This window comes from Pelobates fuscus, chromosome 4 (assembly GCF_036172605.1).
Source record: "Pelobates fuscus isolate aPelFus1 chromosome 4, aPelFus1.pri, whole genome shotgun sequence".
In the NCBI taxonomy this organism is placed as follows: domain Eukaryota; kingdom Metazoa; phylum Chordata; class Amphibia; order Anura; family Pelobatidae; genus Pelobates; species Pelobates fuscus.
Window position 1 is genome coordinate 176670927 of NC_086320.1, and position 248069 is coordinate 176918995.

The 248069-nt window shown below is 41.6% G+C and overlaps 1 protein-coding gene across 1 annotated transcript; it reads left to right on the forward strand.

The window, feature by feature from the left end:
• Positions 1 to 8132: 8132 nt before the first annotated feature.
• On the forward strand, positions 8133 to 209936 carry BCL2 (BCL2 apoptosis regulator). The gene is made up of 3 exons (XM_063450555.1): positions 8133 to 8685; positions 8969 to 9991; positions 208493 to 209936. The coding sequence occupies exons 2-3, from the start codon at positions 9248 to 9250 to the stop codon at positions 208625 to 208627; spliced, it is 879 nt and encodes a 292-aa protein (XP_063306625.1). The 5' UTR covers positions 8133 to 8685; positions 8969 to 9247; the 3' UTR covers positions 208628 to 209936.
• Positions 209937 to 248069: the final 38133 nt, after the last annotated feature.

The following is a 248069-nucleotide window of genomic DNA, read 5'->3' on the forward strand; positions in this document are numbered from 1 at the left end:
CAATTCCCGAATGGTGAACTCCGCCTTTGTCAGCCAAGCTTACGGAGATATTAAGCGCAAGCTACAAAAGTTAGAAGGGTTCGCAGGTATGTCAATCACCCAACTAATGGAGGTAGCGAATAAGGTTTATATGAATAGGGAAACAGAAAGCAAGAAAGAGGAAGAGCGCAAGATGCGTAAAAAGGCTGATATGCTAGCGGTAGCGATCGCAGGCGTAGATAAACGGGGCCCAGATAGAGGCAATAATAGATGGAGTAGGGAGCCTTTGAGTAGGGATCAGTGCGCGTATTGCAAGGAAGAAGGGCATTGGAGGAACGAATGTCCGCAAAGAGAGCAGTACGAGAGAGACCAACCCAGGGCAGGCTACGGAAACTTTAGAGGCAGAGCGAGAGGTAGAGGAGGCCCCGGAGGGAGTAATGGTTATAGAGGGAGTAATGGGAACAGAGGAAGTGTTAGGGAAGACAGGTATATTCCAGCAGCGCAAAGGTCCCGCGATAGAGAAGGTAGGGACTTCGTAGGATTGGCTGACACGGTCATGGAGGACTATTGATACCGACCGGGCTCCATCCCCCTTGGTCGAGCGGAGCCTATGGTCGATGTATCAATAGGGGGAAAAAGGAGTGCGTTCATGATCGACACTGGTGCTGAACATTCAGTGGTGACTAATCTAGTTGCTCCTCCATCTGGAAGGACTATTACTGTGATAGGAGCAACTGGAAGAAGTGCTGAAAGACCGGTTCTTAAAAGTCGACTCTGTACATTGGGAGGCCACGTAATAAAACATCAATTCCTTTATATGCCTGAATGTCCAGTCCAATTGCTGGGACGTGATATGCTATCAAAATTACACGCGCAGATTACGTTCCTACCAAATGGAACAACATCTTTAAAGTTTAATGGACCTTCAGGTATCATGACATTATCCGTACCAAAGGAAGAAGAGTGGCGACTTTATACAGCGTTGACTAGCCAAAACCCTAGGAGTGATGAGACATTATTTAACATACCAGGAGTTTGGGCAGAGAACAACCCACCAGGACTGGCCCGCAATATTCCACCTATAAAAATTGAACTGAAACTTGGGGTTTATCCAGTGAGCCTAAGACAATACCACATCCCGCAGAAGGCTAAGAAGAACATTCAATCCTATCTGGATAAGTTCATACGGTATGGTATCCTAAAATTCTGTACTTCCCCCTGGAACACCCCATTGCTGCCTGTTCAAAAGCCCGGTACAGATGAGTATCGACCTGTGCAGGACTTGAGAGCAGTCAATGATGCGGTTGTTAGTATACACCCAGTTGTACCCAATCCATATAACCTGCTTGCTTTAATTCCGGGCGGGGCTACTTACTTCACAGTCTTAGATCTCAAAGATGCCTTCTTTTGCCTCCGAATTGCCGCAGAAAGTCAATGTATTTTCGCTTTCCAATGGGAGAACGCTGTAACGGGCTCAAAACGCCAAATGACTTGGACAAGACTGCCCCAAGGGTTTAAAAATTCACCTACCCTATTTGGTTCAGCCCTAAGTCAAGATCTACTGGATTTCGAGTCCATCCCAGGAGAGTGTGTCTTGTTACAATACGTAGATGACTTGTTGATAGCAGCAGTTACAAAAGAAATCTGTCAGCAAGCAACGCACGATCTACTGCACATTCTCTGGAAGGCAGGATACAAGGTGTCTAGAAAGAAGGCTCAGTTGTGTTTGCCAACTGTCAAGTATCTGGGATTCCATATCTCTGAAGGTCAAAGAATTATGGGGCCAGAGAGAAAAGAGGCTGTCTGCCAAATACCAATACCCAAGAATAGAAGACAAGTGCGAGAATTCTTGGGGGCAGCAGGCTTCTGTAGGATATGGATTCCCAGCTATGCGATACTAGCAAAACCTCTGTACGCAGCTATCAAAGGTACAGAGCACGACCCCTTCTTATGGACCCAAGAACAGCAAACGGCATTTGAAGATGTGAAGAAGGCTTTGATGAGTGCCCCAGCATTAGGTCTACCTGATCACACACGACCATTCTACTTATATGTACACGAGCAAAGAAGAATGGCTGTGGGAGTATTGACACAGTACTTGGGATCATGGCAAAGACCTGTTGCCTACATGTCTAAGCAATTGGATGCAGTGGCCAGCGGACTTCCACCTTGTCTAAGAGCCGTAGCTGCAGCCGCCCTGCTAGTAGCTGAAGCCGATAAACTCACTCTGGGTCAAGAACTTTATGTACGAGTCCCACATGCAGTACAGACGTTGTTGGATTACAAAGGAAATCATTGGTTTAGTAACAGCCGTATGACCAAGTATCAAGCAATGTTGTGTGAAAACCCAAGAGTGCATTTAGAGACTGTAAACACCTTAAATCCAGCTACCCTTTTGCCACAACCTACTGAAAGTCAACATGATTGTTTGGAAGTAATGGATGAAGTATTCTCAAGTAGACCAGATCTTCGTGATTTTCCCATCCAGAACCCCGATGTTCAATATTACACCGACGGCAGTAGTTATGTGAAAGAAGGGATCCGCTATGCAGGATATGCAGTAACAACAATAGACAAGGTGATAGAAGCTCGGCCACTGGCGAAAGGAACATCAGCACAAAAGGCAGAATTAATAGCATTGACACGAGCGTTACAATTGGCTGAAGGTTTAAGAGTGAATATCTATACGGACTCTAAGTATGCGTTTTTAACCACTCATGCCCACGGAGCTTTGTATAAAGAAAGAGGACTACTGGATTCAGAAGGCAAAGAAATCAAATACGCAGCTGAAATCCTACAACTATTGGAAGCAGTGTGGGAGCCGAAAGAAGTCGGTATCATACATTGTCGAGCGCATCTGAGAGGGGATGGTGATGTAACCAAGGGAAATCGGATGGCAGATAGTGCAGCTAAGCGTGCTGCTGAATCAGGAAGACAGGAGTATGTGGAGCATATAGCTGCTCTTATACCAACTCCACTGTCCCAATGGACTCCAGTTTATACAGCTCAAGAAGAGGAGTGGTTAAAGACTGAACCAGGAAAGTATTTGGAGAACAAGTGGTATCAGCTAGAAGATGGAAGAATAGTCATACCAGCATCACTAGCGGTAGAAATTGTCCAAAATTATCACAACGGGACACATTCTGGGAGAGACAGTACTGAAGAATCTCTTAGAAAACATTTCTACATACCAAGATTGTCCAACTTGACTCAGGCCATTGTACGAAGATGTGTAACGTGTGCTAAAAATAATGCGAGACAAGGACCAGTAAAGCCACCAGGAGTCCAGTTCATGGGGGGACTCCCCATGTCCGATCTACAAATAGACTTTACAGTGATGCCTAAATCGGGTGGACATCGTTACCTGTTGGTAATTGTGTGCACCTATTCAGGCTGGGTAGAAGCATGTCCTACTCGTACAGAGAAAGCAGGAGAAGTTGTAAGATTCCTGCTACGAGAAATAATACCCCGATATGGACTACCCTGTTCTATAGGATCGGACAATGGTCCAGCTTTTGTTCATCAGTGCCTACAACAACTGACTCATATGCTTGGTATAAAGTGGAGGCTTCATACTGCATATAGACCCCAGAGTTCTGGTAAGGTAGAGAGAATGAATAGAACTATTAAGAACCAGTTGGCTAAAATGTGTCAGGAAACCCAACTTAAGTGGAACGTTCTCTTACCCATAGCTCTATTGCGAATCCGCAGTACCCCTACCAGAAGGATGGGCCTCTCTCCTTTTGAAATTATGTATGGGCGACCACCTCCCGTACTTGGTAACTTAAGGGGGGATTTGAGTCAGTTGGGAGAAGGAATTACCCGGCAGCAGGTTGTAGAGTTGGGTAAGACTATGGAGGAGGTACAGAAATGGGTACAAGATAGATTACCTGTGAATATTTATCCCCCTGTTCATAGTTATCATCCAGGAGATCAAGTGTGGATTAAAGAGTGGAATAATGTACCGTTAGGGCCCAAGTGGAGAGGTCCTTATGTTGTTCTTTTGTCTACCCCTACAGCGATAAAAGTAGCCGAAGTGACTCCGTGGATACATCACTCCAGGGTTAAACCAGCAGCAGTCGATTCTTGGCAAGTTACAGCAGATCCAGAGAATCCCTGCAAGATCCGGTTAAAACGCACTACTCAGTCGGAGTAACGAGGAATCGTGTGGATTACAAATTTTATTGTTACAGGTGTGAGTGAGAAGGCCATAATAAAGCCTGTCCTCTTACCAACACATAGTGTATAAGCCAGGAAAGTCTCGAAGGGACACCTGTGAAGACGAGCAGAACTCCATTCCCTGCAGCCCTCACATCCTGGATGCTGAGGCTCCATCGCACGGACGAAGACTGAGGATGACGGCGAAAGATGTGCTTTTGATATTGTTTATTTATATGTGTTTTTATATTCAGGAAGGTAGAGGTACCGACACTCCTAGCTGTGAGGTATGCATTAAGACTACGAGAACAGGTAACCATATTTCCCAAACCCTAATTTGGCATTCACAATACGAGTGTAAAGGAGATGTATCGAGATGTAGATACTTAAATATAGACTATAGTGTGTGCCATTTAGGAGTAGGAGAACCTAAGTGCTTCAGTCCGGAGTATCAACCTCGTACAATTTGGTTGACTCTCAGGAATGGAGATCCTCAGGGGACCCTAATTAATAAGACGGTGTTAGAATCCGTACATTCTTCGGGTGTTCTGCTATTTGATGCGTGTAAAGCGATATCGAGTGGTAGAAAGCCGTGGAATGTATGTGGGGATCTTAGATGGGAGAGGACGTATGGGTCTAATGATAAATATATTTGTCCCAGTAGTAAAAATAAATATGTAAGTCCTAGATGCCCAAATAAAGACTATAACTTTTGCCCATATTGGTCTTGTGTGGGGTGGGCGACTTGGGGACAGACAGTAGATAAAGACATGATAGTGACTAAGTTGCCGACTAGCCCATATTGTAAGTCTATGGAATGTAATCCCATCCATATACTTATAAATAACCCCGATAAGTTCTTAGACAAATATGGCAATTTATTTGGGTTTCAGATATACGGGACGGGTTTAGATCCTGGGACATTATTGTTTATAGGGATAGAGACTGATACGGTATCCTCCCAAACTCATCAAGTATACCATTCCTTTTACGAAGAGATGAGTATAGATAATAAGATCCCCCATAATGCTAAAAACCTGTTCATCGATTTAGCTGAAAGTATTGCCGGTAGTCTTAATGTTACCAACTGCTATGTGTGTGGAGGTACTAACATGGGAGACCAATGGCCTTGGGAAGCAAAGGAGGTAATGTCCGGTTCTGAGGCAATTGACCAACTAATATCTACACAAGCCGATTATCATATGAGTGTTAGAGGTAAATCTGAGTGGAGATTAAAGACCTCCATCATAGGTTATGTTTGCATAGCAAGGAAAGGAATAATGTATAATACTTCTGTAGGAGAATTAACTTGTCTAGGGCAAAAAGCTTATGATGATGATACAAAGAATACAACTTGGTGGTCGGCTTCAAATGTCTCAGAACCATCAAACCCGTTTGCTAGATACGCCAATTTAAAGGATGTGTGGTTTGATTTATCCATCACATCTACCTGGAGAGCCCCAGCAAATTTGTACTGGATCTGTGGTAAGAAAGCCTATTCGGAGTTGCCACAGGACTGGGAAGGGGCATGTGTGTTGGGTATGCTCAAACCATCCTTCTTCTTGTTACCTATTGAAACAGGTGAGACTTTAGGTGTTAAAGTGTATGATGTGAATCATAGGAAGAAAAGGGGACCCATAGAGATAGGCACCTGGGAAGATAATGAATGGCCTCCCCAGCGTATCATAGATTATTATGGGCCAGCCACGTGGGCTGAGGATGGTACCTTTGGTTATAGAACCCCTATTTATATGCTCAACCGAATTATAAGGTTACAGGCGGTGGTTGAGATTATCACTAATGAGACATCACAAGCGCTCAATCTTCTAGCGAAGCATAACACCAGGATGAGGACAGCAGTCTACCAAAATAGATTAGCCTTGGATTACCTTTTGGCAGTAGAGGGAGGTGTATGTGGGAAGTTTAACCTGAGCAATTGCTGTCTTCAAATAGATGACGAAGGGCAAGCAATAGCTGAGCTTACTAGCCATATGGTTAAACTAGCGCATGTGCCTACTCAGGTATGGAAAGGGTATAATCCAAGTAGTTGGTTTGGTAGCTGGTATGAGTGGTTTGGAGGGCTTAAGGCAGTGGTAGGTGGAGTCCTACTAATTTTAATGTTGTGTCTACTCCTACCGTGTCTTATACCCTTAGTAGTCAGGTCTGTGCAAAGCCTGATAGGAAGTATAGCAGAGAGGAAGGCTGCTGCACAGATCATGGCGATTTATAAGTATAAGGCTTTAGATCAGGGAGAACCAATGCAGGAAGATGAGTGTTAAAAGATTCACATCATAAGATAAGTCTGGTCTGGTTCAAGGTAACTTGCGGTGTATGCAAACCAAGGTTAAGTGATGCCTCAAGTAATTGTAAAATATCAAGAGGCATCAAAGGGGGGAATGTGGTGGAATCTCGGTAAAAATAAATTTAGTAGGCCGAGATTACCACGTGGCATGTGTACGTGCATATGCTGACGTATCGATCAGTTGGTTGCACGAGGCAAGATACGATCAGTAGTGTACGGAGCATGTGCAAGAATACAGGATATAGTATTCCCCCTCCTCCATTGTGCTGGACAAGCCATGCGGTCAAACAGGAAGTTAATTCTTATTTGTGTTGATTGGTTAAGAGAATGTGCGGGTGGAGCTTAATATGGGAGGAGTTATATGCCTATATAAGGAGCCTGCACTATTGTCCGGGGCTCAGAACTTGCTGTATTTTGGTGACATTAGTCCCTCTGAGTCCCGATCGGTGATCCAATAAAGAATCTCTTCCTTCCTGAAGAAACCTGTGTCCATCTCTCTGTGCTTGGCTTCCGTCAGTTTCTCCGGTATCAATATGAGTCCTATAACGTATTGCTGTCTAAAATGAGTCCTATAAAGCATTGCTGTCTAATATGAGTCCTATAACGTATTGCTGTCTAAAATGAGTCCTATAAAGCATTGCTGTCTAATATGAGTCCAATAACGTATTGCTGTTTAAAATGAGTCCTATAAAGCATTGCTGTCTAATATGAGTCCTATAAAGTATTTCTGTCTAAAATGAGTCCTATAAAGCATTGCTGTCTAATATGAGTCCAATAACGTATTGCTGTCTAAAATGAGTCCTATAAAGCATTGCTGTCTAATATGAGTCCTATAACGTATTGCTGTCTAAAATGAGTCCTATAAAGCATTGCTGTCTAATATGAGTCCAATAACGTATTGCTGTCTAAAATGAGTCCTATAAAGCATTGCTGTCTAATATGAGTCCAATCTAATATGAGTCCAATATGAGTACCAATGGACAATATGAGTCCAATAACGTATTGCTGTCTAAAATGAGTCCTATAAAGCACTGCTGTCTAATATGAGTCTAATATGAGTCCAATAACGTATTGCTGTCTAAAATGAGTCCTATAAAGCATTGCTGTCTAATATGAGTCCAATAACGTATTGCTGTCTAAAATGAGTCCTATAAAGCATTGCTGTCTAATATGAGTCCAATAACGTATTGCTGTCTAAAATGAGTCCTATAAAGCATTGCTGTCTAATATGAGTACAATAACGTATTGCTGTCTAAAATGAGTCCTATAAAGCATTGCTGTCTAATATGAATCCAATAACGTATTGCTGTCTAAAATGAGTCCTATAAAGCATTGCTGTCTAATATGAGTCCAATAACGTATTGCTGTCTAAAATGAGTCCTATAAAGTATTACAGTCTAATCTGAGTCCAATAACGTATATGCGTATGGAATATTGTGCAGATTGAGACACAATTCCTGCACAACATTGTTTCCAGTTGTGTTATACACATAACAAAGCTTTAAAAAACAACAACTATTTTTACGATAGATTTGCCTTTCTTTAATCACACTACTACCTCCGTTCTTGGTGAGTACTGCAGGGAGCGCTGTTAGCTTACCTTTAGAACGCCATGTGCACTTCCTGTACAGGAGAAGGAAATTATTTTGAGTCAGTCAGTCCGCCCCAGGAGCAGCACACACACACACACACACACACATAGGGAACTCAGAGCTCAGCTCACTCTGTGCCCACACAGGACAGCCGTGTCCCGCCTCCAGCCAGCCACACTGCTCTACACACAGGGGAAACATGAAGCAAGCAAGGAGAATTAAAAGAAACTAAATGACACACACTCCCTCTCTGCTCCTTGTTTTGGATATATATTGCCATCTAGAGATTTATTCCTGGGTTTGGATTAGATAAAGGAGATTAGAGATTTTTTTTTTTTTCCCTTTGCCCTCACTGAACAGCCTTATGTGTTTTGCATGTGTGTGAGAGAGACTGAATTAATGGCAGTGCCCAAACTGCTGCAAGATCTGGGATTAGGGAGGTTGCAGTGTGTGCTTCTCATGTGTCCATGGGTGGCCTTATAAGCGTTTGCTGTGTAGGGATGCTGCTGTGACGTCAGGATGCCTCCACTTGATGATGCAGCTCATTCCCAGTGAGGATATAAAGCCATCTAATCTCTGCATTTGTGGAAGTTCTTTCATGGAAATACAAATGAACAGGGAAGCCCAAAGCCAGAACCTTATTTGGGGAAGCCAGTGAGTATCTGCAGTAAACCTACCTGTGCATGTGTGTATTTTACAGAGTTGTAGTGCCTTTTTGTGTGTTTGTGGCTTTCCCCACTATCAATAAAGAAAAAAAAAATTTTAATACAATAATATGTTCCCTGCACTGTGTGTAGTAATATATATGCACATCATTTTGTTCCTACTTATTCATTTTGCTCCAGTGCACACTCTGCACACGTTCACATGTATAAAGTTGTATATGACAGCTGTGGAAAACCCACACTGGTGTAAAGCAAATATGTTTATGTTTCAGCATCAAGAAGGGAATGTCCCTTAAAATCTAACAATGAGAACACCTTTCGGAGGGAAATTACAGTAAAGCTAGTGTGCTCCAGTGGAAGGAAGTGGAGGAGGAGGAAATATGCAGAGAATGTAGAATGAAAGAACACCAGTCAGATCCAGTGCTCTGAACAACTACGGTTACGGTTGTCTTTTTGAGTTCAGGTTGGATTGGGGATTTTAATTTTATTTTAAAAAACAAAAAAAAAACATTATTGTTTACTATTTTTCTGTCAATCCTACCTGGAAAACCATGGCTCATCCCAGGAGAGCAGGGTACGATCACCGGGACATGGTGGTAAAATACATTCATTATAAGCTGTCACAGAGGGGCTATGAATGGGAAGATGGGAGGCAGCAGGTTTCTCATAATCGGCAAGATGCTTCTGCTGCTAATAATAATCATTCTAATGGTGAAGAGGTGTCTTCTTCACCTGGAGAACCTGATGTCTCACCTGTGTCTGCTGCTGCTTCCTCTACTGATGCATCCAAAAATAATGCCCCAGTCACCCTTTTAGTCAATGCACCTGCTGCTCCCAGCTGCTCCGAATCTGCTGCTTCTACCATGCCTACAGCTCAGGGTGAATGGAACGTTCCCCCGAGAAATTCTACCATTGACTTGGGCGCAAACCAAGTATTGGATGGTAATGAAGGTGACGATGCTTTTGTGCAACCTGTGCCCCCAGCAGTGTTCCAGACACTGAGCAGAGCAGGTGATGAGTTTTCACGCCTGTACCAGCAAGACTTTAGACAGATATCAGGGCTTCTCCACTTAACCCCATCCACAGTTCGTCTGCGCTTCACTGCAGTGGTGGAGGAACTCTTCCATGATGGGGTGAACTGGGGAAGAATTGTGGCTTTCTTCGAATTTGGTGGTGTCATGTGTGTGGAGAGTGTGAATCGGGAGATGTCACCTCTGGTCGACTCCATTGTTGGTTGGATGACAGAGTACCTGAATAGACACCTGCAAAACTGGATCCAGGAACAAGGAGGATGGGTATGTGCAAATTTAAGGAAATATTTAAGAAATGTATACAGATCTATAAAATTGGAGAGATATGTACCACGTGAACTACTGTAAAGTTAAATAATGTTTAGCAACCATAAATTTGTGAGGCTTCCCAAATTGCTATGGTAGAAAGCACAGACTCTGGGGTAGCTTTTAAAAGTCAATGCTTGAAAATCTAACATAAATTCACCTTATACACAAGGTATTTTATGCCACCTAATGTGAAATAGTGAAGCAAAACATTCTATGACGCATATGGTGCTATCCAAGCAATGGTTTATCGATAGTGTTCTTAAGAAATGCTATATGAAATTTCACTTGAACACTACCGTTTAGCTAGCTGCCCCTGTAGTACAGAATTCCTGCCAACTATTATGGATACACTTTTTATTTCCAATTTTATTGCCGAGTTTGGTGGAAGGGACAGCAATGAACGAAAACAACGAAATATAAGGACCGTACAGTTTCTTGTATTGTGACATACAAGTATTACAATGAAACAACAGTTACTGCAGTCGTACATGGAAAAAGAGATGGTCTCAGAAGGACATTACCATAAATTGCTGAGGAGGATTTGTCCTAGTAGCTTAAAAAGACACAGTGTTCATTAAAGATAATTTTAAGATCTTACTATTAATGCACGTAATAGATGCCTAAAAAATATTGTTTAAAGTTAATTGAAACATGAGAAAGAAAAATGTCTATAAGGGACGTAGATGATCACAAACCGGTACAACAGATCATGTACAATAATTAAATTCTCTAGGGTTAACTAGAGTACAGAATCCAGAGGTTCGGGCTACTCTAAAACAAGGTACAATAGACCCTGTTACTTTTGTTCCAGCTAGTTAATAAGGAAAAACATTAACAATATACCATCTGTGGTATTTAAAATTAGAGTCCACTGGGAAAACTTGGTATTTTTAGAGAAACAGTGATAAAAGGGATGTTTCAAGTTTCATTGACGCTGAGATGAGACTGTAGACAGATATGTTTATAGAAAAAACATTTGTATTCTCTTATGGCACAGTTCCCTTTTAAATGTACACTCAGACATGGCCCACGTGATAAAATATATTTAATTTTCTAATAAATTCAAAAAGTCCCGACAGTTGAGTTTCTTGTCAGTTTTATTTAAAACAAAACCCACACAAAATGGTATCTTCTTCGCTGCTGTATCTCTATAGTGAAAAGATTTCATGCTGAAGTGCTTAAGAATTGTTTGTACATGACATGATTTATGGGTTTTTGTGGGGTTTTTTTTTGCTTCTTTTGTACCACTTCAAGAGTTTATTCACTACACCTGAAATTGTTGAGAATTTACTATGGAATTGCAATTTTTGTTTGTCGAAACAGCATAGCTGCAAAAACAATGACAAAAAATAGAAAATCAAATTTCATATTGCATACAAGTTGCAGTTGCTGAATTCTGTACAGTTACTGATTTAATAATAATAATACAGTTTGAGAGACAGATAAATGAACTTAGCATCTGGTGATAGAGGTGTGATGCTCAAAACGTTCTTCTGCTGGCTCCTAATTCTTGAACATTGTATATTTCGAACTCTATGGACCTATTTGTTCACTAAATGTAATTGGCTCGTAGTTGTATCCTTTTGACTACTAAACTCTGGAAATATGTATTGACCACTATATGGCATTACCGTTTCGCTGTATGAAATAGGTATTAAAGAATTAAAATGCAGTGTTGAATATAGCAAGTGTGATCATGCATTTGATAATTAATGATGATGAAGCAGCTTCATTCCACATTAGTTGTTAATTCTGAATTGTTTAGGTTTTCCTAGTCACTGTGCATCATAGAAACATAGAAACATAGAATGTGACGGCAGATAAGAACCATTCGGCCCATCTAATCTGCCCAACTGTACATGTCCAATGACTATTTTGCAGTGATAAGTAAAGTTTTCATGGACATGAATTTCAGAGTCAGTGATGCTGCATAGACCCTGTGTAATTTATGATGATGCATGGTTTATTTTTCAAGCTTACTTCATTAAAATAGTGATCTGAGACACCTATTGCTACATAAATGCTGGTAAAAATCTGAACGTAAACCAGCTTCTGTGAAATGTCCTGTCTGCTTCAGTAGAATATACATTGGCAATTGAGTTTCTGGCTATTGCTTCTTGGCTGGCTGGGAGTTGATTAGGTTAGATCTTTGATTTATTTCAGTTTGTACATACGGTAGTAGACGCAGGGTATTATACAATGCTACCTTCTCTTTGATGCATTATAAAGTGTTCCACGTGATAGTAGTGAATTTGGTGCCTGGACATGTTGCCTATAGGTTCTGTACCCTCATTTTGGATGCAAAAGAGTGCTGTTAGGCATTGCAAGATAAATACATATTTGACGGTCTTTTGTCACTATACTATATGTCTATGTGCAAAGGATGCTCAGATTTTTATTCCAGTGGTAGGGAGCAGAAATATGTCTCTTTATCAGGTGCGGCTTTAGAGTGGTTGGTTTTTGGGTTTTTTTGATCACTTGATTATGTTTCATCTTAACCCTTTTTACATCTAAGACAGGCATTGTGCAATAAACATTCTATTGTATTACATTGATTAGTTTGCATACCTCGTGTGTCGGGGGTGTCTCTAATAAAACCGATTTGCTTATCCAGGATCATATATTTGTATGTTTAGGTAAAAATGGGAATCAAAGCTTACATTGATTATATGTAAAAGCATTTATGAGATTTCCACTAGTAAACCATAGCTCACACTCGCAGGTAGCACGGTGATGCTCTATGAAAGCTTTCTTAAAGCTTACGTGCCTAGATTGTCCCTCTGTTACCTAAATACTGCTGGCAGAATTTCAAGGAAATGTATAGATTACAAGATACATAAATCTACAGATAAAATCTCCCCTCCTGCAAAATGGTCTTCGCAATATTTAAAACAAAATTTATGACAATAAATAAAACTAAATGTTAAATAGAAAAACAAAAACTCTAGACTTTTGCTGGCAATTCTGATCATCACAGTGAATTTCAGTCTCTATATAAACTGCTACCTAGTCAGATTAGATTAGATTTCCAGTACCTTGTACGAAGCTTGCCTTTATTTTGTGTGGAATCTCTCTGTTTAGGTTAAACTTGTAGTAAACAAAGACGATATTGTCAGATGCTAAGTGTCACAGGAGTTTGGGCATATGATTGTTTTGCCCAGTGGAGAAGTCAATGACCCTTACATTAGTCATTATACTCTCAGCCAAAATTAGCTTCATCTATTTGGCAGGGGGTGAGTCAAATGTATTACATCTTAGCGCATCTCCCCATAGGTCATTAGTTATTTCAGTTATTTGGTAGTTTTGTGGAAAATTCTGTGGTTTTAGGCATAATTTAACAGTGACAGGTGGAATTTGGTAATTTGCTGCATTCTTTCCCCTGAGGTCAAACTGTCAGATATGCACCATCATTAGCTAACCCAACACCTGGAAAGTTATGTAATCGCCTGCGTCTTTAGGGAGTCCAGAATCTTGGTACTTTTTGCTTTGGGTTATAAGAGAATCAACCATGAATTTCCTCAATTAGGTAAAATTGCTTCTTTCCCTAGCTTGTTTGTCAGTGTGATATTTTTTATGGGTGTAAGCTTTCATGTGTGTTTTCACTGAAACAAGACAAGTGGATTAGATGTTCTGTTGCCAAAATGATAAACAGACATGAATGGCTGTTGTTAATGATCTGGATAACATGATAAACACTCAATTGAATGAATGCAATTCTACATTAAAGTCAATATTAACTGACAGAGATAGGAAAAAAAATAGTGTAGAATACAATAAAAAACAATATTCTAGTGAGAGGCTTTTATCTTGGCATCTACGATATGAAACCTCATCAACACTGAATTACCAATGGGAGGGTTTTCAAACAGATATTTCACAAGCTAAATATAAGGTGTATTCTGAAGCTTTTTTTTTTGTTTGTTTCAAGCCTGTTTTCAGCACTGTAACAAATTTGGATTATAACGTCTGTTCACAGTCTTCCATACTCTGTCAGGTAAATTAGTGTAAAAATAGATGAACATTTATCAGAAAGTATAATACATTTCTAATATTATTCTAAATTACAACTCATGAATATGATCTGGTTGTGCTCAGTTTAGAATCTCCTCATTATTCTATTTACTCCAGTTGGCACTTCAAATAAATATCAATTGCCACAAATATGGTAGCTTTCTAAGTTTAGCAATGTCTAGTTCAGGCATAGGCAATTTTCGGCACTCCAGATATTTCGGACTACAACTCCCATGATGCTTTGCCAGCATTATGGGTGTTAGAGCATTTTGGGGGATGTAGTCCACAACATCTGGAGTGCCGAAAGTTGCCTATCCCTGGTCTAGTGATATTGCAGTAACATTTGAGACATTTGTCAGGTCACCATTTCACTTTACTGTGAACCTATAAGAACCTATTATTTCACAATCAATCAATTCTAGTCATTCATGTATTATTTACTCAACATTTTGACCATATCAGGGTCAATACAAAATACAATGTTACCCATTGCTGAATATTTTGGGCACTGACGGCTTTTGAGTTAGACTTCTGTGCTGAGACCCAATGGAAAATTATTGGAGACACAAATTGGGGAAATTTCTACTTTGCAGTAGGTGGATAAATATTGACACCTGAATAGGAGTGACTCTACTCAAATTTTACTTGATGTACAACCTCAGTCTTAGTTGAGTCGAATGCTCATCACTTAGTATATGCAGTTCAAGACTCTGCTTCTTCTAAAGGAAATTACATTCCTGTAACACTTCTCTAAATAGTGAGCCACTATTTGTAGCCACCACCATTCTCTCCCTTAAGACATACACAGGGAGTGAATTAATGATGACTGGTGCAAATAGGGACTGCGTGCTCAGAATTGTAACCACCATCACATTTTGACTGGCCAGGTGTATATGTCAAGGTCATATCTCCCAACTTTCTTTGGTTTGAGATTACAAGCTTGTGGGTGGGCAGTTAGGAGATATGTTTGGGACATCAAAAAAGCCTTGGAACAAACCTGCAATGATGATCCAGGACCTCAAATTTGAGAAGATCCTGATGGATCTGTAAAAGTTGGGAGATATGCTCGATGATGCATTGAGGGTACAGGTATATCATGCAATAGTGTGATATAACCCATCTTGCAATATGATTTGGAAACATCTGCCATTTCAAATAGCAAGCAGATTTTACATGTAAAATGCAAAACACACGCACGCACACACACACACACTGAATTCAGGCTGTCTGGCATTGTTAGTGGAGGCGGGGAGTGGAACCTGGCAGACCCCAGGTAAGAGGTCAAATGCTGTTTTTACTACTTACAAAGGGATGGGGGGGGGGGAGGGGGTAGGGGAGTCATGGCACTCCTGGCAATAACCACTAAAAACACACGGTAGTGGTTATGGAACTTGGAGTTGTTTTTTTTAAGCACCCGTATAGCTGTAGGTTTGGATGCCTTTGATTTTTTTTTTCCAAGACCTATTGAAAAATCGAATTAAATAATCATTTATATTGGATTATATTTCCCCTTAAGACAGAAGGTGCAGTTCACATAAGTCTTTGATCTATAAATAAATAAATAAATAAATACATATTTTGTGAAGAAGAAGAAGAAGAAGAAAAAAATAATGAAACATTATTGTAATCAATATTATCTACATATCATTCAGGATTTCTGGGGTTATAAAATTACCTGGTTTTGTTATTGTAGTTAGGGATAGATGGATTATTGAAATATGCATGAATTGCTGAAACGAAGATTTACTCTGACAAAATTCGAGTGTGAACATATATTTTATTTAGAAAGCAAATAAATCTAACCAATTTGGTGAGAAGATGCATGTATGCAATATTATTTTGAATATATGAATTTGTGTATAAACCAATATTATATTCTTATATGCAGCTCGGCATTTGTAAATCTCTGACAGTTTAAAGAGCAATTTGTACACCATAACTATTACAGCTCTCTGTAGTGATTATGGTGCCAGGAGTTTCCTGGGTCTCCCTAGTGTAAGTAGTCAAACTGTTTTAGAGTGCTTTGAGTTTTTACTTGGGTTCCCCCTGTTGATGCTTCCCACCTTTCTGAATCCTCCTTGAGAGCCAGAAGTTTTCTGCCTGAGCAAAGCCCTGCTCTCTTGGGCTTAGCTCATTGGCTGAGAGCAATCAGCTGACACCCAGCCAATGAACTGATCCTGAACTGCAGGGTTTAGCTCAAGAGAGCTAACTGGAAGCTAGTAGGATGAGCTCCTGGCTCTCCTAAAAGCTGCAGAGGGGCACGAATGGCACCAAAAGGATCACAGTAAGAAGCCAAATCGTTTTAAAACACTCTGTAGTGATTGTGTTGCTTGGTTGGTGATTATGCTCCTTTAAAGTTACAGAGTATGCGGTATTTTGCAAAACATGAGGGTTTTCTTTTCTAAATCCCACTATCAAACTCTAAAGTTTCATTTGACTATTGTTGAGTGTCACTGGTCAACCGCTAGAAAAAAATATATAATTATCCTTCCTTTTTAATGTGTTGTTGTTTTTTTTGCAAAAGTAAGTAAACAAATATAACTAGATTTACTTTAAAAAAAACTAGAGGAATCAATTAAGATATTTTTTCTTGGCTTAAACAGAGAAATTTGTTTTGAAATGAGAAGATTTTGATAAATTGCCACTGGAGTTTAGAGTTTTGTTTTCTTCACATGAACGTATCTGCCTGTAGACAAAATGCTATTTGGCAGGCGCAGAACTAGACCAGGGGTGGTAGCTGTTATTGTAGAGTTGGTGTGTGCTCAGAGAGAGGATGATGTTTGTGGGGTGTTTATATCTGCTTTATGATGATGGGAATTGTAATCCTATTCCCCTGCTATCTAAGAAAAGATAAGGAAGAAGAACCAGACTCCATTCTTTAAAGGTTCCTCCTAAGGACCAAGTACAGCTTATTGTAGTTGTTTTTTGTGTTGGTAGTGTTAAGTTGAGAGTACTGGAAGCAAGTTAGCTTTGGAAGGATAATGCAGAATAATTTCTTATCTCCTGCTCTGTTAAAGGGACACTATAGTCACCAGAACAACTACAGCTTAATGTAGTTGTTCTGGTGTCTACAGCCTGTCCTTGCAAGCTTTTTAATGTAAACACACTGCCTTTTCAGAAAAGAAGAAAGCAGAAAGGCAGTGTTTTCATTTCTGCTTAGGATCACCCCAGTGGAATTCACTCAGACGTCCACTAGTGGTGCTTCCTGGGCTATTGACGTTCAGCATCTCCACACTCTGCATGGAGGTGCTGAACGTTCCTCATAGAGATACATTGATTCAATGCATCTCTATGAGGAGATGGTGATTAATTTAGCGCAGTGGTTTGCTGCAAATGCGCAATAGCCCCCTAATGCTTTCTTAGGAGGCCAAGGAGGCGGAGCTAGCTGCAACTAGATTGCTGGTATAAAATGGTGAGTTTAAACATCTTTTAATCTTCTGACGGGTGTCCAGCCGCCTAAATAGTGCTATTAGCAGTATAGTGCCAGGAACACGTTTTTTTATTCCTGACACTATAGTGTTCCTTTAATAGCTTGCTAAAGTGTGTAGTAGCCTCCCCTGTGCGATTAAAGTTTAATTTGCTGAGCAGGAGATAAAAACTTCTAAGCAAGATAACATCTGAAATTCAAACACATTTTTTATGCTGTGTGAGTAACACCCAGGGGAGGTGTAGCTAGGGCTCCATAAACAAAAACAAAAGTGATTTAAATCACGAATTGCAGAAAGGTGATTGAGCGGTGAGGCTGCAGGGACATGACCTGTTCACCAAAAATGCTTCATTAAGCTAAAGTTGTTTTGATTCCTATAGTCTCCCTTTAAAGAAACTATAATGACATTACTAGAAGTTTATTCTCAGTGAATTGTGATGAACCAATTACGCATTTGTATATTCTGATTTCCCTTTAATTATAGTAAGCATCCACAATGCATGATAAAGTGATGTGATAGTCAAGTTTTGGTGTATTGTAGGTTTAGATGATGTTTTGTTTTTCTCTTTTTCTTTTTTTTTGTTCCACGTGTTTCTAGAAAAATTGTTAAAAAAAAGACAAACTTTACGCCCATTATTAAGTAGCAATACATATTCAGGATAACTGTTCGTTCTTTGATCTAGAAAGGAGTTAAAGCAAAAAGGGGAAACCTAGCATCAGGAAGACCAACTTATAGAAAAGTACCTGCCCAGTGACCAGTGGTCTTGAAGTGATCCCAGCAAGATATTAAAGTTTTTGACAGGATGGCATTGCCTTGCGGCCCGTTCTCCATTTGTAAAATTAGCTCAGGCACTTATTCGTCTATTGCAGTATATAATATGCTGAAATAAATCCTGCTAAAACTCTTCATTATGTGTTTTCCAGTGTCAGTAGTCTTCTTTGTATTGGGGAAGGAAATGCTGTTACAATTAAATTTTTTGTGGGTATTTACCTGAAGCGTGCCATGACATGCCTGTTCTAAGCACTGAAACATAGCATTATGGACCCAGTTTGTGGTCTCAACCCAGAGGTTAACAACCACTGCTCGAAAGCATATGCCTGAAGCTTATATTGTGTGCTGTTTGCTAGAGAAGTTGCTCCCATCCCAATTCTTAATGCATACACATGGTCCGGGCTTTGTCAGTGTCGTCATTTAAACAAAATACGGCAATGCCTAAGTCCTGAAAAGTTGATGTGCCTGAGGACTTATCGAGAATTCTCTTTACTAGAGGACAATGGTAAATTGGTGCATCTTCTCGAGAAACCATATAGATAAGCACCTGGCATTAGAGAGACTGTTTCCCAAAGTTTGATTCACATTGATAAAGGTCTGAGTTATGGTCTTCCCAGGGTCATTTTTCTAGGTTTACTTTACAAGCAATATTGACCAAATGGTCAGCCTTAAATACTTGTGCACTTTGACTTCAGTGTAGCTATTACATGTTAGTCCTTGAGCGTCATTTGTTACTCTATACCATATGTGTCAAACATGAAAACAATCCCTTACTTGTAATAAGACGATAAAATAATGACTTTTTACACTACATGATCTATTGCTATAAGCAAGTAAAATATGATATGTTACGGGAACTTGTAGAAGACCCAATATTTTACATGACTCACTCGCTGTCTTTGTAGACTTCTCTCATTTTTCTGGTTTTGCTCTTGCTGTGAATTGTATTATATTAGAAAGCACAACTAGGCCGCAAAGGGCAAGTGTTAGTCACCTCTGATTCACCGAGGTGAAGTCATTGAACCATAGCAAGTCAATTGGTTTAACCTTACAGAAACAATGAAACATACATTAAACAATTGAGATATAGTGTTTCTGAGGAAACATGTTCCCCTCTATATGTGATGACCACGAAAATATTCGAATCTATCTTTCAATCTGACTGCCTGTTTATCTCATGCACGTACATATTATGTTACCTGCATTTAACTATACAGCTCATGGAAATGGTAGAGGCTATATTTTTATGTAATGTTAGTTTATGCTCATGATATGGGTTGTGTTTGAGAGATTTATCCCATAATGCTCGACTCTGGACTGTAATCAACATCTTTTTTCACTTTAATCTTTGTATTACAGTTTAAAGGCAGGCATCAAGCACCATAACCACCACAGCACGCTATACTAGTTATGGTGCCAAGAGTGATCTGCAAATTTTAGAACAGTTTGATAACATACTTAGGTGCTGGCACCATATGGAGCAGAAGCCAGAGCTAAGCAGTTCCAATACAGGACCTTAGTCATTGACCAAGAGTGCTCAGCCAGTGATAGTGGCCCTGCTTAGCTTAGTGGCAATAACATGATTATTTTGCATGGGGGCCCATGTAGTGGTTGTAGTGTTTGAAGTGTATCATTAGCATGCTATCATTTCACAATATTGAGACATTTTTAAATAGACTAAATACTTGTGTTTCAAAATATTTTAAATTGTGGGAGATAAGCAAAGACCAATATAAAACATTTAGAAATCATGTAGATAGATTAAAAAAAAAAAAAAAAATTATGATATTCTGTATTGTATGCATCCTATTCCTAAAGAGAATTAAAAAGGCCAGTAGGTTACTGTGAAAGAACATTAAATGAGCAATGTCACATGGATGGTTAGGGTTTCTAAGAAGAAATTTGGATCAATAAAGTAAAAATCCACAAGATTAATAATGAATTACATTATCCAAATTATACACCAGCCAATTGCTTTAAGTGGCCAAACCCCTTCACCACTAAAATTATTTTTTTAAGTTCTGAAAAGTAATTTTTATATTAATTTTTAAAGGGATCCTATAGTGATATGGTTAAAACCGCTTCAGCCACTTACCTGAATCCAGCGCCGATGTCCCTCGGCGCTGGATCAGGCTCCGCCCACGCTCCTCCCCTGCCGACGTCAGTCAGCGGGGAGACCTAATGTGCATGCACGGCAATGGCCGCACATGCATTAGACTTCGCCATTGGAAAGAATTATTCAATAGGGAAAATCTGACGCTGGAGGTCCATGAGGATGTCCAGAGTCAGATAACGGACCAGGAGTCCGTTAGGATTCCGGAAGCGCTCCCAGTGGCTGTCTGGTAGTCAGCCACTGGGGGCAGACTTAGAGCTCCAGTGTAAACATTTCAGTTCTCAGGAACTGCAATGTTTTACAATGCAGCACTAAGTGCAAAAGTGTCACAGCACCCAGACCACTTCAATTAGCTGAAGTGGTCTGGGTGCCTACACGTTAGCATGCATAAATACCTGTAGTACATTAATGACAAATGTCATATGTTACAGAATGTTACAGAATAATGGAATTACAGACTAGAAAACAGTATTAACACATACCTCATGCTAGGTTATTCAATTTATCGAGAGTGAAAGGGTTACTGCTACTCTAAGCTGATTTCAACCACATCCATCTATTTTTCTACATCATTTATGGATCTATGTTCATTGTGAGAGAGTTCAGAGAATAAAAATCCTACCGCAGAGTTAAAAAAAACAGGTTCTGGTAGGAGATATAATGTTAACTTCTTATTTGTTAACCATTTAAAGAAACACTATAGCGTTCAGAATTAAAATATATTCTTGTCACTATAGTTACTGTTTAGGTGACTGGCCAAGCACTGCCAGGGCTAAAAAAGTTGATTTACTTACCTTTCAGCCCTCCGCACGCCAGTCTCCTCCATAATGCTCCACCTCTGCTGCTGAGATCATCAGTGTTGATTATCTCAGCCAATTCAATGCTTTCCTGTAGGAAAGCATTGGGATGCTAGTGCGCATGCGTGGCAAATCGCTGCACCAATCAGATGGTCTCTGACATCATCTGTTTAAAAGATTTTCTCTACTATTTATGGAAGCTCCTCTAGTGGCTGTCATACTGACAGTCATTAAAGCCAGGTTATCCCTGCCGAACAATGTTTTCAGCTGTAGGGTTAAAACAGGGAGAGAGGGGTGGCGCATATCACCCAGACCATTTCATTAAAATAAAAGTAGTCTAACTGACACCGGACCCATGGGCATGCCTCCTCTCAAGACCCACGGACGGGCTCCACAAACACGACCAAAGACCTCTAAATATGCTCTACCTAGCCGCTCGAAGAGCGATAGCGCAACACTGGATAAACCCAGAAACACCCCCACTCACCCTGGTCAAGGCAAAAATTAGGGACAACTACTTAATGGATAAAATGACAGCTCAGGTGAGAAATACCACCAACACGTTCCGGATAGTCTGGGCCACATGGGAACAATATGACATCTAAGACAAATAGAAATGACAGAACCGGGATAGCAAAATCTCACTCGTGCTATGGAACTACTTAGTTTTATTTTATTTTAATATGGTTTATTATGTTATGAAATGTTACACTGTATGTGAAAAGAGAAAAAAGGAAAAAGCTGACAGATACTGCAGCAATAGACACCTTAACCGGCCTCTGCGCAGGTCACAGGCTACGAAACTCAAAAAGGTACCAATAACACTGTATTGCGTGCATTCAAACCTACCGTTGAATCACAAAACAGGCTTCTGCGCAAGCCACTCATGTTCTTTTGAAACCGGTCAGCACGAAAAATAAAGAATATATAAAAAAATAAATAAAAGTAGTCTGAGTGCCTATAGTGTTTATTTAATCAGAATATGTTTACCACACATCCAAATACTCCCCATCTAGCAGACCAGACCCAATTGAATCCCACCATGTTTTCGAGTTTTTTTCCCCCCTCCACTGTCCCTCTAACCAGAACATTATTTTGTTTGTTTGTTTCTGTTTGTTGTATTTTTTTTTTTTTTTTTTAATTCTCCAGATAAACGTGAGTAAAGCAGAATAAACTTCCTGTAAGGTTTGCTTTGCAGACTACAAAGATGTGTAGGAGTGAATGTTTTTCTGAAAAGGATCAATAAATCTTATTTTTGTGGACAGTTTTTTTTTTTTAGTCTTGGCTGACTTGAAGTTCATAAAATATTTGTTTCCTTAAAATATGTTCAAAGCATGTTATTGATTTCAATCCTTTTTCTGTTAGGCATAGAGGATTAGGTAACCATGAAGATTTTTCTCCCTAAAACATTTTTTCTATAATCTTCTTCATGGTAAAAGTACAGGAAGATGTCCTGTGTAGTGTGCCAGAGCACTGACTATATAGCGTCCCTGCGTATTGATATCACATGAAATGCTAAGGAACCTCATGAATTAATACACTTCAGTAATCCAGTGATTGGATTAAAGCCAGCAAAGGCTGTAAATCAAGATATGTTATTTGGAAAGAGACGAAGGGACATTAATAAAAAAAAAAAGTATGTACCTATTTAGATCCTCCTCATCAAGTCTTGAATGCTAAAGACTGTCCCTCTACACAGAAAATAACAAGCAGCATATCAGACTTGAAGTCATTTAGAACTTAACAAATGTGATTATTATATCTTGGCAACTCATAAATGTGAGGTTGGATAGTATGGGTATTTCCTATTTTCTAATAACCATAGTTCTATTAGATGTTTATATGCAAACAGGGGCCAAGCCATATTTCTCACACTAGCTTTTAATGCACAATTATCTCCATCATCCCTAGTAATTTATGACAGTCTGAGCAACAAAAGGCATGCAAATGTATTCTTATCCTTTTATATAAGTACTCTGTATTAATTTTTGTGTAGGGTTTTTTGTTTTACAATTTCTAGTGAATGTGGGATCTATGAGTTGTGTGGGTGTTTGTGTTAGTGCCATTATTACATATATTCACACCCATGCCATATGGGTGTGTGCTTTTGCCAAGTTGTTTATATTTTTACATGTTGTTCATTGGTTGGTAAGTAACATAAATATATATACACTGCCCACGTTTGCTTGGGCATTGTGTGTAAAAGCACTCCTCCTAGCACATCAACTACGGTAGTTATTGAACTATTCCCACAAATGCTTTATGTCTTTAAAAAAAAAAAAAAAGCTGGAGAGGGTGCTTAGATATATTATGAGTGGATCGTATAAAGAATTCGATCCATTTTATTAAAAGTTTTCATTAAAAATACTTTATCTTATGTCTTTAATGTTAGAAAAAAATGTGTCTAGCTAATTTGTATAATGGACATGATATATCTCTTTCCAATGTATTTGTTTATTTTCAATTTCTTCTCTACGTAAAGAATTTAAAGGCAAACCAAATACGTTTTACTCATTTGACTTTGAGAAGATGATAAACAGATCAGTACCATTTGCCTTGTGTTTTCATTATAGGGACAGGAAGGAACTACCCAGTGTGGTGCCAATGGTGAGTTGGATTGCAGATGATATAGATATATAGATATATATAATCCACTGCCCACAGCAGAATTGTTTCATTTAGAGGCGAGCTGTTGTACACAAAGAATACTGGTAAAATATGGAAAGTTGCTAGTTATTATTGACATCATTTATCAGGCCTCAAGTTATAAAACAGGAACATGGGAGATCTGTATTGGAGGCTTGGCATTCATCACTTTATTACTGGATTACTAGGGCATTACACTTATGTAGAATTATAGGAGTTATGAAAAAATGTTCTTATCAAATAAAGAAAACCAATATTCTGCTCGTTTATAGAACTATGGAAATTCTCAGAGATGGTTCTCAACAGGCAGAAACCCCTCCTTTTCAATTTGCATGCATGATTTCCACCTCTCAATGCGAGAAGGCATTCATGTGATTATCATTTTCAAAACTCAACTGTAAGCATTATGATATCCCCCTAAGAACATGAGATAATTAAAATTTGCTTCAGTGCACAAGCTCTTTGAGTTCCGGGCAACTTTTCTTGTAGAAATTCTGCTTGAGCATTGACCTTCTGGCTTCCTGACTGCTGTCTAGATGACTGAACCACCCACCCGGTGCCCCCCTTTCCCAATGACACACAGAGACCGTATAAAGTTGGGTAAGGGCATCGGCCACAGCTTTATTAATTTTCCATGCCAGCAACATAAATACTGTCAGCTGTTGGGGTGATTGCCCAACAGACAGGTCTATCCCCACAAACCATGAGTCCATGAGCAGCCTGCCTCCGCCATCAGCTCCCAACAGGCTGCGACTCCCCAAGCCTCCTCGGCAACTCCATCACTTCTGCCTGCGCTGGCCAGGACTCCCGCATGCTGTGACAAAACAAGAAAAGACAACCAACAACAAGCACCAGAAACAAAACCCACATTCCTTCAATAACCAAACGTCCTAAGGGCGGGAGGGCGGGAAAGTCAGGATCCCTGCACTTCCAAGAGCTGACTGGTAAGTCCCCTCCCCTCACTGTCCTTATAACTGTCTTCCATCTTAGCAACTATGTATCCATATATCCCCCTCCCATCTGCTCTTCCTTTAAGACTCCTTATCCTAGCCGCAGTCATGTCCCCCCTTCCTTGTCAGTCCAGGGAGGTGTCTTGACTGCTGTCTAGATGACTGAACCACCCACCCGGTGCCCCCCTTTCCCAATGACACACAGAGACCGTATAAAGTTGGGTAAGGGCATCGGCCACAGCTTTATTAATTTTCCATGCCAGCAACATAAATACTGTCAGCTGTTGGGGTGATTGCCCAACAGACAGGTCTATCCCCACAAACCATGAGTCCATGAGCAGCCTGCCTCCGCCATCAGCTCCCAACAGGCTGCGACTCCCCAAGCCTCCTCGGCAACTCCATCACTTCTGCCTGCGCTGGCCAGGACTCCCGCCACCGCGATGACGACTTCCCCTCACGCCTCCTGCCGTCATCGCGCCCCCCGCCGACAGCGCAGCCTCAATCCCACTCTGCAAACCCGTGTTCAGGATGTCCAAACCTATCTCGTTTAAGTGGACCCCATCCCTCCTCATTAAGTTCTGGTTCTCCCCTTCCAGCTCCACGTGTCGAACGACCACCCCACCTAGCCGCCGGACAAATTTCCCCACTGCAATGTTCAGCTTGCGCCGGCTCTTCTCCAAACCGCGCGAGTGCGGCAGCGCGCGCCAGCACGGCCTGGAAACCACCTCCGACCAAACCAAGGTCATGTCCGGAAACAGCGCCATGCACCTCGCCAAGTCGTGCCGAATCGCGTGGAGAAGGTCCACAGTCCTGGAAACCCCCAAGTCGTTCCCGCCCGCATGGACCACCACCACCACCGGCCCTGACACAAACTTACGGAGCTCCACGAACTCAGGATATACTTGCTGCCATCGGAGGCCCCTAATGCCCTTCCACCTGACTCGGGCCACGTCCACTGAGAACCCCAAATTTCGTCCATAGGCCCGGTCTTCAGCTCGCCTAGCTGCCCAGTACACGTAGGAATGCCCTAGTATCCACACGTACCGGGGCCGCCCACCTACAACGAGAAGAGGGTTACAGCATATGAGGTCGGACATAAGACTTAAAACGCCCCGACTCCCATCTTCCAATGCGTTTAATGCCCGCAGCCGAGTAACCCAAAACACTTGCCTGGGTAGCCGCCCCAATCCGAAAGGAATGGGCCGAAAACCCTTGACTTTCCATACCACCCGCGGCCAATGCTCTCTTCAGCATTGCCGAGAACTGATAGCGTGTTAGGGGAGACCCATCCGCGTGAGCCAACAAAGGGCCTCCCCGCTCCGGGCGCACCTCCAGAAAATCGTGAAAAGCCCCGACAGGACAGACGACATCCCTCGTGGCCCCTAAACGAACCCGGGCACCCCGGGCCGCCTGGTCCGTCTTAGAGCGCCGCACAAAAATGTCAACGGAGGAAGTAGACCACCGCACATCCGACAATGCCAAAGGCGAGGCCTTCCCCTTGCTCGGGGCTACCAACTCGCCGATGCGAAAGGCTCCAAAAAAGCAGACCGAGAAGGCTACGCGAAACAACTTCGATACATAATCCGAGCCACAGACCCGCGGCAAGACTAAAAGAATCCGCCGCAACATTTCCACCGAAATCGGACGACGACGATCCGGGCGACGCCGCAGTCGCCACCCCTTCACCACCCTCTGGATCCCAAATTCCTTAGTAACATCCCGCCAGCCCATAAATCGAAACAAGAAAGACAGGGCAGCCAGCGCCTTCTCCGCTACTGCGCAAGACCTACCTCTCCTGACCAAGTCATCCAGCAACACAAGAGTCGCCTCCGTACGTCCCATTTCCGTGGATACATCCCCGTCCCGTGCTGCCGACAGCCACTGTTTCCACACTGCCCGGTATGCCTTCCAGGAAGCCTCCGCCAAGGAGTCCGATACCAAGCCCATCAGGCCTCGAAATCGAGCTTCCATAAGGAGTCCGGACACTGCAGACCGGTCCGCCGCGCCTCCGGCGCTGCCTCGCGAAACCGTTCCCACTGCAAGCGAGACAATGCATCAGCCACCACATTTTGCACACCCGGGACATGTTGCGCCCGCACCCAAACATTAAACTGAAGACTAAGGAGCACGAGGTGACGGAGAAGAGCCAACACTGGAGGGGACGAGGAGGACGATCGGGCAATCACATGGACCACACTCATGTTGTCCGTGTGAAAGACCACCGTGTGATTTCTCAGCTCCTCACCCCACAGTTCCAGGGCGACCACTATCGGAAACAGTTCCAAAAAGGTCAAATTCCTTCGAAATGGGGAAGACTGCCATTCCTCCGGCCACTCCCCCGCGCACCACTGACCCCGAAAATACGCTCCAAAACCAACTGACCCCGAGGCATCGGTAAACAGATCCAAGGCAGCATTGGTGGTGGCCTCCCTCAACCAGCAAGAGTGCCCGTTGTAACGTCTGAGGAAGGAGCTCCACACTGCCAGATCCGCCCGAAGGCGCCTCGTGATCCGAATGTAATGGAAAGGTTCCTTCACCCCCACCGTGGACAAGGACAATCTACGACAAAATGCCCGACCCATCGGTAACACCCGACATGCAAAAACCAAGTGCCCCAACAGGCCCTGCATCTGACGCAACTGAACCTTCTTGGAACCTTTGACTAAGTCCACCAACCGCAGCAACCCCTCCAACTTCTCTTCCGGAAGCCGGAAAACCATTCTCTCGGTATCGATTTCGATACCCAAGAATGAAAGGACCAACACCGGGCCAACCGTTTTTTGTTCGGACACAGGAACCCCGAACTCAGCCGCCACCCGCCGGAATGCCTGAAGCAACGCTGTACAATCCTGGGAACCCGACGGACCAACAAACAAAAAATCATCCAGGTAATGTGTCAACGAACACAAACCCGCAACTCTGGACGTGACCCACTCCAAAAAAGAAGAAAACAGTTCGAAATGATAACAAGAGATAGCGCAGCCCATGGGCATACACATATCATAATAGAAGCAACCGTTAGCGAAACACCCCAACAAGTGAAAGCAATCCGGATGAACCGGCAACAAACGAAAGGCCGATTCAATGTCCGATTTTGCTAATAACGCCCCACGACCGGCCCGCCGCAGGAGGAGCAATGCCGAGTCGAAGGACGCATAACGTACCCTGCACGCATCCCTGTCAATGTCATCATTGACCGACGACCCCGAAGGGTACGAGAGATGGTGAATCAATCGAAAAACTCCCGGATCCTTTTTGGGTACCAGACCCAGCGGAGACACCCTCAGGTTGTGGAATGGGGGGGAATCAAAGGGGCCGGCCATGCGGCCCCGTTGAATCTCCGCCTCCAACTTTTCTTGTAACAAAACCTCTTTTCCCCGCGTGGACCGAAGATTGTCCGCGAACTGGCCCTCGTCCGACAGCACAAAGGGAATCCAGAAACCCGTTGTGAAACCGTCGAACAAGAGGCTAGCAACGTCCCTCTTAGGATACTGGACGAGCCATGGACGCATCTTTTCCACGCTCACTGGAGTCCTCTCTGCGAGGAACGTCGTCCTTACCAGAGCCCTTGGAGGCAGATGGTCTGCCCTTCTTGAAACAACGGAGAGCCGGGTGGGCTCCCCCACAGTGGGCACACTCGTGCCGGAATCTGCAGGAGCTAAACCACTTACAGTGGCTCTCGTTGAAGAGCCAACAGACTCCCTTCCTCTGACCTGCCGACGTACCCGTGGGGACGCCGGCCGCCCCCGAAAAGGGAGAGGGTCTACACGGGGTCATAAGTAGCAGCCACAGGCTGCCGTCCTGCACCCCAAAACCCATACCCGGACACGCCGCCATCTTCTGGCGGAATTGCTGGTCGTATTTGAACCAGCATTGCCCTCCATAAACCTTGTAGGCGCCCCAAATTAAGTCCAAATAACCAAATAAAGAGGGGGCCCTCTCAGGGAAACGGCGCACTAGTACGCTGGCAAAGATATTAAATCCTTGCAGCCAATTACCGAACGTACGCGGGATAGCCTTACCCTTTTCTCCCTCCAATTGTTCGCCACGTCGCGGTCTGTCCACGGACTCCTTGTCTGGCGGAACGAGAGAAAGGAGATCCACATACTCACCACGAATAATCTTCTCTTGCACCTCCGCTGGCACATGTAAACCTAGGGGAGCCAGTTCACACCCTGGGAGAAAGGAAACCACCCCAACCCCATGACCCCTCAAACTATCCGCACTACCGGGACCCTGAGCCCCTAGACCAGTACCCCTGGCTTGCCCCTCCACTAACATCCTCAGCAGGCGCAACACCTCGCTATCCTGACCTGAACTCCCTGCAGCACCCCAGGCGCCTGCGCATGCTGACTCACCAAATGAGGGGAGGCGCAGGGGCCGTCCTCCTTCACCTTCTCGCTCCTCCTCAGACTCCTCCTCCTCACCGGACTCCCCCTGGAGCCTCCCAGCTCCCAGAGGGACTGCAGCCGACACGGCCTCCCGACCGCCGGCATCCTGGCAGTACTGCAATCTTGGGGCTGCCGCCTGATCCGCGGCACCCCATGAACCGGCCGGTCCTGGGGACTCCCATCTCCTTGGGGCTGCTGTCCGGCTCACAGCACCCCTATTGCCGCCTTCTTCCACCGGCGCTTGTGGTCTCCGGGCGCCCGGCGTCCTATTTCCGGCGCGGGCACCCACTTCCGGGTTTTGCCCGTCGCCGGCTGCTGTCGTCATATCCGGCGCGCCGGCCGTGCGCGACCGGCGTCGTGACGTCACTTCCGGCCGCGCCGGAAGAGAAGGTGGAGGGCTCCTGGATCTTCCCGCCGAATCGCCATCTTGGAAATGGCTGCCGGACGCAGCCGCAGCTCTCACCTGGGACCGGATCGCTCGGGGGGACGACACCAGGCTCGGCTCCACATTCCCAGCCACTCCAGCTCGCCGGCTTCTTCGGCCTTCACGACCTCCTCTCACCGGGCTGGGAGACAGTCGCGACGGCGGCCTTGAACGCCTGGCCCGCCGCCCACCTTCCACAGGTCGAGCCTCTTCACCGGGGACGCCATCCATGCCGGCCAACACCTCTGCTAACGAGCCTGCACCATGTGCAGCCCGATAAGCCTGCAACAGGGCCACCAACGATTCCTGTCCATCACTCTCAAAATTCAGGAACAGGTAAGTATAAAACTTTTTAAGAATAATGTCTATAATATTTTTTTTTTTTTTTTTTTTAAGGGGTCAGCAAAGAAAGACAGATGCAAATCTGAAAATCTGAAAGTCAGGATCCCTGCACTTCCAAGAGCTGACTGGTAAGTCCCCTCCCCTCACTGTCCTTATAACTGTCTTCCATCTTAGCAACTATGTATCCATATATCCCCCTCCCATCTGCTCTTCCTTTAAGACTCCTTATCCTAGCCGCAGTCATGTCCCCCCTTCCTTGTCAGTCCAGGGAGGTGTCTTTCTGACCTCGTGGCTTATTGAATGAAAACTATCAGGGAGGAAGAACGAGTGAATTAATTATTTGCTGATGACTACTGAATATAGTGCTGAGCTAAAACAGCCAACACCCTATACCGATTTCTCTTGGATATGTACAAGTTGTTTTTTATTCTCCTATATAGATATTTAAGACAGTACCAAGAGATTAAAGCGGCACTGTCATGGCCGAATCCTATCTTTTTTTAACCCCCCTCCCGACTCCACTACATCTAATTGACCCCCCAGTCAACCCCAAATGCCCCTTTGCACCCCATATTACCTAGTTTTTAAACTTTATTTTCTGCCCCAACCTAGATCCTGGGAGCTGCCATCTTTGTGTGGGTAGATGAAGGCCCTGTGGGAAACGTCATCTGCCCACACTAGATAGCGCTGTGAAATTCCAGCGCATGCCCAGTTAACCCGTTAACCCCTTAAGGACCAAACTTCTGGAATAAAAGGGAGTCATGACATGTCACACATGTCATGTGTCCTTAAGGGGTTAAACACTTGGGCACGCGAACAGGAATTTCATCCATTCATTCGTCAGAAAGACGAATGAATAGAAATGTCAGACGAGCAAACAAACACCGAATATCGGTGTTTGTTTGTTCGTTCAGTTTATTACTCCTTGTAAATGTAAAAATAGAAGCTGCAGGGAGCAGTGCTCCCCACCACTTCATAAGCCCCCCATGTCATGGAGGCCATAAAAACAATGAGGGGGGGACCTATTGTCCTTTCCCTGGCCCCCACCCATGAGCAGCGGGTGGGTGCCATAAATAACAATAAGGGGGTGGACCTATTGTCCCCCCCCCGGCCCCCACCCCTGAGTGGCGGGTGGGGGCCCTAAATGAAAATGTCCCCCCCCCCCCAAGGTGACTAGGGGTCCCCAAGCCCCTAGTCACCCCCCCACCCAAAACAAAAAATGTTATACCCCTACCCCCACCCTAAAAATAATGAAGGGGGAATAAAAGAACTAAGTGCCTGTTAAAAATAAATAAAACTTACCATTTGATGTCCAAAAAAGGCCAAATAAAAAACATAATCCCTGTCGAACTTGTAAAAAATAAAATAAAAAAACATTCTCATTTAGCGGGTGGGGGCCGGGGGGAGCTCTAGGTCCCCCCTTCAGTTTAATAGCCGCCACTCGTGCGGCACAGATGGGGGCTCGGGAGGGGGGATACTAGGGGGCTTTTTTTTTTTAACAGTGAGCATCCACAGGCTGCTCACTGTTTAGTAGAAGTAGGGGCAGAATTTACCATTACTAAGTAGTCTTTACTTAGTATTAGTAAATTTGGCTGAAAGACCAATTTGGGTCTTTCAGCCTTTTGGTAGATAGCTCCTTAATACCGTGGGAATTAGGGAGTTATCTACTAAGCGGCTGCAAGATGCAGCTGCGGCACGAATAGGATTGGAGTTTCATTCATTTGAATGAAATTCCGATCTGAACAAAGTCCCAAATTGCGTGCTAACACGAATGGAGAAAGGACGCAATTCTCGCCGGCGTTCTGTCTAAATGACAGGACGTTCGTGAAAAGTGAAAGGAAGCATCGCGGGAACACGGAGGAAAGGTAAGAATTGTGGTAAAATTTCTCTGACCACCGGAAATGAAGAACACTTTGCTCCTCTGCTGGTCAGAGATGGTCAGGCGTAGGAAACCTCCATAAGACAAGTAGTCCCTATTTTGTCTTATGTGTTAAAGAAAACTAGAGCAGACAGGAATAAATGAAGAACAGATCCTGACAGAGGAAGAGAAGAGGAATCGATTAAAGAAAGGTAAGTTCGGCATGACAGTGCCGCTTTAAATATCAGTAAGTACAATCGTATACTAAAGTAAAATGCAAAGATTTTTTCAAAACCACAGCTTGAGTGCACCTTACATGTAACCACACTGATTTTAGTGCTAGAACATTTTATACATTATATTTTGCAGTCCAGCATTATGGTGCTGATAATAACATATATTGCCCATAGTACTCTGGAACAAAAAATAATCAAATATGCATTTTGCTAAGTGTATCAATGTTTAAAAAAAAAAAAAGCAATTACAATAAAATATTCCTTAAAGTTCCTTTAGAAAGGATCTGTCGTTTCTGAAAGTGCCAGTTTCTCATACCCTAACCACAGTAAACACTAGTGGAAAACGTACTGGAGTTAGTAGCACAGGGCAGGTAATTAAAAAATTTACTTCCATGTTCAGGAGGACATTTTTGGTGCTCATGTTCACGATGACATATGTGTTCATGCTAATGCGTACTTGGGCACCTGTACAACAAATGCAGCATGTGCACAAGTGCACTAGGGAATTCCTTCAGTAGTACAGGGTGTAATCTAATTTGTATGACATGCCATTGGCTGGATTTAGGCAGGTAGTCGTCTGACCTAAAATTAAAAATGCTGAGAAATAAAATTCTTAAAATAAAATCACAATTCATAGCTAACTTTTAGTTAGCTATTAGGTTTTGCAAATATCAATGTAGTGAATAGAAGCGTCTACGTAAATATGTCTGCAAAAGTTATAAAATTCTCTCTGAAATAAACTTGCAATTGACATGCTTTAATTTAAGCCTATACCCATTATGGGAAATTGAACAATACAGGACTCTTTATTATAACAGGTCCAACTATCTCCTATTTCTATGTGACAAAGGCACTTTTGTTTGTACATTATCATTTTATTTTTAAAACCTTGGATTCTCTGCCTCACTGATAAAGATTTTCTTAACGAAAATAACTAACAGCTTACTAATAATCACAATTTTATTTTCTTTCCCACGGCTGAGAAACAGTTATCAGGTAACAAGATACTTCCTCTACAGCCTGTTACAGTGCGGGAGGACAACATATGTGAAACCACAATTTGCACTCAGTAAGGGCACCTGGAAGATGCTGGAACGTTCATTGTACAAACTGCTCTATTAAACTGTACTACCTCTGTGGATTGCTGCCATGTTTCCATGGATATGACTTTCACACCAGAAGGACATTAAGTCAAACTCTTGATTTGTTGTGGCTTAGAGGGAAAGTATGTTGGAAAACACAATACGTTAGGATTTGCTCTGATGATTCTAGAATTCTAAAAAGAAATGCAGATTTATGTTGGTATGTTTTCTACAACGTAAAGGGAATATTTAAAAACAGTGCTGTTTGAGGGGCCAGCGTTGCAGGTTTCCCGATAGCCCTTTATGATATACAATATCTGTTGTTTAAATACATTTTAATTAGAGATTTCTGATCTTTTCCAGGGTTATGGCACCTGGATCCGGTTTTGGAGTTGCGCGAGTTGTGCGGCCGCACTGGGAACCATAGCAACAGGTGTGTCTGATTGCTGTAACAGTGTGCAACAGCAGGCTACATGGAATTGATGCAGTGTGCTCTGCATGACCAGATGTACTGTCATGCAGAGATTACAGAGGGTTAAGTCACCACCCTAAAGCGACACAGTTAGTCGCCTTTAGGCTGCCCTGGCAGTGGGATGCAGAATGTGGTGCTGCCATGGGCCAGTGGGAAGATCTTTGATCTCACTCAGTCTGTTGCACCAACTGTAGGAGGGAAAGCAGGGGGGACCAAGAGAGTCTATGGTCTGTACCCTCTGCCGAGTGCAGGCCTGATGTATGACTTTTGCAAACTATGGGCTGTTCCGAAAATTGTCATGTGTTACCATGGCAAGGCTCTGATACTCTCAGTCCAGAGCTCACGAAAGACATATACCAGTCCTGCACCTGGTAAAGCTCTACAACTTTTCAGTACACACAGAACCACCAGGGATTGGTATGTCTCCCCCCCCCCCTCCCCACCCTGCTTCCTCAAATAAAAGTCTTATTTCCCCACCCCTCACACCCAAAATATAGCCTTATAGTCACACTAAATCCCCTATACATACATACTGCATACTCACCCCCCCCCCCACACACACACACACATACTGTATCCCATCTTTTTACACACTGCAAACACAATTACACTATATCCCCTACACATACACACTGTACAGCTCAGAGACACACATAGACTACACAGCAAGCAATCCTACAAGCAGCCTCCAATTGCATTCTGAATACTCTTTCCCACCACTTTCCCTCTTTTGACTTCTGGTATCCCACTTATTGCACTTATAAAGTTTAACGCCCGTGAGAGAAATATTTTCATCAAGCTTTCTATTATCTTTGTTTTGGGGTTAATAAGAGTGGGAGGTTTTAAATAGTAGATAGTATTGGAAGAGTTGGTGTGGCCAGAGAGGAGTGCTCTGCATATTTTTCTAAGGCTGTCCCTGATGGCACCCAAGCACTAATTTAGCTATCACGAATTAGAGACATGCAATTTGATAATTAAAGGTATACAGGGTTTTCTATATTAGATTTCTGCAAAGTTTTTTTAGTCTAAATTTGGCCACTGGCCACATCCACCCATGTTGGGAGGGGGGGGTGGGGGGCGGGGGGTGTGATTTACGAGAGACAGGGGAAAGGGTTTGATAAAGATGGAAGAGGAATAAAACTATTACAGAGGAACAAGCTGGAAATAACAGTGGATAGAAAGTTTGAGTTATGAAATGATAGAGCTGAAATACAAGAGACAAAAATGTGTAATCAAATTGTAAAAGTTAGAACAAAGGGAAGACAGTTGAAATATGACTAAGAAGAGGGAAGAGATGAGTGGAATTAGGGAGCGAGAAGACAAAATAAGCGAATACAGTAGAATCAAATGTGGAAAAAGAGTTGGAATAAAGTGAGCCAGGGACTGCTGTGAATTTACTATCCTTATTGGGTAGAAAAAAAAAAAAAAACCCCACAATTAAATTACCAGCCAAGGAAGTGGAGCTTTCCTGCAGAGACTGGTGCTGTGAGGGAGGTAAGTAAATATCTCTCTTAATCCCTCCAGGTGGGGGACGGTACTTAAACAGCCAAAAGGGAACTGTAGTGTTAAAAATACACAGTTGTATTCCTAACGCTAGCATGTTCCTTTTAAAAACACAAATAGAATGGGGGAGAAAAAATGTGAGAGCCAAGGCAAATTCTGACTAATTTTCACTAATTGTCTAAGAAAGTGTTTGTGGGATAAATGCAGGAACTGATTAGTAAAGACTGATTGAAGTAGTGGGTGTTGCTGGGAGCATGCAGTAGGGATAAATCTCAGTATTGGGTCAGTAATGGGAGATAAGAATTTATATGTCACTGTTAGAAGGACTTCGCCTTGAATTGCTCTACTGAGAGGTTTGGCTCTTGATGGGATTATTGTGACCGTTGAGGGGAATATGAGTGTTTAGTGCGTAATGTAGAAAGCATGACAATACTGATCTTAATTACACTCCACGGACAGATTAATTACCTTAACTTTACCTGTGGAAACTGTGAAAGGGGCCTATTATCATATTAGTTTTGCTTGATTGGTAAAATTACAGATTGTATAATAGTAATTTAGGTAATGGCAAGAAGTCCCGCAGCACTGTATATATGATAGGATGTTACAAAACCTCAACTGACTGACTTGGGCAAACTCTATATAATTTTAAATTTGTAATTCACTGGATACATTTTAAATGTGAAGAAAGAAAAAAAAAAACTTAAACTTAAATGCATGCTGCTGTGCTTTTAAATGCTCAGCCTGTTCTGGCTACTGTATTGTATTAAATGATGAATTACTCCTTACCCTGCTGTCAGCATTTACCTTCATGCTGTGATTATTGACTAGAAGACAAGGAGTGAGCAATCATGTAGTGAAAAACAAGGTAACACAAAAACCCACAACTTAACCCCTTCATGATGAATATTGTACTTTTACTATTAAAACAAGTCTCTAGAGGACAAGCGATTGATTGTCACTGACTAGCACTGAAGAAACACTGTGACTTACTGTTATTCTATAAATAGTGATATTTTAGAGCCAGATCAGTTAGTATAAGCCTCTGCATGTTATTCCATGCATGTGATCAACTCTATGAGCCAATCACATCTACAGAAATAGGAACATTGCTATTCCCTTACACAAATGTTCTCCTTGCTATACAAATTGCAAATGGCACTCTACATACTGCCGCAACCTGTGACATTCAAACTTTCCAAACTGGAAAGGTTCCGTAACCAAATCTTCCAACTTTTTCATGGGGCATTGTTCCTCATTGGGGTATTTACTCTCAACATATCCAAAGTGAAATATTGGACCTTGGGTTGTTTACTTATGCGAAATGTTAAACATTTTAACCTTGGTGGGGGCTGCTCAAAAGCTCCATATGATATAGACAGATTGTACAAATGTATTGCAAAGCCCAGTAGTACAATAGTAAAATTTGTAGTAGTTGTAGTTACGTAGCAATTATATTTTAAGGTTGTGTATCCCTTATACCATATGTAATTATTGCTCTAAATGACTTGAGCAGTTCCATGAATATCTGTTAGGAGATCGTTAGGCCACCTGAATATTAACAGTAATCGTTTTCATCAAACAATGATTCCAGATGTTTCCCTTCACTAATCTTGATCTAAGAAAGATGTATGAAACCATATTGGGTTATGTTCTCTTCAGTAGGATAAACCCCCATTTACTATTTTATGTTTAACAATTTTCTTAGCGGGTTAATGTAGTGGTTATGCCAGGAATATCCGTGTGTGTGTGTGTGTGTGTGTGTATATATATATACATACAAGTGTAGTGGCTCTCACCCTTTAAATGAATAAGTAAAAAACTGCCTTGGTGCAATCCCACGCTGGGTATGTAAAGCAAGAAGGAAAGAGATGCACTCTCAGGTCTTTATAGAAAAAACTCGATATTATTTAATAACAGGTAACATACATCTGATCAACGTTTCGACCTCTTCAGGTCTTCCTCAAGACCTTAAGAGGTTGAAACGTCGATCAGATGTATGTTACCTGTTATTAAATAATATCGAGTTTTTTCTATAAAGACCTGAGAGTGCATCTCTTTCCTTTTTGCTATATATATATATATGTGTGTGTGTGTGTGTGCATGTGTGTTTGGCAACGGTTTGCCTCCTTACATGGGTCCATGCCGGGCTCTGATTCTCCCTGGTGGTCCAGCGATGCACTTCTGACTTCTACTGAGCTGCAAAAGCCATAACCTGCGGAAGCCGACATTCATTGGCCGATTGTGTCAGCTGACTACTCTAGTTCCGGGCTGGCTGAAGACACCCTTGTGATTAAATATAATGCCAGGACTTTATTTAACTTCTTAAGGACCAAACTTCTGGAATAAAAGGGAATCGTGACATGTCACACATGTCATGTGTCCTTAAGGGGTTAAAGAGAAATCTCTTTGCTACTTTGGAGTCTAGAAGGAAATGCGTTCCCCTTATAACGGATTGGGTTTTTCCTCTTGTTTGCAATCAACAGCAGAAATGTGTTAATAGTTGAGCTTGTGAAATTGATTGACTTGAGTCTATTTTCCTATATACCTATGCAACTACAAACATTGCTATCTCTATCCATGGTACTCTGCATTACGCACATGCAGAGAGATAAGTCACTCGAGATTTTGGGAAAACACTTCCCTGTAGAATACCAAATATTTCAGCTGTCAGGACAAACTAATACATTGAGCTGATTACAAAATGAGGGTGTAGGACGACCGGCAGTATATTGAATATTATGTTTTTACTGTATTATAGAAAAAGTATTCATGAAATATGCTATTATAACTAGAACATTTATTTAAACTGTGTATAGGCGACAGAGTCTTTTATGGACATTATTGATAACGTATTTGATTATTATTGGTTTTACATGCATGTTAATATTAATTTTCAGCAGGACATAAAGAGACTGCAAAATTCCAGTTATAATAAATAGTTTATAGCTATTGTATAATGTGGAATAATGTTTAAGACTAACGTAAAAATAATCATGTTCTAAGATAACAAGTAGTAATATATACACATCAGCACCTCTGGAGGTTCACAGAAAATCTCAGATTAGCGTAGATTCACAGCACCTAGTAGGAGGCGCGGGGAATGTGTAAGTAAGGAGTGACATCTTTAGAAGTGAAAATATAGCTGTTAAAACTCAGTTTTTGTTTTGTTTTGTTTTTTATGTTAATGCTCTTGGCTGTCCCTCATAAATTAACATAAACAGCCATATTAAAGTGCCTCAGGAGGAACTCTGTTGTGTTATTCCAAGTTGGAGTGGTGATTTTTCCACTCAATAGATTATGTGAAATATGGCTTTATCATACACATTTAAGATGTTTATTTTGTCACACCCCAGATTACAAATAAAGCAGATGCAGTTGGTGTACGTATATATAAAATGTAATTTGTAAGTGCCATTAAAGGGATACTTTAGTCACCCAGACCACTTCAGCTCAATGAAGTGGTCTGGGTGTCAGGTCCCTCTAGGGTTAACCCTGCCTGATGTAAACATAGCAGTTTCTGAGAAACTGCTATGTTTACATCTGGGGTTAAGCCATCCTCTAGTGGCTGTCTTCCGGACAGCCACTAGAGGCGCATCGGCAATGATTGAGGCATATTATGCCTCAATCACGCAGAGCGTCCAAAGGAAAGCATTGAAAAATGCTTTCCTACGGACACTTTGAATGCGCGCGCGGCAGTGCCGCGCATGCTCATTCGGCGCCGGTGACGTCAGACAAGGATGCTGACGTCGGTGGGGGAGGAGAGGTAAGGGAGCCCGGCAGGGGAAAAGGGTGAGTAGCCGGAGGGTTTTAACCCCTTCAGCGCCGCGGGAGGGGGACCCTGAGGGTGGGGGCACCCTCAGGGTACTATAGTGTCCCTTTAAGGGTGTTACCTACACATTCATTTTGATGCTCCGCAGAGTACCATAGAGTATGATATATTTTTAAATACCATAGGTATAAATTACCTGAAGTCACTTTGAAGTTATATATTCAGGGGATGAATTTTAGGATTTGTAAATCTGCTGGGTACCACCAACCTTTCCTTGTGTACAGTTCAACTCTCATATTGCATACCAATTAATAAAAGTTTATAAGCTGTCTATATTTAAACTGATACTATTTAAAGATTACTTTCCACGTGCGTTTTCTTTACTTTTGCTGTGAGATGTATTAATTTTTCCTAATTACTACAAAAATACTTATATATTTGAATATATAATTTATATGATATACTCATCGCCATTGACCCATGCTTTATCCATTGCTGTCTTGTAAGCTACAAATGAGATCTATAATTAACTTTTTTAGAAGGTTCAGCATGATTTAAAAAAAAAAAAATTTTTTTTTTAAAGAGCGATAGATAAAGTAAATCTTACTAGCGTGTGTTGTGCCTGCATGGTATCAAATCTTAATGAGGTTCCACAAGCCCTGCATTCTGAAAATTCATTTATTATGCCTCCGGCTGCAATTCACTCTGATGTTTCTAAGACTATTGCAAAATAAAAAAGCCTGAACTAATGCATATCTTTTGAAATAAGTCAGAACAGCAGAAAAGAGGGTTGATTCAGACCTGCATTGTTTTAAATAAGCTATATACTTACGGAAACGTCATTTAAAGTGAATATAATGTGTATTTTCAGAATGACGTATGTTCCAAATATTGTGTTATGGAATTACCCTAATATTTACTGCAGTTATCTACTTATAGTTCAATATTAAGTACTTCTCCAAGTAGTTGTATTATTTTATTTCTCTTTATTATGGAACAAGCTGACTTAATTTTTTTTTTATTAAAAGTAGGTTGATACCTACCTGGTAAATGTTTAGTTACGAGGAGGGAAAAACAGGCTTCTTTAAAAAAACAAAAAAAACGTTAACCAGTGGGACCACCAGGGATTCCCCACCAGACCACCAGGGATCAAAATATTTCCCCCCTCCTTCTCAGTAAAGGTAAGAAAGGGAGGGGGGACATAAATATATATTTTTTATTAAATACATTTTTTTTTATTTTATTAAAAAGCCTCCATACCCTCCTTCCCCCCCATACACTGTTTCACACACACACACACACACACACACACACACACTACCCCCCCATACACACATTGCCCCACACACACACACTGCCCCCCATACACACATTTCCCCCCACACACACACAACCCCCCATACACACATTGCCACACACACACTGCCCCCATACACACATTGCCACACACACACACACTGCCCCCCATACACACATTGCCCCACACATACATATAGTGCTCCCCATACACACACTGCCCCCCATACACACACTGCCACCCATACACACATTGCCAGACACACATACGACCCCTCATACACACACTGCCCCACACACATACAGTGCTCCCCATACACACACTGCCACCCATACACACATTGCCACACACACGACCCCCCCATACACACATTGCCCCACACATACATACAGTGCCCCCCATACACACACTGCCCCCACACACATACCGTGCTTCCCATACACACACTGCCCCCCCATACACACACATACAGTGCCTGGATTATTTCTTTAAATAATCTACAAGTGCCCCTCCCGAGATCAGGCTCTGGATCTGCCACTGGGTGAGGTCAGGAGGGGTCTAGAGGAATGGACCCATAGACAAGGGGCCAGGGTTTTAATTTGATGACAGGACCGCTTTTAGAACTAACATTCTTAAATTGGTACTGTTTTTTTGCTCAGATTATAAAGCTGTACACAATGTCATGATTTTCTGGTTGTAGTTTTTTTTTAGGTAGAAAGTTAGCAGTTTAACTACAACACACAGATACCCATAAAAATGGACAGTGCCATAGAAAGTTGAGTGAGCATTATGATTGGATAAGTCACTTCTTGGTTTGGTAAGTGCATAATACAAATGCCGCACAGCCTGGGGATTAGCAGCAAATGCAGGAAATTCAATATGTGACTATATTTAGTTTTCTATTGTTTTTACATGTATTTGTAATATATTAACTATGCATTATGTAATCTGTCGGTGTCATCATAGAGTGTCCCTTTAGGAATATTACAGCGCCACATACAGTAAATCTGAATTTATTCCTGTTCCTTCATTCCTTTTAGTTTATGTAATATGAATGAGGTTACATTGAATGTGGCACTAATTTTTACTTCATTGAGACTCTGTAATATAAAGCAATCCAATTTTATATATATTTTTTGCCTGTTACAAATGTTATTGTAGCAAGGGCAAGCATACGGTATATCATGAAAAACAGAAATATTTGGTCTCTGGACACTAGTGATCAGTTAAGTATAACAAAACCTAGTCAAACACTTTTCCAGATGTAAGTGAATATACAGTGCTGCATTGATCAGTGCTGCAAATGATCAGGCAGTAGGGGAGTATAGCATTGTTCTTTGGAACAAGTTACACACAAATTTTACTGTAATACTAGCCAGTCAGTTTTCTAGAAGACTTTTACAAGAACCTAACTTTTGATATGTTGCACGGATTTACTGTTCTTATGTTTGAACACAACCTGAAGTATAATAATCTGATATGAAAAATAGTAACAAATAATGTGAACGTATAGTACCGAAAATTACAATCGTTATTTAAGGACTTTATGTTTCCTTTTTTCCACCCTCCTTTGGTATTAAAAAAAAAAATAAGTTAAATAAAGTTTACTCACCTCGCTTTCAGCACCAGGTTTCCTCCGCTGCAGCCTCAAGCTCCGCCTTCGAAGACATCAGCATGCCTGCTGACGTCTTTGCTATGTCCACCAATCCATTGCTTTTTCATATAAAAACAATCGATTGGAACTAGGCATGACCCGGAGAAGGATGCACCTTTAGTGGGTGTTAGGAAGACAGGCACAAGAAGTGGATTTAACCCTGCAAAGTATACACTGCGGTTTCTAAAAAACTTCAATTATTTACACTGCAAGGTTAAATGGACAGGGACACTCCACCTACACTACTTTATCGAGATGAAGTGGTCTGGGTGGCTATAGTTTTCTTTGAAGTAGCTTGGATCTTTAAAAAAATAAATAAACAATGTTGCTTTATGCAAATTTTTTAAACGCTTATGTGCGCCATACATTTGGTCAAATGTTCAATGATTAAATTAGTAAAAAATGCATGATGAAAAAAATCTGACCAGTAGGACAAGCAGTTGAAAGGTTTGTCTGAGAAGCCTACACACCATTTGAACGGAATGAACTGCAAGTACAGAAAGAGTATAAATGCATTGAGAGAACATAATATTTGAGAAATCCCATTGAGATGACTAAATATGGTGTGTTATCTCTCAGAAACAGTGAGCAGCCATTGTGAACGCAAGACGCTGCACAGAATACACGATTACTGGCAGAGCTATTGTCAAACTGGATGTTAACCAAAAGCTTCATTTTATTTTCTTCTCTCTTTGTTTGGGCTAATGTGGTTGGATCCACCAAACAGTAGGGCTTGATTACCCAGAGAAGTAATTTGAGAAATAATTAGCTACTCGATATATGTAATTATAAAATGGGATATAGCTCCTAGGACATTGTTAAATGATATGTACCGTATATAGTTGTTTAAAAGCCAAGAAACAAACAAAAGTATTTAATTCAATTAGATATTGTGTATAAACCAATGTTCCATGACATACGTTCAAGCAATTGACTACTAGAGATGATAATTGAAATCATGCAACATTTCATGGCTGCAAAATCTTCTAGCCTATCAGCCAGTACTATTGTTTACACATGATGACCTATAATGGACAATGAGTTTCTTAATTTGATCTCTCAATAATCTTTAGTCTTGAATCAAAAAAATTAAACCTGACAGTTCCACGTAAACAATGATTTATTGCAGCTCTCCTTTCATGTAAGGCAGCAATAAGCCAATTTAATTAACAATTAAATGGCAATGGTTGTACATAAATTATGACCAGGTCACTTATGAACCCACTTTAGTTTGGTAAGAATTTCCCCCTGAGCCCTGGAAGTGTATGTAAGAGCTCTTCATTCAATAACATTCTAATTTGGATTTTATACTCAATTTTATATGTAATGTATTCATTTTACTTTTGAGTACAACAGCTTTTCTTTTGTTCTAACGAAGCCATATCCTTTCAATGTGTGTTTTTTTCAAACATGTATTCTTGACACTATAGGTGTCAAAACACCTCTTGGGTACCTGCCCCCCCCTGCCACCACGTAAAAAAGGTAGTTTACTCAACTTTACAAAGAAGTACGTGGGTCTTGTTGCGGTTGCCCTTTCCCACTCTCCGACTTTTTGGCTGAGATCTTCAATTCTGATGATCTCAGCTAATCCAATGCTTTTACATTGGGATGCTATTGCATATGCACTGCAAACGCCACGCTGCGCCAAGCAGCATTTCCTCATAGATGCATTGAATCAATACATCTCTATAAGGAACATTTAGCGTCTCCATTCAGGGCGTTGAGTGCAGCACTGACCCAGGAAACACCTCTAGTGGCTGTCTGAGTGATGGCCCCTAGAGGTGTTACCAGGCACTAATGTAAACACTGCATTTTCTCTGAACTTAAAATGTTGCTCCATGGCTGGCGCAGGCAATTCCATCAACTTATCTTAGCATTCATTGGCTTGATTTAAGAATTTATTGTTATTTCTTTATTGGTTTTGTTACAATTGAATTTGTACACTTAACAAGTACCACAACAGTAAAAGTGGATTAAAATAGCAGAACACAGTGAGAGGATGGGCATATTAATTCATATGGATTTTCATAGATGTTCAGTGACAACAATCTGATATGCAAGATAAAAATATGAGATGACACCAATCAGCCGTGCTGGTCCCGCACAGATAGGAGACTAATCTGCACTGCATTTCAGAGAATCAGATTTTCCTCTGGTATTTGGACTAGTAACTGTTAACGATTGATGACTCCTTTATTGCTATCTATTGCGTTTCAATTGAAGCGTCACTGACTCCATCGTCTGAGAATGTGTAACGAGGATAGAATATTAGACTTTCTATTCAAGATAAAATCCTTCTGAATGATCTTTCTCACATTACAAAAAAATAGCACTTGAAAATTAGAGGGTGGTAACTGCATGATAGATTTATTTTTACAGTGATGGTGGAGGTACCCCGTGACATCACATTCATTAACCTACTCATGTTTTTGGAACCAAGCCAACGGCGCATAACTTACAAAACCAAGCCATTATATTCATATTGTTCTATGAGTAAATGTTTTGTGTGTGTCATACGTAAAGCAGGTATGTACTTACATTTATAATATTTTAATGAAGCCTTGCAAGCCCCTTCCCCTACAGTGCTCTATTCGCATCTTCCGACCCTGAGGCTGAATTTGTGGATTGGTGGTGTTTGTGCCGCACTCATTTTCAGTCTGTTACTGCATCTATCTACTAAACCGCGACAAGCCTCTTCCCAGTTATACACCGCTTATTAGTTGTTGCTAGTTTAGATTATACAATGTGTAACTCAGAAGGTGGCAGTACCTTTGCGGCTATATATTTTTTCCAATAAAGTGTAATAAAGGATTTAGATCCTAGATCGGGGTGGACACCCTTTGGCACTCCAGATGTTGTGGACTACATCTCCTCTGATGTTGCCAGTATTATGGATGTTAAAAGCATATTGGGAGGGGGGCGTGGCCTAGCAGCCGACAGAGATGGCAGCTTAATCAGAGAGCTCCCGCGCATCCACGCTGAATCCAGCACCAGTAAACCGCATCGCAACCGCAAACCGGCACCTACATGCCCCACAAGGGTCCCAGTGCCACCCCACGCAGGAAAAAAAGAGGGGAACTGCTCAATTCCTCCCCTACAGTGGCAGACATGTTCGCGGCCTCCAAATCCACACAGGCCGCACAAGATGGCCGCCGGACGTGCACACAAGGCTCCCAATCCCCAACTGCAGACACAGACAGGGGACTGCCCGGACAGACTGGGGATACCACCGCACAAATCCTACAGCAATTAACAGAGGTAAAAACGTTCCTGGCGGGAGAGATCACACGCAGTGCCCTAGATATTAAGGCAGAGATCCAGGCCCTAGGCGCCCGCACAGCAGAACTCGAGCAGCACATGGAAACACTAGTACAAGGCCACAACACAGTAATACAACACTCCACATCCCTAAATCAACACCTCAGCGAACTAGAGAGGCAAGTAGAGGACCTCTCCAACCGCACCCGGCGGAACAACCTCCGAGTCAGGGGCTGGCCAGAAACAACACAGGAAGGCCCCCTGGCACCCATCATGGAGGCATACTTCAGCAACTTATTGCCAGACATACCCAAGGCTCAGTGGGCAATGGAACGGGCACACAGGGCTCTGCGTGCTCGGCGCCCGAACACAGATGCGCCGCGAGACATCATAATATGCTTCCACTATTTTACAACTAAGGAAGCCCTCCTGAGACACAATAGACACCATGAATTCACCTACAAGGGTAAATCCATAGCCCTATATCAGGATCTGGACCCGAGCACATTGCAAAGAAGGAGGGAGTGGAGGCCGTTGACAGATATACTACGGCAGAATGAAATCCGCTTCACCTGGGGCCACCCATTTAAAATTGTGGCCTTCAAAGCTGGGAAGACATTCGCCTACCAACCGGGAGGAGACCCGAGAAAATTCCTCAAGGACCTCGACATCGCAGCACAGCGAGACTTCGCCCTGCCAGGACCTGCTCGACCGACTCTCACACCCCTCCCAAGGGACTGGTACACGGTCGCAGCACAAGCGGATAAAGAACACTGAAACCTGAAGCATGACCGCACGACCACAATGTTCGAAGCAGCAAGCTCTACACACCGGACAGTTAAGTTCTTCCAGATGCTGACCCCACGACATGTCGCACCATACTCTATTTTGCTTTTACTTGACTTTCCCATCATTCCTTTTTCTCTTGTACGCTTAATGGACAAGGATGGAACTGTCGTTGGCATAGTACTACGCCCTGTAAACTGCACACAAACCTAGACGGTACAGTACCAAAGTCGTGGGCTGGGCCCTGAAAGGCCCTTCACACAGGGACGCAGCATGCTATACCAAACCGAACTTTATTTCACTTTTATTGGCTCAGCCTTTGTTTTCTACATGCCTATTACATGCTGTGTAACTACAGCAGGAAATGGCGGTAGCACGTTATTAGGGGGAGGTGGGGGGGGGAAGGGCTAGATGACACACAGCATGGTACCCAAAAAAAAATAAAAAATAAATAAATAAAAAAAAAAAAAAATTATTACAAACATAAAAAAATATGACAGCACGGTACCAAGGACGCCCTTTGGCCCCTGGGGGACTAAAACACATGGAGACCGCACACACTGAGGGAAACACTTTTTCGCCATTATCCGTCACAACTCTGCTAGACTGGGTAACCAACGCTAGAAACGTTATTAATGTGACGGGGGGGAGACGGGGGTGGGGGTGGGGGTGAAGGACAGGCTGACATACTGCAAAAAGCATAAACACTTAGACAGCGGACGAGGGGCTTGGGCTCTGACCCACCACATCCAACGACAGCACAGTGGAGGCCATAAGTCACTCCCCCACACTCCATCAAAACATACACGCTATAGACAAAAATGGAAACCACACCAAGGCGAACACCCAGTAGACATGAAACAATAGAAACCCAGGATAGACAACATAACAGGTAATAATACCCTCGGTCACATCGCAAGACCCTAGTACAAGGGCCATAACACACAGCGGGTTGCCACCCACACTACAGTGGACAGGCGCGGGGCACTCACCAACTCTGAGGGGTGACCTTTCACACGCCACTCGGAGGGGGTGCACACCCCCACTCTAATCTGGCACAGGTTAAGACCAGATGGTTATCAACTGTTTATTTTCTATGTATATGTAAATGTTTATTGACAATGTTTTTTGATACTCAACTTTTCTTTCTTTCTCTTACACTATATTTTAAGACAAGTACTACCTCACAGTCACGCCTCCCTGCCTGGATGCTGTCCGCGCCGCCGGGGAAGGGTCCCACGACCGATCCCGCACACACTGCCATCTGCGGTTCCCGGAGGACTGGGGACCACACCACACCCATTGCACCGATTGCGCCATCACATGGCACTTAAGGTACTATCTTTCAATGTCAAGGGCCTCAACTCGCCCAACAAGCGTAGGTTACTGGTGAGGGACCTAAAGACCAAGAAAGTAGACATTGCACTAATACAGGAGACACACCTCCCCAGGTCGGCGACCACCAGACTAACGGACAGAACTTACACGACAGTGTACGAAGCACGCTCACAACGTAAGCGGGCAGGAGTGGCGATACTCCTGCGTAGGAGTTGCCCACTGCACGTTACGACCATTCACACCGACCCAGAGGGGAGATTCGTGTACATAGGGGGCACCCTCTACACCACCAAGGTGCATATCATTAATGTATATGCCCCCAACGAACCAGACCAACTGTTCTGGGCAAATCTGGAGATGTTGGTGGCCGGGGTGGGAGGGGGAGTCCTTCTTGTTGGAGGCGACTTCAACGCAGTGCCAAGCCCGGCAGTCGACAGGAGCTCAAAACCAGGCACAGTGCGATCGCAGGGCAGAGGGAGCCAAGACAAGCAACTACACACATTCCTAACACACACAGGCCTCCTAGACGCCTGGCGGCTACAACACCCAACCACAATAGACTACACTTTTTACTCTGCACCACACAACACCTACTCCAGAATAGATAACATGTTTCTCAATGGAGCAGGGATGGCCAAGGTTCTACACACAGACATAAACAGCATCACATGGTCAGATCACGCAGACATAACACTTACATTAGGCAACCTATGCTACAAAGCCAACTGGTCATGGAGGCTTAATACTAGCCTCTTAAATGACGACATAACACAAGCCACGACCCGACAAGCCATCACAGAATACTTTGAGTTAAACACAACCCCCGAAACTAGCCCTACCACGACCTGGGCAGCGCATAAAGCAGTCATACGCGGCCATTTTATAAAACTAGCCACCCAGAAAAAACGAGCCAAAACAAAACAGCTACTCGACCTACAGTCCACCCTGCGTAAAAAAGAACAACAACACAAAACGAATCCGACAGACACGAACCTTAGGGAACTCAACAACCTCAGACACTCTATCAGAGACCTCACCCTGGAGGCGGTATCACGCTCCATACTTTGGTCCAAACGACTGTTCTATGAGAAGGCAAACAAGACAGATACACTCTTGGCCAGGGCGCTTCGCCCAAGACCGCAAGGCAAAACCATAACAAAAATACGCACAACAGCAAACACACTAGCCAGAACACCTGAAACGATCAACGAAGTATTCACATCTTACTTCTCAGATCTATACAATCACTCCCCCCAACTCCGGACCACCAACGCGACATATATGTCAGACATACGCCAATTTCTCTCCGAGCTCGCAATTCCAAAAGTGAACGGAGCAGAGGCTGACGCACTGCAAGAACCAATTACACAAATCGAGGTAGAGGCAGCCATAGCATCCCTGAAAGGCAATAAGGCACCAGGACCAGATGGCTATGACATCAGTTATTACAAACAATTCAAGGACGTATTAGCCCCCCCACTCACGACCCTTAGTAACCACTTTCTGCAGGGCGGGACACCTGATAGCGACATGGCAACGGCTAACATTATCCTTCTACCAAAACCAGGGAAAGACGACACACTAGCCCCGAGCTACAGGCCAATCTCACTTATCAATACTGACCTTAAAATATTTGCTAAAATATTGGCGTCCAGACTCACCCCCCTACTCCCGCGATTGGTCCACCCGGACCAGGTGGGCTTTATGCCAGGCCGCCAATTATACGAAAACACGCGACGAGGGGTCAGCACAGTCTGGCACATGGGAGCATCCGGGGCGCCTTCTCTGGCACTCTCACTGGATGCGGAGAAGGCGTTCGACAGGGTGTTATGGCCTTACTTATTCGAGCTACTCCGATTCCAAGGGTTCCCAGAGACCTTTGTAACAGCAATACAAGCATTATACACCGACCTGAGGGCACAAATACTCATCACCGGGGCACAAAAAACACCCTTCACCATGGGAAACGGCACCAGACAGGGATGCCCATTATCCCCCCTACTCTTCGCATTAACCTTAGAGCCACTATTACAAGCCATTAGGCAGCACCCGCACATCCAGGGCATCGAGATAGGGGGCACCCCATTCACGGTCTCGGCATATGCCGATGACGTCATGCTGACACTCCGAGAACCGATGCACTCTCTCCACCATTTAACGCTCGTACTAGAGCGATTTGGAAATATAGCAGGGTATAAAATCAACTACACCAAATCCGTGGCAATGCCCTTCCACCTAGAGCCCCCGGCACTTACTCACATACGCGACACGTATCACTTTAAAATAACCACTGACGAATTCATGTATTTAGGGGTACGATTAACAGCGAACACATCCTCCTTATTTGCCCGCAACTATACACCCCTGTTCCAAACCCTTCTCACAGAACTAGAGCAGTGGACAGACAGGCCCATCTCCTGGATGGGGCGAGTAAACTCTATAAAAATGAATGTGCTACCGAGGATACTGTTCCTCTTTCAAGCACTCCCCATAAGAGTAACCCGGGGGGACCTGACAGGCATACAAAGAGCAATAGATGCCTTCATCTGGCACAACAAACGCCCAAGAATAGCACGCACCCTCATGTACAGACCGAAACCCAGGGGGGGACTGGGACTACCCAACATATACGCCTACTATCTAGCCGCACAGCTGACACAGGTGATACAGTGGCACACACCTCCAGGCAAGAGGCGATGGGTAGATCTGGAGTCATTGATGACAGGTCAGGATCTCCCACAATTTTTCATATGGGCACCCAGAACACAAAGAGCCATATTACGAACAGCGAATCCAGCCATACTCAACTCCATACAGATATGGGACCAAACCAAAACGAAGTACGCCCTCAGCCCCCAATCATCCCCCATGACACCAGTTCTTCGGAACAGGGCTTTCCCCCCCGGAATGCAGGCAAGAGACTATAAGGGGATAGAGGCCACGGGGCTCCAAAGATACGTCCACCTATACGTGAACCAAAACGTAGTCACTTACGAACACCTAACCACCAAAGCCACCTTACACACGAGAGATTACTTTAGGTACATACAGATCCGAGACTTCGCACAAAAACCAGAAATACGAAAGGCGGCCCTGACACCACTGACCTTCTTTGAAAAACTATGTTACAACGAGACAACACAAACCAAACTTATCACACTACTATACGACCACCTAAACGGGACTCCGGACAGGGAGGGCGTACTACGATACACCGACCAATGGGAAGCCGACCTGGGGGAGGTACTAGAGGGAACGGAGTGGCAAGATATATGGGAAGCATGCAGCAAAACCACAATATGTGTAACACTCCAAGAACAATCTTATAAAACATTATTTCGTTGGTACATGACCCCAGTGAAACAGAAACACATGAGATTGAGCCCCACAGACGATTGCTGGCACGGGTGCGGGGGTCGAGGCACGTATATACACATGTGGTGGGGATGCCCGAAGGTCACAGAATACTGGCGCAACATTGTAGAACTCAGCTCCCAAATCCTACAAAAGCGAATGGGTTTAGACCCATGGGCGTGCTTACTCTCAAGACCCACAGAGGGCCTCACCAGACACGAACAAAGACTCCTTAACATGCTCTATTTAGCGGCCCGAAGGTCCCTAGCGCAACAGTGGTCATGTCCAGACCTCCCACAGATATCCCTGGTTAAGACGAAAATGAGGGACAATTATATAATGGATAAATTGACCTCCCAAGTACGAAGCACAATGACTAAGTTCCAAAAAGTCTGGGCCCTGTGGGAGCAGTATGATACCTAGAACGATGACTCGGGGCGCAGGGCAGCATCCACGCGATCCGAAACAGGCGGAATTGAGTCACACCACACACCAAATACCACACCAACACTCGGACAGGTGGTAGCGGCACCACTACCGGACGAGTGAAGGGAGAAAACCCGGAACATAAAAGAGCAACTCGAGGGGACTGGCAACCCCCATCCTTAATTCACCCGGACACCATACCAAACTGATAATTACACACAGGTACTTGTCTCTAACTCTCTACTTTTCCTTTCTATCTATCTACTAAAGGCAAGCACTCTAGACCTGCAAGTGGGCAGGAGGGGAAGGCGGATTACAACATGCTAACATTCCGCGGAATACAGAGGGGAGCGGGTGCGCAGTCGCACGGCCCAAGAGGCGGGGGACTGACACTCTACTCCCTAAGCCTAACTCTCCACATCAATGCTATTGTATATAGTTAATATAGCTTGCCACCAAATTAGAAAATCTCAGACGAAGACACCAACAAAACATATGATGTATATAACATGCCTAAACTAACAACTGTCATCTGCATTCTGTAAACCATTATACGACACTGCGCTGTCACTTGCATAAATGTAACCACTTACAATGTTTACCATCTGCTTCGTCAAACCAAAAATAAAGAATTTAAAAAAAAAAAAAAAAAAAAAAAAAAGCATATTGGGAGATGTAGTGTACACCATCTGGATTGTCAAAGGTTGCCTATCTTGTCCCAGATCCTGGAATACTCAGAATTAATAGAGTTGTTTTAAGTGGTTATGATGATGCAATTAAGACCCAACAAGTGTAAACAGTATTCATGGGCATACAAAAAAATTAAAGAAGACCTCTGTATGCCAGAGTTAGACCTGTAACTAGTGAATTTACCTAAATAGAATCATGTAATTGGTTAGGTTATGCACTTTTAAATGTTGGCTTCAAAACAATTTTGTTTGCTAAATATAACCCATGTCCGCTTTTCCTACTTAAACTAAACATGGCACAGATGAGAAATAAATTGTAGTTCATAAGTATTTGGACAGACACACTTGTATTTTTTTTTTTATTAATCAATGATTGGTTGTCATTCATAAAAGGGGGCATTCATTTTCTTCATTAAAATATAATTTTGCTTTTTTAAAAACCAATAGTAAGAACACCCCTTGAATATGCCATGCAATTTTGGGCACATGTTCTAACGAAGTATATTATGGCATTAGAAAAAGTGCAGAGATGGACTTAAAAATTAATAAGAGTAGTGGAAGATTGTAGTTATGAAGAAAGGCTAACAAATTTAATTTTGTTTATTTTAGAACACCGGTTTTCCAGAGAGGGTATGATAGCATTATACAAATATATTTGGGGCCAATATAAATCCTTGTCTGAAAATCTATTCAAACAGGACTATTGGACATCAGGACACGAATTTAGACTGGAAGAAAGGAGATTTAATCTAAGGCAAAGGAAACGGGTCTGTAGTAAGAATAAAAAGGACATGGCATTTTCTGAATGAAGAGGTGGTTTTATCAGTGTCTGTACAGCAACTGGTTCAATACTCGCAAAAACTAAATAATTATGGATGTAATTTTAAAATGTGGGGTAATATTTTCTTCATACAAGTAAACAAATCCGACTGCCATTCTTTTTTTTTTTTTTTTAATTCTTTATTTTGGTTTGTGCATTGCAAAAACTGGTGAGCCACCACGGCTCATACAAATATATCCTGTAGCACGTACCCTATTACAACAGTAAAAAAGACAGGTATTGCGTATGTGCACATTTCAGTTTTGTTGAATATAAACAGTAAAAACATTTGCGTTCGTCAACACAGCTCTGTTCATCCGCAATATATTAGTTACTATAGGACTATTTCGTATTCTCCGCACTTCAGCACAGGTTTTGCTGTACCCTCATACCGTCCTTCCCACCGTATCTAAGGTGCTCTCTTTATGTTTGTGGCATATGGCTGTATTGCCCTTCTGGGAATCTAAGGCGCATCCCCTTGTGAGTTAATCGGATCCCTGGGTACCTTACCCGGCTCATTGGCTGTTGTTGTTGGTTGGAGATCTCATTAGCTATATTGTCCTGCTTTTATTCCTGCAGATGACCGGGCTGTGTTCTAAAAAAGGCATATGTGAGTAAGAGAAGGAGAAGCAGAACGGGGTTTCACTAAAGCGAAACCTGGAATGTGTGAGTAGATAGAGGAATAGAGGAAGTGGACATGTAGAGAAAGAACAGCAAAGATAGAAAGAGTAGAAAGAAGAAATGGAAAAATGAAGATTCAAAGTATTTGGCGCCGACTGCCATTGTGGCGTCGAGAAGAAATTGTTTACTAGTTTGTTGCAAAATTGGAAAACACTTTAAACTGGGTTGTGCTCCTTCTTTATTTGGATCAACAGCAAAAACAGATGTGAGAAAGGCTGAACTTGACAGGCACAATCCTTTTTTTCAGCCTATTTAACAATATGATGACTTTAAAAATGGATAGAGAAGCATGCAAACACACATGGGGAAGGGGGGGGGTCCACCAGAGAGCCTTGGTAAATTACTATCCTTTCTTAGCTGAACACATCCATCAGATTGAAATAGTCATGCTTTACGGGGCTGTTTTGGCGGAAGGGCCTCTAGTAGCTATCAGGGTTAAACAATGCAGTTCCTGCAGAACGCCTATGTTTTCAGGTACAGGGTTAAAACAGCAGGGGCATGGCACCCAGAACCCGGTGTCTCATATTTCTTTGCGAATGAGCATTTTTTTCTTCATATTCTGCTCCTGTTTAATATAATAAGTTTGTTATTCAGAATTGTCTAATAATATGTGATAATATATGAAAATGTAATAATATGTAATATTGTGACACTTAAACATATACACACCCTGTATCTTTGATAAAATAAATGTAATTATGTTTTTAAATCTGATGTTCCCTAAAATATAAATCTGGTAAAGCTGGTTATATTGTGAATGATGGAAAATAGCAAGTGCTGATTTCTGAGGTGTACTGGAAAGAAACATTCTCTGTGGATTCTTATCTCTGCTTTGAATACGGTTTTATTCTTAGTGGTTTTGAATTACAACAATCGATTCCTACACCTATGCCACAGACTTTTCTCTCCACTTTTTCTCAGAAGGGTATTTTGAGTAGAGATTCTTATCCCAAATATCAGAATAAATGAAGATGGAAAACACAATCACGCACCATAAAAGTACACAGACTCAAGTCTTCGCTGTCCCATCAGTTCGATTAAGGTTTTGCGATTCCTATCTGTAAATGTTAAAAGTGACGTAAAACTGAAAGGACAAAAAACTCTTTACTAGAAAAGAGTTTTATTTTTAGCAATAAGATGGCTGTTCCTGTTTGTTTTGTTTGTTTTTTTTTACCTTGTTTGCAGACAATCAGGACTCTAAATATAAATCTTACTAAATGTTAAACTATTACAACCTCAGTCTTTTTTCATGGAGTGCAGCTACATGAAGAGAGGCCCAATGCACAAATAATGTCAATGTTCTTGTAATTCTCACTGTCACACCTCCCCACCACCATAACATATCCTTCAGGATAAGAGGGGAGGATAGTTGCAATGTCTCTGGTGGCCTATAAGGTACCAAAGTTTGTCATTGCTAACTATATGACAAATGTGGTATTGTCTCTCTGTGCCCTCGTCTAATGCAACAGGCTTATGTCAGGTATGAAGGAATGAGAAAACATTTGTACTATCGTGGACACAGACATCCTGCTCACTCTCCAGACACTGTATGATCGCTAGTAAGGCAGAGATGGATCAACGTGGTGGAAAGGTCTTGGGACTGCGTGGCTTAATCAGAACTGTAACGTCTGAGACCACTGTTAATGTGTTTTTAATCTATCCCCAAATTAGTCAACCAGTCCAACATCTACCTGTACAGAGATTTACCTGGACAGGTCGATTTATTCAGGCCTAGATTAGAGTTTTTATTAGTTCATACCAGCTGAAAAGCATTAATCCACAAGTCTATGACAGACTAGTTGCTAATCACTGACATTGCTGCTACTAACCTTATTAACTTAAGATCTCTACTTTAAAAAGTTCACTGCTTTTGAGTCTAATCAGATTTCTGATTGTTTTGACTTGTAATTTCAGAACAATTTCTGCATTCACTGATCCAGACTGCTTGGCTCTGTAATAAACTTAAAATATGTTACTGCAGACAGTACCTCCCTGGAAATCTTAAGGAAGGGAGGACATGACTGCTGGCAGGGATAAGGGGTTGGGTTATAGGGGATACATTGTGGCACATGGGGGGCATAAAAATGGGGAAAAATGGGAGGGTACTCACCAGTTCCCCGGGCAGAGGTGTAGTGCTACTAGCTTCCCCTGGAACTGTTTACAAAAAAAAAAAAAAAAAAAAAAAAAAATTATTACACGAATTTTACCAAAAAAAAAAAAAAAAATTTACAGGAGTTTGGAATACTTATCCTCTGCTTCTGTTTACTTATCTTTCCCTCATCTGGCATCGGGAGAATGGCTGCAGCTGTTTCCAAGGACGATGTGGTAGCCTTATTACAGGCGTACCTTGAATCCCATGGCTCCGGTGCGTTGCAGGAGGTGTTAGCCGGGGTGGATAACCGCCCGGCTCCTGCTGCTGCTTCAGGGACTTCGCTCCAGGCTGATGGCGGTAGGAGAGCCAGGCGTTCAAAGCCTCCTACGCGCCTGTCCCCCAGTCCGGTATCCACAAGAAGAGGTCGTCAGCGGGGTGAGCGGATCGGCACCGCGAGGTCTTCCCCGGTGAGAGCTGGTCGGAGATCGGTGGAGGCCATCATCGCTGGTGGACAAGATGGCGGCGTGGCGGGAAGATCTCGTAGCCCGCCGTCTCTTCCGGTCCCAACGGCGGGAAGAGAGAGGTCACCGGAAGTGAGTGCACGCGTCGGCGTGCGTCAAGGCGCCGGACGTCATCACCAGGCGCAACCGGAAGTGACGCGCCCCGGCGGCGCACGGGACCCGGAAATTACACGTAACGTCGGCGCCCTGTCCGGAACACGGAGTTCACAGGGCGCCGGACGCAGAGGACGGTCGGCAGGGAGGAGAGGAGACATCAGGACCGCACAGACAGCCGGAAGCAACCCCCATCACCCTGAGGCAGCCGGTTTCGGCGAATTTCACCTGGAGCACAGCTCAGGTCCTGCTGCAGATGTCCCCAGGAGGTCTTGGTCTGATTCTGATTCGGAAGCAGAGGAGGTTTCGGTGCCAGCAGTTCCCCAGCGGTCCGGTGAGTGGTTGCATTGCGCTAGCGTGCCAGGGACTGGGGCCCAAGATCAGTCTAGTGAGTGTTTGCGCCTGCTTAGGACCCTAGTGGCCAGTTTTCCTTCACACCTTACTGGGGTACAGGGATTCCCAGGGCAGGCTGAGGTTCAGGTGCAGGGAGGTTCACAAACCCCTAGGGGTCAGCCTTCTGGGGCTTTTCGTGCGGGTTCGGTGGGATGTGATCTTGCACCGTTAGGTTTGCATGTCCCTATGGACACGCAAGACAAAATATGTAGAGGTGAGTATGTGGATCTGCTGTCCTTGGTCTCTCCTGACAAGGATTCCGTGGACAGACCGCGCCGTGGAGAGGTTCCAGAGGCGGAAAAAGGTAAGCAGATACCCAGAACCTTTGGCAATTGGTTGCAAGGGTTTAACATATTTGCCAGTATCCTGGTGCGCCGTTTCCCAGATAAGGCTCCTGCCCTGTTTGGGTATTTGGACCTAATTTGGGGAGCGTATAAAATCTATGGCGGTCAATGCTGGTACCGGTATGACCAGCAATTCCGACAAAAATTGGCGGTGTGCCCGGGGATGGATTTCGGCGTTCAGGATGGCAGTCTCTGGCTGTTAATTATGACTCCCAGTAGACCATCCCCCTTTCCCGGGCCTGCCGGAGGGACCTCCGGCTCCTCTGCGGGGCAAAGAAAAGGCGTATGTTGGCTCTTTAACGAGAGCCACTGCCGCTGGTTCAGCTCCTGTAGGTTCCGCCATGAATGTGCACACTGCGGGGGAGCTCACCCAGCTGTGCGCTGCTTCAGGAAGGGGAAGCCAGGGTCTGGAAAGGGTCCATCTCGAGACGACATATCTAGGGGAGAGGACGCCGGTGGACGCCCGAAGGATGCGCCCGTGGCTCGCCCGGTATCATAGGGGTCGCGATGCGCAGACATTGTTTGACGGGTTTCAGGTAGGTTTCTGGATCCCTTTTGTTCCCTCTTCCTCGCCTCTGTTTGCGGACAATCTCCGCTCGGTTAAGGGCAAGGAAGATATTTTACAGGAAAAATTGCAGGTTGAGGTGCAGGCGGGTCGCATGGCTGGCCCATTTCTTGCGCCTCCCTTTCCTAACTTACGTGTTTCCCCTCTGGGCTTGGTTCCCAAAAAGGACCCAGGTTCCTTTCGGTTGATCCAACACCTGTCCTATCCGTCCGGTCAATCGGTAAATGATGCCATTGGCAAGGACATTTGTCGAGTGCGATATGCCTCGTTTGATAGGGCTTTGCAGTTGGTTCGCCGGGCCGGTCCCGGTGCTTTGTTGGCGAAGTCTGACATAGCGTCAGCTTTCCGTCTTTTGCCGGTTCATCCCTCCTGTTTTCACCTATTAGGATGTTTTTTTCAAGGGGTTTTTTACTACGACATGTGTTTACCCATGGGTTGTTCTATTTCTTGTTTTTATTTTGAAATGTTTTCCTGTTTTCTGGATTGGGTAACGAGGCAGGAGGCGGGTCTGGAATCGGTTACTCATTACTTGGATGATTTTCTTTTCGTTGGCCCTCCGGGTTCGGGTGAGTGTGAGCGGCTGTTAAACACATTTAGGGCAGTCATGGGATACTTCGGGGTCCCCGTCGCGGAGGCTAAGACGGTGGGTCCGGTTCAGGTCCTGTCGTTTTTGGGGATTGAGATCGACTCTGTCGGTATGGTTTTCCGGCTGCCAGATGAAAAGTTGTCGGTCCTCTTGAGGCTGATTGACCTGGTTCGTGGGGCGAGGAAGGTTCAGTTGCGACAAATGCAGGTGCTCCTGGGGCACTTGGCTTTCGCGTGCCGAGTTCTTCCCATGGGACGTGCGTTCTGCAGGCGCCTTTCTCTGTCCACGGTAGGGGTTCGGGAGCCTTTTCATTTTATCCGAGTCACGAGGCGGCTGCGCGCGGACCTCCAGGTGTGGAGCTCCTTTTTGGAGCGATACAATGGACGCTCCTGTTGGTTGCTGGAGGCGGCGTCTAACGCAGAGTTGAACCTTTTCACGGATGCGTCCAGTTCCGTGGGGTTTGGGGCATACTTTCAGGGTCAGTGGTGCGCAGAGGCATGGCCGGCGCACTGGCTGGGCTTGGATGTTATGCGCAACCTGACGTTTTTAGAGCTGTTTCCCATCGTGGTATCTTTGGAGCTCTGGGGGAAGGATCTAGGCAACCGGACAGTGGTTTTTCACACGGACAACATGAGTGTTGTCCATGTGATTAATCGTTCAACCGCCAGTTCCCCTCCTGTTCTTGCGCTCCTGCGACGGTTGGTACTTCTTTCATTAAAGTTTAATGTTTGGATAAAAGCTTGTCATGTTCCGGGTGTTCATAACGTGGTAGCTGACTCTCTTTCTCGGTTTCAGTGGGACCGTTTTCGGGAGTCGGCTCCAGCCGCGGAGGCAGTGGGTATCCGATGCCCGGTTTCCTTATGGGAGATCGATTTGGAGGATTGAGAGGCTTGGTGTCGGACTCCTTAGCTGACTCTTCCTGGAAGGCATATCAAGCCGTCTGGCGGACATGGCTCTCCTCATTTTCGCAGAGCCTGGTGTTGGGGTCGGAGTCCGGGCGATTGGAGGCGACTTTAATAATGTTGGAGTCTATGTTGGCGCAGGGTAAGTCTTGCTCGGCGGCCGAGAAGGCATTAACCGCCCTGTCCTTTCTGTGCAGGTTTATGGGTTGGCAAGATGTTTCTCGGTGGTTCGGAATTCAGCGAGTTATCCGGGGTTGGAGACTTCGGAGGGTCCCAGACCGCCGCCGCCCGGTGTCTGCTGACTTGCTGGGACGGATTCATGGGGCTCTGGAGGCCGTTTGTTTCTCAGATTACGAAGCCGCTTTATTTCGGGTTGCGTTTTCTTTTTGTTTTTTTGGAGCACTTAGAGTGGGTGAGTTGGTTGCTCGCAACCGTAGGTCGGTTGGGCCGCTGCTGTTGTCGGATATCCGGTGGTCTGAGGACTCCGTAGACGTTTTCATAAGTCGTTCCAAGACGGACCAGGTAGGTAGGGGTTCGTGGGTACGGATCGGGGCTACGGGCGGCAGGTTCTGTCCAGTCCGTCTTTGCTCAGCCTATTTGCAGATTAGGCCGATGGGGTGTCTCTCCTTTTTGATGCATAGGGATGGGTCCCCCCTCACTCGTTATCAATTCTCAGCCAGGTTCCGTGCTGCCTTGGTGGCATGCGGGGTGGATCCTCGTCATTACTCTGCTCACTCTTTCCGTATAGGGGCGGCCACCCAGGCTAGTTTGTGGGGTTTCTCAGACGCAGCGATTCAGCGCTTGGGTAGATGGGGTTCACGGCGCTATAGGTCCTATGTCAGACCTCATTTACTATAATGCATTTTCTCCGTAGGTCCTCGGCCCCGCTGCATTTGGATTCTGGGACATTCCTACGTATATTGGGCAGCGCGGCGAGCTGAGGAGCGGCCCTATGGGAGAAATTTGGGGGTTTCCTATGAGATGGCCAGGGTAAGGTGGAGGGGTATTAGGGGTATGTTGTGGCAGCAGCTGTATGCCGAATGCGTATCCCTTCGGAGGTACGTGTCCGGGCCAGTGACTCTGGTGCTTCATGCAGGGGGAAATGACCTAGGGCGCAGTAGGTCAGTGGACCTCCTGCATGCGATTAGACACGATCTGGCTAGGTGTATGGCTCTGTTCCCCGATTTGACCCTTATTTGGTCGGACATAGTGTCCAGGCCGTGTTGGCGTTCGCTGCCTCATGCCAAGGGTGTTGAGCGTAGTAGGCGGAAGCTGAACGTGGCCATTGGTAAGTTTGTCCGCCGGCTGGGCGGTTTTGTAATTAGGCACAGGGAGTTGGAAGGGGACAATTCCAACCTGATGCGAAAGGATGGGGTTCACCTCTCCCTCATAGGGTTAGATATCCTGAATGCGGGTCTGCAGGCGGGTATTGAGGAGGCGCTGGCTGCGGGGGGCGCGGTTCCTTCCAGGGGAGCAGGTAGGGAGGAACCGCGGTGGCGGTAGTCCTGGCCAGCGAAGAGGTTCGGAGGAAAGTGCCCAAGCGGCTTGGGGAGTCGCAGCCTGCTGAGAGCTGATGGCGGGGGCAGGCTGCATCGGACTCGTGGGATTCATTTGATAGAGCTGTCTGTTGGTAATCCCCCAACAGCTGACAGGTTGTGGACGCTGGTGATTTATGTGAATTTTGTTAATAAAGCTGTGGCCGTTGCCCTTACCCATACAAAAGGTGTTGTGTATTTATTGGGCAACGGGTGGTGGGAGTTTTGGTCCGGGTCAGCAGTCAAGTGTTTTCATATTTTAGTTATGTTGCCTAGAAACAGCACCTACAACCCAAGTCAAAGGAAAAAGACACAAATATATGAAAACTGTCAGGTTGGTTTTCAATGTGTAAAACATGAAGATAGCTGTCTGCTCATTGGTTAGGATAGATGCAAGAAATATAGTATGTGTAAAACTCAGTAAATTACTAAGCTAGAGATGGGTTATAAAAGTGTTGTCCCTAACTAATTTTTTAAACATGATTGTATTTTTCAGTTTTCCTATGACTTATGTTTCCCCCAGCTATGCATTTGATTTGTCCCATCTTAGTGCCAACCAAACATACAAATAACCAAATAAATTGATAGCCCCAACTATCATTTACTCATGCCCTAAAACATATCTTTTACACATATGTATGTTCTGTCTTCAGGGCCGCCACCAGAAATTTTGGAGCCCCTAACTGAGCTCAGGGTCTGGGCCCCCGCCTCCAAAACTGCCGCCCACAGGAATACACACACAGACACAAACACATTCACTGATACAAAAGGACACAGATACACATACACACACTGATACATACTAACAGACACACATACTGATACGCATATAGGCATACATACTGACACACATATACAGACACACAGGCGTACATAGTGACAGACACATACTAAGTCTAACATACATACAGACACACATGAATATGGACATACAGACACAGACACATTCATAATGACATACAGACAGACATTCATACTGACATACACACATTCATAATGACATGCCGACATACATACACTGACATTCATACACACATAATGACATGCATACAGATAGACATACACACAGACAGATACACAGACAGATATACATACAAACACATACAGACATACACACAGACAGACAGACACACAGACAGACATACAGACAGATGACATACATTCTCACACACACAGCTCATTTTCCAGCCACCATCCTGTTTCTTACCTTGTCTTTGCAGAAGGGTGGCTGGATGGGACTGGCAGTCGGCTGGCTCTCCCTCTTCATTGTCGGGCGGGCGCTCCTCCCGCGTGGAGTGAGCTGGGAGGAAGTGACCACTTCCACCCACCAGCACTTGCGCTGCGGCGGCATTTTATTTGTATTTTTTAAAGGGGCCAGGTCGCGCTATATCACGGCCGCAGCGCTGACCGGGCCCCTGGGCCCGTTATGGTTGTCACCCCCTGATGGCGGCCCTGTCTGTCTTTGAATATGTCTATTGGTGAATATGAACAAACTATGGGGGGGGGGGGGGAGTATTTGATCCCCTGCTGATTTTGAATGTTTGTCCACTGACAAATAAATGATCAGTCTGTAATTTTTATGGTAGGTGTATTTTAACAGTGAGAAACAGAATAGCAAAAAAAAATAATCCAGAAAAACGCATGTCAAAAAAGTTATAAATTGATTTGCATGTCAATGAGTGAAATAAGTATTTGATCCCCTATCAATCAGCAAGATTTCTGGCTCCCAGGTGTCTTTTATGCAGGTAACAAGCTGAGATTAGGATAACTCTAGGGAGTGCTCCTAATGTCAGCTTGTTAACTGTATAAAAGACATATGTCTACAGAAGCAATCAATCAAATTCCAAACTCTCCACCATGGCCAAGACCAAAGACCTATCCAAGGATGTCAGGGACAAGATTTTAGATCTACACAAGGCTGGAATGGGCTACAAAACCATCGCCAAGCAGCTTGGTGAGAGGGTTACAACAGTTAGTGCAATTATTTGCAAATGGAAGAAACACAAAATAACTGTCAGTCTCCCTCATCTGGTGCTCCATGCAAGATCTCACCTCGTGGAGTTTCAATGAGTACGGTGAGGAATCAGCCCAGAACTACACAGGAGGATCTTGTTAATGTTCTCAAGGCAGCTGGGACCATATTCACCAAGAAAACAATTGGTAAAACACTACACCGTGAAGGACTGAAGTTCCCCCTGCTCAAGAAAGCACACGTACAGGCCCGTCTAAAGTTTGCCAACAAACATCTGAATGATTCAGAGGAAAACTGGGTGAAAATGTTGTGGTCAGATGAGACCAAAATCAAGCTCTTTGGCATCAACTCACGGGGTTTGGAGGAGGAGGAATGCTGCCTATGACCCAAAGAACACTATCCCCACCGTCAAACATGGAGGTGGAAACATTATGCTTTGGGGGTGTTTTTCTGCTAAGGGACAGACAACTGCACCGCATCAAAGGGACGATGTATGGGGCCATGTACCGTCAAATCTTGGGTGAGAAACTTTTTCCGTCAGCCAGGGCATTGAAAATGGTTCCAGCATGACAATGACCCAAAACACACAGCCAAGGCAACAAAGGAGTGGCTCAAGAAGAAGCATATTAAGGTCCTGGAGAGCCTAGCCAGTCTCCAGACCTTAATCCGATAGAAAATCTGTGGAGGGAGCTAAAGGTTTGAGTTGCCAAACGTCAGCCTCGAAACCTTAATGACTTGGAGAGGATCTGCAAAGAGGACTGGGACAAAATCCCTCCTGACATGTGTGCAAAACTGGTGGACAACTACAAGAAATGTCTGACCTCTGTGATTGCCAACAAGGGTTTTGTCACATAGTACTAAGTCGAAGGGGTCAAATACTTATTTCACTCATTGACATGCAAATCAATGTATAACTGTTAAAATACACCTACCATTACAATTATAGACTGATCATTTATTTGTCAGTGGGCAAATGTTCAAAATCAGCAGGGGATCAAATACTTTCCCCCTCACTGTATGCCTGTATTCCTGTAAAAATGTTTACACCTTTCTGCACACACCCACTCTAATTAAAATATAAAAATAAAACATCTGTGAAGAATATGCCAAACAAATATATGCCCCCACTATCATTTACTCGTGCCCTGAAACATGTCTCTTGCCCTGAAACATGTTATGTTTTTTAATATGTCTATTGGTGTATATGAACATATCCCTGAACATAAACATGCAGTCACACTTGCATTACACAAACTAACACAGCATGCCCTCAGTATGACAAGACATACACACATAAATCAGACTTGTGTGGGCTTGTGCTTGGACTGATGATGTTGATGTTCTCCAGTCCTGGACTGGCCCCCTTGAATGTGTGTGTAATATACAAGACCCAACACACTCAATAGCTCACTAAACACCAACTTGAAAGCACACATAATGTAATAGTTGAAAAAAATAAACACCTGGCTTAGGCAAAAAATCATGGTTTAGTTACAGTATATGATCATACATTGCATAAGCCTGCCGCAACGCCAATGTACCCCATTTTGGCAGGTTCTATTTTAACATCCTAATTCCTGCTCTTACAGGATTAGCCCCTTTACTTGGTATATCCTTCCTCCTGGGTCTCTTGCAGTGCAAGGTTAAATAGGGCCCTGGAACGAGGCACCTGTGACCAAGGAATACACATGAGCTAAATACTAAACTGTCAGGATAGTACAGTGTCCCAATAGGCAGATATAGGACAGCAAAGGAAAAATGCACATATTACCGATTAACATATAGGATTGCTTTGGAACAGTCTGTACACAATCCGTAGTCAAAGGAGTGCAAAGTAGCAACAAGACATGAGAACAGCCACAGTCAGGACAGGAGATATCAATAAAGTCAAAATGCAAGCCTAGGAGAAAACCATAAAAATCCATAACACACAGGAAGGCATTCTCGGGTATATTTCTGTCTAGTGTCTGACATCACCACGACGCCATGTCAAAGAATGGGACACTAAAATGATACAGTACTTACATAGTTTTTAGTATATGATTTGTTGAAAGCATGGTGTTCCACGTAATTTATGATTACAGTATGTCTATTAACATGCCGATGGTCAAGAAATCATTAGTCATTAGAATGTCGTTGGATAGGTGACCATGTGTCAATAGTGACACAGGTATTGTGCATAGTATTCCTGAAGAAAAGACAAGTGCTCTGTGTAAAAAGGCACTGTATAAGATTTCTATAAAAAAAAAGCAGCTACCACACAAGTGCTCTAACGTATGCACACTATGATGCAAAAACAAAGAAGGACTATCTGAGTGTCTAACTCAAGCCAACACAAGTAAATATAGTGATGCGCTATAATCAAATACACACTTACCCTTATATAAACAAAGGGTCTCTATACCCAAGTGGTTTAAAATAGAAATAAACAATTTTAGTGTATAAAATGGATGAGATCAGTATGTTAAAATTTTAAATGGATACACGCAAATGGGGTAGATTCTATTGTTAGCTCGAGGAGAGATTTAAAACAAAATTAGAAACTCCTTGTGCAGTATGTTCAGATGTTATAAATCCATATGAAACAAATAACTGTTCACCTTTTTTACCTGGCTCTAGGTGATAAGACCTGTGTGTCAATAAAAGGGGGACACAAACCCTTTTTTTTTTTTAATTCTTTATTTTTTGTGCACATAGCAAACACAGTAGCAGACAATGCCACAACAGCTCTCATCCGCTGAAATGTTAACAATCAGAAACGTAGGTAGCATTATTAAACAGTACACATTTTGTATTTATATTTGGTTAGGTAGTCTAGGAGGTCGACACTGTAACCCTATGTGGGTGTGTGGTCTCAGCTATGGTCCTCGTGAGTATAGGTCCCCTAGGGTGTCTCCCCCTGCCCGTCAGGTGAGTGTCTGAGTGTTGGATTAAGGATGCCTGTATGCTGGCATGGGGGGGGGGTGGTTATATGTACGGTGAAAATGCGAGATAAATGGCAATCTAGCGTTGAACTCGTAGTGTGGAGGCCCCTATCTTCGCGTATTTCTCATGTCTCGTGCGTGAGGTTGTCATGTAGTATATGTTAGTGCCGTTTAGCTATCAGTAGAGCCCCCTAGGGGGAAGGCTATCGGGAATTATGCAAGCAGTCAGCCTAATTTGCAGCATGAGATTAATACAAAGATAGAACATAATAATAAAAAAAAAAAAAAGGGAAGAAGGAAAGTAAAACAGTAACATCAACTTTAGTATAAGGTATAGCAGTCCCAAGGTGTGTCGGCCATGTTCGTCATGGGCAACGGAGCAGATTATTCTCCCGAGACGGGTGCCCTACAGCATTTCAGGTGGTACCCCTGGCAAGCGATGGTCTCTGGGACTCCCTCGGAGTGAATTCAGGAATATTTGCAGGGATTAGCCCGGACAGTCCTGCACCTTGTGACGGTGCTGCTGGTATGATTCCTGCTGCTGTCAGGATGGATTCTAGGTCTTCATAGTTTTGAGCCTTGTGGGTGGTCCCGTCATGAGTGAAGGACACTGCTCGCGGTGTTCCCCAGCGGTAAGGGGTCTCTCTGTTCCGGAGGTGCTGTAGGAGCGGCTGAAGTGATTTCCTCCAGGTAAGTGTATTCCTGGTAAGGTCCGGGAAGAGTTTTAGTTCTGTGCCCTCAAACAGCAAGGGAGTTTTCCCCTTTATCGCAGCCTGGAGGGAAGTTATATCTGTCAACGACTGGAAATGCAGTATCAGGTCCGCAGTTGCGTTTGCAGGAGCCCGTGCGGACTTCGGAATGCGGAAAAATCCATCCAGCTTTATGGATTTAACCTGTTTTGGGGGTAACAGGGTCCCGAGGAACCGCCTAATATAATGGGGTAGTTCCGTGAGAGCAACTGTGTCCGGTATTCCCCGGATTTTTACATTATATCGTCTTCTTTGGTCCTCTAGGGCATCCAGCCGGTCGGTAGTGGTGCCTTGCCGTGCTTCCAAATCCAGCACTCTTAGTTCCAGCTTAGTGAGTCTGGTGTCCTGTGTACTCGAGCAGGCTTCAAGTTTGACAATTTTGGCCGCCGCGCCTCTTTAAAGTAGGCCATGTCGGCCGCCAGGCCCTTGCGTAGCTCCGCCAGCATTGCTTTTATTTGGTCCTCGGTGACCGGGTCCCCGGTTGTTTTTTTGTTGCGGTCCGGTGCAGGTCTGAAGGAGGCTCCTTCCATTAGGTCTGCGGTGTAGTCCTCCGAGGAATATGAGGAGAAGTCATCCGTCGGCGCCATTTTGGGCCATGCGGCCTGTTGTGAGTTCCGCAGCATGTCTCCAATATCCCTGCCGAGGGAGCCTTTGTCAGCCTTCACTTTTTTAGTTTTTCGGCCCATAGTCTGCCTGTTGTTGGTAGTGCAGTATGGGGTTCTGTGGGTTCCGATTCCCTCGTATAGGGTATAGTTATGTTTTGACGACATATTTTTAATCAATGTAGTCTGTTTTAAATAGGACATCAAACTGGAGCAGACTACATCGATAACCACTCATGGGTATCCTGATATTAACTAAGAAAAGCACATACGTTTATACAAACGCACAACATATGAAACCATACTGATAAACTTTCACACATCGAAATAGTTACAAATAAACCCATATTAAAAATACCACTACCTATTTACAAATATGCGCATCCATACACAATTACTTAATATACAGAAAATATTTTTACAAAATCATATAAACTACAATCTGTCTCATTCTCATTGGAGCCAATCTGGCTTGTTATCTGTAAAAGTTGGAAACCTTTTAACTTTTTATGTTAGAGATTATTACTCTTTGAAAACCTGATGTCACAAAACAACACAAATGAACCAAAACATCATTACAAAACCTTATAGTGCAGCTAAAACACCTGAACAGTGAGCCCCACACAGCTGCAGTCTGCAGCCCCCTCCTTTACTAAGATTCTAAGGATATGGAAAATTATACACAATTCAGCCTGTGTTTTCATTTTGATGTTTAAATACCAACATACTCCGTATTATTGCTCTGCTGTATCTGGAATTATTGTTTATGACTTTTTTTCCCCTTCACCTGGTGTCTTGTTTGCTTCCATTTCTCATCTGTTTTTATACATAAAGATTACGAACAGGACTAAATGTGGAAAACTATCTGTACCAATAAGGATGCAGTTGTGTGGGAGGCATTTTGTGCTGTAACTGGATCCAGACTCTCTGTAATTAAATTAAATGGCCAATAACATTCTGTAAGCGTTTAAAGAACAGGCTCAGAAATATTGTCTTTGGAATAACTTCCAAACCAAAAGGGGGGGAATGGCCAAAAGTAGACCCTGTACCTCACTGGGTGTCTGTATCATACACTTATATTTCCACATGTACAAACAATATTGTAACTGTAGCTTTTTCCTTCCTACTCAATATTAATGAAGAGTAATGATCAAATCTCTATAGGTAATTACACTATTCATAGTTTGTCACGTAAAAAAAAAAATATTCCTAAGCCTAAAATAAAAGTTTGGATGTGAAGTGTATGCATTAAAAGTGTTCTATTACTATTTTTAATTATATCAATAATATTGTATGGTGCCAACATGTTCCACAGCACTTAACATGACCACATGACCGCAAATGGGATATAAATCAGCAAATGATAAAAAAACAACAACAAATGTACCGAAAGGTAAAGCTCTTGGTTTGACCTATAAAGCTTAGAGTGCCTTTTAAAATTGACATTCTAACCACCAATACAACTTAAAAGAAGTTTAATGAAGTGTTTTTGGTGTATAGATTATGCCCCTACTGTCTCACTGCTAATTTGTCTGCTATTTAGAAGTAAATGTACTTTGTTAATGCAGCCCTAGTCATCTCTCCCTTGTCTGTGATTTACACAGCCTCCCTACAAACTTCCTGTGATATCTCTTGCTTAAACTTAATGTATTGCCTGGTGTGTTTTATTTAAAATGTCTTATCTAAGTCTTTGTTAATAGCCTCCAGGAGCCTACTTCTAAAGTAAACACACTTTGCTGTAATATCTGATTGCAAATTAAACCATTTTTTTCATGGAGGCTGTGTCACAGCCATGGGAGGTGTAGCTGGGGCAGCAAAGCAGAAACTAAAGTGATTTAACTCCAAAGGATTGAGCAGTGAGACTGTGGGTGCATGATCTGTACACCAAAACTGTTTCATTAAGCTAAATTTATTTTGGTGCTTAGATTATCCCTTTAAGTAAACATGTTGCTTTGATATACTGTAATTGAACAGATTAGCAGTGCGGTGCATTTGAAGTTACAACTACCTTCATTTGTGATAAACTTCTTTTAAGGGTTGACAAATCCTAACATCAGACAGTGATGAAGAGGCCTATCCGCCTGTCCTTTTCTTAACGAGAAAATGTAGCTAATTGACATTTCTCCATGCTATGCAGATTATATTTTCAGTGATATGTATGTATAACCAAGGCAGAACAATCACGTTCTTGACTTCTCCCTGCATTGTCGGCACAAGATGTGCTTGTTGATAGCTCTTCTACAAATTAAAATGCTAGGATGGAACAAAGACATGCTGTGTCTGCTGAAGAAACATGGTGACAGCATTTGGATCCAATATTTGTGCCAGTGTCACATAGTTAGAGGAAATTAACAAAACAAAATCTTCCAGTTATCAGTCTTGGTATTAGCAAAACTACAAGGCTTTATTTAAGGTACAAATGAGCGTAATTATTAAAGCAAAGAGATCAGTGTTTAATTAGGACGGAAGAACTAATCTGTTGATTATATGTCTTTGGCTGCATGTGTTCATCTGAAAAGATTCCGTTGACAACGTTAAGAGGCAGGCAGTGAGTGGGGAGAGAGTTGAAGAGAAGCTCTAAGCAGGGCTGATGTAAGGATTTATTCTACCCTTGGCAAATATCATGTTTGTTGTCTCCATGCTTCAGTTTCTTTTTTGCATCCGTCAGTTCTCTGTCTTTGTTTTTGTAGTTTCCTTATTAAGTTTCTGTTTTCACCCCTTCTACCTCTGTCTCACTGTGCACTTGTCCCCATTCCCTTGTATCCAAATACTTTTCTGTAGCTCGCCCAGCTCTGTTCACGAATACTTCTGCATTTTAGTCTTTTCCCCATTTTTTTCCTGCTGAGCTTGGCTTCTCATTAGGCTGAGTAGGCACCTACCTATAGGCGTATGACCTGTCGAGGGTGTCTGTTTTCAGCACCTTTTTGAGCTGGCGAAGAGAGAAAGGTACCATGAGCCTTGTCTAGAGTCCTCTGTAGTCTAGTCAGCCTTTTATGATTGATAGCAGAGCTGCAGGAACAGTTATAGAGGTTGTAAAACTCAGTGCTATTTCAGCTCCTCCAGTGTCTGAGTGTGGAGCTGGACAGGAAGATGAAGGTATAATTTCCCATATGGAATTGTTACTTACCTGTATGTTTAATATTATATTTACTTATCTCTATATCTAATAAATATTAGGGTTATTTACTAAAGTTTGAGTTCAGATTGGATTTAAGATCAAAATAGCTGAACTGGAAAATTCTCGAACTCAGCTATGCTCCTAGTTACGCTACTTTTGTTCTTAAATTTAAAATTCACGTTGAATTCTCACTTTAGCCTTGTATGTATTTATGAGGTGTGAAAAATAGAGAAATCTAAACCTATTTATTCTGCAGCTGGGTTCTTCCATTTTAGTTGTCAATCAGAAACAGGAAGCTCTATTGTTGGTGACATAGCTGCTTTAAGGAAATTTTAAGACGACTAACGTGTACTACTATAAGACTGATATCACACACAGAATATTCACCAGTATTAAACTGTGTCATACAAAAATGCAAGGCTAGTTGGAACAATAGTCATTGTTTTAAGCAAATGCCTGCACAGGCTGGTGGCCATCCATTATAATGGGATGAACCGTATCATAGCTACTTAACCCCTTAAGGACACATGACGTGTGTGACACGTCATGATTCCCTTTTATTCCAGAAGTTTGGTCCTTAAGGGGTTAAAGGACCACTATAGGCACCCAGACCACTTCAGCTTAATGAAGTGGTCTGGGTGCCTGGTCCAGCTAGGTTTAACCCTTTTTGCAGTAAACATAGCAGTTTCAGAGAAACTGCTATGTTTACAAATGGGTTAATCCAGCCTCTAGTGGCTGTCTCATTGATAATGCTTTCCTATGGGCTGGCTGAATGTGCGCGCGGCTCTTGCCCCGCATGCACATTCAGCCGATGACGGTAGAAGAGGGAGGAGAGTCCCGGCGCTGGAAAAAAGGTAAGGGATTAACCCCTTCCTTCCCCTTCATCGCCACGGGAGTGGGACCCTGAGGTTTGGGGCACCCTCAGTGTACTATAGTGCCAGGAAAACTAGTATGTTTTCCTGGCACTATAGTGGTCCTTTAAAAAACAAAACGTTTATTAGTAAACTGGAAAGTCTATTACATATTAAAGATTGCAGTGTTTCATGTTTCATAGATTTTTTTACTAGAGAATGCAAAAACACTGGCTAATTTAAAATGCATGAAATATAAGATATTGTCACAGTATGAGTTTGTTTGTCTGTTAAATTTATGTGTAAATTATGAAGGTAGAGATAATATCATCAAGACTTGAATGCATTTATTCTGGTGTTTATTGCAGCATATCGGCTCCGATTGTGTCTCTTATTACCACATGAGCTCTGTGCGTCGTCAATCTCCTTTCTTCTACAAACATAACAATAACATAGTGCACTGGAAAAGCAAGGACCAGATTGTTATTGCTAAATAGCAAATTCCACCATATGACACTGCACCTTATAAATTCATACTGCTTGTACGGCGTTCTCCAACTCCAGCAGAAAATCAATATCTCCATATGCCGCCAAACAATAAATATGCTGGCACTAGTATATTTCTTTGTCACATTTGGGGAGTAGTACACAACTTTGGGTACTTGTCAGTTTTTTCATAAGATTTGGAAACAATGGGATATTTATTATGAAGTAAAATGCAGGTTTAACCCTTTTAGACTTTTGCAAGATTGACCCTTTTGGCAACTCTGGACTTAGTAGAGGTGCCAAACTCCCTTCCACCAACATTATAGCAGGGAAAACTTGGTGCAGTTGCCCCGCACCTGGTGGACCTGATAGGTCAGTCTGCCCTGGTCATCTGCCTAGCACACCTGTTGCCATGGCACTGCATGCGGCCACACAGCTTGTACACACCAAAGGCTGGCCCTGTATATATTATAGTCTGTGAACTCGGTGAAGAATGCTGTACTTTGAGGTGAACAAAACCAGAGACTTTATGTAGTGAAAACCACATTGTGGCCGGACACTTAATGTCCGATGGGACAAGTAATACATATAAAACCCCATACATTTAATATTGTTAAATTATCCTATATTCAAAAAAATATTATTATTGATAATATTTATATTATTATAACGCCTCTTTTTAACAAATATTCCTAGTCAATTTTAAAAACATCTGTTGAATATACATTTGAACAATGTTATCATATCCTCTTGAAGATACTTTTTTTGCTCTTGCAACTAAGATCTTCCATTCCATTTAATAATTGTGTTACCCAGCCCTGGAATATAATTACTTTTAATCAAGTTCTTTACGTTTTAAGATTTTGCTCATAAAATAGCACTGTATATGTTCTTTTTCAAGTGTGTGTGTTTGTGTGTGTGTGTGTTTGTGTGTATGTGTGTGTGTATATATAAAATATGTATCGAAGAAAAAGAGAATATTTTCCTTATCTATTATAAATAAATAAGTAGTGGTATTGGTTGGAGATATATCACTACTAAAAAAGGGATTTGAGCCTAAAATAGATAGAGAAAAGGATAGGTTGTAGTGAATGATCAAAAGTGTTAGTGATGTAATGGTAAAAAATAACTTATATTTCTAAATTTTTAAATAGTATAGAAATTCCTGGTACTAGGATTCTAGAAGCCATGGAGTGTGAGCTCCAAGGCAGTGCCATTGGTCAAACATAAAGGAAATATAACAAATAAAAGAGTTAAGCAAAATATTCTCTTAGGGAGATATTGCAACAATTAGTAAAGTTTCTGCAATGTTCCTATTTTCTCACTGCTGAATGCTCTTACGCACTCCTGATGACCCCGGGCAAACGGTAGCCGGGAGAAACGCACGAGGATTGCAGACTGATGTGGCTTTTTTGCTCTAGAAGGCTTTTTCACTTAGACTCTGCTTTAATAACAGACAACTTCTGGTCCATTAGAGAATTTCTATACTATTTTAAAACTTAGAAATAAAAGTAATTTTTTTACCATTACATCACTAACACTTTTGATCATTCACTACAACCTATCTTTTTTTCTATATAAAGTATATAAATTATTTTCCTATCCTATACTCTAAGATCCTCTGTGTACCTGCCCAGTGCATGTCAGCAAAATTGTATGCAAAAATTGTTTTTTTTTTATACAAATAGCACTAAAGGGATTTGAAAACCAAAATAAAACGTAACTTTTTTTTTTTTTTTATTCTTTATTTTTGTTGTGCTTGAAGTTACAATCACATGTCAATAATGCCACAACAGCATTTGCAAACAGTTGAAAAAACACATATTGGTTAACTGTTGTATAGCAATCAGATTAAACACACATTTTTGGTTTATAATACAAGCTAAGTACAGGTTTGGTAACTATAGCCTAGCAATGGTATTTATGTTGAGTATCGTCGCTTTATTATCTAGATATTTCCTGTATCACAGTGAAGTCGCTGCGTTAAACTAAAGCATGCATACAGTCGCTGTTAGGAGAGTAGTAGCTCAGTTAGGGTCTAAGAGATTTCAAACAAGTTTGGTATGCCGCAACATAATGGACAACCATTTTTAAATATACACGTAGTTACGTTGCCATGGTACATGAGAGAGATTGCACATTGTTATACTAAGAGTAGGTGGGTTAAACTATGACTTACATCTGCATAACCTATGATAATAATTAATGCACCATACTTGTTCTGATAAGGTTAATTACCACTGGTTCTGTGTTTGACATTCTAGACAGCATGAGTGTAAGACAGGTATTGATAAGAACAAGGAGAAATAAGAGATATCAGTTCAGTAAAAAAAAAAGAAAAAATGTTCATGCAAGAGTGCAGGAGCTCTCCGGAGAATGCTCGGCAGAAGTATCTTTGTTATAGCCCTCTGGGTAGCCAACATCAGCCGATGCCCAATCTGCAACCAGGCAGGCATATAAACGTCACGGTTGCGTCGAGCAATGTGGTAAGCCAGCCGTGAGTGTTGGCAATGGACCCTCAGCGTTATGTCCCTGGCAGGTAGCCCTGGAATCTAGCGGTAAGTTCAGCATCAGGATCAGCCGATCCCTGTTAACGGCAGTGATGATAGTTGTTTAGGTAATTTCATTATAGAGTGGGAGGTGATATATGGCAACAGCGTGAAGGTAAGGGACTCTTTGCAGGTACAGCAGCCGCTCAGCCACCCCTTTAATCTACTGTACGTCCCAGTTGCGGGAATGGGTACTCGGTCAGCCGATTCCCCTCTGCGGTAGCATAAGCGTGGGGATGTCCCGGAGGTTGGCGTTGGAAGCTCTCTTAGGGGTGTCTTTGCAGTGGGATACGGCTTCTTCGGTAGGCTGTGGGGTATACTCTTGAGTTCCGACCCGGTTAGAGACTGTGGTCATAAGGGGCAGACGTGTGCCGTGTTGGTCTCTGAGGTCTGGATTCGCTGATGTAGTTGTATGTGGGGCTTGTTTGGGAGCGTGGGGGCGGGCGATTATGCCCGAGCCTCTTGGCGCCTTTTCCTGCCTTGTCTGTCGCTTGCCTCTGTGTAGCTGGTGAACTGCTCTAGGGGGCTGAGGCCGGGGATCATAGTGGCGGCGCCGGGCCACAGGGCGGATCAGCTTAGCCACTGCTCTCACCGCTTGATTATAAGACATTCCCCGTTTGCACAGCGTTGTCCAGAAGCTTGTACACAGCCTGTCAAATGCCTCCAGTGCCTGCGTTGGCGGTCGGGAGCTTGTTCCGTTTGGATTGGGCCTTTGCTGGGCCGCCATCTTGGCTGCGTCTCGTTGGGGTAATACCCCTGCCTGCTGCATGGTCAGTAAGCCCTCAGTGGGCTCAGAGTGGCCAGTGGGGACCGGGATATCCCCCACCGGTCCAAAGGGGGGGGGGTAGGGTGCTTGCTGCGTCGCTTGGGAGCTCTGAGGTCGGGGCGAACGGGCGCTATGCCCAGGTAGGCCGCACCCGGATTTCAGTGCCCCTGGCCCCTACAGGCGTCAGGGTGGTATGCCTCGCTTCTGTGGTGCACCCCTCGCGTGGGTAGTGCACCCTGGTGCTTCTTCGGGCCTCGAGGCCGGCGGTATTCGGCTTTTTCCTGCCCGCCGGACAGGAGCTCATGGAACCCACGTCCACTCCGTCTTGCGGTCAGGCTCCGCCCCCCCCCGTAACTTTTATTCAAAGTTGTCACTCTAAAAAGTCAACGTTTGTTTTCCTCAGGGCAATTTTTCCTGATGAAAGTTTTCTCAACAATATAAGAATAACATGAACCAAGAGAATCATGCTGGCTCGGAAGTCTCCTGGATGAACAAAGTCCGCATCAGATGCTAGGGAACCAGGGCAATCTGATGACAAGTGGGCTACTGGAACAAACCATTCCTGGACACAAAATGATAGACTAGACCTACTTGACTGCTACTATAACAGCAGACCCAGTGAGAGGGGCTACATGAAACACATGAGGGAACTATGTTAATCTGCCCTAACACCAAAAAAGCTAGTTACACAACTTTTGAACATTATCAAGAGGAAGCTATTGTCAGAACTGCAATATATCAGGCAGATAGTGGATGTGGCTCATATTGCAAAATCCTACCAGTGGTTGGAAAATGGCTTCAGCGGATTTCAGGTGGAACATTTGAGATCGCTGTCCAGAAGAGTGTAGTTCTAGGAACAGCTAAGATACTGCGTAGAACCCTCAGACTGTATATATATATATATATATGCAATACTAGAGATTTTTATCATGGGGATTACCCAACTTTGAAGTTTCAGAATACAAAATAGAGATCCCTTGTACAGATGGCTCATCATATCATTTCTTTTAGACCTTTTTACAATAGTTTGAAATCAAATATATCTTTTCTCTGCACGATGGTTAATGATTAAAGTCGAACATGTGGAACAACAGGAAACTAGTTATGATGCATGTATATTTTTCAATCAGATTCACAGAAATGTACAAAAAGTACAGTTTCTCATTATAAATAATCCAGTATATGCACAGTCTAGTCTATTTTATTTTTAAATCATATGCAAGCAGAATTATCTATTATTATTTTAACCTCAAACGGGTAGTCTGACTACCAAACCATTTCATCTTGAAGATATACGATATCATTAAAAATAAATATATCTATTTGCAATATTTGAAGTCCCCCTTCCCCCAAAAAACTATTTTGAAGCATTGAAAAACTACTGGGTATGTGCATCAATCTACACCCTGATCCAATAAGATAGTTATCTTTGAATCCAGTTGCTTCTGTATGAGAAGCATTCAGAACATTTGGCAGCATCATGCTGATGTAACAAAATGTGAACATTTTCAGTAACTGAAAGGCTTCAATGAAGAAGTTCCTTTAGCGGCTTTCAATTTGACAGCCAAAAGTTGCGTGTCCTTGGCAAATCATTAACATTTCTTTAAAACTGTCATGTTTGACCTTGCCACACAGTAAGTAAGCAGGTCTAGGGGGAAAACAAGCTTAATTAAGATGATGTGGTTGTGGTGCTTAGAGTGTTTCATCAATGAAGTGATTTTAGGCCATAAATAAGGTCTCCGTGGCCTTGTGGCAGTATGCATGAAAGGGCCGGCACGGCCAGTTGGGAAATCAAAGATCTCCCTCCCCGACCAGCCCATTCTCCTACCAAGGGAGCTGGCTGCTGTAGCAGTGTGTACAGCGGCCAGCCCGTGCAAGAGGGCGTTTGCAGACCTGCTTCTTCTTCTTTTTAGCTGGCTGCTGAACCTCTGCACCAATTGGAGGAGAGTGGGTGGGGCTATGATGTCACTGCCAACCCTTTTGCAAGTTCCTCCTCACATGTAAGTGAGGTAGAGGTGGCCAGAAAAGGACAGCCTGCACAGAAGGGAGTAGGCAATGCAGCCGAGAGCATTGCCCTTCCCTCCCCTAAACTACTCTGACTATCTTACCCTCCTTTCCAACTAGGGGCTAGTGGCCGGTCACCTGAACCCGGAAGTCTCCCTTAACATAGAAAAGCGCACCAGAGCAGGGAATCCCTTAACTCCTCACTTACCGACCAATTCATTCTACGACCGCATCGTAGGAACGGAACCTGGTCAGTAAGTTTGGAGTGTCTGTATATATATATATATATATATATATATATAAATAAAAAAAATGATTTTCTCACTCCTTCTGGGTGGTATGTTTATTCCTCATTCTCGGGTCCTCTACCAGTGGCCTGGGAGTTTGAGGGTTCTGCACAGTATCTTAGCTGTTCCTTGAACTGCACTCTTCTGGAAAGCAATCTCAGATGTCCCACCTGGAATCTGTTGAAGCCACTCCCCCAACTTGGGAGTCACAGCCCCGAGTGCTCCTATCACGACTGGGACTACAACTGCCTTCACTTTCCACATCCTTTCTAGTTCTTCTTGCAGTCCTTGGTATTTGTCCACCTTCTCATGTTCCTTCTTCCTGATGTTATAGTCACTGGGTATTGCCACATCCACCACGACTGCAGTCTTTTGTTCCTTGTTTACCACCACGATGTCGAGTTGGTTGGCCAGCACTTGCTTGTCTGTCTGGATCTTGAAGTCCCACAGGAACTTATCCCTGTCATTCTCAACTACCCATTGTGGTATCTCCCATCTGGACTTAGGCAGGTCCAATCCATATTCTGTGCCGATGTTTCATACACAATCCCAGCAACTTGGTTGTGTCTCTCTGTGTATGCTGTTCCTGCTAACATCTTGCATTCGGCTACTAGGTGCTGGACTGTCTCAGAGGCCTCTTTGCACAGTCTGCACCTTGGGTCTTCCCTGGTGTGGTAGACTTCAGCTTCTTTTGATCTGGTGCCGAGTGCCTGCTCCTGTGCTGCTAGGATTAGTGCCTTAGTGCTGTCTTTCAGTCCTGCCTTTTCCATCCACTGGTAGGATTTTGTCATGTGAGCCACATCCACTATCTGCCTGTGGTACACCACATGGAGAGGTTTGTCTTGCATCCTCAATCCGCATCCCCGATCTGTGGAAGTCTCAGGCATTCCCTTAGCAGATCATCTTTGGGAGCCAGGACTGTGACCTTGACACTCATCAGGCCCTGACCTCCTTCCTTCCGGTAAGTGTACAGTCTCTGGGTGCTGGATTTCGGGTGGAATCCTCCATTCATAGTGAGTAATGTTCTGGTTTTGACATCCATGGTGACCAGTGTTGAAGAAATAAGGCACGTGAAACAACTGGTCCAAATCAAAAAGATTATTATTACACAATCAAGCAGGATTATAAAACAAAATGACAGAGTTTTAGCACTTTCAAAGTAATTCAGCTGGCGCACACAGATAAAACAGTGTCTTTATACTTTTTTGAAAATGTCCCAGTGATGTGGTTTAGACCAATCCAAGTCTCTGCACTTTCTCCAACTCTGAGTTTCTTTATCTCGTCCTCGCAGTATTTGGGTGGCTGATCTAGCATTTTAAAGTAAATTTGTGCACGCAAATAGAATAGATGAACCAAGCAGAAAAACTTTTGTTTGATATGGCTTTTAAGCATCGATTTGATATTCAGCACAGGGCAAGATATGGGCAGTTAATATTTTCTTTAACACCAATTATTCTCTTGGCCAGGTTATTATTCCAGCTGGGTACCTGATGACCGGTAGGGCATATGTGTTGATGTCTTGGATCTTGTTCTTGACTTTGAGCTGGGACTTCGGGACCTGTCTGACTCTTTAGAGGTACTTGGATGTTGCTATCCTCCTTGCCTCTTCCTCATGGTTGCCATGACGCATGGCAACCATACCCACATATATACACTCAAAGAAGCCACACAGAAATGAACCCATAGATTTTCTTTGGAGGTATATATACTAAACAATGAAAAGAAAAAAAGAAATTCAGTGGAGTGTTTTTTGGACTTTCCTTCCAATGTTTATGCCATACAGCTATAGTGTTTTGAGTTTATAGGTAAAAATACAACCGTTCTAGTAATCCTAGCACTTCTCCAAGTACCACGTTTATTTACCATAATTAAATGCTCTATGTGTACATACGGAGTTGCAAATTAAGTTTTCAGTTAAGTACAATTAGGTGTTTAGCGAATAAAACCCAGAGTTCCTAAAGAAAGCATGAAGAACCGAGTTTGGGGTTTAGTAAGTGTTTTCTTTCCATGAGTTTATTTTTATTTTTTATGTAGCATGTATTCATTACCATATTATGCTGTGCAAATGTTTTCATATTTCTGATTATCCATGAGATATCTTGTCAGTACCTGACTATGTGTGTATAGAAAAAAAAATTCTGTCTTGACAGACTGTAATATATGACAGATTACATGGCACCGGTGAGGAAGAATGTTACAGGAATGGAATAGTGCAAGAAAGAAAAATGACACCCCCTCCTGTCTTTAGCATGCAAATCATTTCATTTCAGATATCAAGTTCTACCAAAGCATGGAAACTTTTTAAATGTATTTGCTACACCATGAATTTCCTATAAAAACAACTTGGGCGCAGTTTCTATTTAAATCTGTATTTGTGGCAGCACTGGAAAGGTTATGCAAGACAAGTACATTGTGATGTTATATTTACTATTATCACATGCTTTTGTTATGATGAGTATGACTGCATAGCAAGCTGTTTATATAAAGAGTGTGATACTCCTCCAGTGTATGTGTAATCGCAGGGTGGGTGAGATGCAACCGCAATTCAGTAAGGTTTTTTTGTTTTTTTTTCCTATTCCACCTTGTCTGTGAAGTCAGATGCCAGCAACGTATCTTCTATATCTGTCAGCAGGGTAAATAGGCTGAGTATCACAGGATTATGCTCATGTGAGATACTGACTGTGAGCTTCATGGCCAGTAGAGTTAGTTATGCATACATTACAAGCACTGTATCGCACTTAACCGTTTGTAAATAAAAATGTATCTTGCTGTATATTTACTACATTTTATCTAGTTGTATTAGTATTCACTCCTGCCTTTTATTATATATTTCCATAAATGTTTTCTAACTTTCTATCATGGTTTATTTGCAAGCAGATAGCTAAATATGACCAAAGTATTTAGGACTTATCTTTTTAAAGACAGTTTTACAGATCCTTTACTTCCCTCTCTCCATCTCTTTCTTCCTTTCTCCCTCTCTTTCTTTCCTTGTCACTCTTTGTTTCTGTCTCTGTTTCTTTCTATTCTTTCTTTCTTTTCTCTTCCATTCTTTCTTTCTTCTTTCTGTCCTCTCTCTTTCTTTCTCTCTCTCAATCTTTCTTTTTATTAGTGCCACACATAATACACAGTTTTAGACAGATGTACACACTGATATGCAATGCCAGACACTCACATAGATCAGCACCGTGACATACACACACATACACACAAGTGTACAATGCCAGACACTGACACACAATGCCTGGTACATATACAGCCAGACACATACATGGATACACACTGGCAGATGCACAGATGCTCACAATCAACCACAGGAACTAAAATGTATGCATTTTATCAACTCTCACCTACATTTTGAGTGCTTTCCTTATGAGAAGTGAGCAGTCACTCTGGACTGTGCCTTCAAACTGTGGTCAGATTGTCCCTTACTTCCTTCGGGGCTTTTTTAGAGCCCTGGGAGCATGTGACATGTTGTCAGCCCTGTAGTAGTTCTGCAAGTTTATTACATAGGACATGGCATATGCTTTGTAGATAAAAACGTGAGTCAAGAGCATCTGCACAGTTTTTTGTAAAAAAAATAAAAATAAAAAAAGTAAAAGCAAAACAGGATAAACAGCAATATTAGGCATAACAGAAATGTTCCCCTAGAATGCTCCCCCCCCCCCCCATTGGTAAAATAAAAAGATGATAGGCATCACAAAACGCATTTTCCATTGTGGGGATAATATACTCTTGTTGAGTCACTGACCACCTCCCCTCATAGAAGGTAAGTAGAGCTGCATGGACTTTGCTTGTTCCGTTCCAGATGGAGCATTAATAGGCTTGACAGTCAAGCCCCGCCCCACTGGATTTAATTACTTTTATTTTTTTTTTTTTTTTTAATTCTTTATTTTTGCACACGACAGGTAAGGCAAGAGGAATACAACTGTGTGGCTTGCGCAGAAGCCGAAATACAAAGAATAATAGTGCAACCATAACGATTAACATCAGCACACCCGACAAGCCACTCTATACTTCCTACATTACTTGCCTCCTATCGAGGATTTTTAATTTTTAATTCTTCATTTTTACCCAAGATATGAGCAGCAAGATTTCAGTAATGTTTAGGCTAGCGCAGAAGCCCTTTTTGAATAGAATCTTACAGTGATATAGTGCACAAGAGTACATATAAATAAGCCTCTCTTTGGTTTCTTCGTTCTTCGCCACCTATCTAGGGTTTTATAATTATTCCAGGCTATGTAGCTGAATATGGAGCTCTATCTCTATGCGCCAGGTCTACCTTTAAGCATCCTCGTTTCTCCGTTTGTTGAAACATGCCCGGGAGACAGATAAAATAATATACAAAAAAGGAAAAATACTAAGAGGAATGAGACCTAAGAAGGAGATATACCCCTATATACTGATGGGCCGAAGCCCATATAGGCCAGATCAAGGCCTGAAATAGGACTGAATTAGGAGAAAATAGAAAAGACTAGGAGAAGAAGAATAGGGAGAGAAGGAAAAAGAGAAAAAGCAGGTGTAGCCAGGGAAAGAAAAAAGGGGGGGGGGGCCTGGGGAGGGCCGGTCAAGGTAAACAGAGTCTAGGACACCGTCAGTATCCCGCGGCCCTGGCACCTAGTTATTCACTCGTTCGTATCCCTTCAGTCGCTACTGGAGCCCACCAGACTGTTATCCCATGGTTCCCAGGTCCTCTGGAAAGATATAGCCATCCCCTTCAATCTAGCGGTCAGGTCATCCATGACTCTGCTTTCCCGTATCCTGGATATAACCCCTCGGAACTCTGGTCCCTCGGGTGAGAGCCATGCCGTGGCTATCGCTCTGCGCGCACTTAGAGTGATCGTGTGTACCAGTTTCTGTTCTCTCTTCGTCCAACCCTCGATGGACCTGTTGAGTAGGTATATCCACGGGTTCATGACCAAAGGCTTACCGAACGTTTGTTTCAGCAGACCTTCTACTGATTTCCAAAAGCCTTGTATTTTGGGGCATTCCCACCACATGTGGATGTAAGTGCCTCTTAATCCGCATCCCCTCCAACAGTCGTCTGTATCTACTTTCCGCATATTGTGTAGGGTCACCGGTGTAGAATACCATCTGAACATGGTCTTCCATGCCTGTTCTTGCATCGTAACACAGATGGAGACGTTTCTGTTTGCTTCCCATATCTCCTGCCACTCTATGCCTTCCAATGCCTCCCCTAAGTCTGCTTCCCATTTATCAATGTATTTCAATCTGCCCCATTCCTTAGTTTCAGTGCTAAGGTGAGCGTATAGGATCGTGACCATGCCCTTGGGTGTGGTGCCCTCTAGACATAATCTTTCGTAGAAAGATAGCTTACACTGGGCTGCTGCTTTAATGCAAGGTCTCCTAGCGAAGTCTCGTATCTGGATATAGCGAAAAAAGTCCGCTGGGGTCAAGTGGTTACCTTGCTGAAGTTCTTCGAATTGTATAAGTTCCCCGTTTTTATATAGTTGGTGGATACGTTGTAATCCAGCCTTTTCAATGTTTCGGAAGTTTCTAGGGGACATCCCAGGAGGGAAGTCTCTGTTCCTGAGTATCGGAGCCATAGGGGAGGGGGATGAAGTAAGCCCATATTTGACGCTGTTAGCATCCCATAGGTAAAGGGAATTAAGTATGGCCGGGCATGTTACCCTTATCATCGGCCTTTTGTCCTTCGAGACCCATAAGGTAAACTGGGGGACATCTAGACCCACCATCATGGATTCTATCTCCACCCACCTTCTTTCCCCCATTGGGGAGTGCCACATGGCCACCTGGGTTAGCTGGGCTGCCAGGTAGTAGAAGTACAGGTTCGGCAACCCTAGTCCCCCTCTATCCTTTTTCCTATATAAGACTTGTCTAGCTATCCTATGTCTCTTATTTTGCCAGACAAAATCGCCTATCGCCCTCTGTAACGGCACCAGTTGAGATTTCGTGATTCGTACTGGCAGAGCCTGAAACAGGAATAGGAGGCGGGGTAGAATGTTCATTTTCACGGAGTTAATACGCCCTATCCAGGAAATAGGGTTATCCGTCCACTTGTCTAGGTCCCCTATCAATGTCCGTAACATGGGTTCATAGTTTTCTGCGTATAGCTTTCCGGGGTCTGCCGTTAGGTTAACGCCTAGATATTTTAAGGAGTTCGATTCCATCCGGATTTGATACTTTTCCTTTATCAGGGAGATATCAGCTTCCGGTAACCCTATTGACATTGCACTGGATTTCTGGATATTCGCCCTGTACCCGGATAGTTCCCCATAGACCCGTATCTCTTCCTGTAATGCTAACAAGGACTCGATCGGGTTTGTGACTGTCAGAAGGACGTCATCGGCATAGGCGGAGACTGTGAACTCCTTATCCCCTACTCTGACCCCTCTAATATTCGGACGTTTACGTATTGCCTGTAGTAAGGGTTCTAGTGCCAGCACGAATAGTAGGGGAGAGAGAGGGCACCCCTGCCTGGTTCCGTTGTGCAGCTGAAACGGGTGTAGTGGGGCTCCCGTAATCTGTATCTGTGCCCGTACGTTGTGATACATCGCTTTGGTGACTTGTATGTATTCTTCTGGGAAGCCAAGATGTTTCAATACTGAGAACAAGAATCGCCATCTGACCCTATCAAAGGCCTTCTCAGCGTCGATGGAGACCACTAGAGAAGGAACTCCGGTGGCCACTTGTTTCCAAATAAGGTCGACGTTCCGCCTGGTGTTCTCGAACAATTGCCGTCCTGGAATGAATCCGACTTGGTCCGCATGTATAAGAGAGTTCAGAAGCGGATTCAACCTTTCCGCTTGTATCTTTGCCAATATTTTCAGGTCATGGTTTATTAACGATATGGGTCTGTAGTTTTCAGGTTGGAGCGGGTCCCTCTCAGGTTTGGGCAGTAATACAATAGTGGCTAGTGCCATCTCAGAGCCTAGATGTTCACCCTGTCTTAAGCGATTGAATAGTGCAGTCAAGTGAGGGACAAGCTCCTCTCTGAAGGTCTTGTAGTATGACCCGTCGAAGCCATCCGGTCCCGGCGCTTTGTTACCCTTCAGGCTCGAGATAGCGCTATCAACTTCTTTCTCGCTGATCTCCACCGCTAGGTTAGCTGCTGCCTCTCCGGTCAGTTTGGTCAGACCGAGGTCTTCCAGATAGCGCAAGATGTCGCCCTCCCCCTGCTCCCCCCGGGTGTTGTCATCTGGAGTATGATTGTATAGGTGTTCGTAGAATGTCTCGAAAACCTGCGCGATTTCCGCCGGATTAGTTTTAGTCGTGCCGTCCGGGTGTCTAATGGCCGTGATGTGGGGCCGGGTTTGTCTAGGCCGTAGCGTTCTAGCCAGCAGGGTGTCCATTTTGTTGGCTTTGTCGAAGAACGTGCGTTTCGACCACGCCATAGATCTGGCCGTATCGTCCAGTAGTAGGGTGCGTATGTTCCTCCTAACCGCCCCCAGCTGTTCGTATGTCGTAACATCCGGCGAGGATTGGTGTTTCTGCTCTAGATTCCTCAGTTGTTTCAGTAGAGTGTCGAGTTGATGGTGCTTCAGTTTCTTCTTCCTTGTGGCCAATTTAATGAGGTTCCCCCGAATCACTGCCTTATGCGCCGCCCATACTGTACTAACGCTCACGTCTGGGGTGGTATTTGTGACAAAGTATTCTATAATGTCCTTCCGAATCTGTTCCATTATCCCAGTGTCCCTCAATAGAGAAGCGTTTAGTCTCCAGGTCCAAGGGCTCGCTATACATAGGTTTCCAAGTATAATGGAGACATCCGCGTGGTCCGACCATGATATATTACCAACTTCCGATCGAGCTATCCTGGGCAACCCCGTTGCATTGACCAGGAACAAGTCTATCCTGGAATAGGTGCCATGGGGGGCCGAGTAGAACGTGTAATCCCGATCCATTGGGTGTTGTGCCCTCCAGACGTCTACTAATCCTGTACCTGCAATAAATTTTTTCAGTATCCGGTCTTGCCCTCCCATCCCCTGCGACCTCGGGCCTCCGTCTCTCGAGCTCCTGTCCGCAGCCGGGCATGGGGTGGCATTAAAATCCCCTCCCATGAGAATCAGTCCATGAGGCAGTGCGGCAATCTTGCCTCTAATCCCATCCCAAAAGGCGGCGTCCGGCTGGTTCGGTGCGTATATATTAATTAGATGTACGCAGTGTGAGTGCAAAGTGCCAGAAACAAATAGATAGCGTCCCTCCGGGTCGGCATCTTGAGTTGACATCTGAAAGGGGCAAGTACGTTTAATGACGATGGCCACTCCATTACGTTTACGTCGCGATCTAGCTTCAAATGAACCCGAGAATGTATGGTCCCGAAGTCTAAAGGCGGCCTGTTTAGGGAGGTGTGTCTCTTGTAAGTAGGCTATTTCCGAGTTCATCCTCCTTAACTCCTGAAAGAGGAGGCGCCGCTTCTTGGGGGCGTTCAAGCCCTTAACATTCAACGTGGTGACCTTAAGCTCCATCATGGAGTATGTTTAGTACTACAATGCTACTGATTCTCTGCAGACGTCTGGTGAGCTGCAGCCGCGCCCCAGGGCTCTCACAAGGTACCAACCCCCCGAACGCCACCCCCGAGAGAAGGAGAATGGGAGAAAAGGAGAGAGAAAAAGATAGGGAAGGAGGAGAAGATAAAAAAGATAATGGCATCTGGACTGAGCCGGATGCAACAGTGATTCTGGACTCACTAATCGCCAGAATGTAGTGGGTAGCGCTTGCCCACGTCTCCGCCACGCTCAACGCAAGGAGGAAACTGAGGATCCCCAAAGCTCCTACTCCTACGCGCGCATCGCATACGGTTTTGACCTCTAGGCTTCAAGGAGCAAATCCCCATCCCCTCTGACGTGACTACTCTCTATTGCGACAGTTGCTTAGTAAATTCCGGGGATCCTAAGCTCATAAGCCCTACTCCCCATAGGGGGAAAGTAGGGGGATATGGAGGTGAGGCGGCTTTCCAGGCTCCACCTCCACTCCCGCGCCTCTATACTCACACCTATGGGGGCCCCTTGAACTCACACTAGGCAGGTGGTCTAGGGTCCTAATCTTGTGCTTCATCAGATATAAACAGTAACAGTGACCATATGCGTGGCTTGAGTATATTCAAAACAATCCTCTGTCATTAATACAAAAATGGAAGGTATAACATAACCCGATAATCTCGGTGAAACATATATTAAAATGATTTATCACAAGGCACCCTTTTCGTTAGAACACATATTACCCAATTCGGGGCAGTGTCCCTATACCATTTTGAGGCAGCCAAGATCAGTGCCATCTACCTTAATAGGGGTCCCAACAAATAGGATGTGCTCCAGGTTCCCAGTCCCGCTATGCTTGACCTCTGCAAGGGCTGTCGTGAGTGCGCAGGTGTCCCGCCTCCCAGTGGCCTCCCTTGGCAACCACCCCACTCTTCTGAGGGCATCCCATATCTCCCTTAATAAACCAAAGGTGCTCCCGTTCAGGGCCGGGCAATAGGGCCTCTAGCATCAGACGTTGGGATTAGGGGTATCTCGGAATCCAACTTGGAAATAATGGGTAGTGACATAAGGTTAACGCCTATATTGGGTGATATATTGTAGGTTTCAACTCCCCTTTGATCCTGTAAGTGCTACGGCTATGTGTATTTTGGAGCATGGGCAGTTCAGGGTTCTAATGCTTGGCCTATCTGGGATGTGGTGAATTGTAGTGTCAACTAGATTCGCACATGCCCGTATATCCACAATTCCGGAACAGTCGTGTGTTATCCCCCCGCCAACGTAAGGTGTTACCTGTGGGCGCCCCTCCCTCCCCCCCCTGCCAACAAAGCAACAGTATAACGTAGTGTTTGGTGTTCATATAAACAGCTTATGAAGTATAGCAGGATTGCTCCTCCCTTCCCTGTCTGCTGTACCTCTGGCAACAGTCGTAATAGCGCTGTAAATCATGTTTATTGACATTATACATCTTTTATATTTTTATGTTATTTTTATATATTTTTATGCTTTTAGAGTTTCGTAGACCGCTTTATTCGTTGATACGTATGTTTTTTTTGTTTTTTTTGTTTTTTTGTTTTTTTTTTGTTTGTTTTTTTTTTTTAACTGTTTTTGTATTATGATTGTTTTCTCCCCCCCTCACATGTTCCGTTTTTATGTGTGTTTTAAGGGTCGCCCTACAATGTCAACAAAGCTGAAAAACCCTGCGGGTATGCTAGGGTCCCAATCCACTCGGCCGTACTATTAACTAATAACTATAAGCTCCCAATCAAGGTGGGCAAAAGGTCACGTAAAGGCCATGGCTAACATACGGACCGCATCCCATGGGGGTCCCATATACAAACCCGTGTATAAGCAAAGGAAAAACACATAACAAAAAACTACATAACAATGTCAATGGTAGGCGAAAGTCCCACTTGGGGGGTCAGTCAACATGTAACCCCATGGCTCGTGTTAGAGTGTCGGTACCCAGACTGGGCGAACCAAAACTCGGGCAGTTTGAGCGGTATCCCCCCTGTCCCCCCCCCCAAATGAACACCACTCCAACGGTGCCACTGCGGCCTGAGCAAGACCCCGAATAAAGGCAGAATATTACCTTAGTCACACTGCAACCCATGAGTATAAGGAGCGGAGGCGTCCACCCAGGCCTTCATGGCCAGTAGCCCCTGTGTTCGGATTTTACAAGGAGCGTTACTGAGTATAATCGAGTCGTGTAAAAGTTATGGCCCGGGGCTGGATCAGGAGCACCCCTCAACATATCCCCCTCCCAATAGGACATAGCCATCCCCCGGACACCCCTGGGCGTGATACCCCCTGGAGAGAGTGGCATCCTGGGGCCCTATAATACGATACCCTCCGCAATTAGTTGTGTCCTCTCGGTCCTGACTCGCGCCACTCCGTCTGCAGCTGGGGAAGGCCCTCCGGATACATCGCTACGTTGGGGAGGTCGGGTGGCGGCTGGACGCCCAAACCACGGAGCAGTCGATGCGGATCACCTCCCGGGGCCAGGATGTGCGCCCTGTCCCCACGGAACACCATCAATTTGAAGGGAAAGCCCCAAGCGTATTTGATGCCGGCTCCTCTCAAGGCGTCAGTGATGGGGCGCCAGTCTCTCCTTCGTTGCAGTGTGGAGGGCGCCAGATCGTGGTAAAGGGATATCACTCCCCCCGCATGTCGTATGGGTCCATCACGGCATTTCTTCATTAGGGCCTCTTTGGTCCTGTAATGCAGGAATCGGAGAATTACGTCTCTCGGGGCAGTTGTATCGTTCCTTTGGCTTCTCAGGGCCCTGTGTGCCCTTTCAATGTGCCAATGTTCCTCTGGTATATTCGGAAGTAACGGTTTGAGGATGGTGAGTACAAGCCCTTGCAGGTCGTCATCTGGGCCCTCAGGTAAGCCTCGTAGGCGGAGGTTATTTCTCCGAGAGCGGTTCGCCATGTCCTCGATGGCTAGGTCCGTCTCGACCAGGTGTGCTGTTACCCGGTTTAACCGCTCAATCACGGCATTGTGGGCCAGTGTGGTTGTCTCCATGCGGTCTTCGAGTCTGGCGGTGCGGTCACCTAATGCCCCGATCTCGGCCTGGAGAACCGCGGTGGACTTAGCGATTTCACCGGCCAGAAAGGCCTTCACCTCTGCTAGTTTCGCCAGGATGGTATCCTGGCCCCTTGGGGATTCTTCTCTGCCCGCACGAGGCGAAGACTGCGGTGACTGGTCGACGCCATCTTGGGTCCCTTGTCGGCCTAGCCTTTGCGCCGACATTAGATCGAGGACTGTCCCCCCAGATTCAGTGCCCCTCTTTGGTTGCTTCTTGGAGGGTCTCTTCTCCATGGCAGGGATTATCTTGGGGAGTTTTGCGGACAAAAAAGGTCGCTTTTGTAAGCTTTTTATGCGCGGTTAAGCGGAGCTCTAGTGAGACACGTCTAGTCTCATCGACGGTCAGACCACGCCCCTCGATTTAATTACTTTTAATTTGTGCTTTATCTACATATTTTTAGGTGGATCTCCACCTGTATAACTTGAAATGTACCAGATGACCTTTTCTGGGTAAATTAATGTGTGTGCTATTTTCAGGGTCGGATTAACATAGGGGCTGATGGAGCACAGCTCCAGGCCCATGTCTATCGAATAGGCACATTGAAAAAAAAAAAAAAATTAAAAAAAAGAATATTTTTTTTGTTTGTTTTTTTTTCTTTTTTTTATTACTGTTCATATGCTCTTGCTTAAGTATGGCAACTTAACGGAGATGTAGTGGAACAAAACTGCTGTGGACTGGCTGACAATGAAATTAGTTAAGGTAAAGCTGACTTTGCGCACAATGCAAATACTCTTGTTGCTTCAGTTTCTCCAACACTGTTCCCTTTCTTCTACACTCATTACATACACTTTTTTGTGTCCCAGACTGTGTAACAGGAGCTTCTGTCTGGTAGTAAGAAGGTAAGGAGAGAAGTGGACCAGCAAGTGCTAGGGTACAGTCCTTAGAAAGCGTAGAGCTAGCGCATTATTAGACGCATTTATGCCAAGCTCAGAGTGCTGTCTGCACAGTATGCCCTTGGTTGGTCATCCTGCATGATTTGCAGGCAGCCTGACTTGCAGACACGCCCCCATATTTGTCCCTTTGAGTGGTTCTGGTTACGTAATTCAGATCAGTGGCCCACCCTTTTACCCAGCGCACTGAAATCCTGATTCACTGGACAATACTGTTAGGGGGTATAGATTTACTTGAAAGATGAAAGCGAGACATTAGCATAGGGTATGTGTTTTATGATAGCTATATCCTGTGAGTTTCTCTCCAGCACCACCTCCACCAGATACATGACGCTTGGGAGGTATAACTATTTTAGTGTTTTTTGTCAATAAGATTCTGTAATTAGGCCCGTCATAATTGTCAGCACCAGGCCCAATGTGCTCTTAATCCGAACCTGGCTATTATTTTCAATATAACATATTTACTGATAATGTTTAAAAAAATAAACATAAGATATAACTATTTAGAGGACTCTTCTTATTTTTTTCATAATGCCATCAAAACAAAAAGATGGTTTTCCTTTATCAGTTGTTATTACTGATATGGTGTTATGTCTAACAGACTCAAACAACATTCCTTTGTATAAGTATCATTAAGGGTATTATTGTACATTCTCAGAAATCCAAACAGATTGCTAGCTACTTCAGAGCATCCAAATAAAGTACACACAATGTACTGATGCACTTTATCTACTTAATTGTTATAGTAATAATGTTATGACTGGTTCAAAAATGCAGTTAAACAGAATAGGTCCTGTCTAAGACTAAGGGGAAGGAAATGAGGATGTTGCCATGTCAACAGACAGAAGGCCGGTAATGTCAAGGCCAAAAATAAGTAGTTTTGTAGCTTTATTGCTTCGTTGCCGCTAAAGGGACATTAAAAGGTGTTTTTACTTGTCATGTAAGTGCTTAAAAGGTCACCTGTGAGTTAAGGGCACTTGATACAAATACAATTGCAGTTTGTTTATTTACAGTTAATAAGATGCCTGATGTATTCTTATTGAATGTACAATCTTAATCATATACTTTAGCTGTCCTCTCTGGCTTATATAATTGGATTCTACTTTCCCTAAGCTAATTGCTAAAACCACTTCATTGCTATGGCTAGAGGGCTAAATATTTATTTATTTATTTATTTATTTCAGCTATAATGAGATATGTAGCTCATATATGAAGTTATGGCAAAATACTCTTATGTATAGATTGCTGTTAAGGGATATGTAAAACAATATTGCAGAAATATTGGGAGAATTGAAATGTATTACCCTATTATTCCAATTATTGAAATAGTTCTAGTAGATTCAGCAATCTAGTGTTGGAACAACTGTGTGTTTTGTAACATACAGCATGTGCAAAGTTTAAATAAAATGTGCTGCTCCAAAAAATGTCTTAATATGTAAGCATTAACACCATATGTATACATAATAAACGCGTACAGTAAATACAGTTACTTAGCTAAAACCCGATATCTGTACCTGAAAATGACTTTTGGACAGCTTGCAAATGTGTTGTTATGGTTATGCTGCTAATAAGCTTTAAAAAATAAATATAGATACATATATAAATATGACTTGTCCAAGCAACCGTAGACCACCCCCAATCAAGTGAGAGCATCAGGCTCTGGGGTCTTTTAGTCCAGTATTCTAAATCACTACAGTACAGATAGAACAGGATTATTATTGCATATACAGGGGTTGCTTAGAACATTGATATAATAGACCCTGTGTAAAGTAGGATATTTGTAAAATCGTATAATCAACTCTTTAGGCAGTTGTTTTTAGGTCAAGAACCTTAGTTAAGTCACCATATCAGATTAGTTGGAAAAGAAACAAGAAACATATTTATCAGGTCCTAGGCAATTGCCTAAATAATAATAAAATAAAAAAAAAGTTTTCTATAGCAGCACTGCCTTCTGTGAGCCCATGTATTACAGTTGAAGATGGGTCACCGAGCTAATGCAATGTACTCAGTTTGGTTCAGCTCATTGAAGTGGTCTGGATGCACTGTCCGTGTCCCCTTAACCCTGCAATGTAAAACATTGGAGTTTTAGGGAATCGGCATTGTTTACATTGCACGGTTAAGACTGCCTCTAGTGGCTGTGTCTTACATTTTTATTGATTGTCACAGAGTTTTACTTCTTAAAAACAACGCTGGGCGTCCTCATGCTTTGTCACCTCATCGCTCCAGAAGGTCCCCACTCACTGTCATCCATGTAATATCCACAAGGTAAATAGTGCATCTTTATTTCATAAACAAGTATAACATGACCACAAAAATATAAGGCAGATGTCATTAATAACAGGATGTCCTAAATGCCTTAATGCCAAAATACAGAGTAGGTAGTAAACATACTACATACCACAAAAAATATAATCACCAGTCCAAAAATAGAACCCTGTGCCTGCTGGAAAGGGGAGGGGGAGGAAGTTGTTAAAGATAGGTTAAACACCCAAGAGGGTTCTGTGTGCATTTCACCCTGACGCTTTATTAACATGCTTTGCGTCTTAAAAATGGTGGGCTGAGAACCTAAACAGTGTTTTCACACCTATAGTTGACACTATAGTGTTCATTTAATTCCTTTTGGAAAAATTCCCAAACTAGTGATCATATTGGACGTTCAAGTAATGACATAATAATATTACTGAGAAAGAATTCCGTCAGGTTTAGGCCTTTAACGCTCGTTTTCAAGTATGATGATAAGAATTCTTCTGTTTTGGGGCACCGTGGGATCACCGTTGGGGTTTGCTTGAACGTTTTCTAGTGGTGGTATATGCTATGGATGTATCATGCACATTACCCAAGTTTGTTACAAATGGCAAGCATAACACACAAGTTAATGCCTAAAAATAAAAGTTCTCTCTTCTGCTGCAAAATTAGCCATCAACAGAGTTACCTCATGCAATCACATGCAAAATCCCTCTAGTATTTTGGAATTTAAAGAGGAAAGTGTGTGTGGGTTGTAATGATTACCTTTCTATGGAATGTTGAGGTGAGCTTAACCATTTGAGTGTCGGCTCAGTGCAGTACAATGGTTAAACTTGTCTCTGGGATGCTGGCAGCTTTTGTTCTTTCATGCACTTTGTGGCATTGTTGATTCCTACACCACTGCATTCCACACATTCCTTACACAAGCCTCCCTCTAATCATTTGACAGCAGGCTCTATGGCTGATGTATACAGCCGCACATCTGAAGACTTTAAGTGGAGCAGAGCAAATTAAGTCTTATTTAACAGCTGAAGTGGAGCAATTCCTGAAATTATCACAGATCCCCTTTTGAATTTAATAAGTACGCAATGCAAAATGTTTTTTCTGTTTAGGATTTAATGCAGAGCAGGGTATGAATCTGATTGCAGTCTGCCTTAACTGGGCCCCCACAGTGAAGTCACCACCCACACAGTTTGTTCAGACTCGGAGCTCTGCCATTCAGGAATTGGGCCAGGGAAGTAGGGGGGAAAAAGAGAGAATGAGAGTCCTCTTTTGAAATGGCCTGCAGCAATCAGGATGAGTTTTTATTGTAATGCAATGGTTTATACATCTTAAAACAAATTTGTTTTTGTACTCTGCGAAGTATCTTTGTGTTTGATGTTTTCAGAAAGATTTCTGTAGCTCTTCTAAAGATTCTGTTATATTATCATTATATTATCATTATATTATCTCTGGATGTTTGATGTAGTTGTGCTCATGTTCTGTCCTGCCCTGCAGATTAACTGGGGTGCATATATCTAGTTAAAGCTACCTTTGTTGTAGTAGAAATGCACAAAAACCTGCCTGCTTAATTTACATAGCTGTTTCATGGGTGTCCCCAGGAATTCTTCAGGGGGAGGGGAACTAATTGTAATGACATTCATGCTTGGTCCCTTTTTGACAGTGTCATGAAACGGAAGGGGCATAGTCATTATCACATATAGCGTTTTCACAACTATGTAATGTATTCCTGACACTATAGTGTTCCTTTAAACAAATGAAAAGAACATTCTGGTCACCATAACAACATCATCTAAATCCGGGGTTCTCAACCCAGTCCTCAGGACCCCCTACCAGTCCAGGATTTGGGGATTACCTGGGTGTGTCTAAGGTGTTTAGAAAAAGGGGAAAAAAACACCTTAGACTCTAACGTGTTTTTTTTTTCTTTTTCTAAACACCTTAGACACACCCAGGTAATCCCTAAACCCTGGACTGGTAGGGGGTCCTTGAGGACAAGGTTGGGAACCCCTGATCTAAATGAAAACGATATGATACCAGGAAGCCCGTGGGTGCTCTATTTCCTTTAAGGGGTTAAACCGTTCTCAAATGGTTTAACTCCAAAGGCTTCCTCCAGATCCAGATCTCCAGGTCGCTCAGTGGTATTCGGCTTCTGAAACGGAGTGTCAGGAAGTGCAGATTGACGTCAGGCATGGGTGCTGCAGAATGGCTAGAGTAGTCAGTTGACGCTCTAACCCAATCGCTAGTTCCTGGTTCATAAAATGTTTTAACTTTTTTATGAATGGGGAGCTACTGATTAGCTTAGAGTGCCAGGTGACCGCTCTAGCCAATCAACGACACCCCTACCCAGTGGCACTCTGTGCTTCCTGACACTCCGTAAATTAAAAATGAACACATTAACACTGATTTTTTTTTACCTGGGGAGATGAGAAGGTCCAAAGTTTCCATGCCAGGTACCAAAGCCTTATGATGTGGTGTACAGAATAAAGTGGAGGGTTTACTTCACTTGTCCTTCCTGCTCCAATCTCCTTTTCTTCTCCTTCATTTGACACAGTCTTCTTCTTCTTCTGACACTGTCCTCTCTCCTCCTTTGCTCCTTCTGCTCTTTTCTCTTTCTGCTACTTTCTGCTTATTTTGCGCCCTTCTGCTCCTTTTTCTTTCTGATCCCTTTCTGCTCCTTGCAGACCCTTTCTGCTCCTTCTCCTACTTTACATTTGTGTTCCTTCTGATTCTTTCTGCTCATTTACCTTTGTGATCCTTCTGAATTTCTGTTCCTTTTACTACTTTACCTTTCTGCTCCTTCTGTCCCTTCCTGCTCCATGCTGCCCTTCCCAGCTCCTTGCTGACCCTTTCTGCTCCTTCTACTATACCTTTGTGCTGCTTTACCTTCCAGCTCCTTGCTGACCCGTCCTGACCCTTCCTGCTTCTTGCTGACCCTTCCTTCTTCTTGCTGACCCTTCCTTCTCCTTGCAGACTCTTCCTTCTCCTTGCAGACCCTTCGTGCTCCTTGCAGACCCTTCCTGCTTCTTGCGGCCCCTTCCTGCCCCTTCCTGCTAATTTATGTTCTTTTCTGCTCCTTCTCCTACTTTACCTTTTGTGCTCCTTGCTGTCCCTTACAGCTCCTTGCTGTTCCTTGATGTCCCTTCCTGCTCTCTCCTTTCTGCTCCTTCTCTTACTTTACCTTCCTGCTCCTTGCTGACCCTTCCTGTAGGCTGTCTCCCCCATCCCTCATTTACCTGATCTGTAGGTGGATCCCCCCATCTCTGACTTACCTGATCGGTATGCTGCACCCCTCATCTCTCACTTACCTGATCTATTAGCTGTCTCCCCCCCATCCCTCACTTAACTGATCTATAGGCTGTCTCCCCCCCCCCACCATCCCTCACTTACCTGATCTATAGGCTGTCTCTCCTCCCATCCCTCACTTACCTGATCTATAGGCTGCCTCTCCCCTCCCTCACTTTCCTGATCTGTAGGCTTCCCCCCATGCCTCACTTCCCTGATCTATAGGCTGCCCCCCCATGCATCACTTACCTGATCTGCAGGCTGCCCCCCCATGCATCACTTACCTGATCTGCAGGCTGTCTCTGCAGTCTAGGAGTTGCTGGCTGCACTCTATGCTGCTCCCCTGCGGATTCAGTCAGGAGAGAGAAGCAGGGATAAGATGTAGCTATGCCTTTCTCTCTCTATACACAGCGCCACCTACTGGCGCCGGTATTGCACAGTATTTTCAATCTCACACGAAAAAGAGCAAAACAAGATGAAAAATCCAGGGGGAATTTTTCTTTTGCGGATGCCCATGAGCTGTTTTAAACCTTGCCATTTAAAAAAAAAAAAATCTATATTAAGCAAATTAAGATTTAATATTTGATTTTGAAGATATCACAAATGTAAAGGGGTTGACAGACAGACACACAGATGGGCTGGGGGAGACAACGAAACACAGAAGGGCTGCAGGGAGACACACAGTGGGGCTGGGTGAGGGAAAGACACACCAAGGGTTAGGGATTAAAAAAGACACACAGAGAGGCTTAACCCCTTAAGGACCAAACTTCTGGAATAAAAGGGAATCATGACATGTCACACATGTCATGTGTCCTTAAGGGGTTAAGGGACAAAGATGCACACATAGGGATTGGGGAAAGGGACAATGACACACACAAAGGGGCTGGGGGGGAGAAGAGACATGCAAAGGTGTTGGAGGAGATACACACAAAGGGACTGGGGGGATAAAGTCAGATTTCTCTTCAACTATAGAGGGGTTCAAGAAATAGATATAAAGATCTTTGATGTTGCAGAGTTACTTATATAGCCTGTTGACTGTACCATTGTGATCACTATTGACAAAAGATTAAAAAAAAAAAATAGTGCATCTTCGCCAAGGTAAACCACGTCGTCTGTGTGGCTCTACTGAAAGACAATAGTATTTATTTACTTGAACTAATTCTGTCAGAATAATAATTTGCAACAAACAACCTGAAAACCCTAATCAGAGCCACTAGGAACCTTTAAAAAACTTGTGTGTCCTAAAGAAGGTGACTGCTATCACATAATTTCCATAACACTTAGGTTAAGAGGCCAGTAGTGAAAAGTAGTAATCCATATGTATATAATCTTTTATAGATCAGTTCTGGAGATTACTGAAACTGATTAGTAAAGAAATTTGTAATTACTTGTCCGAGACATTTAAATAGATACATTTTGGGTATAATGTGCCCTTTATAGCAGCTGCTATGAAATGTCTTACCTGATAGTTTGCCATTGATACAATTTGCTAGAGCCTCTTGGATATATACTAAGTTTGGAATTGTATAGAATCATTGAAGAAATTCAGTTTTTAAGGCTAAAATAGCAGAATCAGAAACATTCCCAAACTTGTTATTTTTCCATGACTTCCATTTCCATGTTTAGTGAACAATCACCACCTGTGTGTCATAGAATTTACAATCAGAGTTGTAACGAGAAAATATAAAGAGAGACAAAAAGGATATAGTACCTTTAAATAACAAGGTACGCTATATTAAGCTCTGTTTAGAGAAGAAAAAAAAAAGACATACACCTTTCAAACCACATTCATGTAGAGTAAATGTTATCCTTCACCAAATATTGAAGAACTGCAAACAACGTCATTTTGATGTTGCTTCATTTGCAAGTTTGCTCTGAAAAGATGTCCTTACAACGTACCAGTGGAGTAAAAACAGCAACACACTGATCAATTCAAGTTATGACCATTGAGTGCAGGACACTGAACTACCTTGTTCTCCAGGATTACTCATTACAAAAACACAAAACAAAATTGTCTTGACACTGTTAAAAACACTGTTTTTCGATGGAGTAACTCTTGTTGGCACGTCCCCCTTTCCCCACTCCGCCCCAAAAAGGTTGAAGGAACACTATAGACACTCAAACCACTTCATCTCTTTGAAGCGGTCTGGATGCCATGTGCCTTCCCTCAACCCCTTTAACCACGCAGTTGAAAACATTGTCATTCTGCAGGAACAATGTTTACATTGCAGGGATAATATTCCTCTTGTGACGGTCAGAAAAACTCTGCTGTTTTAGTCTGCTGGTCTCAAAGTTGATCTCAGACAATCTGATTGGCACAACACAGGTTTTACAAATGCTTGGATTGGCTGAGATCATTAATCTCGATGATCTCAACCAAGGAGGAGCTGTGAGACTGATGCAGCGACGGTAAAAAGATGAATTAACTAACCAATTTAAACCTGGCAGTGTTATCCAGTCACCTAAACAGGAAAATATAATTGTATTCCTAATGCGATAGTGTTCCTTTAAGCTCAACTTTCTAACCCGCACCAAGGCCACTCCCCCTCACTGAATGAATATCCCCGAAGACGAGCTGAAAGGAGGAGGGAGGGGAGGAGGGAGGGGAAAATGCTGATGATCGCTGGTCGCATAGCATGTTGGTGACCGATGACAAATTTGCAAGAAATTCACATTAGCCAGTTACTTCAGGAAAGGCTGAAGAAGTTGCCAGAGGTGGAGTTTTACTGTGTGATTTAGCTCTTTTTGTGCAATGTTTCAAACTAAAACACTGCACAGATTCCAAGTTCCATGACCACTTCAAATCACTGAAGTGGTCATGGCAGTTTGATTAACCCTTAAGTCAGGTGATATATCCTTCTGGGAGAAGGAATCATTAATGTTGACTATGTTGACTGCTTGCACAAATAGTGCAAGTGTGAGCCAGCCTCAAGCACTTCTTTTACAAATCTTTCTTAAACAAATTTCTATATTGTTCTGGAAAACTCAGTTTAAAGAGACACTATGAACTCCAAGACCACTCCAGTTTAATGACGTGGTTTGGTATGAATATTCTTTCTCTGCAGTCCCACTCTAAAAATAGTGCTATATCAGAGATCAGGAAACTATCTTCAGCACAACACCAGCACCTCGCTGCCAACACATATTACATAACATAATGCTGGGCTGGTTGAGGGTTGGATCTTATATGTCTAAATATATTTCACTATATTTTATATATTCAACATGATAACTCTTTATATTTATTTTGAACATTGAGAATTACATGATTTTGCTACTACATGACGAAAAGTTATGATTAAAAAGACATTGAGGCGAGTATTGCATATCCCTTTCTTTACTGTCCACCAATAGCAGCAAAGAATATAAAACAGTAAGAAAAAATGGCACACATAGTGATAAGCCATTCCCATACCAAGTCCCAGTATAATAGTCAGCATCTCCCTACACATTTCCTCTTTCTTTGCTGCTCCACCGTCAGTTAAGTACCATTTACTTTGTCTCTTGAGACTTTCGTTGTACTAATTTTGTGTACTTGTGATCATTTATAAACAAACGATGCGACCACAATAAACAAACATCAAACAGGAACCGAGAGATCAGTCCAACCGCACAATAACAACTGCCTTTAAATCCAGTCGGAGTCCAACCAGGTAACTACTATCCAATGAACCGGGACAAATCCATCACAGGAAACAAGAAAACCGCCAACGTAGATGATTCCAGCATATGATAATCAGATGGAGTCCATCAAACCAGTCCTAATTAGGCTGTGAAAACAAAATTCACGGAAAGTAGATTCACGAGACCAGTCAACCGTCCTTATCAGGTCATCCAACTGTGCTCCCGAGGTTATCATCGACGAGGCCGATGCACCCCGGATAGTATGGGCTCCAAACAGCGAAGTGTCAACACTCGCCTGTTGCAACACCCGTTTTAACCAACGAGCCATGGTAGTACTCATCACCGGGGAAAACGGAGGTCGAAGGGATAGAAAAAGATGAGGCCTAGATGGCGACCGATGCGGCTCAGTGCGAATCTCATATTCCCGTAAGCCATCGGGCACAATGCTGGAGCCGAAGGGAAGGCCGGATAAGAAACCGATCGAGTTGAAGTCTTCATGGGTCTGGATATATTAAAAGTCACCCCTTCGGGAAGGAGCGAATGTCGAAATTCAAGGCATGAACATCCGAAACCCTCTTACAGGATACCAGGCAAAGCAGTGTGACCAATTTCGCAAATAAAAGGCGCAAGAAAAGGTCCACATTAGATGGCCACGAGGCAAACAGTGATAGCACCAAGGAGACATCCCATGTAGAGGAGTATTGTGGTCTAGGTGGGCGAGATAGGCGGGAGTCACGCAGAAGCTGACATACTGGCATCGGCAGCTGGGTGTTGAGCCATGAGGCAAATAGGTCTATGATAAAGGGACCCCAAAGGGAAGAAATATTGCCAAACACCTCTACATCCAATCTCCAATTGCTGCTGTCCGAGAGATAACGTGAGTTCCAATTTGCCTGAACATTGTGCAGGCCCTGTGGGTACTCCGTCTGGCCCACCAGATTCCGTGTTAGACAAAACTCCCAGAAGTGCGTTGCCAAGTGAGCCAACAGTGTCAACTGGGTGCTGCCCATGTGGTTGACATATTGAACTGCCGATATATGTTGTCCATACGTAGGCAAATGCAGGTATTGGCGGTCCCCTTCGCGAAACTCCGAATCATATGCCCTCCTGTGGACAAGGAGCGGACGAATGGTCGGATACGAAGAGCAATGAGGAAAACAGGCGAACCGGTGTTCGCGTGCGAACTCCCGAACGTCAGATACCACAATGGTATGAATAGTGCCAAACAGGGGCAAGAAACACTGCAAAAAAGTGTGCCAAAAAAGCCCCGGGACCCGGTACAGCTGGCAGGGGTGATAGAAACGGCAAGACCCAAGCACCCCCGCAAGCAAAGTCATAGACCAGGAAGTAGAAAGGAATAGAAAATGGGGAAACACCCCCAAAGTGAGAGGAGGAAGAAAAAACCCCAGCTGGTCCACAGAACCAAGTAAATATACAATAAACAGGTACGCAGCAGTCTTTACAAGGTAAACCCAAAGGCTAAGTTAATACTAAAATCCCCAGATAAATGATCACAAGTACACAAAATTAGTACAACGAAAGTCTCAAGAGACAAAGTAAATGGTACTTAACTGACGGTGGAGCAGCAAAGAAAGAGGAGATGTGTAGGGAGATGCTGCCTATTATACTGGGACTTGGTATGGGAGTGGCTTATCACAATGTATGCCTTTTTTTCTTACTGTTTTGTATTCTTTGCTGCTACTGGTGGACAGTAAAGAAAGGGATATGCAATATGGGTCTCCGTGTCTTGTTATAAAATCAGCATTGTAGCATGACAAATCCTCATTATTTGCAGTTTACGTATATCTAACATTTAACGGAGATTGTGCTCATTCAAAAGTTTTTTTATGTGATGGCTCAAGATTTTAAACTCGGGTCCTCATCAACCTTTTGTTCCTGTAACATTTTGTTATTGTCTCATTTATAGTTACATTTCCCCTTTATAATATTGTGAAGCACTGCTGAATAAGTAGGCGCTATAATAAGAATATAATTCAATAATAATAATATTCAGATGTACATGTCCTATGTAAGGACAGTCCAACAAGTATCCAGAGTAAAATTCAAAGTCATAACCCAGTTTTTTTTTATTATTATTTTTTTATCACAAATACACAAGAAAGAGAATGTTTCTGGTTTTACACATAATGCAGAAACACAGATTATCACTGCAGATAAGAGTCAGCTGGTCAATGTATTCTGGTTTTAGGCTATCAACCTAAAAGCTCCTTTCACTTTGTTCTTTATGATAACCATATCCATATGCCCCACTTTTCTTATCACATCCCAGAGTAACTGAAATTAAAACTGAGGACATCAATGCACAAAGTATAAATATTCAGGATACCATGTTTTTCATTGAATATTTTTATATATGGTAAATGTATTTTTATAATACCAAATTTTAAGTACCGTAACAACGTTAAGATATTCTAGAGCTTTAAATTAATTGAATCACCGCTGGGTTTTCTTCTTTTTGTCGTCAATCTTCCAGAAAAAAAAATGACACATTAGGCATGGTTAAGGGTCATATGATGAAATAGAAAAATCATGCAGTACAGAAATCAACAATAGTAAATTAAATAGAATAATAGCTTAGTGGGAATTCAGACCCTATCCTTATAAAAAAAAAAAAAAAAACCTAGCCAACCTAACATATTGCCATACTATGGAAATATTTGCAATCTAATGATCAGTCGGTTTCTATGTGATCTTTTGATATTCTACCTTTTTATTTTATGCCAACATGATATATCTTATGACTGTGGAATGTAGAAATCCTTTTTTTAAATGTATGATTTTATAAATCCATATTAAGAAAGAAAATGCACAGGGGTAAGAAAAAAAAAAAAAAAATTCATCCGAGTTAAAGGGGAACTGTCAATTCTCTGTTGTTTTTTTAGCATATTTACTTACCCCCATATTTATTCTAAATCTTTATTCTAAAACTAAAATAAAGTGAAGCATTTAATAAAAAAAAAAAAAAAAGGTAAATCCAATTTATATGTGATTTCCTATGTTTTATGTAATCTTATCAATTCAGAGAAATGGCTAACGTAATTCCCTATACTGCTGTAGGATACTAGGCACAACAAACCATTAAATGGTCAAATCACATATAGTCCAGAAGTTATCTTGAGCTTCGGTTTAATGTACAGCATGCCTGTATGAATGATTCCTGTTTTAACAATTTTCCGTCTTTTAAAACCAGAGAATTTAAAGTAAATGTTAGTATGGAAGGTATAGCAGACGAACCGGGGGGAGGCAGGCAACAGGAAACTGGCGCTTTAACATGCTCACAGATGATTTGTGGTTTGTAATGCTAAGAACTATACTTGTTTCGTTTTTCTAAGAAACAGTCTTCCTTGTAAATATGAAAGCCAGAGTCAGTTTATCAACAGTGGGATTTACAGTGTTATCTGAACAAAGTAAAAAAAAAAATCAAAACATAAGCCACTATAGAGGTGATATTATATATTTTGAAGCAAAGGTTTCCTGCTTGTACCTTCACTGACACTTGTTTCTAGCTGATACTTGTTTCTAGCATAGAAAAGGACGACAAACGAAAAGTGAAAATACAGGCAACAAAAATGTAAGGCTAAAAGTCTATAAAACCCAGTAAAGGAAATATAACGCATAATGCAATATTCTGTTATTTGATCAAATTATTATTATTACATAATCAAATAGCAAGGGACTGGAACCATGTCCATTATAAAGAAAGGAAGCTTTCGATAGTCCTGTGCCATGGACCTAACTCTATGCATATTATTTCTGTTGCCTGAGCTAAAGCAGAGGTGTTTTCTCAACAACAACAAAAAAAGGGGGGGGGGGGGGGGGCTTCCCAATTAGATTTCGTTAAGCAAGGGATTCTGGAAATACATTGAAGAAATGAATCCCATAAATCTCTGCTATGATCTATGTGACCACAAGTTTCACAGGCGTGTCTTTTGTGGTACACGCGTTTCAATTTCTTTTAATTATAGAGCTTTCAATTATAGAGCTTATACAATGTAAAAAAAAAGTAATTACATGCACCCTTTCTAGGTGTACAAGAGGAAATTGAACAAAAAGATAAGAACTGGTGTTTATATATGCATTATATGTATTAATACATATTAAACAGTCTAAGGACCAAAATCACTAGCTAAAGTGTCGTCTGGGCCATAGATAATGCCCCTGCAACTTGCAGATGAAAAAAAACATATATAACACTGTTTACATTGTTTCAAATTCAACTCCTGAAAATGATTGTAGACCTACAAAAGCTAGGGACTCTGGATTGAAATATATTCAGATGGTGGGTGTGCATTCAGTACCTCTCTATGAGAAGCATTAGAGTCAGTGCTTCTGAATTGTATTGGCAGATCACAACAGTTGCAGCCCTGCAGAAAAGCCTAAGCAGAGACTGGGCCCCAAATAACAGCATTGATTAGCAACACCCAGTACTCACAAACAACCAAGCGCTGCAGAAAAGCCCAAGCAGAGGTATCATCTCTGGAAGATCTATTCAAGAATTACATGTTCTACTTATTGTTTCCCTTTATTTCTCAATTTAAAATTGTGTTCTATTCCACCTCCCTCCCTATATTCTCACTACTTAATTGATAACTATTATATCTCCCATCCTGATCTTCTGTTTGTTTTTAAAGTTGGTGCATTTATAGCCTTGTTATTTTTTTTTTTTTTTTTACTTGTTTAATATTTTATTTTTTTTCTTATTATATAAAACATATACAGCCTTTTATGCATTTCCATTTTCTCATATTGCATTTACGTGATAAAAAAATTCAAGTGTATACATATCAGACATACAAAACATTAACTATACAATAACAAAAATAAACAAAAAGTCCAGACTGGGGTCTAACTTGAGTCAGATTAGATTTTACTTAAGTAATTTTACATTCCTATTATAGCATCTAGCTATCTTTGTATCAAATGTAAGCAGGGTTCTATAAACTAATTTTCCTGTATGATATCTAGCCAATTTTTCAGAGTACTTGGTTCTTTAGCTATCCCTATCTCCATTTTCAACTGATAGATTAATTGTGATTTTACTTCCTCCCATATTGGGATTTCTCTAGCTTTCCATTTCCTAGCAATTGATATTTTGGCTGCTAACAGTGTATGGGTTATCAGGACAACATATTGGTCTAGATTCTGAGACATATGTAGTTGTAACAGAAAAAACTGTGGTTTCTTATCAACCTTAATTCCTGTCCATGATTCAATATTCTTAGTTACAATATCCCAAAAACTTTTTATCTCACCACATTCCCACCATATATGTAGCATTCCTGCCTTATGATCCCCGCAGCGCCAGCATTTATCTGATGCATCCGGGTACATTTTAGCAAGTTTATCTGGCGTTAAATACCATCTATTCATGATTTTATATTGGAGTTCCACTAAGTTCAGACAGTGTACATTCTTTATGGTCAAATTCAGTGCTTTTATCCAGTCCTCGTAACTTATGTTATTGTCTATTTCCTTCTCCCATTTTGATATCACTAGGCCAATAATTTCTTCCGGGTCAGTTTCGATTAACTTAAAACACTTTGAGACTAACTTTTTAATAATAGTATGGTCTTTTAATAATTGTTCCAGTATTAAATGTTTCGCTGAGTAATTTTTTATTAAGTGCTCATTAAGGTACCCCTTTATTCTCATATAGGTAAATATCTCTTTGGCTTGTAACTTATATTCGTCAGTTAAAGTATTAAAATCTTTTATCTTGCCATTATCTATTATGTTGTTGATTTTGTTGACTCCTGCATTGATCCAGCTCTGGATGTTTAGGTCCATTATATTTTTTTGTAACTGTCTAAAATCAATGCTAGTAAGCAGTTTGTCTTGTAAGTCTAGATCTTTTCTTAATTTGTACCATATGGGGATTAAATTGTTTAGGATCAAGCCCTTATCATAATTACCTTGTCTAAGGTTTTTTCTATGGTCTGTCTTCCAAAAAAGAGGGTATATATCCTCCTTTATTTCATCATTAAGTAGTCTCTGTTCCATTTTAACCCAAATTTGTTCTTTTGCTACATCGGATTGGGTTATTATTGCATGTGCAATGTTACATACTCTCCAGGTATGATTTAATTGTGGGATTCCCAGTCCACCCGCTTTTATCTTTAATTTTTAAGGGTTTCTGCTTAATCTAGGACGTTTTTGACCCCAAATAAATTTGTTAATGATTGATTGTGCTAAAGATAGCCAACTTTCAGAGCAGTAAAGGGGTAGCATGCGAAAGAGATACACCCACTTTGGGTATATATAGAATTTTATAATATTTATTCTCCCCCACCATGATACTTCAATTCCCTTCCAATTATTCAGGGTTTTAGCTGTATCTTTCATTAGCCTTAAAAAATTTTGTTCCATCATATTATTTGGTTCATTAGTAATTTCTATGCCCAAAACTTCCATGGTTTTTTTTTCACAATTAAATCCGAATTTGTCAAATAACTTTTGTTTAATATTCAACGTGAGATTGAATGAGAGTGCTGTAGACTTGCTTAAATTTAATTTATATCCTGAATAGAATGAATATTCCTCTATGGAATCCATGACCTTTTCCATGGATTTCACGGGATTTCTCAGAGTAAGTACCACATCGTCTGCATACATTGTAAGCTTTAGTGATTCGTTCTCTAGTTCTATTCCTTTTATAGCGTCATCCGCTCTGATTTTGTGTGCTAATGGTTCAAGACTAATCAGATATAATAGAGGGGACAGGGGACAACCCTGTCTAGTTCCATTTGTTAACTGGAACCATTCGGAAGAAAATCCGCTTCCCACTACCCTGGCCGTTGGAGTTGTATATAAAGCCATGATAGCCCTGGTGATATTACCTTGAAATCCGAAGCCAGACAGGGCTGTCTCCAGAAACTCCCACCTTACCCTGTCAAAGGCCTTTTCGGCATCTAGTGACAGGGCAAGGAGGGGGATCTTATATCTGGTTGCCAAATCTGCCACATCTATCAATCTCCTAATATTAGAAGTTGGGGCTCTACTGGATATGAAGCCCACCTGATCTTGATGAATAATACTAGTTATTACATTAGATAACCTGTCTGCTAAAACAGAAGAGTAGATTTTAATATCGCTGTTAAGTAATGAAATAGGTCTATAATTTATTACTAATTCCAAATTTTTTCCAGGCTTTGGAATTGGAACTATGTGGGCTTTTAACAATTCGCTGGGAATATTTCCATATGTCATAAAGTCATTGAATAGTTTGGTAAGAGGTTCTATTATATTTCCCCTAAAGGTTCTATAAAAGCAGTTACTGAACCCGTCGGGACCTGGTGCTTTTTTTGATTTTAATTTTTTAATTGCAGATTCTACTTCGTTTTGTAAGACAGGTTCATTTAATACTTCCAGTTGGGCCTCTGTTATACGCGGGAGTTTGAGTTCTGTAATGAATTTGGAAATATCATCGGCATTATTTCCCCCGGGTAGATTATATAGTTCTGCGTAATATTTTTGAAATGCGTTACCGATCTTCTCTGGCGACAGGACTACTTCTTCTCCATTTATTTTTATTTTAGAAATATTTTTTTTAGTTTTTTCCTTTTTTAATCTATTTGTTAGTAGTTTATCCGCTTTATTCCCTTTATAATACCAGTTTCTTCTTAAACGTTCTAACGCAAGGTTAGATTTGTTTATCAATATATTATTAATGCTCTCCTTTATTTTTTTTAATTCTTTACTTATTTCAAACGATATTTTTTTTTTATTCTGTTTTTCCAATCTATCATGATCTATATAAAGTTGTGCCAAGTTTTGTAAGTTTCTTTTTTTTTCCTCTGTGCCCATTTTTATAAAGCTTCCCCTGATTGTACATTTAAACGCACACCAGAGCGTAGATAGTGAGGTCTCAGGATTATTGTTTTCTCTGAAATATTCTTCTATAGCCTTTTGTATTGTGTCTACATTTTGTTTTTTTTTTAACAAATTTTCATTCAATCTCCAGTTAGATCTAGTTTTGGGAAATTCTTCTTTGATTTCCAGAATTAAAGCATTGTGATCTGACCATGGGATATTAGTGATCAAAATTTTTTTGACCCTTCTAACAATATTTATTTCTGTCAATATGTAATCTATTCTTGAATATACCTGGTGCGGGAAGGAAAAACAAGTATAATCCCTTTCCATAGGATGCCATATGCGCCATGTATCCATAAGACCTGCCTTTTTAATTACCTCGTTAAATTTTTGGGAGGACTGTTCTAACTGTCTCTTGTTCTCATTTGTTTTTAATTTATTTCTGTCCATTTCAGGGTCTAGAATACAGTTGAAGTCTCCCATATATATTATTTTCCCTTGTTTAATTTTTTCGACTTTATTCACCAGTTTATTTAAAAACCTTATGGGAGCTTTATTGGGGGCATATAGATTTACAATTGTGTATCTCTGATTGTTTATCTCTCCAATTATTATGAGAGTCCTTCCTTCGTCATCTGAAACTTGATGAATTAACTTGAAATCTATCTTTGCGGAAATTATAATTGCTACTCCTCTTTTCTTGTTCTTGGGCATAGAGGATCTAAAAATATGTGGGAACTCTTTTGAGGTAAATCTATCCTTGTCATTTTTTAGCCAGTGTGACTCTTGTATTCCACATATATGTATTGACTCTTTCCTAATAAAGTCGGTGAGAATAACTCTTTTCTGTGGTGTATTTAACCCCCTTACATTGAGAGATGCTATTCTAAGCATACCTTACTTCTATCTGACCCCTTTCCCCTCAGTCTGGACAACCAATAAATGACATAACATACAAGACATTGCACCCCTACAATTAACACTAAAATGAACGGTTCCTTTCCCTTAGGAGCCATAAATATCCCTACGTTCCTTCCCCCTGTATGTCAGGAGGGAAGAAATTTACAAATTAACCACCCTATATGGTTAGGTGATGGGATATACTAACCATTCTATCGAGTATATAGGGAAGCGTTCCGCGAGTTACCCTGAATTCAAGCGGAGATAATATCAAAAAAAAAAAAAAAAAAAAGAAAAGAATAATTGCTTTACATTCTTTACCAGACTTCCTCTTCTCTCTTCTCTGTCTTTTCCCCTGTAATATTTATCTTTAGTGCTCATGTCCAATATTATTTTCTCATAGTGTAATACTCTCTCTCTATTTATTAATTATTTAATTTCCCTATCCTTCTCGCTTCTAATTATACTAGTAATATCTATTTTTCAGTGCTTAAGTGCTCCCCACTACTATCATTTATTTGTGTGATATTCAGATATATCTTATATTCCTTCCCTTCTTACCCTCTTTATCTTACTCCTCCTCTTCCTCTCTATTTCCTTTCTTTTTATATATTCTTTAATATTTGTGTGGATTATTTAACCATATGATTTTCTATTTCTCTAATTGTGTTTTATCTCAGTTCAATTCACCTCGTGTTAATTTCTATAGAGAAATTTATATTAACTATCCTACTTTCCTAGTTTTCTTCTTCTTTGTTTCATAACGCGTCTTTGTGTAAAGTGCTTATCAATGTTACTTATCATACTCTCTCTTCAAGGGAAAACGACCGAGGGGGAAAGACCCAAGAGGGGGAAATAAAAAAAAAAAAAAAAAAAAAAAAAGCCTTTATAGGGCTACTCAGAATTACCTCCTCCCGACCCCTATTCATGGGGAGGGGGAGGGGGAAGTCTAGTGTAGACCCCTATAACTATTATTTAAAGGTTTCCTGCATCCATTTTTGCAAACTCTGAACTTCTCTAAACATTTCCACTTTTTCTCCATACGTGAATCTTAATCCAACTGGGAACAACCAAATATACTTGATTCCCATTTCTCTCAATTTAACAGTGCAAGATGTAAAATTTTTTCTAGCCATTCTGGTACTTCTAGATAGGTCGTTAAATATTTTGATGGATTCATATTTAGAGTCCTGTAGGGGCTTGGATCTCATTGCCCTCATAATTTCTTGTTTAAGTCTATATGAGTTTAAGGCTGCAATGACGTCTCTTGGCTGCTGGACTGGAATATTATTTGGGTTTGGAATTCTATGTATTCTTTCCGTGCAAAATTGGCTAATGTTCTGCTGGACCCCCAAAAATTTACAAAATTCTTTTAGAAATTCGTCAAGTCCTCCTGAAGTAACTTCTTCTTGGATTCCTCTTATTCTGATATTGTTTCTCCTTGCTCTATCTTCATTATCCGAAATCTTGGCTTCAATTAACGCCATTTTTTTTTCCATCTGTATAATTCTTTCTTCATTTAAACCTTGTTGTAGTTTTATATGCTCCATTTTGTCTTCTATTAGATTTATTCTGCCCATTATTTTGGCTATCTCTGTTTTAAAATCCCCCATCATTAGGTGTATCTCTTTCTTTATATTTTCTAATTGCACTTGTAAGCATTCATTCAAGAGATCTTTTCCAATTAGGCCAGCGTCTTTACTCAAAGAGTCCGACATTTCATGCTCGGGGTTTGTTTGTATTGTAGATTGCGTTATGAGTTGGGCTGCTCCATTTATACTATTTCTTCTTTCTGCCTTCTCCTTGTCTTGGGGTGAGAAATAGTTTGAGAGTCTTTTTTCATTTCTTTGGTCGAGTTTTTTTTCTCTTTTGTTTCCCAGCTTAAGTTCACTTTTTTTGTTTGCCATTATTGCACTTTCTTGTGTGGGGTTAATAAGAGCAGGATGGTATGTATCAAAAAGTATATATAAAACAAAACAAAAAAAAAAAAAAGAAAAATTATTTTATTTAATTGTTCCGTCTTCCTTTCGCTTGATTGTATCCGGTATCCTGATTTCAGGGACTAGGGTCTCACGGCGTTCCACGGCTTTCAATTGTTCTCTGGCGTTTCGTTCTTAGCGTCTTAACATTCAACAGGCAACAGGCAAACTTTAAAGTTTTTAGAGCATTTAGAAAGATAAATAGATAATTTTATCCGATTTTATCCAATTATCCCTCAGTTCTCCAGATAGCTCCAGGCCATTTACAAAATATTAATTTTTCCCTCTTAAATGTCTATTTTAAACGTGTACATGGGACTTAGCGACATTCCATACTATTCCATATATTCTGTGTTATTCCGTTTTTTTTTTTTTTCCCGTCTTAACTATTTTATGGATAATGATTGAATTAAGCACGCTTTTCCAAAAGAGATAACTCTCTCAGCCAAAATTCATTCATTTGGAGCCTTTGCACGCTCCTGTTAACGGAGTTTTCATTAATAATGATATGTTAATCACAGATCTCCATTGGGAACGAGTCTCACAACTGGGGTTAATTTGGAGCCTTTTTCACGCTCCTATTATCGGACTTTTCCTTAGGTCTATATATCAGTGTATAACAACAGTATACATCAGCTGAAATTAGTTTTGGAACCTTTGCACAAACTTTGCACACTCCTATTGGTGGAGTTTTCAGTAAGTCTGTATATCTGTATACACCCAGTATTTGTCAAGTCTATGTTCAATTTGCCTGTGAAATAGTTTTCTGTTGATTATACAGACATTATTCAGCTTATTAATATGCTTTTTATATACTTGCAGTTGGAATGTCTTCTGCTTGTCTTCTGCTTGTTATGTATGCCGTTTTAGGGCTTGCTGTCGTACTGAATGGTCCGAATTACTCGTCTGTCCGTCCACCACGTGTATCTGCTCATTCGTTCCCCTTTACTGCGTTGACATTAACTTCAGGCTTCGCTGTCCTGGGTCTCTATGCAACCGGAGACTCTCTTGTGCTATCTGGACCCTGCAGCCTCGTGGTCACTCATCCGTCGCCAGCTACCGCCAACTGCCGCCATGGACCCTCTGCCTCAGGTACCTCGCGGCTTCCCTGTCTTTTTCGCGGCTTTTCCCCTCACCTTCCGCGGGACGTGACCGGCGTGCGTCGTCACGTCATCGCCCCTCCCCCCTATAGCCTTGTTATTTTATGTTCATTCTTTATGACTTTTTTGTTGATGGTTTGTTTTGCTTGTGTTACTTCTTTCACTGATAGTCTTGTAAATTTATGTTCACTGTTTATGACCTATCTGATCCTTCACATCTTTTTATCCCAAATGTTATCTCCTCTGGTTTTTCATCTCTAATTACCTCAATATCTCTATGTCTCCCCACCCATACTGGTGTTTTTTTGTTTTTTTTCTGACCCCAGACCTTATATTTCAGACTGGGACCCAAATAACAGCATTGATTAGCAACATCCAGTACTCATAAGCAATTAGACCCTGCAGAAAAGCCTAAGCAGAGGTATCATCTCTGGAAGGCTGCCCACCTCATGGTCATTATCTTTTATTTATTTATTTATTGGTTTTCTTGTCTTCCAAATCGATCGTATTAAGTGGTTACAGAAAGTAAAAAAGGGTATACACAGTTACAACTTCCTTTCTATCCTTCTGCTCCTAGCAGTTAGTGATGTCTCTCCAAACCCCGGTCCAATCTCAGCAAACCCACCTCGTACTAACTCAAGGAACCACAACATTCTCATACCCATCTCATATTACTCTTCCTCTAAATCCTTCAATGCTGCCCTCTGGAATGCACGCTCTGTTTGTAATATTAAAAAATCCACTGCTGTCCACAACCTCTGCATCTCTCATTCCCTAGATTTACTAGCCTTAACAGAAACATGACTCTCCCCCTCTGACACTGCTTATCATTTGGTGGTCTTCAACTTACCCATAACACTCTGAATGTAAAGGTGGTGTAGCAGTGGCGTACACAAGACCCATGGGGCCCCGGTGCGAAAATTAATTCCGTGCCCCCCCCCCCTCCTGCGCGGGCCAGGGCCGCAACACATGGCGACGGGCACCTGGTCGCAGAGCTGCGACCCCTGCGACCGCGGTATTTACGCCAGTGCATGCAGATGTACACACACTTAAAGGACCACTACAGACACCCAGATCACATCAGCTCAATGGTGCCAGGTCCCTCTAGTTTTAACCCTGCAGCTGAAAACAGAGCAGTTTCAGAGAAACTGCTATGTTTCACTGAGGGTTAATCCAGCCTCTAGTGCATGGGTCCTCAAACTCCGGCCCCCCAGATGTTGCTGAACTACAACTCCCATGATTCTCGAATTTAAAGAATCATGGGAGTTGTAGTTCAGCAACATCTGGGGGGCCGGAGTTTGAGGACCCATGCTCGAGTGGCTGTCTCATTGACAGCCGCTAGAGGAACTTCCGCGATTCTCACTGTTAAAATCACAATGAGAAGACACTGAACGTCCATAGGAAAGCATTGAATAATGCTTTCCTATGGGTGGTTTGAATGCGCGCGCGAGGCAGAGGGATCCCCAGCGCCAAGGGAGTCTGGCGCTGGAGAAAGGTAAGTGCTGAAGACACATATACACACTTTCACGAACAGACGCATACACACTAGCTAACAGACACACACATTTACTGACAGAGACACACTCAGCGACATACATACATACTCACTGACAGACACACTTACACACTCACTTACAAAACATACACTCTCACTGACAAACACACACTCACTAACAGACATCAAACAGACTCACTAACAGACACACACAAACACACTCAGTAACAAACACACACTTACTGACACTCACTAGCAGACACACACTCAATAACAGACACACAAACTAACACACTCACTGACATTCAGTAGCAGACACATACACACACTAACAGTAACACACACAAACACTAACACACACACGTTTTTTTTTTATTTAATCCCCCAGCCTCCTTACCGTTGGGTGAGCTGAGGGGATTCCCTGGGGTCCAGTGGTGTTCCTGGGCAGCCGGTCACCGGGCAGGCTGGCAGGCGCGCGGGGAGCCCAGCTCCCTCATGCGCCACGTACTGATGCCGGGAGCTCGGCAGAGAGCGCTCAGAGGAAAATGCTCCCTCGCGCGCCCGCCAGCCTGCCTGCCCGCCCAGTGACCGGCCGCCCAGTGACACCAGGGCCAGCCTCAGGGGACCCTGAGGTGGCCAGCTCCTGGGCCCCCCAGGAGAAGAGGCTGGCCACACTGGCGTGCATACCAGGTCGCAGGGCGGTAGCAGCCGCGACCCCGGTATGTACGCCACTGTGGTGTAGGGTTTCTCCGCTCATCTTACTGTTCCTTCAAACCTCTACCCACCCACCCTTCCCTCTCTTTCCCGTCATTTGAAATTCGTTTGATTCGCCTCTTCAAACCTTTCCTTGCTAACATTGCCATTATTTATCGTCCCCCTAGTTCCCCTCTCCTCTTCCATGACCACTTTGCTGCCTGGCTACCCTACTTCCTCTCTTCTAATATTCCATTCCTAATTCTCGGGGACTTCAATATTTCCATTAACCCACCTTTGACCTCAGCAGCCTCTAAACTACTTTCAGTTACATCCTCCCTCGGGCTATCACAGTGGGCTAATTCTCCCACTTATGTAGCTGGCAATACCCTCGACCTCATTTTCTTTTATGCATGTACAGTATCTAATATCTGCAACACTCCATTTCCTCTCTCTGATCACCACCTCTTATTGTTTACTCTCAAGTACCCCCTCACCCATCAACCTCAGCCTAACCCCCTTCAAGGAACCTTAATTCTATTGACCTCCAGCAGCTGACATTGATCCACAACTGCTATCCATCCCTTCCCTCTCCTGTCCCTCACTGGCCATCTCCACATGTAATACTACCCTCACCTCTGCCGTGAACGCTGCAGCCCCGCTTCAAACATGCACCTTGAGGAGGACACACCCCCAACCGTGGCATACTAATTCAACACGCTACCTGCAAAGATGCTCCCATTGTGCTGAACCCTCCTGGAGGATGTCTTGCACCCAGGCAGACTATCTAGATTATAGATTTATATTGTGTTTATACAGCGCAGCCCTTGCCCTCACCAGTCATACTTTTCCTCTCTCATTAGTTCATGCTCCCACAATCCCAGGCATCTCTTTGACACCTTTAACTCTCTTCTTCGCCCTGCTGTGGCCACCCCCCAAACTAACCTTACAGCCGATAGCTTTGCATGCCACTTTACCGACAAGATTGAACAGCTAAGGAAAGAATTCTCCCCACCTTGCCGTTTTTCTCAACCACACGAAGAACATGCCTTTCCTACCCTTTACACTTTCTCCCCAACTACTGAACAAGAGGTGGCTGAGCTTATCCTTTCCTCTCGCCCCACCACTTGCCCGCTCGATCCTGTCCCATCTCACCTTCTCAGATCTCTCTCCCCGTCTTGTGCCTTCCTAAACACACATCTTCAACTGATCTCTCTCTTCTGGCGTTGTCCCTGCTGATCTTAAACATGCCACATAAGTCCATCCTTGCAAGTGCGCTGTCTAGGCGTCATACTTGATTCTGGCCTCACCTTTGAGCCTCACATCCAGTATATTGCCAGATCTTTTCTTACGCAAGATACTTCCATGGAGTTTGTCCATGCTCTAGTAATTTCCAGCATGGATTATTCAACCCTCTCCTAATTGGTCTTCTCAAACGCCGTATTACCCTGCTACAGTCTGTAATGAATGCTGCCGCCAGACTGATTTTCCTCTAGTTGGTCCTCTCACACCTCACCCCTCTGTCAGTCCTTATATTGGTTTCCTGTATCCTACATGAGCCAATTCAAAGTGTTAACCTATACCTATAAAGCATTGAACAATTCTAGCCCCTCTTATATCTCTTCACAGATCCATAGGTGTGCCCCTTCTCGGTCTTTCCGCTCTGCCCGTGACCTTTTCCTGTCCACTGCTCGCACCCGTACGGCCTACTCATGCTTGCAGGACTTCTAGAGGGCAGCTCTCTTCCTATGGAATATCCTGCCTACCACCATCAGACTCTCCCCTAGTCTTCAATCATTTAAGAGTGCCTTAAAACCCATCTCTTTAGGAAAGCTTATGGCCTCCCAGATAACCTCTACCTTACATACCTGTCTGTTGCTCTCTCCTGAAGGGCAGCCATCTACTCTCTCCTCCAGCTCTGCTTCACTCCCACCTTATTTGATTGCTATTTCCTGTCCTAATGTGTTTTATACCCCACCTCCAATAGACTGTAAGCTCGTTTGAGCAGGGCCCTCTTCAACCTATCGTTCCTGTAAGTTTTCTTGTTATTGTCCTATTTATAGTTAAATCCCTCTCTCATAATATTGTAAAACGCTACGGAATCTGTTGGTGCTATATAAATGGCAATAATAATAATAATAATAATAATAATAATAATGTGGGTGTGTCATCAGGCTGCAATGAGCCAACGTTCCAGGGGCTAGATTGCAGGTGAGTTTAAAAGGGGTGTTTTTTTGCTTTTGTTTGCTTTTTAAAGATCAAGGGGACCCAGTATTCTGTAAGGTCTAAGGAACATTTGTTATTAAAAAAATTTAATAAATCATGGCAGCATATACACATGTGTTAGCTCCTCCCCTTACAGCCGATAGGACAGAAATAAACCAAATTCCTTTAAAAGGAGTATCCCTGCATAGGTCTCTCAGTCTTTTTCCAGTCCTACAACCCTTAGGATGTGAGCCTTTTGCTCCCTTTACTCAAATAAATGTATGTTTTTTCTCTTCATTTCTTTATTTGTTTTTGCTATTTTAGGGTGCCTTATGCTGTAATGCATTTAAACTGTGGTGCATTATGCAGCTGTGCCTTATGATGTAATGCCTTTAAACTGTAATGCATTTAAACTGGTGCATTATGCAGCTGTGTCTTATGCTGTAATGCATTTTAACTGTGATATCTTTAAAATGTGGTGCATTATGCAGCTGTACCTTATGCTGTAATGCATTTAAACTGTGGTGCATTATGCAGCTGTGCCTTATGCTGTAATGCCTTTAAACTGTAATGCATTATGCAGCTGTCCCTTAAGGTGTAATATCGTTAAACTGTGGTGCATTATGCAGCTGTGCCTTTACTGCCTTATGCTGTGATGTCTTTTATACTAAGATGCCTTTAACTTTGGTTATGTTTTGCACCTTGTTGCCTTTTTAATCACCTTGCAGGCACTTTTACTTTATGCTTCCCCCTTGGTCCCGGTGATTTATTCCCGGTTTCCTGGGTGTTCAGGGGCCATGTATGCTGCAGACCGAGCTCTCTCCCCGGTCTCTAAACAGCAAATGCACTTGGAAGATGCCAGCGCATGTGCAGTTTGTGCCTTGAAGGCCCAATACAGATGACTTGCATTATGGGAATACAGATTGCGACAGCCATCTTGGATTAGGGCAATTGCTAGAAAGTACCTAAAATGGAGGGGACAATTACTGTAAACATCCGAAACTTATTTGGAAAGTATTTGCAGGTTCTCCAGACATGGGTAAGTGCTGTTCTCAGCCAGTTTTAAATCGGTTTTACTTTTCTTGGTTATAGAATTTGACAGTGCCCTTTTGTACTTTTATACTACTTTTTGAAATTTATTTTATGGCTGAATCTACACGGTGTTCTGATTGTGATGGAAATGCACTGGTAGGAAAACGATATGCATTGCCTGTCTTCAGAAGGTAACCTCTCCAGCTTCACCTATAGCTGCACAGCCACAGGACATGTTGGCATAGCTTACAAAGGAAAGTTGCAAGGTATTTTCTGAATTTACACCTGGTTTTGGTTCTGATGAGAAAGCAGTGTAAGAAAAACAGTTATGCTCTGATGTTTCCATAAGGTAGCTGCATCAGCATGACCTATACCGGCGCAGCCATATGACAGGTGAGATGATGCAACCGCTTGACAACACAGCTTTTTTTTTTTTTTTTTTTACACAAGCCTATGGATCAAAAGTGGACATAGACCTGTGCAAATTTATACACCTGTCATCCAGCTGTAGTTTTCACTGCTGTTTCTAGAACCATGAAAAGAGTGTTTACAGATTTAAATATCTAGATGCTACTGTGGATAGAGATATTAAGAGCCAAGAGTGAAGATGCAGTCTGGACTTCTTCACAAAAGCTTCCTTAGATTTAACTAGGATATTCTCTCGAACAAAGTTCTTTATCTATAGCAGCTAGGAAAGCATTATGGTTCTGCTTCTGGGATGATGATGACTCATTCTCCAATTCTGCCCTCTACGCCATTCTATTTGAAGGAGAGCTGCTGTTTGGGAAAGCTTTTGATGAATCCATTAAAAGGCAGCTGAAGGCTGCAAGGTATTTACCTCAGGACTGAAGATCCAAGAATCCGGCTCCTCAGGTTCAGACAAGAGAACCTCCAGTGACCAGCATTTCTGAGATACATGGAATTACTGACCCTGCAGGGTATACTCCAGAGGTAACTCGTGGCAGTTGGTAACCTGCCTTTCAAGGTTCTAATAGAGCTATGAAGAAGGTATAGCACTGAAGCTTCAGACACGAGAGTCTCTATATCAACAAGAGAATTCAGACAGATGAATCCAAGGTTGAGCACTGAAGGAATATGTATGAAACCTTCTAGACAAAGAGGTCCCTTAACAAGAGAGGTTCTTGGGACATTGTTTATCTCTCTTCTGATGCTAAAAGTAAAGGCACATGGAAGTCTATACTGGACCTAAGAATGGCCAACAATAGGCTGAATGACACAGCCTTCCGAATGGAGTCAATCAGATCCATATCCCCAGCAATGTGGAAGGACAAGTTCCTTAGCTCTATAAATCTCAAGAATGCTTACTATCATTGCAATAGTCCTAGATATTCAGCATTATCTCAGAAGAGAACTTCCCATTAGTGCATTACCATTTGGCCTCACTGCAGCCCCAAGAACCTTATGTGTGCTTATAGTGATATTGAGAGTCCAGAACACCACCTGGTTCCATTATCTGGATTATCTACTACTGGTAGCCTCAGGCCCACAGAAGGCAGGCACACAGAGAGTTAGAGTTCTTTCAAAATGCCTGAAGTTTGGCTGCTTGATAAATACCAACAAGAGCAGTTTCACGCCAGCTCAGAGGATGACTTTTCTGGGTGGAGTATTCTATACTCTGCTTTCCCCGATCTCAGGAGCAGTTCCACAGATGGTGGACGTTTTCTCTTCCAGTTTCTTCATCCAATGTTATGGAATTATGAGTCATTTCAGGGCTCTTCTTCACTTTGGAAGGTTGCTGAAGAACAAGTAGGTCCGAATTTGCTCAAATATCAATGCAAATGTATCCTTTATCAATCATCAAGGTGGGTCTCATAGCCACTTATTGATGAAGCAATTACAGCCCATGATGAGCAGGGCACAGGAGTACAACCAGGGGCTCAGAATACAATGGCTGATTACCTGAGCCAAGTAACATTGGTCAAGGTGGAATGGCAACTTTGTCCTGACAGATTTGGCTGACACCCTATGCAGATCTGATGGCCACTTCTCGGAACTACCAGATCCAGAAGCTTTTTTTCTCATTTTTAAAACCAGAATGCTCAAGGTCAGGATACTCTGACTCAAATTTCGATTCTCAGTCTGATGTACATACTTTTCCTGTCTAACGTTCCTAAAGGAAACTCAAAGGAAACAGTGGAAGGCCACGAAGACTCTAAATTCCCATGATGAGTAAGATGAATCTGGAACTTTCAAGGGAAATTCCAGTACGTCCAGACCTATTATTACAAGGTCCTTTGACACACCAAGATCCTTAAGCTCTGGTGTCTCTAGAAGTATGGGCAACCCTGAGATGGTCATCAAGATCCTCTTACAGTCCTATGCATACTTTACAGATTACAAACTTGGCATGCATTTGTCGATTGGTCTCAAGAATAGAGGTTGGAATTACTCCTCAATCAGGCCTTTATATGGTCTGAATTATAACACTCTAGAGGAGCACAGATTGGCACTTTCCACATGGATGGGTACCCATTGAGCTTTGCTTCATGCAAGCAGCAATTAAATTCAGGCCTCCACTGAGGATGTTGAAGTCCATATATGTGACCTACCTCTGGTCTTACAGGCTCTGACTTCCATGGTATCAGCACAGAAAGTGCTGTTGCTGGTGGCTGGTACCTCAGCAAGGTGAATGTATGAACTCCAGACTTGATCCTGTGTACCTCCATTCACTAATTTTCAACAGGATATGGTTGTCTTCCATTTAGCACCAGAGATCCTGCCTTAGGTGAATGCTTATCAATGTCATTATCTACCTGTACTGAATGGTACCCATTGAGTATTGGAGCCCCTGGTGCGTTGCTTCATGTAAGCAGCAATTAAACTCACGCCTTCACTGAGGGTGTTGAAGTCCATATGTGATCTACCACTGGTTTTACAGGCTCTGACTAAACAATCATTCGAACCTCTAGCAGGAGCTTCCATGAGGTTAGCACAGACGGTGCTGTTGCTGGTGGCTGGTACCTCAGCAAGGTGAATGTGTGAACTCCAGGCTTGATCCTGTGTACCCCCATTCACTGAATTTCAACAGGATTTGGTTGTCTTGCATTTAGCACCAGAGATCCTGCCTAAAGTGAGAGCCTTTCAATGCCATTCTCTACCTGTACCAAAGGGTTTTGGGGAACTCTCCACTAGTGCAGTTGCAGTATCGTGGGCTTCCATGGCAATGGTCTCTGCTAAAACTTTTTAAAGTTGCCATTTGGACCTCTTTGAGTTTGTTTGTCCAGCATTACATACTGGACATTAAAGCAATCAATGAGGCGCAATGTGGACGTCACGTCCTAAACTTAGTTCAATCTTCTAATCTATGTTGAATTGTTCTGATTATTTGATTGCCAGTTATGTATGTTTCTGTCCCTCCCTGGTAAGCTTGGGTATTCCTATGTGTATATGCTGCCATGATTAGCCAGGACAGAGGAAAACGTATGCATACGTACCGTAATTTTCTTTTCCTGGCTATTATTCATGGCAGCATATACTACCAACCCAGTGTTGGTTTTACTTCTTCTGTAGGAGCTTGTTACTGACTGAGGGACCTATGCAGGGATACTCCTTTTAAAGGAATTTGGTTTATTCCTTTTCAAATAATTTTTTATTAAAGTTTTACATATTTGTATCATTTGGTTTATTCCTGTCCTATCGGCTGTAAGGGGAGGAGCTAACCCATGTGTATATGCTGCCATGAATAATAGCCAGGAAAAGAAAATTACGGCAAGTATGAATGCATTTTCCTCTATATATATTTAAAAAAAATATTCCATTAAAAAAAAAAAATTTTTTTTTAGAGGGACTGGATTTGACCACCATGCTGAGAGGATGCAGCAAACTTGAGTACATGAGAAATCTTGCAATTTAAGAGATTTAGGTTATTTACCTACCACAGTCATCGACTGCAACTGATACCGATGTCTGGCACCGGCAATGATTTTGGGCCCGACTACTCTTGCTGTGGTACAGCTGCATTATCCTACTGATTGCTGCCGGGTACACATCCTCGGCAGGGGAAGAGGCAAATATCTCTACCTGGGCTGGTGGGGGTTATCCCATTTTCCACCAAACTGAGCATACTTACCTTCCTGCTGTTCCTGGGTGGTCCCGTATGAGCAGTTCTCACACGTCTTGATTAAAATGTCTGATGGCAGCGCTGCTGGGTGTCATGCAATACAGACTCAGGGCAAAGCTGGCAAAAGGAGTTCCATTGAGCGTTCGATGCCTTCTGTCAGCGGTTTTGGTAGAACCTGCAGATGAAACAGATCACGATATTTGCTCCAGAAGTGAAGCCTGTTTGCAAAGCTCCGGCTCGGAGACCCCCTTCCAGACGGGGATTTAAGCACCCTCAGCAGGCCGGGTGTGAGAAACCTAAACACCCACTTGGACTCTGACTGTTCGCTAAAGGCATTGGATGTGTGAGCCTTGGACCCATTTAAAAAGATTTTGGTGGTTCTATGCCCTTCTGCCTAATCTTTGTGTATACAGATAAACTAGCATGCAAATTTCCTAATACAGTCTGATCTGTGCTGACTCACACTCTCATATTTCTTGTTCTATCTATAAAAAGTGAAGCAATTCTGACATTTAATTTTAAGCTTGTGCAAATTTATCGAACATATTTCTGTTGAAATTTAATGTATGTTTCCAAATGCACTGCAAACATATATGTAACATTCTTATAAAATGTATATAATTATTAATTATATGATAATTTACTTATTTATAATGCACACAAATGGCAGATCGATATTGTTAGTATTACATTAAAGTACCTTTGTGAAAAAAATCTCTGAAAACCAGGTTTACCTCTTCAGGAAAATATATTTTTATTCCTTCTTAATCTTGTCAGAAAACATTTATTATTTCACAGCCAAACAGCATGAACAAATGACTTAAGTAGGCTTTGTTCAAGGTCAATAAATGATTTCGTAAACCTGGCTGTTAGTGGATTGTGATAGTATAGACCAGCTTGTTGTAGCAGCTCTTTGACCTGATCTCAAATGTTGGATCATTGTCGATAGACAGACCTCAGGCATATTCAAACAATGAATATTGTATCTCACCAAGCAAAATACTAAATATTATTATGGAAAAATTGTATGTTTGTGGCCCTCGAGATATTTACCATTTTTTAGGAGGGAGGTAAAAATATATGGCAATCTCCTTTGTTTCCCTGCTCATGGATTTTACTTTAAGAGACTTATGTGTAACAATCTTGTTTTATGAGGTAAAAAAAAAAACAAGTACCATAACCACTACACCACACTGAAGTGGTTATGGTGCAAAGAGCTCACTGTCTTAGCTAAGATGACTGACCTAAACAGCTCTCCTGAAGACTGAGGCAGGTGTTGGTGCCTGGCAGCCACAAATACTAGTGAAGAAGTCAAAATGGTTTAACCCCTCAATGACGGAGTCAATTGTACACGTTCTGATCAAAACAAAACCTGGAATTTGCGCTGTCTGTTCAACCGTAATTCACTTCTTTCATATTAAGTGCACCCACGCTTACTAGATATAATTTTGTTCAGGAGAAACAGGGCTTTTATTTCACATCAACTATTCATATATCTAACAATTTATTATGAATAAAAGTCTAAAAAAGTGTAAGAAATTACTACAGGGGCTATCACTTGCCAACACTAATGGCTTGGGGGTTACCTGCTTCTGCACCAAGGTTCTAAAGTCAGTGAATTCACGACCCAACACCAAGGGGTAGGGTAACTTTAGGACTACTGCGGCTTCAGTCCTTATGGACCGACCTTGTACTTATATGTTAACTATTGTCTTAGCATATTCCACAGTAGAACCATGAACACAACATACTAAAGCTCAATTATCTGTGCTGGTGTAGAGCTTTCTGGGGTAAGCCATTTATTTGCCAGATGTATTAAGTCAAACAGTTGGGTTCTTGGGGCCTTTTGATCTTGATATGTCCAACTGTGATATATTTGGGCAATGACTGCAGGTGTCACACCAATTCTGGCTAGAATCTCAGCCTTAAGACAGTCATAGTCATCGGAAACCTCTTCCCCCAGATCAGAATATGCTTTTTGGGCCTCTCCCAGAAGGAAGGGTGCAAGGATACCAGCCCATTTTTCCCTGGGCTACTGTTCCCTTGCTGCAGTCCTCTCAAGCTTTCACATCATCATTGGGAGTCATCCTTTGAATATACTGGTTTGCCTGGAGAGACTTTGAGACACCGCTGGGCTCTTCTTTGTCAGGTTTTGAGACACTGTGTACTATCTCTTTAAGTATACAATGGTCAGCATGTTGTCCCTCTACTACTGCAGTAAGCTGTGCTGTCAGCAAGCGGTTGCTATCTTGCAGGGCTCGATTGGTTTCTTGCTGCACAGCAGTAGCTTGTAAAAAAGCCTTTTAATAAGTCCTCCATTGCAGCAATAACACTTTCACTCTCTATGGTTTTATATTTCCTCAGGGTCTATACTGGTAAGGTTTTCAGTACACAAACATCCCACTTCTAACACCACTTGTAGCAGGCAGGCACGCCGAGTCTTGGGTCATAAACAACAGAAACGGTTCTTTCTTCCAATATGAGGAAAGCTTTATTTAGCAAGCCAGCCTTAATTTAGCCACGGCAAAACATTAAACAAAAATAAACTCCTACTCCACACTGGAGACTAACTAACAGAGTACCCTTTCTATGCTACTGGGAAGCTAAGCTGACTACAGTAGTTTAACAAATAAAAATAAAATGCTTGCAAAATACCTTTACTTTCCACACAGTTTCGGCAGTCCCTCTGCATAGGGTTTATGTAGCTCCCTAATTGATGTACTAGAGCAACCTCATTTTTTTTTTTTTTTTTTTTATTCTTTATTTTTGTCGTGCACGGTATAACAACAGGCTTGTTCAGCCACAATAGCAGTCACAAGCAGCAAGGTAAGGAAAACAGTTAAAACATAACGTGGCATATGAGTATACAGCACAATTTTAGTTTTGTAAGAGAAAAGAAAAAAAAAACAGACATTTCTTTACATATGTTTCAAGCCTAGCTAAAACAATAATCAATGAAGAGATGTACATCCTGCTGTCTAAAATTTTCAAAAGATAAATTAACTAGCTGGGTAAGCTCAGCGGGAGGTACATAGTGCTTGGTATGTTATGATTCGTTTACGCGCTAATATGCTCTGCAGAGTAATATTAAATAAAAATAAAATGATAACACAAACGATTAAGTATATGTAGATTAATATTAATGGTATATCTTAGATGCTTGACATAGAAAGGACACATCCAATTTGTTAAATTTTGGTGTTGACAGCACCTGCCAGAGGGTACAAGCTAACTTAGCAGAGACCTGCAGGCAAATGGACAAGTATGAAAGTACTCAAGGTGTTGCAGCTTAAAACAGAAAGGCATATGGCTGTGATTGTAGGGGCTTAGTGTGTTGCAGCTGGTATCCAGCATGTCCCCATAGTAAATAGAACCGGACAGCAGGTAAACAGTTAAGGGACCTAGTTGGGCTCAGAGTGCAAGGAAGACGGGGTAACAAGAGTTAGTGTGACAGTCTTTCCACATCTAGCAGAGTAAGGCTGATGGGACCCCCTGTGGCACCTGTATCGCAGTTCACAGTCACCCTATACCTTGTAATGGTACAGCAAAGTCCCTGCCCGCCCTGGGGCATGCCAAGTTTTGAAAGTCTGATGCTAGGCAGCGTGGTTCACCACTCAGGGTTTGATCTCTCCGAGGTTTGTTTGTCTTGAGCTTGCTCCATGTCGGTTCCCACCTCTCTGCGGCTGCTGGTGGGTCTTTGCTGGGTCGGCGTGTAGTAGAGCCTCTCTGAGGTGGGTAGGCGGGTTTGCGTTGGCGCTGGACTATAGTAGTTGCTGGGAGTACCGGAGGTCTTCGGTGCTGTGCAGAGATAGGGCACTTATGGGTCCGACTTTGCGTTTTCTTTTGCTTGTGCAGGGATGATGCGTGGAGCCCAATCCGCCCTTTCCAAGGGATGTTCATCTCTGCGGGAGGTTTCTTTACACTTTGGTGTGTGTGGTGATGCAGGCGAGTCTCGGTGCTCGTGTGGGCTAGAGGCCGGGAGGGTTTTTGCTTCTCTGAGGCGCCGTTTGCTACTGGTTGCACCTGGCGAAGTCTGCCCGGCGGGAGGGGGGGTCTGTGTTTGCGACGCCATTTCTGTGCTCTCTTTCCCGCTTGGTTTGTGCCCTGAGGGCGTGGGCTCGTGAGTGCCGTTACTCGTGAGTGTGCCGCTGGGCCTTGTGTCGTGGCTTGTCGGTCCTCTATTTTGCGCCAGAAAGCCTTGAATATGGCGTTGAGCCGTGCCAGTGTATCTAGTCCATCTGGAAGGTTAGGTGGACCGGTTACTGTCGGCTTCAGTTTGGTGTTGGTGGGTCTCATTTGGAGGCGCTGCTCCGTTGCTTGGGCTAATCCTCTTGGGGCCGGGATGACCCCCGCCGGCCCATAGGGGGTGGAACAGGAGCCCTTGTACGTGTTTGCTTCTGTGGCAGGTCGCGGGAAAGCGGCCGTCTTCCCCGCGTCCGCCATGCTTGTAGGCCGCAGGCCTCGTTTTGCCGGGTTATGTCCCATGGGCTTTTTGTCTTGCGTCAGCTTGTGCCCCACCATGTCACCTCTCTGGTGGTGGCACTTCTGCCTCGATTTGGTGCCTTTTTGTGCCTGGTTTTGGCTTTATTTCAGTTGCCGATGCAGGAGCTCTCCTATCTCGCATCCACTCGGCTCTGCGGTCAGGCCCCGCCCCCCCGAGCAACCTCATTTTTAACCATTCTAGTCAGGGAACACTAAAAGTTCCATTCTAGGGGCTAATATAGCAGTGTTCCCTCACACTGCCACAATATATATATATATATATATATATATATATATATATATATAGAATGTCTTAATAATCCTTATTTTTTTTCACATTTCCCACCAGCAGGGCGACAGCCGAGGCGGTCTCCCTGCAGGCAGATCTGCAGGCCCCCGGGCGCCTGATTTGTAAGGGGAGGGCTGCCTGGACTGTCAGACAGACCTCCCTGAGCGGATCGCGGTGGAAGTAAGTACCGCAGACCTCCTGGGGCTCAAAGCCATTACCACGTTCTATGCCGCCGCAATGGCTTTAAAGCCCAATCAATGCGGTGCGGCATAGAGCGCGGTAACGGCATTAAGGGGTTAAATGCTTACAATGTGGGGGGCACCAGGGCATGTCTAGCACCATAACAACTGCAGTACACCGTAGAGTTTATGGCATTTCAATTTCTCCTTTAAACATCCTCACTGCCAAGTTTGATTTGGTAATAAACAAAAAAACACGTAATCCATTTGAAGCATGCATAATCAAAGCATTAAATTAGGGGAAATAATAATTCAGCGTTTTCAGGGTACTTTAAAAAAAAGATGTAAGGAATCATAAAATATATATTTTTTTCATTTTCTTTTATTTATTGATTTTAATTATCCATTGCAGGAATATACAGTCATGTGAAAAATAAAGTTCACCCTCTTTGGATGCTATGGCTTTATATATCATAACAATCATCTGCTCCCTAGCAGGTGTTAAAAATAGGTAAATACAACCTTAGATGAACACATGGCATATTACACCATGTCATGGTTTATTTAAAACAATGTACACCTTACTGCTTCCATAGGAATTAAGAGGCTAAGTAGTAGACAGGTGCTGCTAATCAAATGCCCTTGATGATCAAGTGTGACCATCTCTATAAAAGCCAAAGGTCTGAAGCATTCAGGAATGTGTTAACACAATGCCAAGGTGGCAAGACATTAGCAATTGTCGCTGCCCATCAAACATGGAGGTGAAGAGAGATGGAAAGAGGGCTTTACTTAGGAAAAATAAAAAAACATTTAAAAAAAAAAAAAATGGGGGGCAGGAAGTGCAGTTAGGGAGGGAGTGAACATGGAAGCTTTCCTTTCTAGGTGCTCATTACATCTCTGCGCTGACAACAGACACAATTGTTACCCGATTGGTATTGCTTTGTTCTGGGTTGCCAAAGTCACGTGTGCCAGAAGTACAACTAGTCCAGCAGAAGAAGTGCCAGAGGTGCAGCTGGTTCCTAAGAGCAGACATGGTCATGGTGTTTAATGAAGTGTTGGGGACATGGATTGGGGTAGGTCAGTGATACTGCTTGCATGCTTGTTGATGCTGCTAGTGGAGATTTGGTGTTAAAGCGGGATAAACAGACATCCCAACATGCAAAAATGTATTTCAGGGAGCTGGCTCCGGGAGACTTGGGATATCTGGATAAATTGAATTCACAATGTCCATATTCCACCAAATAGCATATTATTGTTTGTATTTATATTACGCCAAATTTTACAATAAATCAGGCAATTACAAAAGGATACAGGAACGATAGATAGATGACGACCCTGCTCAAACAAGCTTACAGTTGAGAGTCACAAATATATCCCTCTTTAGCACAAACCACATTTTCTTCCCATAGAGTCTCTCTTTCTAGGAGTTTTGTAGTACGTGTATGGATCACAATAACGAAACTCAAAATAATTTGGTGAAATTGTCATGCCAGCGAGTATGCATGGCTGAGTAGCTAATCAGGGCTGCCCTTGCGTTGCTCTATCACCCATGTATATGCTTAAAATGCGACAAATGTAAATGAACAAAAACATATATTCCTAATTAAGTTAACCTGCCTATTTAGGTGTCTACCAGCCTCCTCACCAATTGAGGGTTTAGAAAGGTAGTTTTACTTACCTTTACTCCCTTACCCCACTTGTCTTGCTGTACCCAACCAACCTCCCTTACATCATCAAAATCATACAGAACCACTGTGACTTGACAGCTCTGATACTGGTACTTCATTGGTCATTTGAAATGTTTCGGTATATTGAAGGGAGTAGGGTATAGCTGAAATTTGAAGGACCTTTGAGCAGGATCCCCCATATCACTTCCTTTTGTTAAATTACTTTACCTGTCATAAATTATTTGCCATTATTTATACATCCTCTGTAATACATACAGTGATAATATAGTTTTGTTTTTTCTTTACACAAAGGATTTCAAACAGTTTATTAGGTATCTATCACACTTTTTCAAACTTGTTATCTTCACTTGTCTCTTTAAAGGTATAAGAATTATTATAGCTGTTCCCCTCCCTCTGTCTGCCACATCCCACCACATATAATTTATTTTATCAGTTTTACAGGCTTTAAAATGCATGCGCTGATCTATTTCACACTTTCACTCAAAATAATTTAGAGACACAGCTATTCCCAAAGCAATAAAAGTTAGTAAGTACGTTCTGCTGAAATAGTAATCATTTAGAACCATTGACCACATAGTCAAGCTGGTGTTTAGACATGTGGGAATTCCATAAAATATACATTTAAGAAATAGATCTATTTTTTCATATCCATATGGATGTCAGTTTGCAGAGGATTAGAAAAACTACTCAAATCTTCTCGAACTATGCATTGGTATAGTTCACTTTGATGATCCCATTTAGAAGCAAATGTGTGTGTAGTGTACGTATAACTTTATACATTTATATCCTATTATCTACATCTCATTAACCCACTTCAATTCATTGACCTTCAAATGCGTCGTCTAACAATTTAGATCTTATTTTATTCACTCACTCCACTTAGAATGTAAACTTGTTTGAGCAGGTTCTCGCCACCTTTTGTGGTTGCAGACACTTGTTTTTTGTCCACTTTTTGTATAGCACTGTGGAATATGTTGGTGCCTTAACAATCACGATTACAGATAAATAGAAAGACATGCATAAAATGTAAATGTGAATGTGTACTTAAATAGTTACTTCAAGCACCATGACCACTTATGTGATTTGAAATGGACATAGTGCCTGGTGTCTTTCACAGAGAAATACTGCACATATCGAGTTTAACCTGTTAGCTGTTAGAGGTGGAGTTAGTGTCATCTGTGAAAATTTCGATGCACAGACACTCATTCATTGGCTGAGAGCATCAGCTGACCCCCTCAGCCAATGAATGGGCGGCTGAATTTACATATGGCATCTTCAGCAGCCAGATGTTGTAAACCTGCCTACAGATGAGACCTCGGCAGCCAGCAAGCCAGATAAGAAGGTATGCTGTTGTAAAGTAATTGGTGCCCCATTACCAGAGGAAGGTGCCAGGGTCGTCCTACCATCATAACCACTACAGTGTGACCCTTTAACTCAGAGAAACACATGTATGTTATGTAGGACATAGAGAATTATTTACTAAAGTTAGAATTCCAAGTGAATTTCATCTTTAAGACAAAAAGAGCGGAACTGGAAAAAGTCTCTAACTCAGCTATGCTTCAAGTTCAGATTCTTTGAGCTAAAATATGAAATTAAATTTAAATTCTCACTGTAGTGGATGACTGATAGCAAATGTAAGATGTATTATCCTTTGACACAAATAGTACAGAATCCAGTTTCAAAGGGCTCTTTGTGCCTTCACATTTTCCGGTCGGAAACCATGACCTACAAATCCTATTTTTTTACGGTTACAATATCAGGTTGTTGTGGCCTAAATTTCTTTTGCATCTTCTGCTACCGATGTGGTTCACTAATAATGGTTAAAGTAGGGCTCCAAGTCCTTTAAAATGATCACTAACAAGGTAATGTGATTTTCTTCACCTTGTGTGATAGACAGTTCTATGTGTCACTGCATGGTTTTTTTATAGATGCTATTTTTTTTTACATTTTATATCATAGTATAGCTGCTGCCATTAATTTGCATATGGCATTAATGCTTATGATTTTTTTCACTAACAAATTGTTAATTTAGAGAATGTGACAAGTGAAATATGCAAGAAATTAATAATCTGCTAAAATGACTTATTCGCTCACGAGTTAAATCTCTGCTAAGGCAATGGATTGCTAGGTAGCTCACGCAAACAATTTACTTTGAATGATGTGAAAGTGCAGTTAATTAATACAAATCTCCATCGCTGTTAAAGTTTAGACCACTGTAGAGGTTATTTCAGAGGCAAGCAAAACACGTGAGTTAAATGAGGTCAAGTGCACATATTTAGTTCCAAGGCAGCTCATGTTTTTCCACATTGTTGCTTCCTTTGCTAAATCCAGCACTTCATGTTTACAAAGATGGACCAAGTGCAGAGAGCAAAACCTTGACGAGCTATCCAAATAATCTCTATAATTACTTGAGAAAATGTGAAGAAAAAAAATTCCTGCAAATGTTTGCCAATTAATATTAACAACATTATTACTTGTATAGTGCTCTGTGATATGGAAATAGTTCTTAAAGGGACACTATAGTCACCAGAACAATTACAGCCTAACCCCTTAAGGACGGCGGGCGTGCTATGCTGTCCTTGGGGACACGGCTCTAAACGCCAGCGGGCAGCATAGCACGTCCACGATAACCCAGGCAGAAAGTCCAGAGAATTTTATTTGCTAGCACTATATTTAACCCTGTAACTTAACAAGACACACCATAAAACCTGTACATGAGGGGTACTGTTTTACTTGGGAGACTTCGCAAAACACAAATATTAGTGTTTCAAAACAGTAAAATGTATTACAACGATGATATCATCAGTGAAAGTGACTTTTTTTTTATTTTTCACACACAAACAGCACTTACACTGACGATATAATTGTTGTGATAGGTTTTACGGTTTTGAAACACTAATATTTGTGTTCAGCGAAGTCTCCTGAGCATAACAGTACCCCTAATGTACAGGTTTGTGTTTCAGTTTTTTCACATTGAAATTCGCCAGATTGGTTACGTTGCCTTTGAGACCGTATGGTTGCCCAGGAATGAGAATTACCCCCATGATGGCATACCATTTTCAAAAGTAGACAACCCAAGGTATTGCAAATGGGGTATGTCCAGTCTTTTTTAGTAGCCGCTTAGTCAAAAACACTGGCCAAAATTGGCGTTCAAAGGAGTTTTTTTGCATTTTTCACACACGAACAAATATTAACACTAACTGTGGCCAGTGTTTCTGACTAAGTGGCTACTAGAAAAGACTGGACATACCCCATTTGCAATACCTTGGGTTGTGTACTATTGCAAATGGTATGCCATCATGGGGGGTAATTCTCATTCCTGGGCTACCATACAGTCTCAAAGGCAACGTAACCAATCTGGCGAATTTCAATGTGAAAACACTGAAAAATTTTACATGCTAGATTTGACCCAGTAACTTCCCAAAACATTATAAACCCTGTACATGGGGGGTACTGTTTTACACGTGAGACATCGCTTAATACAAATATGTGTATTTTATTGCAGTAAAAGCAAACAGTATTATGACATTCACAGTTAAAATGTCACATAGAACTAAAATTATTTTAAAAATTCTTATTTTCTCCCATTTGTTAATATTTTATTCATATTAAATTATGTTTCATAGCTAAATATTTGATGTTAAATGAAAGCCCTATTTCTCCTGAATAAAATTATATATAATAAGTTTGGGTGCACATAATATGAAAGAGCTGAATTACGCCTGGACAGACATATATAGCGCAAATTCAAGTTTTTGTTTACGTTTTGTTTTGATCACAACGTGTACATTTGGCTCAGTCCTTAAGGGGTTAAAATAGCACAGTGTTAAACCTTGCACATTTGCAAAATTCAGTTTATTTATAGCTTTAGGATATATTGATAATGAAAAGTGGCTTGTTTTGTCTTGGTTTTTAAGTTAGAATAGCATGTTGCCAAAACTCTGAGAATACCGGTTGTGGCATATATTCTAAGAAATCCAAAACTGATGCAATATAATTCATCAGCCTGTATAAGGCTTCCTGCAGTGAGCTCTAAGAAAAATAGTACATTAAAAAGTAAATTAAGTTCAAAAGTAAGGGTGGGTTAAGATAATGATTTTCTTTTTCTGCTTTGTTTTTCCTCTCTATCAGTTTCACATGAAAAAAAATAATATTTATGAGAAGTTGATAGTGTCATGCAGGATAAGGGTTTTTGTAGTTTGCTAAGTAGAATGTATTGTGATCATTGTGGTTACCAAACTTTGCAGCACGTCTACCATTATTAAATAACTTTCCCTAAAGTCTCTGCCAGCTGATTTAACAGACTTCTATGAAACAATAGTCTAACCAGAGGTACAAGGTTGGACAATATCAACCTACACTATGTCTCATCAACAGCTCTTCCCATGTCTTCTCTTGCTCTTGCTGAATATGTCCCAACTTCCCATTTTATGCTATGTGGAATTGAAATGGGACCAGGATCACCCTGAAACCAGTTGATTATTCTTATTTTGTAAATATTGTTTTATTGAAATTTTGTTAAGTTGTCATAAAGCATTTAGTTGGTGTGCAGTGCGAAACACGCAGGTTTCTGATATTCGAAGTAGCGTTCAATATTTTGAGATACGCAGATCTCTAATGGAGCGGTAATGGGTGAGACTCGCAGGTCTCTAGACAAGGTAATGGTTATATTTATAACATTTAAATGCTGGTTTGGGAGTTACCTTTACTCAGTACAGGGTGGTTGTCAACAGTAGTTTTCCATTTGAGTTGGTCGTTTTCAAGTGTTGTGTGGATTCTCGCTCTCCTGCTAGCTGAGGGTTTTATTTTGGTTTCTACTAGTATCTTGACCCTGTGGATTATAAGTACAATTTGGTCTAGTGTGTCGTGAAACAATACAGGGTCTGGGATAAGGGCGATAAATTAATGGGGAAGGAGGGGGGAGGGTTGGGTAGGGGTGTGTTGTCCCCTACAGCGGTCTCTGTCTCATCTGTGTGGTTCCTATCTTCCATTCAGGGTTCAGGGTGTCTTGTGCATGGTATAGTGTGAGGTGTTCCTCTTGTTCCCTTATGTGGATTATTCTTATTTTGAAGCACAGGTATACAAAGATCAAAAAGGAGGCTAAATATGCCATCTAAATAAATACTCACAGATGTCTGCAACATGCACAACAATTGTAGACACGAGATATAACAAGAGATATTCTGTTTGGGACCATCTCAGAAGCTGAGAATTTCTGTAGAATCTACCTTTCCTCCCCATTTTAAAAGCAATAAGGAGACCATGAACCAGTGTAGGAAGTATGGTTGGGATTTTTTGCTGCACAATTTTAAACTATTTCAAATCACTCAGTAGTCAAAATGTGTACCTCATTCTTTGAACACAACAGAAAAAAAAGAAAGTACCTTAGAAAGATTGGATTTTCATGGACACAAGGTTTGTTAATTGCTATACCCATATTTTTAATTCCACCCCCTCTAAATTTGGACCGTTGTAAATTAAGGGTATTAAATAACAGAGCACATATGGCACATTTGATTAAAGGTTATGCCATTTAGGATTGGTATTTCTTAGAGTTCAATGTTGGTAGTGTAAAAACAGTTGAATTAGTATATTAATGCACATATTAGTCAGGATATAGTTTTAAGGAGAAATAGAGCATAATTACCGTAGTTACATAGGCTGGAACAAGAAAAGCGTCCTTTAGGTTTAGCCTTTCTCACATCTGTTTTTGCTGTTGATCCAAAAGAAGGGAAACAATCCAGTGTTTTTCTAATTTTGCAACAATCTAGGAGAAAAAAAAATCCTACCTGACCCGAGAATGGCAGTCACATCTCTCCTTGGATCAAGAAGTTGATACTCCACCTTTTAAAAATGATTTCCCTGAATATTGTTTTTGCAAGGATTGTGTACAGACTCTGATAAAACAACTTTTTCAGGCAAAGAATTCCACTTTAAAAAAAAAAAAAATATTTTATATTCATCGCAACGGCCATTAACCTGAAAGCTCAGCTGCCCTGTCAAGGAAAACCTCTTAGGGAATTCTTAAAGCAAGTTGATAATTAGTCTAGGATTCCCATAAGAGTTGTGCAAGGTGATGGCTTTAGTTTGGAGATCCTACTGGTGGCAGACCTTGTTCAGGTTAATCCTTTCAATAGTCATGCTTTAGCACTTTTGTTGACATATTAAAAAGCTTGTGTAATCTTCAAACATGCTATTTTTGTCATGTGATTTTCTAAAAAAAAAAATGTAATGAAATTTTAAACACGTACACTGCATGCTATCCTACATCACATTGCAAAGCTCACAGGCTCTGCCCAAAGGAGCAGACACACGCAGAAGAGGGGCGGGTTTTCTCTTATTTCTGGCAGGTCTGCCTGTCTATCATTCAGGCCAGCCCACTGAGAGCAGACTCTACATACTCTTTACATAGCAGGGGCTATGTCAGGACGCCAGGACAGAACACAAAAATCGTGACAGTTATGAAGCCTAATACGATTTTATATTTAGTCACTGTATTCAAAATATATTAGTATTAGGAAGTGTATTTTTTTTAAAATTCTGCTCAGGTGATTAACTTTTTTTCCAATTATCATTATTAATCAGCAACCAATATTGCTTGTACTGTTGCTTTATGCCTCCTGTTCAGTCTGCACCTGTTAGCTGTGGGGAAAGCTAATCCTGATTCAATTACATTTTTTCATAGACTATGACTCTCAGTCCTAGACTACAGTGATATTCAATGATTTTATCCTGGAAAACATTTACCTTGTTATCTGCGGTCTTCTAGGTCTGCAATCCACATCAGCATGGAGCCTCCAACATGTACAATTCAGATCATGGATTATGCTGTGGAGTGTTATTTGGCCAGGTAGTAAATTAAAAGACTTTACTTTATATTTGGCTAGGCTGTGACTGTTTCCATAAAGAATGGAGCTTGCTTGAACAAAGATATAATTATTATTATTATTATTTTATTTTTTTATAATACACATTCCCCAGCGCTGTACACTGGGAGGACTAGCATACAAGTATTTGTAACAAATAGAGATGGGTGCACAGGAACAGAGGGTGTTTAGAGCCCTGCTCAAACAAGCTTACATTCTAGAGGGAGTAGGGTAGAGTGACACAAGAGGTAAGGGAAGAATGTATACCTCTTTAATTGTTATGCTTTACTAAAGAAGTGGGTAATCAAAGAGTTTTTTTTTTTTTTTTTAAAGGAACAGAAACTGGTGAGAGACTAATGGAGTAGGGAAGGGAGATGTAGCCCTATAGATGTCTTGAAGGTGAGAAAAAGAGGTGTGAGTATGAACAGGGGATCGACACAGATTCAGCAGAGCGATGGGGCCTCGACGAGGCACAATTCTGTATTAGTGAGGATAGGTAGGAGCAGCGTTATGTAGAGATTTCTAAGCAAGTACCAGAATTTAAATTGAGCCTTATATCTTACTGGAAGCCAGGGTAGTGGTTGACAGAAGGGTGAGATGTGGGAGGTGTGGGTGGAAAGGAAGATGAGCGTTGCCACTGCATTCATTATAGACTGTAACAGGGCAAGCTGGAAATGCATAAGACCACTGAGCAATTGATTGCAGCAGTCAAGTCAAGAGAGGACAGCAACATGGAGCAATTTATGAGATTGAAGATGCAGGATTTGATGATTGACTTGACATAAGGGTTGTAATAGAGGTTGGAGTTAAAGAAAACACCTAGGCAGCAAGCCTGGGAGGTAGGGGTGATGGTAACGCAGTTGATTTGGAGACAGACAGACACGACAGAAAAGACAAGAAGTTATGTTTTGGACAGGTTGAGTATAACCCCTTAAGGACCAAACTTCTGGAATAAAAGGGAATCATGACATGCCACACGTCATGTGTCCTTAACCCCTTAAGGACACATGACGTGTGTGACATGTCATAATTCCCTTTTATTCCAGAAGTTTGGTCCTTAAGGGGTTAAGGGGTTAAGGAATTGAGCAGCCAGAGCAGGGGCAGCGAGAGATCAGGAGAAGATAGATAGATTTGCTTGTCATCTATATAGAAATTATATTGGAAGCCAAAGGAGCTCATGAGTTAACCAAGGGAGGAAGTATTGATCAAGAACAGAACCTTGGGGAGCAAATGGACCAAGGACAGAACCTTGGGGAGCACCAACAGAGAGGAGTGATGGAGAAGAGGAAAAGCCAGAAAAAGGAACACTGATAGAGACCTGAGAGAGGCAGTAGGAGCATACGGAGAGAGCAGATGAAACCCTTGAATGACTGAGATACCAGCAATGTATGGAGACCATAACACATTATACAGAGTAAAACCCTCCTTATGGGCTCTTAAAATAGTTATTTTGCAGCAGTGAAACATTTTGGCAGAATCACTGTTTAGTTATACTGAGCAGAAATGTAGCTTTAACCAAATTTAAAAAGAGAGAGTAGGAGGTCACGTGGGGGCAGAACAGAGACTTGCATAGAGACTTGGCAGTGAGCAGAATATACCGGTACTTCTTATACAGAGAAGATAGAATCTGAGGTTGGTTATTATAAATCCTAGGTCAGAGGAGACAATCAAGTAGAATCTGTGAATAATTGGGCTTTACTGTAATAACAATCCTAAAGTTATGCAAAGGGACAGAGGCAAAGTTTATAACTGTCCATGAGTGTAGCTAGCCAAGGCATGAGAGCCGAGGACCCAAACCAACAATGAAGAAAGAGTGATCTGTATGGGTAGTCAGACTATGGAAGCCAAGGTCAGAAGCCTCAATGATGAATTGGGATGAAAAGATGATCCGAAAACGTAAGCTGGAAACGAGAGCCGAGACATTCGCCATTTCTGAAGGAAAGTAAGTGGACAGCTTACATAGGGCACACACGGAATGACTCCATTCTGACTCAAGGGAGACTCAATAATCAAGCAATAAGAAAACCAGAGAGCAATGCTAAAATAGGTAAACATGACTGAGAAACCTGAAACAATCAAGCATCAGACACAGGGAGTAAGGAAAATGAGGCAAAGTCAACTGTTCCTTGGGGGATATTCTGATATTCTATCTCCGATTCTTTTTTTATAACAATATTTTTTTCATTGTGCATGAAATAACAGTATACCTGCTCTGCCCCAATAGCAGTCACAAGTAGTATGATAACAGACAAGACATTACATAAGAATAAACAGCACTTTTTCTTTTTTTTGAGTAGGTTAAGAGAGAGTTATAACATTAGATGATTTGAGATTAGCTACATGCTGACTAGGCAACATGTCATATCTTCCCACCAATACAGTTAACATATCCTATTCGTTGACAGCGCTTTTCTAAATAATAATAACATCAGGCCATATCTGAAAAGGTTATGACGGAAAATAAAATATGCTGTAAACTAAAGGTTCTGATATTTCCAACATTGTCACGCTTAAGGCCAATTATACTCATATTCAGCGGTATCTGTTATCGTCTCATTAAATCTCTATTATAAAGGAGCTTAGACATCCAACTGAGAGTACAGGGAACAAGTAACATGCTTTTCAGTACTGGTATTAGTTGAACCACTCATATCACTGGCTTCTGTGTACACCTATTTATATCTATGCTGTCTAATGACTGTATGTACAGGTTAAGTGTAAGGCTAACATGTAGCGTATTGCATTTCCTGGATTATAAGGCAATAATCGATTCTATATCTAAACAAGGTGTACCAATAGTAAAAGCAATTCACAAATGATCAGCTATACTCTGTATCTTTAAAGTAAACGAAAATAAGTAAGAGACTTTGGTTGCATTTTTTAACGTGCACAAAGTTTTTAAGATATACAGGTGTGAGTGAGAAGTGAACATGTTATGCAGACATCTAATGTTAAAAGTGTTGCTAAACAGGCTTATAATGTGTTGCTTGCTAGTAGGATGGCTAGCTCAGGTGCAGGCATAAGTTGGGTGTATGCATTGTGTTGGGCTCATTCTGCAGCGTCCAGTTTAAGTGACGTGCCGTCCAGGCTGTGCGGTTTAACCGATCCCCATCCTCCGCAATGCCGGTGCCTTGTGCTGTAGCCGGCGGGGATCCCCCCTCTCGGGGCCCCTCCATCTTCCCGCCGGGATGCAGTCCGAGTGCACAGCAGTACAGATCTCCTGTCTTGTGGTGAGCATGTCGTGTACTTGTATACTGTGGTGGGGCCTGTGATGCTTGCATTGGCTGGAGGCCTCTGCCGTTTGTTGGGTATAGGGAGGTTCCCCCTCGCGTCCCTGCACCCGTGAGTAGAGGTATCGGCTGGGAATCGGGGAGCCTCTGTCATGGTGTTTTCTCCCAGGAAAGATAGTGGTCTCCGTGTGGGAAGAGGGGGTTCGGGCTGGTAGTCCCGGGGTTTGTCGCTGTTTAGTCGGTTGACTCACCGCCAGTGGTCTGTTGCCGACGTGCTGAGGCTTGTGTCGGGTCTCCCGCCTTCTCCTCCCAGCCTTCCAAATTGTAGTTTGGCTCCTTTCTGGTACCGTGTGTTGCAGCATGGCAACCTGTGGGGTTGTTGCCGCTGGTGCCTCCGCTGGAGCGCTCCTGTGGGCTGAGAGCTTGGCCCAGAAGTCGGCTAGAAGGCGGTCCAGCCGTTCCGAGAGTGGCGGCAGTGGAGGACCGTGTCCTGTCTGGCACGTGGTGTCCGCCATGTGGTGTAGTGCCGGACCGACGGTGCAGGTACACCTGAGTTGTAACTGTGTGCCGGGATATCCCTCTCCGGCGGGGGTGGTGGGGGGGGGGTGGTGGAGAGAGTGTGTTGGGGAGACCTCCAACACACTCCTGTGCCGGCTGAGTAGGCCGCTTGTAGGCTGCTAGGGTCCGCCCCCCCCTTTCTCAGATTCTTAGTCCTCATAATTTAATATCTGACTTGGTCTAATTTATGTAATCATGTAAAAATCCTTGTAACTAGAGGGATACTATAGACACCAATATAACTTAAACTGCATCTGGTTTTGGCTTCATTCATATATTTTTTTTCATGCTAAACTGTACTACAGGTGATAACTTGTATTTCAGTTTGCAATTAGTACAGATTGCAAACTGAAATGTCCATTAAACAGGTTCTGCAGAAGTAGATGCACATGCTACCTTGTTCTACAGTCAGTTTATTAAACCAAAAGCTGGTTCAAGTTATTATAGAGGTTCCTGGCTGGCACTTAGGAGAGAAAACAATGTGACAAAGGTATGTACAATTATTTTTGCAAATGTTATTAAACTCACTTTTTTCAATGGATATGCACCAAATGCATTAAAAAAGATTGCTTTCGACCTAATGAAAAACGGGCCTGCGCGCCCACATGACTATGAGTAAGCTAGAGACCTGCGAGTCTCCATGTTGAGTCTCGGTGTTTGAAATTACCTATTCCAAAAACAATAAAAAATTATATTTACAAAAAAAAAAAGATTGCTTAATTTTAACCCATAATGTTGCTTAATTTAGATAATTGAGCCTTTCTAGGCCAATTGTTATTAACCGGAGAATGGATCGTATATATTTTGAATATCTCTAATGATAAAAGACTAATTTCCAGCAGCTCCTTAAGTATTTTCCAGATGGTTTCCATCATCATGATCATTAATTTTACAGATCACAAAATCAAAAATATCAGATGTATTTACAGTTAGCGTGAACCACAACCACTTATTGTCTTTTAGGGAGACAGCACTGAAATTGTTGAGACAATTCAATTTGGGTGTGGTGGGGCTCGAGATGCAAATGCTATTTTGTACATTTGCTTTGATAATGATAATCAGATTGTTCAAAAGTATGTTGGTTTGAATTTGAGCCCATTTATTAAGCAGTAATGTCAGCATTCTGGCACATTCTTTGCATATTACATTATGTTTCAAAACCACGTCCATTGATATAAGGCAAATGTTGATCGTTTACAGTACTTTAAAGCAGAGTTCTCCTTATGTAAATTTAAAGCGACAGAAACAAATGAAAACAATGTTCCTTCTTTTCTGTGCAAAATAAAATGATATACATAATAGTGTATATAACAAGTGCAGCACTGCAAATCAAGAGAAAAAGAAAGAAAAGATATATTGAACAATACATTAAAGGGACCAAGATAACTTTTGCTTAATGGGGTAATTTTGGTGTATAGATTGTGCCCCTGGAGTATCACTGCTCAATTATCTGCCATTTAGGAGTTAAGTCACTTTGTTTATGCAACCCTAGCCACACCTTCCTGCATGTGACTTGCACAGATTCCCTAAACATTTACTGTAAAGAGAGATCTAATTATTAAACTTTGTTTATTGGACATTCTGATTAATTCAGAATTGTATCTACTGCTCTGGAAATAGCTTTCTAGACCTTGTATGAGCCTCCTGTGTGTGAATAAATTCAATTTACAGAGCAGGAGATAAAAACGAATGAAAGAAAGTTAACATAAAACTGAAAATAAAGCCTTTTTTGTCATGCAGACTGTGTCAGTCACAGTCAGGGGAGGTGTGGCTGGGGCTGCATAAACATTTGAACTCTTGAATGAAAGGGAATCAAGACATGTCACACATGTCATGTATCCTTAAGGGGTTAAGCTAAAGCAGTTTTGATGTCCCTTTACCTGAAATTTCTTCTTAAAGACGTTCAAGTAAGCTTCTCCAAACAGCTACCAATGAGGGTGGAGCAGCCATGCAGAAATGAAACCTATTACATAATTAAAGAGACACTAATGTTTTTCCCATAATTTTTTGGCTTACCACCCAAATAGAATCTTAGTTTTCCTAAGCTACTGCAAATGCATTTTTCTGCACATAAAACTGGTGGGGCGTTGCACCAAATGCCGCTATTGATGAGCCTCCACTGTTTGGCAGCTCCCTATTAAATAATGTATTAGCAACATATTCCAGCTACAGCTTAACATACGAGAGCGATGGCAGTAGGGGAAGGTAAGGGAGAATTACTTTCTGCTATAAATCATTAGATCCCTATTGTAGGCACTTTTAGTTTTGTTACTTCATAGGGTGAATAGTTTTACCAGCAAACCCCTGCTTGTTTCTCTAGAACAAGAGAGAAAATAGTATCTCTATGACCCAAAATAAAGCAATATTCATAACAATTGAATTGAAGCAATTTAGAGTCTGTGAGTTGGTGTGTACAAAATATTATGATTAGATTATTATGTGTTTGTTTCGCTTTTGAATAAGTCCCACTCAAGTTACATTATGTGACTTTAAGATCACTGAGAAAGCAGAATGTAAAAATGTCCCGGTTCGCTGGCGAATAGTTCCTGACGAACATAGCTTGTTCGCAGGCGGACATATGCGATGTTCGGTCCGCCCCCTATTCGTCATCATTGAGTAAACTTTGTCCCTGTACCTCACAGTCAGCAGACACATTCCAGCCAATCAGCAGCAGACCCTCCCTCCCAGACCCTCCCACCTCCTAGACAGCATACAATTTAGATTAATTCTGAAGCTGCATTCTTTTTTTTTTTTGTGTGTGTTTGTGTTTATTATACATTATCCTCCATGGCCAGTAACCTGTGTTTATTATACATTATCCCCCATAGCCAGTAACCTGTGTTTATTATACATTATCCCCCTATAGCCAGTAACCTGTGTTTATTATACATTATCCTCCATGGCCAGTAACCTGTGTTTATTATACATTATCCCCCATAGCCAGTAACCTGTGTTTATTATACATTATCCCCCTATAGCCAGTAACCTGTGTTTATTATACATTATCCTCCCATAGCCAGTAACCTGTGTTTATTATACATTATCCTCCCATAGCCAGTAACCTGTGTTTATTATACATTATCCTCCCATAGCCAGTAACCTGTGTTTATTATACATTATCCTCCCATAGCCAGTAACCTGTGTTTATTATACATTATCCTCCCAAAGCCAGTAACCTGTGTTTATTATACATTATCCCCCCATAGCCAGTAACCTGTGTTTATTATACATTATCCCCCCCACAACCAGTAACCTGTGTTTATTATACATTATCCCCCATAGCCAGTAACCTGTGTTTATTATACATTATCCCCCTATAGCCAGTAACCTGTGTTTATTATACATTATCCTCCCATAGCCAGTAACCTGTGTTTATTATACATTATCCTCCCAAAGCCAGTAACCTGTGTTTATTATACATTATCCCCCCACAACCAGTAACCTGTGTTTATTATACATTATCCCCCATAGCCAGTAACCTGTGTTTATTATACATTATCCCCCATAGCCAGTAACCTGTGTTTATTATACATTATCCCCCCATAGCCAGTAACCTGTGTTTATTATACATTATCCTCCCATAGCCAGTAACCTGTGTTTATTATACATTATCCCCCCCCACAACCAGTAACCTGTGTTTTATTATACATTATCCCCCCACAACCAGTAACCTGTGTTTATTATACATTATCCCCCCACAACCAGTAACCTGTGTTTATTATACATTATCCCCCATAGCCAGTAACCTGTGTTTATTATACATTATCCCCCTATAGCCAGTAACCTGTGTTTATTATACATTGTCCTCCCATAGCCAGTAACCTGTGTTTATTATACATTATCCTCCCATAGCCAGTAACCTGTGTTTATTATACATTATCCTCCCATAGCCAGTAACCTGTGTTTATTATACATTATCCCCCCATAGCCAGTAACCTGTGTTTATTATACATTATCCTCCCATAGCCAGTAACCTGTGTTTATTATACATTATCCCCCCCACAACCAGTAACCTGTGTTTTATTATACATTATCCCCCCACAACCAGTAACCTGTATTTATTATACATTATCCTCCCCATAGCCAGTAACCTGTGTTTATTATACAGTATCCCCCCATAGCCAGTACCCTGTGTTTATTATACATTATCCTCCCATAGCCAGTAACCTGTGTTTATTATACATTATCCCTCCATAGCCAGTAACCTGTGTTTATTATACATTATCCCCCATAGCCAGTAACCTGTGTTTATTATACATTATCCTCCCATAGCCAGTAACCTGTGTTTATTATACATTATCCTCCCATAGCCAGTAACCTGTGTTTATTATACATTACCCACCATAGCCAGTAACCTGTGTTTATTATACATTATCCTCCCATAGCCAGTAACCTGTGCTTATTATACATTATCTCCCCATAGCCAGTAACCTGTGTTTATTATACATTATCCCCCCACAACCAGTAACCTGTGTTTTATTATACATTATCCCCCCACAACCAGTAACCTGTGTTTATTATACATTATCCTCCCATAGCCAGTAACCTGTGTTTATTATACATTATCCCCCATAGCCAGTAACCTGTGTTTATTATACATTATCCCCCCACAACCAGTAACCTGTGTGTATTATACATTATCCCCCCACAACCAGTAACCTGTGTTTATTATACATTATCCCCCCATAGCCAGTAACCTGTGCTTATTATACATTATCCCTCCCATAGCCAGTAACCTGTGTTTATTATACATTATCCTCCCATAGCCAGTAACCTGTGTTTATTATACATTATCCCCCTATAGCCAGTAACCTGTGTTTATTATACATTATCCTCCCACAACCAGTAACCTGTGTTTTATTATACATTATCCCCCCACAACCAGTAACCTGTGTTTTATTATACATTATCCCCCCACAACCAGTAACCTGTGTTTATTATACATTATCCTCCCATAGCCAGTAACCTGTGTTTATTAAGTGTTCTTGCAAAGCAAGACCACTTAATGTTATCTCACATATATATTATTATTATTAAGTGTTCTTGCATAGCAAGACCACTTAATGTTATCTCACATATATATTATTATTATTATTAAGTGTTCTTGCATAGCAAGACCGCTTAATGTTATCTCACATATATATTATTAAGTGTTCTTGCATAGCAAGACCACTTAATGTTATCTCACATATATATTATTATTATTCTTATTATTCTTATTATAGCCAAATTTGCCACCCTAACTCCTCCCACAGTTTTTACACTACATAGACAAAAATATACCAAAACGTGCAGATTGTTCCCGATCGGATTGCTATTACTTTGTGGAACGTTTTGGCTAATGGTTCTCGGAATAGCGTCGTTCTTGTGGCGAAATTTGTCCCATAGGAATGAATGGCAAAGCTAGAGTGGGAGCTGGCAAAAGCTGAAAAATCAGGACATGATTTCTAAACTGCCACCACTCCCTCATTTTCAGGCCCACCTACACAAATTTTATATCAAAACGTTCAGCTATCCCTGCTGCCACTAAAAATGTCCACAGCTAAGCCATAGTCCTGATAGTTTTCACAATATGACCATTTGTTTGCAACTCACGCCGTCCATTGACATTCATTGAAACTCCACTCTGCAAAGTTCACATTTGAAGGGCAATTTCTAAACTGCGACTCTGCCTTCATTGTTAATATTGCAGAGACCTACTATGCATCGAAATGTAGGTCTGGGTCTCGTGATTTTCAGAATATAAACCTCTTCACTGTAGGATTTATAGTTTTTAAAATACGACCATTTGAAGATGGCAACCGCAAAATACTCTGACCTGTGCCAGGCTGCAGCAGCAAGTGATGTCATAGACAAAGCCTTTTGCACATCTGCTAATGTTTTTATAAATGTATGTTTTAATGTAACTGTGCAACAACGTTGCAATTAAATGTGCTATATAAATGATAACTCCGCCCACTCCAGTTGTAGACTACTGGTGGAGGCAAGAACACTTCACACAATTTCCCCAGAAATTGTAACTTTTCTAGTTATTATTATTCTTATTATAGCCAAATTTGCCACCCTAACTCCTCCCACAGTTTTTACACTACATAGACAAAAATATACCAAAACGTGCAGATTGTTCCCGATCGGATTGCTATTACTTTGTGGAACGTTTCGCCGAATGGTTCACGGAATATCGTCGTTCTTGTGGCGAAATTTGTCCCATAGGAATGAATGGCAAAGCTAGAGTGGAAGCTGGCAAAAGCTGAAAAATCAGGACATGATTTCTAAACGGCCACCACTCCCTCATTTTCAGGCCCACCTACACAAATCTTATATGAAAACGTTCAGCTATCCCTGCTGCCACTAGAAATGTCCACGGCTAAGCCATAGTCCTGATAGTTTTCACAATATGACTATTTGTTTGCAACTCACGCCTTCCATTGACATTCATTGAAACTCCACTCTGCAAAGCTCACATTTGAAGGGCAATTTCTAAACTGCGACTGTGCCTTCACTGTTAATATCTCAGAGACATACTATACATCAAAATGTAGGTCTGGGTCTTGTGATTCTCACAATATAAAGCTCTTCACTGTAGGAATTATAGTTTTTAAAATACGACCGTTTGAAGATGGCAACCGCCAAAATACTCTGACCTGTGCAAGGCTGCAGCAGCAAGTGATGTCATAGACAAAGCCTTTTACACCTGCTAATTTTTTATAACTGTATGTTTTAATGTAACTGTGAAGCACTTTGGGCAACAACATTGCAATTAAATGTGCTATATAAATAAATACTAACAGTTACTCCGCCCACTCTAGTTGTAGACTACTGATGGAGGCAAGAACACTTCACACAATTTCCCCAGAAATTGTAGCTTTTCTAGTTATTATTATTATTATTATTATAGCCAAATTTGCCACCCTAACTCCTCCCACAGTTTTTACACTACATAGACAAAAATATACCAAAACGTGCAGATTGTTCCCGATCGGATTGCTATTACTTTGTAGAACATTTCGCCGAATGGTTCACGGAATATCGTCGTTCTTGTGGCAAAATTTGTCCCATAGGAATGAATGGCAAAGCTAGAGTGGGAGCTGGCAAAAGCTGAAAAATCAGGACATGATTTCTAAACTGCCACCACTCCCTCATTTTCAGGCCCACCTACACAAATCTTATATCAAAACGTTCAGCTATCCCTGCTGCCACTAAAAATATCCACAGCTAAGTCGTATTCCTTATAGTTTTCACAATATGACCATTTGTTTGCAACTCACGCAGTCCATTGACATTCATTGAAACTCCACTCTGCAAAGCTCACATTTGAAGGGCAATTTCTAAACTGCGACTGTGCCTTCATTGTTAATATCTCAGAGACATACTATACATCAAAATGTAGGTCTGGGTCTTGTGATTCTCAGAATGTGAACCTATTCGCTGTAGGATTTATAGTGTTTAAAATATGACCATTTGAAGATGGCAACTGCCAAAATACGCTGACTTGTGCCAGGCTGCAGCAGCAAGTGATGTCATAGACAAAGCCTTTTTCACACCTGCTAATGTTTTTATAAATGTATGTTTTAATGTAACTGTGAAGCACTTTGGGCAACAACATTGCAATTAAATGTGCTATATAAATAAATAATAACAGTTACTCCGCCCACTCCAGTTGTAGACTACTGGTGGAGGCAAGAACACTTCACAATTTCCCCAGAAATTGTAGCTTTTCTAGTTATTATTATTCTTATTATAGCCAAATTTGCCACCCTAACTCCTCCCACAGTTTTTACACTACATAGACAAAAATTTACCAAAACGTGCAGATTGTTCCCGATCGCGTTGCTATTACTTTGTGGAACATTTCGCTGAATGGTTCTCGGAATATCGTCGTTCTTGTGGCGAAATTTGTCCCATAGGAATGAATGGCAAAGCTAGAGTGGGAGCTGGCAAAAGCTGAAAAATCAGGACATGATTTCTAAACTGCCACTACTCCCTCATTTTCAAGCCCACCTACACAAATCTTATATCAAAACGTTCAGCTATCCCTGCTGCCACTAAAAATGTCCACGGCTAAGTCATAGTCCTGATTGTTTTCGCAATATGACCATTTGTTTGCAACTCACGCAGTCCATTGACATTCATTGAAACACCACTCTGCAAAGCTCACATTTGAAGGGCAATTTCTAAACTGCGACTGTGCCTTCCTTGTTAATATCGCAGAGACATACTATACATCAAAATGTAGGTCTGGGTCTTGTGATTCTCACAATATAAAGCTCTTCACTGTAGGAATTATAGTTTTTAAAATACGACCGTTTGAAGATGGCAACCGCCAAAATACTCTGACCTGTGCAAGGCTGCAGCAGCAAGTGATGTCATAGACAAAGCCTTTTACACCTGCTAATTTTTTATAACTGTATGTTTTAATGTAACTGTGAAGCACTTTGGGCAACAACATTGCAATTAAATGTGCTATATAAATAAATACTAACAGTTACTCCGCCCACTCTAGTTGTAGACTACTGATGGAGGCAAGAACACTTCACACAATTTCCCCAGAAATTGTAGCTTTTCTAGTTATTATTATTATTATTATTATAGCCAAATTTGCCACCCTAACTCCTCCCACAGTTTTTACACTACATAGACAAAAATATACCAAAACGTGCAGATTGTTCCCGATCGGATTGCTATTACTTTGTAGAACATTTCGCCGAATGGTTCACGGAATATCGTCGTTCTTGTGGCAAAATTTGTCCCATAGGAATGAATGGCAAAGCTAGAGTGGGAGCTGGCAAAAGCTGAAAAATCAGGACATGATTTCTAAACTGCCACCACTCCCTCATTTTCAGGCCCACCTACACAAATCTTATATCAAAACGTTCAGCTATCCCTGCTGCCACTAAAAATATCCACAGCTAAGTCGTATTCCTTATAGTTTTCACAATATGACCATTTGTTTGCAACTCACGCAGTCCATTGACATTCATTGAAACTCCACTCTGCAAAGCTCACATTTGAAGGGCAATTTCTAAACTGCGACTGTGCCTTCATTGTTAATATCTCAGAGACATACTATACATCAAAATGTAGGTCTGGGTCTTGTGATTCTCAGAATGTGAACCTATTCGCTGTAGGATTTATAGTGTTTAAAATATGACCATTTGAAGATGGCAACTGCCAAAATACGCTGACTTGTGCCAGGCTGCAGCAGCAAGTGATGTCATAGACAAAGCCTTTTTCACACCTGCTAATGTTTTTATAAATGTATGTTTTAATGTAACTGTGAAGCACTTTGGGCAACAACATTGCAATTAAATGTGCTATATAAATAAATAATAACAGTTACTCCGCCCACTCCAGTTGTAGACTACTGGTGGAGGCAAGAACACTTCACAATTTCCCCAGAAATTGTAGCTTTTCTAGTTATTATTATTCTTATTATAGCCAAATTTGCCACCCTAACTCCTCCCACAGTTTTTACACTACATAGACAAAAATTTACCAAAACGTGCAGATTGTTCCCGATCGCGTTGCTATTACTTTGTGGAACATTTCGCTGAATGGTTCTCGGAATATCGTCGTTCTTGTGGCGAAATTTGTCCCATAGGAATGAATGGCAAAGCTAGAGTGGGAGCTGGCAAAAGCTGAAAAATCAGGACATGATTTCTAAACTGCCACTACTCCCTCATTTTCAAGCCCACCTACACAAATCTTATATCAAAACGTTCAGCTATCCCTGCTGCCACTAAAAATGTCCACGGCTAAGTCATAGTCCTGATTGTTTTCGCAATATGACCATTTGTTTGCAACTCACGCAGTCCATTGACATTCATTGAAACACCACTCTGCAAAGCTCACATTTGAAGGGCAATTTCTAAACTGCGACTGTGCCTTCCTTGTTAATATCGCAGAGACATACTATACATCAAAATGTAGGTCTGGGTCTTGTGATTCTCACAATATAAAGCTCTTCACTGTAGGATTTATAGTTTTTAAAATACGACCGTTTGAAGATGGCAACCGCAAAAATACTCTGACCTGTGCAAGGCTGCAGCAGCAAGTGATGTCATAGACAGGGCCATTTGCACCTGCTAATGTTTTTATAACTGTATGTTTTAATGTAACTGTGCAACAACGTTGCAATTAAATGTGCTATATAAATAAATAAGTTACTCCGCCCACTCCAGTTGTATACTACTGGTGGAGGCAAGAACACTTCACAATTTCCCCAGAAATTGTAGCTTTTCTAGTTATACATTATCCTCCCCATAGCCAGTAACCTGTGTTTATTATACAGTATCCCCCCATAGCCAGTACCCTGTGTTTATTATACATTATCCTCCCCATAGCCAGTAACCTGTGTTTATTATACATTATCCTCCCATAGCCAGTAACCTGTGTTTATTATACATTATCCTCCCAAAGCCAGTAACCTGTGTTTATTATACATTATCCCCCCATAGCCAGTAACCTGTGTTTATTATACATTATCCTCCCATAGCCAGTAACCTGTGTTTATTATACATTATCCCCCCCACAACCAGTAACCTGTGTTTTATTATACATTATCCCCCCACAACCAGTAACCTGTGTTTATTATACATTATCCCCCTATAGCCAGTAACCTGTGTTTATTATACATTATCCTCCCATAGCCAGTAACCTGTGTTTATTATACATTATCCTCCCCATAGCCAGTAACCTGTGTTTATTATACATTATCCTCCATGGCCAGTTACCTGTGTTTATTATACATTATCTCCCCCATAGCCAGTAACCTGTGTTTATTATACATTATCCCCCCACAACCAGTAACCTGTGTTTTATTATACATTATCCCCCCACAACCAGTAACCTGTGTTTATTATACATTATCCTCCCATAGCCAGTAACCTGTGTTTATTATACATTATCCTCCCCATAGCCAGTAACCTGTGTTTATTATACAGTATCCCCCCATAGCCAGTACCCTGTGTTTATTATACATTATCCTCCCATAGCCAGTAACCTGTGTTTATTATACATTATCCCTCCATAGCCAGTAACCTGTGTTTATTATACATTATCCCCCCATAGCCAGTAACCTGTGTTTATTATACATTATCCTCCCATAGCCAGTAACCTGTGTTTATTATACACTATCCTCCCATAGCCAGTAACCTGTGTTTATTATACATTATCCCCCCATAGCCAGTAACCTGTGTTTATTATACATTATCCTCCCATAGCCAGTAACCTGTGTTTATTATACATTATCCTCCCCATAGCCAGTAACCTGTGTTTATTATACATTATCCTCCATGGCCAGTTACCTGTGTTTATTATACATTATCTCCCCCATAGCCAGTACCCTGTGTTTATTATACATTATCCTCCATGGCCAGTTACCTGTGTTTATTATACATTATCTCCCCCATAGCCAGTAACCTGTGTTTATTATACATTATCCCCCCACAACCAGTAACCTGTGTTTTATTATACATTATCCCCCACAACCAGTAACCTGTGTTTATTATACATTATCCTCCCATAGCCAGTAACCTGTGTTTATTATACATTATCCTCCCCATAGCCAGTAACCTGTGTTTATTATACAGTATCCCCCCATAGCCAGTACCCTGTGTTTATTATACATTATCCTCCCATAGCCAGTAACCTGTGTTTATTATACATTATCCCTCCATAGCCAGTAACCTGTGTTTATTATACATTATCCCCCCATAGCCAGTAACCTGTGTTTATTATACATTATCCTCCCATAGCCAGTAACCTGTGTTTATTATACACTATCCTCCCATAGCCAGTAACCTGTGTTTATTATACATTATCCCCCCATAGCCAGTAACCTGTGTTTATTATACATTATCCTCCCATAGCCAGTAACCTGTGCTTATTATACATTATCTCCCCCATAGCCAGTAACCTGTGTTTATTATACATTATCCCCCCACAACCAGTAACCTGTGTTTTATTATACATTATCCCCCCACAACCAGTAACCTGTGTTTATTATACATTATCCTCTCATAGCCAGTAACCTGTGTTTATTATACATTATCCTCCCCATAGCCAGTAACCTGTGTTTATTATACAGTATCCCCCCATAGCCAGTACCCTGTGTTTATTATACATTATCCCTCCATAGCCAGTAACCTGTGTTTATTATACATTACCCCCCCCATAGCCAGTAACCTGTGTTTATTATACATTATCCCCCCCATAGCCAGTAACCTGTGCTTATTATACATTATCCTCCCATAGCCAGTAGCCTGTGTTTATTATACATTATCCCTCCTATAGCCATTAACCTGTGTTTATTATACATTATCCCCCCATAGCCAGTAACCTGTGCTTATTATACATTATCTCCCCCATAGCCAGTAACCTGTGTTTATTATACATTATCCCCCCACAACCAGTAACCTGTGTTTATTATACATTATCCCCCCATAGCCAGTAACCTGTGTTTATTATACATTATCCCCCCATAGCCAGTAACCTGTGTTTATTATACATTATCCTCCCATAGCCAGTAACCTGTGTTTATTATACATTATCCTCCCCATAGCCAGTAACCTGTGTTTATTATACATTATCCTCCATGGCCAGTTACCTGTGTTTATTATACATTATCTCCCCCATAGCCAGTAACCTGTGTTTATTATACATTATCCCCCCACAACCAGTAACCTGTGTTTTATTATACATTATCCCCCCACAACCAGTAACCTGTGTTTATTATACATTATCCCTCCATAGCCAGTAACCTGTGTTTATTATACATTACCCCCCCCCCATAGCCAGTAACCTGTGTTTATTATACATTATCCCCCCCATAGCCAGTAACCTGTGCTTATTATACATTATCCTCCCATAGCCAGTAGCCTGTGTTTATTATACATTATCCCTCCTATAGCCATTAACCTGTGTTTATTATACATTATCCCCCCATAGCCAGTAACCTGTGCTTATTATACATTATCTCCCCCATAGCCAGTAACCTGTGTTTATTATACATTATCCCCCCACAACCAGTAACCTGTGTTTATTATACATTATCCCCCCATAGCCAGTAACCTGTGTTTATTATACATTATCCCCCCATAGCCAGTAACCTGTGTTTATTATACATTATCCTCCCATAGCCAGTAACCTGTGTTTATTATACATTATCCTCCCCATAGCCAGTAACCTGTGTTTATTATACATTATCCTCCATGGCCAGTTACCTGTGTTTATTATACATTATCTCCCCCATAGCCAGTAACCTGTGTTTATTATACATTATCCCCCCACAACCAGTAACCTGTGTTTTATTATACATTATCCCCCCACAACCAGTAACCTGTGTTTATTATACATTATCCTCCCATAGCCAGTAACCTGTGTTTATTATACATTATCCTCCCCATAGCCAGTAACCTGTGTTTATTATACAGTATCCCCCCATAGCCAGTACCCTGTGTTTATTATACATTATCCTCCCATAGCCAGTAACCTGTGTTTATTATACATTATCCCTCCATAGCCAGTAACCTGTGTTTATTATACATTATCCCCCCATAGCCAGTAACCTGTGTTTATTATACATTATCCTCCCATAGCCAGTAACCTGTGTTTATTATACACTATCCTCCCATAGCCAGTAACCTGTGTTTATTATACATTATCCCCCCATAGCCAGTAACCTGTGTTTATTATACATTATCCTCCCATAGCCAGTAACCTGTGTTTATTATACATTATCCTCCCCATAGCCAGTAACCTGTGTTTATTATACATTATCCTCCATGGCCAGTAACCTGTGTTTATTATACATTATCCTCCATGGCCAGTTACCTGTGTTTATTATACATTATCTCCCCCATAGCCAGTAACCTGTGTTTATTATACATTATCCCCCCACAACCAGTAACCTGTGTTTTATTATACATTATCCCCCACAACCAGTAACCTGTGTTTATTATACATTATCCTCCCATAGCCAGTAACCTGTGTTTATTATACATTATCCTCCCCATAGCCAGTAACCTGTGTTTATTATACAGTATCCCCCCATAGCCAGTACCCTGTGTTTATTATACATTATCCTCCCATAGCCAGTAACCTGTGTTTATTATACATTATCCCTCCATAGCCAGTAACCTGTGTTTATTATACATTATCCCCCCATAGCCAGTAACCTGTGTTTATTATACATTATCCTCCCATAGCCAGTAACCTGTGTTTATTATACACTATCCTCCCATAGCCAGTAACCTGTGTTTATTATACATTATCCCCCCATAGCCAGTAACCTGTGTTTATTATACATTATCCTCCCATAGCCAGTAACCTGTGCTTATTATACATTATCTCCCCCATAGCCAGTAACCTGTGTTTATTATACATTATCCCCCCACAACCAGTAACCTGTGTTTTATTATACATTATCCCCCCACAACCAGTAACCTGTGTTTATTATACATTATCCTCTCATAGCCAGTACCCTGTGTTTATTATACATTATCCTCCCCATAGCCAGTAACCTGTGTTTATTATACAGTATCCCCCCATAGCCAGTACCCTGTGTTTATTATACATTATCCCCCCATAGCCAGTAACCTGTGTTTATTATACATTATCCCCCCCATAGCCAGTAACCTGTGCTTATTATACATTATCCTCCCATAGCCAGTAGCCTGTGTTTATTATACATTATCCCTCCTATAGCCATTAACCTGTGTTTATTATACATTATCCCCCCATAGCCAGTAACCTGTGCTTATTATACATTATCCCCCATAGCCAGTAACCTGTGTTTATTATACATTATCCCCCCACAACCAGTAACCTGTGTTTATTATACATTATCCCCCCATAGCCAGTAACCTGTGTTTATTATACATTATCCCCCCATAGCCAGTAACCTGTGTTTATTATACATTATCCCTCCCATAGCCAGTAACCTGTGCTTATTATACATTATCTCCCCATAGCCAGTAACCTGTGTTTATTATACATTATCCCCCCACAACCAGTAACCTGTGTTTATTATACATTATCCCCCCATAGCCAGTAACCTGTGTTTATTATACATTATCCCCCCCATAGCCAGTAACCTGTGTTTATTATACATTATCCCCCCCATAGCCAGTAACCTGTGTTTATTATACATTATCCTCCCATAGGCCGGCATCAAATTTACAAAGCCAAACTTTGAAAAGCTTTCCTCATTTCTTTCTCGGGATGAGGAATATATCGGTTGTAGACTGAGGATTTCCATCTGCCGAGTCTTTTAATAATATGCACTGGAGTGTCAGTGTTGAAGGAGACCGAAGCTGCCCCTGTTCTAAATGAAAGACCCGAGACATGGATAAAACCTTGTGCAAATGGGGAGTTTGCGGTTGTGCAAATGGACTGTTTGTGGTTGTTTGCGGTGCGTTAAACGGGGAGTTTGGTCTGTCACTGTGAAGCGGGCGTAACCCTTACACTACCTGATCGATACAACATCATACCTGATGTTTTAAAGCACGTTATTCCAAACAATTTAGGAATGTTAGGTGATTTATGCCCTTTATGGATTAAAACCAGACTCTGCATCAACTATGTAATTTTCCATGGGAGCTTTGACATGGATCCCCCTCCGGCATGCCACTTTCCAGGTGTTAGTCCCCTTGAAACAAATTTTCCATCACTATTGTGGCCAGAAAGAGTCCCTGTGGGTTTTAAAATTCGCCTGCCTATTGAAGTCAATGGCGGTTCCCCCGTTCGCGAACATTTGTGGAAGTTCGCGTTCGCCATTCGCGAACGGAAAATTTTATGTTCGTGACATCACTATTGGTGAAATTAATCCAATAAAGACATGATTACATTTTACTACAGGCTGAGCTCAATGATTATTTTGCGGGTTAGTAAGTTATGCAAGTTAAAGTTTAGCTTTAAATAGGGAAGTTGTATAGCATTAAATAGTTTACTGATAAAGTCATGCGTAGTTAGAAAAATCCCTTGGTCACTCTTTGCTGCTCATGTGTGGAATAGTATATAGTAGTTGGGTCAGAATGTTCAAAACCTAAAACCTTAAAATAATAAAAACTATGGGCGTAGTAACCAAACAAAAAATCCGGTGGGAGACAGCAATTTGCTAATAAAATCTAACACTCATAAGATGGCTTTCATCAAATCACTTTTGTGCAGGCAAAAAAAGACACTAAACAATGAATTGTGTTAAATTTAAAGATATTTCACAATTTACAGGATTATTTACTAAGGTTGGAGTAGCGGAATTGGAAATTTTCAGATTTTTAGATTTTCGGTTACTTTTCCCCAAAGATTTTAAAGGGACACTATAGTCACCTGAACAACTTCAGCTTAATGAGGTTGTTCAGGTGAGTGCTACAGCTCCCTGCAGCCTTTTTCTTGTAAGCACTGTATTTTCTGAGAAAATGCAGTGTTTACATTGGAAGCTTGGAACACCTCTTGTTGCAGTCAATCAGACGGCCACCAGAGGGACTTCCGAGTTCAGAGGCCCTAAAAAGGCCTCACGTCTGACGTATTCACGCATGGGTGAATACTTCAGACGGGCTATCAGCACACAAAGCACTGTGAACGCGCTTTGTGTGCTGAGCCTGTCAGCACTGCTTTGGGAGTGGCTTCAGCTGAACCCACAGGGACTCTTTCTGGCCACAATAGTGGTTGAAGGGGGGGGGAGACCTACTCTCCTTCCCCCCCCCCTGTGCGGCAGGTGGGGGCCCTAAAACTAAAAATAAGGGGGGGACCTACTGTGGGGGCCGGGGGGGGGGGGACAGTAGGTCCCCCCCTTATGTTTATTTTTAGGGCCCCCACCCACCGCTCAAGTTATTATTATTATTTTATCATTTATATAGCGCCAGAAAACTCCGTAGTGCTGTACAATTGGTGGACAAACAGACACGTTATTGTAACCAGACAAATGGACGCACAGGAACAGAGGGGTTGAGGGCCCTGCTCAATGAGCTTACATGCTAGAGGATGAACTAATGCATGTAGGAGGGAGTGCGGGCACGTAGGTAGACTATTTTGCATATTTTGGTCATGTCCTAAACTGAACATTTAATGGAGCAACATTCACACATTCCTAACATCACACTGGAATTGTGTCTCCTGAAGAAACTCACAGAGAATTTACCCAGATTTAAAGAAATTATTTTAGGCCATTTACTAGTTTCAGCAACTTCAGTTCATGGGCGTCCGCAGGAATTTTTCCGGGGGGGGGCCTAATTGTAATGACATCCATGCTTGGCCCCTTTTTGACAGTGTCATGAAAGGGAAGGAGCATAGTCATTTTCACATAAAGCCAGGGTGAATAGCTTTTTTACAACTATGATGTCAGGAATATATGTTTGTATTGCTGACACTATAGTGTTCCTTTAATCAAATTAAAGGAACGTTCTGGTCACCATAACAACTAAATGAAAATGCTATCATGCAGGGAGGTCCCTGGGCGCTCTCTTTCCTTTAAGGGGTGAAACCACTCTCCAATGGTTTAACCCCAAAGGCTTCCTCCAGCTCCAGATCTCCAGGTCGCTCAGTGGTATTCAGCTTCTTAAACGGAGTGTCAGGAAGTGCAGATTGATGTCAGGCATGGGTGCAGCTGATTGGCTAGAATGGTCAGCTGACGCTCTAAGCCAATCGCTAGTTCCCGATTCATAAAACATTTTTACGTTTTCATGAATGCGGAGCTACTGATTGGGTAATAGTGAAGGGGGTAATGCTGAGGGTGGTGATAGTGAAGGGGGGAGGGGGGGGTAATGCTGAGGGTGGTGATGCTGAGTGAGGGGGTAATGCTGAGGGTGGTGAGGGGGGGTGATAGTGAAGGGGGGGTGATGCTGAGGGTGTGAGGGGGGTAATGCTGAGGGTGGTGTGGGGGGTGATAGTGAAGGGAGGGTGACGGTGAGGGGGTAATAGTGCCCCCCATCCCTCACTTACCTGCTCTGTAGGCTGCCTCTGTGCTGCTCCCCTGCGGTTTCAGTCATGAGTGAGAGGCAGGGATAAGCTGTAGCTTCCTGCCTTTCAACATTCACAGCGCCACCTACTGGCTGCGCCGGTATTGCAGTGTATTCTCACACAAACTAAAAATAGCAGCACAAGCTGAAAAATCCAGGGGGGGGGGGGCAAATGCCCCCTCTTGCCCCCCCCTCCCCCTGCGGACGCCCATGCTTCAGTTCTTCCTTGGTATTGGAAGTCTGATACTGTTCCATCCATGACTGAAGTTTTGCAAAACATTTTAGAAACTAAGAGTTGTGAATTGGCCTTCAAAACACTTTCAGATGATGTCAATTTGATGAAACATGAATATGCACTTTGGGAAGAGGACGTCAGAGGCCGTTACGATCTAAAAGTTTATTTCTGACTTGCACCAGACCAGACGGCAAAATGTCATTATTTTGGCTTTATTATTTCACACATGCACCAACTTACTGAGACACATATGGCATACTTAACGGTATCTTATAATTTACATATTTCAATACTACAATACTGATTTTAAGCATTCATTTCAAATGTAGTGTTGGATGATTTTGCCAGTTGAATTTCCCTGTTTTTATTTTCTGTTTTGTTCATATTGTATTATTGATATTGATACATTTTAATAAAAACAATTTTTTAAAGATAAAAAATAAATACAAAAATAGTAGAAATAGGAGCTGTCTCCCAAATTATTCAGCTATTTTTCACCCCAAATTATTAGGTCTAAAATTTTAAGTTCTCTTGTCATTTTTACCTCTTGCTGTCTCTTCCCATCTCCATTTCCCTCCGACGTGCCTTCTTCCCACCCAGAGTGTGCCCAATATCTTAGCAGTTCCAGACTTGCTACAGGTCTGTATTATGACTGGAATATGAATAGGAGCATAGAATATGTTCTCTGTGCTTTAACTGTGTATCTGCCTCCGCATTCCCTCCTGTCGGTGATGAACACCTGTTCTCTGTGTGTGGATGCATAGGCTTAAAGTAACTCTGCCTCTCTTCTCACAGCATGTCCAAGTGTAAGGTAGTCATGATTCCCCTCACCGGAAGTGATGAGAGTAGGGGATTTTCACAAGGTAGGGGATTTTGATAGAACAAGGCTACCCAGTGCTCTACATGAAGATAGCAAACTCTTTATTCAGCATCTTAACCCATAAAAACATACATACAAGTTTTTGACTTAAAATGGCCTTTATCATGTATAGCAGCAACTGTGTATGCCTGAACAGTAATAAGGGGGAGGGCAGAACCAAAGCAAGCTAGATTATGTTAAAGGACAGCATGTTTAGTTTTTGTATGCATACATATTAAATTATTTGCAGACAGTAAACTTAACTAGGTGCTGCATGATTGGTGAAGTTCTGGCCCAAATTATGTGCAACAATCTCTCCTCCATATTGCTTTGTACACACATAATGAAAAAAGTGAATACCATCTTTTTCATTTTATTATGTTTTTCAAAAGGCAGCATAAAGACAAGATAACCATGTTCTCACTACAGCATTATATTATGTATATTATGTATAGATGGATCAGAAATCCATGATATGTTGTAAAGCTGGATCCGTAGTCATTGGGTTCCTTTATAAATAGAAATATGTCATGGTAACAGCAAAATTGTCAGCAATACATTAGATGTTATCATTTCCTCACAGTTCGACATAATTCAGCTAAGTATATGAGCACAGTTGTGTGCTTATACATTTAGGTTGTGTACATGTGTGGTTGTATGTGTGTGTGTGTGTATGTATGTGTGCACGCATATATAGATGCACAGTGCAAAAGTCTTAGGGATGCACCGAAATGAAAATTCTGGGCTGAAACCGAAAATTCAGGATGCCCTTGGCCGAAAACCGAAAATGACTATTTTCTCCAAAGAAAAAAGTTTTTTCCCTATGATTTTATTAATAGACTTTTTAATGAATTTAATTAATCTAATATGAACAACTTCCCTTCTCCCTTCTCTTTTAGTGGTCCCCCCGCTTAATGTTCCTCTCTCCCCCCTCTAGTGTTCCTCTCCCCTCCCTCTATTTAAGTGTTCTTTTCTCCCCTCCCCTGTCCCAGTCCCATAGTGTTATTTTCTCCCCTCCCCTGTCCCAGTGTTCTTTTCTCCCCTCCCCTGTCCCAGTGTTCTTTCCCCCATCCCATAGTGTTCTACCCCCTCCCCTTTCCCATAGTTTTCTTCCCCCTCTCCTGTCCCATAGTGTTCTACCCCCTCCCCGTCCCATAGTGCACACCCCCTCCTCCTCTGTCCCATAGTGTTCTTCCCCCCTCCCCTGTCCCATATTGTTCTCCCCCCGTCCCATATTGTTCTTTCCCCCCCATCCCCTGTCCATAGTGTTTTCCCCCGTCACCTCTCCCCCCCCCAAAAAAGTAAAATAATTTATTTATTTTTTAAAAATGTTTAATTTCTGCAAATTTGACCCGTTTTCGGCCGAAATGGGATAGGCCCATTTTCGGCCGAAAATTTCAGCAGCCGAAATTTCGGTGCATCCCTACTTGTAAAAATGACTATTTGTAGCTGTTAATGTGAGAGAGGTAAGTATTTTAAAATAAAATTAAATATGTGTATGGTAGGCAGTATTTTTTGTTGCCTCTTATGTTTAATTTAGAATGTATTATTTTCTGCTCTGTCAATAGCCTGCAAGAGTCTGCAGGAGCTTACTGTGTATGATTAAAGTTTAATTAACAGAGCAGAAGATAAAAGCTTCTAAAGTAAACACACTGTGTTGTATAATTTGATTGAAAATGTATAAATGTTTTCATGGAGGCTGTGTACACACACAGCCGGGGGAGGTGTGACTATGGCTGCATAAACAGAGCCAAAAGTTATTTAACTCCCAAAAGGTCGAGAATTGAGCAGTGGGGCTGCTGTTGTCTGATCTATACAGCAAAACTGCTTCATTAAATCTATCTATCTATCCTCTCCTGATCTCTCGCCATCCCTCTTGACTTGTGTCTCTGACTGCCTCTCTCCAAGTCAATGGCACTAACATTAGCTCTACCTCGCAGGCTTGCTGCCTTGGTGTTCACTTCAACTACTACCTCTCCTCTCCTCCACTTTCTCGCCTCTGCCCCTGTCTAATGCTGGATACGGCCAAGGTGCTAGCCCATGCCGCTATCATCTCTCACCTTGACTACTGTAATTCGCTTCTCAGTGGTTGTTGCAGTTCATAATGAATGCAGCGACGAGGCTCATCTTTCTGTCTGTCCGCACCTCCCATGCCTACCCCCCACTGTCAGTCCTGTAAGATATAGGGCTCAATTTACAATTCTGGTGCTTGCTTACAAAATGCTGCACAACGCTACTCCTACCTATACTCACTAAAACACAAGTTATCCTGTCCAGACCCCCACGCTCTGCTGAAGATCTGCATCTATTCTCTCTTCCTACTCGCACCTCTGACACCCACCTACAAGACTTCTCTAGGGTTGCACTGTCCCTGTGGAACTCCCTTTCCTTCTCTGTTAGACTTTCACACATTTTCAGTTCCTTTAAAAGATCATTAAAAACTAACTTCTTTAGGAAAGTAAATCAATTAAACTGTTAATAGCTTTCCCTCCTGCACCTTGGTAATCAGCCTTGCTTCCCGTCCTGAAACTGTGTCATCCAATAGACGAACCCTTCACTGTAAACCATTCTAGTAACCTAGTACTTTTGTCAAGCAAATGAAATACCCTTAACTCTTGTGCCACTTTACCCCACTCCCTCTAGAGCAGGGGTTCCCAACCCAGTCATCAAGTACCCCCTACCAGTCCCGAATTTAGGAATTACCCTGTTGTGTTTAAAATACTGTTTTTTGTTTTTTTTCTAAAAACACCTTAGACTCAACTGGGTAATCCCTAAATCCTGGGCTCTTAGGGGGTACTGTCAGAGTGGGTTGGGAACCACTGCTCTAGAGTGTCAGCTTATTTGAGCAGGGCCCTCAATACCCTCTGTTCCAGTGCGTCAATCTAGTCTTGTTGCAGTTACATGTCTGTTAGTCCACCTATTGTATAGCGCTATGGAATTTGTTGGCGCGTTATAAATAATAATAATTAAGCTTAAGTTGTTTTGATGTGTAGAGTGTCCCTTTAAATAGCGTTAGGGGCAGAGGAATTCCATTGCTTGCCACATTATGTAAATGTACCATTTTTGTAGTACTGCAGTGCACATATTTGACTACCAGGTGTATGGGGTTAAAACTCTGATTCAGTTCTGGAATAAATAAAGGCAAAACTAGGCTCTCCACCTTACCTAGAAAGTCATGAATCCGGATCGTTTGGAATAGGTGTCCATTTTACCTATGGCTTTATTTTTTCTATATACAAAGCTATTATAACAAACAATTCTTTGCAGCTGCAATGTGAGGAAGTGCATTCACTGCACCAAGAGACATACCGGTATATTACAATACTGTATATGAAGTGTTTGATAAAAGGAGACAGACGGCTGCCAGATTGGTTTGCATCATTTTAAAGTAGTCATTTACAAGACAGCTTGTCACAATTTGCAAAGGGACATTTAGATAGAACACGCAGGGGATTGTATTATAAGACAAAGCATACTGAACACCGTACCAAACTTCTGTGCTTGTTACTATCATACTGCTGCATTCTGGCCAGCAAAATATTACTAAAGATGATGTTTTGTAATGTAATACGCTGCTATTGCAGCAGTATTTAAGTGAGGGATAGACAGTTTAAAAAGTAATTCTATGAGTCTATACTATCCTACTAGTCCCCTAATGGGTCCTTGAAAGTTTTTCTAAGATAATAAATGTGGTGACGTATGTTGGGAGGTGCTGTATCCTGATGACTCAACGTTGTCAAAATAAATTATAAGATTGATTCTGATCTATGATGTCCAACCACCCTAGCCATAAAATCAGACTACAAGGCAACAGTACCTAAGCTAACATCGTGGTTCAGTAGGCCTCTGAGAGCAGAATATTTTTTATGTAAAGGTCCCCTTATCTATTATTAATTAGCTCAAATACCATCCTGTTTCGAGATCCATTCTGTGAATATTGCAGTGTGGATGCCCCATGAGCAGTATGTTTAGTCGAAACTTTGTAACAAAACAAATGTTGATATCCTATTTTTCAAACATCGTATTTCTGTATAACTCTCTACCTTTTGACAAAAGAAAAAAAAAAAAAAACAATAAACAAAGATTGACCAAAAAAAGAGATTGATTCTGGTTCCTGAGACCTTGTTTTTGTAATATAATAAATGTATTGCTTTGCAAGGGGTCATACATTTGGCCAAAAGCATGTGACAGAGTTGGGTTAGGTTACTGTAAAAAAATAACTATATATAAAGATATATGGTTTAATGATCTTACTACCTCTTCTACTGATGGCATCATATGTGGCTTATGTTTGCGCAGACAATAGTCCAATGTAAGTAGAAAATAAACTGGCCTATCAATACTTGTGTTGCCCAGAGATCCTGCCCATGTAGAATGAACAGAATAGACTTTAACAAATACCAGAATTAGTTGCCTTAATGTGAACGAAAGAGAGGAGAAGAGTTGATAGAACCAAAAGCCAAACAGTAATCTTATGTCATAATCATGGTTGAGTAAAGATTTGATTACCAGATGTTTTAGAACTTCATCTTCCATGATATTTGTCTGCATTAAGGCAAAGTGTCATAGGAGTTAAAGTCCTAAAACAGTTGGAAGCCTACCTTATGGCCTTATGTGGCCCTAATAATAAAACTAAATAAGAAGATCTGTGCTGGTTAAAAGACTCTAGAAGATAAAAGACTTTTGTTTGGAATATGGTACATGTGATTTGTCAGAAATTGGACATTACTGAGATGGAATGCCATTTCAGGCATGTTAAGGACTACCTTGGTATAGTTGCACTTGCCACACGCATATATATATATATATATATATATATATATATATATAATGGCTTTAGGTAAACATAGTTAATTTGGCATTACCAATTATCACCATTGGGTAAAACTAGGCTGCTGCCTATGATCCAAGGAATGTAAAGGGCTCAGCAAGCCTCTTTGTCTGTGAGGTCCTGCAAGCCCACCTGGTACATAGGCTCAGCAAGCCAATAGTGGACATTCAGAAACCTTTATGGCATTAATATCTGACCAGTTGTCGCTCCTCTTGTTTTAAATTACATAAGTATGTGTTCAGGTAGGGATGGCATTATGGCTAATAGATTGTAAGCTTGCTTGAGCAGGGCCTTCTTCACCTCTACAATATCTATTTTCTATAGTTGTACAGTGTAGTGGAATATGTTGGCTGTATATAAAATACTACTACTACTACTAATAATAATACCTAAGGCCTAGTCGTGTCCTAAATACGTCTGGTTTGGATAAGGTAGTAATGCCTTATGACCTAATAGGCAGTGGTGTATCTTGGTTTTGTGCTGCCCTAGGCAGGACAAAAACTCAGACACCCCCCTCCCCCCGCGCGCGCGCGCCACCCCCACGCAACCCTTCCCCCCTGCCCCGCCTTCTAAATACACACACATTCACTGAGAGATACGCATACACTAGCTAACACACACACAGTCAGACACACACAGTCGGACACACACACACACTAACAAACACACACAGTCGGACACACACACTAACAAACACACACAGTCGGACACACACACACTAACAGACACACACAGTGAGACACACACACTAACAAACACACACAGTCGGACACACATACTAACAAACACACACAGTCGGACACACACACACACTAACAAACACACACAGTCGGACACACACACACAGTCAGACACACACACTAACAAACACACACACACTAACAAACACACACAGTCGGACACACACACACTAACAGACACACACACTAACAAACACACACAGTCTGACACACACACTAACAAACACACACAGTCGGACACACACACTAACAGACACACACACTAACAGACACACACTGTCGGACACACAGTCAGACACACACACTAACAGACACACACACACACACACACACTAACACACACACTAACACACACACACATACACACTAACACACACACACACACACTATCAGACACACACACACTATCAGACACACACAGTCAGAGACACACACTCACATTAACACTTTTTTTTTTTTTTTTATTTACTCCCCCCCGCCTCCCTACCTTTGGGAATGCTGGGGGTGGGGGAGTTCTCCCATTCCCTGGTGGTCCAGTGGCTGCAGGACGGCACTGGCGGGCAGGTTGGGCGGCCGGCGAGGGAGCTCTTCCCCTGAGCTCTTTGCTCAGCTCCCTCGCGCGCCGCCCGCAGAGTGAGGCTGGGAGGCGGAGCCGGAATATGACGTCATATTCCGGCTCCCAGTCTCACTCTGCGGGCGGCGCGCGAGGGAGCTGAGCAGAGAGCTCAGGGGAAGAGCTCCCTCGCCGGCCGCCCAGCAACCAGCCCAGCATGTCTGTTAGCCGCAAGGCTAACAAGACATTTGCCTTGGGCATTTGGGGGCGGCGTTTTTTGCCGCCCCCTGGAAAATGCCGCCCAAGGCAAATGCCTTGTTTGCCTCGCGGCTAATACGCCCCTGCTAATAGGTCGCACAAAAAGAGAAAGATATGAGGATCTGGACAGGGGTTCCAGAAAAAATACAAAAAAACTTTTGAAAAAAAAAATTGTACAGTCATTTCTCACTTTATGAACTGGGCTTTGGGACCAATTAGTTTGTAAAGTCGGGAACTACCTGTACTCACTTATGCAGCAAAAAGCCCCACACTGCTGCTCATGCAGTGGAAACATACAGGGTAGATAGTAACCCACATACTAACATTGGATCATGAAGAATAAAGTTCAACAGCTAGCACTGAGTTAAAGGGACACTATAGTCACCCAGACCACTTCAGCTCAATCAAGTGGTCTGGGTGCCAGGTCCCCCAGGTTTTAACTGCTATGTTTACATTGCAGGGTTAATCCAGCCTCTAGTGGCTGTCTTCCTGACAGCTGCTAGAGGCGCTCCTGCAACGATGGATGCGAAAATCGGATTCAGCATGCAGAACGTCCATAGGAAAGCATTGAAAAATGCTTTCCTATGGACTGTTTGAATGCACGCGGCTCTTGCTGCGCATGCACATTCCGCTCCACTCGGGAGCCGACTTCGGAGTGGGAGGAGAGGTCACCAACGCCGAGGGAGCCCGGCGCTGGGTTAAAGTAAGTAACTGAAGGGGTTTTAACCCCTTCAGCTCCAAGGGAGGGGCGGCCTTGAGGGTGGGGGGGACCTAAGGGTTATATAGTGTCAGGAAAACGAGTTTGTTTTCCTGACACTATAGTAATCCTTTAACTAATTTCATTATATCTTGTTAACTGTAACTAGCTTGCGTTGGATATATTTAGCATTTTCAGGAAGACCTGACAAAAGCCAAACATTAGTGAAAGAATCTGCCGCCCATTTCCCTATGATATTGATATTCCAATATTCCTTGTATGAATGTTAATACAGCTCTATTTTGCTAATGCAATTACTCTGTTCCCACAGGGAAACTTATCTTGGTAAGGCAGTCCCTGTATATTTTCTAGCAGACTTCCAGTTATAATAGTATCCTAGCTTGTGACATGTGATAATGCAATATACTGTATGCCATTGTTTTGAAATATAAAACTCATTCGAGCTTTGCCTGTACTTTAAGTTCTAACCTAATAATATTTTTTTTAAAGCGTACACTCTTAAATCAACTGTCATCAATCTTGTGCAATTGGATCTGTCCAGTTTTAGATTACATTACTTCCGGTTAAGTTATTAAGCATTGTGTATTAGTCATAGGGTTAAATGTAATTTGTAAAATTGTATTTAAGGATGCAATAGCAACACAAGAAAAGACAGTGTAAAGTATCCCCAACATGACAAATGTGAAAGTAGTTTTTCTCAGTGACTTTGCGGATGTGCTTTGAAATAGTTGACCCATAATTGATCGCTAATGGCATGTTGTAGGCAAGACCTCTTCTGCAGTAAATCAAATAAGTGTCAAATATACTGAAGCTGAGAACAAGCAACACTAAATTCTCCCACATGAAGATCACAGATTATATAATTAGTGATCTCTGCTTTGATGTTTTATAATTAAATTTTCTCTGAATCTTGAATCTGAACTCATTAAATAGTTTTTTTCTTTAATAAATTAATCATAAACTTAGACTTACAGTAATGTTTATTTGGAAATAAAGAAAAACGTTGTGTTTATATTTACAGGACTGTTAATAAATACAATTAAAGCAATAGGTTTATTCACTAAACTGTTAATTATGGTAAATGTAAAACGGAACTGTTCAATTTAACAATAGCATGGCGTTTTAAAGGAAAACTATATGGGGAGGGATGCTAGTCTTTAGCGGTAGTGTGCCTATTTAGATTTCAAGGCCCCTGTTTTTTGCTACAAAAGCTACTCAATTATCCCAATACTTACCTGCGATCTAGAGCCAACACATCCTCGTCCGAACAGCTTGGTCCACCTCCGCTGAGGTCAACATGGTTGATGACTAATTTGTCCAATTAAATGCCTTAAAGACTTATTGCACATGCAGGGCAATCACCGCGATGCGCCAATAAAGTGCTTCTATCAGCGATGTCTTTAGATAAAACGCCAATGAAAAATGCATTATTAAATGCATGCAAGTTTCATTTAGGGTATAATAATTAAACAGTGATTTTTATTCCTTTTGTATTTGGGCAGTGGAGTGTCCCTTTAAGCCTAACATTTTGCAAAACATGTATTAGCTTGATTGTTTTGACTGCCTGAGTTGTTAGGCAGATCTCCCAATATATAATAAAAAACAAAAAAACTAAACAAACACAAGCTTATTTTATATAAATAACATTTTACACTTAGAATGTAATTTTTTTTATTATTTTATATATATATATATATATACACACACACAATACATACATAAATACCTGGCCTAGATAACCACACAACCCTCCTCCCTCGCGACCCATTCTGTCACTTACCAGCGCTAATGTTTCAAAAGTCAGCTAACAACGCAGATGTCCGTACACAGAAACTAGAGGTGGAGTTAACCCACAAAGGTAATTATTGCAGTTTATTAAAAACTGCAATAATTACCTTTGTAGGGTTAAAGGACCTGGGACAGTGCACCCAGACCACTTCAATGAGCTGAAGTGGTCAGAGTACCTATAGTGTCCTTTTAAGGTTTGAAATACCAAATTTCTTTAGAAATGACAGTCCTTTTTATTAATAGGTCTGGCAAATAAACAATTTGAATAAAGTAAACAAAACAAAAATGAAAAGCCTTGCTCTTTTGAGCACCAAGTAACATTTGTAACGAACTGTACATGGGTGGCTTACTCGCTGCCAATAAAACAGACAAAATGAAGCAAAGACCTTTTTCCAACTTAGCTTTTTCTTTTCTCTTTAACCCCTTAAGGACTGAGCCAATTGTACAAGTTGTGATCAAATCAAAACGTAAACAAAACCTTGAATTTGCGAAGTATGTCTGTTCAACTGTAATTCACCTCTTTCATATTAAGTGCACCCACACTTATTATATAACATTTAGATCAGGAGAAACAGGACTTTCATGTAACATCAAATATTTGCATATTAAGTATAATTTAATAGGAATAAAATATAAAACAAATTGAGAAAATAAGACATTTTGTTATTTTTTTTAGTTCTGCATGGCATTTTAACTGTAAATGTCACAATACTGTTAGCTGTTACTGCAATAAAGTACACATATTTGTATTCAGCGATGTCTCACGAGTAAAACAGTACCCCAAATGTACAGGTTTTATGGTGTTTTGGGAAGTTACAGGGTCAAATATAGCACATTACACTTTTCAGTGTTTACACATTGAAATTTGCTAGACTGGTTATGTTACATTTGAGACCGTATGGTAGCCCAGGAATGAAAATTACCCCTATGATGGCATACCATTTGCAAAAGTAGTCAAACCAAGGTATTACAAATTGGGCATGTCTAGTATTTTCTAGTAGCCACTTATTCACAAACACTGGCCAAAGTTAGCGTTCTTATTTGTTTGTGTGTGAAAAAGGCAGAAAGCTAAATTGAACGCTAATTTTGGCCAGTGTTTGTGACTTAGTGGCTACTAAAAAAGACTGGACATACCCCATTTTCAATACCTTAGGTTGTCTGCTTTTGCAAATGGTATGCCATTATGGGGGTAATTTGCATTCCTGGGCTACCATACAGTCTCAAAAGCAACATAACCATCAGGCAAATTTCAATGTGAAAAAAAGGAAACTCAAGCCTTATATTTGACTCTGTAACTTTTGAAAATACCATAAAACATGTATATGAGAGGGATTGTTATACTCAGGAGACTTCAACGAACACAAATATTATTATTTTTAAAATAGAAAAACGTATTACAACAATTATATCATCAGTGGAAATACTGTTTTGAATATGTTTATTGGTATCACATAAAGGCATCGCATACCTGCGAATAAGCGTGCTGTTGCCTGCGCAGAGGCTCTTTATATACTTAAATGCAGTGTTGCCTGCGCAGAGGCTCATTGTACTGAAAAATAATCACCTAAGGAGCTGGTGCCTACGCAGAGGTCCAGTATAATTGTATAGGATGTCGCCACCTAAGCATTTAAATTCAGTGCTGCGTGCATGCGCTACTGGTCACTTCATATGCTGATTTTTAGCCACGCATAAGCAATTTTTCGTGTGAATGGATCTGAAACCTTGAATAACATTCAGTAAGAGCAAATAATATAAACTCAATGATATCTAATGTGGTCACCACGTAAATCCTTCTCAGGTGCACACCCCTGCCAGTTACTCTGTATATGCGAAAAACCAAAAGAGGTAGGAAAACCAGGCCATATATGCTGCACATGTACTCAGATAGTTGCCTTAGCGTACGGTGCGGTAAGCGCATCTGGTCGAAGTTTCGCTCAAGTCAGGCAATAGTATAACATGTCTCATAGCTGTATAACTTTGTCTTATCAATTGCATCGTAGGCATGCTATGTAATAGAAGTATATAAATTAAAATAAAGACTGTCTGTCTAACTTTTGACATAAGGGGCATAGTAATTGTTAAGCTGTGATGGATTACTACGTGATGTACCAATCTGGCTATCAAGTATGCGGTTGTTACCGACTCTACCGCCTATTATGCAGCAATCAATTATTACGTATGCAGCAGTAGGTAGTAACAATCTTTGGCCCCTAGGGGCAGTATAGCATGGACAGCGCATTCCGTTGGCATTATACCTAACATGGTAATAAAGAACTAGCATCAAGAGTTCGAAATAGGTAAAAACTTAACATGCATAAAGAGTGTGTCTGAGATGAATGCAGTAAAAAAAAAAAAAAAAAGCAGTAAAAAAAAGAAAACATTAATCAATCAACTGACAGAGGTTGGCCCGTTGCTGCATAGTCTGTAGCGTTGCAATCCGTATTGCCTTGCTTGTCGCTGTTGCGGAGTAGCCCTCAGGTCTCAGAGCATCTGCCCGTGCACCCCACACCGGCCCGCGCCCACCGACCTGGGTCCTCAGCGGCGCCGTGGGCACTCAGGGGCTGAGATTGTCCACCAGACCCCACCACAAAGTCCATGGCCCTCCTGCCCCCTGCACCTCCCCAGCGTCACTTTGTACCCTGTAGGGCAAGTACCCCCATGTCTCTCCCACTGCCGGCCTCACTCTTGGTGCTGGTACACAGTCCTTTCGGACATTCATCCGCCTACGGGTCTGCACACTCCTGCCTCACAGGGCTCGCGGCGACGGGGACATTGGACTCCGGGGACCCTCATACCCGGAGATCGGTGTACTCACTGTTCTGGCAGGTGCGGAGGTGGTGTGGAGATTCCGTCCAGCGCTTGATACCCTCTGGGCCTGCCCACGCTGTCCATTTCGGTTTCACACATCACGTACTGCTGGGGCATTCTGAATGGACTGCTAGCCTGCTGTCTTGGTTATGATCTGCAGAACTATGTGGCAAAATATGTGAAGTACCACCTATGGGCCAATTCAAATGTTCGCAGAGGTTTCCGGGTGCTTCCACTCTGTGGTCCCCTTAGGGCTGCGGCACTAAAGCGTCCATATATGAAGCTCATTGTAAAGGTTCTTGGTACGTATCCAGGCTTTGGTTTTTCAATGCGAACCTTATATGTAGAACAAGAAATAATAAAACCTGACTGGCTGAATGAGAACATTGCGGGTCTGGCCCCTGTTGGTTTGTGGGGCATGTGGAGTGTTTCGGTCACCCGCATAGGCCATATGGCAGCCAGCGACATCTGCTTTCCCCCGTTCAGTCCAGGCCTCCTCCCGCCAGCACCGCAGTCCGGTGGGCACTCGGGGGCGACATGCGCTCCTGCGGTCCCCCCTCCAAGAATCCGCATACTCAGTGCCCCCTGCACCTCCCCCAAACCTTCGGTGCCTCGGTAGGTACATGGGTTGCCTTGCCTGTCTCTCCCATTGCCGGCCGCTTCCACAGGACAGGAGATGCAGTACCTCTCAGCCACCGGTCCGCCGGAGGCGTGCGGTGTCCTGCCCCGCCGGGCTCTCAGCAGTGGGGACAAGTTTTCTCCGGATGCCCACCTCATCTGGATGTCAGGCTGCCATGTTATTGGCACATGGGTCGCCCGGGCGGTCCGGCCACTCCGGGTCTGCATACGTGCGCTGGTGCCTTTATGCACGGGCTATCTGCCCTTCGCTCCACTCTTCTGGCTGGTCTCATCTCAACAGCCTCTGCCAGTTCAGGGGTTCGGCGTGATCCGGGGTCGGAGGTTTCCGCCTCGGCGTGCACCGCCCCCATGTGGCCGGGATAACCCCCACCGGCCGGGGGGGGGGAAGCGGAGCCGTGCCCCGGGCCGGTCCTGCTCTTCACGAGGGTAGGCCCTCTGCCGCATCTTGCTCACATGCCGCTGGTTTATGAAGGCAGGTAGGCCGGGTATTTCGGATTCGGTGCTCCCGGTGCGTTGTTCGCCTCTTACGTGGTAGTAAAATCAAGCTGGGGCTATTCTCTGCCTTAATCTGTAAATATCACCGGCTTTGGAGCCGTGCATACGCCGTTTTAGTGCCGGTTTCAGGGGTTCTAGCCTAGAGCTTTGTCGTTTTGCTGCCATGCGGCCCGGCGGCCCGGCCCCGCCCCCCCGAAATACTGTATGTGTGTGAAAAGTGCAAAAAAAATCATTTTTACTGACAACATCATCTTTCTGATATTTTACTGTTTTGTTGATGTTTTATTGTTTTAAATGCTAATATTTGTGTTCAGCGAAGTCTCCCATGTAAAACAGTACCCCCCATGTACAGGTTTAATGGTGTACTAGAAAGTTACAGGGTTAAAAATAGGTCTTGCGAGACAAATTCTCTGGACTTTCAGCCTGGGTTGTTGGGCAGGTCCCTCAAATTGTAATTAATAAAATGACTTGATTATGTAAACATATTATATAAATATATTTGTAAAATTTAAATATGTGTGTGTATATATATATATATATAATTTTTTTTAAATTATTTTTATTTATATATAGCTATATATATTTATATATATATATATACTTATATGTATTTATAATGTCGTTCAAAATGCATTTTGAATTTAATGTATATTAATATCAAAATACAGTTAGAACAAATTAAAACTGGTATATAATTTTTTTAAATGTATTTTTATTACTTTGTTATTTGTTTCAATTTATTGATTATTTTTATTTCATATATATTTATAATTATATATATAAAATTAACGTAATTCTACGTGTATTTTAATATTATTATATATATAGTTATGTATATATTAATATTAAAATTCCCTTTTTTTAATGGTTTATGTATGTGTTTGTGCATATAAAAGTACTTATATCATATATATAAATATATATATTATCTAAGTACTTGTATTTACTTTATTAAACTTTTTATTAACTTTTGTTAACTTTAAAAACTTTTTTGCAGGCATTAGGGGGACTACCTGAGAGCTTTTTATTCTGGCCATGTGATTGCAAGGACCCCGCGACCACATGGCCGGGGGGGCGGATTGGGCAGAGGGGGTCTGCCTGAGCTCCCAGGCAGACCCCAGGATTGCGACCGCCGTCGGAGAACAGCGGGGACCCGGTAAGTACAAAGGTTGGCGGGGACGTTCTATGCCGCCTGCCAGCATTTAGGACCACCCCAAAAAGGACGGCATAGAGCGCCAGCCAGCCTTTAAGGGCTTAATACAATACAATACAATAAAATATTCTCGGCCGGCTCTTTTGGAGAGCAATGCAGTCCCTATATATTTATGTAGGGTCCTACATGACAACCCAGGCAGAAATTCCAGATGGATTAATTTGCAAGCCCTGTAACTTTCCAAAACCCCATAAAACCTGCATGGGGGTAACGGTTGCATGAGTGTTTTTAGAGCAGTAAAACGTGGAACGATGATGATATCATCAGTGAAAGTGTGGTTTTTGTGTGAAAAATGCAAAAAACACACTCCAGAGAAATAATTTGCAAGCCCTATATTTAACCCTGTAACTTTCCAAAACAACATCAAACCTTCATGTGGGGGTGCATTGTTGTACTCATGGGACATCACCACATACAAATATGATTATTTTTTTTATTGCAGTAAAAGCGAACAGTACTATGACATTCACAGTTCAAATGCCATGCAAAACTTGAAAAATGCCATTTCTTCATTTTCACACTTTTTAAGATTTTATTCATGTTAAATTATGTTTCATATATAACTATTTGATGTGAAATGAAAGCCTAATTTCTCCTGAACAAAATAATATACAATAAGTGTGGGTGCACATGAAAGAGATAAAGTATGGTTGAACAGATCTATAGCTCAAATTCTATGGATTGTTTTGGTTCAGAACGTGTACAATTGCCTCTTAATTGCCTCCTAATGATCATAAATTGGCAAAAAATAATGTTGACAGTCATGAGTGGAAGTGGATTCTGCTCGAAAGAGCTTACAGTCTGAAGGAAAGTTTATAAAAGGAACACAAATAAGAGAACAATGTGTCACGTGAAGTAGAGGTTGATACACATAACGCTAGTGTTAAAGGGACACTAAAAGCACCCAGGCGACTTCATCTCAATAAGTGGTCTGGATGCAGTGCCTTGTCTTATGAAGCTTTCATTGTTTACATTGCAGGGTTAACACACCTCTAGTGGTTGTCAGGAAGACCACCATGTAAAATTCAATTATAGATCAAATGCTAATAAAACAGTGACATTGACTGTGAACTGCACACCTAAACTTCCATAACCTGGCTCTAGGTAAGGTGGTGGAAGGCTCTAATTAAAGGGATACTGTAGTGCCAGGAATACAAAGCTGTATTCCTGGCACTACTGATCCCTCTGCCTTCCCCCTTCCTCGCGCCCCACCTCCCTGGTAAATAAAGGGTTAAAAACTCTTTATTTACTTACCTGATCCCAGCACCGATGTCCCTCAGCGCTGGGTTGAAGCTCCGCCCCTCCTCCTTCCCGCGACGAGCGGGGTCTAAGTAGCATGCACAGCAACAGCCGCACGCCCATTAGACCTCCCCATAGGAAAGCATTAAATCACTGGTGATACAGAACTGAGGGCAGACTTAGAACTGCAATGTTTTACATTGCAGCACTAGGTGCAAAAGGGTCTGGGTGCCTACAGTGTCCCTTTAAGGTGAGAAGTTCACTGTCTATTTTTTGTTATCAAGTCTATCATCTGACTAACTAGACTTTTCTTTTCTTTTGTTGTCTTTTTCATAAGTCTTACCTGATAGAAGATTGAAGAGGGCCAGTGTCACCCTAGTACACACCTGCCATAGAGATTTGAGCCTATCTCTATAAAGCTGTGTTTTGTTTGAGTGTATTCATCTTACTTACCTTTCACTCTTCGTGGTTGATACAATATTACACTATATACTGTCTATTTTTGTCTTATTTGAGCACTCCGCATAAGATAACCGTAAACTACAGAGAGGTAAGTTTATTTATAAATTAGCGCTCCACGTGGCCTGCTGGTGTTGGCTGTTGTTTGCCACTCAGTGGATGTGTTTTTTTTGTATGCATTGTGATTGCAGCATTTATACTACATTTAAGCTCCTAATTATCACAGATCACCCTTGTTGATTTATTCTTAAACTTTAAATCAATTCTACAAAACACGTTGAATAGACTCCACTTAATGTCAGATAACTCTCCATTGCAGTGAGGAAGGTAGTGCTGATACAGCAGAAAATGTACTGTCCAGGGGCAACAAACATGTGCTTTAATTGCATCTTGGGTGAGATAGCGACAAATGCCAGCATTATTTTTAAGGTTACCTGATTTTTAGACATACTGGATGTGGGGAGAAAAGGTGAGATTTGAATTGAAAGTAACTCCAAGTCAGCGAATTTAGTGGGTTGGGACAATGGGTGTTCTGCTTGACATATAGCAAGATAAATGGTGGTGGAATATTTGAAAGAGGAAAGAAAAAAAGTTCAGTATTACAAAGATTGAGTTTTAGAAAGCAAGACACCAAGTTAGTGGTAAAAAAGAGGCAATTAGTGAAAAGTTTAAGGAGAGCAGGAGGGAGATCAGGGGACGAGAGGTAAGTCTGAGTGCTGTCAGCATACAGATGGCACTGAAATCCAATGAAGCTAATAAGGTTATTGAGAAAGGCAGTATTAGTAGAGAGAAAAAAAGGGGACCAAGAGTTTAACCTGGGCAAATCCAGTTGAAATGGCGGGGGAGAAGTGGCCCGGAGAAGGAGACTGTTAATGAAAGTAACCTCTATGCTGAAGAATTGACTGACAGGGACACCCAGAAAACCTTCTACATGCAGTCCTCGTACTCTCCACACACTATGCACTATGGCTTCTATGGGTACTCCATAGCTCTTCCTTCTTGTGCTGGCTAGAAGGATATAGAAGACTGGTGTCATGCTTGCTGGCAATGAAGTCACTATGTCAGCATCATGATGGAGCATTACTCTCCTTGACACTAGACATATCAAATTGGAGCACAGGCAGAGTATAGGTGGCACAAGAGGTGGGTACCCATGGCTCGCGCTCTTATTTTTTGTCCTTTATTGTGGTGTATACAGCCCTGTTTATGTACAGTTTCCCTTTAAAGTTGTATACTTAATACCAGATAGTGATCTTTATTAAATTCTGAAAGACATACAGAACTTTTAGATTAGATTTTGTGCCTGATGACTATCTTTGGGTCGACAAATGGGTTTCACCAAATGCAAATGAACATTGAACAATATTAGTGTCTGAAAATATCCCCTGTACTTTCATAGTGCTAATTATGGGAACGAGAGGGGATTGTTTCATAATGACCTTTTGACTCTATTGTAGTAATCCTTATTTAACTGCATTGTTTTTGTCATTATCCGTCATAGGTTTAAATATAGCACTAGAATACGGCTTTTCCTGTGATAGTAAAATTGCTCCTAGAGGCGTTCTTTCTACTTTTAAGGTCACTTAACAAAGGATAGGATGCATTACATATTAGTTACCAGTTGCCTGGAATTAAGAGATACATATTTTCCAAATTATAAAAAGTAACTGTTTAATCCCTGCTACCAATTTATTGCTGCTACCTGTCACTGAAGAGGTAAAAAGAACTCTAAAGCAACACTTCAAACCCTGCAATTTCTGCAGCCTGCTGTAGTGGTTATGGTGTTAAGAGTTTTCATGAACCATCTTACTATTTGACATGAAGTACAGTCTATTAACGGTGTTTTGAAGAATGGGTTTGGCTATCTATTTCATAACAGTTAAAAAACAGGTTACTGGGGAACATTTAGAATTAAAGAATAGGTTACCATATCAATGACCTGTATTGAATTTGGGTTCCTGCCAAACAAAAACCACCGCTTTAACCAAACATTTTATTACTGTATGTCCAACAAATTATTTCCCTGTTTAACTTAAAATTGTACAGTTGTGCACATTATGCTGGCACTGTAAATTTAACTAATCAGAATAACAATAATGACAGTGGAACATATGACAGAGTGACAGAACATATTGAAATATATCTGTAAAGGAAAATATTATGGGCACACCTATTAAACAGGCAGCTGTAGACATTGGTCTACTAACAAAAATGTCCCTTGATGGAGCACAACAAACCTAAAAACCTAGAATGTACTATTTATGAAGAGATTGTTCAACCACTCATGCTTGAAGCTGAGGCTCAACGAGTGGGATGTGAAGGATTTGTTAGATCAGGTAGGTCTAACGAAAGCAGTAGGAGATGCTGATTGTCCAGGGATGTGTTTGACTTTTGCTGGCTCTGCCCCTGTTCTGCCTCCTTCACAGTCTCAGCCAATTCTATGGGGAAGCATTGTGATTGGCTCAGAACAACACTTCTGAAGATGTCAGCAGACAGCTTGCAGAGCCAGGAGCTTCAGGCTTGAATACAAGTAAGATTTGACTATATTTAGGGAGGCAAGAGAGGGCCGGGGGGGCTAGATGTTGGTTTTAACACTATAGGGTCAGAAATATGTTTGTGTTCCTAAACCTATAGTGCTCCTTTAATACGTTCATATTAAGTGCATGCACACTTATTATATATCATTTTGTTCAGGAGAAAGAGGGATTCACTTCATATAACTTAAAGGAGAGGTGGAGTGCAAAACTCCCATCGAATTGTGTGTGTGTGTGTGTGTATATATGTATGTATGTATGTATGTGTGTGTGTGTGTGTGTGTGTGTGTGTGTATATATATATATATATATATATATATATATATACATACATGCATACATGCATACATATGCGCAGGGTATCTGCCCTAGTCGTCAGGCAAGTCCCCCCAGAATGATCGCCAGCGGGGGAACGCCGCCAGACGGCGAGTAGAAAGCATGGCGAGGATGTGCTATGCCACCCGGCTACATTTAGAATGGCCTTCTTAAATATGGCATTTCTACCCTTCTTCAGTAAGGGGAAAAGGAGTGTGAGTGGGGGTGTGGCTAGGGGCATGGCTGTTCTGAGAATTTTTAGGTGACACAGTAATAATAATTTATAAAACTTAAATGTAACTTAGTACACAAATAATGTATCTTTTTTTACACAGACTGATTTCTAAACAAATTTATTGTAGTTTGTAGATACATTACTGTGAGTTTTATCGCTGTGGTGCTTTTGTATACTTTCAGACAAAGCAACTATACTAAAGAATGACTTTTGGATAATAAAAAGGGACAGAGGGATTGGGGCCAAAAATAGGCAAACTGCTAAATAAGCCCCCAGAGTGTCACTGTTTAGTGAATATAACCCAAGGTATGTTAGAAATACCTAAGGTTAAAAAAAAATTGCAAATGTTTCTTAGTAGGTTTTTTCTATTTCTAAAGGCATCTCACTTATCTACTCAAAAGTTGGGTGTGTTATTGTTTGATAGGAACCAAGTGTGTGTAGTTCATGTTTCCCACACTCATTAAAAGTGAGGGAACTGGAATTCCCCCAGAACAAGACCCTGATCATTTTCGTAAATTTGTTTAGGCAGTTTTTTTCTGACAGCTTTTTTTTTTTTTTGCTTTTTTTTTTATCATATCATCTTGAAACTAGAAAGAAGGCAATAAAATAACTGATTTTGATTCAGCTGGAAAGTCCCTTCTCTTTATGAATCTGTGTTTAGTAGCCCCAGTGCAGGTTTTGGTAATTTATATGAGCATCTAAGAGAATTAAAGGAAAACTGTCATCATTTTTTATTATTACTGAAAATAAAAGAGTAAGTGTAATACAATCACTGTGTATATTGTGTTGCTACACATACAAATCAGTTAATAACTTTTTATGCATCCCCTGGCTTATCCTTTCCAAGTGTGAGCAGACATATTTAAAGGTACATTAGTCGGAAGCACCATTTATATTTATAAGACCATGACAATATGAAAGTCTGAAACTGGCAAATAATACATTTTTGACATTCACAGTGCTTGCACATGATGTCAGGATTACCTGCATGATCTTCGCACTGTACCTCCAATCAAAGAGGACTTAAACATGGCTGCCCCCACAGAGTAAAGTTAAGTTGCTAGGTGCACTGAAGGGATATTTACTTACCATAATATGTATTTATAAATATATAGTATACACATAGAGAAATCCTTATAAAGATTTGTTTTAAATAATATATAATAACAGCATTTTTTACTTTAAGACAAATCCCTCGATTTGTTTTTATCTAAAAGATAAATTAGCCACATGATGGATAGATAGAGTGATAGATAGAACTAGATAGATAGTTTTTAGCATGGATATATCATACTGTGAAATTTTGCTTAGCTAACATGATTTCAATGTCATAGCTTTGTACATAATATTTCCTCAACCACATAATTTATTGAAGACTCTAAAACATTTCCTTCTATAAATCATATTCAGTTCTCCTGACGGTTATAGATGCTCTTTAAATCTAACCATTTCCGCTCACAAAATATATTGATGATCCCAAGTGCTTGCGAGCAAAAACCATTAAAAGCTTTAGACCTGATTGCGGTCTGTTAATGCTATGATAGTAGCTCTTTTCTTGACTGTGCAATTTCTTGAAAGCACTTTCAACTTCATCCCGGTCAGTTTCAAAGTCATCATTTCAATGGCATTCTGTTTTAACTTTGATTGTACCCATTCATTTATCTTCTTGGTATTTTAAGGACAGGTGTGTAAAGAAACTCAACACTAATGAGTGTACTAGTTATATCTTAAAGGGACACTATAGTCACCTGAACAACTACAGCTTAATGTAGTTGTTCAGGTATGATCTATAGCTCCCTGCAGGCAATCTAATGTAAACACTGTATTTTCAGAGAAAATACAGTGTTTACATTGATTGATAGGAATAGACGGCCACCAGAGGGACTTCCTATCATGCAGGGCCCTAAAAAGGCCCTGTACACATCAGACGTATTAAAATACGTCTGACGTGTGCAGGAGAGAGAAGGCACTGTGTGCGCGCCTTCTCTCTCCAGCCTGTCAGCAGAGGAGGGGGGTGGGCAAAGACCGCGAGCTGAGCTGTCAGTCAACTCAGCTCGCGGCCGGGCGCATGCGCGGTAGTGCGCTCAAGACTTCAGAGGGCGGCATGAATGCCGCCCTCTGAAGTATGTGCGCATGTGTGGCGAAGCCACGCATGCGCACAAGGGAGCAATGACGCTTCCAAATGGAAGCGTCTGATTGCTCCCTGCTCGTGCCCGCCTATTTCGTCATTTTGACGAAATAGGGGGCGCGGCTTCACGAGGCTCCCGGCGCTGGAATGAGGTGAGTAAAAGACTCTGCCTGGAGAGTCCCTTTAACAGAGTAACTAACAGATACCTAAAACATGGAGAATGATTATTGTATAATTTGGTTGAGGTACTTACAACAGCCTAGAAAGTTTATATAAAAAACTAATGAAAAAAAAAAAAAGACTAAAATCACAAACGTAACAAACATAAGGATAAAAAGGCGGGGTATACAGAAACTTTTCAAGTGCTTCTTTTCTTCTCCTGTTCCAAAATGGAGGCTTAGGATAAAGCACAAATACATAACATAGTGTGTAACTGTAAAGGATAACTTTATTATATGCACTTACAAAATAAAAGTAGTAAAAAGTCTCATCAAATCACTCAGTAAATACAATACTTGTATTGTTGCCACATACCCCTGACGAAGTCATTAAGACGAAACGCGTAGGGTGGCAGGATTTCTTCATTTGACTGTTATTTAATTGTGGACTCCACTTTCTACCTCGTCTCCAAACCATGTTGGTATTTTTTTTCCTGACTGAGAAGACGCTGAGTGATTTGATGAGCCTTTTTACTACTTTTATTTTGTAAGTGCATATAATAAAGTTATCCTTTTACTTATACAGTTACACACTATGTTATGTATTTGTATTTCATGGACTGGGGGTACCTCGAGTGCCCACTATACCGAGAAGCTCATTGGGGGGGCTTTACCCGGAGCCGGGTGTTAATGTATATGTTGGCACCCACGGGTGCCTGATGTTGATGCACTGGGCAGGGCCCCGCAGAGGCTTCTTACTACACTTCACATGTGACCCACTCTTGCAGGGATAGCTCCCACCTAAAGCAGGAAGTTAATTTTACTTACTTAATTTTATTTCCTCAATTACTTACATGTGTTTTTTTATTTTATTTATTCATATAACCTGGCTGCACGTGCTTGGACCAAGATCCCGGGGGTTCACAAGAGGACGTAACCAGGGATCTTCATGTAGGGCCCTATCCCACAGGCCTGCATACAGATACAGGGTTAATTAGGATGTAGAGTGCTATTAAGTTATGAGGGTATATTTTCCCTGGTTTTCAGCACATCTGTCAGCAGCACTGTTGTGGTCTGTGTTAGGTTCTAGTTAAACCAGCTGAAAAATAAACATATCAAGTGAATAATATTAGTTTACATATTTTGAACATGCTACACAGTAAACAAAAATGGTAAGCAGTACTTCGTTCCTACTGGCTGTAAATACAAAACCGCTAATTATTCCACGGTTCCAAACATGATGACAGCTCACGTTTGATGTTATATTTTCATAAAGAAAACTACATACATCACACAAAATTTTTCCTAAGAAAACATTAATGCAACTGAATGAACATATAATCTATAAGTAAGTTCTAGCACTTAGTGGATAAACCCCTTAAAATAAGATATACTCAGAGGTGTCCAATATCTTATTTTAATGGGGTTATCCACTAAGCTGGGCACTACTTATAGATTGTATTTTATTGTAAATTAGGGGAATATTACTATGTGCTTAGCTACTAATATATTGTAATTTGTAGAATTTTATGTTTATTTGTTTTGATTGTGTATATTAATTGTGTTTTGCACTCTAGTTATTCAGAACTCAATGAACATCTTGTGAGAAAGTGCTACATCCTGTACTATTTTTTATCAACCCACAAAGAACTCTGCATATGTACAGTATGTGCAGTGATAGGTGTCATTCAGCTGGTTCATAGATCACAACATTTCCCTGACACTTATTAGATTCAGACCCAGACCTTCCGTCTAGCCACAAAATTCACAGATCAAGGGCCAGCTAGGAAGATAAAATCAATCCATTATCAATCACTCCTATTCATGGTGCCAAGTGTATGTTACCAGAGGTAGTTGAGTACTATGGCCAATTAGAGTTTCTTCCACCGTATGGTTGGTGTGTGAGAGTCGGGATATGAAATGACTTCATATATAATCTGCTGCACAAAAACCTGCGTTCTGGAACAGCAGTAAAGAAGTAACTGTGAATCCTGGCAGAGGCGATTTTTGCCTGTCAAGTCTATTTCATGATGCCACCTGGCTATGCTACAGTTATGGTACAGAGGGGCACTAATCAAGATCTCCTATCCCACCCAAACATTACTCTTATACCATAAACTCCTTACTGTCATTATCGTAACTAAATCCCAATTATTATAACCGTAAATTCTCCAATACTATTCTATTACGCACCTAATTAGTACATAATATATCAACTGTAGAAGGGTAAGAGTATACGTTGAAGTGAAGTGTGAAAGAATAAACATAACTGTGCCCGGTCAAGTCTCCAGCAAGTTTTAGCACATTTATTTCATTACAGAGGGAATCTGTACTATTTGCTTAATAGACTGATCAAGACATGTGCATGGGAAAAAAATTTCGGTTCGGTTCGGCATTCCGAAATTCGTGACTTTGGCAATACGGCACTTCAGAACTTCGGCAACTTCGACACTTCAGAACTTCGCCACTTCGGCAACTTCGGCATTTCGACACTTCGGAAATTCGGTAATTTCGGAACTACAGGACCTCGGCACTTCGGCTATTCGGACATTCGGAAGTCTGAATTGCCCGAAATTTGTCCAAATTCATATTCGGACCAAAACAAATTGCACATGTCTAGACTGACCCCACCCACGAGGGCATCCAAAAACTGAAAAGTCATCCATGTCCCCAAATAGGAGTTGACTCTACTTGGAGCAGAACCTATTCTTCTTCGTGTTAAGATATTCAAAATATGTTTTAATGTAGTAGTTCTTGACATAGTAGTAGTCATGACATATGAACTATGATGCACTTATACAATTAATTCTGTGCTTGCATAATTAGATATTTCACATGTACAAACTAATTACCAGGGGCTATGCATATTCAATGAAGTAATCAGTGTCTGGCATTTACAGTGTCAGCTTAATTATTTGTGAATAGCTGATTGGGTTAGCTGCACAGGCGTCCCTTAACGAGACACTTTTTTTTTCCAAATGCAATGAAATCACATTAACCGTCTGAAACAGTCAAAGTAAGAAAAAAAATAAAAATGTAGCAATAGCAGGCAATTATCCCACTTGTAATTAAAAGCTTTAGAAGCTGAAAATGATCCACTTTGCAATTACATTCTAATCTCATTGTATGCGAACTACCCTTATATTAGGGAACATTGTTAAAATTATCACTGCTAGAATGCTGATTGACAGGGAAAATGTTTTAACAGTAACAATAGTGGAAATCAGAGAGGCAACAGAAACATAACAATAAACCTTTTTGTCTAGTTTAACCCCAATAGATCCGATGTACCAGGAAGTTTTCATCCACATCTAGTTACATTCAGTTATATTAGCATTACGCCAGCTGAGGACTAGAAAACAATGGAGTTCAAGAAATGTATGTGTTGTTTGTGCTTTGTTTTATTACATTGTGCTTGTGTGTGTTTATGCGCTTGCGTGCATGAGTGCGTATGTGCCACCCTGTGCTCTCACAATATATAGTGCTGATTTAAATTTTGGGGGGATTTTAGAGAAAAACACTCATAGTCAGCAGATAGAACAGCCAGAGTTGCCTGTTGCCAATACTGTTTTTTTTTTATTTCAGTAAGACCATAAAATAGTTACATTATCATTTGTTATGTTTATCTATTCTTAATATAAACAGCTGTTAAAATCCACTCTATACGGACTGAAAACTGCCAAAAGGCCTTGACTGGTCATTAGGTAAATACCTGGTAAGCTGTGATGATTACGGGCAAAGAGTTGGCTGGAGAGTTTAGAGGATATTCCTAAAATGATAAAATAAACCATTTGATGTAGTTCTGTCTCTGCTGTCGAACCAAGTGGCAAGCACCAGAGATAGTTGTGTTTCATCACCATGCGGCCATTTTGCTACAAAGTGTGATCATATGCCAACTGTTCTCACGTTTAGTGTTCTACATGTATCGCAATAAGAGTAAACAAAGCCATGTGGCCAAGAACATTGTTGCTTGCCAGAGCTATGATGACTGACTCCCCCTCCAATTCATGGTAGGGAAATGGAGATGGAGTAAAAAAACAATCACAAAGTGCTACTAAGCCCTCAACCTATCGTTGGTACCCTAAACCCCCTAAATGTAATTCTCCTAATCTATCCCTAATTTTCCTCTCACGTTTTGCTAACCATAAACCTCAACCTGACCTGGAATCCACAAACCCCAGTAGTACTAACCATAGCCTTAATCTTCTAATTGTAAATCTTCTAACCGCCTAACCCAATTCACCCAAATATAGCCACAATTCTCACGTCCTGGAGTTTGAGAGGGGTCTTTTGTTTATTGAAATGCCAAGGCCTACCTTTTGTCCCAGTCTGGCCCTGACTTCCACTGTGGAATTAACTGTTTCAAAATATACAGTTATCTTTTGTGAAAATAGATTTTAGCATTATTGTAAATTAATTATTTATAGAGCCGCAGCATATTTGGAACAAAAACATTCAATGACCTACATGTTGCATGCTGTTCTGTGTGTGGAAATCTTAAGCGGAACCTTTGAATACTATTAATCATACTAAGTCTTCAGAGATGAGAGAAGGCTAAATTGAAATGACGGTTTATGTTAATCCATTTAATCACTGGTGCTTTTCTTTGGTTTCTTTATCAGCTCTGAATTCTAGTAGACTTTTTTTTTCCTCAGCTAACAGTCACCATGGGCTTATCTAAGCAAAGGAAACGTTTCACTCAGTACAGTTTATTAAACAAAAATCTGAGTAAAATGTGATTATATAAAGTGTTCCATTGATAAACATTTGCGTGACAGTAGGTTTAATATGACTTATTCTGTATCTGAATGTATAAAGTGTGTTATATGGAACACTTGGGTGGTCTGCTCTCTAAAAATCAAAACATTTGATTGGTTTATTTGAGTTTTGTGTATATCAATATGGTGAATGTACAAACATATATTAGTAAGATGTCAATGTAAACACTAGTAATTTTTCTGACCCAAATGTTGCTCTTTATCAAAAACAGTACCTCTTCTAAACTAAATGTATCAGGGTTGTTCACTAAACGTTTAATTGTGGAGAACTGACACAAGAAGTGCAACATTTTGGCGATAATAGTGTGAACAAAAATATCCCCTTGACTTTTTTATCAGCTCAGCAATTTTGATTTAGAATTTGCTATTACCTTGTTTATTTTTCAACACTTAAAGGGATTCTCTAGTGCCAGGAAAACAAACCTGTTTTCGTGGCACTGTAGAATCCTGGAGTCCACCCCTCCCCTCTCACCCCCTATCCGACATCGCTGAAGGGGTTAAAACCCTTTAGACACGGAGGCGGGGCCGGACCGCCGTGCTGGATGGTCGCAAGCAACCTCAGCTCCTGCACTTTCCCACTCTATAAGCCTGAAAAGCATGACTTATCCTGGGATAGTAGACCGGCAGCACCGGTGTTCCGTGTGCTGGGACCACTGGACCCAGGGAGAGGCTGACTCCCCGAGTTACAGTCCCCTGGGGGACAAACTGCCGCTCCAGATGGGGCCTTCTTCGGCGGTGAGCGGGGTGGATGGCCGCTGCCCCGCTATCCTGCCTGACAGTGCCCGGCCGGAGGATCGGACCGGCGAGGACCTGGCCCTGCCCCCCCCCCTCTGGGCCGGCGGGGGTGATCCCGGTCTCAACCTTGTGACCCCGAAAGTCTCAAGGCAGCTTGGGCCCAGCAGCATCAGCAGCCTGATCCGCGGCCTGGGCACCCTACCTAAGATAGCAGACGCCACGTGCGTCAAAACCAGAAAGAGAAAATGCGGTCCCCAGACGCCCACAATACACGGCAAAGCAATACAAACCAGCACCCCACAACGACCACCGGTAAACACCCGCCAAGGCATCCCAGCACAACGCCTGCCTCAAGGCCGCAATAAACCAGCTCCCGCACCACGGAAAAAAACACTGCAAAACGAGGCATGGAAGCGGGAACCTCTGACACATCTGGGAACTGGTCTCCCATATATAATGCTGCACCTTGCACCCAGATGGTGACACGCCGCACCACGACCAGCAATGAAGACGCCGCACTACATGCGGACAGCCGATCAGCGACGGAGCTCCTCTCAGCCCACAAAACGCTCCAGCACACCGGAGAAGCGAGAGCCCACCCGACACTACTTTGCCGCCTCCTATCCGGTTGTCTCCCCTGCAGCGAAGGACTCTACAACCCAGCCTCGAAATGGAGTGGGCTGACAGCCGGCACGGAACGCGCAGAGGTGGGATGCCACAGGCTGCCACCAAAACCCTGCCTGCCCTGATAAAGTAATGGAGACAACCACCAGGACTTGGACACTGCCGATTCCTGACTCACCAGAAAAACTGCATATACAGTTGGTTTTAGCTAGATGTTTCCCTAGCCTGTCAGAGTGGTCTAATGCATAAATGTTTTGCTTTTACTTATTCAACATGATGCGTTTGCTTAGCCTGCCAGAATAGCCTAAGATATAAATGTGTTTTTTGTTTTTGTTTTTGTTTTTTTTTTAGCATGTTCTGTCTCCCTTGCTGGCCAGAATAGCCTAATTTATAACTGTTTTCAACCTATGTTTGCCTAACTTGCCGCAGTAACCCAATATACATATGCTCCTAGCTTGCCTAGCCTGCCTAACCTGTCAGAGAAAAATAGACTAGAACTCACATAAGCCTGCTTAAAGTGTGTAACCATACGTCACCCTTCAATACAGACACTAAGCAACAGTTGGGATCTGTTTGTTAACACTCCAAAACACGACTACAGGCACTATACCTTCAGCACGCACTCAGGCACCTCATACGCTGACACACCACACTATGGGCCCACTCGTAACACCTCCACCGCTCCGCTTTCTACGGCACAGGGTTGGGAAAACATCTTAGACACAGCAACTACTGACATCTCAATGCAACATACACTAACAAAAGCTTAATGTTTTCGCATGTACCTGTTATATAAAAAATGTGCACTGCCTATCTTAACCCCACCTGTGAAGCATGTCACAAAGCTCGAGGAATGCCGTTGGGGTACCTCAAGCCCGTTTGTACCTAATAACTGCACTGCAAAAATAAAGAATAATAAAAAATAAAAAATAAAACCCTTTAGACACTTACCTGAATCCAGCCCCGATGATCCGCTGGGTCAGGCTCCGCCCATGCTCCTTGCGCAATGCTTTCCTTTGGGGATTCCGGTGACACTGGAGGTCATCATGCATAGCGTGAGGATGTCCAGCGTAGTTTAGATGACAAAAAGTAATCTAAGGACCCGGATGTCCCTCTAGTGGTTGTCTACTCGGACTTAACCCTGCAAGGTAATTATTGCAGTTTATAAAAACTGCAGTAATTACACTTGCAGGGTTAAGCATGACGGGAATTGGCACCCAAACCACTTCCCAGCAGAAAATTGCCCAGAGCATATGACACCTTTCTATCATGGCCAGCATTAACTTCTTAGCAAGTTGTAATCGGACCAGATTGGCTCTCCAGGGGGGCGGGGCCGGGCCGCCGAGCCGAGCAGCCGCAACTCACAACGGCTCCGGCGGAGACAAGCCAAAAAACAGCAAGACCCGCATATTATACCGAGTTACCTGCCGAAAACAGCAACCAGAGGGGAGATCAGGTGGAGAGGAACCGGGGAGTGCAACGAACGAGCACATACTGGACCCTCGGCGCACACAACGACCCCTGAGGCCTAAACCATGCTACACTAGCGAGACTTATGGTGCGCCAGTAACGCCCGAGGGATCCGGCCCCGCCACCCCCCCATCCGGCCGGGGGGGTGATCCCGGCCCAAAAGTCGGAACTTCGGAGGCTGGAGGCGGAGGCACACCCGGTGCGTGACGCTCCGATACACGGAGCTAAACAAGCCGACGGATACCCAGCACCCACGAGGCGACTCACAAACACGAAACAGTAACTCGCGCTGGGATGCCTGGACCCCCGGGGCGACGGTACCCACGACTGGACTCCCCCAGGCGGTGGACGGGTCGATGGAGAGCCGGCCCTGAATCCCGGATTTGGTGGTGGTCCGGGAGCCCCCAACTCTGTGAGCCCGATGGGGCTGTGAAGCACGGCCAGTCGGCGGACCGGTGGCTGGAGGGCACGTGCCGGCAACATGTAAGCGGCCGGAGGAGGGTGAGGCAAGACAGGACTGAGGCCCCAGGAAGGCCCTGCTGAAGCTGGGGAGGTGCAGGAGGCGAGCTTACAGCGGACTCTAAGGTGGGGAGGCCGCCGGACAACTTTAGTCTCCGAGTGCCCACAGTGAGGCGGAGCCCACTAAGGACACGGAAACATGCCTAGGGGGGGGAAAGGAGGGGGACTTTCATACCCGGGGGCACCGGGGAGACTCAGGGGGGTACCACAGACCCACCGTGTGCTGAACCATCCTAAGGTAGCCATGGGAAGGTCAAATCAGAGAGAGGCCTGGGAAAAAAAAAAGCCACTAAGAAGGCTGCCAAATCCACATCAGACTGCCTCATTATGCCGGATGCCATTATGCCACCTCCAGCGAAGTGACTTATATGTTCATATGTGTTCATACTTTGACCCTGTTTTGTTAGGGCTTATCAAGTTAATGAGCTAGGATTTACTATAGCCTCATGATGCCAGACGAAGGCACCGCTTTTATCATACAAGTTTTAAAGTTTGTTATGGCGGAACACTTGCCTGTATGTATTGCATGATCCCATGCGGAGCAGATAATATTGATTTAGTAGTTATATATGAGTCCTCTCAGATGTTATTAATATAGCTAGTTATTCATGGTCTCGTTGAACAACTCAAAGTACATAAGCTGCACTGTTAAAAACTTCACCCAAGCCTAATGAGAATGCAGCAGCATTGCCAGTTAAGGTCGAACTAGACAACATTACATGGCTCCCTATTATAATTTTGAAACGCTTGATCATTGCATTACCCTTACCATTTATACTTAACCTAAAATTGCTTTACTTAAGTATTGCGGTCACGCTGCCCCATCAGGCGTTAGATTAATGTCACTTAATACCGCATCCTTAAAGGCATCATACAGCAATTAAGACATGTTAACATAGGCAAACACATAGTACTTGAACGTGAGAATTCAAAATGTTTAGTCACACACGCCTTCAAGTAGGCGACTATCTGCTTTAAAATACATGAACCGTTATATGTGCTGTTGGATTTACGAACCTCTGCGTAGGCGATTATCTGTATTAACTACTGATGCTTATGCCCCTGCGTGGGCAGCTACTTGCTTTACTACAAATCAGTTCGATATATGCGTTTATATAGTGAAAACAATAAAAATATTTAAAACAGATTGGCTCTCCATGTGCCTCGATGAGCCTTGGGCACTCATGATTCTGAAGCCAGTATACAAATTGTCCTTCCTTGCACCACTTTTGGTAGGTAATAACCACTGCATACCTGGAACGCCCCACAAGACAGAGATGCTCTGAGCCAATGATTTAGCTATCACTGTTTGGCCCTTGTCAAAGTCACTCAGAGCTTTCCGCTTACCCTGCTTCCAACACATGATATTCAAGAACTGACTGTTCATTTGCTGCCTAATAGATCCTACCCTTGACAGGTGCCATTGTAATGATATAATCAATGTTATTCACTTTACCTGTCAGTGGTTTTAATGTTATGGATGATCTGTATGTGTGTATATTTGTATCACTCGATATACAAATCACAGTAATATGTCCTTATTTCCATATTGGTTTGAGTACAATTCTATTCCTTGTTTGGTAAGATCACATCTTACTCTGGTCCCTTTAACTATAAGATTCTAACTTTTGATCATTGAAAATGTTGTGTTATGAGCCTGCTTGCTGATAGGCAAGAACGCCTGCATGTACAAACACGAATGCAGCACTCTGAGCATGCACAGGTACCCGATTGGGTTGCTGGCAGTCTGTGTGTTGGTGTAGCAGGTATGAGTGCCATGCTAGCTACAAAATACACATACTGCTTCTCAGAGAAATGTAAAAAAAATCTGTTTTCATGAAAAACTGGAACTGTAATGAATTATTTAGTGAATAAGCCACTGTGCTGTCATATCTATGACATGTGTGAGAGGTTTTTCATCCTGTCATCTGACTATTTACCCTGCTCTCTGGGGATTTTCTATGCTCCTCTCTTGGCCAGACTCATCAATCATAACACGCATTCACATGTTATGCTAATATAACTCAAATTTAACAGATGACAACGGATCAAAAGGACCGAATAGGCCTTCATTTATTTCTTTTTATGCTGCACCTTTGCACTTAGCAATTGTCGTTGCTTTAGAAATACGTATAAAACACCTCTGTTTTGCTAATTGTTTTTGTTTTGTAAATGAGTGACATGTCTTGCTCCGTTCCTCTAAAAAAATAATACAGATCCTGTGAGACATTATTTTCAGCGGCAACAAGGACATGCCGAGTGAATGGTGGTTAACCAAGAGTGCTTAAATTTCTGTCTGACCTAATGTGTTCTGCCAGAAAACAAAACACAAAAAACATGAAGTACATGGACATTTTTAGGAAGTGAATTTGTATCCTTATCTGCTTGTCAATGGTCATAGTATTCTTGCAGTGAAAGGGAATTTTGTCAATGACTAATGTGCAAAAGGTTTATTCCAGACCAAAACGTACAGTGAGTTAAGATCATCACTCTCATTAACTGATGCAATTCTGGGGGGGAGGGGGGCACTTATTAAGTAAACACAGAGGATCAGTGAAAGCACATTGAACCGTTTAGGCATATATAACAAGCTGTAGGCCTAGATATGTTAGATATGTTCACTTTGTGTCAAACTCTTGAATTCAGTTTTCATTTTACTGAAATTATTTATTTTTTATTTTGTTTGTCAATTTGTTTTTTCATTGTGGTGTTAGCAGTATTTACAAGTATGGTTTTAAACATATGATATATGACAGATGTGTAGAAGAATACAACACAATTTAAAAAATATATTTGCCGTAAGTAACTACACGTTTAGAGACAAGGTCACACTGTTGATCACATAGACATACTAATAACCACCAAGACCGTCTAGAATGAACCACATGCTTTACTGCCTTTGTATAAGCAATGCATACTTAGTAGAGACAACATACAGCACTTAAAGGGACACTATAGTCACCTGAACAACTTCAGCTTAATGTATTTGTTCAGGTGAGATCTATAGCTCCCTGTAGCCTTTCTCATGTAAACACTGTATTTTCAGAGAAAATACAGTGTTTACATTGATTGATAGGAATACCTCCAGTGGACGTCACTCAGACGGCCAATAGAGGCACTTCCTATCACGAAGCCGCGCATGCGCACAAGGGAGCAATGACGCTTCCAAATGGAAGCGTCTGATTGCTCCCTGCTCGCGCCCGCCTATTTCGTCATTTTGACTAAATAGGAGGCGCGGCTTCACGAGGCTCCCGGCGCTGGAACGAGGTGAGTAAACAGGGGCTCCCTGGAGAGTCCCTTTAATGCTGTAGAGTTAATACTATAACGAGAAAGAGAGACTGGAAGCAAGGGAATGCACTCATATAGGGGTTAACCCTTTGGAGACTAAAGTAGTAGTGAGAAAGAAAGAGAAGGAGAGGGTGATATAAATATAAAATATAAATATAAAATATAGCTTTTAATAGTATAGTTAAAAATAAATGGTATGCTAGCTATACACGTGAGAAAAGTAAATAGCAATTGTCACTAAAATGACACAATATATAGAGTAATTGATTAACCATAAAGGTACATTTTCCTAAAGGGAAAACAAACTCACACTTGTAAATAAGCTGCAATCTAGGTCTGAATAAGGAGGTCCTGTTCAAAAGTTTTCAGGATCCTTCTCCTAGTTCCATAAGGTTTTGGCAATAAAGTTGCTAGATGTTAGAACTATAAAGATAGAGATACCGTATATAATGTGAGTAGAATCCCAAAGGAACAAATAGGCTTCATATAGTGATGATTATAGCAGTAAACCATGCTTTGTTAACAAAAAGATACCTGCATCGAATATCTAATACACATGTAACCGTAGGATGCCTAAAAGAAAAAAAATTGGTTACATGTGACAATATATAGTCTTCATTGTCCCTGTGTGTGTATACAAGCATGGAATATATATGTAGCTAATACAGACAAAAATGTGTCTGCACAATTAATGTCCACATTCACAGTGCTTTTTGATCAAAGAGAGGCACTGGAGTGTGTATAAATAGTGCTAGAAAAAGATGTATCTGCACTAATTAGAATAACTCCTGCTGTAGAACTGGGGAGTAATGCCAGAATAAATCAGGCATATGGTCAGGATGAACCCCCACTATTGTAGCCGGAGTTGGGCTCGGGATCCAAAGGTCAGTGCAAAAATATGTTTAGGTCTTAGCACGAACCAATGCTGTTCTCATCTGAGGATCACCCGAGAGCCCCTAGCCCCTGACGTGCGCGTTTCGCCCACAGCTCATCAGAGGGGTCCTCCTAACTATGTGCGCTATGTGTACGCAAGCAGTAGGTGAGGCCTCCATAGACCTGGATAACCCCCAACGGTCCAGAGAGGGGACAACGAGGTCCATGATAGATGCAGAATTCGTCTCTCTTCAGGCCATGAGATCGGCTGTTTTTCCGGTCCTCCGAGGTAGCCAGTGGGATTAAGCCTTAGTTCCTTAGGTATCTTCAGCATTCATGCAGGTGCAGTTTTGTGTTTTAAAAAGGCTTCCAGCTGTCACTAGGCCGGACCCATAGTTGCTGGGGTTCAATTGCAGTGATAAGGATTCTAATTAAACAGTATTCTGGTATCAGCCCGCCGAAGCTACAGAAAAGTGTGTCCGGTCATCTTGGCTGTCGGGCCCTGCACCCTGAATTCATTTTTTGTGGTTAAATCCCTTTATGTAAGGTCATTTTTGTATTAGACTTGACAATAAATGTTGTACACATTGCACATTTTGAAACTGTGGGATATACAAGCGTGCTGGTCAGTGCTAAGCCAAATCACAATTTGCCCAAATAGGCAAATCAAAGCCTGTATATTGTAGTAGTTTTTGTGATTTCAACAGCACCCTATTAACATGATTATTGATAGATGAAGGACAAGACACACAGATGTGTGTGTGTTATTCATTTCATATACAGTAGTTGAATGTTCAGTAAGAATATTTTAGGCAGGAGAGTCCCAGAAATTGGCATTTTGCCATGGATATTACTATAGGATTTCTGTCCGTAAAATTCAGTTTACACCAAGAGTTTTTATATCATTTTAGTAAATGTATGTCCTGAGCAAGAAATTGTACAGTCACACTTTGACAACTATGTGAAGGACGGATAGAATTTGAGCATGACCGAGACCTTATGCTGCTCAGCTGACCTGACAAAACACAAGTTCACTTTGGATGGTTACAAAACTGCTTTCAGCAGCCTCCTCCGAGAAGTGATTGACAGTAGGAACTGAGCTAGCCTTTGTTAAAAGCCCTCTAGCCCAATATAAACCTGAAGGACAAATTGGATCCACAATGATCATTAGAATGACAATAAGTGCAAAATTATATAATTAGCACGCAAAACAATTCTAATTCTTTACTGTGCTGACTTTTATCATGGAGCCTTGGGGTGTCTGTGGCTATGATGACTCGAGTATAACACCCTAAGGTAGGAAATGTACTGTTGGAAAGAAAGGATAAGGATCTAAGAATGGCTTTAGAATGTACATTCTGATGCTTTTGGTTTCCATGGAGATTATTCTTCTTGAAGAACTTTCCTCCAATTTATTTTTTGTCTAATGATGCCTTTATAAATGTCTTCAAAATCTACCTTAGAAGTGCCACGGAATATACATTTAATACACTAGGATAGGAATTATTTATTAAGTAGTGATCAGTGGATATTTGAGCTTGAATCTTGTATTTCAGTTATCAGCTCATTACATCTCACTGTTTAGTGAATAAATCTAAAATAACATTTTTTTTATGTCTGTTATTTACATGAATCATCTGCTTATAGTTTCCCTCCATCCCCACCTCCCAAATTAATCCAAAATTTACTTCAAATTTTCTGGCATTATCCAAAGAAGGATTACAGTCAGATTAATAATAATGTATCTGCAGCAGTGACCTCATTTTACAGATCTGCCTATAGCATCTCCCATCTTTTGTGTCTATTATTAGTAGTAAGAAGCTTTATTGCTGAAGTTTATTTGTCTGAACAGCTGCCCCTTTCACCCACTGCAAAAGAAAAACAGTGTAAGATTCCCTTAAATACGGTTTCCCATTAAGGATGTGTGATTCCCAATCGATCCTGGGTGGTGTTTTCCTTACAGGGATCTTGTTTTGCCAATGAAACAGCCGAAAAGCTGGTTCCCGTACGGGAACGCCAATAAACACTTCAATCAGTTCAATGCTGTCTTTCAAAAAACGTTAATACAACAACATACTGGCTGTAATTACACACGGGTGGTGTGCGGGACCAAACTGAATGAGCCACTTATAAGTATTGTGCCCAAGGCATTTATTCTTGTTTTCTCTGTCTGCCAGTGTGCCTGTAGTACTGGTAATAACACATGCATGTCTTGTGGTTTAACTCATTGCAAAACAGGGTTTATAGTAAAATGTATGTAAATTCTTAGAAAAATGAATTGTGTTGGATTATTTAAAATGATTCTACTTCAATGAGATGAAGTTATTTGGGTGTCTATAGTGTCCATTGTAATGGGCTTCACAAACTCTGGCAAACAAAGAGGTACATGTTTTTCTTTTCTTTTTTTAATTCTTTATTTTTGCAGTGCATTACAATTTCATGTGGAAGTAGCCAATACAGGGTCTTTTGACATCATAACAGATCACACTGAGTGCCCCGTCAAGGCTCACCAAAATTTCCCTTTTTTTTTTTTTAATCTTTTAAACAACAGTAGGTAGTAATAAGGTTTTACCTTGTTTGCCTCAGTAACATGAGTAAGTATATTTAACAGTGTCAGCATTTTGAACATGGATGACACAGTAGCTCCCCCCAGGATTGCTCACTATGATCTTACATACTTAAAGAGATTATTTTCAGTTCCACTGCGCACCCTTTATGATATCATAAAAGAATAAAGATAGGTGAGAAGTAAGAAAAGATATAGAAAAGATAGAGAGGAGCAAAGAGGCCGCGCAAACCGTGCGGGGGGAGGACGACCCGGCTCCGCAGGCACCAAGGCCAGTCCCAAAATGTTGCCTAACTCGGGCGGTGGGACTGATCTCCTATGGCTCCCAAAGTTTCATGAATGCCCCAGTTGTCCCCCTTACCCTAGCTGTTAGATCATCCATTAAGTGGACTTCCTTGATCCTGGTTATCACACTTGCTATATGTGGTAGCTCTTGTTGTAGCCATGTGTGTGCTATCGCTCGTCTCGCGGCTAAGGTGATTCTGTGTTTCAGTGTCTGTTCCCTTCTTGTCCATCCCTCAATTGTTCTATTTAGGAGATACACCCATGAATCTAGATATGGTGTTCTGGAAAACACCTGGGTCAGTAGGTCTTTGATAGCGTTCCAGAACCGTATTACGCCAGGGGAGGTACATGTTTTAATAAATTGATTCAGGCAGCTATAGATGAGCTTATCTTGACCGGTACCAGCTGATATATATCCACTGATAGTCAATGGGTGTAGATGTTCTGTTTACAGAACCTGTCAAATGCCCCATGAACATAACAGGCACCAGATCTTACCAAGTCTTGAAGCCTGCCAGATCCTCGGAAATTCCTTTAGGACATGAAGATTCTTGGCCAAGCTCTATAATATTATTATTAAATGGGTTGATGGGAAGCCCTCTATAATTTCTTAGATACATAGTAAACCTATAAAATTGCCAAATAGTCAACCTGGAATAATAGGTTATGATTTATGCTAAATGTATGGAAATAAATAGATACACACAAACACCCATATGCCTTTTTAAAACAAAGTCGGTTTTGCATACCAGAATACTTGGATATAGACCCAGTAGTAATTTTAGTCACAGAGCAGGTACTTTATTTTCAACACAATTAACTCTTTAAGTGCTTAAATAGAAAAAAAAAAACATTGTTTTGTAAAATGTTGATCATTCCCCTTCCTATATAAATCTGCTATATTTCTTTGACCTACATTTAAAAAAAAAAAAAAAAAAATTCCCAGTACAATGGCTCATTTTAATGAGCCTGACGGTATGTGATTGGGTTTGAACCTTTAACTAGATTAGAATAGGTGTATGTAATCTGCCACTAAAGTCCAAGCAGATTATCTAAACTTCCAAAGTGCAGGAAGAGTAAAGTGGGGAGTGTGCGGAATTTCCTTTGATCGGACATTCAAAGAATATCTCGCTGTCTTTCATCTTTAATTCCCCATGTGCTACTTTTTCTTGGCAAGTAAATGATTTAGCTGCTCTGCAAATCTTTCATTGCCATAAAAGACAGGCATCATTCTGGGAGCCCTGCTGTAGGTTCTATGCAACATTAATTTGTTATTTATATGCAAAGGTTAAAGTGGGTTTGCATAACTAGACTAGTTTTGTAAGAACATTTTGTTATTTTCAATTATCTTCTTTTTTTCTTCTACTTTTTGTGATCTAGTCCTCTCTATCACCACTGGACTTATCTTGACATTCCTAGTGTTTGCGAATGTTGAAGTTCTTCATCAGTTTTGTGATTGTGTTCTGATGTTCCCCTATGATGTATGATTAGTGTTTACTGGATTTTCGGTTATAGTTAGAAACATAGAATGTGACGGCAGATAGGAACCGTTTGGTCCATCTAGTCTGCCCAATTTATTAACATACTCACATTAGTCCCTGGGCTTATCTTATAGTTAGGATAGCCTTATGCCTATCCCATGCATGCTTAAACTCCCTCACTGTGTTAACATCTACTACTTCAGCTGGAAGGCTATTCCATGCATCCACTACCCTCTCAGTAAAGTAATACTTCCTGATATTATTTTAAAACTATAAAAACATTGACATTACAAGGTAAACTATCCAGGGGTTGTGCAAGTACCCTAACAGCTCCATTATTATAGGGACGCTGTAGGCATGAGTTAATGTATTTGCGTAATAACTTACTCTTGCGTTAACAAAATATAGTGCTATGTTTATTTGCATTATATGTGTTGTATGAAAACACCAAGATCTCTAAACGTTTATATTATATAAATACATGCATTTGCTTGTGTTTTGATTAGAGGAAGTTGTGCTATTCCTGCTGAGAAGAAAGGTCTGCAACATGCCTGCAATTGTGGTATATGGCACACTCTTAATCTAGCTACGAAACATAATCAGAGGCATACATACACCCACACACATACACACACCTATGAGAACACCACCTTCCTGGGCCATGGAACGTGAAGTATGACAGATGGCAATCTCTTGGGGTTGGGGTACATTCAAGGAGGAAGATGTGGTTAATATACAATACTTCAAAGTCTGCATTAAAAGACAAGGAATGAGAGTAATTGTACAAGTGACAGTAATAATTTTAGTCTCTGAGTATTGTATTCTAATGTATCCCAACGCTATGCTGATGCCACCATCACTACTATATATTTTCCTTTGGTACTTACCCTGTTATGAGCACAGTTGTACAAGAATTGTAGAATGCTAGCTTAAAATTCAAAATACTATTTTTCAGAAGAAAATGCTGATGAGAATAAAAACTAGTTGCAGGTTTGATTTTTTTTTTTTTTTAATGTTTTTAGCACCGAGCAGTGTTTGTGTGTTTGAATGTAAGCATGTTTTTGTATGGAGTATGTGTGAGTGATTGTACAGGTGTGTTTGCACGTATTGGCCTTTGAATGCAGGCGTGCATTTTTCTGTAGTGTGGTTTTTGAATATGGTGGTGTGTTTTTATGTAGTGTTGACATTTGGATGCAGGGTTGTATTTGTGTGTAGTGTAGTGTAGGCAAAATGCTGAGATGTATGCACATATCCTCACATACACACACTGGCACACATACACAGAAACATAGGTACACACATGCAGTTACATACAAACAGAGTCATACACAGATACAGACAAACACTGACACACACACACATACAGACACAGAGAGAGAGAGAGAGAGAGAGAGAGAGAGAGAGGCATACACGTACAGACACACATACAGATAGACACACACATACAGACACTCTGATACAAACACAGACACACAAACAGATACACATACACATACACATACACACACTGACACATACAGATACACATATACCAACACACATACCGATACACAGACATTTGTGTTACTATAGTGAATGCAGTGTGTTTGTGTAGTGGATGCAGTGTGTGTGCTTGTATAGTAGATAATGGTGTGAGGGAGGGGGGTGATGGTGAGAGGGAGGGGATGATGGTTTGAGGGAGGTGGGAAGGTGAGAGGGGGGGGGAGTAATACTGTGATGGAGGGGGTGATGATGAGAGGGAGTGGGGGTGATGTGAGAGGGAGTGATGGTGTGAGGGGGGTGATGATGAGAGGGAGGGGGTGATGTGAGAAGGAGAGGGTGTGATGTGAGAGGGAGAGGGGGTGATGTGACAGGGAGAGGGGGTGATGATGAGAGGGAGGGGGTGATGTGAGAAGGAGAGGGTGTGATGTGAGAGGGAGAGGCGGTGATGTGACAGGGAGAGGGGGGTGATGATGAGAGGGAGAGGGGGTGATGATGAGAGGGAGAGGGGGTGATGATGAGAGGGAAAGGTGGTGATGATGAGAGGGAGATAGTGTGATGATGAGAGGTAGGAGGGTGATGATGAGAGGGAGGGTGGTGATGATGAGAGGAAGGGGGTGATATGAGAGGGAGGGGAAGTGATGGGGAGCGGGAGGGAGTTGATGTGAGAGGGAGGGGGGTGATGGTGAGAGGGGGGTGGTGAGAGAGGGAGATGATGTGAGGGAGGGGGGTGATGGGGAGAGGGGGGGACGGACTAAATACCTTAATTCCGTGGTGGTCTGGTGGGCTCCCTGGTGGCCATAATATCCGGTCTGCAGCTCCGCAGAGCTGCGGACCATGTGTCTCGTGAGACCCAGTCAGAGCATTGCCGTGGTAACCCGCAGCAAGGCTCTGATTGATCAGCTCTCGCAAGACACATGGTCTGCAGCTCTGCACACTGCGGAGCTACAGACCAGTGTCTGCGATGGGCACAAGAGGGGCATCTCACCCTGCGGCATATCGAGCAAGCCGCCGGACCCCCTCCTGGTGTCTGGTCCCCGACACAGTCTGCCCCGGGCACCACCCTAGTGAGTGGCACCCTGGGTGGACCCCCCCTCTTAGTACACCACTGCTTCTGCGATCAATGAAATTTAATTAGTATTTTTCATCTGCCTTTTTGGTTCAAGAGGATGTGCTAACAGAGTTATTTACCAAAGTCTGATTTGTAACAAATAAAAACCCAAATGCAAGTTTTAAGGGTAAAATTTCTCATCTCTTGACTCTTGACAATAGTCACAGCTATTTTTAATTTAATATAATATGGACTTTATTTAATAACTTTGTAATTGCTTTAATCTCTTTTTTGGAAACTTCAATATTCATGTTTTTATTTATCAGATACAAAATAAACAGATAATACTGCCTTTGAGCGTACTATCTAGCAATTATAATACTTTTATTTTAAATAGGTAATCTGTCTATCATTTTATATCATAATTGATTAAAAAAGAAAAAGAAAAGAAAAGATTGATAGACAGTCCATCCTGCAATGGTAATAAATATACCTGGTTGCTATGCTGCAACATGTTTTTCTTAGTCTTTTAGTGTGTATAGGGTTAAATAAGGATTAACGATTTATGTAAACTTGTTGTGGAAGTGGTTTTAATGTTTATATGGTTTGTACTGGTTATATGGTTTGTACTGTGTCAATAACCTAACGTGCATGACTCTTGTGAACTGAATCGAGAACAGCCCCTTTCCACTGTCATGATTGGTGTACTCTGTTCAGGATAATTGGAATTGCAACAAGGAATTCCCACACCGTATGTGGAATCCTCACAATGGTTCCGTCAGCAAATTCCTACCCATGAGGATATCCTGTCCAGTGACAGCGGAGGAAGTAATGACTCTTCTTCGGCAGCTGTATTACTCAGGTATAGAAAGGAAGTCCCTACTTCCTCATCCTAGCCCAGCCTACCACCCACACACAGCTTTCAGAAGCTCAGGAAGACACATTTCCCCTTTTTTTTTTTTTTTAAACAATCAATGAAGACCATTTTTCTCACTAAGTCTGTAACCACAGTTCATTAAAGCCTTATCTAAACTGCATGGAGATTTTTTAAGATGTGTTTCTAGAAGAACGCCATGTGCCGCAATGCAAATATTCTTTGCAATTAACTGCTAGACAAACCAAATTGCAACTCAAATTATTATTAGTGATTATTAATCCAAGTCATTGGTATTTTAGGCAGAGCTGACTGCGCTGGGAATGAAATCTGCAACCCACAGGTGATTACTTTCACTGCAGCTACCTTCTGAAATCTCTCACAGTGCTGTGTTATATACGAGTATAGCCGAACTGCAGAATGTTTGCTGTCAGATTGACAGTTTGTTGGATCTTTTTTAATTGACTTTCCAGTATAATTATGGCAATTTAAAGGCCTCTTGCCTTCCGCATTGCTTGCTCGTCAATGCCTGCGCCAGCAGCATATATTGAGTCGGTATCCGTGATTTCTCTGCGTTTTTAATATTGTTTGTTAACAAAACAAACAATGTGAGGAATGCGTATATATGATACTGTTTTAAAGCTAGTTACAAAATGTCTGCACTGTAGTACATACAATGGTTACTTTGAGCACCACAATCAATTGAGTGATTTGAAGTAGTCATGGTGCCTGTAGTCTGTATGTGCAACATTTCGGTTTGAAACTGTGTGCATACGGAGATTATTCCCGCTGCTGCTGGAAGGTTAACTGCAATGTCATTGAGGCGTCATTAGCCAGTGGTAGCACACTCACTCTACCACATCCTTTAAAGGGATCCTAATAAACACTTACCTTGACCTCCATTCCCCCATCTCAATCTCATTAGATAAGTGGTAATGGGTTTCCATAACAACCACAGTGCTGTGGGTAGAGAGCAGAAGGACCTCTTTATCAATCAATTGATTGGTGGGGGGTCATTTTCAAATAGGTTTTTATTCCAATTTATACATTTGCTAGCAAAACTGATAGCACAATATATAGATGGAATATTATATGGAGTCAAAGTTGTTTTGTGCACTACAGGTGCCCTTTAAGTCTAGGTACCCACCGTAGTTAATTTGAAGGAAACGTATGGTGGAGGTATGTATGTAAATGTCACTTACCTTCATAGAACTCATGGGAGATGGCTCCAACATGCTTCCACTATGTTATTCTAATGCATATGGTGAAGGGTCATACAATTTACCCTTGGGCTGAAGCACCTGGTCTTTTGCTACAGCCACCCATGCATCGATTTGCGACACTTGGTACGATCTGTACCTGAGTGCAACACTTTCTCACAGCCCTTCTATAGTAACCTGCATTGCGCATGCATAACATCAGAAACACCATAGTGATATCATTCGCGCATAGAAAGCCTCAATGTCTTACTGTTTGGTCACTTTAATTGAGCAGTGTTGAAAATTAAAAGACCAGTTTGGGCAGCATAACAACTACATCGAAATTAAGTTAATATTGTGCTGGCTCATGTTTAGGATTTAAACTGTCACACTTTTTATAAATGGTAAATTACTGATTGGCTTAGCCTTAGAGCATCAGCTGATCACTCTAAGCCAATCTGCGGCAACCATGCCCAATATTGCCTGAGCTTTCCATTATCTATCATTTAAGGAAGGGCAAGGGGCAAGTGTGTTCCTGGCGTTGGAGCACAGACATTGGGATTAAAACGTTCATAAACAGTTTAAACCATAGAGGTGAACCAGAGGCAGGGACCTTCTGGCACCCTAACAAGTTTATTTCAATTAAGTTGTTATGTTACCCAAACTGGTCATTCCAATGCAAACAAAACTTAAAAAAAAAAACTAAAAAAAAAAAACTAAAAAAAAAAAACATCTTTTTAGTTAGTGTTTTTTTTTTTTAACTATTTGAGTGGCTGACAGAATGTCTCGCAGGTGGTTCCTTCCTACACACTAAATTCTGATCTGTGATTTTCCAGTTTCAAATCTGAAAAGACATAGCGTTAAGGCATCACATCTTATGACTGAGGCTATCTTGATCTTTGAAGCTGATAGAACAACGAACGTCTCCATCTCAAAACTTGTAACAGCGCAACAATACATACAGACCAACTGAAGCTGCATATTTATTTTTGTTTTTTATTAGAATTGTACTAATTTTAGACAAAAAGAACAAGCATAATTAGTTTGTGACAATATACTATTGGGAAAGCAATATCTTGAATAACAAATACCTATATCTTAACTAAGGGCTGAAACTAACCTGCAATTCGAAGTTTGTTTTTTTCTTTTTACTCAGTGAGAAAGCCTGGTAACACAGTGCTTGAGCTGCTCACTTGTTTACCTGTGCAGCTTCACGATTGTTAAAATATAGTTAACTAATGAGATGTGTGTGTGTAGTGGATGCATGCAATGGTTACCCAGTAGAGGTGCTATGATTGATTACAGCATGGTACGTTTTAAGTGGCTGCTTTAAAGGAACACTATAGTCTCCTATATTACTTTAGCTAAATAAAGCAGTTTTAGTGTATAGATCATTCCACTGCTCAATTCACTGTCATTTAGGAGTTAAATCACTTTGTTTCTGTTTATGCAGCCCTAGCCACACCTCCCCTGGCTATGATTGACAGAGCCTGCATGAAAAAAAAACTGGTTTCACTTTCAAACAGATGTAATTTACCTTAAATAATTGTATCTCAATCTCTAAATTGATCTTTAATCACATATAGGAGGCTCTTGCTGGGTCTAGCAAGCTATTAACATAGCAGGGGATAAGAAAATCTTAATTAAACAGAACTTGCAATAAAGAAAGCCTAAATAGGGTTCTCTTTACAGGAAGTGTTTATGGAAGGCTGTGCAAGTCACATGCAGGGAGGTGTGACTAGGGAGCATAAACAAAGGGATTTAACTCCTAAATGGCAGAGGATTGAGCAGTGAGGCTGCAGGGGCATGCTCTATACACCAAAACTGCTTCATTAAGCTAAAGTTGTTCAGGTGACTTTAGTGTCCATTTAACCCCTTAAGGACACATGACATGTGTGACACGTCATGATTCCCTTTTATTCCAGAAGTTTGGTCCTTAAGGGGTTAAAGGGACACTATAGTCACCAGAACAACTACACCTCATTGAATTTGTTCTGGTGAGTAGAATTATTCCCTTCAGGCTTTTTGCTGTAAACACTGTCTTTTCAGAGAAAAAGCAGTGTTTACATTACAGCCAAGTGATTACTTCACTGGCCACTCCTCAGATAGCTGTTAGAGATCCTTCCTGGGTCATGGCTGCCTAAAATGCATCCAAACATTCAGTGTCTCCACCCTCTGCATGCAGACACTGAACTTTCCTCATAGAGATTAATTGATTCAATTAATCTCTATGAGGAGATGCTGGTTGGCCAGGGCTGTGTTTGAATCATGCTGGCTCTGCCCCTGATCTGCCTCCTTGTCAGTCTCAGCCAACCCTAAGGGGAAGCATTGTGATTGGATCAGGCCACCACCTCTGATGATGTCAGCAGACAGCTTGTTTTTCTGAGGCAAACAGCATGCAGATTTAAAGCTTCAGGCTTGAATACAGTACGATTTTGCTATATCCATGGAGGAATGAAGGGCCCACGGGGCCTAGATTGTGGTTTTAACACTATAGGATCAGTAATACAGGTTTGTGTTCCTGACCATATAGTGATCCTTTAACTAAGACCTATATTGTTGTCTGGCTATTACCTGAAATAGTATATCATTTAAGGCAAATTTTATTTTCCTGTTTGTAAACCAAACATGGTAAAGGAATTTTACTACTGTTATATTTATTGCTACCTGCCTTATCAGATATGCTGTCACTGTTGAGACAACACTTAGAATGTATACTTTGACATTTTAGATGTGGTATTAAATATTTGTTTGGTATCAAACTAATTGTCTGAATTCACAGAAATTATCTTACCTGGTTCCAAAGAGATCCAAAGCATCTGTACATATGTATGTAGTATTGTACATACTATTTAGCCAGGTTTTGTGAATGGTATCTGGCACCAAGACATTAGCAGCAGGTCCTTCAATTCAAGTTGCGAGGAGAATCGATTTGTTGAACTCTTTGCCATGTTCCTCAAACAATTCCTGGACGATTTTTGCAGCGTGGCAGGGTGCATTATCATACTGAAAGAGGCCAATGCCATCAGGGAACACCTTTGCCATGAAAACAATCTCTAGGTAGGTAATATCGGTGACGGTCAGTCACAGTGATCACAGTGTATGGACTCATGTTGTGAGTTGTGAAGTGTAGAGAGACAGGCAAACTAAAAAGTGTTATAAAGTGTCTGAACCCCCTTTATCCTATTTTTTTTAAAAAAAAATAAAATAACTCTTTCCCTGCCCTTTGAACACTTCCTGCAGGCATCCTCATATTGATCACTTTATTTTACTGTGATCTTTTTTTTTTTTTTTTTTTTTTAATTAATTGATTTATTTTTTAATTTGTGATTTAATTAGCTCTAGTGGCTGTAAGTTTTTAGGAAATTGGGGAATTTTGTGTATAAATAAAACAAACAAACAAAAAAAAACGTAGTTTAAGTTCTTGTACACCATGCTTAGGTGGTTTAGTGCCGGGGTGGCCTATATCATTTTAAAAGCCGACTCAGAGGGAATAGACACCCCCTCACAGAGTAACACTGGTGACCACTTTCTGCCAGATACTGCAGGTCGCTACAGAAATTGCTGGTTCCCCTGGCACCTCTTATGGTGCTAATAACTTGGTACCCCATAATAATTTCACACTTGACATCCCTGAGTTTCCTGCCACTCCTAGAATTCAGGCTGACTTGAAGCTCGCTGGATTTTATGCAGCTATCCTTGGGCGTGATATCTCAGGTGAGGTTGTCACCCAGGCTAACATGAACACTTAGAAGGAACTGGCCCAAAATCAAGGTTCTCTTGTTGCCAGAAAAGAAAGCGGGTAGCCCAACAGTGTACCAGAATTGAAGCAATTCCGGGCACTAACTTAGCTAATGGGCATAATTAAAAAGCCCAGTATTAGGATGTGCTGGTACAAAAACCCAGTATGCAGTAACCTAATTTTTTCCTAGGTATGAAGCCATACTGCCATTTATGCTCTTCAGTGACAATACGAAGTGCTCTCCCCCCCCCCCCCCCCAAAGGTCATCCGCAGTATAATCACCTAATTAAAATATGCCCCCTAATTTCTCACTTTAACATACAATTTGCCACAATTTATACCACCTAAAAGTATATTTGTATTGATGAATCCCTGATTAAATATATATCCCGGTATGGGATAAAATAGTTGATATATTCATATGTATGAAGGAAAGGATAGTCACCGGGATCCCCCAGGTTGCCCTGATATAGTTGGGAGAAGTTACGTAAAAAAATACATTAATTTGGGAACAGTTTGATAATTGTTGCAAAAATTGTATCATGCTCTCTAATTGGCTAGTTTTATTTTGAAGCAAATTACTGAGAATATTTATGAACCCTCAATAAGTCTATGGTTCTTCCATGAAATACTTTATCTGAATAATCCACCTCTTTCACAAGATTTCCCAGCGCTGTATTTTGATAGTTGCTTGCCAGGAACAGGCAGGGTGACTATCCAAGTGGATTTGATCCAACATCTGGCTGGCTGTCATCAGCCTCATTAACCCTAACTTTGTTGGATTTATGTGCAGTTTCTATGTATACAGGCTTCAAGCTACTCATTAACCACCAGACACCTGGATCATATTATCCTGTTAGCTGGGTATACAGCCAAGATCTTTCCTACCCCTGACAAAATCATTGAGGCCTCATTATGGCTCCTGGTCCATATATGTTACAATGCGTTCAGTATTATCTTCTCCCTGTCTATTTGTGTTCTTTTTCCATACCTTTAATTCCCATAACTTTTATTGCTAGTGGGCTTACCTTATTTCTTCCTGCATTTTACTACTGGATTGAGATACAATTTATTCACCGTGCAGACCTCAGCTCAAGGGCAGGTCCCTCTCTACCTTTTTTATTGGTCAGTGTATATTCTACTGTCTTTTTTCCTAACTGTACATCACTGTAGGAGATGTCGGCGCTTTCTAAATGCCAGTAATAATACTTTTGTACCTGAAGCCTATAAGGTGGTCTAAGCAGTTGTAGGAAGCCTTGGGGGAAGTGTTATCAGACCAACAGCAGCTCCTAGATATGCCGTGGTGGTTGTGATAATATTTGATGCTAGACATAAGTCGCACATTCAGTTACGTCTTGCTATAGAGCCGGGATATCAGTCAAAGATAGGACAAGACATTAAGTAGACATGGACACAGGGTAAGCATAGGAAGAGAAGAACAAGAAGAGCATGTGCAGAAGGATAAGAATCCATAGAAAGAGCCCCCAGAGAAATCCTAGTACAAAGTATGCTGAGAGAGCAAATAGGTGCTAAAATGCTAATCAATAGCAGCACTTGTCCTTTCCCATCCAGTAAAAAGACATCAAACATTTTCTTAGCTGGCCAAACCTGCTCCCTCTAGTGGCTGCCCAGCAGACTACAGCACCAAAGAGAAAAAAGGCTGGAATATAAAATGGATTGGGGACGCCGTACCATGAATGCCAAAAGAGAGCTGTTCATACTGGGGAACTGAAACAGCAATTTAAAATCCCGGTCTCAAGAAAAATCTAGTGGCGCAAATCTTGGGGGACGTGTTAATTCAACTATAAATGTTCTTACCTATTGCCTAATTGTATCTGCAATGCCCCCACACAGTATTCCTTTTGCTGAGGTGTTAGCTTTAAAGTGTCAACATATTTGGTGATGTTGTACAAAGCGTTAATAAAACAAATGCACAAAAGTTAATCCACGAATACATTTTATTATTTTTTTAAATTCTTTATTTAAGACAGATACCATAAAAAAAAAAAAATACATTGACATATGGAGTTTACATTGTTTACGGCATCATTTTTACATTTTGTACAAAAAACACAAAAACAAAAATGAAAGCAAATTGTGCATTATGAGGAAGCGGTATACAAAGCCTATGTTTGTAGTTGCAGCAACTGAGGTCACTTGTGAGCAAACCTATATGTCAGGGACAAACTCCATGCCTTCACCCGCTGGTATCCAATTTTATTACAGTGATGTGGTACCATTGTTACTTGGGCGTACTATGGGTGTGCTTCCTCAGCAGCCATCCAATTTGTCTACTTAGGTTGGAGACATGCATTTTCCACATCTCATCTCTGCCATGCTCTAGGTGAGTGTGTCTTATTCTTGGCAAGTGACACTGCATCCCCCCATGACCGCTGCTTTAAAGGACCACTATAGGCACCCGGACCACTTCAGCTTAATGAAGTGGTCTGGGTGCCAGGTCCAGCTAGGATTAACCCTTTCTTCTACAAACATAGCAGTTTCAGAGAAACTGCTATGTTTATAATAGGGTTAATCCAGCCTCTAGTGGCTGTCTCATTGACAGCCGCTAGAGGCGCTTCCGCGCTTCTCACTGTGATTTTCACAGTGAGAAGACGCCAGCGTCCATAGGAAAGCATTGACAATGCTTTCCTATGGACTGGCTGAATGCGCGCGACTCCTGACGCGCATGCGCATTCAGCCGATGACGCCGCTATGGAGGAGGAGAGTTCCCCGCCCGGCGCTGGAGAAAGAGGTAAGTTTAACCCCTTTCAGCCCCTAGAGCCCGGCGGGAGGGGGCCCTGATGGTGGGGGCACCTTCAGGGCACTATAGTGCCAGGAAAACGAGTATGCTTTCCTGGCACTATAGTGGTCCTTTAAAGTGAAGGTATAGTGGTGCACCCAACACTTTTTTTTATCTACTTTGAATGGTTGTACAGTAGAGAGCTATACCCCCTATAAACCACCCTAACCAAACTGTGATACTCTGTAAAAAATCTCTAGATTCTACTTCATCTTCGATACAAGTATGTCCTAAACTTGTATAAATAGCCCCCTAAATTCTACACCTGCAATAACCATTTCATAACCCTAGTAATTCTTAACCCAAGTCATACCCTAACCCTAGTAGCCACTTTTAAAGTGGCATTAAACTTAAAATGCTGTGGCACAGTGTATATGGTTGAATATAATGGGAAGATAAATCATGATGTAAAGATATTTGCTCATTCAAATGTAACAGAGCTGTTATATGGCATTCCATACAATAAAACACAACAGGTTAGGGCAACATGTTCAGTGGGGAAAAGATCACGTATTTGACAAAAAATGCCATTCTGGGCTTTCTCAAGTCTGTGTGAGCTCAGACCTGGTATTTTTAAATCTCTTTGTTACCTAATGTCTGAACTTTTCATCGTGGTTTGTACAGACTGATATAGCCTTTTTCTTTTGTTAGTGTGTAGAATTGAATCCATATGTTCTCCACGTTTCACTGATTAAAACATCTGTGTGTGCAATTAGTCTCTAAAATACACAGATCTTAGCTGCAATATATAATGCTCTTAGCTTATTTTATGGAGAGCATCTTAGGAACGTTCTTTTATATCAGATGTGATTAATATAAAGTAATAGTGAAGTATTCTATTGACATTTAGTACTGGGACTCAGGTCACATGAATTTGCTAAGAAATGTATATTCCTCTAACAATACTGTAAGACTCTCCTTACTCTGTTTCTACATTCTGCGTGGTTTTCATTGCGTACAATTTCATTAAAGAAGTATGTATCATGATGGAATGCTTTCATACCAATGAACATGCTGAATTGATTTGTGTTTATTTAAAGCAGCTTGGAGTCTAAGATAAATAGTAGCAGTCTGTTCAAACAAGATTCGGAAGTTGACCTAATCAGGATGTCTGAAAAAATATAAGTAAATGAAAAGGGACAATGTAAGTAAAAGTGAAAATCTAGGCTGCTCCTGCCAACTGTAGCTGTAGCATGTTACCTTAGAAAATAGACAATAATTAGCAATGTAAAAAGGGTGCTGCTATAAGGGCACCTATGAAAAGTTACTGAATGGGACTCTATAAGCATCCAGACCAATGCATCTCAATGAAGTAGTCTGGGTGCGATGTCTCCTCCCTGTTTTAATCCTGCAGCTCAAAACATTGCCATTCCTATAACATTGCAGGGTTAACCTAACTCCACTATGTCAATTAGCTGGTCTCAGAGAGACCATGCGACTGGCACAGCACAGTATTTTAATGTGGGAAAGTATTGGAATGGCTGATCGTTGATCTCAATGATCTCAGCCAAAGACATGGAGCTTCCTAGAGGACTCTGATACATTGAGAAAGAAAAGCCTTTTACCTGTGGCAGCGGAGGCCTGGTCATGTAAATGGTGACAGAGTGACTGGTGACAGTGACTGAGGGAGGAGGTGACTGGTGACAGTGAGGGAGGGTGTTAGAAATACCTTTTTTCTCCCTGGTGGTCCACTGGTCTTTGTCTCCAGTCTGCAGCTCTGCCCGGTGTGAGCTGCAGACTGTGCTGTATCTCGCGATATCCAGAAGAAGTGGGTTCCTGAGGTTGGTGGGGCCGTTTTTGGGGCACTGACTATTTTTGCGGGCTTTCTGTACCTGGGAGACAAAGAAACTAGATCATTTTCCCGCGCCATGGATCCCAGGCACAGAGGATGGGCACCCCTCTCTGTTTGTGTGGAAGACCCCTTGCAGGGGGTTATGCATAAAAGCCGTGTGTGGCACAATAAAATCATGTTGTACTCTCAGAGCTGTGTGTCGTCCAGTTACTGGAGGAAGGGGTGTCTTTATACTTTAAGTGGTTTCAGAGTGGCTGAGGGAAGGAATTAGTGGAGGTAACCTGGCGGGTTACCAATGGTCCGCTACAGTATAATATTAAAAAAGAGGCTGATATGCTCAAGGTTATAAGGTATACTAATACTGTATACCTGACATGTACTCACCTGCTACAACCCATCTTCTTTATTCTGTAAAGTTATACTTTGCCTCAATAAAAGAAAGATTGACAAAAAATGGCTCTGTCACATCAAACCTACCTTCCTCCTATTTTTTCTTCTTCTCTCCCTGTTCTTATTTTCTTGATTTTGTGTCTATTTCTCTTTAAAACATAATACAAAGTAGTATTTTCCTACACTTGGCAGCCTTGATAAAGGGTGGAGCTTAAGGCCTCACTCTTTATTACCATGACAAAGAAGTGAAACTTACCTTAAGCTCCACCCTTTGTCAAGATTTGTCCGGCGTAGGAAGAACACATAAGACAAAACCATCCTTGTTTTAAAGAGAAATAGATCAGAAATGAGGAATAGAAGAACAGATTCAGGAGAGAAAGAGGAAACAGGAGAAAGGTAAGTCGCTTAGTTAAAGTGTGCTCCCCATTCTACAGTTTTGGTGAATACAAATTAAACTTCTTATCTCTGTCTACATGCTTTGTAGTTGATTAGCAGCCACATGATTCATTCTTTGGCTGTTTGTTTTTTTATCATTCATCTTCAATATTAAATCAGCGCATCATAAGCAATACAAAATAATACAAAATAAAAGATTGAAAAAAAACATTTTAAAATACCAGGGAAAAAAGCGGAAAAATAAACAGTAATATAAAACAATTGACCATCAGCTGTGAAATTATCACATGTGCATACTTTAAAAGGAGCATGCTAGAATGAAAAGAAGAAGCATTAATTAAGGGTTGATACTGGAACAGCCTTCTAGTAGAGGTACACACACTAACACAATTGAAACTGTGAGGTTACAAAATACAGTGAAGGATAACGTCTTCGAATTTAGATGGAAAATGGTCAATTGACACTTAAAAAATAAAAATGTGAATACTATGTGAGTCAATCTTTTCCAGTACAATGTGTATATACAATGTTACTGCGTGTGCATGCAGTTTAATTACAGGGCATTTAAATGTGCAGACAAGGTTAAAGGGACACTACAGTCACATGAACAACTTTAGCTTAATGAAGCAGTTTTGGTGTATAGAACATGCCCCTGCAGCCTCACTGCTCAATCCTCTGCCATTTAGAAGTTAAATCCCTTTGTTTATGAACCCTAGTCACACCTCCCTGCATGTGACTTGCACAGCCTTCCAATAAACACTTCCTGTAAAGAGGCTTTCTTTATTGCAAGTTCTGTTTAATTAAGATTTTCTTATCCCCTGCTATGTTAATAGCTTGCTAGACCCTGCAAGAGCCTCCTGTATGTGATTAAAGTTCAATTCAGAGATTGAGATACAATTATTTAAGGTAAATTACATCTGTTTGAAAGTGAAACCAGTTTTTTTTTTCATGCAGGCTCTGTCAATCATAGCCAGGGGAGGTGTGGCTAGGGCTGCATAAACACAAAGTGATTTAACTCTTAAATGGCAGTGAATTGAGCAGTGAAATGATCTATACACTAAAACTGCTTTATTTAGCTAAAGTAATTTAGGTGACTATAGTGTTCCTTTAATGTTTAGGGCCAGCTTTGCTATTGTCATGCTTTATCTGGCATGATGAGAAACAGAGTGAAAATCAGATGGCTGACGAGAATAAGGAGGATTTAATATTGAGCAATTAAAATATAAATTAGACAAAAAATGTATTCGATATAAATATATTGTATTTATGTCTATCACCTAGTTAATTTTTCATTTTTTTTCGTTTTCTTCTTTCTAGGATGCTTTTGTGGAATTGTATGACAGCAGTATCAGACCCCCGTTTGATCCAACCTGGCTCTCCATCAAGACAATACTGAGTCTTGCAGTAGTTGGTGCTTGCATCACCTTAGGAGCATACCTTGGTCACAAGTGAACGAACTTCAGGCAATGCGGTGGATTTACTCAAATAATGAAGAAAAGGACTGATTATTTTGTCAGACTAGTGGACCAATTGAAGCTATTACTGCCAAAGGAGGTTTCATATATTTTCCCTATTTTTTTTTTTAATAGAAGTTTTATTTATTAAAGTTCTTTGCATTTCAAGCTAAGCCGCACCATGCTGACAATTGTCATGCGTTGTTCCTAATCTATTAGTGCTCGGTTTATACATTGGTTACATAACCGTGATTAGTCATTAGTTGACATTGTTAAGCAGGCAAAAATGTAAGTGTTATCACCACTTATTTATAATTTTACATACATGACCGTTTTATTTAGGATATTAGTAGTTAACATTTTATCTGCCAATATTCTGATGTAGAATTCCGTACAAAAAAAATCTCACTTTTAGAGGGATTCTATGTAAGAGATTTATATGGCAGACAATCTGGTTCAGATAATCTGACTTGTTGATATAATCAAAAACTGTCTATGAAGATCTGTGTATAACATGGTCCCTCAAAAGGGCAAGAGAAGTTCAGGCTTTTTACATTGTTGAAGCTATGTAATATCTATAACAGACAAACTCGAAAGCATCTTTTTTTTTTGTTCACACCTTGTAATGTTAAGAATATCCATAGCGAGGCATGGGTAGAAAGATGGCTTTGTGTACAGTGAAAATAGCGAACTGTACCCAACAGTTTACTACCCTCAGGTACATGTAGTCAGCACTGATAACAGACTTCACACTCTATGTTCTTTAGTATATAACAGAATTATTTCTTCAAAAGAAAATCAATAATATTTACAATTTAATTTCTATCACATTTATAGAGTAAATGAAAACTCCAAGCCCATTTACCACTACAGCTCTCTGTAGTGGTCGTGGTGTTGGGAGTGCCATGACACTCCTCTTCCCATTGTAAGTAGTCAAACTGTTTTTGATTGGAATCATTATATTATTTGATCTTATGTTCACTTAATAAAACGGGTGAATAAATTCTGGATTTAACCACAAAGATTAAAGAGACAATCTAAGCATGGAAGCACTAAAGGTCAATGTTTTCAAGCTGTCTGACAGAAAAATGACACAATGCAGCCACTAAGGCAGACTTAGACGGCAATGATAGGCTAACCTGTCCAGCAGACTCAAAGAGAAAATGGTTTCACAGAAAACCAGGGGATAGAACAAAGACTCCTTGCACCATAACAATAACTAGCTGTATGGGATTTAGTGCATAGAGTGTCTCTTTAATATCCAGCCGTCCAAAATGCTAAGTCAAAATACCAGTCTGCAAACAAGTTTAAAGTTGTTGTTTTTTTTTTGCTTTGGTGGGTCACCGTGATATATCATTTTTTATTTTTATTTTTTAAAGCAAATATTTGCCTGAAAATGTTTTCAGTTAGAATAGCTAGGACGTGGATGTGATATCAAGATAATACTCATAAAAAAAATAGTGGTTTCTGTTTCTTCACTTCTTACTAATGTCCACAAAAGGGATGCTTGTGGCTTGTATGTTGGTTTTAACTGAAATAACAGTAGTCCTATTTAGTTTTTTTGCTATCTAGTATATAGCATGTTGTGCATTCACCTTATCTGTTGCCCCATGTCAATTGTTTTCCAAATTATTGCTCTATCAGAGCTTAATTACATTTTCTTTCCTGCAGTGTATTATTTCTATTTTGCAAGCCAACACATATATATTTTTTTAAGAAAATGAAAATAAAATAAAAAATAAAAAAAATAAAACATGCACTCTTCTATCATATAGTCAAAATAACCTTACTTCCTTTTAATTATGCTTTATACTCCATCTCAAAAGAACATTCTGGGCATAATAAAATTTTCAACTGAATGAAGGTGCTATGGTACGAGGATGTCCCTGGCACCAATGTTATGGGCAAGTGCAAATATTACCTTCCTACCTTCAGGGATTAAAACATATATATACCTTGTTCACTCCATTTTGTAAATAAGGAATTACTGATAGTCTGAAAGTGTCAGTAATAGCCAGTTCAAGGCTTCCTGATTGAAGCATTGGACTGAAACTAAACAGCGCCAGACTGAAGACTTTAGGGTTAAATAGTTCATTAAAGGTTTATTAGCCCCTATAGGTAAGCCTGTGACCTAGACATCCTCTCACCATAACAATTTCATCAATCTGAAGTGGTTATGGTGCCCAGAGTGTCCCCTTAAGCTCCATTATTTTCTTTTTTTTCATGAGTAAACCACATAATGGAATGTTAATTAAGGTATTGTTTATATTATCAGAATAAATAAACCACCTAAAACTTTAAAAGAGCAATAATTAGGAATATTTAGTAATAGCTTGAAAAACCAAATACAACGCGTCTTCTTAAAGCGACCCCTCACAAAATTCTTACATTACTAACAGCATTCAAATTGACAATGAATAAAGTAAAAAATAAAAACCTGTATTGTGAATTTTTATTGATGTGAAAGTTCACATATCTTGACAGAACAGAAAATACTTAAAGAGTTAATCCAAACAAAAACAGTGTTTTAATAATAACCCTTATTGGCCTGGTCCCCCTTAATTAACCTATTAAAATTTAAAAAAAATTAAAAAAATGTACCTGCAATCCAACACTTTTCTTCTAATCTGGCTAATGACCTCTGTCTGCAAGGAAAATTATGACTTATCTGAAGCCATGTATATGGTTACATTTTTACTTGTTGATAAGCCCTTTAAAGTAGAACTGTAATATTTTAGTGACAGTTCCCCATCCCCTTACCCCAGTAAATGCAATTGAAGCACTTACTGGGCTGGCAAGTTCTGCGGAGGTAAACATTAATAAAACATGCCTCAGCAGCAGTTTATTCCTTGATGGCCCAACTTGTATGCTTGGACGTCTTCTTTAAAAGTGCCTTAGGAGTGCATGCAAACCATAATGCTGTATGCTTTCATGCATCCTCGTGACTCCACCTTGCACAGCTGCATGGGGATTAATTTAATCTGCATCATATGCCCTGGCTGTGCCAGGACAGCTTGGCATACTATATAAATAAATATTACAGAATTGCTCTTTGATGCACAATAAATTAATATTTTTAAATCTAAGATTAATTTATTGTTTTTTGTTGGGTTTTTTTTTTTTAATTTTTTTAATTCTCCTATAATGCCCTGCTGTATCTCTCACCACTTTAAATTGAGTAGTGTATCTTTGCAATTTCTGTTGGCGTTCCTGATTAGATCCTGATCAGCATTGTCACCTGTTTTAATTTGTGGAATATTGCTAATGTATTATGTAGTTATACATGCTTCAGGTATAGGTCTTAGTACTAGGTTCACAGCAATTATTCACTATTCAATATTGTAATCTTTACTGGACAATTTGAATTTTAATTGAAAGTAACCAAAATATTTTTTTAAGCAATGCCTATATCTGCATTATTGTTATGCTAATATAACTCATATCTCAAAAAAGGATGTTGGTATAATAATTGTAGCATGCATTCTCTATGCTAGTGACCAGAATCTGGCATATATTTTAACAGGGATGATCTGCACACAGCAGAAATCCGACCTTACTGTATGGAACCAATGGCATGCAACTCAGTAGTGAAGAGAGCACTATATTCTATATGTAAAATATAGACCATAATTAGCATGTACAAATGTTGTGATGGTGTCAGCAAATGTAGGTTTAAAATACTAGGGATTTAGCGGACCTTGTTTAGCTCTGTAGAGGATATGCTGCAACCCTTCAGTGTGCATCTCAGCTTTCACGTTGCTTTTAATTGTACCTATCTGTCATTGAAACTGTTACGTTGCATTGTGTTGTAATATTTTATCTTTTTTTGAATGGCAAAAAAGAAATGCGGTTTGTGCAGAAAAAAAGAAAAATGTAAATCCTTTTTTTTTTTTTAAGTTTCAGAATTAAGATGTTGATTGGAATATAATACGTGATTGATGGGGATCAGTTTTTACTGTGATATATTGCAGTTTTCCCATTTCGGGACATATATTATTATATCACAGGCAGCGTCTTTGCTTGGAGTTGTCTGACATAGGTTTTGTCCAGCAACTCTGACAGGTAAAATGTCACCCAATTTTGAGGTCTTACAGTGTGAGGTACTGGTGAGACTGCAATTCCGGGTTATTAACTCTGGCTATGACGGAGACCATTGTGTAGCATGGAGAATGTTATCAGAAGATAAAAAAACAGCAGCTTTAGGTTATGTCACTATCCTGATGTAGCACGGTATATATAATGCTAGATTTTCAGGCCAGTAGCACTTTGGGCACTACCAGATGTAAAAATTCAGATTTCCTTGTTTCTGCCTCAAAAACAAAGTTAAAGTAAAAGTAATGCTTTGGTGGGTTGGGCATATCTCATATGTAACAGGAAATGAATATGGACAGAGGCCAAACGTGGGTGGAAACCTACTAGTTAGTATGTGGAGTGGCTAATCTTTAGATGCATCCCTATAAGTGTAATACACTGGGCAAGTTCATAGCGTCCATAATGGCAACTCTGACCTTCACTGGGGAATCAAGGTCATATTCCCTCAATTGCCTAAAGATTGTTATCCAGTGCACGTTTACTTCAACTGTTATCTGTCCTGTAAAATAGCAGGCCCCCCTTATCTAATTCTGAATCCCATAATTTAGGAAATGCTGCAAGGACTGGAATCCTGCTGGCTTGCTCGGATTAATGGCAACTATAGTTATTTATCCTTCAAAATATATCAATCTCCAAAGTATTCTTTATTTTGTTACTTTTATATAAAGCAGAAGATTTGTACACCATGCTGCTAAATTACCAATATAATTAGAGTTTGTATTAATGAATATTCTTCGGGATCAACTGAGGAACGCTGCTTAATTTCATTAATATGAAGAACATTACATTATTATTTCTGATGCACAGGAAACCATCTTGTTCAGGATAAACCCAGCTCATTATCTCACCTTACTTTACCCGTACAAGGATTATTTCAGTTTAGATGAAACTGCAGGGAGAATAAATAGGCTTTTCAAATCTCTTGTTCTAACTTTCTATGATATAAGAGATAAACCAAGCAATAACGGAATATCAGGGCCATTAGTACCATTTAAATTTGTTATGTAAATAGTTAATTTGAGCTAGAATATTATATTTTTCATGTTAAAATTATCAGATAATACTTATATACAAAAAAAAATGAAACCCCAATGCAATATAGACCAAAAAAAACTTTAATTATGAATTTTTCACCATCAGTTCTTTGGGTGTCACAATAGTGCAATGATCTTCTCCTCATATTGCACCAAGGTGGGTCTAGCACACTGACCCAGTTAACATTCACTGTTCAATAAGAAGTGCTGCTTTTTAGGGAATGTTTTTGTCGAATATTTTAGGTAAAAATATGTGGGCTGTGAAAAAAAAAACTAGCAGAGGTGGAAAGTTTTTCCAATTCTGCCATCTTGGCAAAACATGTTGGATTGGTCATACCCATAATGAACCGGTCCACATGGAAAAGGGACAGACCTGCCTGAAACGGGGCAGGCTCTCCTACGAAAGGGACCAGTATGGCTGGCCCCCAACCAGCAAGACCTTGTAGAGAGCGTCACTCTTTGATGCCTGAGAACAGTTCACTGGTGTCCCAGTGATGTGGAACACCAGGGAACTGAATCAGGACAGCAAGATGGGAACCTGCAATCGAGACTGTTCAACCAAAATCTGTACCATGTGCGTGACCATTAATTAGGCGATGTCTCTTTTGGTGAAAAGGAAGAGATTGTTCACTGGTGACCAATTCTTTTTAGGAAATTCTAAGATGATAGCTAAAGTATTTCAAAACCATGTAACCTGAAGATTATGATACTTATGTATGGTTGCAAAAAACACCATTAGTGAGAATTTACCAATCAAAATATACCCTGAAAGCATTGATATTAATATACCCCACAATTATGGTAATGGAAATCTATGTTAAATTGACACATAGTTTGTCTATATGAATTAACTTTTCCTTATTGGGGTGATTGAAGTTATAGGACTGTATCTCTCATAATCCTCCATGCACTCTAGGAATTACAATTTGTTGTCCGAGCAACCACTGCAGAGGCAAATCCTAAGATAATGGCTTTTTATAGCGAGTTCAGACTGCACAAAAGATGGTTATCCTGCTGTGTTAGACCACCACGCGTGGACACATATGTATTTTAAATTTGGCACAAAACATAAACATGTTTGCGTTGATCTGAAGAACTACAAAATATGTTGTATATACTATAATTCCAGCCTACTTATCTAATGATGGAATTATTTTATTCTGTTATATATTCTCTGTTTACTTTAATGTTACTTCAATACACTTAAACTGTTTTTGTTTTGTTTTGTTTTTTAATGCTTATAGTTTGTAAAGTTGAGTGGCATAACATAATATACTTTGTCTATATGTACAACCTGTATGTAAAATACGTTTTCATTTTGTGAATGATATTGTTTGCTGTCTAAAATACTGCAACATGTCACAGTATACCTGCTTCCTGATTTCTTTTTTATTATGTAAATCATTTATTTTAACTGACAGAGGTAGTTTTCGTTTTAACCATGTAAGTAGCACTGAACCTGTGACAGTTATCTGACTATCTGTCATCTGACTGTTGCCAGTTGTACCACCTGTTTAATATCTGTATGCCCAAGCTGGCTCCTTAGATTTAGATGAGTCAGTCATTACTAATTTATATTAAAGATCAAGACATGATGGGGGAGGAATGTATTAAATCCATCTCACAGATGCTGCTGCTGTAGAATAATGTCAATAATCAAACAGTTGTGTTTAAACATCTAACAGAATAGCCTGGCTGCCAGTCATGGGTGTTATTGTCCATAACAACATGCAACATAACTGACTTGGCTCCACAATGATCATTGCACTTCCCCTTCCACTGTGCTCATAATGGAATAGGAAGCAGTGGATGGGGAGTATTATAGACAATTACAGAATATTATACTAAGAAATCTCATTTGAAAAACACAGAATCGTTTAATGGTATTCTTACATGGGGAATATTAAATGAATGAATATATGTAAAAAAACATTTGAGCGAGCATTTCTTGCAATAATCTCCATGTGTTATTTACATCCTGTCTTAGTACTGTAGAAAACCATTTGTGATCCTGATGCAAGGGTCTCAAAGCACCAGCCTGCAGGCCATTTCCAGCCCCCTTTATACTTTCACACATCCATCCTTTATGGTTTTACAGGGACAATCCTGGTATATGGCCATGATTATCACCTTGTTTGATCTCTATGGGTAGCACTGTCTTTTTTTATGCTTAAGGCAGCCTCATTACTAAAGTTTTGATTGCGGGCTGGAACCTCAGTGATAAGCCTAGCGAGAGTACACAAGCGAGAGTACACAAAGAGACAGCTTTTATCAAGAACTCAACTAGGGGACAGGAGGAGTGCATGTCATGTGTGTAAATCAGAGTGTGTAGCTGTGTACCTCTAAGTATTGGAGTGTGTAGTTACTTATTTGTGTGGGAGTGAACAGCTCTGTGAGTATGGGGATGTCTTGTTGTGTCACAACACTGCTGCTACTACCTGCCTATCCTCATTAATTTACAAGTATGCCCTGCCCAGGCCCCAATGCTCTTCCAAAGACCTGCGTCTATTCTCTGTTTCCACTCGCAACTCTAACGCTCACCTTCCAGACTTCTTTAGACCCTCACCCAGTCTCACCCAGTCTCCATTCTTTCAAAATCATTGAAAGCTCACTTCTTTAAGAAAGCATACAAATAATACTGTTAATGGCTTTATCTATCTGTACCTTGCTAACCCACTTTGCTTGCTCTCCTGCAATTGTGTAACCTAAAACACTAAGCCTTAATTGTAAACTATTCTAGCAACCTACTTTTCCCACAGATGAAATAAGTTCTACCCTTGCCTCTTGTTTAACTTTATCCCATTCCCTCTAGATAGAATGTAAGCTCATTTGATCAGGCCCTTAGCACCGTCTGTTCCTGTGCGACCGACCCATCTTGTTACAGATACTTGTCCTTTAGTCTACCCCTTATATAGAGCTGTGGAATTTGTTGGCACTTCGTAAATAATAATAATAGTAAGAGCGTGTGTATCTTTGTGTCTGTGCATGGGATTTTGTAGCTGTGTCTGTGCATGTGATTGTGTAGCTGTGTGTGCATAAGAATGTGTAGCTGTCTGTGTGACTATAAATAAGGATCTGTGCATGTCTGCCTAGGGCTAAGAATACAAATCTGCCCCCGCCCCAACCCCCACGGCAGAAGCAAACTTAGTCAGTAACCCCCAGGTAAAAGTGGTCTTTGAGTTCCCTGCCCTATAGGGTTAGCAGAAACTATAGCTAACTTAGATGTCCTTAATTATTTATTGTGGATGGAAGTGTTAGTTTTAAGGCGGCTAAAGGTGTTCATTTTGTAAGATTAAGTTCTCAAATTGAAACCTTTAAAATTTGAGGGAAAAACCAACATACGTTATTTTATATGAGCCCTGCTTTTTTGCTTTAGTTGTGTAGACAAATTGTCTTTTTTATTAATATACATTAAAAGGCAAATATAGCCACCTGTCCTGTTAAATTTCACCCTCAGGGTGTACATGCTTTAACCCGTTGAACAAATTGTTATGATTTACTTCAAAGTATTAGCAGCCAGCTAGACCATTTTTTTCAGAGGGTGGCGTTACTCGCTAAACAGCAATAAGTGGTACGTTGCCGAACCAGTTGCAAACTTTATATCATGATAGCAAAGCTGGAATTTCTCAGACTCACTTTTTTACCCTAAATATTGCAATTCAGTTCTAAACTAATTTTGTCTCACAGTTTGGCAAGCACACCCACAAGTGTCAATAGAGTTAAACTACATTTCTCCCTTAATGTCCCCATCAGTCCTGCAAGCAGTATTGTCATCCAAAACATATTTAATCTATTCCTACAAGGATACTAAATATATATGTTGGGTTGATATTTGATAATACATACCTTTTAAGGTGTACTTTAAACTAATGTGCTAAGCACTATCCCTATGCAATGTTAGTTCCCAGCATGCACCATGCAGTCTATTTTGTGTATTGTAAACTCTTTTTTGCATACTATACAATGGAAGCAAGGATTAATAAGACAGGAAGAATTCCTAGAGAGGCAAAGTGTACCATGCAAGACTGTAAAATAATGACAATCCCAAACATAATAAACAATTTACAGATTTTAAGAAAACAGAGGTTTATTCGGTAAATTAGTTGTTGTGATAAGCCTCCTCCATGATTAAATTTAAAATAGTCAAGGTGGAAATAAATATGTTTCATCCTAGGCATATTTTGGAGATCTAAATTATTAGTATTATGTCTGAACTTTTGCAAGGCAGTTTTCAAGTTACCACCACTTGCTGTCTAGTGAACAGCCCCCCCATATATTTTGCCATGCTGTATTCATGAAAAACTGCCAATAGCACGTTGAAGTATTTTAAGCTCCTGTAACATGCGTTCAAATGTAGAACTGTTCTAATGCAGGAAATGTCCTTTAAATTGATACATCACATTGTCATTTGGCTAAAATGGTTACAGTAAGTCATTATTAGGGAAACATTAGCAATGCAAACTGACCTGAGGATCAGGTTAGGAAAGGTTAAAAATATTGTATTAAATACCCCACTCAGATTTCATAGCCAGTGCCTTTACAAGGTTGTGTGCCTTATAGTGACAGTCTTAAACCTTTCAGTGCCAGAAAACATATGAATTGCAATGTTGTATGTATGGCATTAAAAGGCTTTACGATCATGAGTGACCTTCTCAATCTTTACAAGGGAAAGAATGAAAGAATATGCAGGTTCAAGTGTATACATCATAAGCAGACTAGAAGAAAATGTGTATTGTATTACTATAACGTTAATACTCTTGTAATGTCTTCTGTGTCCTCCTGTTTGTGTGTACATATCTATGTATGTAGATATATATATATATATCTGTTTTACCTTTTGTAATGTATGTCAAATGTAGCAATGTTTTGCATTTTTAAATGTAAAGCGAGATCTCAAATGTATGACATTTAAGTGCTTTGTGTTTTATTTAGTAATATGTAGGTTTTTTCTTTTCTTTAAATTTGGTAATTTTTCTTTGAGCGAAAATATGTTACAATAAAATTGTGGCTGACCATGTCATTTTTTTTTATTGTGTACCTTATAGAAAAGTAAACAAGAATTAACAAACACAGCATAATCAAATATATGTAAATAGATTCTAATCCTAGTAGACAAAATCGAGTCGCTGATCAGTGGGTACCACATTTGAATTTTTGTGTTGGTAGCACAATATAGTAAGATACAAGCCTTCATTGGCTTTATTATAGAAAACCACTCTACATTAATGAAGTCAAAAATTCAATAAGCAACAACAAAAAAGGAACTGCATATAGAAAAATGTGTACTCTTGAAAATGTACACCATGTGCCTGCCAACCTTTTATGTCATCATATACCAAATAAAATCCTTGTAAATAATGAAGGCATCATTTTTGTTAAATAAATCGCCTGTTTGTCAGATGCTATTAGCTTTTATATTTGCGATTGTTCTCGAGCTTGTCAATAGTACTTGCACATTGTAAAGGCATATTTGTGTTATTAAAGTACCTAGATACTTATTTAAGCCGGAAGTAACAAAATGTAACGAAAAAAAAAAATTGTTTGCAGTGAAGTACACAGTTACCTAGTCATCTAGGTTGACAATAGACCCAAGTCGATCAAATGCAACCGTTTACACATCTTTCTGTCATGGGTCCAAATGAAGGGGGAATCCCCTCCCCCCCCCCCCCCTTTTTTGTTTTTTTACACAATTCCCAATTGTGCAACAAAAAGGGAAACATTAGTGACTGTAACATGGCCATCAGATTTTTCCTTGGATCAACAAGCTGCCATCCGACATGTTAGCTATTATACCTTTTTTAAATACACAGGAAACGCTTTCTCAGAGTGATAATATTGGTGCTGTTTATCATGGAAACCTTGCACCCTGTTGGTATTGTACGCAATCTCTCTGTTGCAGATGATATGGTAACAGCCAGGAAAATATGAGATAATGTTTTTACTACACTTGATTCAATGTATGGAAGGGCTTGGAAAAAAATGTAAAACTGCAAAGTATCTTACAGTTGGTTCTTTACAATGTTCTCTGGAAAGCATTATACTGTATATGGAGAACAATGTGTTTCAGTAGTTTTACTGCTGTGCGGCAGATATAGTGAGTCACATATTAGCTGCATATAGAATATAGGCTATTATATGTCCTCATCTTAAAGTGAGTCAATAAACAGCTGAAACATTTCATTTTGTAATAACAAACTGGTTCTTGTAAACAAGTGAAGACTTTATTCTAAATAGCCCAGTGATAATTTGCACCCGTTCTAATTAACGGGTATTGGCTATTTTAGCTATAGGTTTAAATGGTAATGAGGACGGCAGTACATTGTTCTTCCTCAATTCTATGGACCGTGGGAAGGGGTTCAATGAAATGTGGGGTGTCCAACAGACCCTTTTTTGCCCAAAAGGCACTCTATTTCTATATTTTTTCTTCATGGTGTTGTCACAGTACCACAGGACCCAACATGCAAAACATAGAGAACACCTGACTAAGGTAGGTATAGAAAGAGTCAGAGGCGTATTATCGGACCTTAAAGTTGTGGGGATATTTATGGGATAATAATTGTAAACAGAGAGAATTACCCACTAATTTAATTCTCAGATCCCTAATCGTTATCGTTACAAGTGAAATGTATAACCATATACCGGTAATTAAAATCACAAATTGTTATAAAAATATAATTTTTTTTTTTAACAATTTAAATTAATAATGATGAGTAACATGCATGATAATAATCAATGGAATTCGAGTATAACATGAATATGCAATACAATATGGCAATAATCAATGAATATGCAGTATAAAAACAATATGCAATACAAAGTGGCAGTTTACTTCCTGGTTGATACAGCATTGAATCTACAAGCTGTCAAGACTGATTTACGATAGGCTTCACAGAGACAAAGAATGTGATGTTTCACACACAGAGCTACAGTGTAGGGCAATAGAACTTAGCTAGCAGTTAGAAATAACCCTTTCAATGCTGGCTAGACCTCTTCTAGGGATTTAAGATCTACTCTTGTGTAATTTTAAATAAAAATAATATTTAAATAGTCAGTAACCACTCCTTGATCCATCCAATGAGAAATCTACATGTTACATAAGCTGATATTTTAATTAATTTGTCTAAATAGATATTTTATCTTATTTTAGAGCCAATCAATACAGCTGGATAAATGGTCATGATATGCTAACGTGATATTAATCACACAAATACATTAATGGCTATATTAATCCCAGCTGCAGATGGGATGCTATAACCATATATATATATCCTTTAATAATTAAGATTTCTAAATATGAAATCTAATCACGATTTATCCAGTCATATATCATGCTATTAATTTTAATTAATTTAAATTAATTAATTAAATGCCTGTATATTTACCAGTTAAGTAGATATTTTCTCATCAGATATCCTCAGGTAGCTAAGTGTCATGGATCTCTTTCTCTGCATGGAGTGTAAGAGTTTCTTGGTTACTCTGATCGCCCGATTCTGCCTGGATCTCTCTGAATCCCCAGAGTGTTGTAATGTCTCTCTCTTCAATCTTTGAATCCTTCCGAATCTTCCCTTGTCTTAACTTTTTAAAGGGAAAAATTCCTTAGGTGATAGCCAATCACAAATGTGGGGTGTGGTTCCCTTCTAGGTAACCAATTTAATATTTGGACTCTAGATGGCAGTATTGTTCCACTACACATACCTATCCAGGAAAGAGTTAACTTTTCCTGGTGGCTATTTTTGATGTCATTTACGTTATCTCTATGTTTGCCCTAACTCAAATCTTCTGTCAGATCAAGAGGATTTCTTCAGACTATGCGTCTGCAAATTCTGCTATAATTCCTAAAATTGATAGTTTGTGAACTAAGTTTCACCTTAAACTATAATGGGACGTTGTACAATATCGAAAGTGAAATTTAATTATTTAATCCTCTGTCACCCAGGTCTGGGTTTAGAATTTATTCTTATTCCATTCGCAATTAGACAGTCTGTCCACCCCCATTCTCAATGTCTTATCTATTTGGTTTGTTTATATACACATTCCATTCAGCTTGGGCAAAGCAGTCAGTTTTAGATAAAGGATAGAAATTTTGTGTCTCTTTGTTAACTTGAGAATAACAAAATGGAGTCTGGTCTGTTCAACAATGACTTCAGAATATACACTTTGTATTTCTATCATAGCACAAATGTCTGCCGATATAAATACCCTGACAAAGTGGTCGGGCTTGATGAAACAAGCTAAGTTCATGGAGAATAGAAATGGCAGTAATTGAGCAGACAAGCAAAAGACAAGCATAACGAAATGGAGAATGGTGAGAGTACTAGCCAGGGTCAAAAAGCCAAATATCAATCAGACCAAAAAGTAAACTCGACCATGACTGAACCTGCTTTCTGAAGCTGTGGGGCTGAGGGAGATCTTGTGGGATGGGAGTCGGGGCCGTAGGGGGAAGGGCAAGACGAGAAAGACCGACCACTCTTACCCTCGGCGACTTGATTGACAATAGTGTGGTTTCTTTCTTTTTTTCTTTTCTTCTCTCTCTCTCTCTACCCTGTTTCTGCTCCCTTGTCCCTTCTCCATCATCTTCCTTCTCCCCGCCCCACTTGTTATTTAATTTTCCTGTCATTCATATTAAAAAAACATAATGCAGTACTATAGCTTTGGGCTCATCAGGGTTGGGCACATACAAAAACCCTAATCACTCATTTCTTGGCTGTTTGTGACTCCGTTTCATACCATGTACCAAAATGGGATGACATTGTTCATTTGATCTTTCATTTGATGCAAATCTTTAACTTTCTGTTTAATGTTACTATGTTAAAAACTCTGTTCTAACCTGTCTAAATGACTGTCATGAGCTTGACTAATTTTGACAGGTTTATTATGGATGCTTCTGACCATGTATTGCCAATCTATATGATGTCAATTAAAGAAAGTGAAATAACAAAAAAAAAAAAGTGGTCTTGTATCACCACAAGGAAACCCCATGTGACAGAAGCTTATGAAACCCTAGTCATTCCTGCGTCGCTAAACAGTACAGTCTGGTGTCGGACAAATGACACAGGTACATCCACATCAAAATTAACACCAGATCATCTGGCATCATAAAAAAGACACAGATTTGCAGCTGCCAACGTGGACTTGTGACGCACAGGTACCATCACAGGTGTAGAGTGTGAGATTTCATTTTTAGCAAGTGAGTTCCCACTAGCTTCTCTGACTCATTTCCCCATTTCTGTTGTTCTCTGAGATGAGTCATGCTGTTAATTGGGCCAGGGTACAGGTTTGCTTTGAATGAGTGCAATAACTAACATCAAAGTTCACCTGTTGAGCCAAACATGATAAGATGTTACTTCACTTTGCAAGCAGTATCTTTCTCTTCTACATTGTTGAACAAGCTAGAAATTTGATTTGTACAATCATGAATGGAGAGGACAGCACATCACTTCCAAATAATGCATGAACTGCCCTGTCAAAATTTAGTGATCTTTTTAGGTAAGAGAAATCTTTTAATCTCTTCACTCTCAATAACATGTATACACAGGTGGCAGAATATTGAATTCATAACCCAACTCCATGTGTACAATTCTCACCATTTTAATAACTTGTGACTAAAATAAATTACAATTGTTTATGCAGCCTTTAACTCCATAATTCTGGAACTCATTTGATTTCCATTAAGTGGGGCTCAGCAAACTTTTTACCCTATATTACAGCTCATTGCAGTTTTAAACAATAATTTATGTATTGTACATGTCATCCCTATAAAACATCATTATGCTGACATATACAGAAAATAAACAACTACCACAGAAAAACACAGTATCTTCCAGACAGGTTATACCAGGTCGTAAAGTCTATTCCCTCAAGGAATCTAAGCCCATGAGGGGGCTGTAACGGATCGACTGGGTACCCGACTGGGTACCTCCGTTAAAGGATGCTCCTAGCGTTTCCTGAGGACTCCAAGCACTCTGGCAGACACCACAATAACCGAACCGGAGAAGCATATGAGTACTTTTAAGCATATGAATGTTGTATACAGCCGAATAGGAAAAAAACATGTGAATAGGTTTACACTCCTAGCAGTCAAACTTGAACAGCATACAATAAATCCTCCCCTAATAATGAGATGACACTTCACTTTGAGGGTTAAGCAGGAACTCCACTGTAATGGCCACATACTGGCTTTTATGCAAGTCCCCATGCAAGGGGACATCCCACAGGGTGGGACACAGTACAACCAATCATTTACAGGAGAACCGTAAAACACACCCAGCACAAACATACATCCCTCCCCTCTGCCTGTGATATAATTACTGAACACAATGGGTTAATGTAATTTATCACAGGCAGGAAAAATACACTTTTTATACATACACTGTAACTTTAAAAATATTCATCATATTCAGAATCAGCATACTTTAAATATAAACATAACCAAAATTCAGCCAATTCCATCCAGGGGTTAAAAAGTTAAGGGAAAGTCCTATTTGATCAAATGAAGCATGGCTTCTCTGCCCAAAACCAGTTCCACAGAGTCTTCTATCCTGGAGATAATTGGGAAGTAATCCAATCATCTCCAAGGACAGAGGCAAAACTCAATTAGCCACATGGCAGACAAAGGACAATAAAAGACATAAAAATACATACTGTTACATTTATCACATAAAACATACACATTCTACCTATCCCCAGATAGCTTAGGTCTGAGCGCACATTATTACCGGATGGTGCTCAGATCACATACATACAGTTCAATCGCCATGGAGCCAAAGTCTTTCATACAGTCTTTCAGTATACGGCTGGGCTCCATGGCATAGCTATCTGGGGTAGCATGGCTTTAACAGTCCGCAGAAAGGCACGAATAAACCTTTCTGCAGGTAAAATAAAAGTTTAAAATGCAGGACCATAGTCTAAAGGGAGCAGGCGAGCAACCAGGCCTCTCCAGTGGACAGTGGCGAGGTTGGTTCCGCCACAGGGGCATGTTGAGACAATTAAATAGCACCCACTCGTTGTTCCAGTTTGTACACTGTCACTTATGGTGAAGGTGGTGTAGTGAGGTAAGTCCCCCAATAGCCCATTGTTTGGTGAATATCAGATGCTATTTTTGAGAATGCTCCAGCAGTATGCGCTCGTCCAACACAGGCTCTGTTACCTTTCCCCCTCTGTGCAGAGGCTGATGGAAATTAAGTCATAGAGAGGGAACTCGGGGTATGACTTTGGCTTTATGCTAGCATGATCTAGTGTGATACTACCTGTACAAAGTGTGTCAAAACATTTTGAAAAACCCATTGGTGGTTCCATAGGTGTTCCCTGCCTCCATGGTCTTTGCCTTTATGTGGGGAAACAGGGTCACACACTCCAAAACTGCAGAAAGATCTCAGTGCTTGATGTGCCAACATTAAAACATGTCAGAGAGGACGGAGGGTATGGCATGGTGTGCTTCAAAGGTTGAATGAGGATGCCTTGCTTGAGCAGCTTGGCCTCAATAGTACTATGGGCAAATAAATGCATACTGTCATGAGAAAATGGCAGGGCAAATGATATAGAGAGAAAAGCAGAGCAAGTAGCCTTCCTTGAAGTGAAGGGAACTGTGGGCAATGACAGCACTGCCTTTGAATGGGGCTAATCAGAGCAGATAATAGAAAGCATCTTGTTTGAAAACTGTTTAAAGTAGACTGACTGAAGGAGCAGAAATATTGGAGTCAAAATTGAGGAAACTGTCAGGTAAGTGAGGCATTTGCTCACTATTTTTAATAATACATATTTAAAAAAAATTAAAGCACATGTTAAAAGACCACAGAATCTAATCATAAAACAATATTTGTCCTTTATATGATATTGTCAATGGTATATCAACTAATATGTAACCAGTTTTTGAAGAGCAATTTGTACAATTCTTGACTTATTTATTCTACATGTTGTACATTAGACTAATTAATGTATTATCTAACCTCTGAGTTTAAAATTCTCCAACCATCATTTTCTCTTTGCTTAACTATTGACTAAAATAGTTTGTCTTGCTTTAATCTTTTGAAAGCACTCATCGCAGATTCATCCAAATAATGATTTATTATCATATTTATATCTCCACATGCTCTCTTTTGACTACTTTTTGAGCCTCTCTCTCTTTCTATATATATATATTTTTCCCATAAAGTTTGGTGTAAACCCTTTGAAATATTAATTCTTGCATTTTTGGTTTTCATTTTGTTTCTTAAAAACAATTCTGTACTTGTATAAGATGTTTACCTCTTCTGTCTTTTTTCATCATTTAAAAATTTATTTATTCTAACTTTTTCTTCCCCTTATTTTTCCATGCCTTCTTGCTTCATTCTCTTTATCTCTTTTCAATTTCCTTTTCCTTTCTAAACTCTTACTACAACCATCTAATCTATGCAATTTATTTTTTAATTTTTGTTTCTCAAATATAAACTTTTTGCATTCTGGCATATGGCATCGCATCTTCTCATGATGCTCAATCACAAGGCCACCAATTACATCTGTGAATGCTTTACCATATCATTCATTCAACCCATCTGAACTGGTTGATATCTGTATTTCCTGCTATGTTTCTATGGAGTCCTTTAATCGTTGCTGGTTGCTGGTTTTTCCATTCATAGAAATGTCTCTCAGTAACAAAAAGACTCGTCATCCCACTTTTCTTGTACAGATTGCTCTGTTATTGACTTTACAATTTTATATTGAACGGTCACAATAAGTAAAAGATTAGGCATCCTTTAGGAAAGATCTTGTGGGGGGAAAAAAGCAAGGTGGACTGGAGAACTGACGGGTGGTAGTGACTTGAATATATTGAGTTAGCAAGAATGGCGTCTTACCCATGTTTTGCAAATGGTATGCCATTATGGGCGTAAAATGCAGTTAGGTACTTCTATTTTATCCAAAAAGTGCAGAAAATCAACCAGTGAAAATTACATATTTGTGAACTGAAATTGACACGTTTGTAATTTAACCCTGTAACTTGTCATAAAACGGCCAAAGGTCTACATTTGAGTTATTGCTCTACCCCAGTAGAAGCAGAATACAAATCTTGGGATTTTATGGTAGTGTGATGCACAAGTTCTGTTAAATTCCCCACAAAAATGAAAAGTGAAAAACACCACAAATTAAATAAAATTTGTAGCATTTGACACAGGTTGGTGATAAAATTATCAGATAAAAAGTGTCAAAGTGCTGGGGGTGTCCTTACTACATCTATACTTTGTTTACTGGTTTTGAATTCTGTGAATGTTAGTGAAGGTCCACTCTCAGAAGACTAATTATTGTATTCCAAAAATTAATTGAAACACCAAACATGTGAGGCATTTTAAAATTCGGGACAAATAGGTGAATCTGTAGCAAGGTTTTTTTTTTTTTTTTAAATATATTTTTATTTACACTAGTGGGGTAGACAATATTCAAAGCAAATGATGCATGTATTTGAATCATTTATATATTTTATTCATGTGTAATGTTGTGCGATGCATACATATAGAGTGTCAAAGACCCCTCTGTCCTTTAAAACTATAAATAATATGTACACGGATAGATAGATAAATAGATGGATGAATACATAGATAGACAGACATAGAGAGAGAGAGAGGAACATAATTTTAGCAATGCAAGCATTGCACTATTGTAACATTTTACTAAAGGTTTATAGACAGTGTTGAAGGCTTACCTTATAAAAGCCATATTGTGTTTCTACAATAATATAGTATGGGTTTTTAAAGAATACATGAAATACCGTCAGAGGTAAGTGTGTTACATCATTTCCAGTAGATCTAACGTTGTCAACAGGAAGTAAATTACAAGACAAAACCATGGCTTCACCTGTTGTTTATATATAATTATAGATATAAAACTGACATACAAAAATGATTGTGTATATAGCTATAGTAAACACCATCAGTTCAGTAATCCTATGTTATCCTTTCTGTGTTAGTCAAATAATTTTCAATATGTTATTTAATACAATCTATTCATATTTTAATGGTTTGTGGATGTTTGGTTTTTTTGCAAGAAAAGCTAATTGTTAGGCTTAAAAAAAAAGAATTGCATGAATGTTTTGTTAGGAAATATATCTTCTATTTCCATTTCATTGTCGTGTTCTTTTAAAAATGCATATATATATTTTTTTAACTTTTAATGTACCACTCAAAGTAAAAAAAAAAGATATATGCATTTTTAAAAGAACACGCCAATGTGGTACACTCAAAGTTAAACGTGGTACACTCAAAGTTAAAAAAATATATATATGCATTTTTAAAAGAACACGCCAATGAAATGGAAATAGAAGATATATTTCCTAACAAAACATTCATGCAATTCTTTTTGCATATTTTCTTGGGGGGGGGGCAAGAGGACAAGTGGAAGGGGTTGGGAAATATTGGCTTGCAATAGCTACAGATCTAGTATCTGCAGCTACTACACAAGCCCTGTCCTTCTTCCTCAGAACAGACTCTTTGCCATGGAATGCACAATTAAAGGCCTGTGGACTAGCCCTGTGTTTGAGAGGCTATCCAATCATAGACTACTTAAGGGGCAGTATTACAGGTCACTGAGAAGTCTTTCAAAGACAAGTGCTATGCCTCTTTAGTTTAGCTCCACATAAATTTACTAGGCAGAAGAAACATCTCAATTAGACAATTTTATAACAAGACACGGAGGCTCATATTGCATATCCCTTTCTTTACTGTTGACAAATAGCAGCAAAGGAAACAAACAGAATGAAAAAAGAATGAACATGTGATGACGTAGGCCCCTCCCCCTCAGGTCCCAGTATAACAGGCAGCACTTCCCTTCCATTTCCCTCTTTCTTTGCTGCTTTGACACAAAGATAAGTACATGCCATATTTTCTCCTCATATTTCTCTTATATACTGTTTTGTTCATTGATAATTTTCTCTTATTTAACTTGTATTGATTTAATCTTTTATTTCTAAGGTTAGTATTTTCTCTTTATACACTAGCCTCAGGGCCCAGACCTCCCCTGCTTATGTAATCTTGTCTGTTTCTCTGCTCGAGCGCCTTTCTGCGCACTTCTTCTTGTTTCATAGTTTTACCGCGTATCTCGCGGGTGCCGCGAATCCCGCGAGATTCCCGGCGGCCATTTTCTGACATCCTGTCCCCTACCTCTTCGTGTGTCGCTGGTCTGGGCCCTGGTGAGAGCGTTTTTCCTTGCTTAGTTTGTTTGGGTGACTAACCCATACGTCCTTTATTTCCTATCACCATCATGCCTAAACCCAGACTATCTACTGGGTCCGCTCACTCTGGGGAGTCGGATTCCCCAGTAATCAGAACTGAGGCCCCTGTCACCTCAGATATTTCGCCTTCTATGGCGGATGGGAATACCCAACCCGGTGGACCACAGTTTCTAGCGCTACAGCGCTCAGTAACAGACGCCATTATGGCTGCTATGGGGTCTATGTCCTCCACCCTCTCCCATACCATTTCACAAGCCCTCTTGCCCCGTCCTTCAGACGAGCAACTCTCGGGCACCTTGACACCCCAGGGAGAGGTGTCTAAAGGGGACTTCAAAAAGGCTGCCCGTAAGTCCAAACACTCCTCTGCCTCCAGAAACACCATGACTGGCGTACCTTCGGTCGCCCCAGAAAGCGTGTCCCATCCACGCAAGAGAGCCTTTCCGCGCCAGGCAGAACGGGCGCGGCTATGGAAATGTGCTAGAGCACAGATTGAGAGCGACACCGACTCAGAAATCGGGTCAAATGAGGAGGCTATGAACGAGTCAGATACCGACTCTGATGCGGATTCCGCCGATGGCGCTCTTGACCTCCTTTCCTCTGCTCAGGCAGAGATGCCCGGAGGCGAGACAGGGACCAGGAACCCCGCGGCTGCGGGGCCATCCCTCGTGGATCCTTCGGGGGTCCCACTCTTCGACCCGGATGACCTTCATCATCCGAGGTCGGCGGAGTGGCTCCCGGCCGACCACGTTGCCACATACCTAGAAAATTGGGTCAGAAAACCCTTAAGCAAGGCGGCCCGCAACAAATTGAGGGCGGAGTGTCCTAGGCCTCTGGTGCCCAACAAAGTGTGTGACACCCCAGAGGTTGATCCTAAAATGACTCAGTTCCTCACTAAACTGGGCTGGAATCCCCGTAAAGGACTAGAGTCCGCTTTGAAGTCCTGCCAGGACAAGCACCTGGATATATTCGGGCCTTTGGCCAAACTATTTGACTTGGCGGAAGACGCCAGAGCGGAGAACCGCATGGTCGACCCTGAAGACCTTAGAGGTTGGGTCCAGAGAGCAATTTGTATTGCTGGGAGCGTAAATACCTCCCTATCGATTGAAAGGCGTAAAAAGCCATATTATTCAAAATTGAGCCCAAACTGGCCAACCTCGCCCTTACGGAGGCGGGCAAAGACGCCCAAGGACTCCTCTTCGGAGATTCCTTCATTAAAGATTTAGGGCGTTTTGTGGGAGCATTCACGGCTCTAGACAAGGCCCAGGCCTCCATGAGGCGAGTATTCCAGGGGCGGGTCTCTACCAGGGCCGGCAGAATCAGGAGCCGTCTGTCCGGCCGCAACTATCCCCAATCCCGTGGCACGGGAAGAGGCTCCTTTCAGCACTATAACCAGTACCAGGAGACCTCCCGCCCCATGTTTTTTCCATCCCGCGGACGTCAATGGCGATCCAGAGGCCTTCGGGGTAACCCAAACTCAAGACGACCATACGGTGAGTTGCCTTATACCACACATTTCTTCTCCGGGTTACATAGGGGGCAGACTCCAACATTTTTTCCCAGCCTGGTCACAAATCACTTCAGATCCCTGGGTACTGGCCACTATTCGGGGCTTCAATATAGAACTCACCTGCCGCCCTACACACATTCCCCCTCCTCGACCGATCCGCTTTTCCCTCCAGGATCGCGGTCGGATCGACGAAGAACTTTCAACCCTCCGGTCCAAAGGGGCTATCGAACTAGCACCCCCCAACCCTGCGGGTGTAATAAGCAATATATTCCTAGTGGAAAAGAAAGGCGGCCAATTGAGGCCAGTCATAAATTTGCGTCCCCTCAATGCCGTAGTCAGGTACCGCCATTTCAAGATGGAGGGTATTCACCTGCTAAGGGATCTCCTCCTTCACGGAGACTGGCTAGCAAAACTAGACCTAAAAGACGCGTACCTGACAGTGCCAATAGCGGAGGCCTCTCGGGACCTCCTACGCTTTTTCTGGCGACACGAAACATGGCGGTTCACCTGTCTGCCCTTTGGCCTATCCTCAGCCCCGTGGTGCTTCACAAAGCTTCTACGGCCCGTTATGGCCTGGCTACGCAGTCGAGGAGTTCGACTAATCGTCTACCTGGACGACATTCTCCTCATGGCTCAGGAGCGTTCCACCCTCCTCACACATCTCCGACTAGCCATAAACCTCCTGTCACGCTTAGGTTTCATAATCAACTGGGAAAAGTCATGCCTGACCCCCGCCACCCGCTTGGAATTCCTAGGATTCCAAGTGGATTCGGGGGCTTCAACACTGAGTCTCCCGACATCCAAGATTCGATCCATCCGCAAAGAATTGCGCAGGGCCCTTATCCGACCCCAACTCACCTTACGCCAATTGGCACGCCTCATAGGCCTGCTGGCTTCTTCAATCCAGGCCGTGTTCCCAGGCCCACTCCACTACCGAGCGCTACAGCGCCTAAAGATCGCTCACCTAAGAGCCGGGGCATCCTACGCAGACCTGGTCTCTCTGGACAACGAGACGAAAGACGAGTTGCGATGGTGGATTCTCAACCTGTCTGCATGGAATGGCAAAGCCATCTTCGGCTCAATGCCGGAATTCACGATCGACTCGGATGCGAGTCTACACGGTTGGGGAGCCCACTGCGAGGGAATCTCAACCGGGGGCCGGTGGTCGGAGTCCGAAGCCCGACTACATATCAATGCCCTGGAGCTTCTGGCAGGCTCCTTCGCCATCCGCAGCTTCGCCAAGGACCGTGCCCTATCATGCATACGGCTCCGCATGGACAATGTTTCGGCGGTGAGATATGTCAACCACCTGGGTGGTACACAGTCGGCGGTCTTGGCCAGGTTGGCGAAAGATTTTTGGGAATTCTGCCTGGAACGGAACCTGATGGTCTACGCGGAGTACTTACCTGGTCTGCACAACGTCCAGGCGGACTGGGGTTCACGTTATCTTTCAGACACCAGCGACTGGAGATTAGCCAGGACGGTGTTCTCCAATATTTCATCTCTCTGGGGACCATTTACCATAGACCTTTTCGCCTCCCGGCTCAATGCCCAACTCCCACGCTTCTTCAGCTGGAGGCCGGATCCAATGGCGGAGGCAGTGGATGCCTTCCTGCAAGATTGGCAGGGAGGCCTCCTCTATGCCTTTCCCCCGTTTTCCATGATCCCTCGCTCGCTCCTGCAAGCCCGCAAACACCGGGCGGAGCTAGTCATGGTCACCCCATTCTGGGAAACGCAGTCCTGGTTTCCCCAAATACTCGAGATGACGTTGGACTACCCTCGACTCCTGCCGGGGCACCACGACCTGCTGCAAGACCCGACGGGGCGCTATCATCCCCTCCGGCTAGAGGGCTCTCTCCCACTTCTAGCTTGGCGAATCTCCGGGGACCCTGGGAAATCCCAGGAGTTTCGGACGCAACTAGACACTTATTGGCAGCAGCATGGGCTCCCGGCACTAGACGGGCATATGGGTCAGCTTGGCGAGCTTGGGCTAGCTGGTGCATGGCTCGGAACGAGGATCCCGTTTCGGCCCCTGTAACAACGATCCTGCAGTTCCTGACGTCCCTCTTCGAGGCCGGTAAGGCTTACAGGACTATTAACCTTTACCGTTCCGCTATCTCGGCTATTCACCAAGGTTTCGAGGGCCGCCCCGCGGGACAACACCCTCTTGTGTGCCGACTCGTCAAGGGTTCTAGATTTTCAAGGCCGCCCAGGCCCCGCTACTCCACGACCTGGGATGTTTCCGTTGTATTGACTTTCCTCTCATCCTGGCCCGCTAACGCTGGACTCTCCCTCAAACAGCTGTCCGCCAAATTGGTGTGCCTGCTCTGTCTCATCTCATGCAAGAGAGTCTCGGATGTTAGTGCACTGGACGTCGATGCCAAGTCATACACCCCGGACGGGGTAACTTTTAACATCAGCAGGCGCACTAAGACTTCCATCAAAGCGGTATCCTACCCTAGTTTCCCTGCCTCTCCTTCGCTATGCCCAGTGACCTGCCTTCGTGAATATGAATCTCGCACCGAACCACACCGCTCTACTGCCTCTCATCAGTTGTTCTTATCTTTCCGTCCTCCTTTTCACCCAGTTTCCAGCACTACCTTGTCACGCTGGGTGAAATGGCTGCTAACCCAAGCGGGCATTGACACTACAGTGTTTGGCGCCCATTCAGTACGAGGGGCATCAGCCTCTTCTATGATGTCAGCGGGCGCCCGCTTAGAAGACATTATGAGAACGGCTGATTGGTCTAGGGAATCTACCTTCCGTGAATTCTACTTTCGACCGGCCCCACACACATTCACTGTAATAATGGATCAGCTTTAAACTTGCAATATGAGCCTCCGTGTCTTGTTATAAAATTGCATGATTTTGCTATTACATGACGAAAAGTCATGATTTTATTAAAGACACGGAGGCGAGTATTGCCCCACCCTTTTTTGTTATTTTTATACGCTGGTAAGTATGTATCTCCCCACCCAAATTACTCATACCACGATACACCACATAGTATGGTTTGGGACGGTGAGTGGGGCCGTCCTTAGACTTGTTGTTTTCAATATTGCTGGATATGTTAACATTGATTGTTTTGTGGGACTGTACATACAAGGGTCCTTGTTCTCACTGGTGTAACCTTGTAACTAGTTGCAAGTATCGACCTTAACCTGTTGGCTCCTGTCCTTTATATCTCCACAGCTTAATCTGGCAAGACGTCTAACAAGGGTCCGGTTTACTGGTCTCCTCCCGCTGTCCTCCATCGGTCCTATGGATTCCACGGTCACACTTCCCAGTTTTTGATGTTATACCTCTTCGGTTTTTTCTGTTATTACATTGGGACTTTATTCTCGCACTACTCTAGTTATGGACTTTGTTCTTTGGTCGCATCTGCAGAAAGAGGGAAATGGAAGGGAAGTGCTGCCTGTTATACTGGGACCTGAGGGGGAGGGGCCTACGTCATCACATGTTCATTCTTTTTTCATTCTGTTTGTTTCCTTTGCTGCTATTTGTCAACAGTAAAGAAAGGGATATGCAATACTCGCCTCCGTGTCTTTAATAAAATCATGACTTTTCGTCATGTAATAGCAAAATCATGCAATTGTAGAGCGGTGATTTCATTAGAAATTGTAACATTCAGAATGGAATCCTGTTACTCCTCTTCGGATGTCTCACTTTGATTTTTGAAGATTTCAAGGAAACTTTCAGAAACTACAATGTTTTAAAAAAAGGGACACCATTGTTAAAAAAGGCACAGCATTTATTTGCCAAACCATTACATTAAAATAAGTGGACTTGGTTGTGAGAGCGTACGTTTAAATATCTTATTTTATATAAATTGTATATTATTAATTAATTAATTTGAGTAAACATGTCAATCATATAACTAAAACAAATCTCATCCCTTTTGATTTAAATTATATTTTAAATATATGAATCCTTAAATAGTAATCGATAGTCATTAATGTAACTTGAGCATATAAATAATGTGCTTGGAAGTAGTACATCAACAGAGAAGTCCACTCTGTGTATTTTTCATTCCAATAAGTATTTGAATCCACTTATTTATACGATATCCAAACTTAGCAATAGATTGCCACAGATATACCCTGTTTTCTTGGAACTATATAGTGCACTCCATAGTTACAGTATCAGGGTCCAATCCCTATCGGAGTAAAAATTAAACTCAGTCGTCCAGGGGTAGACTCACCACTTGACACATCAGTTATGGCATGAGTAGCAATGTAAATGTTATTTTCCCAACTGAACTGGCATATTATTATGTAATTTATGGGCAAGCAGGATTGGGCATCAGGAAAACTGTCCAGCCATAGCCATGGGCCATGGCTGAAAAGGGGGCCAAAAGGATAAGGGGTACGCCACCTTAGGAGCCACTCAAGAGGCAGCTGGTTGTGTACTGAGGCAGAGTAGGCACCTGTCAGCAGGTGCCTATTCTGCCCAAATACAGTGTCCGAGAGGCATGTCCTGCAGTGATGCTGGGAGCTTGGTGATGATGTCACTTCTGCCCGCATTCACTAAACAGTGCACAAGGGAGCAGTGCAAGAAGGCCATGAAGATAACAGCAGCCACACTAGACCCCAGGGAAACGATCCCCACTGAACTCCCAAATATAATAAAAAAAATAATAATCTGTGAGTGCGTGTGAAAGAATGTGCTTTTCAGTGTGTGTTAAATCAGTGAGAGTGTGTGTATTACATGGTAATTTTGTGAATTTTATACTTCAGATTAATAGTTAATACACTCTTCCTTACATACACAGTATTCATTATGTCATGAATATTATGTCATATTTATATTAAAAATATTCTTTACTATATATAGTATGTGTGTGCATGTAGGGAATGCAGCGTGAGTGTGGGGAACACAGTGTGGAGTGGGATAGGGCCGTTTTGTAGAAGCGAAGGGTTCAGATTGGGCTTTACTTTATCTGCATGAAGGAGATGGGAAAGCAATTTCATGTTGTTTCATTTTTAATTTATTTTAGTTTATTATTAAGTTGAATTATTAAAATGTACCCCACCCCCCCTACTGAATATAGTTAAAGTTTAGCACCCCCACTAGGTGCTGACAAGGAACCTTCCTCTCACAAGCTCCCACACTAATAGTTTCAGGGCATTGTTGTAGTAATCCCTTGCAACAATCTTATTGCTGGAGCTCACAAGAGAGCTACTCGGGGTCGGCACCTGGATAAGGTGCAAACCTGAAGCTCTCTGAGCCTTTCACCAGCATTGGGCTCTGTGAGCCTTTCACCATCACTCTGGGTCGTGATGGAGATCCTTGATCTCCACACAAGCCCATTGTGGCCACCTGTGTTGCTTTAAAGAAGTAAGTGTAAACCAATCATCCCAACCCTCTGTTTTCCTCGGAAAGGGGTAGGACTTTGTACCTGCAGGAAACAGAGTCCTTGGACTTAGGATGCTGGCTCTACAATAGGTCTGGGGCTGGAGAAAAGCTATTACCGGTATATGCTTCGCTTCAGTAATCGCCTACCTGGACTTTCATAAACGTGCTCCACATCTCCCGCTGGCGGGAATCGGATGATCTTAATATTAGACCCACAGCCTGAGAATTTTCCTGCTGATGGCAGATGCCGTGTAATGAGACATACCTGATATTTGAGATGACCTATAATGATTAACCATGTGTTTTACTGTTTATCCTTATGTTTATATATATATGTTTCCCTTTCTGACTCTGAAAGATTTCTCACATACGAGTTTTTTTATAATACAGCATGGTGCCTCTAAAGAGCATTGTGATCCAGTGGTCTTACATCTTCCATACCTGGAAATTCAATGTCTCTTTGACTCTCACTACTTCTATCCTCAGTCTCTTGTTTATCGCTTAGACATGTTTGCTCTCATTAACACTATTATTGATTATTAAACTGTGCTATAGCTTCCCCAGTACAATCCACTTAGATTACACATTAGTAGTTGCTTTACTGACACTTTAGTCAGTGTAACCTCTTATTTACGACTAACCATTGAAGCATAGCTTGAAATGTAATATGCTTGAGGATTGTTATTGGGATACCCCAAGCTTGTTTGTATTGTTATTATTATGCACTGCAAAAACGCAAAATGTATTTACTAAATGTGTACGATCTGCTACCAAAAACGGATTTAAAAAATCATAATAATAATTTATAAGGGTATAATTCATAGAATAAGCAGTCAGTGCGAAAGCCTACAAATGATAAATTAACCACACATATGGCAGCAGGTAAGAGTTTATTGATATGTAATTTCATAGGATTGGTTAATAGAGGTGACCCAGTAGGCTATATTCACTAAACTCTGAATTGCAATTTGAAAGGCAAGACTTTGGCCAGAATAGCTGATTGTGGAAAAACTCTCCAGATTCGCTATACTGGCAAATTGACTGTTTTAGTATAATTTTTGCTGTTCAGACTTCAGTTAACCATAATTCAGACTTTAGTGAATAAACTCCAATATATGTAGCCATCTCTTATTATGTATTTATTGCGCCATCATTCTAGTGACATAGGGTTCTCCTGCTCTAGTTTTTCAGCTGGATATAAATTTTAAAACAAAAATGTGATATTCTTCAGAAAACAAATTTATTTCCAGGAAAACCATGTTTGACAAATGAAATAGTTGTACAATAAAATCGTCGACGGTGGTCTAAAGCAGTGTTTCCCAACCCAGTCCTCAAGGCACACCTACCAGTCCAGGATTTAAGGATTACCCAGTTTTGTCTAAGGTGTTTTTTCTTTTTTTTCTAAAAACACCTTAGACAAAACTGGGTAATCCTTAAATCCTGGACTGGTAGGTGTTCCTTGAGGACTGGGTTGGGAATCACTGGTCTAAAGGAAGTAGAATATATTCAGCATTTGATAAGTCTTATATGTGCTTTAAGGATGTTTGTCCAATAGCTCGTGAGGAATCAATAGTCTTTCTATGATATTCATTAAGTGTGGAGTCAGTTGGCCAGATAACGTTGTGTTTATACAAGACTGAGGTGTCCAATTAAACAAGGGAAGCATCCCGTGGTCCCAATTCATCACACACATACTGTCAAAGGCCTTAAATTATCAGTCAGTTCTCAGAATATCAAGGACAAACATGTGAGGTTTATTTTCAGAACATTGATATTTACTGATATTGTAAGTTAACATCCATTAATATGTAGGAGGGTTAGGAGTACTTAATAGGGAAAATGGATGTTTCACATTTGTGAAGGCGTGGAGGTAATATATTATGATCCATTAATGTCAAGTCGGTAGCTCCATCCATAATTTTATTTTAAACATATTGAATGTGCTCTGTGTATGGAAACACAAATGGAAATCAATGGATCATCATAACAGATTGGTTAAGATTGGTATCTATGCCAAGGGTGGCAAATTCATGTTGCTGAAAAAGTTGCAGCAACGAACCAATGTTTTTGACAAAATTGTATTATTTTACATTTAGTCAGAACATGTTATGTTTGGGTTAAAGCAAGACTATTGCTGATATGTATTTTTTTTATCATGTTTATTTTCTAAAGGGGCACTAATTTTGTATTTATTGACCAGGTTTTGAACTGACATAATTTGCTGACTACATACAATCCATAGTTCATATTTATACCAAGTGTGCCTGTTATGTAGTGTACAAATTGTAAAAAAAAAACAACCTATGGATTAATGTAAATGTATTATGTAGCTTTAGTTAGTAGGTTTATGTGTATACTTTGTTGTAAATAATATATTATTAAAGTAGGAGGACATACATCATAATAAAATTCAATGCATAAGAATAGTGATCTCATTAACATAGCATCAAAAGCAGAGAAAAGTAGAAGAATCCCAACATATGCTATAAAAATGAAGGAGAAATGCAACATTCAATAGTTATACTTAATTTATAACTAATTTAAGGACGAACGTGTTATGAGTAAAGAACAGAAGAAAAAAATAGCAGAACATTCAGCAAAGATAAACATATTAGATTAAGATAGATGTCACAGGTATGCTTGTCTGCGTAAAGTTGGAGAGCTATTGATGAATATCACTCTTACTAACAATAACGATTATCAGGGTCACGCAACTTGTGAGCAACAAACACGAAAATACTTTGAGGAAACTAAAGTGGTAGGAAAACATATGTGTCAGCTTGAGTGTGATCTGACAAGTTCTACTGATAAATAGCCACAAAGCTTAACAGCAATATGACCTGGGAAGCCCCTTTTGATAGGGATCCACGAGTTTGTCATATCTGGTAATGCCTCTACTCATTCAGTGTATATCTAGCAGACATCCAACATCTCTGAAGTACCACACTTGACTAATGCAGTTGAGAAATATCCACAGACACTGGAGCTCCATCTCATCTACCCCACACAAGGGCATAATATGGTGGCATTGGTCTGCTAGTAGAGATGCTTGAGGTCACATGGAGGTAGCTATGTATCTAACAAGACTCCTAGAAGGTCTACAATTCTCCAGCGCACAATGTAGATATGGGCCAATAGAGAGCGATTAGGTATGTTCCACCACCACGATGTGGCTTGGTAGTCTTGCTACGCGTATCAAGCATGGTGTCTCGTGTACGAGTTATACTGTTACTGTAGAAGGCAAGCGATGCAAGTGGAGAGGCTGATTTAAACCCTTTTGCTTAAGGGGAAATACCTCATTCCCATCCAAAACTTTTAGGAACAATTACATCCTTTGTCAATCTGGGTTGTAGTTGTGCCTGACTCAAGGTTATCAAGGCTATGTTCCAGAAAAAGGAACTAGTAGGATGAGTCTGAAAGCAAATATTAATGAAGCAGTGTTGGTGTATAGAACATGCCCCTGCAGCCTCACTGCTCAATCCTCTGCCATTTAGGAGTTAAATCTCTTTGTTTATGAACCCTAGTCACACCTCCCTGCATGTGACTTGCACAGCCTTCCATAAACACTTCCTGTAAAGAGAGCCCTATTTAGGCTTTCTTTATTGCAAGTTCTGTTTAATTGAGATTTTCTTATGTTAATAGCTTTCTAGACCCTGCAAGAGCCTCCTGTATGTGATTAAAGTTCAATTTAGAGATTTAGATACAATTATTTAAGGTAAATTACATCTGTTTGAAAGTGAAACCAGTTTTTTTTTTTCATGCAGGCTCTGTCAATCATAGCCAGGGGAGGTGTGGCTAGGGCTGCATAAACAGAAACAAAGTGATTTAACTCCTAAATTACAGTGAATTGAGCAGTGAAATTGCAGGGGAATGATCTGTACACTAAAACTGCTTTATTTAGCTAAAGTAATTTAGGTGACTATAGTGTTCCTTTAACTTCACACTATCCAACTTCTCTCCTCACACAAACTTTTGTAAAAACTATTATACAATTCTATAGTTTTTCTAATTCTTTTAAAGATAAAATATTATTGAAAGTTATCTTCTTTTCTAAAACAGAGTATATGTCCGTATACATGATGTGCAGTGACAGAGTCACTTTTTATTGTGCTATATAACTTCTCAAAATAATTTAGCATTACATTTTTTTTTATGCTTGAAGTGTTTAGGCAATGCTTGCAAATTATTTGTTATGAAAAAGGATGGGCAGCTAACATCACCCTTTATGACTACGGTGAGGATATGGCCTCTCCCGGACGGATAAAGAAGAGGTTCCACCCTGCCTGGAACAGGATGACGCTAGATATGCTGAAGAATATAATTGCATTACATAACTGTAAAGTGTTAGCAATGCGAGCATTGCTTACCATCTATTATTTTCACTCTAGATATGTCTGGCCCTTAGATAAGTGTTAAGTGACTATAAATATGTAAAGACTGAAATAAGGTAGAAGCAGCATGGGGAGGTGCTGATAGGCATAGCTGCTGTGCACAGCACATTAGGGCAGGGGTAGGCAATCTTTGGCACTTCAGATGTTGTGAACTACATCTCCCCTGATTCATTGCCAGCATCATGGCTTTAAGAGCACTATGGGAGCTGTAGTCCACAACATCTGAAGTGCAGACACTTGCCTACCCCTGCATTAAAGAGCGCGCCCAGACGAAATGACCATGTACACTTTACTTAAAAATACTATTTTTCTAAGGTACAAAATGTAAATTGTGAGAACAAGGTGTATGCTTAGATAGTCATGATTTTTCTTTCTTTAGCAACTCAAACGCATGCATAGTGCCCACAGAGCCCAAGCAGAGAGCAGGGAGGACATTTTGGAGATGCATGCCTAAACTGGAAGAGTCATGAGGCATCTGTGTTGAACTGAACATATGGGCTTTGATGAGCATCAAGGGTAATGATGATGACATGCAGGAAGGATGGTTAGTAGTAACGTTGGTTAGTAGTGGAATCAATACATATTCTGCTTTAAATACAGAATTAAATAAAGAAGAGGTTCTGGCCTTTTTAATGGTGACTGCATTCCCTTTATGCACGGCCCTCTTAGATATGTAGTCTGTGCTCAGACATTGCCCAAATACTGTGCTGTCTGATGGTCAGTTATAACGCCAATCTGCCTCAACCTGTGATCTCCAGCCCTATTCTTCCAATGCTCCACTTGCAATCAGGATTTATGGCCTCTGGGGTCAATTACTACTAAGCAAAATAGGATTCATTTGCATTGGTTGCCAAGCAACCAGAATCCAATAAAGGCTGTCCTCTGCTAATTCTGTGAAGAATACAAAGTTTTGTATGACAGAGCAGTACATAGTTAACCCAGCATCAAACTGTTCTGACAAGCGTTTTTGTGAAATGTCCTGCATCAAGGCAGAGCAAAAGCACAGAGCAGCAGCCTCAAGATGTCTGCAAATAGATTATGCATGCTCTAAAAATCCCAATACTAATATTTCGTACATGCCTTTTGTCTATCCAGACATTACAGCGGTAAGAATATCCCCTCCTAAAATGTAAATATTACTAATACATACATATTGGCCCCAGATGCTCTCTTTGTGTGGCCCTTATTGCCAGAAATTAAATACAAGCACAAATGCAAATGATGTTTCCCAAAAGACAATAAACAAATCAAAGCACGCTGTATACTGTTACCTAGATGTTTCACTTTACATTTTTTACAATCTGTATTTATAAATTATAAAGATATCTAAAAAACAGTGATGCACAAAGATCATGAGAATGTAACAGAACTATTTGAATGTGAGTTAACAGAAAAGTGTTGCACAATAAACTGGCAACTTGAGAGACTAACAACCATTTATCTCACAAATAGTGATGTCGCGAACTGTCCGCCCAACCGTTCGCGAACATTTCGCCGGGCGAACAATAGCGTGTTCGCGGCGAAACGAACATACGCAATTTCCGGTTCGCCCCCTATACGTCATCATTGAGTGAACTTTGGCCCGGAACCTCACAGTCAGCAGACACTTCCTGGGAGGGAGGGTCTGCTGCTGATTGGCTGGAATGTGTCTGCTGACTGTGAGGTTCCGGGCCAAAGTTCACTCAATGATGACGTATAGGGGGCGGACCGGAAATTGCGTATGTTCGTTTCGCCGCGAACACGCTATTGTTCGCCGGCAAAATGTTCGCGAACTCTTCGGCGGACAGTTCGCGACATCTCTACTCACAAATAGTGCTTCTCCGTGCTCAAGGGTTTAGTAGAAATTAGAAGGAAAGGGGTTAAGAAGGAGAAGGCAAGTGTTTTTTTTTAGCACTAAATAAAAATAACACTCCAGCTGGAAATAAATGTGTTGATATATAAACTACTAAATAGTGTTAATGAACTGGACTGTAGCTTTAATTTATACAGATAATTGGTGGCTGTCTGTAGAAGCTATTTTGGGAGCAACTACTAGACATGTCAAAATAATAGGGCGCTTGTAAAATCTGTCCTCTGGGAAGCAGTGCTGCATTTAGCCCAATGCAAACAAGGCATTTGCTTTGGGCGGCACTGACCAGGAGCCCAGACGCCCACTCCCTGGTGTTCTTACTGTCATGGGGTGGAGGGCCCTGCTGGCCACCTTATGGACCTCCCGGCGGATGGCTGTTAGCATCAGATGCGGCGAGGGAGCTTGCTGTTCTACTCCCTCATGCGCTGTTTGCTGATGCCGGGAGCCGGAATATGACATCACTGCGGAATATGAGGTCACTGCTCCCTCACCACCTCTGATTCCAATACAGCTGCCCGCCCCACAGCAGCCCCACTGGACCACCAACGACAGACCCACACCAACTCTCCAGGTAGGAAGACTCGGTTGAAAATCTTAAATGATAATATTAAAGGGACTCTGTAGTCACCAGAACAACTACAGCTTAATGTATTTGTTCTGGTGAGTATAATCATTCCCATCAGGCTTTTTCATGCAAACACAGCTTTTTCAGAGAAAAGGAAGTGTTTACATTGCCCCTAGGGATACCTCCAAGTGGTCACTCCTTAGATGGCCACTGGAGGTGCTTCCTGGCTCAGTGCTGCACAGTAAGCCGTAGGCATGTAGATGGGGAAAAAAGTTCGGTTCGGCATTCCGAAATTTGGGATTTTCGCAATTCAGGACTTCGGCAATTCGGCACTTCAAGACTTCGGAACTTCGGCAACTTCGACACTTCGGCAACTTCGGCACTTCAACACTTCGGAGTTTCGTGACTTCGGCACCTCGGGACTTCTCTAGCAGCCACTTGGTAGATAACTCCCTATCAGGGAGTTATCTACCAAAAGGCTGAAAGACCTAAATTGGTCTTTCAGCCAAATTTACTAATACTAAGTAAAAATTATACCGCGAGTAGGGGGCATGTCTAGTAAACAGTGAGCAGCCTGTGACTGCTTACTTTAAAAAAAAAAAAAATAGTGCCCCCCGGCCCTCACCCCTGAGCGACGGGTGGGGGGCCCTAAATACTAATAAGGGGGGGACCTAATGTCCTCCCCCCTGGCCCCCACCCCTGAGCGGTGGGTGGGGGCCCTGAAAACTAATAAGGGGGGGACCTAATGTCCTCCCCCCTAGCCCCCACCCCTGAGCGATGGGTGGGGGCCCTAAACTAAAATAAAGGGGGGACCTAGTGTCCTCCCCCCTGGCCCCCACCCCTGAGCGGTGGGTGGGGGCCCTAAACTAGAATAAGGAAGGGGGGACCTTATGTCCTCCCCCTGGCCCCCACCCCTGAGCGGTGGGTGGGGGCCCTAAACAAGAATAAGGGGGGGACCTAGTGTCCTCCCCCTGGCCCCCACCCTTCAGCGACGGGTGGGGGCCCTATATACAAAGAAGGGGGGGACTTAATGTCCTCTCCCTGGCCCCCACCCCTGACTGGCGGGTGGGGGACCTAAATTGTAATAAGGGGGGGACCTAGTGTCCTCCCCCTGAGCGGCGGGTGGGGGCCCTGAGAACTAATAAGGGGGGAACCTAATGTCCTCCACCCTGGCCCCCACCCCTGAGCAATGGGTGGGGGCCCTAAATTGTAATAAGTGGGGGGGGACCTAGTGTCCTCCCCCCTGGCTGCCACCCCTGAGCGGTGGGTGGGGGCCCTAAACTAGAATAAGGAAGGGGGGACCTTATGTCCTCCCCCTGGTCCCCACCCCTGAGCGGTGGGTGGGGGCCCTAAACAAGAATAAGGGGGGACCTAGTGTCCTCCCCCTGGCCCCCACCCTTCAGCGGCGGGTGGGGGCCCTATATACAAAGAAGGGGGGGGACCTAATGTCCTCCCCATGGACCCCACCCCTGAGCGGCGGGTGGGGGACCTAAATTTTAAATAGGGGGGGACCTAGTGTCCTCCCCTCTGGCCCCCACCCTTCAGCGGCGGGTGGGGGCGCTATATACAAAGAAGGGGGGGACCTAATGTCCTCCCCATGGACCCCACCCCTGAGCGGCGGGTGGGGGGCCTAAATTTTAAATAGGGGGGGACCTAGTGTCCTCCCCCCTGGCTCCCACCCCTGAGCGGTGGGTGGGGGCCCTAAAAAAAATGTCCCCCCCAGGTGACTAGGGGTCCCCAAACCCCTAGTCACCACCCCACCAATAAAACATATCCCCCTACCTATCCCCCTCACCCTAAAAACTAATGAGGGGGGACCTTTAACAAAGTACCTGTAAAAAATAAATAAAACTTCAATGTTTTCTTTCTTGTAAAATCTTCCTTTTCCAGCCCCAAAAAAGGCCAAATAAAAAAACCATAATAACCAACGCAATTAAAAAAAAAAAAAACAAGCGCATAAAAAAATTATCCATCTTCACCCATGGAGGGCTCCGCGCAGACTGAACTCTGCAGGGCGGGGGAAGGCTTATAAAGCCTTGCCCCGCCCTGCAATTAGGCTTAGAGCACTTTGATTGGTGGGTTTCAGCCATCCAATCAGAGTGCTCTGACAGGTAAATGAAGAGACTGACAGGTGGATTAAGTAACCAATCAGAGAGTTATGAGTCAAATTACACAGCGTGGGAAAATTCCAAAGAACTTTCCCACGCAGTGTAAAATGACACAGAGCACTCTGTTTGGTGGATTTCAAACCAACCAATCAGAGTGCCGCTCAGGGGTGGGGGCTGGGGGGGGGCAGTAGCCCCTTAGTTTGACGCGCGAGTGGGGGCTCGGGAGGGGGACCCTATTTTTTTTTTTACAGGCTGTTCACTGTTTAATAGACATGCCCCCAACTCGTGGTATAGCGAGTAGGGGTATAATTTACTAATACAAATTAATCTTTACTTAGTATCAGTTAATTTGGCTGAAAGACCAATTTAGGGCTTTCAGCCTTTTAGTAGATAGCTCCCTAATACCGTGGGAATTAGGGAGTTATCTACTTATTCATTCCTGTCATTACGTGACTGGCTAAGTAACTTACATTTTATATGAATGTATGTTACTTGATTGTTGTAAGTGTTGCAAATGCTTACAGCTGAATCCTGGCTATGTTTGTATAGTTTTTATTTAAAATTGTATGCAATGTAACATACACTTCTTTCACTGGGTAAGTATATTAGTACTTAGGCAATACTGTGCTTCGGCACTTCGGCACTTAGACACTTCTAAACTTCAGAAATTCGGTAATTTCGGAGCTTTGGGACCTCGGCAATTCGGGACTTTGGCAATACGGACATTCAGAAGTACCCGAATTGTCCGAAATTCGTCCGAATTCCTATTCGGACCGAAACGAATTGCACATGTCTAGTAAGCAGCCCTGCCGTTCAGCATCCGCACACTCTGCATGGACCGGATTAACATAGGGGCTGATGGAGCTGCAGCTCCAGGCCCAGGCCCATGGAATAGGCCCATTAAAAAAATAAAAACATTTTTTTTTTTTTGACACACTACTCTTAGGTTTGCCACCTGACTGGTATTTTACTGGCACAGCCAATATTTGAGGCTGCCGTGCCGTGCCGGTATTGCAGTAATACCAGCAATACAAATGCAGGTATTTTTCTCAAAATAATTAGATTACTCTGCAATACCAGCACCAGCCAGTAGGGGTCACTGTGTGTGGAGAGAGGCAGGGATAGTAAGTTACAGCATGTTCCTGCCTCTCTCTACTACTTACTGATCCATAGGGGAGCAGCAACACAGCACAGAGTCCAGACAGCAGCTCTACAGCTCAGGTAAGTGAGGGATGGTGGGGAAGGCAGCAGGGACACATGGGGACACTGAGACACTAGGGGGCACATGGGGACACTGAGACACAAAGGGACACTGAGACACTAGGAGACACAGACACTAGGGGACACATGGGGACACAGACTCTAGGGGACACATGGGGACACAGACACTGGGAGACCTGGAAACACTGAGACACTTGGGTACACTGGAAAACATGGGGATGCTGAGACTAATGGGGACGCTGTGAGACATTGGGAGACACTGAGACATTGGGACATGGAGACACTATGTCCCCATTTCTCCCAGTGTCCCCCATCCAGTCTCGCTAGTGTCTCAGTGTCCCCAAGTCTCCCAGTGTCTGAGTCCCATGTCTCTCAATGTGCATATATGTCCCAGTGTCCCCATGTCTATGTCCACAACTGTCCCCATGTCTCCCAGCCAGTGTCCCCTAGTCTCCCAGTGTCCCCATGTCTCTGTGTCCCTAGTGTCTTAGTGTCCCCAAATGTTTCAGTGTCCCCATGTCTCCCAGTGTCTGTATCCCATGTCTCTCAGTGTCCCTATATGTTCCAGTGTCCTCATGTCTATGTCCACAACTGTCCCTATGTCTCCCAGTGTCCCCAAGTGTCTGTTTCCCAGCCAGTGTCTCCTAGTGTCCCCTAGTCTCCCAGTGTCTGTGTTTCACATGTCTCTGTGTCCCTAGTGTCTTAGTGTTCCGAAATGTTTCAGTGTCCCCATGTCTCCCAGTGTCTGTGTCCCTAGTGTCCCCATTTCTCTCAGTTTCCCTAAATGTCTCATTGTCCCCGGGTCTCTCAGTGTCCCCGGGTCTCTCAGTGTCCCCAGTATCCTAGTGACATGGGGACACACTGAGGCATTGGGACACTGGGAGAAATGGAGACACTGAGACACTGGGAGACTAGGGGACTGGGCGGCATGGGGACACTGACACTGTGATACATAGGGACACTGAGACACTGGGTGACTTGCGAGACTGAGACACTGGGAGCAATCCATCTATACAACAGAATCAAACTGTGAGTAGTTTGTTGGTGATTTTACAGAATTTTCTCTGATGTCACTCCTTGTGATTACACAAATGATTAAGGCTGGTATTTTATTCCAAGAAAGGTGGCAACCCTAACTACTCTTCACATACTCTTGCTTAAAGAAGCACTATAGGGTCAGGAACACAATCATGTATTTCTGACCCTATTATGTTAAAACCACCTGGCCCCTTCTTGCCTCACTAAGTATTATAAAATATAACTTGTATTCAAGTCTGCAGCTGCCTGCTCTGCCTCTGAACTGACTGTCTGCTGACATCATCAGAAGTGGTGGTCTGAGCAAATTGCAATACTTCCCATTAGGATTGGCTGAGACTGTCAACTAGGCAGATCAGGGGCAGAGCCAGCACAAGTCCAACATAGCCCTGACCAATCAGCATCTCCTCATAAAGATAAATTGAATCAATGCATCTCTTTGAGGAAAGTTCATTGTCTGCATGCAGAGGGTGGAGACACTGAATGGCAGTGCTGCACACTAGGCCGAACTGCCCCAGAAAGCACCTCTAGCAGCCATCTAAGGAGTGGCCAGTGGAGTTATTTTCTCTGAAAAGACAGTGTTTACTGCAAAAGGCCTGAATTGAATGATTCTACTTACCAGAACAAATACAATAAGCTGTAGTTGTTCTGGTGACTATAGTGTCCCTTTAAGTTTGGAATCTTAAAAGGGATGTATGTGAACAAAACTTGTGTGGACTGGCTGACAATAAAATTAGTTTAGGTAATGCAGACGTTGGTCTCTCTAACACTGTGGCATATCCCCTTTCTTCTACACTCACTACATACACCTTTTCTCTGTCTCAGACTATATACCAGGAACTTCTGCCTGCTAATAAGAAGGTAAGGAGACAAGTGGACCAGCGAGTGCTAGGGGACAGTCCTTAGAAAGCATGGAGTGAGAGCACCATTAGACGTATTTATGTCAAACTCAGGGTGCTGCCTGCTTAGTATGCCCTTAGTTGGACAGCCTGCAAGATTGGTGGGCAGCCTGACATGCATTCATGCCAGGCTGGCCTTCCAATTCTTTGGACAGACATGCCCCCTTTTTGGGCATGGTCTCCCCTTT

Bases quoted from the DNA above. Each gene is read 5' to 3' on its own strand.
- BCL2 (XM_063450555.1), top strand. From the start codon at position 9,248: ATGGCTCATCCCAGGAGAGCAGGGTACGATCACCGGGACATGGTGGTA. The intron at 9,992-208,492 runs GTATGTGCAAAT...TCTTCTTTCTAG, and splicing joins TCCAGGAACAAGGAGGATGG to GATGCTTTTGTGGAATTGTA.